We start from the raw sequence: 288,358 nt of genomic DNA on the forward strand, positions 1-288,358 counted from the left end.
ATTGTTTGATATAGTTTTAAAGCTCTTGAATGTCTGTTCTTTTTTCCCCTCCTCAAATCTTTTTTCTCTTTATGTGTCAGTCTGGACAATGTCTATTGCTATATCTTCAAATTCACTAACTCCTCAGCTGTGTCACATCTTCCAATGAGCCTGTCAAAGGCATTCTTTTTTTTTTTTTAAATAATTTTTATTGTGCTTTAAGTGAAAGTTTACAAATCAAGTCAATCTGTCACATATAAGCTTATATACACCTTATTCCATACTGCCACTTACTCTCTCCCTAATGAGTCAGCCTGCTCCCTCCTTCCAGTCTCTCCTTTCGTGACAATTTTGCCAGTTTCTAACCCTCTCTACCCTCCTGCCTCCCCTCCAGACAGGAGATGCCAACACAGTCTCAAGTGTCCACCTGATACAAGTAGCTCACTCTTCGTCAGCATCTCTCTCCAACCCATTGTCCAGTCCAATCCATGTCTGATGAGTTGTCTTCGGGAATGATTCCTGTCCTGGGCCAACAGAAGGTTTGGGGACCATGACTGCTGGGATTTCAAAGGCATTCTTCGTGTCCATTACTGTTTTTTCTTTTTTATCTGTTTCTATTATTTTTACATAATTTTAAAATCTAATGATTCCAATTTTTTTATAGTTTCCATCTTTTCTGATAAAATTGCCTACCTTTTCATGTATGTTGTATACTTTTTCCATGTTATCCTTCAACACATTAATCATATTATTTAAAAAAGTTTCTGTCTGGTAGTTTCACCATATGGTCAAACATAAGTTTTGTTTTTTTTTTTATCGATTGCTTTATCTTTTGCACTTTTTACATTATTTTTTCCTTGCTTTTTGCATCTCGTAATTTTTTATTGAATGCTAGAAATTGTGTGTAAGACAGCAGAGACTGAGATACATTATATTTACTCATAGAAGTGAGCTCACCTCTTTTTCTGCTAGGCCATTGGTGTGGGAGGTTGAGTCAATATAGTCAGTTGAGCTAAATTTGGGCTTTGTGTTGCTGTGATTATCTTCAGTATATCCTTATCTTCAGTTTTCTCTGGTGTAAACCGTGTGCTTCTGTTGGAGGCTAGTTTTCCAGGAGAATCTCTCCATGTTCTTGATCCAATCTTAGCTTTAGGCCTGCCCTGTGTTCCTTCCTGCATTCTCGCCACACTTCTGCTCCTCCGCCCAGCAGTACACTGTTGTTCTTTGCTGCTCATGTTTGATAGCAAGGGTGGTAAGACAGGGGGATTCTCTGTTGTCCTGGTTCAGCCTCAATGTTAGGAAGGCCCTGAAAACCTGAATCTCTCTGTAGGGTCTCATAAACTGAATACACTGTCCTTACTGGTAAGCATTCAGTATTTTCTTATTGCCTTTGAAAAAAAGAGAGCCCAAAACCCTTAACCTGGCCTTCAGACTTTAGCCACACAGACTTCTTTGATGTCCTTCCTGCCAAAGGGCTTTGTATGTGTGGGTCTCTGCCTGGAAGGCCCATTCTGCTCTCTTCATAAAAACATGTGATGATGGAAACTCCAGCAGCCATCTTGTCTTTGAGATTATACACCTTGGATGGCAGAACAGAAAAATAGAAGGAGCCTTGGTTCTCTTATGACCACAGATCTATCACACCAGCCCTGGATTGCCTAACTCCTGACCTCACGTTATGAAAGAAGAGTTAATTCCTAGTTTTTCTAAGCCATTTTCCCCTCATATTCTATTTTAGCCAAATACAATTCCTAACTGATTTGACCAATATCTTTGTTTTAATCTCATGAGTGAAAATGATTAAGAAGAAAAAAAAGACTTTAGCAGCCCTAATTGCTTCTTTATTAATATTTGATTCTAAAGATTATTAGTAATAAATAAATAGATATGAATAAAGATTCTTAGTAGGTAGAGTGAAATCCCTCTGGGGTCCTTTCTTATGATTTCACCATTTTTTCCTGTCTCCCTTTCTTGTCTCCCAGGAGCTGCTAGGCAGTTCTCTTCCCTTAACCCCTGAGCTCTCAGACTCTAGATCACAGCTTTTGATTCTAGGTTTCATCTTCTGAAATATCCATGCAACATATTTGCCTAGCAATTTGGTACCTTCCAGAGTTGTGTCATTTACATGCTTTCAAATACTTGGTAGATAAAGATGCAGACGAGGACTGAGAGAACACAGAGCCCTTATGCAGACCACGGAGAGTATCAGTCCCAGTGCAGGAGGAGGGGGGTATCCAGTCCAGTTAAGAGAAATAGGAGGGAACCATGTAGGCTGGCCAGGCTTTGAGGCGAGACGCAGCAGCCTTTGGGTATGGTCATTCAACTAGTTACCAGTGTATGAATTTTACTAGTATACTACCAATACTTCTATACGTTTCCATAAGAATTTGCTGGTAGTATTTTCTGAAAATACTTAACTGAAGTCTAGATACTTTACAATTTCTTCATTTCCCTCAGCTATCTAACACAACACAATTGAGTGCTCGGCAGCCAAATGACAAATCCTTTAAGTTGCATACATTTGAATCAACATTATTTACCTGGAATGCTAACAGATCAATAAACGTAAGTGTTTTTAAAATATTAATATACAAATCTGGTCATTAAATGTTTAGTTAATTGAAAAAGTTGACCTCTATCATGTATGTTTTATTTTTTAAACACTTGAAATTAAATTACTAGGACAATGGGCTCCTAAATCACACTAATGTGATAATTTTTGCAAGGAAATATTTGTAACATAAAGACTGATTTATTAATCAAATACACAGAGTACTTCACTCATCAATACATAGATTATTTGTTTAGTCAGGCAGTTAAAATGAATATGTAAAGACTATTTGCTTCTTAAACATGCAACTGATATTTCAGAACAACACACAAGGTAGTAGTAGTTTAAATGTATTACTAATTGTCTGAACTGACCAAAATGTGCCTGGCACAGCATCTTGTGTCAGCATCCTATAATGAATATACATTGAAAGATTGACTATACGTTACAGAGGAGTGATTTGAGCATTAGGTTGATCAGAAGTGTAATTCAGATGGGGACTTTGGTGCAGGAGGAGGGAAAGACATTGCATTCAGTCAGTAGAAGTAAGGGAAAACTATGTAGATTAACCAGGATTTGAGGCAAGAGAGACACAACAAGAATTTTAAAAAGGCCCAGAGTCCTGGTCGCGAAGTGGTTACGAGATCAGCTGCTGACCAGATGGTCAGCAGTTCGAATCCAACAGCCACTCCCTAGAAATCATATGGGACAGTTCTACTCTGTCTTGTAGGATCACTGTGAGTCAGAATTAACTAGATGGCAACAGTGTTTTTTAAATGGTGAATTGGCTTGCATGTTTTTAACCATAAGAGTGAGGGGATCCAAGAAGCCAGTAGGATTCTGACCAAGTAGACTCTGAGTTCTCAGTTAAGGAGTGCGCATGCTGTGCTCTGGATTGCCCTGCCAATGGGACCTCACCTTTTGTTATTAGTGTTTTAATAAGAAAATGCATACTCACGAGGAAAACAGTGATCAGAGGTAGGGCTCACATAATTAGGTTAAAATGTCACCTGGAAGGAAATTCTGGGATGAGTGTGGTTAGGTTATATATGTGACCAGGACTGAGACTATGAACAGGAATGTGAAGTGTGGGCCCCCAGACACCCTTTTAGCTCAGTGATGACATCACTCCTGAGGCTCACCCTTCAGCCAGAGATTAGACAAGCCCATAAAACAAAACGAGACTAAAGGGGCACAACAGCCCAGGGCCAAGGATTGGAAGGCAGGCGAGGACAGGAAAGCTGGTGATAGGGAATCCAAAGTTGAGAAGGGAGAGTGTTGGCATGTCATGGTGTTGGTAACCAATGTCACAAAACAATATGTGTACTAGCTGTTTAATGAGAAGCTAGTTTATTCTGTAAACCTTCATCTAAATTACAATTTTTAAAAAAAGAACCTAAATTGCCCTTTATATTTGGGTGAATTCTTGGGAACTTCTTATCTATACATAGATGAGTCACTGGTAGGAAATAAGAAAAAAAAAGAATATGAAGCATGAATACAAAGCTCAACTGAGCCTGGAAGGAGTTTCTGGGAGCTGTAGATCTTTTGTTCCTCTCTCAGGTCCCTGGGTGGTACAAATGGTTTGCACTCAACTACTGACCTAAAGGTTGGTGGTTCAAACCCACCCAGTGGCACTGCAGAAGAAAGACCTGGAAATCTGCTTCTGTAAAGCATACAGCCAAGAAAGGCCTATGGAACAGTTCTACCGTACAACACATTGGGTACAGTTCTACCGTATAACACATAAACCGTATAACAGTTCTACCGTATAACACATAAGCCAGAATCAACTCAACAACAACAGGTTTGCCCTTGGATAGGTCAGGATATGTCATTTATTCTATGGTTGCGTATCTTAGAAGTGAGGGTGGTAAGACTTCATCTCACGTAGCTTGAACATGTTTTCAGGAGGGACCAGTCCCTGGCGAAGGACATTATGCTTGGTAAAGTACAGGGCAGCAAAAAAAAAGAAGATCCAACCAGATGGACTGACACAGTGGCTGCAACGAGGGGCTCAAGCATATCAATGGTTGCGAGGATGGCGCAGGACCAGGCAATGTTTTGTTCTGTAGTACATGGGGTTGCTATGAGTCAGAACCGACTCCACAGCACCTAACAACAACAGCAACAACCAATATCAACATTGTCTCTACTGCTCTACTCACTGGCGTGACAGCCTGAGAGGAACTGGGGAAGGCAGAAGTTCACCCTTTTGGTACTCTCTAAACTGGCCTAGGACGGAGTAAAGGTAGCAGCCTGCTGCAGGTTTCTTTTCTGGACCTAACCATCTCCCCAAAGGGTTTGGCGCCCTCCACAGGGGGGTAGTAGGTAGGGGCAAGTTCAGGGTGAAATAGGATATAACAGGTTCAATAAAATATAGGTTAGAATTTGTTAATTCCTGAAAACAAATGTCATACAGCATTGCAAAGTATTTTAGCAAACACGTACACTTTTTCGTTATATTTTGCTTCTCTAGTTGAGGACTTTTCTTTCTCAAGGAAATTTTAGTCATAGCTCCTTTTTCAGTCTACCCATGGGTATTGTAGAAGGATTCAAGTAATTTAATAGGTCTCTAAAAAAAAAAAGCCCCGGTGGCATAGTGTTTAAGAGCTCAGCGGCTAACCAAGAGGTTGGCGGTTTGAATCCACCAGTACCTCCTTGGAAACCCCATGAGGCAGTTCTCTGTCCTATAGAGTCGCTATGAGTCAGAATTCACTCAACAGCACCGTTTTTGTTTTTTTCCTACAAGAAAAGAATTTTTGGGCTAAATATTCACCTAAATCAAAGACAAATTTAATCTGTTATAACAAAGAGCTGATTTTACCTGAAAAGATTTAGCCTAATATCTATTACATGTTTTAATAATTAGTACATTTAAAGATGATTTCTAGCGGTAAATTATTGCTATAATAAATGATTCTTCCTTGTTGAGGGAGGATTATGCCCTCCCAGCATTCAGGGGAGATCTTCTGGTTCATTTCCCTTTAGATGGAGCTGTTCACCTATAGGTCTGCATTCGGGAAATCTTCTGGTTCATTGCCCTTTAGATGGAGCTGTTCACCTACAAGTCCAGATGAAAAGGTCTAGCGTAATGAAGAAGAGCTTTTCCTAATAATAAATCATGGATTATACTGATTCATGGTTCCCACTCGTTAAAATGCAACAGGGTTGATCACATCAGAGGTGGTGATCTGAAATAAGGCATGTTAATAGGTATCCACTGTTACTTGAAACCAAACAGTGGAAATTATTTACGAAACTGTATTGCTTTATAAGATGAAGCAATTAGAACAAAACAATTTTTCTTTCGTTCAGAAAAATGCCCAAATCTAATCTAATTTGCTGCAGCTGGACACCACCTGCAGATGACTGGTTAAGTACTCTGAACATTACACACTTATCTTTTAAATATTGATAATGCCATTTTTCATTTCCTCGACATGAAATCCCACAGGGAATAATTATGCTAATAAACCTTAATGATTCTTGCAAATAAATGATCAAACCAAATTGCTACTGTTGATTTATATTAATGGATGCCTTTAGGACAAGATTTGCCAGTGCAGTGCTGCCTCTTGAATCTCAATTCATCTTATTTAGCTGAAGAGTATACATAGTTTGTTAAATAGATGAAGTGTTTAAGATATAATGTGTTGTGCAGCTCATAATGTTCAAGCATTACCATCTTGCCTCCTGGCAAATCTGCATTTAATGGTTTCATTGTATATAACTTTCCTTTAGTACTTTTTCTCTCCATTATATGCAGTTAGAAAGTGACTGCTTTCTGGAGGATTCAGAATAAGCCAGCTTCCATATGTTGAATCTCATTGTTTCGTTAAGACAATAAAATCTGTCTCTGAATATTTTAGCCACCATAATCTGGAAATCAGATTGACTATGTGACCATGTGGTCAAGGGCTAAGCAATTGTTTGGGGTGGGGGGTTGTGGGGAAGGACACTGTTAAATGGCCTAGTTGTTGCCCTGCTTAAACCTAGATTAATGGGTTCCTTCCTTCTGTGCTTGCTCATTTTCACTCTTGCTCTTACATCATCAGAAAGTCTATGGGAAATAGGGAAAAAAAAACTAAAGAGTTATTATATACTCATTTCCAGGCCTGGGGAACACTACACAGAAAGAATATTCACTGTAGATAGGAATAAAAATTTATCTGGGTAACTTGTAAAAACTACTTTCATTTAAAATACCATGTAACTGAGAAAAAATTGCCTTGAGCCAGATAATTGCTTCAATTATCCATTTTTGTGCCTTGAAAGTCACATTCTCTGTGTGGGACAGCAAAGACACAGCAGGTGTAGGCACAGAAGTGAGTTGGTATGTATATATTAGATCACGTTCTAAGCTGCTTTTCTTATTATGAGTCAAGGTCAAAAAAGTTTGAAAACCACTGAATTAGACCGTGTTGCCTCTGTTTCCCAATCTGGGAGATGCTCTTAACTTCTGAACTAGAGCAAATTCCAGATACTGTGGAATATTTTCCACAATGTCTACCTAGAGTATCAATCCTCCCCAAATAATTTTTTCAAACAATTGCTGAATAAGATATGTTTAAGGTATTTTCAACAAAATGTACCAATCCTTCCAATGATTACTCTTTCTAGGCAGACCCAAATTTTAGTTTTATTAAAATGTAATTAATGACTATAATAAAATATATTATTCATTAAAAATATATAACAGATTATACAACACTGTTAGTTTGTTTATATACAAAGAAGTATGTAATGTACTAATAGTATATACATTATACAATTCTACATGATATTTGGAGCCCTGATGGCACAGTGGTTAAGAGTTAAGTCTGCTGACCAAAAGGTCAGCAGTTCAAATCCACCAGCCACTCCTTAAAAACCCTAGGGGGGACACTTTTACTCTGTTCTATAGGGTCACTATGAATCGACTCAACAGCAATGGGTTTTTTATATGATATTTATAGAATAATAATAAAAAACACCATAGCTGTTAGCCCCCACCAGCAGAATAGGATCATTACTCTTTCTCAAGTTTTTTTGTTTGTCTTGTTTTTTAGTATTTTTTTGTATGTTTGGTGGAAGTATACACAGCAAAAGAGATTTCTATTCAACAATTTCTACCCATAATGTTTAGTTGGTGTTATATTTTTCAGTTGGTATCAACATTCTCATTATTTCCATTCCATTGTTCCACTCACATTAATTTCATATTACTGCCGCCCAGACTTCTCCTCTACATTTTTGGAGTAACTGCTGTCCATTGGGTCTCATTTAGATCATTTTTAAAAGAAGCCTACTGTGCGGTGTCCTGCATTCTCTCTTGCCACCATTTCTCTGCCACCGCTTCTCGCCATCTTCAGTGTTATAGCGCTCTCTCTCTCTGTCTCTTGGTTCCAGGAGCTTCTCAACTCAGGGATCTCAGACCCAAAGGACATGCTCTCCTCCTGGCTGTTCCTCCTTTGATCCTCTCCTACCTGCCTCTGGGGTGGCTCATTTCAAGCCCAGTGGGATGGCAAAACTGACCAGTCCCAGTAGTGAGCCACAATTATCCTATTTGCATAACGGTCCCACCCAATCACTTGGGTGGGAGTTACAAGACCATGGCAAGAAAGATCACACAAAAGCTAATCTGGTGAGATGATTGGTTATGTCTAATAAGTATCCACATCTGTAGCTCCTTTTTGATTTATGATATAAGGTACTCCTGGCCCAAACCATGGTATTTTCAGTCGCCTCATATGCATACAAAAGCTGGACAATGAATAAGGAAGACTGAAGAAGAATTGATGCATCTGAATTATGGCGTTGGCAAAGAGTATTAAATATACCATGGACTGCTAGAAGAATGAACAAATCTGTCTTGGAAGAAGTACAGCTAGAATGCTCCTTAGAAGGGAGGATGGTGAGACTTCGTCTTACATACTTTGGAGGGACCAGTCCTTGGAGAAGGACATAATGCTTGGTAAAATAGAGGGGCAGTGAAAAAGTGGAAGACCCTCAAGAGGTGTATTGACACAGCAGCTGCAACAATGGGCTCAAACATAGCAACGATTGTAAGAATGGCCATAGGACCAGACAGTGTTTCTTTCCGTTGTATATAGGGTTGCTGTGAGTTGGAACTGACTTGATGGCACCTAACAACAACAGCCTATCCAGCTAGCTATCTATACACACACACACAAAATATATATATATATATATTATATACATACATGGTGGTGGTTATTCTTGCAAAATTATATATAACATAACCCATATTTACCAATTCATCCTTTTTCATATAGACAACTTAGTGGCATCAATTATACTCACCAAGTTGTGCAAACTTCACCTACATTTGGTGCTGCCTTTCCTGTAACCATAACTAAAAGTGACTACTACCTAGAGAATGCTTCCCCTTCTTCACCCCCCCCACCCCCACCCCTGGTAACTACCAATGAACATGGGTCTCTGTATATATACTATTCTTGTCATTCCATAAAAGTGAGATCATACAATATTTGTCCTTTTCTGATTGACTTATTTGCTCAGCAAATAAGGTTCATCCACGTTACAAGATGACTTGAGCACTCATTTTCTTTCTGGCTGTATAGTATTCCATTGTATATATGCACCACACTTTGTTTATCCATACATCCATTGATAGGCACTTAGGTTGTTTCTATCTTTTTGCTATTGTGAATAGTGCTGCAATGATCACAGGTTCTCAAGTTATTTTTTATTTCTCCTTGCCATCAACCAAGGCAGTGGCTACACTGCATCAGCAAGGTCTTCTGAGTGGCAGGCACCAAGACAGGATTGGATGGTTGAGAGATTTATTTGGGGACAGGACTGTGAAGGATAAAGGGGTAGTGGGGAGCAGAGGGAGGCAGGGAGAGCCTTCAGACCAATACAGGTCTGACACCTGTCAAAGGAGAGGTGAACAGAGAAAGGAGGAGCCTCAAACTCCAGTACAATTCTAAGAAAGTCTCTTTCGGGCAAATGGTGGTCCCAAAGCAAAGACATTAGGGAATGCCCCACGCTGGACAGAAATGTCCCTGCTCTAGTACCCTGGTCATGCTCAGGCATTGCTGGAAGCAGCTCAGGATGAGCATCACAAAGTACAGCAACTGCAGGTTTTCAGGTAGCCATTTTCCTGGCAACAGGTAAAGGGAGGTTTGAGCAGAGCACCTCCAGGGCCACCATGTTGATACATGGCACGCCACCATGCTTCCCACGTTTACTGTCACTGTCTCGTCCTCTACCTCATGTGTCATCTTTGTTACATCGTTGCCCCACTGAACCCTTCCCTAAGGATACTTTAAGCCCCAGATATTTCTACTTACATCTTGTATCAGACGCATGGAATCTATGGCCTGCGTGGTACCACCAGGACCTGGAGTCACTCACACTATGGAGCTGGGACTCCTGTTTCTCCACAGGTGCACACAGGCCACTGCTCTGTTCCCAGATTTCCCCTACTGGGTGTGCAGGTTAGCGCGTGTGCCTCCTCCCTGCCGCCCCACCTCACTCCTTTGCAACTTTTCCTGCATAAACATTATGAAAAGGCTTTATATCCTAAAAACCCAGGGTTGGAAACCTCTGCAAAGAACATTCATGAGATGAATTTCCAGGCAGCTTATGAAAGCTCTGCAACAAAAGAACAATTTGTGTCCAAACAATATGTCATAACCAGGCTCGGGAAACTCATAAAAGCTTAAGGAGGCAATACTGAGCCTATTTACAGGGTACAGCAGCTTTGACCTTGAACAAGTCATTTAACCCCCTGATGTCTGTTTCCTCCTCTGTAAAATGAGGAGATTGGGCTAGATGATCCTTGAGGCCTTTTCTAGTGTTAACATTCCAGGAAATAAAAGCCAACTTAGAGATTAATTTGGTTTTTGAGCCTCAAGCAATTAATTACACTGTCGCTGCCCTTTAACAGACCCATCACAGAAGGAAATTAGATTCAACTGACAGATTTTAATCTCCACCAACTCATGTTGATTTTAAGACCAACATTATTTCTTAACATTTGCAAATTAATGCTTGCACAAAAGGCTCAGTAACTTCCTGGTCAAGGAATTTGACCTGATAGATGTTGCAATCACTAAGGCCATTCTTTTCCATTTAAAAAATAGTCGTTATGCTCTCTTCTCCCTCCCCCGCTAGGGCATTCAGAACCTCAGCAGGCACTCACTCTACCAGCATTTTACAAAATGGCAGAAATTTGCTACCAATTTCTGAAGTGCTCTGGGATACCTGTTTCCAGGGACTTGAGCCCTGCCCACATCCTCTCTAAATCCATTATGTTTTTCTTGTTCTTCCCCTTTCTGCTTTCCCTTATCTTGCCTTTACCTTTATGTAAGTCAACTTTGAAAAATGTGTGGGTTAATTTCATAGTAGATTTTTTAGCAAAAAAAAAACAGTTTTAACACTCAGTTAATACATATTTTATTCTACCCTCTTTTTAAGACCTATTCATTTAAACAGTGCTTATATTTTTCTTTAAGTATTATAGTTCATTCTTAGTTTACATTTAAAAAGTTAAATCCCACAACTTTGAGTTTATTGAACTCTGATTTTGATATTTGGTACTTAGTTCTAATGCTGTTTCATGTCCACTTGTACTGATATTCCTGAAGACAGAAAAGCATGGAGACTAACATGGATACCTGTTTACCTACAATCTGACATAAGAAAAACTATGCAAGTTGTTTTTATGCATTTGTGTACCTCTCCCTAGGAGCCCTGGTGGCACACTGGTTAAGTGCTCAGCTGCAAACTGAAAGGTCAGCAGTTCAAACCCAACCACTCTGCGGGAGAAAGATTGGCGGTCTGCTTCCATAAAGACTATAGTCTTGGAAACCCTGTGGGGCAGCTCTACTCTGTCCTACAGCGTCGCTATGAGTCAGAAGTGCCTCGAGGGCAATGGGTTTGATTTTTTTGGATACTTCTCCCTGTCTCTTTTCTTACCCAAAGAGATCACCATTATCCTGTGTTTAGTGTTTCATCATCCCCGTGCATGTCTTTAGGAGCTATATGGTGCTGCAGTGGTTAAGCACTAGGCTGCTAACCCAGAGGTCTGCAGTTCGAAACCACCAACTGCTCCGTGGGAGAAAGGTGTGGAAGCCTGTTTCCAAAAAGATTAAAAAACAACTCCCCTCACCCCCTTCCAAATCACTTTTAATTCTACATTGTGTTTGTGAGATTACTCTATGGTGTTGCATGTAGATCTATTTGTTTTCACTGCTATACATTACTAATGTATCGATTTGTCTATTTAAGATTATTTACTGCATACTGGCAACTTATTCTCAAAAATGTCTGTACCAGTTTACACTCCCACTGGTAGAATGTGAGTCCCTACTGCTTTATATCCTTCTTTGCACATCGTGATAGCAAACTATTAAATTTTTGCAATTCTGAACAATGTGAAATGGTATCATGGTTTCATTTTGTATGTCCTTGACTATTGGTAGGATTGAGAAAGTTTTCATATGTTTATGAGCCATCTGGGTTTGCTCTACAGTGAATTGCATGTTCAAATCTTTTGCCTATTTTACTGTTGGGTTATTTTTTTCTTATTTATTTATATGATATTAATCTTTTTTTCAATTGTATGCATTATTTTCTCCAAGCTATGGCTTCTATTTTTTACTTTCTTTACCATGCCTTTTAATGGACGGAAATCTTAAATTTAATATAGTCAAATTTATAAATTAATTACTTTATGTCTTGTGGGTTTTTTGGTTTCTTTGTTTTGCCTTATTTAAGAAATCCTTTATTAAGGTGAGATCATAAGGCTTTTCATGATCTGCTTATAATTCACCAGGAATTTACAGTAGGTGTATAGGAAAGCAAATGATATCTATACACTGACTTCATGTCTACTAGTCTTCCTGAACTCCGTTTTTAATTCTAGTAATTTGTCTGTAGGTTCACTTGAATTTTGTATGTTCATAATCATATTTTTTCCTTTCTCTCCTCATACCATTTAAAATTTTTTCTCTATTACTGAGTTGGCTATAACTTACAGTAAAATGTTTCATAGAAGGACTGACAGGGGGCACCCTTTACTTATATGTGTGATGATATTTGCCATGACTAAGGATGGTGTTCGCTATAGGTTGTTTAATTATTATTGCAAAAGCAATATATGTGGATTTTAGAAAGATAGAAGACACAGCTAAGCAAATACAAGAAAAGCACACATTTCTATCACTCAGAAATTATGACTATGAAAACCGTGATGAGCTACGTTGTTGTTAGGTGCCATCAAGTTGATTTTGACTCATAGCATACTCATGTGACAGAATAGGTTCTGCTAGGCTGTAATCTTTACAGAAGCAGATTACTGGGTCTTTCTCTCGTGGAGCCCCTGAGAGGGTTTGACTGCCAGCTTTTCGGTTAGCAGCCAAGTGCTTAACCAAACCTATTGCTGTCGAGCTGTTTCCAACTCACAGAGAGCCTATAGGACAGAACTGCCCATAGGGTTTCCAAGGCTGTAAATCTTTACAGATGCAGACTGCCACATCCTTGTCCCGCAGAATGGCTGGTGGGTTCAAACTACCAACCTTTTGATTAGCAGCCAAGCGTTTAACCACTGTGCCACCTGGGCTTCTTTGCAGTTAACCAGGGCTCCTTTAATGAACTATACACATATAATGTGTGTATATATATACACATAAATAATGAATATTATACCCATATATATTTATGTATTTTTAACAGATTATACTGTACATGTTGTAGTATAAAGGTTACACACTGTAGCCTGCTTTTCTTGCTGTGTTTTATTCTCTTCTCCTTATTTGTGAAGAGTTTTCATCCTGAATGGGGACTCTAATTTATCAATTTATTTCTACATTCAGAGAATCATGTCTGCCAGAATAGTTCTAATAATATTGTTACTTGATTGTTTGAGAGGATGGGGTAGAGTGGGCTTTTAATCTGGAGAAAAAGTTTCCTAGATCAGTTGGCTTTGGTATACAGATTCTAAAACATACCTGTTAAAGTAGAAGCATTCTTACCTTTCTCATGGATTTTGTTCCATCTTTTATTTCTTTAATCAGTTTAAACAAAGTTTACTGTATTTGATAATTACATTATCTAAAGCTCCTGGGGGGTTAATTTTGCTCTTAGTTTTTTTTCTGCACAATTTCACACTTGATTATTCCTTTGGCTGCTTTGTAATTTTGGATTGTGAACTCATCTTTGTGGTTGTTGTTAGGTGCGCTCGAGTCAGTTCTGACTCATAGCGACCCTATGTACAACAGATGGAAACACAGCCCATTCCTGCACCATCCTCACAGTTGTTGCTGTGTTTGTGCCCATTGTTGCAGCCTCTGCCTCAGCCCACCCTGCTGTCTTGCAGCCGCTGCCTCAGCCCACCTCGCTGGCAACACTGTGAGGCCTGTTTGCCGAGATGCGCCCCACGGAGGACGTGTTTCTATTCCTGCCAAGGCTGCAGCTGTGTGACTCAAATGTAGATTTTTGACTTGATTTTGTTTGTTTCCTTGTTTTGGTTTAGGTATCTGGGACAATTAGTTAATGGGAGAAAAAAAAACCAAAATATTGAAATATCTTTTATTTATCACGTTTTAAATTACCCCAGAATAGTAAGTAAAGTCTGATTTTGTGCAGATACTTGCTCTGTGCATGACTCTTTTACATTTTTTTTGCCACACATGGATGGTCCGATATTTGGGGAGAATGGTGGTTGGAGATCACTGGCATAAGTGGTTCCCCAACTCTAACATGCCAGAAACACGGGTGGTACTAGAGGAACCCCGCAGGTGAGTGATCCCCATCCCCTCGACAGCCTGATTCACCAGATCAGGAGTGGGGCCCCGCAGTTCTGTGTTTGGAGCCTCCACATTAAAAGCCAAAGTGAATCATTTGAGATTTATTAAGTAAAAGGAAGTAGGCTAGAAGAACCAATAGAGCAATGAGGTATAAACAAATAAAATATCTAACTAAACCTTGATTATTTTTTATTTGGTGCTGATCTCTCCTAATGCTTTTTGGAAAATTTTATTTTATATCTTAGGAATTGTTCCCACCTGAAGATATCAAAACCTCGACCAGCACATAGTTTCAGAGACAGAGGAAAAATTTTGAGTTCCCTTTCTCTCTGAATATTCCTCATATCCTGCCTTTCTTGCATTTACTTTTAAAGAAATAAAATTTGACTCCTTTAACTTTCTTGAAACATTGTTCTGCTCAGCCTGGGGAAGGCTTTTTAGTATACGAAAATCTAATTCCTTGACTGACTTGTGTGTTCCGTGATTGACAAAATAGCTATTTCTTCAGTTTTATTGACAGCCATAGCCACTCCTAATTTAGCATTTGGTATTATATTTACTATGCATAAATTGTCTAATCCAGGTCCCACAGTTACATCTAACTTTAAAATCTGTCTCATTGGTTTCAATTCTACGTAGAAACTATTCTTTATTGCTATTTTATTTAGTTAATTGTATGCACTCAGAGAATCATCAGGTCCACCAGGGCTGACAAGCCCACTTTGCCCCAGATTATGCTCGTGAGCTCATTCCCAGCAAATAATAATGATCCTAATATTTACTGGTAACATTTTGTGCCACAAGCACTTCTCGAGTATTATTTCATTTAACCCTTTCCACAAAGGTAGGAGTAGGCACTATGGCCATTGCTAACCTAGAAAGAAAGAAACAAATGCACAGAACAGTTAATTCATTAAGGACGACTAAGATAATACAAGGAGCCCTGGTGGAGCAGTGGTTAAGAGCTCGGCCACTAACTAAAAGTTCAGCAGCTCGAATCCATTAGCCACTCCCTGGAAACCTTAAGGGGCAGTTTTACTCTTTCCTATAGGGTCACTATGAGTTGGAATTGACGTGATGGCAACAGGTTTGGTTTTGGTTTTAAGATAATACAAGGAGCCCTGGTGGCGAAGTGATTAAGAGTTTGGCTGCTAACCAAAACGTTGGCAGTTTGAATCTACCAGCTACTCCTTGGAAACTTAATAAGGCAGTTCTACTCTGTCCTGTAGGGTCACTGTGAGTCAGAATTGACTCCATGGCAACTTTTTTTTTTTAAAGGTAATACAGCTACTAAGTGATGAAGCCCGGGCTTAAGAGTCTGTGCACCAAACCAGGAGTCCATATTGCCATCTGAACGAAACACAAAGTAGAGCCTCCTCAGCAATAAACTAAAGCTGTAAGGAAGCAGGGAGACTTCTCTCATCATCCCCAAATCTGGGAGTAGTACAGGGAGGGCGAGTTGGGCAAGTTGGGCCTTAGCCCCAACCCCAACATTAGAATTCTAGATAAGTAGAACACATCTGATAAGAGCCTATTACTTGCCTAAGGCCTGCTCAGACACACGCGGAATTTACTAAGTATAACTTCCTTTTTCTTTTATGGTCAAATTTTTGCAGAGAGATGAATAAGCTAAGGCGTAAATTAGTCCTGTTTCAGAGACTAAGCCTGCCAGCGTGCAAAGCCATGGTAGAAAGAGGATCCCTTTATGTGTGTGCTGCCCAGGCCTGAGCAATAAGCCTATTGTCTAGTGGAGGCCTTCTCAGCTTTATTGCCACAGAACACGATAATTTTCAATTACGTTCACTCATGGCTCCAATCCGCAGTTCTTACATAGGCAAAACTATCATGGGAAGGCTGAATAATTACTTCTTTCAACATCATTCAGGCAGAGGGTTTTATTTTGTTTGTTTGTTTATTTATCTATTTTAAAGAAAACTCCCGGGACTTGGATTCGAATGAGTCTGCAAGACTAATGGAATTTGAATCTTAACTTTCTCATCAGCCACACTTTCTCATCATCACCACAGATGGCTAAGAAACAACCTCAGGACCCTAGTGTGTCCTGTGAATACTTCATAAAACATTAAATAAGAATAACACTGACAATGACATAAGAACAGTCTTGTCTGAATATGATTATAGTAGATGTTAGAGATGGAAAAGTGAAGGTATCTCAGAAAGCATAGCACTGACATGGAGACTCTTTTTTTTTTTTTCCTTTTTATCTTTATTGTGTTTCAGGTGAAAGTTTACAGCACAAATCAATTTCTTATTCAAAATTTTACATACAAATTGTTTTGTGACATTATTTGCAACCCCAGCATTGTGTCAGCAGTCTCCCCCTCTCCTTTTCCACCCGAGGTTTCCCGTGTCCATTCGTCCACATGACTCTTTGCATAAGGGCTCTCTCCCCACTGGATTTTAAGTTCACTGATAGCAGGGACCAGTGCCTCCTCCCCATTTTATCCTCAACAGCAAGGATGGTGCCTGGAATATAGTAGCTGCTTAATAAATACCTGTTAAGTTAATGAATCTTTTCCTATAATCGTAGTCCAAACAGTACATTTGTATTCAGTTAATGTGAGGATTTTTCAACTTCAAAAGTATTTTAAAAGTACAGCAGTATGAGATGCATGTCAAAAGTAAACTAAATATTTTCATTTGAATTTTTTCTCATTGCCTTTTTTTTCTTTAAAATTTTTTTTTTCTTAACTTTTATTGAGCTTCAAGTGAACGTTTACAAATCAAGTCAAACTGTCACACATAAGTTTATATACACCTCACTCCGTACTTCCACTTGCTCTCCCCCTAATGAGTCAGCCCCTCCAGTCTCTCGTGACAATTCTGCCAGCTTCCAACCCTCTCTACCCTCCCATCTCCCCTCCAGACAGGAGTTGCCAACACAGTCTCATGTGTCTACCTGATACAAATAGCTCACTCTTCATCTGCATCTCTCTCCTACCCACTGTCCAGTCCCTTCCATGTCTGATGAGTTGTCTTCGGGGATGGTTCCTATCCTGGGCCAACAGAAGGTTTGGGGACCAGGACCGCCGGGATTCCTCCAGTCTCAGTCGGACCATTACGTATGGTCTTTTTGTGAGAATTTGGGGTCTGCATCCCACTGATCTCCTGTTCCCTCAGGGGTTCTCTGTTGTACTCCCTGTCAGGGCAGTCATCAGTTGTGGCCGGGCACCAACTAGATCTTCTGGTCTCAGGATGCTGTAAGTCTCTGGTTCATGTGGCCCTTTCTGTCTCTTGGGCTCTTAGTTATCGTGTGACCTTGGTGTTCTTCATTCTCCTTTGCTCCAGGTGGGTTGAGACCAATTGATGCATCTTAGATGACCGCTTGTTAGCATTTAAGACCCCAGACGCCACATTTCAAAGTGGGATGCAGAATGTTTTCATAATAGAATTATTTTGCCAATTGACTTAGAAGTCCCCTTAAACCATGGTCCCCAAGCCTCTGCCCTTGCTTTGCTGACCTTCGAAGCATTCAGTTTATCATGGAAACTTCTTTGCTTTTGGTCCAGTCCAGATGAGCTGACCTTCCATGTATCGAATATTGTCCTTCCCTTCACCTAAAGTAATTCTTATCTACTAACTAATCAGTAAAAAACCCTCTCCCACCCTCCCTCCCCCCTCATAACCACAAAAGTATGTGTTCTTCTCAGTTTATACTATTCCTCAAGATCTTATAATAGTGGTCTTATACAATATTTGTCCTTTTGCCTCTGACTCATTTCGCTCAGCATAATGCTTTCCAGGTTCCTCCATGTTATGAAATGTTTCACAGATTCGTCACTGTTCTTTATCGATGCATAGTATTCCATTGTGTGAATATACCACAATTTATTTACCCATTCATCCATTGATGGACACCTTGGTTGCTTCCAGCTTTTTGCTATTGTAAACAGAGCTGCAATAAACATGGGTGCGCATATATCTGTTTGTGTGAAGGCTCTTATTTCTCTAGGGTATACTCTGAGGAGTGGGATTTCTGGGTTGTATGGTAGTTCTATTCCTAACTGTTTAAGATAACGCCAGATAGATTTCCAAAGTGGTTGTACCATTTTACATTCCCACCAGCAGTGTATGAGAGTTCCAATCTCTCCGCAGCCTCTCCAACATTTATTATTTTGTGTTTTTTGGGTTAATGCCAGCCTTGTTGGAGTGAGATGGAATCTCATCATAGTTTTAATTTGCATTTCTCTAATGGCTAATGATCGAGAGCATTTTCTCTTGTATCTGTTAGCTGCCTGAATATCTTCTTTAGTGAAGTGCATGTTCATATCCTTTGCCCACTTCTTAATTGGGTTGTTTGTCTTTTTGTGGTTGAGTTTTGACAGAATCATATAGATTTTAGAGATCAGGCGCTGGTCGGAGATGTCATAGCTGAAAATTCTTTCCCAGTCTGTAGGTGGTCTTTTTGCTCTTTTGGTGAAGTCTTTAGATGAACACAGGTGTTTGATTTTTAGGAGCTCCCAGTTATTTGGTTTCTCTTCGTCATTTTTGGTAATGTTTTGCATTCTGTTTATGCCTTGTATTAGGGCTCCTAATGTTGTCCCTATTTTTTCTTCCATGATCTTTATCGTTTTAGTCTTTATGTTTAGGTCTTTGATCCACTTGGAGTTAGTTTTTGTGCTTGGTGTGAGGTATGGGTCCTGTTTCATTTTTTTGCATATGGATATCCAGTTATGCCAGCACCGTTTGTTAAAAAGACTATCTTTTCCCCAATTAACTGACACTGTGCCTTTGTCAAATATCAGCCGCTCATACATGGATGGATTTATATCTGGGTTCTCAATTCTGTTCCATTGGTCTTTGTGCCTGTTGTTGTACCAGTACCAGGCTGTTTTGACTACTGTGGCTGTATAATAGGTTCTGAAATCAGGTAGAGTGAGGCCTCCCACTTTCTTCTTCTTTTTCAGTAATGCTTTGCTTATCCGAGGCTTCTTTCCCTTCCATATGAAGTTGGTGGTTTGTTTCTCCATCACATTAAAAAATGACATTGGAATTTGGATCAGAAGTGCATTGTATGTATAGATGGCTTTTGGTAGAATAGACATTTTTACTATATTAAGTCTTCCTATCCATGAGCAAGGTATGTTTTTCCACTTAAGTAGGTCCTTTTTAATTTCTTGTAGTAGTACTTTGTAGTTTTCTTTGTATAGGTCTTTTACATCCTTGGTAAGATTTATTCCTAAGTATTTTATCTTCTTGGGGGCTACTGTGAATGGTATCGATTTGGTGATTTCCTCTTCGATGTTCCTTTTGTTGATGTAGAGGAATCCAAGTGATTTTTGTATGTTTATCTTATAACCTGAGACTCTGCCAAACTCTTCTATTAGTTTCAGTAGTTTTCTGGAGGATTCCTTAGGGTTTTCTGTGTATAAGATCATGTCATCTGCAAATAAAGATAGTTTTACTTCCTCCTTGCCAATCCGATGCCCTTTATTTCTTTGTCTAGCCTAATTGCTCTGGCTAGGACCTCTAGCACACTGTTGAATAAGAGCGGTGATAAAGGGCATCCTTGTCTGGTTCCCGTTCTCAAGGGAAATGCTTTCAGGCTCTCTCCACTTAGAGTGATGTTGGCTATTGGCTTTGTATAGGTGCCCTTCATTATGTTGAGGAATTTTCCTTCAATTGTTATTTTGGTGAGAGTTTTTATCATGAATGGGTGTTGGACTTTGTCAAATGCCTTTTCTGCATCAATTGATAAGATCATGTGGTTTTTGTCTTTTGTTTTATTTATATGGTGGATTACCTTAATGGTTTTTCTAATATTAAACCAGCCTTGCATACCTGGTATAAATCCCACTTGTTCATGGTGGATTAATTTTTTGATATGTTGTTGAATTCTATTGGCTAGAATTTTGTTGAGGATTTTTGCATCTATGTTCATGAGGGATATAGGTCTGTAATTGTCTTTTTTTGTTATGTCTTTACCTGGTTTTGGTATCAGGGAAATGGTGGCTTCATAGAATGAGTTAGGTAGTATTCCGTCATTTTCTATGCTTTGAAATACCTTTAGTAGTAGTGGTGTTAACTCTTCTCTGAAAGTTTGGTAGAACTCTGCAGTAAAGCCATCCGGGCCAGGGCTTTTTTTTTGTTGGGAGTTTTTTGGTTACCTTTTCAATCTCTTTTTTTGTTATGGGTCTATTTAGTTGTTCTACTTCTGATTGTGTTAGTTTAGGTAGGTAGTGTTTTTCCAGGAATTCATCCATTTCTTCTAGGTTTGCAAATTTGTTAGAGTACAATTTTTCATAATAATCTGATATGATTCTTTTAATTTCAGTTGGGTCTGTTGTGATGTGGCCCATCTTGTTTCTTATTCGGGTTATTTGTTTTCTTTCATGTATTTCTTTAGTCAGTCTAGCCAATGGTTTATCAATTTTGTTAATTTTTTCAAAGAACCAGCTTTTGGCTTTGTTAATTCTTTTGATTGTTTTTCTGTTCTCTAATTCATTTAGTTCAGCTCTAATTTTTATTATTTGTTTTCTTCTGGTGCCTGATGGATTCTTTTCTTGCTCACTTTCTATTTGTTCAGGTTGTAGGGACAGTTCTCTGATTTTGGCCCTTTCTTCTTTTTGAATGTATGCATTTATCGATATAAACTGGCTTCGGAGCACTGCTTTTGCTGTGTCCCAAAGGTTTTGATAGGAAGTATTTTCATTCTTGTTGCATTCTATGAATTTCCTTATTCCCTCCTTAATGTCTCCTATAACCCAGTCTTTTTTCAGGAGGGTATTGTTCAGTTTCCAAGTATTTGATTTCTTTTCCTTAATTTTTCTGTTATTGATTTCCACTTTTATGGCCTTGTGGTCTGAGAGATGCTTTGTAATATTTTGATGTTTTGGATCCTGCAAAGGTTTGTTTTATGACCTAATATGTGGTCTATTCTAGAGAATGTTCCATGTGCACTAGAAAAAAAAAGTATACTTTGCAGCAGTTGGGTGGAGAGTTCTGTATAAGTCAATGAGGTCAAGTTGGTTGATTTTTGTAATTAGGTCTTCCGTGTCTCTATTGAGCTTCTTACTGATGTCCTGTCCTTCTCCGAAAGTGGTGTGTTGAAGTCTCCTACTATAATTGTGGAGGTGTCTATCTCACTTTTCAGTTCTGTTAAAATTTGTTTTATGTATCTTGCAGCCCTGTCATTGGGTGCATAAATATTTAATATGGTTATATCTTCCTGGTCAATTGTCCCTTTTATCATGATGTAGTGTCCTTCTTTTTCCTTTGTGGTGGATTTAACTTTAAAGTCTATTTTGTCAGAAATTAATATTGCTACTCCTCTTCTTTTTTGCTTATCGTTTGCTTGATATATTTTTTTCCATCCTTTGAGTTTTAGTTTGTTTGTGTCTCTAAGTCTAAGGTGTGTCTCTTGTAGGCAGCGTACAGATGGATCGTGTTTCTTTATCCAGTCTGAGACTCTCTGTCTCTTTATTGGTGCATTTAGTCCATTTACATTCAGCCTAATCATAGTTGTTATACTTCTTTGTGGTTACCTTAATATTTACCCCTATTTTTCTAAGTAAAAACCTAACTTGTATTGTCCTGTATTGCCTTGTATCCCTCTCCATATGGCAGTTCTATGCCACCTGTATTTAATCCCTCTTTTTGATTATTGTGATCTTTTACATATTGACTTCACTGATTCCCTGTTTTGAGCATTTTTTTTTTTTAATTAATCTTAATTTGTTTTTGTGATTTCCCTATTTGAGTTGATATCAGGATGTTCTGTTCTGTGACCTTGTGTTGTGCTGGTATCTGATATTATTGTTTTCTGACCAAAGAATTTCCTTTAGTATTTCTTGTAGCTTTGGTTTGGTTTTTGCAAATTCTCTAAGCTTGTGTTTATCTGTAAATATCTTAATTTCTCCTTCATATTTCAGAGAGAGTTTTGCTGGATATATGATCCTTGGCTGGCAGTTTTTCTCCTTCAGAGCTCTGTATGTATCATCCCATTGCCTTCTTGCCTGCATGGTTTCTGCTGAGTAGTCTGAACTTATTCTTATTGATTCTCCCTTGAAGGAGACCTTTCTTTTATCCCTGGCTGCTTTTAAAATTTTCTCTTTATCTTTGGTTTTGGCAAGTTTGATGATAATATGTCTTGGTGTTTTTCTTTTTGGATCAATCTTAAATGGGGTTCGATGAGCATGTTGGATAGATATCCTTTCGTCTTTCATGATGTCAGGGAAGTTTTCTGTCAGCAGATCTTCAACTATTCTCTCTGTGTTTTCTGTCCTCCCTCCCTGTTCTGGGACTCCAATCACACGCAAGTTATCCTTCTTGATAGAGTCCCACGTGATTCTTAGGGTTTCTTCATTTTTTTTAATTCCTTTATCTGATTTTTTTTCAGCTATGTTGGTGTTAATTCCCTGGTCCTCCAGATTTCCCACTCTGCATTCTAATTGCTCGAGTCTGCTCCTCTGACTTCCTATTGCGTTGTCCAATTCTGTAATTTCATTGTTAATCTTTTGGATTTCTGAATGCTGTCTCTCTATGGATTCTTGCAACTTATTAATTTTTCCGCTATGTTCTTGAATAATCTTTTTGAGTTCTTCAACTGTTTTATCAGTGTGTTTCTTGGCTTTTTCTGCAGATTGCCTTATTTCATTTCTGAGGTCATCCCTGATGTCTTGAAGCATTCTGTAAATTAGTTTTTTATATTCTGTATCTGATAATTCCAGGATTGTATCTTCATTTGGGAAAGATTTTGATTCTTTTGTTTGGGGGGTTGTAGAAGCAGTCATGGTCTGCTTCTTTATGTGGTTTGATATCAACTGCTGTCTCGGAGCCATCACTAAGATATTGCTCACTGAGTCTTATCTTGTTTTGTTTTCTTTCAATATACGTGGATGGGGTATTAGATTGTGCTGTCTTGATTGTTGTAGCCCTTGACTTACTTATGACCTATTACCAGCTGGTTTGGGCTGTTACCAGATATATATGCCTAAGTCCATTCACTATTCTTGAGTAGAATCTCATTTTGGGTCATCAAGTGCACCCTATCACCCATCCACCTTGAGAAGGAGTGGTGATAGTTGTGTGCACCAGATTCTAGTAGCAGCTGGGGTTCACACTCCAGGGGGGCAGGATGCTGACAGGCTTCCCCCAAGTGTCAGTGAGGTAGGTGTGTCTCTATTCCTAAAGCGCCTTGGTGGGTGGGCTCTGCTGCTGTACCTTAGGCCCCCAGTGCAAGTACCTCTACAGATTGGAAGGTGTCACCATCCTTAGACCCCTAAGGCAGGAGGCTAGGTGGTCTGGGGGGAGCTTCAGCCCTCAGTTCCCTGTTGTGGGTCAGTGAGGGCTCTGTTGAATACGCAGAGATATCAGACCTGGGAAACTTGTCTTTCCAGTAAATCTGCTAAAAAAAAAAATGCAGTGAGATCCCTATTGGAAATGTCTTTGCATTATAATAGCCACCTTGTTCCCTGTAGGAAAGAAAACCAGAGACTGTGGATCACATATGCTTGGCTGGAGCTGGTTCTGTGTTTTTAGTCCAATTAGGGAAGGGTTTTTGGTCCCTGGGTTTTTTGTGGTTGCTTCTCCCAGGCCGGAAGAATGGGTTAGGAAAAGACCAAAAAAAAGAGGGAAAAGAAAAACCGGGGAGCAGTTCTCCCTCTGGCTCAGGAAATTCCGATGTTAATGAAGCCGCCTGGGAAGGGGATGGGAGGGTTCAGAAAAACATGAGAGAGTAGCACCCCAGAATATAGACAAAGTTACTTATCTGGCTTCGGATGACTATTTTATCTGAGATTCCCAAGGGGCGTGTCGCCTATGTGTGCTGGCTGGGTAGAGATTGCCCCCGAGGTTCAGGCCCACAGAATCCGCGGTCAGTTCCTCCGCTGCCAGTCCAAAGTGCAGAGTCAAGGTTCCCGGGCTGGGACGCTGCACTCCCAGCTCCAAAAACAGTCGCTGCCTCCCGGGACTTCTCCCGCCAGCCGCTTCACCCCACCGCCTGCGCGGACTGGCTGGGCCCCTTCCTGAGGTTAGTTCAGGGGAATAGGGCTGCACCCCGTGTTTGCGCCGTGACCAGATGCCACGTTCAGCTCCCCTGTGCCCAATCCAAAGCCTGGTGCCAAGGTTCCCCGCCTGGGACCCTGCACTCCTGGGTCCAAAACCAGTCACTACCTCCCGGCGACTTCTCCTTCCGCCAGCTGCGTCGCCACGCCACCTCCAATGACCGGCTGGGCCCCCTCCCGGGGTCAGTTCAGGGGGTAGGGCTGCGCCCCGTGTTTGCACCTTCACAGGATGTCGTGCTCAGCTCCCCTGCGCCCAGTCCTAAGCCCGGCGCCAAGGTTACCTGACTGGGACTCTGGCTCCAGGCTCTGAAAACAGTCTCTGCTTCCTCGTAGTTGTTCGTTCTCCGTCTCTGTCACTCAGGTCAACTCTTTAAACCTGTGTTTGTTGGTCAGGGTTTGTAGAATGTCATGTATGCGATCGACTCACTTGTGTTTCCGAGTCTTTGTTGCAAGAGGGATCCGAGGTAGCATCTACCTAGTCAGCCATCTTGGCCCCCCTCCTGACATGGAGACTCTTATTACATAATTCATCCAACTGCCTTGCAATAGGCACCCAGAATATTCTTAGAAGCAAAAAGTGACATCAATATGAGAATATCAGGTGTAGCAGACACTGTGAAGTGTTGCCCAGCTTGGCCTCCAGGTCTGAGGATTTGTTCTCCTAGATGCTAGGAGTGCTGTCATAGAATTCCCTCATCTGTCAGCCTCTCCAGAGATCACCCTTGGCTGCAGAGCCTCACTCACATCCATGATAAGCTTGCTTCCAAAGACTGGTTGATGTGTGGGCGTGAAGTCCAGCCTCCTCTTTGTGAAGGAAGTCAACTCTGAAGGGCCACCGAAGCTTTAGAGCTCCCAAGAGGGTGAGCCTAGGCTTTTGTTGAGATCGCTTTGCAGATCACCTTTTCCCTATGTCCAGTCCGGTCTCCTCCCCTTCCATAAATGTTGATCCCAAGAACACGCCCTAATAAATGTTCTGCATGCTCATCTCTGTCTCTGAGTCTGCTCCTCTGGGAACTCAATTCTCAATACCACGGAAATCAAATTCTAATAGGCTATAAAATCTAAGCGTTACCTCATGGTGAAGAAGTCATTTAATAATGTGACACCATATTGTTTGGGTATTTTAAGATTACCTGCTACAGAACTTTTTTCCTCTGGAAATAGACGGGCCGGTTTGTCTTCTGTGATAAAAAAGGAAGAGGAGGGAGAGGAGCATTGGAGGTAGGCTCCCAAACTGTCAAAGTCCAGGTACTCAAAAGTACTGACATCACCTGGAGAGCTTTAAAAGCTATCAAGCCTGGTCCCACCCCTCAGATATTTTTATTTAATTGGTCTGGGATACAGCTTGAACATCAAGAGATTGAAACTGCCAGTGATTCTAATGCATTGCGAGGTGGAAAACCACTGATTTAAAGATTGGGACTAGGAGGCTGACCCAGAATGAAGACCACGGTGGGGTCATCCAGCAAGGCAGGAAGGCTAGGAACACAGTCCTGAAAATTAAGTGGAGGGAGTGTTAAATTAAGTGAAGGGAGTCAAGGATGCAAGGGTCAACTGTGTTAAAGGCTAACGAGAAGTGAAGTCAAATTAGGAGAGAGGAAACAAGGGCATGAAGGGAACAGGGGCCCAAATGCAAAAGTTCTGGTGAGGTTGCAGGGAGGAAAGCCTGCCCGGCATGAGTTAAAGAGACTGGATAGTGGGGAGGCTGCTGTCTCCTGAGTCACCTCTGCCCCTAGGCCACAACCACCCAACTCCCAGTTTCAGATCCAGTGTCTCTTGCTGCCCTTTGTCCAGAGGCCCTTAAACCATACCACCCCATTTACTTACTCATAAAGCTGGTCAACGATTATTCCACAAACTCATTGAACAAATCCTGAGCACTTAGCACGTGCCAGTCGTTATTAGGCAGTGGAGATACAAAGCCAAAGAGGGTGCGTGCCTTGTTCTTCTGGAACCTTCAATCCACTGAGGAAGAAGGTCACAGATAATCCCAACAAAATCGTAATCATATTAGCTATTTATTGACAATTTACTATGTGATAAGCACTATACTAAACATTTCTTGTGCATTGTCTTATTTAAGCCTTGTAACATTTAGGTGCTATTTTCCCCCGTTTTACAGATAAAGAAATCAAGGCCTAAAGAGAGTAAGCAATCCTCACAGTCATAGACTATGGTTAACTGGCAGAACTAGAAATGGGTGACTGAACTCTAGGCTCTCTGCTCAGAATCACTATGCAGTCGTGCACAAAAACCACGCACAAAGGGAGCCAAGGACTTCCTGTACCTGAAAGGGCTAAGAGGAGGCTTCACAGAGGAGGCAACGTTTCAGCTGGGTTTGGAGTGTGAGGTGGGCTCATCAGCAGTGAAGAGGAACTGTTTTGTCTCAAGGTTAGAGACAGAAGCAGGGTGTCAAGAAGTGTCAGCATGTGAAGAGTGAGTAAAAGATAAGAGAATGAGGAATTCTCTCTGACCACTAAAGAAAGTGTAGGTAAAGAAAAAAAAAAATTTTTTTTTTTAGGAGTATAGAAATCAAGTAATTTGTGCCCAAAAGTAGATAAATTCCATTTTCTTAAGAAAACAACTAATGGTGGGCTTGGAGGGCAATGTGCATGAGGAATTTTTATGTATGAAAACTCTAAGAGCCATTATTCGGATGAGGAATGCTATAATTTATACAAATAGCTTCTTTTATCCTGCTCTCTATTAGTCTGGCAGAAGATTGAAAATATTAAGGCATGGATACAGGGCTACATATGATGTGAAAAACCATATCAATTTATACTGTAGATCAGTTTACACTTAAATTCATTGAGAACTTGGATCCTCCATGTGTAAAACAGCATCACCAAGCCCACCATCCGCTGCCCACCACCTCTTCTGACGTAATGAGACGTTGTCTGCAGAATATGTGAAGCTTTTCTGAGACAAGCAATAGCATTTTAATTGCTCTTCTAAAATGATTTCTGATGATTATGAGTAAATCAAAGAACAGAACACAATTATTTACCAGAAAAAAGCATTGAGCGTCAAGAGTCCTGTGTTTTTTTTCTTCTTTTTACATGTATTTTTCATTGAAAAATATGCATCGATGGCACTTCGTGCTAATTTAACTTGCTTATTTAGTGAAAACCAACATTGATTTCTTTTATTTTTTATTGTACTTTAGATGAAGGTTTACAGAACAAACTAGCTTCTCATTAAACAGTACACATATTGTTTTATGACATTGGTTAACAACCCACAACATGTCAACACTCTCCCTTCTCAACTTTGGGTTCCCTATTACCAGCTTTCCTGTCCCCTCCCGCCTTCTAGTCCTTGCCTCTGGGCTGGTGTGCCCCTTTAGTCTCGTTTTGCTTTATGGGCCTGTCCAGTCTTGGGCTGAAGGGTGAACCTCAGAAGTGACCTCATTACTGAGCTGATAAGGTGTCCAGGGGCCATACTCTCAGGGTTTCTCCAGTAAGAGTCCTGTGCTCCTGTCTTGCGCCTGCTGCTAACTGGCTGTATCACCTTCTCCCAGTTTCCTTATATCTCTGACACTGGAATAGCTATTCTTCTTGTCATCCAGGTTTAAAGTCTCTCACTTGTCTCTGACCCCTCCTTTGCTCTCACTTTATCTATTCAAGTCTCATTTCCTTTTGATTCTACACCCACAATCTCAGTCTATTCCCATTTCCACTAACCTAGTGTAGGCCTCGAAAATGAGAAACAGTGTCTTAACCAGTCTCCCTGTATCCAGTCTCTCCATTGCTAACCTAGTTTATGCCTTGCTGACAAATTACTCTTCCTAAGACACAACTCTGTATGTCATTCATTATCTAAGGAAACATTAATCGAGCACCTACTAAGTGCAAAAAGAAATACGAGGTCTTTCCTCCTGAAATCTATAATGTAGGATCAGTTCCTGCTTCAAATTTCCTAATTGTGAAATCTCAACTAGAATTAACTTCAGCAGTTACTAGCACATGTATAAATGGTAAGTGGATAGCTGGACAAAAGCACATCTTTTAAGGATGGAGCATTCACAGTTCTGAAAGGAGCCCAATACATGTTTAAGAACCTGGAAATAGAAAATTTCTAAGTTTTTCCTTGAGTAATGCTTCCTGCTTACCAGTTAGTACAAACATCTCAGCTGACATGCAAGACTGTAATTTGACCCTCAGGTGTTTCAGCATAGTTTCTAATACTCTCTTTCACATTCCCTTCCTTGAAAGTACCTTCACACCACCACTTTCCCCTCTACCCCCACATGATCAAATCCTATACATCCTTCAAGGTCTGGTACCAGTACCACCTTCCCCATAAAACCACCCTTGAGTCCTCAGCAGAAGCAGTGTCTCCCTCACCTGAGATTCCTCAGACTTTATTTTTCTATTCCTTGTGGATTTCCACCTTTGGTGACTGGTGTATCCATCCTCTTTTTTCATTTTTTTTACCGAAAGGTCATGAGAGCTGGGCCCATTTCTTGGCCTCTCCACCTCCATCCACCCCAGCACCCAGCCCAATGACTTGAAAATTCTCGTTAGATGCTTGTGGAATGAATAAAGGAGCAGTTCTCTGGATCTGTTTTCTATTCTGCAAAAAGAGGACGTGATATTAACATTCCTGTTAATTCAAATACTCTCATTCCCATATTTAAAGCATTAGATGCCTACCATCTGCCTGGTACTGTTTCTCATTCCAAAGAAGTAAAAGACACAATTGTGAATTGTTTGAAGAAAGACAATACACATGAAACTTTTAGAGTATGAAGCTGAATTTAAGAAAATATTAATTGTAATCAACAGGCAATGACAAAGGAGCTCATAGAAGGAGACATGCTGTCAAGAGTCACCATGGAAGGTTAAAAGGAAGAGTAGTTAGTTGAACTGGGCTTTGAATCCCCATTTGATAGAGTTCTTAAGTCCTATGCATTTTTAAGCCTGAAACAAAGGCTGAGTTGGGGACACTAGAGGGAGCCAAGTTTTGCAGTCTGGAGAGAAACCTTCCTAGCTTAATTAACCTTAGGTTCACAGATTCTAAAACATTTGCTTAGTAGATTGAAAAGGATAACCTTTATCACACATTTAAATGCTTCTATACTGCAGTTTCTGAAATGAAAACGCTTTTTTGAGTCTACTTATTTTCAGTTTTTATTGGTGTCAAACCTCTTTTGAGGAAATAAATATTAAGTATGGAATACTTCAGTATTTGTGCATTTGATGTTATTTTTGCAGATGACTGTCTTCTGAATCTTAACCAAGAACTAACATAAGGGACATAACAACTCCTAGTGGGGGATGGAAATGGAGTGGGATCAGGTAGAACCTGTTCCATGCACCTCCCCACCCATTCCGACTGGCCCAAAGCTGGGCTGCTCTGTGATCACCAGTTCCCATAGCTCTGGGCTGGAATACCAGCAGCCCAGGAGTCTAGAGGCTGTGCCTACGCTTTCAAATACCGAGGCTCTGGCACTGATTGCAGCACAGAGCTCACTTCCCTAGCCCTTTCACTCGGTCCAACTCCAAAGAAAGTCCTAAGCAAGTAGTGTTTAAAGGTATCTGGATGTTGTGGGGCAGCAGCATGAGCTCAGCCTGGGCAGCATCACCCCTGCCAATACCTGGGTTTTGGTAGACGGACAGCTCAGGGCAGAGACCAAGGCTAAGGCTCAGGCTTCCATCCAGGTAAGGTGAGAAGACTGAGATGTTGGAAAGTGGGAAAAAGTAAACTGGGTAAAGTCCTGATTTGTTGCCTTACCTTAAATGGGGTCACATTCCACGATGTGAAATTATACATCTACCAGAAGCTCAGGACTGAGCCATGTGTGTTTTCAGCATGCATAAATGTTCATTTGTACTGAAGTTTGGCATACAGACTTAAAAAATAAAAGAAAAAAAGGATGCTTCAACTCCAAAGCAATAGTGAATTAAAGCTTGCCCAGGCCAAAGAGAAAAGAACCCTGAGGCCAAGAGGGAGGACCTGGCGTGGTCTTCCCTCACTGCCTCCTACCGCTGCCTGGTGCCCATGCCATCAGAAAGAAGACTAAGGAGTCCGCGTGAGGGCCCACCAGCTGATGGAGCGCATGCAAGGGGAGAGCAGAGTGTCTGGAAGGCTCCCTTTTCATCCAGATGTCTCTTTAGAACTTCTTTTGATTTGGAAACCCTGGTGGCGTCGTGGTTAAGTGCTACGGCTGCTAACCAAGAGGTCGGCAGTTCAAATCTGCCAGGCGCTCCTTGGAAACTCTATGGGGCAGTTCTACTCTGTCCTATAAGGTCACTATGAGTTGGAATTGACTCGATGGCAGTGGGTTTGGTTTTGGTTTTTTTGATAGGGGTGTCAGCCAGCTTCCGGCCAAGTTGAGGGCAGAAGGCTGGATGCCTGGGTCTAGAAAGAACATAGAAGTTGCGGGGACAGTCTTTTAAGTTACAGTTTAAAAAAGAGGTGCCCCCATGCTGCTGTCGGGTGACAGCACTATGAGTCGATTCCAACTCATAGTGACCTTATAGGACAGAGTAGAACTGTCCCATAGAGTTTCCAAGGAGCGCCTGGCAGATTTGAACTGCTGATCTCTTGGTTAGCAGCCGTAGCACTTAACCACTACACCACCAGGGTTTCCAAATCAAGAGAAGTTCTAAAGAGAAAAAGCATCTTGGTGCTTTTTCTCTCCCCATAAATTGAAAGTGAAGGAGGAAAGGGAGGCAAAAGAAGAAAAGCAGAGGGTGGTGGAGAATTGCTTTGGCTGCTAGGATGCCTTGAGGGCTAGCCAGAAGAGCTACTGCTGGGTAGGGCAGGGCAGAACTGAGTGTAGGCAGGACCCAGGAGAGTGAACACAAGCATCCTGGTTGGGCAGAGGACCCCTCCATGCAGCAGGGGGCTGTGGAGAGCCAACACCAGGGAGAGGTTGGGTGGGGGCCACTGGGGGAAGGACTGAGCAGCATAAAGGGTGAGGTAGCTCCTTGCCTGTGCTGTCTCAGCTTGCTCAGCCACTCCTGGCTTTTCCCAGAAAGAGGCCCAGCCTGGTTCCCTGCCATGGAAAGGGCAAACCTTGGAGGTAAAGCTTAGGTGAAGCTGAGAGAGAAGTAGGCACTAATCCTGCTCCATCTCCAGGGGCACTTTTTTTTTTTAATTGTGCTTTTAAGTGAAAGTTTACAAATCAAGTCAGTCTCTCATACAAAAGTTTATATACATCTTGCTATATTCTCCTAATTGCTCTCCCCCTAATGAGACACCCCGCTCCTTCCCTCCACTCCCTTTTTTCGTGACTACTCTGCCAGTTTCTAACCCTCTCTTCCCTCTTATCTCCCCTCCAGATAGGAGATGCCAACATAGTCTCAAGTGTCTACTTGATCCAAGAAGTTCATTCTTCACCTGCATCTTTTTCTGTCTCCAGGGACACATTTTGAACACTGTGATGATCAGGGCCAGGCTGGGCCACGGGGTGCCTTGGTCTAGCATGCTACAGCTGGGGCCAGACAGGGTCAGAGCCCCATCTCATCCTGCCGGCTGCCAACAGCAAGTTAGCACTGCAAGCTTCCCTGCATTTGTGGAGTGAGGGGCAAGAAGGGACAAGTGAAGCTGAGAGACAGCCCTCTGTGTATGGGACACCAAGAGGAGTAGATTGAGGGGTCCTCCTTCAGCAAACCCTCAGGAGGCGCAGGCATTGACATAGCCATGGGCACAGCTGTCACATACAGCCCCTGTGGTCTGGCTTTGAGGTGGACTTGAAGCTTGGTAGAGGCCAAAATGCATCCACACTTGAACACTCTCCCTGCATTCTCGCATACCAAATCCTTCAAGGTCAGGCTCAAGTGCCACCTTCCCCATAAAACCACCCATGAGTCCCTCAGCTGAAGGAATTATCTCTCTCACCTGAGATTACTCTGGCTTTATTTTTCTCTTCCTTATGGAGGATTTTTCGACCTTTGGAGATTGGTGCATATGTTCTCTTTTTCACTTCCCACTGAGAAGTCCACAAGAGCTGGGTCCACCTCTTGGAAGTCTCTGCTGCTCCACGGCGCCCAGTGCAATGGCTTCAGAGTTCCAGTTAGGCACTTGTGGAATGAACAAAGGAGCAAGTGCCTGGATATACTTCCTATTCTGCAAAAGGAGGAAGCTGTTTAATACCTATGAACTCTTATTTCCTGATTCCCTAATTGAGACTGTGTGGAAAATCTGAGTCTGTAGCTCTCATTTCAAAGAATTAAAAGACGTACTTGTGATCTTGTGGTAGTAACACAACAAACAAGAAACTATGAGACTGAGTTAATAAAATGCAGAATCGTAGGAGGAGCTCAGAAGAGGGAGAGATGCCTGTGGCCCAGGTCACCATGGGGGCTAAAAGGAGGAGTAGCTGGGTGAACTAACTGAGGGTGGGTAGGCTTTGCAGCTTGGGAGCACCACAGATGTTGCAGCACCTGCCTTGATGTGCTGCCGGTGGAGCATGCCACTCCTGCCATTGTCCCTGGATGGCCCCTGGCAGAACGGGACATCATCTCCTTGGGCTGTCCTGTTTCCTTGTCATCTTTAAGTCCCTTCAGGTGGAAGTCGCGGTAGTTATTGCGAACAGCCAACCATCAGGACTCTTCTTGTTCTATGCTACTCAGTCCTTGGGAAAGCTGGGATGGGTGGCTGAGCATCTTTCTTGACCTGATCCTCCTTCTCAGGTAAGCAGGAGTGAGCTTAGCGCTAATGCTTTCCAGAAATGTCAAGCGCAGGCCTTGCCCTCGTGATCTAGAACGTAAGCTTCCAACTCCTAATGGGGCTGCCCTTTCCTTTAACCTGGGCTTTATCCTTGCCACAACACTTGGGGTGTCTTTTTCATAGTCCCATCATCCAGGCCACTGAGAGACTGATTCGGTACAAGGATCTGCTTGGCTTCTGGGCATAGGAACTCAATTGTCCTAGCTCAGGGGTCCAAGATGCCTCTAAAATGCCCCTACCTGAGAGATCAGACTTTCCTCTTTCAGAGTCTGATCTGTGTGTGGTTTAACAGGTAGGAAGGAAAGTCGTGGATACCCAGGGGGTTAGTTTGGGCTCCATCTGTCAGCCTGGGGAAGGGTAGGAATACAGCTTCCCAGAAACCAGTGTAGGGCCCCAGTGTTGCTTTTGCATGCAGATGTAACAGTTGCCCTGGGATAACATGGTCTGCGGGTCCAATAAACACACACGTGCTAAACCCAGAGCACAGGCTGGTGTTGTAATTGTGGCGTGTTTTATGGCTTCCCAAGGACCTCCGCTGCGTTTCCTACCACAGCCGCCATTCTGTCGATGTTTATGTCCCCAGCGCCTACACAGAGCCTGGCACACAGCAGACGTCCTGTAAACGCTGATTGATGCGGCTGAATCCTGAGGGAGATATTGGCTGATGAATGACTCTAGTTAATGCGTCTTTAAAGGTATGATATGACACAGTGATAAAAATAAATATCCTCCATCTCATTTTACAACAGTCAATCTGAAACGCCGTCTTTCTGGGAAGCATTGTCTGCGCTGTGATGCCCACGTCAGTGATCCCCCTTATCAAATTCTGTTGAGCCAGTGTGGAAGGAGCAACTCGGTAATCTATTTCCCTTAAGGAGGCCAGTCACGTGCTCAGCTCGCAGACTGTTTATCAGGATGAAGGATGCTCTCTGGAGAGAGCAGACAGCAGGACAGGCCGAGCTCGGATGACAGTCTGCCCTGTAGAGATTGACTGTAATGAAGCACAGAATAAGCAGGAAGATTAAGCGGGTGCAGAAAGCAGTGACAAGTTTCGAGTTCACCTCTCCGATGGAAATAAAAGATTCCGTACAGCTGAGAGCTGTCTCTGGGTTACAGATGGAGCATCTGTTTGGTCACTAATGACCTCATGCTGTCCAAATCAGCCTCTGTGTTAGGAAAGAAAAGTTTTCTCTTAATTTACAGATCTACTTCTGTGCAGGTTATTTAAATCTATCCACAATCTGATTTCCTTTATAGTGAGCTGAAAGGTTGAATTTATTAAATGGTTTGGGAAAATATTTAAAATGTTACCCTGACAGAGGAACCCCAGAAAACACAGCCCTCAGACTCTCTGTTAACCCAGAACTAAAATCATCCCCAAAGCCAACTCTTCAGACAAAGATTAGACTGGACCGTAAGACATAAAATGATACTCGTGAAGAATGTGCTTCTTAGTTCAAGTAGATAAAAAAAAAAGAAAAAAAATTTTTTTTTTTTTTAAGTAGATACACGAGACTAAATGGGGAGCTCATGTCTGGAGGCGAGATGAGAAGGCAGAAAGGGACAGAAGCTGGTTGAATTGGACACGGGAAATCCAGGGTGGAAAGGAGAAGTGTGCTGTCACATTATAGGGAAAGGAACTAGGGTCACATAACAGTATGTGTATAAATTTTTGTATGAGAAAGTAACTTGAGCTGTAAACTTTCACCTAAAGCACACACACACAAAAAAAGTCACCCTGACAAGAGGGGATTAGTTTTAATGTTGCCCTTGTCATTGTGTTGCACATAGAGTGGCTAACGAGAACAATGTTGCTCTGTATACAGCTTTTTTCTGAGAAGGCATGCTTACCTGGTGGGCTGTGACACAGGGTATAGCCTGTCCTATAGGGACAGCCCACCCTAAGGAAGGGGGCTAAATTTCAGAAATAAAAAAACAAAAACTTGTCTTCCTCATAAAACAATGCCATTTCCATGGAAACTTAAAGGCAATCAGACATTTCATTATATATCATTTCAGTTTCTAATTTCATATATGATTTTTCCCAATAAATAGAAAAAAAACAAACAAACCGTGGGTTGTAAACAGCCAGAGGACGTAATTCAGAAGGCACACCCATCTTTTGGAGATGACAGTTTCATTTAGAGGATCCAAATGGGGATCTGTTCTTATTTCATCATCATTTTTTTTTTTTAATTTTTATTGAGCTTCAAGTGAACGTTTACAAATCAAGTCAGTCTGTCACATATAAGTTTATATACACCTTACTCCATACTCCCACTTGCTCTCCCCCTAATGAGTCAGCCCTTCCAGTCTCTCCTTTCATGACAATTTTGCCAGCTTCCAACCCTCTCTACCCTCCCACCCCCCTCCAGACAGGAGATGCCAACACAGTCTCAAGTGTCCACCTGATACAAACAGCTCACTCTTCATCAGCATCTCTCTCCTACCCACTGTCCAGTCCCTTCCATGTCTGATGAGTTGTCTTCGGGGATGGTTCCTATCCTGGGCCAACAGAAGGTTTGGGGACCAGGACCGCCGGGATTCCTCCGGTCTCAGTCGGACCATTACGTATGGTCTTTTTGTGAGAATTTGGGGTCTGCATCCCACTGATCTCCTGTTCCCTCAGGGGTTCTCTGTTGTACTCCCTGTCAGGGCAGTCATCAGTTGTGGCCGGGCACCAACTAGATCTTCTGGTCTCAGGATGCTGTAAGTCTCTGGTTCATGTGGCCCTTTCTGTCTCTTGGGCTCTTAGTTATCGTGTGACCTTGGTGTTCTTCATTCTCCTTTGCTCCAGGTGGGTTGAGACCAATTGATGCATCTTAGATGACCGCTTGTTAGCATTTAAGACCCCAGACGCCACATTTCAAAGTGGGATGCAGAATGTTTTCATAATAGAATTATTTTGCCAATTGACTTAGAAGTCCCCTTAAACCATGGTCCCCAAGCCCCCGCCCTTCCTCGGCTGACCTTTGAAGCATTCATTTTATCCCGGAAACTTCTTTGCTTTTGGTCCAGTCCAGTTGAGCTGACCTTCCATGCATTGAGTATTGTCCTTCCCTTCACCTAAAGTAGTTCTTATCTACTAACTAATCAGTAAAAAACCCTCTCCCACCCTCCCTCCCTCCCCCCTCGTAACCACAAAAGTATGTGTTCTTCTCAGTTTACACTATTTCTCAAGATCTTATAATAGTGGTCTTATACAATATTTGTCCTTTTGTCTCTGACTAATTTCACTCAGCATAACACCTTCCAGGTTCCTCCATGTTATGAAATGTTTCACAGATTCGTCACTGTTCTTTATCGATGCGTAGTATTCCATTGTGTGAATATACCACAATTTATTTACCCATTCATCCATTGATGGACACCTTGGTTGCTTCCAGCTTTTTGCTATTGTAAACAGAGCTGCAATAAACATGGGTGCGCATATATCTGTTTGTGTGAAGGCTCTTATTTCTCTAGGGTATATTCCGAGGAGTGGGATTTCTGGGTTGTATGGTAGTTCTATTTCTAACTGTTTAAGATAACGCCAGATAGATTTCCAAAGTGGTTGTACCATTTTACATTCCCACCAGCAGTGTATGAGAGTTCCAATCTCTCCGCAGCCTCTCCAACATTTATTATTTTGTGTTTTTTGGATTAATGCCAGCCTTATTGGAGTGAGATGGAATCTCATCATAGTTTTAATTTGCATTTCTCTAATGGCTAATGATCGAGAGCATTTTCTCGTGTATCTGTTAGTTGCCTGAATATCTTCTTTAGTGAAGTGCATGTTCATATCCTTTGCCCACTTCTTGATTGGGTTGTTTGTCTTTTTGTGGTTGAGTTTTGACAGAATCATATAGATTTTAGAGATCAGGCGCTGGTCGGAGATGTCATAGCTGAAAATTCTTTCCCAGTCTGTAGGCGGTCTTTTTACTCTTTTGGTGAAGTCTTTAGATGAGCATAGGTGTTTGATTTTTAGGAGCTCCCAGTCATCTGGTTTCTCTTCATCATTTTTGGTAATGTTGTGTATTCTGTTTATGCCTTGTATTAGGGCTCCTAACGTTGTCCCTATTTTTTCTTCCATGATCTTTATCGTTTTAGTCTTTATGTTTAGGTCTTTGAATCATTTCTTTTTAAAACATAGATCTTACTAAAGGAGTGAACAAAGTATTGATGTGATATAGCATATTCCTTACTCTTTAATCAAACCTTAAGCACTATGAGTGTGTGTACATGTATTATATTTATCAGGAGGGAAGTGATCTTATTGACGGTATTGTGGCATTTATACCAGTAGATGGCACTCTGATTCAAATTGACTCTAACCCTCCAGTTGTCTGGAAGTAGTAACATACAGAATGAACTTGAGGCAACGGGTTTTTAACTGTGAGCTGGTTACTGCACCAACCTACTGGGACACACCCAAGTGAAAGGTGTGGGAACATGAAAGGACTCAAAACCATGTCTGTAAACCATTTTAGGAAAGTTGACATGTGCCTGGGTATAGAACATAATGATAATAGACTGATCAGAATGGCTGAAACCAGATGGGATTGGTTGGGAATGGAAGAGAACATTAAGTAGAGTGCTTGGAATAGAGTGGAACACAAGCAGGAAGAAGCCGATGCTCTAGGAAGGAGGAATGGCCTATAGAAAGTTTTCTTAGAAGCCAAAAAAGTGTGCATGAGGAATTGGAAACAGATTTGGTCTACTCTGAGAAAATTATGAGACAGGCTTAAAGACAATAGCGAAGTTTCACCTAATGAGAAGAAAGAGAAGGAGATGGAGGTAAGAGAAACACCCAACTCTGCAAAAACAAATAAGAACAAACAACAAAAAAGACCAAACCAAAAAGAACAAAAACAAAACATTGCCAGTCAAAGTTATACCTTACATCCAATTTGCAGTTTGATTATTTATCACAGTAAGTAAAATTCATATCAGCCAACCAAATAAGCCAACATCTTTAAGATTTTATGTAACGGTAAATACTTACATTAGTATTTTTACATTATGTAACTCCGGAGATGATTGAAGTTGTGTTAGTCAAATGTAAACATTGATTTTTCTACCTAAATGTAAAATCTGAATCATATGTCTCCAGTATGTCCACAAAGCCATCCCCTAGACTTCAAATTTTTGTTATCTTAATAAATAATTTCCTAAGCTTCTGGCTGTCTTCTTCTGCAAATTTAGTGAATTGTTTATTTATTTACTAAACTTAGAACAACAGAAGGGTCCTAGAGGAAGAGAAAAATGTGTTTGTGTTTGGAATTTAGATTGCATTTGTTTTTAGGGCATTTGAAGCAATGGAGGTGCTTTAATTGGCATTGTCCTTTCTAACGCAAACTCAAAGTTAGAACAGTAAGGAGGTGTTTTAAATATTCAGCAGGAACTGCACCAAATGAACAGTTAGTTAAATCTCTTTAAGGTCTCCAGTACCAAAAATAAAAACCCAGTGCCGTCGAGTTGATTCTGACTCATAGCGACCCTACAGGACAGAGTAGAATAAACCATTAATGGGAACTATGTTGCTTAATCTACAGAAAGTGTTTTCCATTCACCATATGTTACCAGGACTATCATTAAAATAGTAATTTCTTATGAGGATGAGTCTTAAAATGCAATGCTGAGGCCCCAGGTCCTGGAAGCTCTGGCTACGTCAGCACTTTGCGTTTTTAAGCAGTGATATGCCTTGGGTAAGAGAACAAGAATGAGGTTCATTAACTCTCGGTGTCTTAAACAGTGAAATACTGTACTTTTTAATTTTTTTGGAAGGGGAAGGAACAATGAACAAATGAACAAACAAATGAATTAAATATTGTGATTGGTTTGTTCTTCTCCCTTTGAATTTGGGACAGGGCTTTGAGGTTTGCTGAAGGCAGGTTGTCTGGTCCCTCCTGTGGTCACCCTTCTGACCATCAGCACCAGGCTGCATGATGTCTAGGTAGAGTCAAGCTGCAGTCTGATAAGAAGAATAGAGGAAAGGCAGATGCTGTGCAGGTCGGTCGCGTTAGCCCACCACTCTCTTTGGCTCAGCCAGTCAGTCTGAGTTTCTCAACATTGCTGCCACCACACTGCAAGTTTGCTGGCCTTGGTATTTGAAGAAGGTCAGTAGAACATATTCCTTGAGTTATTTTTCTAATTTAATTGAATTCAAGAAACATTTGTTGAATGATAAGAGCAAAACACCGGACTGAGTCATGAAGAGAATGCCATTTGGAGCAAGACACGATCTAGAGGGAAGACGCCCATACAATCCACTCTAAGGGGACTGTGTTACAGCAGATGTACTCTTTTAAAACCTTTTTTTTTTTTTTTTTAACTCATAGCCTACTAAATTCCATAAGAAACAAATACTACAAAATAATAAAAGAAACAAATAAAAAAATAAGTAGCAGGAAAAAATACATTGAAACAGAGAAAAAAAATATACAGCATGTTACCTTCTCAGTGAGGAATACACTGACCACAGTACTGAAAATTGCAGCTCATCCCCCTGCTCCTAGCACCCCCAAAGCTCCTTAACCTGCTCAACCCTTTTGTTATTTCTTGACACTTACCATCTTCTACTGTTCCATGTAACTGGTTTATTTACAGCATTCATTGTTTATTGTCTGTCTCCGGTGCTCCTGTGTTAGTGCCATTGTTACAATGTCTGCATTATACACTGATGTATCCCAGATAATTAGAACAGTGTTTGGCACATAGTAGGTACTCAACAAATGCATGTTATATAAACTATTTAAATAGGATGCAGGCCTTAATTTCTCTGGGTTTTGAGTTTTGCCTGCAGTTCACTGGAGGCCTACGGGTAAAGGAAAGCAAGATCATTTACAGATTTCTCATCACCCACAGGAAAAAAAATGCCAGTCCCATGGGACAATTAAAGCTGTTCGCAGGACTTCATCCTAAAAGGAATTTCTTACGTGGGAAAAGAAAGATCTAAGCATTGTGCTTTGAGAGGATTGACAGGGGAGTAACTGATTCCAATTAAAGGTACTGAGAAAAGTGTTACAGGAGGAACAACAGAGCTACTGAGTCTAGACAATTAAGTAAGGGAGAAAAGGGCATTGCAGGGACTACGTACGAACTTTGTCGCCTGACCTACATAACAGGGTTGTCCTGTGGTCACAGGTATTATCTCTTTTAATCATCATCAGGACCCTGTCAGGCAGGCAAGGACATTTTTACTTCCCCTCCCATGTTTCTGCTCTCCATTTCACAGATCCAAGAAATCGAAGCTCAGAGGCCAGGCCTTGAATAATTGACCCAAGATCACACTGCTGGTAGAAGGCAGACTCCAAACTCGTCCCCTTTCTTCTGATTCTCACACCATTACTTTCTCTAGTAGATTACCTTGGTTTTCATGAGCAAAGGTGTGAACAATGGCAGGGAGGCATGAAGATGCATATTTTGTTCATGTAAGTTTGCGTGGCTGGAGGGAGGTGTAGAGCTGAATTCAACAGGGTGAGAGGAAAAGATTAACCTAGGAGTAAAGAAGTCACGTCAGGGAAGGCCTTGGACACTCAGGACTTGGGTCTTATAGAAGGGGGGCTAGGATTGAGGCCACACACTTGTGTTTAGTCCCGGCTGTTGATTTCTTATTTGCCAAGGCAGTTACAACTTAACATTTTTATTTCCAACCATAACCCATGAAAGGAATCTTATAGTCCCTAAAATATTCATGTTATTGTTATAGCATGTTCATGCTAGGATTTGAGGGCTTGCCTTCAGCTGTACCTTAGCGTAAAAGAAATCATAGTAAAAATAACTGGCATAAAGCCATCCATTTGCTCATTTGCTTTCTTCACTGTAAGGCAACAAAGGAATTAAATGAAGTCTCATTTGGCTTTATACGTTTGCATACGTAAATGTTTGGATACTTCCCCGCTAAGTCAATTGGGTCTGATCAGACAGACTAGTAGTGGGAGAATACCTAAAATTTTCAAATGTATTAATACTTCCTGACTCGGCAGTGTTAGTCATATTTTTATTGGCTATTGTAATACTATATCCATGATAATATTGTTGAATGAATGAAGCAGGTTAACAAAGCTGCTGTATGCTATTTGTAAAAAATATATATATATTTTTTTTCTATTTTTATTTTCTTAGAAAAAACATAAAATATGTATATAACTTTTCTAAAAACATGTAATATGGTAATACGCACGTATGTGTATGTAAGTATGTGTGTATATGTCTATATGTGCATATATATATATACTTATATATATCACCAGTATGTCACCACCCCATGAGTGCAGGTTAAGCCATATTAACATATGATGACCAAAACGTAATGACTCTGAGCCCCTCTTTTGACTAGCCTGTATTTTCCTTCTTGACTATCTAGTTTTTTTTTATAAAATCCACCTCCAAAAATATTTCTGAGAGCCCCAGGGGTACTCACATCCACAAAATAAAAATCAGTCCCGGGACTGACCACCCCATTAATGTATGACCCCACTACTTTTCTGGTGAATTTGAGATTAATTCACAAAAATCAAGAACTATGAAGAAAAATGGTTGCAATTTAACAACTCATTCCTGCCGACAACAGCACAGAGCTTTCTCGTTTTGTCCAGGTAGCAGCAGTTTGGAGGTGACAGCAAAGTGTTCGCTCTCTTTGTATTTTCTCAACATCCAAGATGCCCCAGAACAAAGCAGTCTGGTCCCCAACTGTTCCAATTCATGAAGGGTACACACACACACCCCTACACACTCACTTACCTACATGTAAACACATAGTCTTTTTCCAGGCTACATGCCATCCACAGAGCCTGAACAGGGGCAACTTTCTTTAATTCTTCCACCATGAGGACACATTCAACAAAGCTTCATTCACGTCCTTTCTTCATTCTTCACTTCTACTCTTATCATAACGCTGTAATAAAATGTGTGTCTCTACAAGAATAAGTTACAAGCATAGAGCTCTCAATATGGATGCAGAGGGTGTAAAAAAAAAAAAAAAAAAAAAAACCTCTATTACTCAGCTCATGGCCAATCTACTTTCACTGATAAACCTACCCAATCCCCCAACCCTAGATTAGGAGACTTTGAGTCTGAATAGTCAACTTTTGTTTAGCCAAAAATAAATAAAGAAAGAAGATTTAAATAACAAAACCTCAAATCTATGTAACCATAACAATTATCTGTCTATCATCTTTAAGAGAAAATAGACTTCCTTTTCAAGCACACATAAAACATTTACAAAAATCAACAATGTAACAGAAGACAGGAAACCATAATAAATTCCAAAGAATTAACATGATCTAATATTATCTGACCATGTACAATAAAATAAATCAATAACAAGAAAAGAAATTTTAAAATGTAAAGGGCTGGAAACTAAAATGTATCAAATCCTTTGGGTAAAGAGGAAACTTAAAACTAAATGGCATTAAAAATATTCCAGTCAAAATCTCTAGGGAATACTACTAAATCACTACTTAGAAGGAAACATATAGCTTTAAATAAACATAATTAAAATTAATAAGCTAAGTGCACTGAAGGCATTGGCAAAAAAAAAAAAAAGGCTCCAGGATTGGCAGAACACCAATTGAGATGTCTACAAACTATTGTAGCACTGAAAGTGCTCACTCGTCTATGCCAAGAATTTGGAAGACAGCTACCTGGCCAACCTACTGGAAGAGATCCAGATTTATGCCTATTCCCAAGAAAGGTGATCCAACAGAATGTGGAAATTATCTAACAATATCATTAATGTCACAAGCAGGCTGTAACTGAGGACATTGATTGGGAAGAAATGGGATCCTAAAACCTGGGATAGGGACATATGGACAGATAATCAGGAAGATGGAGACACTGAGCCCCTAAATTCCACTGAATCAGTCCTGCCAACAGAACATTAGCCCCTCCACTCCCATCTAAAGAGATTAACCCAGCTGCTTCTAAAGCGCCTTTGTCTGAGTCATTGTCTAGGACATCACCTGAAGCAGATGCTTTACAAGACAATGCCGAATGTTCTGAAAACATTTCCCCACCAATTTGGGTTCTAGACCTTTGACTAGACTTAAGTCCTAACGAGCCCCAAAAGGTGAAGTACAAAGTGTAACCCAGGAGGAGGTACACTACACTCTGAAAGAGCTGCTTGACTTTTCTAATACGTACAAACAGAAACCTGGAGAATATGTGTAGGAATGGCTGTTAAGGGTGTGGGTTAATGGTGCAAGGAACACAAAGATGGATCAGTCTGAGTTTATTGATATGGGCTCACTAAGCACAAATTCTTCATTCAATGTTTCAGCTCAAGAATTTAGGAAAATATCTAATAGTTTATTTGGCTGGGTTGCTGAAGCATGGGTTAATGCGGTAACCTACACTAAATCAAGTTAAAGTACCAGATCTGCCTTGGTATACTGTAGAAGTAGGTATCCAAAGGCTTAGGGAAATTGGTATGCTGGAGTGGATTTATCAGGTTAGATCCACAGACCCACTCATGGAGTGCCCAGAGGACACACCTTTTACCACAACAGTGAGGAACAAATTTGTCAAAGGAGCCCCAACATCTTTGAAGACTGCTGTGATTCTATTTTATGTAAGTCAGGATTTGGCAGTGGGAACTTTCCTAACTGAATTAAGACACCTAACTACAATGGGGTTGATTGGGAGCCCGTGGTGGTAGGGGCCAAGTGGTGGCACTCAATCAACAAACACACTGTGGGTGTGATTACCATAATGGACAGCAGAATCAAAGCACTAATCACAATACTCTGACTCATGTGGACTTATGGAGTTGGTGTCCCTAGGAGTGAAATAGATAGGAAATCTAAATATTTACTTGATCTGTACAAGCATATGAATTCTAGGTCAAGTAAACAGCAGTCTAACTCAAATCACCAGAATAGAAAGTCACGATCCCTCAACCAATTCTCAGAACTGAGTGAGCTTACAGATCCACAACCCCTTTATTGAAGGGAAGGCCGGGTCCCCTTGAGGAAGGACTCCAACACACTGCAAAAAACTTAGATGGTTAATCTTTCTCCCAGCCTTCCCCAAAGGGATCTACAGCCTTTTACAAGAGTGACTGTTCATTGAGGAAAAGGAAATAATCAGAATTTTCGGTGATTATTGGTTACTGGCTCAGAACTGACACTAATTCCAGGAGACCCAAAATGTCACTGTGGCCCACCAGTCAGAGTGGGGGCATATGGAGGTCAGGTTATTAATGGAGTCTTAGCTCATATCCACCTCACAGTAGGTTTAGTGGGTTCCCGAACCCATCCTGTAGTGACTTCGGCAGTTCCAGAATACATAATTGGAATAGATATACTCAGCAACTGGCAGAACCCCATGTTTGATCTCTGACAAATGGCCTAAGGTCATTATGGAAGGAAAAGCCAAGTGGAAGCCATTAGAACTGCACCTACCTAGGAAAATAGTAAACCAAAAGAAATACTGTGGGGCGGGGCCAAGACGGCGGACTAGGTGGACGCTACTGCGGATCCCTTTTGCAACAAAGACTTGGAAAAACAAGTGAATCAATCACATACATAACAATCTACGAACTCTGAACAACAAACACAGACTTAGAGAAGGAGAACGAACAAAAACGGGCAGACAGCGATTGTTTTCAGAACCAGGAGCCAGCGTACCAGGCAGGTGACCTTCGGAGCCCGATCTGGGGCAGAGCCCAGGGGGGCAGACGGCACAGACAAGGGGCCCAGCCCTACCCCCCGAACTCATCCCGGGAGGGAGCCTGGCCGGTTGGCGCGGGCGGCATAGCGGCACAGCCGGTGGGAGAAGCACCCGGGAGACAGTGACTGGTCTTGGAGCAGGGAGAGCAGCGTCCCAGCCGGGAACCGTCCCGCTGGGATTTTGGTGGGCGAGGGTGGGGCGTGAGCGCGGGGACCAGTTATATTTCCCTGAATTGACCCCGGGGGCGGGCCCAGCCGTTCGTGTGGGCGACGCCCACCCAGTTCTCGCGAGCGGAGCGGCGCGCCGGAGGGAGAAGTCCCCGAGAGGAAGTGACTGGTCTTGGAGCGGGGAGAGCAGAGTCCCAGCCGGGGAGCCGTCCCGCTGGGATTTTGGCAGGCGCGGGTGGAGCGTGAACGCGGGGATCAGCTCTATATTCTGAGGTGCTACACTCTTAGCTCTCTGATCCCTCCCCCACCCTCCTCAGGCGGCTCCATTAACATCCGAATACCCTGAGCCAGAGGGAGAATTCAGATAGGGATCTGACTGCATTTTTTTTTAGCTGATTACCTGGAAAAACTAGTTTCCCAGTGATGGCTCGGAGACAGCAGTCCATATCAAACCACGTAAAGAAACAGACCATGACAGCTTCTCCAACCCCCCAAACAAAAGAATCAAAATCTTTCCCAAATGAAGATACAATCCTGGAATTATCAGATACAGAATAGAAAAAACTAATTTACAGAATGCTTAAAGACATCACAAATGAAATTAGGCTAACCGCAGAAAAAGCCAAGGAACACACTGATTAAAACTGTTGAAGAACTCAAAAAGATTATTCAAGAACATAGTGGAAAAATTAATAAGTTGCAAGAATCCATAGAGAGACAGCATTCAGAAATCCAAAAGATTAACAATAAAATTACAGAATTAGACAATGCAATAGGAAGTCAGAGGAGCAGACTCGAGCAATTAGAATGTAGACTGGGACTTCTGGAGGACCAGGGAATCAACACCAACATAGCTGAAAAAAAATCAGATAAAAGAATTAAAAAAAATGAAGAAACCCTAAGAATCATGTGGGACTCTATCAAGAAGGATAACTTGCGAGTGATTGGAGTCCCAGAACAGGGAGGGGGGTCAGAAAACACAGAGAAAATAGTTGAAGAACTCCTGACACAAAACTTCCCTGACATTATGAAAGACGAAAGGATATCTATCCAAGATGCTCATCGAACCCCATTTAAGATTGATCCAAAAAGAAAAACACCAAGACATATTATCATCAAACTTGCCAAAACCAAAGACAAACAGAAAATTTTAAAAGCAGCCAGGGATAAAAGAAAGGTTTCCTTCAAGGGAGAATCAATAAGAATAAGTTCAGACTACTCAGCAGAAACCATGCAGGCAAGAAGGGAATGGGACGATGTATACAGAGCACTGAACGAGAAAAACTGCCAACCAAGGATCATATATCCAGCAAAACTCTCTCTGAAATATGAAGGAGAAATTAAGATATTTACAGATAAACACAAGTTTAGAGAATTTGCAAAAACTAAACCAAGACTGCAAGAAATGCTAAAGGAGATTGTTTGGCCTGATGACCAATAATATCAGGTACCAGCACAATACAAGGTCACAAAACAGAACGTCCTGATATCAACACAACTCAAATAGGGAAACCACAAAAACAAACAAATTAAGATTAATTCTAATAAATAAATAAATAAATAAACAAAATAATACACATAACAGGGAATCATGGAAATCAATAGATAAACGATGACAATAATCAAAAAGAGGGACTAAATATAGGAGGCATTGAAATGCCAGAAGGAGAGTGATACAAGGCGATATAGAACGATACAAGTTAGGTTTTTACTTAGAAAAATACGGGTAAATAATAAGGTAACCACCAAAAGGAATATCAATTCCATAACTCAAGAAAAAAGCCAAGAAAAACGTAACGACTCAACTAACATAAAGTTAAACCTTATGAAAATGAGGATTTCATAATCTACTAAAAAAAGTCTCAGCACAAAAAAGTATCTGGAAAAATGAAATGGTCAACAACTCACATGAAAAGGCATCAAAATGGCAGCACTAAAAACTTATTTATCTATAATTACGCTGAATGTAAATGGACTAAATGCACCAATAAAGAGACAGAGAGACACGGACTGGATAAAGAAACACGATCCATCTATATGCTGCCTACAAGAGACACACCTTAGACTTAGAGACACAAACAAACTAAAACTCAAAGGATGGAAAAAAATATATCAAGCAAATAATAAGCAAAAAAGAAGAGGAGTAGCAATATTAATTTCTGACAAAATAGACTTTAGACTTAAATCCGCCACAAAGGATAAAGGACACTATATAATGATAAAAGAGACAATTGATCAGGAAGACATAACCATATTAAATATTTATGCACCCAATGACAGGGCTGCAAGATACATAAATCAAATTTTAACAGAATTGAAAAGTGAGATAGACACCTCCACATTTATATTAGAAGACTTCAACACACCACTTTCAGAGAAGGATGGGACATCCAGTAAGAAGCTCAATAGAGACACAGAAGACCTACTTACAACAATCAACCAACTTGACCTCATTGACTTATACAGAACTCTCCACCCAACTGCTGCAAAGTATACTTTTTTTTCTAGTGCACATGGAACATTCTCTAGAATAGACCACATATTAGGTCATAAAACAAATCTTTGCAGAATCCAAAACATCGAAATATTACAAAGCATCTTCTCAGACCACAAGGCAATGAAGCTACAAATCAATAACAGAAAAACTAGGGAAAAGAAATCAAATACTTGGAAACTGAACAATACCCTCCTGAAAAAAGGCTGGGTTATAGAAGACATCAAGGAGGGAATAAGGAAATTCATAGAAAGCAACGAGAATGAAAATACTTCCTATCAAAACCTTTGGGACACAGCAAAAGCAGTGCTCAGAGGCCAATTTATATCGGTAAATGCACACATACAAAAAGAAGAAAGAGCCAAAATCAGAGAACTGTCCCGACAACTTGAACAAATAGAAAGTGAGCAACAAAAGAACCCATCAGGCAGCAGAAGAAAACAAATAATAAAAATTAGAGCTGAACTAAATGAATTAGAGAACAGGAAAACAATTGAAAGAATTAACAAAGCCAAAAGCTGGTTCTTTGAAAAAATTAACAAAATTGATAAACCATTGGCTAGACTGACTAAAGAAAAACAGGAAAGGAAACAAATAACCCAAATAAGAAACAAGAAGGACCACATCACAACAGAGCCAAATGAAATTAAAAGAATCATTTCAGATTACTATGAAAAATTGTACTCTAACAAATTTGAAAACCTAGAAGAAATGGATAAATTCTTGGAACAATACTACCTACCTAAACTAACACATTCAGAAGTAGAACAACTAAATAGACCCATAACAAAAAAAGAGATTGAAACGGTAATCAAAAAACTTCCAACAAAAAAAAGTCCTGGCCCAGACGGCTTCACTGCAGAGTTATACCAAATCTTCAGAGAAGACTTAACACCACTACTACTGAAGGTATTTCAAAGCATAGAGAATGACGGAATACTACCCAACTCATTCTATGAAGCTACTATCTCCCTGATACCAAAACCAGGTAAAGACATTACAAAAAAAGAAAATTTTAGACCTATATCCCTCATGAACATAGATGCAAAAATCCTCAACAGAATTCTAGCCAATAGAATCCAACAACACATCAAAAAAATAATTCACCCTGATCAAGTGGGATTTATACCAGGTATGCAAGGCTGGTTTAATATCAGAAAAACCATTAATGTAATCCATCACATAAATAAAACAAAAGACAAAAACCACATGATCTTATCAATAGATGCAGAAAAGGCATTTGACAAAGTTCAACACCCATTTATGATAAAAACTCTTACCAAAATAGGAATTGAAGGAAAATTCCTCAACAGAATAAAGGGCATCTATGCAAAGCCAACAGCCAATATCACTCTAAATGGAGAGAACCTGAAAGCATTTCCCTTGAGAACAGGAACCAGACAAGGATGCCCTTTATCACCGCTCTTATTCAACATTGTGCTAGAAGTCCTAGCCAGGGCAATTAGGCTAGACAAAGAAATAAAGGGTATCCAGATTGGCAAGGAGGAAGTAAAGCTATCACTATTTGCAGATGACATGATCGTATACATGGAAAACCCTAAGGAATCCTCCAGAAAACTACTGAAACTAATAGAAGAGTTTGGAAGAGTCTCAGGTTATAAAATAAACATACAAAAATCACTTGGATTCCTCTACATCAACAAAAAGAACACCGAAGAGGAAATAACCAAATCAATACCATTCACAGTAGCCCCCAAGAAGATAAAATATTTAGGAATAAATCTTACCAAGGATGTAAAAGACCTATACAAAGAAAACTATAAAACTCTGCTACAAGAAATTCAAAAGGACATACTTAAGTGGAAAAACATACCCTGCTCATGGATAGGAAGACTTAACATAGTAAAAATGTCTATTCTACCAAAAGCCATCTATACATATAACGCACTTCCAATCCAAATACCAATGTCATATTTTAAGGGGATAGAGAAACAAATCACTAATTTCATATGGAAGGGAAAGAAGCCCCGGATAAGCAAAGCATTACTGAAAAAGAAGAAGAAAGTGGGAGGGAGGCCTCACTCTACCTGATTTCAGAACCTATTATACAGCTACAGTAGTCAAAACAGCCTGATACTGGTACAACAACAGGCACATAGACCAATGGAACAGAATTGAGAACCCAGATATAAATCCATCCATGTATGAGCAGCTGATATTTGACAAAGGACCAGTGTCAGTCAATTGGGGAAATGATAGTCTTTTTAACAAATGGTGCTGGCATAACTGGATATCCATTTGCAAAAGAATGAAACAGGACCCATACCTCACACCATGCACAAAAACTAACTCCAAGTGGATCAAAGACCTAAACATAAAGACTAAAACGATGAAGATCATGGAAGAAAAAAATAGGGACAACCCTAGGAGCCCTAATACAGGGCATAAACAGAATACAAAACATTACCAAAAATGATGAAGAGAAACCAGATAACTGGGAGCTCCTAAAAATCAAACACCTATGCTCATCTAAAGACTTCACCAAAACAGTAAAAAGACCGCCTACAGACTGGGAAAGAATATTCAGCTATGACATCTCAGACCAGCACCTGATCTCTAAAATCTACATGATTCTGTCAAAACTCAACCACAAAAAGACAAACAACCCAATCAAGAAGTGGGCAAAGGATATGAACACACATTTCACTAAAGAAGGTATTCAGGCAGCCAACAGACACATGAGAAAATGCTCCCGATCATTAGCCATTAGAGAAATGCAAATTAAAACTACGATGAGATTCCATCTCACTCCAATAAGGCTGGGATTAATCCAAAAAACACAAAATAATAAATGTTGGAGAGCCTGCGGAGAGATTGGAACTCTCATACACTGCTGGTGGGATTGTAAAATGGTACAACCACTTTGGAAATCCATCTGGCGTTATCTCAAACAGTTAGAAATAGAACTACCATAAAAAAAAAAAAAACCATACAACCCAGAAATCCCACTCTTCGGAATATACCCTAGAGATACAAGAGCCTTCACACAAACAGATATATGCACACCCATGTTTATTGCAGCTCTGTTTACAATAGCAAAAAGCTGGAAGCAACCAAGATGTCCGTCAACGGATGAATGGTTAAATAAATTGTGGTATATTCACACAATGGAATACTACGCATCGATAAAGAACAGTGACGAATCTCTGAAACATTTCATAACATGGAAGAATCTGGAAGGCATTATGCTGAGTGAAATGAGTTAGAGGCAAAAGGACAAATATTGTATAAGACCACTATTATAAGATCTTGAGAAATAGAAAAAACGGAGAAGAACACATACTTTTGTGGTTACAAAGCAGGGAGGGAGGGAGGGAGAGGGTTTTTTATTGATCGATCACTAGATAAGAACTGCTTTGGGTGAAGGGAAAGACAACACTCAATACAAGGAAGGTCAGCCTAATTGGACTAGACTAAAAGCAAAGAGGTTTCCGGGATAAAATGAAAGCTTCAAAGGTCAGCGGAGCAGGGGCTGGGGTCTGGGGAACATGGTTTGAGGGGACTTCTAAGTCAATGGGCAAAATAATTCTATTATGAAAACATTCTGCATCCCACTTTGAAATGTGGCGTCTGGGGTCCTAAATGCCAACAAGCGGCCATCTAAGATACATCAATTGGTCTCAACCCACCTGGAGCAAAGGCAAAGGAAGAACACCAAGGTCACACGACAACTAAGAACCCAAGAGACAGAAAGGGCCGCATGAACCAGAGACCTACATCACCCTGAGACCAGAAGAACTAGTTGGTGCCCAGCCACAATCGATGTCTGCCCTGTCAGGGAGCACAACAGACAACTCCTGAGGGAGCAGGAGACCAATGGGATACAGACCCCAAAGTCTCATAAAAAGACCATACTTAATGGTATGACTGCGACCAGAGGAATCCTGGAGGCAATGCTCCCCAGACCCTCTGATGGCACAGGACAGGAACCATCCCCGAAGACAACTCATCAGGCATGAAAAGGACTGGTCAGCGGGGGGGAGAGAGAGGCTGATGAAGAGTGAGCTAATTAAATCAGGTGGACACTGGAGAGTGTGTTGGCAACTCTTGACTGGAGGGGGGATGGGAAGATAGAGAGAGGGAAGACAGCAAAATTGGCACGAAACGAGAGACTGAAAGGGCTGACTCAATAGGGGGAGAGCAAGTGGGAGAAGGGAGTAAGATGTATGTAAACCTACATGTGACAGACTGATTGGAATGGTAAATGTTCACTTGAAGCTTAATAAAAGTTAATAAAAAAAAAAAAAAAAAGAAATACTGCATTCCTGGAGAGATTGCAGAGATTATTGCCAACATTAAGGACTTGAAGGATGCAGGGGTGGTAATTCCCACAACAACCCCTCTCAACTCACCTATTGGCCTGTGCGAAAAAACAGATAGATCTTGGAGAATGACAGTGGATTATCAAAAACTTAACCAGGTGGTGACTCCAATTGCAGCTGCTGTTCCAGGTGTAGTTTCATTGCTTGAACAAATTAATACATCTCCTGGTACCTGGTATGCAGCTATTGATCTGGCTAATGCCTTTTTCTTTACACCTGTTTCGAAAGACCATCAGAAGCAGTCTGCCTTTAGCTGGCAAGGCCAGCAATACGCCTTCACTTGACTACCTCAGAGCTCCATCAAGTCTCCAGCCCTGTGTCATAATTTAGTCTGCAGGGACCTTGATCACCTTTCCTTTCCACAAGACATCACACTGGTCCATTACATTGATGACTTTATGCGGATTGGACCTAGCAAGGAAGAAGCATCCATGACTCTGGACTTATTGGTAAAACGTTTGCATGCTAGAGGGTGGGAAATTAATCCCACAAAAATTCAGGCACCTTCCACCTCAGTGAAATTTCTAGGGCTCCAGTGGTTTGGGGCATGTCAAGATATTCCTTCTAAAGTAAAGGAAAAGTTATTGCATCTGGCTCCTCCCACAACTTAAAAGGAGGCACAACACCTAGTGGGCCTCTTTAGATTTTGGAGGCAGCATATTCCCATTTGGGTGTGCTACTCTGGCCCATTTATCAAGTGACTCGAAAAGCTGATAGTTTTGAGTGGGGCCCAGAACAAGAGCAGGCTCTGCAACAATTTCAGGCTGCCTTTGAAGCTGCTCTGCCACTTGAGCCATATGACCCGGCTGATCCAATGGTACCTGAAGTGTCCGTGGCAGATAGAGATGTTTGGAGTCTTTGGCAGGCCCCTATTGGTGAATCACAGTGCAGATCCTTAGGATTTTGGAGCAAATCCTCTACAGATAACTACTCTCCTTTTGGGAAACAGCTTTTGGCTTGTCACTGGGTCTTTGTAGAGACTGAATGCTGAACCAAGGAACACCAAGTCACCATGCAACCTGAGCTGCCCGTCATGAACTGGCTGTTGTCTGACCCACAGAGCCGTAAAGTTGTACGTGCACAGCAGTACTCCACCATTAAATGGAAGTGGTATATATATATGAGATCAGGCACAAGTAAGTTACATGAGAAAGTGACCCAAATGCCTGTGGTCTCCACTCCTGTCACATTACCTTCCATCTCCCAGTCTGCACCTATGGTCTCAGGGGGAGTTCCTTATGATCAGTTGACAGAAGAAGAGAAAATTCGTGCCTGGTTTACAGATGGTTCTGCGCGGTACGCAGGCACCACTCGAAAGTGGACAGCAGCAACACTACAGCCCCTTTCTGGGACCTCCCTGAAGAGTGGTGAAGGGAAATCCTCGCACTGGGCAGAACTTTGAGCAGTGCATCTGGGTGTTCATTTTGCTTGGAAGGAGAGATGGCAAGATGTGCGATTGTATACTGATTAATGGGCTGCAGCCAATGGTTTGGCTGGGTGGTAAGGGACTTGGAAGCAACACAATTGAAAAATTGGAGACAAGGATTTATGGAGAAGAGGTATGTGGATAGACTTCTGTGAATGGGCCAATGAAATGAAGATATTTGTGTCTCATGTGGATGCTCACCAAAGGGTGACCTCAGTAGATGACGATTTGAGCGATCAAGTGGATAGGATGATGCATCTGTGGAAACCAGTCATCCTCTTTCCCCTGCTACCCATGTCATTGCTCAATGGCTCAGGAACAAAGTGGCCATGGTGACAGGGATGACAGTTATGCATAGGCCCAGCAACATGGACTTCTACTCACCAAGGCTGACTTGGCTACAGCCACTGCTGAGTGCCTAATCTGCAGCAGCAGAGACCAATACTGAGTCCTTGAGGTAATCAGCCAGCAACCTCATGGCCAGTTGATTACATCAGACCACTTCCATTGTGAAAAGGGCGGCATTTGTCCCTACTGGAATAGACATTCTGAATATGGGTTTGCCTTCCCTGCATGCAGTGCTTCTGCCAAAACTGCTATCTGTGGACTTATAGACTGCCTTATCCACCGTCATGGTATCCCACACAGCATTATCTCTGATCAATGGACTCCCTTCACAGCAAATGAAGTGCAGCAGTGGGCCTATGCTCATGGAATTCACTGGTCTTACCATGTTCCCCATCATCCTGAAGCAGCTGGCTTGATAGAATGATCTTCTTAAAGACACAATTATGGCACCAGCTAGGTGGTAATACCTTGCAGGGTTGCGGCATTGTTCTCCAGGAGGCTGTGTATGCTCTAAACCAGCATCCAATATATGGTGCTGTTTCTCCCATAGCCAGGATTCATGCGTCCAGGAATCAAGTGGTGGAAATGGGAGTGGCACCACTCACTATTACCTCTGGTGACCCACTTGCAAGATTTTTGTTTCCTGTCCCCGTGACCTTGTGTTCTGCAGGTCTAGAGGTCTCAGTTCCAAAGCGAGGAATGCTCCCACCTGGAGACACATCATTGATTCTATTGAACTGGAAGCTAAGAATGCCACCTGGGCACTTTGGGCTCCTTATTCCTCTGGATCAACAGGAAAAGAAAGGAGTTACCATACCAGCTGGTGTGACTGATCCTGATTACCAAGAGGAAATCTGATTGATATTGCATAATGTAGGTAAAGAAGAGTATGTCTGGAATGCAGGAGATCCCTTAGGGCATCTCTTAGTACTACCATGCCCTGTGATTAAAGTCAACGGACAGCTACAGCAACCCAATTCCGACAGGACTACTCTTGGCCCAGACCCTTCAGGAATGAAGGTTTGGGTCACCCCACCAGGCAAAGAACCATGACCAGCTGAGGTGCTTGCTGAGGGCAAAGGGAATATGGAATGGGTGGTGGAAGAAGGTAGCTCTAAATACCAGTTACAGCCATGTGATCAGTTGCAGAAATGAAGGCTGTAATTGTTATGAGTATTTCTGCTTTGTATACGTACATCAAATATTTTTGTTTTCTTCACTTATAAAAAGTAAGACATAAACAGGGCTAGTGTATTTTTGGTTGTATGTGTGTTCGTTGTATCATGTTAGGGGCAAGTACGGCTTTATAATTGTCTTTATTCAACGATTATGTACGGTTTAAGGAGATGTGTGCAAGTGCCAGGTTGACAAGGGGTGGACTGTGATGGTTAAGACTGTGTGTCAACTTGGCTGGGCCATAATTCTCAGTGTTTGGGCAGTCGTGTGATGTTGTGGTCATTTCCCTGTTGAGATTTGATATGTGACCACCCCCATGATGGGATCTGCTGTGCGTAGCAAATTGGTTGAAGGGGAATTTCCTTGGGCATGTGGTCTGCAACAAGTGTGGGTGGACATTCTGGCAGGGCTCAGGGACTTTTGCTTGTTCTGCATCCTGTAGCTGCCTTCTGTTCATCTGACCTCCAGTTCTTGGTACTTGAGCTAGCAGTTTACTTGAGGTCTTGCCTGCCAATCTTGGGATTCATTGATCTTCACACCCTGTGAGCAACAGCCTTGCTCTCTGACCTGCCAATCTTGGGTTCATCAGCCCCTGTGGCTACGTGAATCAGGAGAAGCCTCTATCCTGACCTACGGACTTCAGAGATTATAACCTCTACAGCTGCGTGAGCCATTCCCTTGATATAAATCTCTCTCTCTATATATATTTTTATACTTTACTGGTTTTGCTTCTCTAGGGAGCCCAGCCTAAGACATCCATTTTTTAACTGGAAGATTTGTCTTTTTGTTGCAGAAGTGTTGGATCTTCCTATAGATTTTAGCGATTAGACCTTTGTCAGGTTTATCTTAGCCAAATTTTTTTCCCCAATCTGTAGGTTGTCTTTTTACTCTTTTGGTGAAGTCTTTTGATGAGCAAGAGTGTTTAATTTTCAGAAGACCCCAGTTACCTAGCTTATGCTGTTGGTATTTGAATTGGGATTGCATTGTATTTGCATATTGCTTTGAGTAGGATTGACATTTTCACAATGTTGAGTCTACCTATCCATGAGCATGTCTAAGGACTCTATTGGGTTCTGTTTGTCTTTTTCTCTCTACAGCATAACCATAATCCTTTGTGATATCTCTCATTTCTGAGAGGATGAATGTCACTGACCCCCATCCTTCTTTTCCAAAACAGATGATTGTATCTGTGGACTTTATTTTTCCATGTAGATTTTAGTGTTTTTGTCAAATTTCTCAAGAAATACTGCTGAAATTTATATTGCAATGTCTTTGTATTTATGGATTGAGTTAGCGGGAATTGACACCTTAAAATTTTTAAATCATTCCATCCATTAACATGAAAAATCTTTTTACTCAGATTCTCTTTTACACATTTTAGACTTTTTTCCATAGAGTCTTCTGCATGCTTTGCTATTTCATTCACAAAATTTTATAGTTGCTGCTGTTATTGTGAATAGTGTCATTTTAAAATTATATTTTCTCTTTAATTGTTGTTACTGTTATGGAAACACTATTGGATTTTTATAAGTTGATCTCATAGTTGGCAAATCTTGATGAACTGTCTTATTAATTCTAACAGTTTGTTAGGGTTTTCCTTGTAGAGTTTTCCATTACAAGGTAAATAAAAAATACCATTGTTGGTGAGGACGCAGGGAATGTATGTGGGGACCATAGTTGAAGGGGTAAATGAAATATAACGAAATAAATGAGGGGCCACTTATAGACCTATGCTGACAGGGTGCCATGAACTGAGAAGTGTGATTAACTCAGCTCTTGGCACTGAGGCCCAAAAAAGGAAGGGCAAATGCAGGGTGTTTACTTGGCCTGAGACAAATCCACAGGGACTCATAGTAGAAAGGTGTCAGGAATTCCCCAACCCCCCTATCACCTATAAAAGAAAACTCAAGCTCCTCAGCAATACATTCAAAAACGTTTTGACCCTGGCTCTCTTCCAACCTCATTAAACTTTTGTCTACCTGTCCCTTCAAAATGCACCATGCTGTTTCATTCCTCTGAGTCTTTACACCTGCTGCTCCTACCACTTGGGATTCTTTGAACCCACGTGCTCACTCTGCCAACTCCTGTCCGTTCAGCATTGTCTCCCCTGTGAATGCCTTCTTTGACCTTTGTCCTTCACCTGTTCTTCTCCCAGACATAATCAGTCGGGGCGCTCATCTCACAGCATTGCAATTCCTTGTTTACATGTCTCTCTTGGATTGGATCACGAGCTCCTTGAGGACATCAAACCCATTGCCATTGAATTGATTCCAACTCCTAGCGACCATGTAGGACAGAGTAGAACTGACCCCATAGGGTTTCCAAGGAGTGGCTGGTAGATTCAAACTGCCAACCTTTTGGTTAACACCCATAGCTGTTAACCACTGCACCACCAGGGCTCCCTTGAGGACATAGTTCTGTCATATTTTGGTGCCTAGAACAGGCTCTCTATAACTATCGATTGAATGAACAAATGCATGAGCAGTCATGGAAATTTGTAGAGGCTTTTCATTAGTATCTACCTTTATGTCTTGAGAAACTCTTAGAGAAGTGCTGGGAAAACACCAGTGTGTGATGTTGTGGAGACTGGAGCAGTGAGAGAGGGAGGGTTGTGAAGCTGAGGATGTACCTGTTTACTCATGTCTACTTACCTGTCTACTGTGTCACCTGCTGCCTCCCCTTCCTTTCTGTCGAGCTCCATCTTGACTACTCCACACGTTATAGCAGTCACAGTGTCAGAAACTGCATTTTCTTAGCCCCTCTGGCCTGATTTTCACTAGGCAGGCTGCTGCCACAATTGCTGTCACCTGTGTGCCCACCCACCCCACCAGTCTCTATCCTCATCCCTGGGAACTCAGTGTGCGGACATGCCTGTCCTGGGCTGGCTCTTCACCTAGATCAAGCAGGTATAATGAGGAGCTCTAGTCTTCAGAGCAGCTTCCTGCACACAATGATCTTCCCAACTGACCTGCTTCCATGATTGACATTCTCTCCATTAGAATCAGACAAATCCCAGGCCCCCTAAACTCTCAGGGCAGAATTCAAAGACAGTGCCTTGCAGACATCAACACGTTTACACCCATTATCAGATCATCAAATTAGCAACTCCATTACCTGGGCCAGGGATCCAGAAGAAGTATGTCCTAACGAGGGCTAAGGAAATGGCAGATAGGAAGCGGAGGTCTAGGGGAGGTGTCCCTGTACCAGGCACAGGCAGCCAGGAAGCATGGAGAGGGCACAGAGCAGTCAGGGAAATGCCAGTAAGCACAGGAAAAAGGAATGGCCACCAAAGACCCGTTATCCATTTCCCAAACTTGTTTGCTGCTTTCCACAGCTCTTCAGTTTTTGTTATGGACTTCTTACCTGTCTACTTCCTCATTTTCATACACGAGGGCTCTCCCCAAAGATATATTTTTACCTCTGCACGTTGAGTTTTCACCACAAAGCTCACTCTTCTCCCCACCTCCACTATCCCCAATAAACTTCTGATACAAAGTTAAAGTGATAGGGCTACAGGTCAATCATTTTATGTTTAAATAAGCATAAAAAGCCAAACCCATTGCTGTCGAGTCGATTCCGACTCATAGCAACCCTATAGAGTAGAACTGTCCCACAGGTTTCCAAGAAGCAGCTCGTGAATTCGAGCTGCCCACCTTTTGGCTAGCAGCCGAGCTCTTAACCTTCGTGCCACCACAGCCCCTAAATAAGCACAAAAATATTAAAAACATGGGGAATCACAGCGCAGATGTCCGCAGCTACACTTTGATAAGCGTAGCATCTGTGGCCATTTGAACTCTTTCATGGGAATTAAGAAACTAAAATCCATAAAATAATCTTCAGGCTATAACGTGGGGTCTGCCTCTCCACAGAGAGTAAAAATCCGTGGAGTAAGACAGCATCAGCAAGCTCGGTACCAAATCTATTTCCTGGTGTGGGTTTGTTGTGGGAAGTATCACAATCGGTACTGACTTTTAAATGACTCTGAACTTATTTGACCTCATTTAACAATGTATTTCCTGTAAGAATTATCAAGAATGAAGCAAAAAAAACAAAAACAAAAAAAAAAAACCAAAGGAGGGTGAGTTTATCCTGGTTATTTTTTGCCATTGGAAAGGCAATTAGAATTGAATTGTTTGTACAAATCTGGAACCCACTCATTTCTTGACATGAACTATAGAGTCTAAATGTCAGTTTTGTCAATTAAAGTGGTCTGTTCCCTTGGTGTGTTTATGCTTTCCAGCCAAGAACTGTAATTTAAAAATCAAAGAGCAGGCTACAACCAATGACTGCCCTGACGGGGAACACAACAGAGAACCCCTGAGGGAGCAGGAGAGCAGTGGGATGCAGACCTCAAATTCTTGTAAAAAGACCAGACTTAATGGTCTGACTGAGCCTAGAAGGACCCCAGAGGTCCTGGTCTCCAGACCTTCTGTTAGCCCAGGACAGGAACCATTCCCAAAGCCAACTCTTCAAACAGAGATTGGACTGCACCATAGGATAGAAAATGATACTGGTGAAAAGTGAGCATCTTGGATGAAGTAGACACATAAGACTTTGTGGGCAGCTCCTGTCTGGAGGGGAAATGAGAGGGCAGAGGGGGTCAGAAGCTGGCCAAATGGACACAAAAATAGAGAATAGACGGAAGGAGTATGCTGTCTCATTAGGGGGAGAGCAGTAAAGGGGGAGAGCAGTAGCAAGGTGTATATAAATTTTTGCATGAGAGACTGACTTGATTTGTAAATTTTCACTTAAAGCACAATAAAAAAAAATTTTTTTTAATGAAAGAGCAACTATATGTAACTCTTTTCACAAACCCTTCCCAGTAAAAAAAAAAACTAGCCAACATTTCCCTGCTTTCCTCTGCTGGAGGTCACTGCCAGGAGTGAAGAAACACAGTCTGAGGGAGTGGAGACTTGCCTAGGCATTATCCAAGTCCAGGTCAACTCAACTCAGGCTCAAATAACCAGCTAGGACTACCCGCTAAGCTGGCTGAATTTTTCCTAAAAAGTTACCAGCTTTTGCATATCCGAAAAGCTGTTGTAGCCTTCAAAGCTGTCATTTTGAAAAGACTAGACTTATTCCTATGATTTAGTCACATTTTCTTAAGATATTTTAAGTGTCTACTAATAATAGCCATTTATCTAGTCATACCTATTATTAGAGAATAATATTAGATATTAGATATCGTAATAGCTACTAATACTAGCTATCACAGTACCATTTATTGAGCATCTACTATGTATATCAGGCCTTGTTCTAGGAGGCTGGAAACAGTAAGGAACTTGTCCAAGATTTCATAGCCATTGAGGGGCAAACCAGGAGCAAGAAAGTGCTTCTGTAATATCCTGGAGAGCAGGCTCCTCCTTCTGTCCACACCCTCTCCTTATTAGGAGTACTTCATAGCTGGCAGCACCTGCTTCTGACACTTGAAAGGTAAGGAACTTTGTCTTTTGAGAGTATAATGGGTATAAACAGTCCAGAGTCATATGGAGCCACACCTGTTGAGTAAGTGAGTGCAGTCTTGATCTGAGTAAAAGACGAAGTTTAACCACTCAGGAAGGAGGCTGCTGCCTCACTTTGTCTTTCCTTTCACTTGTAACCAGGGTAATATTTAGAAAAAACTATGAAAGTGCTTTTGTCTTTTGCTTTTCTGACACAGGATTTTACTCCTAGTCCCCTAGCGGCATCTGTGTGTTTAGTTGTGGCGGGGGGAGGGGAGGAGTGATTATTCCAAAAGCCAAACAGAGAATGAAAGAGTCAACACTCAACTTCTGATGTTCAAAACTTAATTGTGTAGAAAAATGTTAGCCCTAAGCCACACTGTTTTCTTGAGATTCGTTTATTTCCCCTTTAACACATTAAAAACTAAGCCTGGTTCTTAACTCAGAGGGTGTTCGGTCATATTACAGAGAGAACACTCCTTCTACTGTGACAGCTAGACCAAGATGCTATTATTTTATGGCATGAATAAGAATATTGCAGAAAAGGAAATAACCTGACTCCTGACTCTTCTGACCTGAGGGGATAGTGAGAAGAGAACCAGGGAGAGGGAGAGAAGGTAGGTGAGCTCTTGAGTTCTTATTTTCTCCATCTTTGAGAAGTTTTAAGACAAGTGGTTATAGATATGCCCAGCTAAACTGAGGGGCATACACAAGGCAGGGAGCCACAATACCACAGAAAGACCCTGGATCCAGTTAGCACTCCTGAGCCTGCCTTCGTGCCCATGTGTCATGGTCCTGAGGGGGCGGGGGCAGAAAGATTTCCTATGGAAGTATTGAGGTGCCTCACAGCAGAGCCTGGGATTAGGCCCCTGGGGCCAGGGAGCCAGATGGAACCCAGCCTGATAAAGATGCAGTTGGCGGGGTCTACAGCAAGTGAGAGCTGAGGGGAAGCCTGTAGACCAGAGGCTAGCAAACTAGCCAAGAAGTTCTTACCACCCACAGGGCTGAGGGAAGGGGAAGGAGCAGTTACCAAAACTCAGAGTAGTTCAGGAGAGGAACACCAAGAGCAGTCAACCTGAGGCAACCCACCAGGGGAATAGTCAGGGAAATAAATTTCCTGACTTCACTGTTTTTCTGCCCTTTAGCTTCCTGCTAGTTTATTCCATTAGCTGAATCCAGAGTTCACAGAGGCCCTTTAGAGCAGTCCATAAAATTCACCACAGAGAAGGGTAGAGATGGTATCTACAGGGGAAAAAGGAAAAACTTTAATGTCGGCTTATCAAAGGTGCCTGGATGCATGCCGGGCTTTGGGAAGCACTCAAATATATTTTAAATGAATGAATTTTATTGTTAATCAAACCATCTTTATGAACTTTTGTGCGCTTCTTGTGAAGAAAAATTTCCGCGAAACAGACTACCCATCCCAGCAGGAAACATCTGAAGAGAGACACATCTTCCCCACACTGTCATAAGAAACTCTTAAAGCTATAGTAGTTATCAGTGATTGTATTAGCTTTCTTTTGCTATGTAACAAATGACCAGCCACCAGCATCTTAAAACAACACAAATTCATTATCTTACAGGTTTCTTGGGTTAGGAGTTCAGGCACATCTTACTCAGGTTCTTTGCTCAGGTTCTTACTGGGCTGACATGAAGGCTTTGGCTGGGGCTGGAGTCTTATCTGGAGTTCAGGGTCCTCTTCTAACCTTATTCAGGTTGTTGGCAGAATTTACTTCCTTGCAATTGTGGGACTGAAACTTTTTGCTGGCTGTCAGCCAAGGGTTGCTCTCAACCGTCAGGTCTTTGCTACGTGGCCTTCTCCGGAGGTCCTCTCACACTTCCAGTCTCTCAGACCCACCACTTGATTAACTCAAAGTCCATTTATTAGTAACCTGACTTGTGATACTCCATCCTCTTCACAAGTTCTGCCAGCATGCAAGGGGAGGGATTACACAGCACATGTGTTCAAGGGGGTGGGGATCTCGGAGGCCATTTTAGAATTCTGCCTACCACAGTGATGCAAACTCTAGTGCTCTTCAAAGCTCCCAGGTATTATTTTTTCAAATAAACATTCTGTTTACAATTGTCATCTTGCCTCCGGAATCCTAGTTTTGTTGTTGTTGTTGTTGTTTAAATTCAAGAAATATGGCCAGAATTTTTATATTCAAAGCTGCCTGTTGAGGTGGCTGCAGCATCAGTGACTATGCTTACATTTTAGGGCCTTGTTTCTGATGAGGGATTGTTGTGGATCTGATGTCATTCATAAAAAAAGAAGAGAAAATGATTACATTAAATTATGGAAATATGATTATTCAAACACCAATTGTCTCATATATTCTGACTATGTTTCTTTACGCACTTAGTCACACTTGTGTGGCTTCAAAACTTCACAGGCATGGTAGCCAGACGTCTACAATAATTCGTAGACAAAACTATGAAGACTGAAATCAATTTCAGGCCTTTTATAAATAAAGCAACCAAATCAAGATAGTATCAATAGATTGGATAATGTTTAAACATAATACAAAAAGAAAAGTGTTTTTTATATTTTCCTGAATGATAGCTTTGAGATAGGAGCATTCATAAAAATGGCCACATTAGACCATTTTTAAAGATTTTGTCATTTAGAAATGAAGAAAAATTTCTAGTAGTAAATACTCATAGGAATTCAACTCCAGAACTTTACCCTCTTTGTACTTGAAAAATCAACACAGATTTCACAAAAGGTGAGATTATATTTGATTGCAAACTTTTTAGAGCTCTAAGGAAAAATGTACTAGACATTTTGTCTTCCATAAAAATTTTCACTGCATATTTTCTTTGAGTTTTGTTTGGATTTTATGAGAAAGAATTACGGTTTTCTTTCAGTGTCTTGGCTGTACTACTGAGTCCTAGGGAAGGAAACAGATTGAGTGTGGAATGGTCTCATCAGTGTCCCTGTTGAAGCTACTACCATTTTGGCATGGACCAATTTCATTATTGTGATGATCACATTTTTTAGGTAAGTCCATTAATGTTTGCAGGTCTATCGGGGTATGATGAAATGAAGGGAGGAAATTGCAAAGATTATTTTACGAACTTCCCGCTTTTTCCACTTCCCTAACTTCTCACTACCCCTACACCCCTGAAGAACGAAGCATGGGACCTGCAGCAGAGAGAAGAAAGAGGAGAAAGGCGAAGAAGAGGGAGAGGGGGACTGTGGCAAGAACTGAAAGCGATCTAGAAATGGTTTTTGCCTCCTCAGATGTGTAATAAAAATAAAGTCTTCAAATACAGAACTGGCGAGTTCTCTACCTACTTCTACCTCTTCTCACATCCTAAGTTCAATCACATTCACCTACTAAGTCAGAGAGAGTTACCATCATCACACAAGTTTACTGTTCGGGCTAGCTAACCTGGGTTCCCTGTGAGAAGGGGCTGACTCAATTGCAGTGAACAACAACAGTGTATTTAAGGAGGAATATTGCACAAAGATAGAGCTCACTTAGGAAAGAGACCCAGGGGACTTGCGCCTTACAATACAGATGATGAAATGCATTGTAAAAAGTTTGAGTCATTCATTAAAATGATCCAAGAGCCCATTGATGGAAATTCCATCACAAGACTTGGAGATTTTAACCTGAGTCCCGGAATGTTTGCATTGCAGTAGGACAGGGAGGGCAGTTTCATACTCTGACAGACTCTTTACTTTTATCCACACCATCAGGACCAGCCTAGTTTTCAGTTAGGATTCCATTTGTAATAGAAGCCCTAGTAGGTGCCTCAACCAGTGGCTGTCCAAGGCTGAAGTAACTGCTCAACGAAGCCCTCGAGGACCCGGGTTCTCACTCTCAGAATATTACTTTCATTCTCACAGTCAAGAGAGAGCCACCACGTCCACCACGTTCCATCAGTGGGAACCAGGCCCCAAAATGTGCACATAGCCACGCCACACAGGAAGAAAGAGGAAGCAGAAAAGCAAATGGCTCGTGCCAGTTTTATAAGGGAAACCACAGCCTTCCTGGAGGCTGCAGCAAGTTCATTTTCTTTTCCTTCTCATTAGGCAGTACTGCATCACACAGCTGCCTTTAGTTGCAAGAAAGTGATTAAAAAAAAAAAAAAAAAAAACTGGCACGTGGTTTACCCAGAAAAAAAGGGGTTCTGTTAATGTAGGTTGGAGGCCTGCAAGCTTTCTCCATAAAGGGCCAGACAGTAAATACTTCAGGCTTTATAAGCTGTATGTGTCCATTGCCACCACTCAGTCCCACCATTGTAGCGTGAAAGCTACACAGTGCACGGCAAGGCAGCATTCCAGTGAAGTTTTATTTAGAAAAGCAGGCGGCAGGCTGGGTGTAGCCGGCAAACCATAGGCTGCCCACTCTTAATGCGGGAGAAGGATATTAGGTAGGCATCTTCTAGTGTCTGCCATCCCACTGTCTGTTTCTCCATTCCCACCCCACTCCACCCCCATTCCAGGCCTTCCTTCTGGTTCTTGAACAACACACCAAGAGAATAGGGATCAGCAAACATGGCATTCCACATTTGGAAGGGGCCCAGCCTTGGGGCTTCAGAAGACTTGGTGTCTAGTCCTTCCCTGACACAAGCATCTGCAATTCTATGCAAAGTGGAGCACGGCCACTCTAGTATCTTAGTCATGTCATCTACTCAAGGGCAGAAGGGTCCCACTGCACCAAAGTCTCCAAGTTACAAGCCAAAATGAAGTGGCTGTCACATCATGATGAATGGATGCCCTCTGAAGTTTTGATTTGGATCCTAAGTGACAAAACTGGACCAACCAAGAAAACTTGGTAATTTTCTCTGCTGCAGAGCAGCCACCTGGCGAATATCACATTGCAACCACCAGCCCCTGGCAGAGGTTGGCACAGCAGCTATAATTACGAAGAGCAGGGAGGAGACTCTGCAAATCTCTTCTGAGTGGCAAAAAATTCTGAAAATCAAGATAATTACAACACTAGCTCATCCTGATTTGCGTGGCTATTTATAGATGAGGAGAAGCTGATGCGCCGAGAGTTTTTCTTATTTTCCATTTGCATTAAATCCCGGTGGCTTCTCTCTGAAATGTGTGCATATGCTGAGCCCCGGTGAGATGCCACCACTGGCACTTGTCATGAGAATTAAATCCCTCTCAAGCTTGTTTACAGCTCGGCACTTGTCATGCTGCCCCATGAGCTTCACGGCTGGTGGGTTTTTTCTTCCCAGCTCTGCGGAAGATTTAATTTCTTTTTTGTTTATGTGTGTACTTACGCTTGCAGGTGCAGCAAAGAAAAAATTGCTGTGCCCAGATGTTTTGAAGCTTCAGTAGCATACACACACACACACACAAAAAATACATACAGCTTAGATTAAATACAAAAATCGCATAGGATAAGGCAGGGACCTCGAGTACAATATTCTATCATGTTTTCTTGACAAGAACACCCTTGAATATAATGTTAGGAGCAGGGGAATATTTTAAGGCATCACCGGTTCAATTCATTTATTGGGCATTTTACGGTGAGATTTGTTATTTTTGAGTGGGGCCCATTCCATTTACCTCACTCTCAACTTAGAAAATACCTTCCCAGAACAGAACAATCTGGGAATTGGGTGGAAACAATGCCTATCAAGCTGTCTCAGTTCATTACTGGATTAGTTAGGCCTCAGGGACCTGAGGCCAGATTTTGCCTTCTCCTTGGAATGCAGCAGACATAACCCAAACGCAAACAGCCCTCTTGCTGCTCATTGAGCTCTGTACTAAACACAAAAGCCCTGCCCAAGTCGCAGATGGAAAATGCTCCTGTGGACCCTCAGTTTGGGTTTTCCTTTACCCAAGACAATGGGTTAACTTGCTTTGTACAAGCAACTGTCAAACAAAGGGCTTCAGTTTAGGAGAAAAGAATAATGCTCAAGCTTCCCAAGACTCCGTCTCACAGCCTCCAACAATTTTTCCCCACGGTGATGTGAAGGTAGCTCCTCACCTTGGGCAACCGGCACATTTAAATATTCCCTTCCAGCCAAAGCCTAGATCGCCAAGCTTGTCAAGAAGGCCTGTAGAGTACCCCCACCCCTGCTCTGTGGTGTCATCCCATTGACACACAACAACCTACAAGAGTTCCCAGCTTACGTGTTTAAGATGTTGGTTTAAAAGAAAACTTCCATTTCCCTTTGCTCAGGGAGCTAAAGACCCTCAGTAGAATTAGGAATAGAGTACCCTGGGCCTCTGTTTCTTTGTAGGGAGGAATGAGGTCATGCAAAAAAGACAAAAGGAGACACTCTCACATTTTGAGTTCCACTCCTGGATCCCCAGGTGGCAAAGGCTTTTATAGCCAGTTCTTGGCCCAGCGTTCTGCATCTGCGAGATCAGAGCATATTAGTATCATCTCTTACTTCTGCTCCCAGAGCTGCCACCAGGGACTACACACGCTGAAAGACAAACGGCTCTTCTTTAACTCTCACACTGCAGGTTTTTGCTACTGATTTTGCTTGCTTTAAATGCAATTCTAGTCCTCCAGCTATACCAATAATATTTAAGATTCTCTTTATCCCAATGGAAACACTGGTGATGCAGTGGTTAAGAGCTAATCAAAAGGTCGGCAGTTTGATTCCACCAGGCTCTCCTTGGAAGCTCTATGGGGCAGTTCTTCTTCTTCTCCTTCTTTTTTTTTTAATTCTAATATCTTCTAGAACTCCATCTTAGAACATGGAAAATCTATTAGAAATCTATCTCCTATAATGAGGTCGTGCATGAAAAAGTTGCAATTTCGAGTCAGTCAAGAGCGGTAGGACCCAGGAAGCATCTTTGGTTTCACAGACCATGACAGTCATGCATCTGCTCGTAGGTTATTGATCACTTCTGGCAACAAAACCATCACATAATTTATAGCCTTGTCTATTTATGTTTTCTCTCTGATTTGTTCAAAGCATCCCACTAAACACCAATTACTCTTAAGGCAGGAAGCCTATGGATTCTTCAAGGTATAGTGAGACTTTATGAATAAAATCTGTTGTCATTATTGTTCTGCTAGTGTGAATGTTATTGTTTTGCTGGTGTGAAATTCCAGACAAGGTGCTAATCAAAATTACAGCCACTTTCTTACTGAGGTTTATCTTTAATTTCCAAATATTTTATTTCCAACACCTGCATCCTTTTCCAAATCAGAGCTCTAACCCAGACAAGTCGCAAGGCTTAAAAAAAAAAAATCAATAAAAGGGGGACGTCTCAGGAGCCTTGTAATTTGAAGATGAATTTAAATTTCAGTAAAATAACGAAAATGCCTGCTCATGTTATTTATTCATTTAATCGAGCACTTACCTCTCGAAAATCGGTTGTGGCTTGATCTTGCGTTTTCTTTGTACTTGCTTCAACACCTGTTAACCACAGCACTAAGGTTGCTGGTCCTGGCTTCATCTTGCTCTCCAACTGTTGTTAAGATGGTGTGACTGTGGCTTTGCAGCTGCCGTGTTGGCAGCCATTCCAGGGACTGGGACCGGGCCTGGCCCTTGGGGAGCTTCAGCAGCCATGTGAATTATTGGAGCAGTAGTTGCCACCCTCCCTCTTTAGGCTCCCACAGCCCTTTGCTCATCTTGCCGGTCACACCACACTGTGGTCGGTGGATGTGTATCTAGTGCCCTTGCTGGACGGTGAGTTCCGTGAAGGAAGGACTGAAGCCTACTCATTACTGCTTCTCTCACACTCAACACTGCCTGGCACTGGAAGGAAAGACAGAATGATGAATGAATGAATGAGTGAAACGTTATCATTAAAATTGTTGGAACGTATATAAATCATGGATCGCTCCTATCAGTTATTATTCCCCCCCCATGATACTTCTGATTTAGTGTAACAGGTTGCTTTTTTTTTTTCTTCATGCTAAAAAAAACCCCAAAAAACCCAGTGCCATCGAGTCGATTCTGACTCATAGCGACCCTATAGGACAGAGTAGAACTGCCTCATAGAGCTTCCAAGGAGCTCCTGGTGACTCCAACTGCCGACTGTTTGGTTAACAGCCGTAGCACTTAACCGCTATGTCACCAGGATTTCCTTCCTTCATGCTAGAAACAACTAGTCTTTCTTTTTTTAAGTTCTGCTATAAGTGAAAGTTTACAGCTCGAGTTAATTTCTCATTAAAAAATTTATGCACGTATTGTTATGTAACCCTAGTTGCCATCCCTGTAATGTGACAGCACACTCCTCCTTTCCACCCTGGGTTTCCCGTGTCCATTCAACCAGCTCCTGTCCCTTTCTGCCTTCTCATCTCATCTCTGGACAGGAGCTGCCCATTTAGTCTTGTGTATCTACTTGAACTAAGAAGCACACTCTTCACGGGTATTATGTTTTATAGTCCAGTCTAATCTCTGCGTGAAGACTGGGCTTTGGGAATGGTTTTAGTTCTGGGTTAACAAAGAGTCCGGGGGCCATGTCTTCTGGGATTCCTCTAGTCTCAGACCATTAAGTCTGGTCTTTTTACGTGAATTTGAGTTTTGTACCCCACTTTTCTCCTGCTCTGTCAGGGACTCTCTGTTGTGTTCCCTGTCAGGGTGGTCATTGGTGGTAGGCGGGCACTGTCAAAACTAATCTTTCTTGGTTATCCACAGTTATGCCCTAATACAAAATTAGGGGAAAAAAACCTAGGCATGATATAGATCTGCTAATGGCTGGGAGCTGTCTTTGTACATCTCTAAGTCAAATTTAATAATTGATTCCCTCAACATTTCAGGCCAGTTGGACATTGTGTGCTCTGCTGATGTAGCTGAGTATATCTAATTCCGTTACTGCCATGATTATAATGACACTGCATTTTTAAAATACTGCACGTAATTTTTCATTTGAAATATGACATACTTCTGCTTTTTTGAGTCTTGAAAGATAAGGATCTCTGCCGAATCTTTGGGAAATGAGGCAATATGCTAAAACTTTACCACACTTTCTAGTAAACAGATGATTCTTGCCCCTTGAATTATGTGTACCGACTCACTTATATTTAAATGTAACTCTCCATTTCCAGCCTGTGTAATTTATTTGTCAGAGAGTGCTTATGAGTGTGGTAAAGTGAGAAATAAGGCCCAGGGGTTCAGGCCAGATTTAGGCTGGCTGGTCAACCACAAATTATAAAATTTCTCTCCCTTCACGTCTGTAACACAGGGATAACAATACTGATGACACCGGATTCTTGTGAAAATTAAAAGCAAACATTGCATGAGTAGCATTCTTATCCAAGTTTTGTGAGGCTGCGTTCCATCTTGACGTTAGCACCTCTCCTTTTCCGACTATCTCATCTCCACCAGTGCTTCATTTCCCAGCATGGTGCACTGTGGTGCCAATATACAAATATAACTTCATATAGCAGAGGGAAACCTAGAGGTGTGTGCTTTATTCAGTTACACAGTGGAGGCAAATGGTAAGGACAATTTCACAATGTCTTGGTGTTAAGCACTCTGAGAGTTCTTGCTTTTCCGTAGTAGGAGTGCCTTTTTCAGCCCAGGGGTTTCTCTCCCAGGCCTCAGCCACTGGGATTACTGATCTACCTCACCACCCACATTCCTTTGCTCCTAAACCTCCAGAACTCAGGAGCAGGGTCTTTGCTTCTCTGTGGTATCTCCCTCTGCCATGTTGGAAGTTACCTTTCTTACCAGCTCAACCAGTATCCTCCCTGGGTTCTCCTCACAGGAAAATCCTTCAGCTTTCCTAGTCTAGACTCTACTTCTCTGAGCTGGTGCCTCCCCTAAGAGCACACCCTGAGTGCCATTCCCATCAGCTCTGCCTGAGTGATCAGTTCTGTCCTCATGTTTTAAGGCTCTTCTTGACAGGATATATAAATAAATTTACAACTCAACAACAAAAAGTCAAACAACCTAACCTTTCCACACTGAGTCATTTTCTTGAATTCTTCTCTGGACCTTCAGTTATCCTAAAAATGTAGCCTAAAAAAAGTCCGGTTTTCCCAATTTTGTTGTTGAAGAGAGTATTTTTTCCATATTGAATGGATTTGGTACCCTTGTCAAAAATCAATTGGGCATGGATGTATGGGTTTTTTTCTGGACTCACAATTCTATTCCATCAATCTATATGTCTTGTATGTTTTGCATTTTTACAGTAAATAGATACCTTTTTAAAAGAAGAGAAATATTAACATTTTAAAATATTTTGTCACAATCACTCTCATTCACCACTTTAACCTTCTTATACTCACATGGAAATGCTTATTCCCTACAGAGGGTTTATAGAGATGACCACAGGTAAAAGCACAGCTAACAAATGCCTTTCCTTGTCTTTTTAAAAATTAAAGCAGGGCACAGTGCATATTTATGTTTTATCACATCCACTCCTTTCACCAGTTTCCCTTCAATTAATAGTTTGGGGGAAAGAAGATTTTTCCCAAAAATATTTTATACTCTTCTATAATTTTGTCAGGATGAGAAGTATAAGGAAGCTTGTTGTTGGTCCTACTTTTGCGAGTGAGAGTGGTGAAAGGAAGGGAGGAGCTCAAAGATTCAGAGCCACAGCACAAGTGCTGCATACAAGACCTGAACTTTGCCACTTGTGCCCTGAAAGGAAGCCTTATTCTTTGTAGTAACAGAGCCGATATTGCAGAAAACCAAACCCAGAGTCTTATCATAAGAGTGGCTAAATTTCAACATCAGTTGAATTCCCAACATTGAACGATGTCTGAAGCTAAAGTGAGGACATTCATCAGGAAGAAATGGGATCCTAAAACTTGGGGTGGGGATATATAGCCAGATAATCAGGAAACTGGGGGGACATTTTTTTTTCTTTTTTTGAAAAATGGAGCCCCTAAATTCCATTGAATAACTCCTCCCAACAGAACCAACCTTCTTACTCCCATCTGAAGGTATTACTCCATTTTTGTCTGCTAGGACACCTCCCAGTAAAATCATTATTCCTTCCACTGTGATCTAATGAGATTAATTGTGCCCGAAGAGTCTTTGACTGAGATATCACCTGGGGCAGCACTTGGGGCAATGCCTAGGACACCACCTGAGGCAGATGCCTTACAAGACCTTGCTGAATGTCCCCAGGACCCATACCACCACCCATTTTTGCTCCTAGACCTATAACTAGACTTAAGTTCCAGTAAGCCACAAAAGGTGAAGCACAAAGTGTGACCCAGGAGAAAGTATTCTACACTCCAAAAGAACTACTTCACTTTTCTAATACGTACAAACAGAAACCTGGGGAATATGTGTGGAAATAACCCTTAAGGATGTGGGATAATGGTGCAAGGAACATAAAGTTGGATCAGACTGAGTTTATTGTTATGGGCCCACTAAGATAAGATTCTTTATTCAATGTTTCAGCACCAGAGGTTAGAAAAGGATCTGATAGTTTATTTGGTTGGTTCACTGGAGCATGGATAAGTGGTGGCCTACAGTAAATCAAGTAGAAATGCCAGACCTACCTTGGTATACTGTAGAAGAAGGTATCCAAAGGCTTAGGAAAACTGGCATGTTAGAGTGGGTTTCTCAGGATGGACTCACAGACATACCCTTTGGAGTGCCCAGAGAACAAACTTTTTACCACAATGGTGAGGAACAAATTTGTGAAGGGAGCCCCAGCATCCTTAAAGAATGCTGTGATAGCTATTTTATGTAAGTCAGATTTGACAGTGGAACTGCCCTAACTGAATTAAGACACCTAACTACAACGGGGCTGATAGACCACATGGTGGTAGCAACCAAGTGGCAGCACTTAGTTGAGAAAGACAAGGTGGGCGTGGTTACCATAATAGACAGCAGAGTCAAAGCAGTAATCAGAATAGTCTGACTTGTATGGACTTATGGCATTGGCTATTTAGTAATGGCATCCCAAGGAGTGAAATAGATGACAAGTCTACTAAATATTTACTTGATTTGTACGCACAGAAGAATTCTAAGTCAAGTGAATGGCAGTCTAACTTGAATTGCCAGAATAGTCATGGCCCCTCAATGAATTCTAGAATTGAGTCAGTTTACAGACCCACAAGCCCTTGAATGAAGTGGAGGCTGGATCCCCTTGAGAAAAGACCCCACTACACTGCTAACAATTTATACCGTTATTTTCTCCCAGCCTTCCCCAAAGGGATCTGCAGCCTTTTACGAGAGTGAATGTTCATTGGGGAAAAGGAAATATCAGACTTTTCAGGATTATTGGATACTGGCTCTAAACTGCCACTAATTCTAGAAGACCCGAAAAGTTGTCACTATGGCCCACCAATTAGAGTACGGGTGTATGGAGGCCAGGTTACTAATGGAGTCTTAGCTCAGATCTGTCTCACAGTGGGTCCCTGAACCCATCCTGTAGTGATTTCCACAGTTCCAGAATGCATAATTGGAAACTGGCAGAACCCCCACATTGGACCCCTGACATGTGGATTAAGGGTTATTAGGGCAGTTCTACTCTGTCCTATAGGGTCGCTATGAGTCGGAATTGACTAGACAGCACTGGGTTTTTTTATCGTAGAAAAAGCCAAGTGGAAGCCATTAGAACTGCCCCTACCTAGTAAAATAGTAAACCAAAAGCAGTACCACATACCTAGAGGAATCGCAGAGATTACTACCACCATCAATGACTTGAAGGATGCAGCGTAAGTGATTCTCACCACATCCCCATTCAACTTACCTTTTTGGCATGTGCAAAAAACAGATGGATCTTGGAGAATGACAGTGGATTATTAAGAACTTAAAGAGGTGGTGACTACAATTGCAGCTGCTGTTCCAGATGTGGCTTCATTGCTTGAGCATCTCCTGGTACCTGGTATGCAGCTATTGATCTGGCTAATGCCTTTTTCTCCATACCTGTTTTGAAGGACCGCCAGAAGCAATTTTCCTTCAGCTGGCAAGGCCAGCAATACACTTTCACAGCCCTACCTCACAGATATATTAACTCTTCAGCCCTATGTCATAATTTAGTCCATAGGGACCTTGACCACCTTTCCCTTTCACAAGACATTACACTGGTCCACTACATTGATGACATCAAGCTGATTAGATCTAGTAAGGAAGAAGCGTCAATGACTCTGGATTTATTAGTAAGACATTTGCATGCTAGAGGGTGTGAAAGTAACCTGACAAAAATTCAGGAGCTTTCCACGTCAGTGAAATTTCTGGCGGTCCAGTGGTGTGGGACATGTGGAGATATTGCTTATAAAGTGAAGGATAAGTTGTTGCATCTGGCCCTTCCACAACTAAAAAGGGGGAACAACACCTGATGAGCCTCTTTGGATTTCGGAGGCAATGTATCCCTCATTTGGGTGTTCTACTCTGGCTTATTTATCAAGTGACTTGAAAAGCTGCTAGTTTTGAGTGGGACCCAGAACAAGAGAAGGCTCTGCAACAGGTTCAGGATGGTGTGCAAGCCACTCTGATACTTCGGCCATATGATCTGGCTGATCCAAGGGTGCTTAAAGTGTCAGTGGCAGATAGAGATGCTGTTTGGAGTCTTTGGCAGGCCCGTATTGGTTAATCACAGCTTAGACCCTTAGGATTTTGAAGCAAAGCCCTGCCGTCCTCTGCAGATAACTACTCTCTTTTTGAGAAACAGCTTTTGGCTTGTTACTGGACCTTAGTAAAGACTGAAGCCTAACTATGGACCACTAAATCACCATGTGGCCTGAGGTGCCCATCATGAACTGGATGTTTTCTGACCCACAGGGTCATAAAGTGAGATGTGCACAGCAGCATTACATCATTAAATGGAAGTGGTATATACGAGATCAGGCCCGAGCAGGACCTGAAAGCACAAGGAACTTGCATGAGGAAGTGGCCCAAATGCCCATGGACTCCACTGCTGTCACATCACCTTCCATCTCCTAGTGTGCATCTATGGCTTCCTGGGGTGTTCCTCAGGTGACTGAGGAAGAAAAAACTCACGCCTGTTTACAGATGGTTCTGTGTGTTATGCAGGCACCACCCAAAAGTAGACAGTAGCAGCATTACAGCCCTTCTGGGAACGTCTTTAAGGACAACGGTGAAGGGAAATCCTCCCAATGTGCAGAACTTTGAGCAGTGCACCTGGTTGTTCACTTTGCTTGGAAGGAGAAATGACCAGATGTGTGACTGTACACTGATTCATGGGCTGCGGTCAATGGTTTGGCTGCATTGTCAGGGACTTGGAAGGAACGTGATTGGAAAATTGGTGATAAGGAGGTAAGAGGAAGAGATATGTAGATAGATCTCTCTGAATGGACCAAAAAAGTGAAGATACTTGTGTCTCATGTGAATGTTCACCAAAGGGTGACCTTAGCAGAGGATGATTTTAACAATCAAGTAGATAGGATAACACGTTCTGTGGAAACTATTCATCCTCTTTCTTCAGCTACTCCCATCGTTGCTCAGTGGGCTCATAAATAAAGCGGCCATGGTGACAGAAATTGAGATTACACGTGTGTTCAGCAACATGGACTTCCATTCATCAAGGCTGACTTGGCTACAGCCACTGCTAAGTGTCCAGTCTGTCAGCAGCAGAGGCCAACACGGAGTCCCCGTTAGGGTACCATCCCTCGAGGTGATCAGCCAGCAACCTAGTGGCAAGTTGATTACACTGGACCACTTCCATCATGGAAAGGGCAGCGTTTTGTTCTTGCTGGTACAGACGCTTATTGTGGATACGAATTTGCCTTCCCTGCATGCAATGCTGCTGCCAAAACTACCATCTGTGGACATACAGAGCACCTTATCTACCATCGTGGTATCCCAAACAGCATCACCTCAGATAAAGGGACTCCCTTCACAGCAAAGGAAGTGCAGCAATAGGCTCATGCTCATGGAGTTCACTGGCCTTACCATGTTCCCCATCGCCCTAAAGCAGCTGGCTTGATAGAACGATGGAATGGTCTTCTAAAGACACAACTACGGTGCCAGCTAGGTGGTGATACCTTTTAGGGTTGGGGCAGTGTTCTCCAGGAGGCCGTATATGCTCTAAACCGGCATCCAATATATGGTGCTGTTTCTTCCACAGCCAGGATTCATGGGTCCAGGAATGAAGGAGTGGAAATGGGAGTGACAACATTCACTATTACCCCTAGTGTCCCACTTGCAAAATGTTTGCTGTCTGTCCCCGTGAGCTTATGCTCTGTGGGTCTAGAGGTCTTATTTCCAAAGGGAGAAATGCTCCACCTGGAGAACAACACTGATTCCATTGAACTTGAAGAATGCCACATGGCCATTTTGTGCTCCTTATGCCTCTGGCTCGACAGACAAAGAAGGGACTTACCATATTGGGTGGTGTTTCAGTTATCTAGAGATGCTATATAACAGAAATACACAAGTGGGTGGCTTTAACAAAGAGAAATTTATTCTCTCACAGTTTAGGAGGCTAGAAGTCTGAACTCAGGATGCCAGCTCCAGGGAAAAGCTTTTTGTTTTTGTTGACTCTGGGGAAAGGTCCTTGTCATCAGTCTTCCCCTGGTCTAGGAGATTTTTGGTGCAGGGACCCAAGGTCCAAAAGACATATGCTCCTGGCTCTTCTTGCTTGGTGGTAATGAAGTCCCCTCTCTCTCTGCTGGCTTTTCCCCTTTATATTTCAAAAGAGATTGACTCAAGATATAATCCAATCTTGTAGATTGAGTCCTGCCTCATTAACATAACTACCTCTAATCCTGTGTCATTAACATCATAGAGGTAGGATTTATAACACATAGGAAAATCACATCAGATGACAAAATGGTGGACAATCATACAATACTGGAAATCATGGCCTCTCCAAGTTGACTCACATTTTTGGGGGACACAAGTCAATCCATAACAGCTGGTGTGATTGATTCTGATTACCAAGGGGAAATAAGATTGATATCATATACTGGTGGTAAAGAAGAGTGTGGCTGAAATACATGCTCTTCTTTACCTCCCTTAGGACATAACTTAGTACCACCACACCCTGCGATTAAAGTCAATGGGAAACTACAGCAACCCAATTCCAAGATGACTTCAAATGGCCCAGACCCTTCAGGAATGAAGGTTTGGTGGGTCATCCCACCAGGGAAAGAACCATGAGCAGCTGAGGTGCATGCCAAGGGTAAAGGGAATACAGAATGGGTATTCTAAATACCAGTTATGATCATGTGACCAGTTGTGGAACCGAGGATTGTAATTGATATGAATATTTTTCCTCATTTTATTATACCTGTGTGTGAGAATATGTGTGTGAGTATATATATAAATATTTTTGTTTTCTTCCCTCCCTTAGCCTATTACTTATAAAATACAAGATGTAAGTGGGGCTAGTGTGTTTTTAGTTGTATGCATGTTAGTTGTATCATGTTGGTGCAAGTATGACTTTATAATTGTCTTTATTTAGAGATTATATACGGTTTAAGGAGATGTGTACAGGTGCCAAGTTGACAAGAGGAAGACTCTGATGGTTAATGTTATATGTCAACTTGGCTAGGACATGATTCTCAGTATTATGAAATTATCCTCCATTTTATAGTCTGATGTAGGGGGAATTTCCTTGGGGGTATGGCCTGCATTCAATATATATGTATGTTCTGGCAGAGCTCTCTCTCTTTATTCTGCATCTGATTTGTCATCATCTGACCTCCAGTTCTGGGGATGTGAGCCAGCAGCCTGCCATCTGACCTGCTAATTTTGCTTTGTTAGCCTCTGCAATCAGGTGAGTCAGAAAGAGCCTTGACCCTGACGACTTACCCACAGATTTGGGACTTGCCACCCTCCACAACTGTGTGAGCCATTTCCTTGAAATCAATGTCTTTCTCTATACACGCTTCACTGGTTTTGCTCCTCTAGAGAACGCAGCCTAAGCTGTATAGTTATACTACATTTTATCTATCCATTCACCAGTTGAGGTACATTTGTAGAGATTCCAGTGTTTGGCTATTGTGATTAATATTGCTGTGAACATTTTTATCCAAGTCTTTGTGTGAGCCTATGCCTCCATTTTCTTTGGTAAATACCTAGGAGTGGAATTGCTGGGCTGTATGTTTAACTTTTTAAGAAATTTTCAAACTGTTCCATCTTACATTCTTACTGGCAATGTATTAGGGTTACAGTTTCTCCATACTCTTGCCAACACTTGGTATTATGTGACTTTTTGATTATAACCATTCTAGAGGATGGGTAGTGCCATCTCATTGTATTTCAGTTTGCATTCCCGTATAGACTAATGCTGTTGAGCATCTTTTTCTGTGCTTACTAGCAATTTGTTTACCTTCTTTGGTAAAATGCCTATTAAAATCTTCCATCCATTTTTAAATTGGGTTGTTTGTCTTATCACTGAGTTGTAACTGTTCTTTACATATACACTATTACGTATCTACTATTTAATATATGGTTTGCAAATATTTTTCACAGACTCTAGTTTGTTTTTTCATTTTTTTGATGGCGACTTTGAAGAGCAAAAGTTCTAAATTTAGGTGTAATCCAATTTATTTTATTTTTTTAAATGTATCCTGCTTTTGGTGTCATATTAACAAATCTTTGCCTAGCCCAAGATTTTTGTCTGTGATTTCTTCTAGAAACTTTATAGTTTTAGGCTTTACACTTAGGTCTATGATCCATTTCAAGTTAATTTTTGTGCATATGTGACATAAGGACCTATGTTTTTTGCTTTTAATATGAATATATTATTTTTCCAGCACCAGTTTTTTGAAAATGCTATTTTTCCCCCATTGAATTGTTTTGAGTTGTATGTCAAAAACCAGTTAACCATAAATGTGTGAACTTATTTCTGAACTCTGTTCTATTATATTGATATATGTCTATCCTTACTCCAACATCATGCTGTTAATTTCTGAAAACTTATAGTAAGTTTTGAAATCAGGTAGTCTAAGTCCTCCAGTTTTGTTCTCCTTTTCAACATTATTTTGGATATTCTAGGTCTTTTCCATTTTCATATAAGTGTTAGAATCAATTTGTCAATTTCTTCAAAAATCCTACTGGGATTTTTTAAGGAATTTTGTTGACTCCATTGTTTATTTTGGGGAACATTCTCATCTTAACAATTTTAACTCTTCCAATTCATGAACATGGTATAAATCTCCATTTATTTAGGTCTTTGATTTCTCTCCGGAATGTCTCATGGTTTTCAGTGTACAGGTCTTATAATTCTTTTTATTAACTTTATTCCTAAATATTTTATTCTTTTGTATGTTATTGTGAATAGAATTATTTTCTTAATTTCATTATTGGATTGCTCTATAGATATTATATCCTGAGGGTTTGCTAACTTTGCTTATTAGTTCTAGTAAGGCTTCGTTTTGTTTTTGTTCTGTTTTTACTAGATTCACCTGAGTTCTGGAAGAGTGGAGGTGAAAAAGACTTAGGGCCCTTTCCGGAAGAAAATGCACCCCCAACCCAATGCCAGAGCCCTGGTGGCACAGTGGAAGAGCTCAGCTGCTAACCAAAAGGCCAGCAGTTCAAATCCACCAGCCGATTCTTGGAAACCCTATGGGGCAGTTCAACTCTGTCCTATAGGGTCGCTCACTATGAGTCAGAATCGACTTGACAGCAATGGATTTCATTTTTTTGGTTTTAGCCCAATACCGTCCATCACACCTTATTTTATCTATATGTTGAGGGGTTCAGCTTAAAAATCAGTTTGAATACAAATAATCTTTTACTCTCCTTTCATTGTGGAGAGGATACTAACTGATCTCAGAATTGCTGAGTAAATTTGACATGTAGTTTAAAATAAAGTGAAAAATTACAAATGCAAAATACATTATGACATAGCTATACAAAAGAAGTAAGTGAATCAGTAAAATTGCACCCAGTCTTCTTCCTAATGAAACACTTTATTCTCTCATTATAAATATTAATCCATGGCAGATACAGCTATTCAGCTTTATGCAAATTTCATAGAAGAAAAATATGTAGATTTGTCATATTTCTTATCTCAAATTGGAGCTGCATTTGAAAAGGTTAAAAGGCTGCATAATTACACGATTATTAAACGTCACATGGACTGATAATGTGCAGGTTAGACCAAGTGGCTTTGTATCAAGTGTTAATTATTTGCATCCCGGCTCAGGGGGAGCCCCCAAGGATGGTATGACTGAAGTACCAGCCCTCTCCTAACTTCCCTGCTGGTAGTGTCAGCGAGGCTGGTAAATCTCTGTCCTTTTTGTTTATTCACCCAGAATGTAACAGTATTTTAGCACTACTCTTGTTCCTCATCTGTGATTGTTTCTACTTTTGCATTTATATCTTATTTTAATAATTCTTCACATATGCGGAACTCATTTAAAGTATATAAAAGCCAACTTACTCTTAATTTTCTTTGGCAGAGACAAGTTACCAAGAGCTGAATACTAACAAGCAGAGAGAGAAAGCCACCAGTGCTCTCAGTTATTAGTAGGAGTAAGAGTTTTACCCAGAGACTTTTTTTTTTTATAATAATTTTTATTGAGCTTTAAGTGAACGTTTACAAATCAAGTCAGTCTGTTACATATAAGCTTATATACACCTTACTCCATACTCCCACTTACTCTCCCCCTAATGAGTCAGCCCTTCCAGTCTCTTCTTTCGTGACAATTTGGCCAGTTTCTAATCTTCTCTACCCTCCCATCTCCCCTCCAGACAGGAGATGCCAACACAGTCTCAAGTGTCCACCTGATACAAATAGCTCACTCTTCATCAGCATCTCTCTCTCCAGCCCATCGTCCAGTCCCTTCCATGTCTGATGAGTTGTCTTCGGGTATGGTTCCTGTCCTGGGCCAACAGAAGGTTTGGGGACCATGACTGCCAGGATTCCTCTAGTCTCAGTCAGACCATTAAGTCTGGTCTTTTTATGAGAATTTGGGGTCTGCATCCCACTGATCTCCTGTTCCCTCAGGGGTTCTCTGTTGTGCTCCCTGTCAGGGCAGTCATCAGTTGTGGCTGGGCACCATCTAGTTCTTCTGGTCTCAGGATGATGTAAGTACCCAGAGACTTTTTGACACAGGACATGGGCAGTGAAAAGTCCTATTTTAAAAGTGGCAGAGACTCTGACAGCAAAAATGCTCTGAAACTCCTAAGTAAAATGACAGAAACGAGAACAGAAAATAATGTACATATTTCCTAAATATTTGGGAGAATTATGTCCCTTAACCTTGGTAGAAAAACTAATCAAAGTTAAGTTACACAGAATTAGAAGCTAATGAATTTTTGTCATTTACCTCACTCTACCTACATATTGTAAGCACTGAGTGTCTTCAGTAGGATAAGAACTGAACAAAACTGTGAAGTGTGCTTTAACATCTGTTATATTTTTATATATGATGATCAGGATGGTATCAGGGAATAGTTGAAAAGGAGAAATAGGGCCATTGTTATATAATAAGTTAGATACTAGAAATTTTAACATAGCATGAGATTTTTCACTTAGAAACAACTTTATAATTGAGGATTTGAGTGCCTGACAAAATAGAGAGCCATAACCTTCCATTGTATCTTAAAACAGAGAACTTGCGCTCTGAGGTCCAAAAAAATTTTATGAACACGTTGCTTATTCGAAGGATTACAACATACCATGAATTACAAGTGTAGCATATTAGAAATATAAATATAGATAATATTTTAAATTGACTGCAAAAAATTATTTTACCAGTAATTTTAGAATTTAGAAACAATTTTGGTAGCATTTACTGTCCCAAGGATCATTTAAAATTTATTAAGATCACGCGCACCAATATCTGCATTTTTGTTTTAATCAATTTCCCTGTAGCAAGCAAAGGCATTCAAGATGATTCCCTTGGCCATAAAGTTGTGTGCAATATTTATTTTGATGACAGTGGTGTTTTTCTTACTAATAAGCATTTCTCTTTAAAGTTCCTACCGTCTTTGTGTAGCTTTCATGGGGGAGAGAGCAATGCCACACATTATACATTCAAAGCAGGGCTGCCTCTGCCAAGCAGCATTCTCATTATAGGGCGGTCAGGTGTCTGGGCCTGGGGTTCAAGTCCTGGCTCTGCTCCTTACAAGCACTGTGACTTGAGAAATTTCCTTAGCTTCCTTAAACTTAGCTTCATTATCTGTTCACTGGTGTAATAACACCAATGCCAGCCTCACTGGAGGGTTATGAAGATTAAATGGCTGTAGAAAAACATAAGACCTGGCTCCTGATAGACATGAAATAAACAGTAGCTATGTAGTGACAATATTTCACTCATTTCTATCTCAGGACCATGAAAGGAAACCTTTGGGAAGAGTGAAGAAATAATAAAAACACAATTCCACTGTATTTCTTCCTTGCTCCCGTCCTCTCTGGGTTTCTCCACTGGCATAAATATTGCAAGAGGTGGAGGAGGCTCTGGAAAGTCAAGGAGGTCCAGACCATGCTCCAGGCCTATGTCAGTGTTAATTCTAGGATTCCAGCTAATTCCAGGATTTCAGTGTTCAGTGAAGGGTGAAGCGGGTTAGTGAGTTTACTGCCCAGGCCAGCTCACCAGGGTTGTAAAGCAAACAAAGATGGAGTCAGAAGGTCTAGGTAGGAGTGAATATCAGTTCTATGTATTGCATCTCGTAAGGAGCGAGGAAAGAAACCTATGACAAGATGGGCTGCAGAACCCTAAATTTATACAACTCACACACCTATTAAGGAGTCCTGGTAGCACAGTGGTTAAGTGATATGGCTGCTAACCAACAGTCGGCAGTTCAAATCTACTAGCCTCTCCTTGGAAACCCTATGGGGCAGTTCTACTCTGTCCTGTAGGGTCACAATGAGTTGGAATCGACTGGACAGCAACGGGTTTGACTACGGGTTCACACCTACTAAATTAGTAAAGTTAATTCTTAAAATTATAAACCAGGTGTGGCTGGATCAATGGAGCTGTAAGTTCACTCATACATTGCTGGTGACACTATAAATGAATAGTCTCTCTGGTAGTAAATTGAGTGAAATTTTGGAAAAATCACCAAGTTAATCATATTGGTCAAGACTTCCTTATTTAAGTAAAAAATGCATTCTTCTATAACTTTGAGTTGCTCAAAGTTATACCTTCTTCTATAACCCTGGAGATGCTCACAGATTGAATATTGAGCTGTTGGTTATCCAAGGCCTACATCCTACATCTCAAGATACAAGAGAAAATGAAGCCCATCTTTCTCCAGTGTGAACGCTGATTGGACTGACTTGGGTCACACACACCCCACAAACCAACCACTGTCCAGGGGAATATAGAACAAGGAGAGACCCAGCCAGTGAAGGGGGGCAGCATGAATGATCACACTCCCTGGGCCACTTTCCTCCTTGTGCATTCTCCAAGGAAAGTGATGATGGTGTCAGAAGACAGGGGATAGGAAAATGTCTTGGACAAAATAAAATAGCTACCACAATCCAATATTCTAATCATGTTCTTTGTTGTGATAACGTTATTCCTGAAAATATATCCCAAGAAGTAAGTTGAAAAGTTGACATGGGGTGGTGGGGGGAGAGGGTATGTGTAACTACTATGCTAAGATATCGTAGCTGTGTAAGTTTTAACAGGAAAAAGTAAACAACAATAATGACAAAAAACCTAAACCTTGAAAATGGCCCAAAGACTCAAAAATTGATATAAAAAAAAAACTTTTTTTTTTTATATGTTGATAGAGATGGTTAAAGAAATTTCAGTGCGCTGTAATATTAAGTCATCCTATTCAATGTACTAAAGACTGAGAGTGTACTTTGTTCAAGGGTTAGATAGTAGGAATACAAGTATGGATAAGGTGTGGCCCCTGCCCTTAAGTGGTCACTACGTGGGATTAGTGATAATAGCATGGAGATTTTTTTTAGCACTTACCAGATGATAGGCCTTGTTGTTGTGTGTCTCGAACTGATTCTGACTCACAGCGACCCATAGGTCAGAGTAGAACTGCTCCACAGTGATGCATTATTACGTTTAATCCTCTGAACAGCATCCAGATGGGCACTTCTGTTTTATCTTTTTTATGATTTTAACTTCCCTGAAGTCACACAGCTAATAAATGATGGAACTGCGACTCCATCCCAGGCTGTCTAACTCCAAAGCTCACACTATAATAGAGGTTTAAAACAAAGTTTTTATTGTTTTAATTTGCAATTCCTCATGAGTCAGAATGGACTCCATGGCAACCAACAACAACAAAAAACAACAAATGATATTGAGCACCTTTTCATGCACTTATTTGCGACTGAATATCTTCTTTGGGGAGGTTTCTGCTCATATATTTTACCCATTTTTTAATTGGACTGTTTGTTTTCTGGTAGCTGAGTTTCAAGGGTTCTTCTTACATCTTGAATATAATTCCTTTAGCAGATATATTTTTTGGAAATTTTTTCTCCCAGTTTGTTGTTATCTTTTCATTCTCTTAACCGTGACTTTTGCAGAGCAGAAGTTATTAATTTTAATGATATCTAACATCACTTTTTGATTGATCATGCTTTTGGTGTTATACTAAAAACTCATTACCAAATCCAAGTTCACATGGATTTGCTAACTTCCAGAAGTTTTATAGCTTTGCATTTTACATTTAGATCAATGATCTGTTTTGAGTTAATTTTTGTCAAAGGCATAAAATCTTTGTCTGGATTTATTTTTTTACACGTGGACGTCCAGTTGTCCCAGGGCCATTTGCTGAAAAGATTATCCTTTATCCATTGAATTGCCTTTGCTCTTTTTTTCAAAGATCAGTTGACTATATTTGTCTGGGTCTATCAGATGTTGATTTTTTATAGATGTACTTTATTAAGTTAAGGAAGTTCTTTTATAGTCCTAGTTTGCTGAGAGCTTTTATTAGGAATGGATGTTGCAGTTTGTCAAATGTTTTTTCTCTGTTTAACGAAATGATAACATCATTTTTTTTTTTTTTTTTTAATAGGATGAATCCCATTCTTTGATTTTCAAATGTTAAGCAAATCTTGCATTTCTGGGATAATTCCTACTTGGTTATGGTACATTATTATTTTTATAGGTTGTTGGATTCCATTTGCTAAAATTTTGTTTAGAATTTTGCATCTATATTCCTTAAAGATATTGGCCTATAGTTTTCTTTCCTTGCAATGCCTTTGTCAGATTTTGGCATCAGGGTAATTCTAGCCTCATAGAGTGAGTTGAGAATATTCACTCTGTTTCCATTTTCTGGGAGATTTTCAGTGGGACTGGCATCGTTTCTTCCTCTTCTATCTGGAAAGGTTTTTAAATACAAATTCAATGTATTTAATAAACATAGGGCTACTCAGGCTATCTATTTCTTCTTGAATGATCTTTGGTAGTTTGTATCTTTTAGAAATGTATTCATATAACTTAAATTTAAAATTTTATTGCATATGTTATTCATGATAGTCCCTTATTATTCTTTTGATGTATGTAGACTCTGTTATGATATAATCTCTCATTTCTGATGTTGCTAATTTTTGCCTTGTCTCTTTTTTTTCTTGGTCTCTCTTGCTAGAGGTTTATATATTTTACTGATCTTCTCAAAGAACCAACTTTTGGTAATATTGAATTTTTAAAAAATATTGTTTTTCTGTTTAATTTACTTCCAATCTGATATTTATTATTTCCTTTCTTCTTCTTACGTTAGGTTTCATTTGCTCTTCTTTTTTTCATAGTTTCTTAATGTGAAGCTGCAGTCATTGGTTTAAGACCTTTCTTCTTTTCTGATGGAGGTGTTTACAGCTGTAGATTTCTCTGTAAACATTGCTTTAGTGGAATCCTACAGTTTTTCTGATTTCTCTTCTAATAATGTCTTTGACCTGTTAATGTTATATTATCATGTTTTCAGATTTTCCAGATTTACTGTAGAAATTAATAAGTTTATTCTAAAATTTATATGAAAGTGTACAGGGCCTAGACAAGGCAGAACAACGTTGAAAAGTAAGCACAAAGTTAAAGGACTCTCAATGCCTGATAAACCTGTCAAGGTTTTCTATGAAGCTACAGTAATACGGTAATACAGTACTGTACAGATAATAGAGACAATGTGGTATTGGCAGAGGATAAACATATATTTCAATGGAACAAAATAGAGACACCAGGAATAGACCCATAAGTATTTAATTCATTTTCATCGAAAATGTAAAGATAATTTCATGAAGAAAGGATAATCTTTTCAGCTAATAGTGGTAAAACAACTTGACATTGATAGGCAGAAAAATGAAATTTAATCCTTACCTAACACTGTATATGAAAAATTAACTGAAAATAGATCTTAGACCAAAATATAAGGGCTAAAACTATAAAATGCCTTGAATAAAACATATGAGAAAGTTTTTGAGACTTTAAGCAAAGATTAATTATATATGGGCACTAAAAGCATAACCACACAAGTAAAACTTAATAAATTAAATATAATAAAAATGAAGAACTTCTACTCCTTAAAAGGTACTGTTACAAAAATGAAAGAGAAGCTATAAACTAGGAGAAAATATTAGTATAATACACAGTTCATGATGGACTTAAATACAGAATATATAAAGAACTCTTACAATCCAATAAGAAGACAAATAACCCAATAAAAGTATGAGCAAAATATTTGAACAGATGTTTATCAAGCAAGAGATATAGATGGCAAATAAGCACATGAGAAAATCCTGAACATCATTAGTCACTATGCAAACGCAAGTTAGAACTACAACAAGATACTACAACAGACCTACTTGTTGTGTGCCATCAGTTTGGTCTGACTCAGCTACCCCACAGGACAGAGTTGAGCTGACCCGTAGGGTTTCCTAGGCTATAATCTTTAGGGGAGCAGATTACCAGGTCTTTTCTCCTGAGGAGCCGCTGGTGGGTTTGAACAGTCGATCTTTTGGTAGCAACCAACTGCTGAACCAATGTGCCACCAGGGCTCCTTACAGACTGACTAGAATGGCTAAAATTCAAAACACTGATAATATCAAATGATCCAGGGGGTATGGAGCAACTGGAATTCTCATAAATTTCTTGTGGGAATGCAAATGGTACAGCCGGTTGGGAAAACAGTTTGGCAATAGCTTATAAAGTAAAACATCCACCTACCATACAACCCTTTAATCCCACTCTTAGATATTTACCAATTAAAAATAAAATCTTAGGTCTAGACAAATAATTTATACACGTATGTCCACAGAAAGTTTATTCATAATAGCCCCAAACTGGAAATGACTCAAATGTCCATCAGGTGCTGAAAAGATAACTGTGGCACATCCATGTAATTGAGTACCATTCAGTAACAAGAAGGCATGAATTACTGACCCAGGCAATAATATGCAAAACCATGAGAAATGAAAGAAGCCAGATACAAAAGGTCATAATATGTTATTAAAGGCAAAGATGTAGGATCATAAAACAGATTAACGGTTGCCAGGGGATGGAGATGAGGGAAAGGGATTTACTTGAAGGGCCAGGAGTGAATTTTTGGGATGATGGCACTGGAAATTTTGATTATGGTGATGATTATATAACTATGTGTTTGTCAAAATTCATCAAACCATACACTTTTAAAAAGTAAATTTCATTGCATATAAATTATACTTTAATAAATCTGATAAAAATTATTTATGTTGCCAAATTACCCTCTATCAGGCACAATTAATTTAGAGTCTCCGAGTTAGGAAAGCACCTGTACCTCTCTACACCCTACCTATAAGGGCGAAATATCAAACAAACTTTTAAGTCTCTTTCAAGTCTATAGGTAAAAAATAGCATCCCATTTCTTTTTTCACATGTGTCTTTTTTTTTGTTAGTTATCTAGTGCTGCTATAACAGAAATACCACAAGTGGATGTCTTCAACAAAGAGAAATTTATTCTTTCACAGCCTAGTAGGCTAGAAGTCTAAATTCAGGGTGACAGCTCCAGGGGAAGGCTTTCTCTCTCTGTGGGGTCTGGGGGACGGTCCTTGTCATCAATCTTCCCCTGGTCTAGGAGCTTCTCAGGTGCAGGGGCCTGAGTCCAAAGGATGTGCTCTGCTCCTGGTGCTGCTTTCTTGGTGGTATGAGGTTTCCATGTCTCTCTGCTTACTTCTCTCTTTTATATCTCAAAAGAGATTGATTTAATACACAGTCTAATCTTGTAGATTGAATCCTGCCTCATCAACGTAACTGGTGCTAGTTCCACCTCACTAATATCATAGAGGTAGGATTTACAATACACAAGAAAACCCCATCAGATGACAAAATTGTGGACAATCATACAATAACAGAATCATGGACCAGCCAAGTGGACACACATTTATGGGAGGACACAATTCAATCCATAACAATATGCATCTTTAAAACATACGTGCTATATGATCATTTATTTTTACCCATAGTATTCTTCGATATGCAACTTCCCTTCATCTAATTTCCCATAGTCTATTGGTGGTGTTCACTTTTTCCTACTGATTTGTAAGAGCTCTCTGTAGATGAAAAAAAAATGCACTTTGTAATTTATATTAAAATGTTTTTTACCAATATGCTGTTTTTAACTTTATTATACATTTTTCATGGAAACATTTCTAATTTTGATGTAGTTAAATTTATTCTTTTCTTAATTTGTTTTTATATGATAATTCTTGTAAATTAAAATAATTTTTCTTTATATAATCCTGGCTTTTCACTATGCTAAAAAAGGCCACTCCCACTCTGAGATTATATGAAAAAATTGATCTGTGTTTTCTTCTAGTACTGTATACCAAAAGCAAAAACTCATTGCCGTCGAGTAGACTCCCACTCATAGCAACCCTATGGGACAGACTGGAAATGACCCATAGGGTTTCCAAGGAGTGCTTGGTGGATTTGAACTGCCGACCTTTTGGTTAGCAGCTGAATTCTTAACCACTGCACCACTAGTGCTGTATGGAGTCATTTTTATTATCAAATTTTGCATTGGGGGGAATTTATTTTAGTATAAATTGTCTGAACAGTTCTTATTTGAAGAATCTGACTTTTCCCCATTGATGCCAACTTTGTCATATACTAAGTTCCCATATCCACAGGGTTTTATTTTTGGACTGTATTCTGTTCTATTAATCTTCTAGTCCTACAAGATATTATTTTTTAAATGTTGATAATATTCACAATATTGCCCTAAGAAATGAGGATGCTTCTATCTTCTACCCAAATCTTATGAGAATGAGAATTGCTGAGTTTAGCATTTTAATAAACCAAACCAACGTATCATTCTTTCAAATACACTAATACCTATTACTGTTATATTTATATTAGATAAAAACAACAACTCTAAGAGCAAAAATCTAATAGCATATTATACTAGGAAACTTTTAATATTTTAGCATCAGTTAATGACTTTATAGTATTATAGTTATCCGATTTAAGAGCTCTTACATAACAAAATCTTCTTGTAGTTTTATGGTCTCCTCCAAGGAATGATTGGTAATTACGTTTAGTGCAGTAAACAGTGATTTTCTGATTGTGCTCAGCTCTAGTTCATTAGGACTGGGCTAGTACGAGCTTGCACATTTTGAATCCGACTGCAGATTGTTGTTTTTAACTTCATTATACATTTTTCATGGAAATATTTCTAATTTCGATGTAGTTTTATATAATTCTTTATATGATAATTCCAGATTGGCATGTGAAAACCCAAAAGGCGCCCTTTGTCCATCCTCATTTCTTCAAATGCTGAAGAATTAATAATGCTTCTGTTCTATAGCAAATAAATACGTTAAAACTGAAAGACTGGAGGACGTCTTTTTTTTTTTTTTTTTTCCATAACGGGGTCAGTAAACATGAATCATGATTTGTCTAAAGATCCAGCTGCTGATGAGAGTCATTTGAGTTTTCTGTGGTCTCCTTAATGGGGTGTAAATGGGATCAGTCACAGCAACAACCTCAAGGCTTCATCCTCTATGTATCGCGTTTTAGATGCGTTCTTTGTATAGAACATATAGCAAGAATGTATTTTAAAATCCAATTTGACAAACTTTGTCTTTCAAAAGACTGATACAGTGCATTTACGTTTCTCATGTCCACTCATAGCTGGACTCATTTCTACCTTCTTACATTGTGTTTTCTATTCACTGTGCTTTTTATTTGCTTTACTCCTTGCTTATTATTTTGATTAATCAAGTTCTCTTTACTCACTTTTTCCCCCTTTACTGATTTAGAAGTTGATGATTGTACTTGACTAAAAATCTAAAAATTAGTCAATATCAATGAAAATCAGTCAATACAACATGTGGGCTCTGATTAGCACAAGCCCCTATCACTTACCCCTTCCACATTATTTTGGTTTGTTTCTTAGCTTCATCTTATTTTTGTAAACTCCATAAAAGTGATTCTTCATTTTCTTTAATATAACTGATTATTAGCTTGATTTATCCACATTTTTTGCTCATATTATTCTTACATCCCACATTTTCCTCTGGTTTCAATTCCTTCTTCCTAAAGTATATCCCTTTATAAATCCTTCTTCAGGGATCTGAGAACAATAAACTTACTCTTTGCTTGTTTAGAAAGGTTTTATTTCTCTCTTACTCTTGAAGACAATTCATCTGGGTATAAAGAATTATCTTCCCTCCACATTTTAAAGTTATTATTCTATTGTCTTATGGCTGTCAACATAACAGTTCTCATCTGTCAGACAGTCTCATTTTTCTTCTACTATAAACACAGTCTTTTCTCTTTGATTGCATCTCAAATTTTCTTTTTGGTATTCTTTAGTTTGATGACAATGTGTCTATCTCTGCAGTTCATTTTATTTATCTAGCAGGGTGCTTGGTACTTCCTGAATCTGAAGATTCATGTCTTTTCTGCAATTCTTTAAAAAATTTACAGCATTTTCTCTTCAAATATTTCTGTTACTCAATTCTTTCCCTGGAGCCCTGGTGGTGCAGTGGTTAAGCCCTCAGCTGCTAACCTAAATGTTGGTGGTTTGAACTCATCAGCTGTTCCATGGGAGAAAGATATGGCAGTCTGCTTCTGTAAAGATTACAGCCTTGGAAACCCTAGGGAGCAGTTCTACTCTGTCCTATAGGGTCACTACGAGTCAGATTGACTCCATAGCAGTGGGTTTGGTTTTAGTTTTTATTTTCCCTTCTAGAGCTCCTTTGAGATGTTTGACCTTCTTGTAACCTCTCTTTCATGGTTTCCGTATCTTTAATCTGCATTCTGTGTAATAAGAAATCTCTCTTCCAGGTCGCTAATTCTCTTTGGTACTATTTAACCCATTTACTGAGCTTTTCATTCCAACGATTATAAACACTATATTCATTTCTAAATATTTACTTAGGTTTGAGAGCTTTAATAGCATTCTCAAAGTTAGCAAAGTCATACCAAAAAAAAAAAAGAAATTCAAACCCTTTGCCGTCAAATCAATTCTGACTCATAGTGACCCTATGGACAGAGTAGAACTGCCCCACAGGGTTTCCAAAGCTGTAATCTTTACAAAAGCAGACTGACACATCTTTCTCCCCTGAGCAGCTGGTAGGTTCAAACCGCTGACCGTTTGGTTAGCAGTATAAGAAAATAGAGTTCAGGGTTCAGGAATCTAAGTCTATTCTGAGGTTGTTTCCTATCCTGCCAGGAGTGGTCAGTTCTGAGCTTATGAAACTTGACCTTAACTGGAAATAATTCCAAAATCGGCCTTCAGTTGAGGTTAACAGTCCATCAATGGCCCTTCTCACTTCTGCATGCACTTTTTCCCAGTTGCTGTGGCAAAGGTGCTTTGCTAAACTGAGAATGGTTCCACACTTTGCTTCTAGGAAACAAAACCATTCACACCCAAAGGCTCGGACTTGGTGCCTAAATTAATACTGTGAGAGGATAAATAGACTCATATTCTCTATTTGAAACTTGGGGCTGTAGAAAAAGCACCAGGAATTTAATGCTGATTGTGTTGTTAAGTCTATTCTGGCTGCCAAGTAACAAAACAAAATCGTGACAGTCATTGCATTTGCATCAATCCAGACTTTGTACTTACTTATTCATGAACGCTATGCTGGTTTTTTTCCCAACTCATAAAAGGTTTATAAGAGTACAAAAGGGAACACACTGAAAAGTTTTTAAATATTTACTAATTGAATGGCAACATTTCAAATTATGGTGGAAAATTAAAGTCATCTTTCTTGTTCAAAGCAACAAACCTGCATTAGAATTTGGAAGTAGTTCCTTGCTTAAAAGAAACAAAAATCCCTGCTTATGTGTTTAAAATCTGCTTCCCTCATACGGGGACATGGAAAAAGCGAATGTTTCTAGATCTACATAAAGCAAACCTTCGGCGGAATACCACTTCTTTCAAATTTCTCTGGCCCCAGCTGACCTATGTAGCCATTCTCTAATCTTCTATTCCTCCGTATCGTCAGAAGCACTTGATCATTTAAAACTGTTAGCTTCTTGAAGGCAGTTCTAGGCTTTAAATTTTATTCTTTCCAGTATCCAGAGCACTAGTTCTCAACATTGGCTACAAGAACCAGCTCCCAAAAACCCACTGCTCTCGAGTTGATTCCGACTCATAGCGACCCTATAGGACAGAGTAGAGCTGCCCCATAGAGTCAGAACCAGCTCAGCTTCATAAAAAACAAAGACCATGAATTGTTGCAGGTAGGAACTACCTGGACCAGTCCCTGAAGAAGGACTTGATGCTTCATAAAATAGAGGGTCAGTGAAAAAGAGGAAGACCCTCAATGAGATGGATTGACACAGTGGCTGAAACAATGGGCTCAAGCATAACAACGATTGTGAGGATGGCTCAGGACTGGGCAGCGCTTTGTTCTGTTGTTTACAGGGTCGCTATGAGTAAGAACTGACTCAGCAGCACCTAACAGGAACTATGCATTACAATTTTAAACCTTAGTAGGTGATCTCTATATGTACCTAAAGTTGAGAACTACTGCCCTAGAACATCATAGCAAAAACAGGCATTCAATAGAGCTGATCCTTGACCAACTTGAGAAAGGCACTAAGGATACACTTAAAGGGTTAGCTTGTTGATGAAGGTTCTGCCTTTCAGAAGCATGCTTACTGAACGAAGCTATCACTTACAGATTGGGATGATTGTAAAACCCAATTCAGGAGGTTACCTGGGGCTATGGGCAAAGAACAATCTTTTCCTAGACAGAGGATGGCAAGACTTTTATTCTTGTAAGTTAAGCAACCCACCAAAATTTTATTGCCAGAATAAGGGCTAGGCTTTTAAAGCTGCTTTCAGCTTTAAGGATTTAATAAAAAAATAACGACTGCTGAATCCCTGGGTAGACGCAGAGATTAAATTTCTGTTACCCAACAGGTTCTCCCTGGTACTTGATTTTACCCCAAATGACAAAAATGTCTTAAGGATGAAGGACGAGGCAGTGTGTCTTCTCCTGGGAGCACCAGTGTCACTGCACATCCACCAAGTGTGGAGACGATGAGGTTTGCTATCAGCTAGCCTGCCTTTGTCTCCCAAGGCTTTTCACCTGCAAGTGTGATAAAGCACACTAGACTCTGATGGAAAACCAGGTGTTTGAAACGAATTGTTCACAGTCACCTTTTTCCATGAACCTTCTCTTAGAGTTTCATTATATATATTTGTTTCATTCAACACATGCTTGATATTTGAAAGTGTTTAGGCATTGGCTAGCCTTTAGCTGTTGAAGTGTAATTACTAAGTGAAACTGTTGCTGATTGGCTGACTTTCAGAAGCACGACAGGTTCTTGTTGATTGGCTGACTTCCAGAGACCAGTTCGAACAGATGTGAAGTCACTGTTGATGTATCAGGACTGTGTTTTAACTGTTTCTGGTTGTTGTTGTTAAGACTGATAAATGGTCAACCCTTTTCTAGATGGATAAGAGCTTTTTTATCCTCGGCACTTTATTACTTCATTTGATGGACCATATCAACATTTTCAAAGTGTATATCCCACCTGGTGGCGCAGTGATTAAGAGCTACGGCTGTTAACCAAAAAAGTCGGCAATTGAAACCCACCAGCTGCTCCTTGGAAACCCTGTGGGGCAGTTCTACTCTGTTGCTCTGAGTCGGAATTGACTCGCTAGCAATTTTTTTTTTTTTTATAGCACACCTAGGTTCTGAGGCATGCAAACAGTTCTGTGCAAATAAGGGTTTCCTGGCAAATAAGCTTCATTACTCTGGATTAGGCAAAGATAAATAAGTTTCTTGTTGAAGAAGTTCTCAGACTGCTTAGTATGCACAACAAGAAACAAGTGGGAGATAGAATATATAAAAAAGCTTTCTATAAAGTTATTTCACTTTTTATTTTGAGAAATTTCCCAGGAGCTGAGTTCCTCACAATAGCCACAAGGATGGACTCCAACATGACTGCCACTGTGAGGATGTTGAAGGAGTGGACAATGTTTAGTTCTGTTGCACAAAAGGTCTCCATGAGTGAGTTGGACTAGACAGCAGCTATTTTTTATTTATTTATTTTTTTATCATCATCATCATCCTGAGTTCCATAAACACATTTGGTAAATACTACTCTGGATGACCATCTAGGTTATGGGCTGGCAAACTAAGACTCATGGGCCAAATTTACCCTTCTTCCTGTTTTTGTACAGCCCATGTACAAATGATTTTAAATGGTTGGAAAGAAAATCAAAATGATAATATTTTGTGATACCTGAAAATTACATGGAATTTAAATTTCATTGACAATGAATAAAGTTTTATTGGTATACAAACATGCTCATTTGCTTACATATGGTCTAAGACTGCTTTTGCACTACAATGTCAGAGTTGAGTAGTTTCAACAGAAATCATATGAGTGGCACTTCCATTGCTTCACCCTGCGGTTTGTGCACTGTAACTCACAGCAATGCAGTTATAATCGGAAAGCATGTGGAGCTTTGTGTGTACTGCCATTTCACACATTTTGTTTTTTATTATCAGTGCATATCCATCAGGTCAAAACAAGAAAGGAATTGAAAAGTGGGGTTCAAATGTCATGTTTTTAAGGCACAGGGGAGTGTGGGATATTTTGTTGTCAAGTTAGATAGTAAATCATTGTACTTATTATGCAATGACACTATAGTTGTGTTATTAGAATATAATACACATACAAGATTAAACTCTCATCACAATATTTCCAACTCTCAGGAAATTAACGGTCAGAAAAAGAAAACGGAAAATTTAAAATAGAATATCTCATCACAGCAGAACTTCTTTACAAAAATAAAAAATGAAAGCAGCTGTAAAGAAAGTTTCCAAATGCTTATTTTTCAGTCAATAAGGAAAGCCATTTGCCACTAGTGAGTTAATAAAATTGTGTTTGATTGCACTAGACAAGGAAATGTATCCAGAAGAAATAAATTTTATTAAAACTATTAGCCTTTTGGTGAGAACAGCTGAGGACACTGGAAGCAACACCAATAATCAATTTAAAGGCAAATGATTTTGAGTGGTTTTCTTTGGCTTTGATGAGTCCACAGATATTTATACTCTTAGTTGCTGTTTATTCAAAGAGTCGATGCCAAATTTGAAGTGAATAAAGAATTAGACTGTATAAATAGTCTGCATAAAGTAACCACAGGTGAGAATATTTTCAAAGAAATTGAGAAAACACTAATTCAATACAAACTGAAGTGGAATCTGCTAAGATTTGTTATAACTGATGGTGGTAAAAGTGTGTGGAGCAGAAAAAAGCTTAGGTGGATAAATCTTGAAAAAAGTTGTAAAAACGTACATTGCTTAAAGCTTATGGTTTTTCATTGCATTATTCATCCACAGGTATTTTGAGGAAAATGTTTGAATTTATCACGTGTTATTGAACCAGTAACATCAACAGTGAACTTCATTTGTTTTTGTGAACTTAACCATCACCAAGAATTTGATGTTAGAAGTTAGATATTCTGAGTTGACCTATCACATAGTAATTCTGTGCTTAGCAGTGGTAATGCTTTTTGTGATTTTTTTTTTTAAACCAAGGCCAAGACTGCAATTTTTTCTGAGTAAGAAGAACCATCATCAATCACTATTCTCAAACACTGAATGGCTTTGGAAATTATCTTCTGCTGCAAACTTGATAATGTTGCTTAATAAATTCAACCTAAAATTACAAGGCAAAACAGTACTGATATGTAAAATATACTACAATAGTCATTTCTTCTATGACAATTAACTTGTTTGAATCACAAACACTCTCCAGCTATTCTATATATTTCCTGTGCTGTCAAAAGTTTAAAAAACCAAGATCTCCATTCCCACAGAAATTTACCGTGGATCCATTTTCCAAGCTCAAACTACATTTCCAGCAGTTTTTTGAACCTTGATGCAAATGCAAGGTAATCTCCATACTTGAAAATTCATTTAACTGTGCAGTTGAGGAGCTTCCACCTTACCTTCAATCAGAAGTTAATAATCTACAATGTGATGACATGCTAAAAGGCAAATATCTTCAGACAAATTTAAAAGAATTTGATAAATGCTTCCTAAGTGATGAACATGCTCAGTTAATAAACTCATACACATAGACTGACATCAGTATTTGGCAGTACTTCCTATGTGAAAAGACACATTCAAAGATGAAACATAAAATCTCATTATAAATCAGCATTAACAGATGAACATTTGCCATCAGTTTCAATGAAACACTTATTTTGAATCACAACTGTATGAAATATCCGTCATAAAAAAGAATTCCATTTTTCTTTTTAGTAGGCTAGTATTATAAAAAAGTATAATCAATTTTTATTATATTTTTAATTCAATCAATAAACAATTTATGGGAATTTGTTTTCTCTTGTTATATAAGAACCTATACAGTATCCTTGATTTTGCCTCTTGGCCCACAAATCCCAAAATATTTACTTTCAAGCCCTTTACAGGAAAGGTCTGCTGACTCCTGAAATAGATCAATGAAGTAGACTAGAAAGCCCAGAACATAGCCATACATAGATGGGGCCCTGATTTATAGTACTGAAGATCAGAGAGGAAAGAAAGCCCTACCTACATAAAAAGATGTGCACTTTGACCCTACTTCACATCATACATGAAAATCAACTTAAGGTGGATTATAAACCTAAGTGTGTGAAAGATCAAATTGTAAAATGTGGAGATGACATGGGCGAACAGCTTCATGAGTTGGGGGTACAGAGAGATTCCTTAAACAGGACACAGAAAGCACAAACCATGAAGGAAGATTAACAAATCTGACTATATTATAACTAAGATCTTCTGTCCATCAAAATACAGGATAAAGAGAATGATGAGGCCAGCCAATGTGATTTAGAATTTAAACGATCAATTCCATGATAACTAGGAGTTCAAGTGAGTGATCCTCATTAAGTATCAAGTTCCATTTGAAAAGGATAGAAATCACAACACTTAAAACTTGCAGAAAAGGGAGCTAACGATCTTACCTTTCCTACTCACAGGAATTTATAGTAAACCTACTTAATACCGGTTCTCAAATACAAAAGTTAATTTATCAAACAAGCAATAAATGACTTGTGGATATTTATTAATACTATTAAGCAGTGTTTTGAATTGAACACAGAGGTGGTATTAAGCAGTGTTTTGAATTGAACACAGAGGTGGTATTAGAGCCCACATATTCAAACATTAACAAGTTATTTGTTTTTCATTCATATTATACTAGCCACATAAGGCACTAGTTCAGTAAGATACAGAATCAAACCTGACTACATTGAAAAGAAAACGCATTACAAAGCATTTATCCATGTGGTTGTCATTTAGAGCCTTGGATTCACTGAAATAATCATTAGAAAAGTAAACTTCAACAAAACCAGATCAATAGTTCATGTTAGTAGATGCATGAGCTTTATTGCAGCTGGTGGGCAAAAAGGCAATCTAAGGAAACCCCTGAAGGGAGATAGAGTTCACAGGGAGTTTTTCCATCCTTTGTTTCAACGGGTAAGGAACTGTTTAGCAGTTTAAATGTGGCCTGTCTAGGTCAATAAAAAAAAAAAATAGAAACTACAAACCCAAATTTCTTGAGTATTTCAAACTCAGTAATAGAATCCAACAGACAAAGGTTACTGTGGCTCTATCAAATGCCGTGTGGCCTTCATATGTAACGCCTATAAATAATCATTTCAATGGTAGACTATCAGCAAAATTTCCTCTATGTAACCAAATCTCTCATGATAAAAAAAACCTTGAAAAAGTTCTCTATACAAGGGAGTTTGGCATCTATCCCATCTTTTCCAAAATTCCATCGCATGGAGAACTCCATTGTATAGAGAACCTAGTCTACCTTTTAGGAGCCCTGGTGGCCAAAAGGTTGGATGTTCTAACCCACCAGCCACTCTGCGGGATAAAGATGTTGCATTCTGCTCCCCTAAAGATTACAGGCGTGGAGACCCCATAAGGCAGTTCTACTCTGTCCTATTAAGTTTGCTATGAGTCAGAGTTGACTCAAAGGCAACGGGCTTAGTTTGGTTTACCAATTTCTTAACTGATTTTTCTTGAACTTTGGAAAAATACATAAACTTCCCAAGAAATGCCAGGAGAGAATTCTCATACTGAAACACCACAGGGTCTCTCAATCTCTCCTTAACCAAGTTAAAAGATTTAACAATTAGTATGATGGCCATAGGGAGCCCTGGTGGCATGGTGGTTAAAGTGCTCAGCTGCCCACCACAAGGTCAGCCATCCAAATCCACCAGTGCTCCATGAGAGAAAGATGTGGCAGTCTGTGCCATGTGTAAAGATTACAACCTTGAAAACTCTATGGAGCCATTCTACTCTATCCTATAGGGTTGCTGTGAGTTGGAATCGACTCAACGGCAACAGGTCTTGGTTTTTGGGATGGTCATATTCTTCATTAGGCTCGGTTGCTGAAAGGCCTTCTTTTACTGTTGCACTATACTGCCAGGTGCTCCTTGCAAACTCTATGGGACAGGTGTACTCTGTCCTATAGTGTTCCTATGAGTCAGAATTGACTCCATGGCACTGGGTTTGGTTTTTTCTATACTTATTATAGTTTCATTACAGTGAAATGGATACAAACAAAAAGTCAAATGAAGAGTCATGTAGGGCAAGGTCTGGAAGGGTTCCCAAAGCAGAGCTTCCATGTCCAAAGCCTCCCATGTTCATCGAAGCCTTTCACCAACCAGGAAGCCCAGGGAGCTTACATGTTCAGAGCCTTTACTGAGGCCTCATTATGTAGGCATAACTGATTGACTGAACCATCCTCCCCCTTCCCTGAGACCAAATTCATTGAGAAACATTAAATTCTTCATCCCACAGTGATTGTGTTTGGAAATAGGGTCTTTGAAAAGGTTATCAGGTAACATGAAGACACACCAGTGTAGGGTGAGTCCTAATCCTATATGACCGGTGTCCTTATAAAACAAAAGATACATAGAAACATGGAGGCAGATGCAATTGCAAGCTGAGGAATGCCAAGGATTTCTGCAAGCCACCAAAAGCTAGGAGAAAGAGGTGTGGAATGTGTTCTCAGAGCCCTCAAAGAATCAACACAGCTGACACTCATCTCATACTTCCAGGCTCCAGAACTGTGAGACAATACATTTCTGTTGTTATAATTCACCCACTTTATGGTATTTTGTTATGGAGGTCCTAGGAAAGCCAATATACCCTTCAATCCAATAAGTTGCACTCTTAAGAATTCTGGCACAGATAACAAAATATGTGCATCAAGGTTTATGAACTAAGAGGTTGACTACAGTGTTTATAATAGTGAAAATAAGAAAGCATTATAAAAAATTGTGATACACCTATATAAAAGATCCACCACCCATCTATCAGTTTGCCACACTGTGGTAGCTTGCATGTTGCTGTGATGCTGGAAGCTATGCCACTGATATTTCAAATACCAACAGGGTCACCCATGTGGACAGGTTTCAGCAGAGCTTTCAAACTAAGACAGACTAGGAAAAAAAGACTGGCAATCTGCTTCTGAAAATTGGCCAATGAAAACCTTATGAATCACTATAGAATACAGACTGTATAGTGCTGAAACATGAGCCCCTTATATTGGAAGCCACTCGAAATAACACAGTGGCTGCAATAACAGACTCAAACATACCAATGATCATGATGATGGCGCAGAATTGGGCAGTGTTTCATTGTGTTATACATAAGGTCACCATTAGCTGGAGTTGACTGGGTGGGAAATAACAAAAACAATATAAGAGATAATATAGAGAAGGGGTTGGCAAACAATTTCTTAAAGGGCCAGATATGTTAGGCTTGTGGGCCATATGGTCTCTAAATACAGTGATACTCGTGTGACAGCCAGGAACTCAATGGGACCGCCTTGATTTTCCAGGTCTTAACAAGCTTTGCACCTTTGACGGGGTGCAGTCTTATCACTTTCCTATCACACGTTTTAGTGGCAAATACTTAAGTCTTCCGTCTCTGACAGGTTTCTGCCTTACACAGGTTTTCCCGTCAATTCTGCTGTCATAGTGTAAAAGCAACCACAGAAAATATGCATGGCTGTGTTCTAATAAGATTTTGTTTCTAAAAACAAGCTATGGACCATAGTTTGCTAACTTCTGAAATACAGCAATTAAAATCACGTTTTTAACGCAGCGAGCAGACCTAACATGTTTTAAAAGGCCAAACAATGATATGAATTTCAGGAGCTGAGGCTTACAGAATGCAAAACCACAGAATACCAATTACAGAAAAAGGACCGGGGGAAAAAACCCAAAATGATCATCTCCTCTAATGGTGGGATTATGAATCATTGTTTTTATAGTCCCCAAACTCTCCACAAAGTGCATGTTTTACTTTAATATTTAGGGGGAAGTCATTTTACAAAGAGGTTGGAGTACCGGTAATGCAGTCAATTTTTCTTTTTTGTTTTTGTAAAAGTCTAATGACCCAAGATGTACCCGGGGCATTTCCAGGAAACCAAAATTCCAGGTAACTTCTATGATCAATGCTTAGCCATCATTCAGGCCATCAACATCTGAAGCTGTAACTTCATTCACAGCTTGGCCCAACAGTCTTCATGATGATGACACTGTTATCAGTTGAGTTACAGTCAGTATTCTTTTAGGCAATGAAGCCGATTTTACAATATTTTAAACAAGCAGTGAAAAGTTAGCTTTAGTTTAAGTGTAAAAGTAGTTTCACCCAGGATAGCTCATCCTTTGATGATGTTACAGTTGCTGATACAGACATATTTAGTTCCTCACAAAGATCTAAGTGAAATCTCTCTCAATTTGAACCTTTTCAACTGAAAATTCAACATGGCCATGACTTTTTAAAATCTACCCAACTATTCATTTTGTCTACACGGATCTCCAAATGTGCTGCAGTTAAAAAACAATAACCATTTCTCTCTCTTATGCCTGGACATGGGTAAATTAGTATTTCATTTCTTAGTGAATAAACAAGTCTTAATGTTATAATAATCTAGTAAAAATGAAATGCATGTAACCCTCTTTTAGTGCCCACATGCAAAAGTCCTATTTCTCTTGAAGTTGTACAAGTAAGTGGTTCTGGAGTCACAATTTTAATAGAGCAGAAATGGCCATAACATCTATAGTGCAGTTAAACAATGACATGACAGAAGCCTACAAAAATGTAAACAATGTTAAAACTTCTATGATTATTATACAAAATGTATCTTTAAATTATATGATGCCTTTCCTATTAATAAAACAATTCACTAGCCCTGCTACTTAAGATAAAGTCTGCAATTTCAATTAAAAAAAAAGAGATCACTAGGCCCCTTTTTAAAAAATTTTTATTGCAGTTTAAGTGAAAGTTTACAAATCAACTCAGTCTCTCATACAAAAATTTATGCTATATACTCCTGATTGCTCTCCCCCTAATGAGACATTACACTCCTCCCCTCCACTCTCTCTTGTCTAGGCCATTCAGCCAGCTTCTGACACCCTCCACCTTCCCATCTCCCCTCCAGACAGGAGATGCCAATGTAGTCTCATGAGTCTACTTGATCCAAGAAGCTCACTCTTCACCAGTATCATTTTCTATCCCCTTGTCCAGTCCAATCCCTTTTTGAGGAGTTGGCTTTGGGAATGGCTCCTGTCCTGGGCTAAAGAACGTCTGGGGACCATGACCACCAGGGTCCTTCTAGTCTCATTCAGACCATTAAGTCTGATCTTTTTGTGAGAATTTGGGGTCTGCATCCCAGCTCTCCTGCTCCCTCAGGGGTTCTCTGTTGTGTTCCTGTCAGGGCAGTCATCGGTTGTAGCTGGGCACCATCTAGTTCTTCTGGTCTCAGGCTGATGTAGTCTCTGGTTTATGTGGCCCTTTCTGTCTCTTGGGCTCATAATTACCTTGTGTCTTTGGTGTTCTTCATTCTCCTTTGCTCCAGGTGGGTTGAGACCAATTGATGAAACTTAGATGGCCACTTGCTAACGTTTAAGACCCCAGACGCCTATCTCCGAAGTGGGATGCAGAAGGTTATCTGAAGAGATTATGCCAATTGACTTAGATGTCCCCTGAAACCATGGTCCCCAAATCTCCTAGGCCCCTTTTCTTGAGGTTAAAAAGGCCTTGATTCTACATGCATATAATCACTGTAGTTTTATTGTAATAAATAAAACTATAATTACTACCATCATCGGGAGGGTTATTTGCAAAAAAATTTATTGTAAAAGAGGGCATTCAATATAAAGGCTGGGAACTATATGTGTGGTAGAAAAACAGTAATTTTAGAATCAGGTAAAACTGGGTTCAAATCTTGGCTTTCTAATTTTAGGCAAATTAATAATTACCCAGATATATGACTTTCTCATCTTTTTACTTACGGCCAGAACAAGGTAATTCATATTGTCAGTTACTTTTAACAAGTGTTAGAAATACTATCTAATTTACTCTGTAAAGCATGGCATAGATCAAAGGGGAAGAAACAGCACAAATGTGTATGATATTAAGATTTTCAACATAAGTTAAAAGTGTATCCTACAGAATAAATGTTAATATTTCTTCATGTCATTAAACTTCACTTATAATTAGTCATAATTCTATTTTTAGGTAGAAGGGAACTATAATGTGCTGAGGCTTCCTGGCGGCTTTAGGCCAGCAGTCGCTGGACTGTCTCACTGGCTTTCATATCCGTATGGAAGGGGTCTAAGCACTCTAAAGCAGGGGTAGGCAAACTAAGGCTCATGGGGCAAAGCCGACAACAACCTGTTTTTGTAAATCAGGTTTTATTGGAACAGAAACATTTGTGCTTGTTTACATATTATCTATGACTGCTTTCACGGCTCCCTGGTGCGCTCTTGGCACCCTGGTGTGCAGTAGTTAAGAGCACGGCTGCTAACCAAAAGGTTGGCAGTTCAAATCTACCGGGTGCTCCTTGGAAATCCTATGGGGCAGTTCTACCCTGTCCTATAGGCTCGCTATGAGTCGGAATTGACTCCATGGCAACAGGTTTTGCTTCTCTAAAGCACTAACCCACTGCTGTTGAGTCGATTCCGACTCATAGCGACCCTATAGGACAGAGTAGAACTGCCCCATAGAGTTTCCAAGGAGCGTCTGGCGGATTTCAACTGCCAACCTCTTGGTTAGCAGCCGTAGCACTTAACCACTATGCCACAAAAGCACTGCTACTCAAAAAAAAATTAAAAAAAAAAAAAATTTTATTGGGCTTTAAGTGAAAGTTTACAAAACAAGTCAGTCTCTCACAGAAGAATTTATATACACCTTGCTATATATACTTTTTTTACATACTCCTAGTTGCTCTCCCTCTAATGAGACAGCACACTCCTTCCCTCCACACTCTATTTTCCATGTCCATTTGGCCAGCTTCTGACCCCTTCTGCCCTCTCCTCTCCCATCCAGACAGGCGCTGCCCACGTGGTCTCATGTGTCTACTTGATCCAAGAAGCTCACTCTTCACCAATATCATTTTCTATTCCATAGTCCAGTCCAATCCCTGTCTGAAGAGTTGGCTTTGGGAATGGTTCCCGTCTTGGGCTAACAGAAGGTCTGGGGACCATGACTTCCGAGGTCCTTCTAGACTCAGTCAGACCATTAAGTCTGGTCTTTTTTTTGAGACCAAATTAATTGTTCCTTATAGGCGGTAAGGAGATTGTACGAGAATGTAAACCAAGTATATTACCAAGCACAATATTTTAAATTAAGTACCATTTCATTTTTTTTCATTGCTAGATTTTCTCAGTGAGGGGCTTACGATCTGGTACAGGTTCCTTTTGTCATAGTGGATAGGTAACAGTTTACTGATCAGCTAGTTTGAGTATCACTTCTCTAAAAGGCTATATGGGGGCAGGCGAAGGGGCTACCCGCAGCTCCAAAGGCATTATAGTGTCATTTAGAGCATTACTTGGCACAGTGTTCTGAAGGTTTTGCAGCAGAAGGTGATATATCTGATGACAACCAAATGAGACTCAGAGAGTGGTCTTTATACAAACAGTGGTCTTTTCTACTTCCTGTTCTTCTAAGGTTTAGAATTACCCCCCAAAAATCTTCCCTACTACAGACTTGTATTTCAACAAGGTAACAGCTAATGGGTCTCTCTCCATATCTGTTCTTGGGAGCAAGAAACATGAAAATATTTGTCCCCCTTCCCAAAATATATATACATTTGAAGACATTCAAGAAAAGAATTCAGTAACGTACGTTGCCTATTTAGCCTCTTTAAGTTGCTGATCAGGATCAGATAGAAAACTATAAATTACATTTTGCTTGAAGTGAAGAATTTATAAAGTAAATCCATTTGCTATAAATATCAGCAGAATCGTCCACTATACTTTAAGACCTAGTTTAAAACAACAAAGCACGTGTCGGTTAAAGAACACAGAATAAAATCTTACCACTAACTTTAACACTGCTTAGAACAAGTACACAATTTCTAAAGGCGCCAAAGGTAATCTGACTCAAGCAGTGATCTGAAAAACAAAATTATTCAGGGACAAATTTTTATTGCAAATATTTACTCAAAAACTACTATTTACAGCAGAATTTTAATAGCTGTTTAAAACATTTAACGTTCAGTGAAACAGTTAAGAATTCAAAGCATATTTAAGAAAAATGCAGCATTTTAAATAAAAGTTCATTAGTACTTCAAAGCAAACTACTGTTATTCACATTATTCATTTTTCTATATCTCTTATTTTCTAGATGATAAAAAACAACTGACTGTAGCAGCCATCTTATGGATAAATTAGCTAAATTCCCAAAATGAATTTTTACATCAATGCTTTAGGTCCCATTTGAAGTGTCTATTTTACAATTAAAGTCATTTAAACATGCCAAGACATGTTTTCAGTGTCCTACTTTACAGTTTTTACATTACAACATACTTTGGTTTGGTTTCCAGACCACTTTTATGGGTTTATGTATAATGAAGATCATTAAAACAATGTTAAAAGCCTAACAGCTATAGGAGTTTCAACAATGGGTTTATACAACTAGTACATCAAGGGATTTCTGCACAGCTTACATTGACAAAAAAAGCACAAATATAAATTTATATTCTAATAATTTCACTTTCACTGAAAGTTTAATTAAGGTAAGCTTACAGCCTGGCAGGCTAACACTTGTGTGGAGGTACAGAGATTCAAATATTCTGTTTACATGCTTCAGACAGTCTGGAATGTTGTATTAAATCCAAAATTAAGTTCATGTTCACCCAAATTCTCATTAGATGAAAGCAGCACTCTAAGAATGCTCCATATACCAGCATTACAGTCAACGTAAGGCCTTTGTTGACAATGCCAATCCAACTCTGTGTTAGGTAAACCATTCCCACAAGGTAGAAGGTTTCCAGATCTCTTTCTTTAATCAAAAAAGATATACAGGTGATAAGGATTTTTACCTTAGGACTTACAGAAGTTTCAAAAGCTTTATGAATATAATTAATATTCTTATAATTCGATTCATATGGGTGACCAAGTCCTGTCTTCTTGAAGACTGTTAAAAAGAGACTTAAATTGCAGATTTAACCTTCACTAAAATCTTGATCATTAAAAAAAAAAAAAAAAACTTCTTAGAAAGCCACACTAGTTGCACTATTACTGGTGAACTGATATATTTACTAACCTAGGTTGAATGTACGGGTAAGTGTGTGAACGGCCTCCCTGGATTTTCCTAGCTCTGAACTCTACAGCAGCACCACCAAGCGCACCTGCGAGCATGCTCCAAAGGGTCCTACCACAGGTGCACTAGAACTCTGATGGCATGCTAACTTCACCTCCCCTCCTTTTCACCTGCCAGATCTGCTGTTGTTTCTGTCATGGTAGGGCTACCTTCTCTAAGAACGTCACCTGCTTGGTCAGACACTGCTTCATCAGTCTTGGCTGAAGGATCCCCACCGCCTTTCTGAAAGATTTCTGTGGCTTCATACTCAAGTACCTCTGATGGAGTCAAAGGTTCCAAGTGAATCCTGCCTGGCTCACTAACATCAGAAATAGCAGATTCGGGTTCATCTCTTTTTCTCAAAAACTGATCAATGCTAACATCACCCGATGTTAACCGCAAATCCTTAATATTCTTAGAAGAAAGTCTAGCTTCACCGGAGCCGTGACCTTTAACCTGATCACGCGTAACTGTATTTTCTGAACTTTGGCACATCTTTGACTCTGCTTCCTGACAAACGAGTTCTATTTGTTTTTCCTTTTCCACTTTATCTTCACCAGTATTGGAATCATAACCGAAGGTTTTCTTCGAGCCCGTTTCCTGGTCTATAAGACAGGCATCATTTTCCCTATGTGAAACTGTTATACTTTCTTCACTTTTTGTTACTGAAGAGCCTTCAAATGAACTTGAATCACATCTATTTTTTTCTTCCTCTGGTGAAGCTTTATCATGTTTACTGAAAAAATAAAGCCATTTGTTATCTATTCTCAATACATGTATTTGAACAAATCAAAAGAAAGACTTGCTCCAAAAAGTAAAAAATGTTAAGCACACTTACCTACCAAAAAAAAGAAAAAAATCCAGATCCACAGTCCTTGCCATGACATCACCATAATTTAAGAGGGGGCATTTTCTTAGGCAACAGACAGAGAAACTGAAAGAATCGTATATTAAAAGTAGACCCAGAGAGTCTACTGATGGGTTTTAAGTCTTGGTTACCATTGTTTTCATCTATTCATATATCTTGTCTGTTTTTAAAATTTTAGTGTTCCCATTAATTTTTAAGAGTACTTTATACAGGAATATATTTGGAAATAATCTATTTTTATTTTCTGATTTATACATTGCTTTTATGCTTAGAAATGTCCTTTGTTATACAAATCAAATAAGCATTCACCTTTTCCTAATTATTAACAGCCTAATTTCTAAAAATGATAAAAACATATATGCCTGAAAAAATATATGTAAATATACCTACATATTTATGTGTGGGGCTGTGTGTACGTGTGCTAATAGAAACTATTTCATGAATCACAAAACATTAGAAATAATTTCTAAGGGTATCTCCAGCCCCTTTTCTATATTTAGGATGCTTACATTACCAAAAACAAATTTAACCACTACATATACCTTATTTCTTATATTTAATATATTTGGAATATAGACTTTTCTTCAATGGATTACCCAAATATCTTAGCAACATTATCAAATGACCATATATAATTTATTTTTATAAGGTCGTTTCTCTGCTATTAATTTTGTTCTACTCATCATCTGTTTTTTAGACTATTCTTGAGTCAATACCACACAATCTTAACAATTATACATTAAAAGTGTTCTTTATTATCTAGCAGAGCAAATCACCCACATACTCCTGTTCTTCTCCACGAACTTAGTAGTTTAAAAATGTAAAAGATATTTGTACAGGATGCTTATTAGTTTAAAATAGTGACTACAGAGAATAAAACAATGATTAAATGAGTTATGGTATTAATAAATGGAAAAATATGAACCTTATTTTAATTTTGACAGTTAGCAAACCAAATCTCATTAGGATTTTGAGCAGTCATTAAATCCATAATTTGGAAAATGGTCTGTCATTCAAGTTATTAATATACTATTTTATATCTTAGTAAATTTTTCTTTTCTTCATTTAGATCCTATAAATTTATCCATTGTGTTTTGTAATTGTGTATTATTTTATCCATTGTATTTTGTAATTGTGTATTATTTGTATACAGGAAAGGTTCACATTTTTACACCATGCTGCCTGAATTAATACTCTTATTAATTCTAATCATTTAACTCATTTTTCTTGAATCTTACAGGTCCATTATAGATTTATGTGCAAAAAATTGTAAATTTTTTCCTCTTCATTTCAAATTTGTTAATTCTGATTTTTAAGACTTGCTGGACTAACTACAATTTACAGAAAATGTTCAATAATATAGAGGGGACCAGACTGCTTTTTTAATTCCTTGGTTGCATTTGCATTAACTTCTCCCCCAGAAGAACAAAGGAGCAGGTAGGGAAAGGGCTAGACGACTTCACTAGTACAGTCTGAGAACACACCACGAAGCCTTATCTTGCTTTTTAAGGGCAACAGATGAATTAATCTCAACAGACTGACAAGCAATCTACTGTACAATATAAAACATAAAGATGGAAAAGGGAGAAATTACTTAAAAGACAAAACAAAATTATCTGGAGTAACGTTCTTGTTGAAAGGCTGCGATTCTCTTTTGCTAAAGGGGATTATGAAGTGTCTTGTGTTCCTTAGTGTTCTGTTTGAGGATTACATTTTTAAAAATCAATCCCTTAATTATGAAACTTTTATGTTGAGTTCCCACATCAGAACTAGCTCTACGGCTTTTTGAAGAAATGTAAAAAAAAAAGATGTTAAGATTACCTATTTGCAATAATTGTTTCACTGACACATCTTGTAACTGTTTTCATTTAATGGAGGCAACTAAAATCGGTTAACGTTTTATTTATTAGTAAGTAAATTTTTGAAAAAAATATACTCCACATGTCTAAAATATTAAAAAAAAATAATTAAGGATCTAGAGTACATTTTTGTTAAAATAAAAATTCAAGTTTGTATTTTAATTAAAAATCATTATTAAAAGCAATAACACATACAAAAATTTAGGTACACCTTTGCCAATTGCCTGTGAAATAACACTGCACAAGTTATTTTATAACCTGAATTTCAAGAGATTCAGCTGTTCCTTATATTTACCTTTCAGATGTTGATGTTTCTGTTTCTCCTTCAGCTATATGAGGTCTTGACATTTTCTGAAACGATTAAAAATACTTTTCATTTACATTCATGGCTAAGCCTAAAGAAAACAGTTTTTATTGTACTAAACCTTCTGGATAAAAGGGACTTGAGTGTGCAACCTAATATACCAAAGAAATGGAAAAACAATTTTGTAATCTAAAGCATGTTCCAGAATAATCCTCATTATTCAGGATTTTAAGAATTCTTTTTGAAAAACCTATACAGATTCCAGGATACCAAACTAGTTTCAATGGCGACTAAGACACAGTTATCCAGTTACATTTATACCTACATTCCTTAGTTTCTCTTTCAAATATGGCTCATAATATTTGAATAGAGAACTAGTAAATTACTAAAACTAGTTTAACACAACTTGAATTTGAATAACAATATCTAGTGCTACAGCTGTTAACCAAAGGGTCGGCAGTTCAAATCCTCCAGGCGCTCCTTGGAAACTCTGTGGGGCAGTTCTACTCTGTCCTATAGGGTCGCTATGAGTCAGAATCGACTCGATGGCACTGGGTCTGGTCTGGTCTGGTTATCTGTCCACAGTGTTTTATATAAACATATCAAGTATAGATACTTAGATAAAACACCTCTGAAACTATGATCTAATATAAGGAATCATAGTAATCCTTCCACTGTCAAACCCAAGAATATTAGGCTATAGACAAATATTTTGCTTTTGCAAATGTTTTATAGGGGGAATGCCAACCTACCAGTTCATAACAGTTACCAATTACTGAACACACATGACGGGTGAGGAAGCATGTGAAGAATCTGACATTAACTATCTCATTTAATTCTATTAGATACTATAAAAAATTATGATTTTATACTGAGGAATGAGATGAGGCACTCCAGTACGAGGTGGACTGAAGATTCAAATCCAGGCCTAGTTCTTAGCCACTGTAGTAGGTTGCCTCAAGCATGTGTCACTGATAATGGCATATTAATGCACATATTTATCTCCTCACACTGCTAAAATGCAGACAAAGAAGTAAGAAATTTTCACTCATGAAGACCAAGATACCAAAGCATACTAAAAGCCAAAGAGATTTCAACAAAATCTGGAAGACACAGAGTGGCTAGACAGTGGTAATAGATTCAGCAATGTGAAGGAAGTAAAAAAAAATGTCTGCAGTGGGGGAGTGCGAGAAGACAGTCAATTTGCTGAGAGAACCTAAGAGACCTGTGCTTGGAAGAACCCAGTACAATAATCAACACATAAAAGGTAAAAATGAAGCGAAGGGACTGCTGGGAAATCTAAATGAACTTCCTCCCCCAATTCGGACCACCAGTTACCCTGTCCCTTCTCCTACCACAGTGGCTAGAGGTTAACCCTTTGAAGTAGAAAAGGTCTAGACCCAGGAACATCAGGAACAGCAAGGTGCAGGGGTGAAGTACTGAGAGAAAACAGAAAGACTTAGTAAAAGTTCATATCCTCTCTGCTGGGCTCCCAAATGGCAGCCACTAGAGGTGCCAACCCCACTGTACCACCCCCAGTGCAGTCTGGAAGATTCCTCTTTGGAGGAGATTATCAGCCCCAGAGAAAAGACTCCTCATAACTTCGAGGGGATCCCTCCACAGTCACTCACCTCAGCACATTATTCTCCTACATTAAGCCTAAACAATTCTCATGCAGATCATGCAGGCTGTACAGTGCACAAACCCAGGGAGCAACTTTCACCGTGCGGTCCACGTCAGTGAGACACCGGGGGCCCCTGAGGCACTTTCAGGAGACACGCAAGGTCAAAACTGTTGGTGCAGGTGCACCTTGGCATGAAAAAAGGCAAACAATACTGGTATTCATGGTATTCTTCACCACTACATGCAAGCAGTAAAATTTATTAAATCTCAGTCCTTGAGGTCATGTCTTTTAATGCTCCATGTGGTGAAATATATAGTGTGCATAAATCACTGCTGTGGTATACCGAAAACCCTTGGGCGGGTGATGGAGTTGCGAGCTGACTTAACCACTTTTTTTTTCACGGAACATCATTTTTATTTTAAAGAATGTCAAACTATGGATATTCAGGCTTAGGTACTTCACAGACATATTCTTAGAAACTTACAAAAGTGCACCTGTCACTTTAATGGAAACAACTGACAGTATTCCATGCCAGTAATAAAATTCAAGCAAAATTAAGCTCTGGGAAAATGTGTTCCACCACTCTGAGTTTGCAAGCTTTCCAATACTTAAAGCCTTTTCTGATGAGATTAGTGCCGATATTAATGAACGTTAACTGTCTGGTTTTGTATAATGAAATGTGTCCCGATTTGGAAGACCTATGTAACTCGGTGAACCAATGTTTTCCAAATGACCAACGCATGATGTTATAAAACCAAGCCTGGATAAAAGACTGATTTCAAGTGTAAGACAGACCAGTAGATTTGAATGTAATAGAGTATGAAATGCTCAGTTATATGGAGTCATATTCTGCGTTAAAACAAGCCTTTGAGAAAACAAACATTCATCCAGTTTGTGTAGTATCAAAGAAGAATATTCAGAGTTACCTGAAAAGGCTATTTAAGCACTGGGTGAGGCTGGATATTCTTCATATATTTCAACCAAAACAACATAACAGACATAATGCAGAACCAGATATGAAAATCCAGTTTTCTTCTATTAAACTAAGACATTAAAGAGACATGCAAAAGTTAAAACAATGCCACTCTCTCACTGAATTTATTTTGTTTTGGAAAAGAGGTATTTTTCAGAAAAAAGTCATTTATGACAACATATAACAGGCATATTGTTATTTTTCAGTAAGTTCGTAATATTTTTTATATTTCACAATTTTCTCTCACATGGTAAATACTGATAATTTCTGAGGACAAAGGAGTATATGTAAACAGTGCCCTCTGTAGTTGTGCAGTGTACACCCGGTATAGCTGTGCAACGCAGCCCTGTTCTATCCAAACACACAGGGCTTTCAATTCATTTTTTAGCGCCTCATTGTTTTACCTATTGTCAGCCAAGGACCACCACACAATGGAAGACTCCTCTTCTATGAAAGACCAAAATAAACAAAAAAGGAAGAAACGGGCTTAGAGAAAATCAGAGACAGTGCCGGGAACAAAGGAACACCCCCTACCCATCCCACTGTCTCTAGAGAGCACAAGAAGTTACTGTATTCATCCTATAAGAACAAAGAGAACTGGAAAAACTGAAAAGCAAAACAAAAACTGAAGAGATCTTCAAAATTACAAGTATGGCAACTAAAATAAATAATTACATTCAGCAGTCTTTTTAAAAAGGAAGCAAAGAAACAAAAGGATAGAAGGCAAGAAAGAAAATACCACAGAATTCGAGCAGTGAGGTCCAATGTCAGAGAAATAGGAGTTTACAAAAAAAAAAAAAAAAAAAAAGAGACCAGAGAAAAGTGAAAATTTATCAAAGAAACAATGCAAGAAAACCTCCCCAAACAGAAAACTCCAGATTGAAAAAGTCTGCTGAATGCCTACCATAATGAATGAGGCACATCACCATGAAAATTTCAAAACATGTTTGAAATAATTATAAAATTCCCCCCAAATAATAAAATAACTTAAATACAAACAAAGGGGGACAAGAATGCCATCAAATTTATCAAAAGCAATGCTGGATATAAGATGATGATGGAGCAATATTTTCAAACCCATGTAGGAAAACTGTTTTCTATGTACATCAGCCAAACTATCACTCAAGTAAATACAGTTTTAGGCAGGCAAGGACTGAAAAAAGATGAACCCTTTCTGAGGAAGCTATTAGAGGACATGTTTCATAAAAATGAGGATAAACCAAGAGAAGAGAAACTCACGGTCCAGGAAACAAGGACATGCAACACAAGCAAGTGGCAAAGGAAAGTCCTGACACGACAAACCAATGTGAACCCATCTTAGAGGATCTAAACACAATGCTGATTTCATATTACAAATGACTGACACTGTACGCTGTTCTAAACTAATTCACATGAAATTTCTGTATAACTTAAATTGTCTGAATATTTAAGAGCCAAGTCAGCAACTGCTTTTTGTAAATTAGGTTTATTTATAAAAAGAACTTTTCTCTGGTTTTAAATTCAAAATCTGAAGATATCTCATTTGATTTTTCATATCTCCTTTCCAAATACGAAGTCAGGGCATTTATAATCTCAATTTCTAGTCAATGAACACTTTCCCATACCTTACTGATACTTTCACCCAGTGATTCATACACATTCAATTTCTTTGCTTTTTCACTTACGTTCAGATTTTCTTGGTCAAGTTTTACATTCAAACGTACTTCCAAAACTTCTCTTATTTGGTGTAAGCAGAGAGACAGGTCTTTTATTAAGGATGCAGCTTTAGGTATAGTCATGTTTTCTGACTGCAGAGCTTTATGAACCTTTGCCTCTTGGTAAAGGTAATCTGCATAAAAATTTGTAATCTACCAATATACATTTGATTTCAGAATAATTTATTTTGTCATTTGATAGTGTATCTTTTAATACTGGATGGATATCTTTAATTCGTGTGCAAAGTATTTGACTGCATTCGATCTTACGCCCACTGGCTATTTGTACAGTGTTTTTAATGTGGTCCTTAGAACAGATGAAAACGTGACATCTGCTCACTGAATTTTCACATACATATATATCCTTTGTACAACAGAAAAAATATTACCATATTTGAAGTCACAGAAGCAGGATTTTTCCATACTGAACTACGTTTATGATCTGAGGAAGGTACAAATTTGACACTATCACTTTTGGAAATAAGGACTTACACATCTTTGCATTCATCTGCTGTATCTGCTCCAAGATCAGATCCCTGGCCAAGCATGTTTAAATGTAAAGATCATCTCTTTCCTACTTATTAATAATTTTGTAAGTTAGAGCAGATCAGTTTTCTCTTTTTTTAATAACAGCTTTATTGAGATATAATTCTCTGGTCTTTTCTCACATGTCAATCAAGTCAATAAAACTTTCTTCTCTTGTATTCTCTTCTCATTATTCTTAATGTAAATATATCTAATAATTTGACACATTTGCTCATGATGGACTACATTTAGTGTTCAATCAAAATGTAAGACCAGGTACTTTTATTCTCAATAGTATTTCAGATTTAACATGATTTGCTAATAGGATTATAATTTGCTTTGCATTTTATTACACAAATGTGACAGATTCATTTTTATGATTACTATATGATTATAACATGCTCCAAGTCCAACTTATTTAGAAACATTCCAGAACGTGGACTTCCAATAATCTCTTGTGATCCTGTAAGTGGTAAATTATTTGGCACAAAGCATATCAACATCTAAAATCACTTGCGCAAATTCCACCATTTTTGGTTCTTTTACTTTATCACCTTCTGCAAAGCATCAACTATAAAACTATCCATTTGAATTCACTTTTACAAACACTTCCATTTTTAAAAAGCAGTATGATGAAACATGGAATTTTTATGGACACAAATTCTGTTAAAAATCTTTCAATCTTTAAAACCATTTTTTTTTTAGTTGCTAATATTTGATTCTGTTATATTACTGCTAGAAAGTATGCATGGAAAACAAATTAATGGATTCTTTGGAATAAATAAGCCAGTCATAATGAATCAATTCACCTCCAGAATTCTATCTACAAGAATTGTCTGTTAAAAATCTTTGGCCAGATTGCGACCAATCTCACAAAACAATTTGTGTGTAAGTTTTTGAATGAGAAACTAATTTGCACTGTAAATTTTCACCTAAAGCACAATAAAATTAAAAAAAAAAAAAGAATTCTTTGACCATCATGTGAGACAGATTCTCTAAAACTTACAGGTGGTCCTTGGATGGGTCCATGCTCTATTAAAATCATTTTATTTTATAAGAAACAGGTGACCACAATGAAAAATTATTGAAATTTATTTCAAATGGTATTTTCTTATTTTTTTGCTCACATTTTGTTTACTAGTTTCTGAAATGTCTAACATTTCCTTTTATTTTTTTCTCATTATTCAAAGAAAATTATTTAACTCTGAATTTCATGGTAAATATGTTCTAATAGTGTCAACTTTAGAGACTTGATTGTTTTCAATGGCTGGAGTTCTGTGTTTTTGCAGCCAAATTTGTAACTGTCTGCATAGTAGAACTACTTCATACAGTCTTCAACTCTGTGACCTTTCAGAAGCAGATAGCCAGGCTTGTCTTCCCAAGAGGCTCGGGGTGGGTTTGAACTTCTAACCCTCCCACTAATTGTCCCTTTGTGCTAGCCAGGGATTCCACCCTAAGCATAAGGAAATACTAAAGAATTTGAAGCTGGTAGTATACTGAAGTAGCAACAACAAAGCCATAATGCAGGCCAGCTCCTGACAACAAAAACAATAAGCCAAACCCACTGCCATCGAGTCGAGTCTAACTCATAGTGACCCTACAGGACAGGGTAGAACTGCCCCATGGGATTTCCAATGAGTGGCTGGTGGATTTGAACTGCTGACCTTTTGGTTAGCAGCTGAGCTCTTACTGCTGTGCCACAGTAATGGCCCACCATATGAAAAGGTGTGCTCGTATCCAGATAAAAATATTATTTACCACAAAGTCCATTTTTCAACCACAGATTATGGTGACACACTGAAAACCAAGAAAAAACGACGTACTGTCAAGAAACAAAGCGATCAACAGTGTGAGGCTCAGTTACACCCCAGATGTTACAGCTTATCAGACAGAAAATTTAAAATTACTACGATTAATATGTTAAATGCTCTGGTAGAAAAAGGGGCAACATGCATGAATAGAATGGGAATTTCAGCAGAGGGTCAGAAACTATAAGAAAGAATCAATGGAAACGCTAGAAATAAAAGACACAACAGAGATGAAAAGTGCCTTTAATGGGCTCACGAGTAGACTTGATAACCTGAATCAGTAAAATTGAAGAGTGGTCAGCGGAAATTATCCAAACAGAAAGAAAAAGAAAAAAGTAGTGGGGAAAAAAACAGAACTGAGCATCCAAGAATAAAGATTGACATCATCAAATGGTCTAACATACACAAAATTGGAAACACAGAACCAGAGATAGAGAACAGGTCAGAAAACACAAATTGGGATAAATGCCATAAATAAATAAATACGCAAAGAGATGAACATATAAATAAACGAATGAACAAATTAGACTTAGACACATCATGTTCCAACTGCTGACAACTAAAACTAAAGAAAAAAATCTTGAAGGCAGCCGAAGAAAAACAATTACATATATAGAAAAACATTACATATACAAAGATAGGAATTACAGTAGAACATCTTGTTAGAGAACATGTAAGCCAGAGACAATAAAATGACTTCTTTAAACTGCTGGGGGGTGGGGGGGGAGCGGGGGGAAGGCTGCTAAATCAAAATTCTATACCCACCAAAATGTATCTTTCAAAAATGAAACTTTAAGATTTTTGAAATAAGCAAAATCTTAAAGAATACCAGTTGATCTGCAACATGATACACGTCAAAGGAAGTTCTTCAGGCAAAAGGAATGTGATACCAGACAGAAATGCAGATCTACATTAAAAAAATGAAAAGCACTGGAAGTGGTAAAACTGAAGGTAAATACAAAATTTATTTCTGAATTTTTAATTGCTCTAGTAGATAACTGACCATCAAAGCACAACAATAACAAATGTTTTATAACATATGTAAAAGTAAAATATATGTCAACAATAGAAAAAAAAAAAGAACATACAAATTACCAATATCAGGAAAGAGAGAGGGGATATCACTACAGACCCCACAGATGTTAAAAGGAAACAGAAATCATACAAACAACTCACTATACATAAATCTGACAACTTAGATGAACTGTACCAATTCCTTGAAAACCACAAACTACCAACACTCAAGAAAAACCAAATAACCAAAAAAATCCTGTATCTATTAAAGAAATTTATTTGCACTTAAAAAGAAAATTTTCTGCGGTATAAAGAAAGTCACTTGGGAGAAGGCTGCTACTTCTACCTAGTTTCACTGTATAAGACAGAAATACTGTCCAAAAATTAAAGTAGTGCTGAACCTGCATCACTTCACTATAATCAGAGAGAAGTAATATTAAGTAATATCAAAAGAAATTGACATCAAGAAAGTACCCGAGAAAACTACTTCTACACACATCTATTAGACCGTCCAGTAGACAACATTTATATGATAATTCTGAGCGTTAACATTCAGAGTACTTGTTTAAGACAGCTGGAAATCTATTTAATTTATTCAGAGTATTTCTATTTTAAAAATTAGTTAAAATCGTTGACAGTTTTTTTGCTCCAGAAAATTACATCATCTGGAAAGACAAATCTTCCAGTGTGCTAAATCTGACTGAGGTTTATTGATTTCAGGATGTTTAAATCATAAATTTATCTCTATTACTAATAAGTTGAACTAAATAACAGGCAAGTGAAATATATGATGCCTTTGTCAACACAAAAACACCTTATAATTTTATTTAGGGTTAGATATTTCTATATCTAATGAAAATAAAAAACAAAAATCTCAATTTTTTTCTTCCTGTAACATGCCAATAGTTGTTACTAAGGTATGCAGAATGGAATGTAAATGTCTGGAAAATTACATCTACCAATACTTTAAAATGTGTAAACCTTTAGGGTATGAAGTAAAACAAAAGTTTACCTCTGACACAGGTTCTTGTTCCACACTGGGAGCCTCATTTTTTAATCTTGAAAACAAAATAAATATTGACAAATGAAATCTTTTTTTTTGTATGCTTAAAATAATTAAAATATAAATCTAAACTAGTGCACATTTTATACTATGATAGCATGACCTCTGTAAATACTTTAAGGTAAAAATAAAATGTATGGGAATAGAGTCAATAAACAAACTAAATACATGAATACAGATTTAAAACTTAACACCTATCTCCTTCTTCTCTAAGCAAGAGCATGTAAGATATGTTTTCTTTGCTAAGTACAATTTAAAATAAAAGACAGCACATTAGTAAAAGTTTCAGAAAAAAAAAATTATTAACTCTTTAAAAAATAAAACCAGGCTATAGGCTTTTTTTTTTTTTTTTTATAGGCTTATTTATATAATGTGCATCAGTATTTACTATTATAGGACTTAGAAAGTGAGAGGTATTTTATCTATTTTGAAGTTCAATACGATAATGCCATTTCAACAAATATTATAATTTACTTACTCTGGAGGCAGTAAAATCACAGGAATGGTTTAGAATTTTGAAGGATATATTCTCTTACAAACCTTCATAAGCACAGCTCCAATATTAACTACAGAATTTTATTACTTTGCCTAATTCTAAAAATACTATTATAGCTAACTTATAGCATTCACAAGATGGGTTTTTTTTTTTTTTTGTATTAACAGTCATACTGTAGATATTACAAAGATAAATGTCATCTGGAAAATATTTTAAAATAATTGATTTTAATATAAAACCTAGCTTTCACAAAGTATTTTTGTTTTAGAAACTACTGTTGACTAAATCTTATTTTTGATATATCAAACTCAATTTTAATTTGCGTAAGCAGGTTACCTGATCTGAAACGCCACTGACCAAGAATTACGTGACTTGTAACTTTATGAAGGCTTAATAGCTATCTACGAAATAACATATTTAACACAAGCAATAATACACTGACTTAAATCTGACGGCGGAGAAATGGAGACACCTAATGGGACAGAAATGTCAAAAGTCCTAAAAGCTACTCTCCCAGTTAGTCAGTTAAGAATGGAGGGGCAAACACCCCCTTCTATACTCTCCCAGTTAGTCTTTGAAGAATGGAGTAGCAAACACTCCCTTCTTTACTCTCCCAGTTAGTCAGTTAAGAATGGAGTAGCAAACACCCCCTTCTTTACTCTCCCAGTTAGTCAGTGAAGAATGGAGTTGGCAAACCCCCCTCCTTTACTCGCCCAGTTAGTCTTTGAAGAATGGAGTGACAAACACTCCTTTCTTTACTCTGTTCTTTGAGGGCATATTTAAAAGATTAGGTTTTTAAATGCTAGTATTTACTGCATATTAAAAATTTAACTGTACAAAATTACTTATCTATACTTCAGTTATCATAAGATCACAAATTTCAAAAAATAGATCACGTCCTTTTTTAGTAGAACCACAATATCAGTAGTGTATTACAATAATTTACTGAACAGCTGAAATGAATAAAACTTGTACAAAACTTTGAAGAAGTTAAACAAATGTCAAGCATTTGGGGGATAATTTTTGTAATATTGTCAGGAATTGAATCAGGAACAATATTTATAAAGATAAGAAAATATCAAGTGCATAGTGCAACTTCACTGCTTCAATGATTTACATGGGAAAATAGTAACAGTATTAATAATACAGAAAAAGTAATATGAAAATGCATCAAAATTAGACTGAAGAAACAAAAGGTAAATATCGGATTAATGGAGCTAGAAATAAATCTGTATATTTCATTACAATTGATTTTTATTTCTAAGCTTTTGAAAATTTTACACGTAGTTGAAAAAACCTGAGTAAAATAAATTGGTCACAAAACAATTTTTAAGATATTTTATAAAAGGCTTTCTTCCCTTTTCAGCTTACGTTACAGATGTTATCAAAGTAAGACCTCACTTTATTACAACAGAAATACTACCAAGTTAATCATTTTCACATATGGCTATTCTAATAAATTAATTTTATGCAGTATTAAAATGAAAGCCATTAAGCATGTGTTAACTAGTATTGCTGGCTTTCCAACTGGGGAAACTGAGTATTTTCTTAACATTTCAGTTGTCTTAGTATCTCCGCAATGAGGTTTGTGCCAGAGGTTTTGATTAGACTCCATTCTGTGGGCTAAGACACTGGTCGGTGAGAACGCTGGTCACTGAAATAACCAGCATTAAGAGCAATGATCCCAATCTTGTTTTGTGGCTTTAACTACACGGTATTTACTTTAAGGGATGGAACTGTAACAACTAATGAAGATATTTACAAAAACAAGCTTTAAAAAATTTAGAAAAGCACATTATATAAAATTTCATCACTAAAATGTACACTAAATTTTTATAACTATGAAAGCATACCTTATGATTAATAAATTTTTATACAACAAACATCATTAATGCTTTTGGAACAGAAAAATAACTCTTACCTGTAATTTTTATTCATGAAAGATGCCTGCTGAAATAGTCATCATTTGAGATACTGGATTGTTTGGCAGAAGACAGTGAAATTTGCTAAGCTCAAAGTTCTGAGCCAATGTTTGTCTTTAGGTAATGACACGTTTTACTGGTGAGTGCTGCAGTAGCTTTTTTATAGAAAAATGCAGTGTAGCACTTAAAGCAAATACCATCTAAGATTTCAATGCAAAGAGAACAGGATTGGTGATCTATTTCAAAAACAAATATTTAGAGATTATGACTGCAAATTAGTAATTTTCCTATTCAATGGAAACTGCTGAAATAGATTCTTCTGATGTATTTCTAAGGATAATCCTTTCCTTCTAAAGTCTAAAATGAAATAAGTGGATCTACTTGCATATTTCTGAAGATCACATGACCAAATCCAAGGCTAGACATAAAAGGAATAATCTGGCTTAATTACATTAGTCTGTTCTTTTGAAGTTTCATTCATATTATAAACATACCATGGGGGAGGAGGGTAGGCATAAGGAAAAAAATGTCCAGGTTCATTTCAGCTAGGCCACATTCTTTCTTTCCAATATCATTTAAAGCCAAAAATCATAAAAAAAAAAAAATTTAATGTTGATTTTTAAAATGTAATCTTCAATTTAAGAAGATTGGTAAGCATACATTAAAAAAAAAAAAAAGCTCAAAAGAGGCTGTACAGCAAGCCAGAAGTAAATTCAACCAGTTCTCAAGACCTTTCCACTTAGACATTTGGGACTACATTTAAGACAGTCATCATCAGATTAAGAAATATCAGTAAAACACCTACGGCACTGTTTGAGTTTGTTCTGAGAAGTGTTAACAGGTATTATGTGCCTAAGAGGGAGCCTGAGCATTTACCCACTGCACATGTCAGGTACTGTGCTAAGTGTTCCAGTCCAAAGTTAAAAAAGACACCGTTCCTCCCTTCAAGTTCACTGTCAGGGAAACGTACTGAAACAAACGTTTACAAAATTGTGAAAACTGTTAGAGAAGAGACATGTGTAAGATGCAATGGTAGTACAGAGGACTGAGCTACTATGAAGGGCCATGAGGAAAGCACAGTGAAGATGTTACAGTGAACTTGGGTTTGAAGGAAGAACAGAGTTAGCAAAACAGGGAAAGGGGATTCCAGGCAGAGCAAAGGCAAAGAAGAATGAGAGGCGACGGCACTTCAGGGAACTGAATGCAGAGCACAAAGGTGCAGTAGTGGAAGATGAAGCTGCAGAGACACGAGGGCCACTTCAGGGATGGCCCTGACTGCTAGTGGAAGACAAAGCTACAGAGACGGCAGGGCCACTTCAGGGAAGGCCCTGACTGCTAGTGGAAGACGAAGCTGCAGAGACAGCAGGGCCATTTCAGGGAACGTCTTGACTGTCACTCTTGACTGTCACGCTAAAGTGTTTACACTAAGAACTTTATCCTAAAGGTAACAGGAAAGTATCAGATTTGTGTATTAGAAACAGAAAGGCTAGTTCGGAAAGAGGACAGGCTTCAGTCAGGGAGTACACTTGTGAAATAGGTCAATGACTGCCTCAACTAAAGCAGCAGCAGTGTTAATGGAGACAAGGACAGTTCAGAGAGATAAACCTGCTGGTTTCATATAATACAGGTAGCCCCCAATTTACAACACATTTGAGTTATAACAAACTTCACTTATGACCTACCATTGTTTTTGGTACACCTTATCGTTACTACTAGGTACTACATACATTGTTGCAGCGTTTAATTTGATATTTCTGATGTAGAAAAGGTCACAGATCCCAAAGAAGGGAAACCGACAGGACTTAGTGGGTTTTGGAAAGTAAAGAAATGCTGACGAAATAACGAAAAAGAGAAAGGACAGAAGTTAACAAATTTTACAGTGAAAGAATTGGCTGGCTTTTTGCTAAACTATGCTTGAAAATATGGACCCAAACACTGATCGCTTTGTTGAAGTCCACAGGTGGCATCAGGAAGCAGTGAAATGTTACCACGAAATATATGAAGAAAAAAAGAAATGGCCCATACAGACAACTCTAATTTTATGACTAGAAACGCCACCCCCATATCTGTAAGTGACAAGATGCAAATATCACCCAACTCTCCTTCACCACTGGAGTAAATTTTTATGATTTGTGTATTTCTTTATGTAACTATGTATTAAAATATATCTGTAAGCTTATATGTAATGTTTCCAACCTCCAAAGACAAATAAAGATCAGATTTATAGATACTAATAATAAAAGGCGATAATGATGAAAAATAAAAGAAAAAAAAAAGAGGTATTCAACTTATGTCAGAACCGACTTATGACAGAGCCATCAGAACAGAACCCCATGGTAAGCTAGGGACTACCTGTGTAAGCATCAACTAAATAACAGTAAATGAGGGAGAGCAATGATGACCCCCCAAATACCTGCCGCGAGTGACAGAAGAATGGTAATGCCATTAATCAAGACTGGAAGTCCTGGGGAGAGGGGAAAGCACATTTGGTGGGAAAAATAAATTGAACTTTGGGCATACTGAATTTGAGTTGTTGCATAACATCGTATGTAAATATTTACCACTTAGAACAGTTAACTCATAAGTCTCATCCTTAGGCACAATTCTAGCTATCACTTAAAGTTGCTGCTGTGGAGTCAATCAATTCCAACTCACAGCAACCCTACAGGACAGAGTAAAACTGCCCCACAGGGTTCCCAAGACTGTAAATCTTTACGGAGCAGACTGCCACATCTTTCTCCCTCAGAGTGGCTGGTAGGTTCAAACTGCCAGCCTTTCAGTAAGCAGCTGAGCTCTTAATCACTGTGCCACCAGGGCTCCCCAACTATCACTTTTATGAAGATAACTCTAAAGTCATCATCCTTAGCATGACCCCTCCATTTTTCTATTTTTCAATCAGTGAACAATTCTGAAATATCACCTATCAGAGCTAGACTTGAGTCCTAGAGGCTACAGTATCTAAAAACCCCCATATTGCAGATGAGAACAAAAACCAAAAACCAAACCCTCTGCCTTCGAGTCGATTCTGACTTATAGTGACCCTACTGGACAGAGTAGAACTGCCCCAAAGAGTTTCCAAGGAGCGTCTGGTGGATTCGAACCACTGATCTTTTGGTCAGCAGCTGTAGCACTTAACCACTACGCCACCAGGGTTTCCGCAGATGAGAAAAGCTGAGGCTAAACATGCTAAAGTAACAAAGCCATTAAGCAATACAACCAAGGTAAAAAGTGTGGTTTCTACGTCTAATGTCCATGTCTTGCCTCACAGTCAATTCCTTTACTGTGAGTCAGGCTGTTAAGATCTTATGCCAGGATGGTGAAAAAGCTTAGCTGATCTCTCTGCCAGTTTTCTACCCGAAAAGATACTGAATATCATGGCCAAAATAGTCTTACTAAAGGACCAATTCATGCCATTCTATGCTCAAATGTTCTATTGCCTGTACATAACAAAGGCTGGATTATGGTCCCAATTCTACAACTCTGTTAGTTGTCACCTATCTTCACTTTGCAAACAGAGGCCTTCAAATCATCGTTTAGTCCACGTAGTTTCTAGGGCAATCATGAACAGGGCTGGTGTTAATTTTGTTGACAGTATTAACCTCTGGCAATTTAATTTGTAATTTACAAGCAACTACTCTCAGGGCCAGGAGTCAGGGGAAATAGTAGTGCCCTCAGAATGGCTGGTAAAGACCGGTGTATTTTGCCTAAATGAAGGGCTAATGCTAAAATTTCATTGACTTTCTGTTTCACGGGGTCCCCCATTCTTCCCTGGTTATCAGATACCAAAGGTAGAAGTCCAAACTGCCAGAAACCACCATACCTTGATGCGTAGTTCCTACCTACTGACTTGCAATTACATACCAAGGGCAAATGTATTGCATCTACTCTGAAATGAAAAAACTATTTTACAGTTGCTTTTTTTTAAGTATGTGGTTTGGGAAATCAATGTTTGTGGTAAGATGAGAGAATCTAGGGGTGCAATGTCCCAAATTCTCCAGTCCCTGTAATATTTCAAAATTTAGAAAAGGAAACAAAGCCAAGGAGGTCAGTATACCTCACATATCAGATCCCTGCTTTCCCTCTCCACCTGCAAAACCACATATATAAAACGGATACGTAAACCTCTATTACTTGCACTATGATCAGAGCCAGTAATGCCTTCAAACAGATTCAGATTTTAAAGGGGGGAGAAAAAAAAAGGAATGATCCCTTCCATATTCTTCAATGGTCACAGATTTAATGGAAATAAACATTTTTTCTTAACAGAAGTAATATTTACAAACACAACACTTCCAGGAAAAGGCTGCCATTCTCCTCCTAAGCCAGCTTACTTATTGTATTTGGGAAAGGTAATTAATGGCTCAGTGGTTTAGCGGAGAGTGGAGTGGCAAAATAAAGTGACATTTCTCTTTGGAAGCAAATCCAGATTCTCTTCTGGTATAGCATGTAACAAAAATCACGTAATACAAAAGACATGTGGTATTAGTTGCTTAACTGATTGTGACATCATCTGACTGGCCCTGTAAGATGTGAATTCAGGGTCTACATTTCTGGTCCCCTTATGCTGTAACTACCCTGGTGTCATGAACCATGTCTCAGTGGTGTTTCCACTTCCAGCACCTTCACAGTCCTCCACACAGACAGTAAGGATCAATGTTCAGTGCTAATGAATACATGGAAGAGTTATCTAGATGATGGTATGAAAGGGCCATGTAGTTACTATTGGTGCCAAGTGTAAAACCGAGTATCTCTTCAGCCTTTCTGAAATAGGAGGGAGAAACTCATACTTTCCAGGGAAGTCAGTCTTCCATTTTCACTTCTTCCTGAGTGCCCTTTAAAATCAAGGAAATTTAATAAAGTACAATACACATATTTTTATCCATAAAATACATTTTATATCTCTTTTAAGTCTCCAAAAACAATCCTGTGAAGATTATTTTCAACCCCATTTCACAGAAGAAGAAACTGAGGCAACGTTGACCACAAAGCTAGCGAGTAAGCAAGCTGGGTTCTGAACACTGATACTTTGACCCCAGTCAAGACCTTTTCCACTGTACTTGCTGAGAACAAACCTGGAAGCCACTGACAGAACTACACCCACTTTTAAAATCACTTCAAATTGCGGCACTTGGTACCTTTGATTCATTCAGCAAAATAGACAACTGGTTAAGCAGCATAGTTTCCAAGGCTGGTTTACCTACTGATTTACCAAAGACTCTTACACTCTGAAGATGCGCTAGAGGGAAATATCTCACCCTACATCCAACTTTTTATCAAGAAAAGGAAACCTGGAAAACTTAAAACTTTACTTCTATTCTTTGTAATGCTGAATCTATCGAGGCAGATACACTGGAGAAGATACAGATGGGGAAGACAGAGATGGAAAACAGGTAGAAAAGCGCAACTCCGTGACTGTACTTCAGCATCTCTAACATCTGAGAAAAGCAGGTGTATTTTTTAACCATTTCAAAGGTACAAAAGGAAAAGCCACTTTACTATTGCTAACTAGAACAATTACACATTTTCATAAAATTAATAATACTAGGTAAGTAGCCATGATTTCTAGGAAACGAATGCCTGGTAATAAAAAGTTTCCTTTAAAGAAGAGATTCTGCAAGCTCCAAAGGACTGTTTTCCTCCTAAACAGAAAAGATCCTGTACAAATTTTCAACAAAACAGAGTTGTTTCATAGTCTTTAGACAGAGAAGGCCAGAGCCCTCATTTCTGACACTGGAGAATTATACAAGATGTAATTAAAGCCCCATAGTAGGATGTCATCCAGCCAGTAGTTTCAAGGAAAGTACAAGACCTGAAAACTATAAGCCCAAATTACAACTATCCAGAGTGTGGACGGACTGCCCTTAAATTCTCAGTGACGAGAAGATTTCACCAACATACTGTTTCCAGCTCAATCCTCAGTAGCAGCAGCAGTAACAATAGTAGTTATCAGCAGCTGGAGCAGCAGTAACAACAGTCTGCGTTCACTGAGTACGTACTTCCTGTTTATATACATTATACCTCTAATCCTTATATCAACCCTGCAAGGAAATTGTAACATAATCCTCACCAGTGGAGAAGCTGTGGCTTAGCAAGGTAAAGTAATTCACTCAAGTATACACGGCTCGTTAGATACAAAGCCAGGATTTCTACCTAGGACTGGCTGACTTCAAAGCTTCACTCTTTTCACACCACCATACTTCACAGTGGTATCAATGAACAGATATTTTTTGTTGTGGAGGATTACAACAGGAGGGTCCTGTGGTGTAATGGATCACTTTTGTATGGACTTTCTTGCCACGGTCTTCTAACTCCCACCCAGGTGACTAGGTGGGACTGTGCAGACAGGGTTATTGTGGCCCATCAAAGGGATGGGTCAATTTTTGCCATCCCGCTGAGCTTGAGGTGAGCCATTGCAGAGGCAGGAAAGACAGGATCCCACTACCACCAAGAAAGAAGAGCCAGAACGTCTTTTTGACTGGGGATCCCTACATTGAGAAGCTCCTAAAACCAGGAGACCAAGAGACAAGAGCTGTAAACATTGAAGAGGGTAAGGAGCAGTGGCAGAGAAACTGTGGCAGGAAAGACAGGCAGTGGGCTTCCTGGCCCACAGAGTGAGAAAGCTGGGGCTTATTGGTGGAGTGGAGCGTCTCTGGGTACTTACTGGCAGAAGTAACAGAGCTTTGTACTACTTGCCTTAGCAGGGCAGGGGCCAAGGCTCAGAGAGAGCTGTGCCTGAGAGCACGGCTGGGAAGATGCTGTCCTAAGAACTGTATCCTGAGTGTTTCTAAGGCTGAGTTGTAACTGTTACTTCCCTAATAAACCCCCAAACTGTGAGTACTGTCTGTGAGTTCTGTGTGGCCACTGCAATGAGTTATCGAACCCAGCAGAGAAGGAGAGTGCCATGGAAGAGACAACTGATGTCAGAATTGTTAAAGATGGCAGAAAGAAGAGGCATGTCTCATAGGGATCAGCCTTGGGCTGTTGATCTTGATCCTCCTTCTGCCTTGTGAAGTTAGAAGAGGTCAGACACTGCCCCCATGCCATTTTTATAGGTTCTATATGTCAATAAATGATATGAAAAAGCAGGAGCAGAGTAGCCTCTCCAAGTTCGTAGATAAGAGTATGATTTTCCAAGTAGTCAGAGAGCAAAGTGACAAGAGTGACAAGGCTGCAGAAGGACCTCATAATCAGAGAAGTGAGTTTACAGTATGAGATAAACCACAATGTGGCCAAGTAGAAGGCAATATAATTTAGGAAAAAATACTCTAACACTACAAAAGACAGTTATGACTAAAATAACCCTAAGAGCATCCATAGACATTCCCTAGAAATACAAGCCTAGTGAGCTATAGACACCAAAAATCTAATGGTGTGACTACTATATAATTCAACTGTGACATTCAAGGAAGATATATGGGGTTAGGAAAAGAAAGTTAATAGAAATCATTTGTGAAACTGGTGTTAGAAGGTTGGAATGAAACAGAGGATAAAGATAAGGGCAATAGTATCTGAATAAAATGAAGACAGAAACACAATCATGAAGGGTAGTAACAGAATATAAGAGTAACAATGATGACTGACAGCTGTAGAGTGCTTCCTACGTGCCAATCACTTTCCAAGTATCACTTTCCAAGTACATACATTAACTCTGCTTAACTCCCTCAGCACCTTATTATCGGCATTTTACAAATGAGGAACTGGAGCCCAGAGATCATGCACATCTCATTAAGAAGCAGCATGGGAACTCCAACCAAGGCAACCGGCTGCTGAGCCCCTGCTCTGACCACACCCTGTAAGAGCCCAGGAGGGTTTAACACGCAGTGGGGTGTAAGATCTCCTAACCTTAGGATTAGAGAAGACCTCTTGAAACTGAAGGAAGTGCAACTGACAAAAGAACTCCTGAACAGATAATGATAAACAGCAATAGCTTCAAGAAAGTAGTTAAGTAGGTTGATAAGCTAAGCATAAAAAGTTACAGAGAGAAAACAGAATTAATTAAGACAGACTCTTAACTTCTTAAGTTTGAAATTACGTAAAATACCCATGCCCTGGGATACATCCCCTGCTGCTCCAATCCGAGGCTGAGCCTGCTGATAACTGGTCTGTCCCTATTATGTATTGCCCAGATTTTTTCAAATATCAGAAAGATTTACTTTTTCCTGATATAATTTCTAAAAATATGAAAATATGTATTACGAGCATCCAGTTATAAACTCCACCTTACAAATGATTCACGAACGTGAGTGAAATATCTAGGAGTCCATTTTAGTCAGTACCTTTAAACAACTACTTTTTATTTCCCAATTCAGGAAATCTGAAGAATGATTAATCTAGATCAGCCTTCTCCACACTATTCTATGAAGATTAATGTCAAGAAGTTAATAAATATTGAAGGAAAAAAAAATCCCAAGTTCAAATAAATCTTCTCTTTAGAGGCTCACAGGTCACACGGAGCATGAAGAATCCTGTATTAAAAAATCCATTTTAACTTTAACCTGCATTTCCTAAATTTCTTTGACCATGGAACTTTCTTTTTCTTTTTGCAGACCATTTATAAATCACAGACATTAGGTACATAGTGCAGAGTGCGAGAAACACTGACCCAGATGTGCTCTTTAATAAAAATGCAAGAGAACTGCTTTCACAAGAACAGAGTTGAACGTGCCCAGAAGTAGGGTGAACATTTAACTTTCTCAAAGCCCAAAGAGACACTGTCTCTGCCGTTGGAGACGGGACATGTGCATCCTGAATTCACTTTCTCCTGAGAAGAGATTACAATGTTTAGCTATAACCCAAACTAAGTAACACAATCCCAGAACTCTAGCATCAGTCATTACCTACAGCTGGCCTGGCAGGAAACACGGGCCCGAGGACACCAGCCCTTTCCTGGCTGTCATCTCACACCACGGACCACTCCTTCTCAGTCTTCTTTGCCGATCCTTCCCAGCTCCCTAACTTAGTATTGCTGGAATGCCCCAGAGTCTGGGGGTCTTGCCCTTTTTCTCTCTCTTCAGTATCCCTTGATGATTTCATATAGGCTCATGATGCTTTTTGCAATTGAACTTTTTTATGTTAAGATAATTGTAGATTCACATGCAGTTGTAAAAAAAAAATATATAGAAAGAGCCCATGAACCCTTTACGCACTGTCTCAGTATGATAACACCTGACAAAATTATAATACATCACAACCAGGATACTGACAATGATACAAGGCACTAATCTTTTCAGATTTCCCCAGTTTTACTTGTATTCATTCTCATGACTTTGCCTAGAACTCCCCTTTAAACTCACAGACGAAAATGTCTAAGACACTCCACACCTGGATATCTAATTGGTATCTCTCTAAAGCATGCCCCAAATCAAAGTTCTCATTTTCCCTTCCCCAATCTGCTCCTACCACCTTTTCCATCTCAGTTAATACCAATGCCATCTTTCCAGTTGCTCAGGCTAGTAACTGTGGAGTCACCTTCCACATTTTCTTCCCCTCACACCTCACATCCAAATCATCAACAAATTCAAAATATATACAAATTAACCCACGTAGCACCTACACTGTCAGCATCATAACCTAAGCTCCTATCATCTCCCACCTGGATTATTACGACACTCCCCTAACTGGTCTCCCTGATTCTGCCCCTGGTCTTCTATAGCTTATTCTCAAGACAGGAGCCAGAGTGATCCTGTTAAGACACTCTTCTGTATTTCAGGTTTTTTGTTTACTTTGGCTTTTATTGTTTTATTTTAAAACATTTCTCTACTCAAAATCTTCCAATTGCCTACTATCTCAGAGTAAAAGCCCAGTTCCTTACAGTGGCCTATAAGGCCCCACAACACATTACTTTGCAGGCCTCGTCTCTTAATACTCTTGACTGTTGCTCGCCCCACTGCAGCCACACCTGTCTCCTTGTTGTTTCTTGAATTGGACAGGATCCCACTGCAGGGCTTTTGCACTTGCTATTCCTTCTCCCTGGAATGTTCTTCTGATACATATCCAAGCAACTCACTTCCAGTCTTTACTCAAATGTCATCTCTCAATAAAGCCTGCCCAGGCAACCAAATTAAAAACGGCAACCTCCCAACTCCCACCTCAGACTCCCTGTCGTCCTTCTCTACTTATGCTCTGTAATATTGATCACCATCCATCATACCAATATTTCTTTTTTCTTGTTGGTGTTCCACTACTAAAATGCACGCTCCCTGAGTGCAGAGATTTCAGTCTGCAGGCCAAGTAATCAGGCTTCCATGTAACAATTAAAACAATGCTCCTATTTATATGAAAACACCTATAGTTTTATATAAGGCTATTCATTAGCAAATAATTCTTAAGGCACTTAAACAAAACAATTTATTAAAAGAAAGTACTAGTATCAAAAAAAAGGGCACCATAATGTTTTAGGAGACTTATATTCAATGTAACCAAAATAAACAAAGAACACCAAATATGAAAAACTATGTATGTATACACAAACAACCACCCAATGCCGTCGAGTCAATTCCGACTCATAGCGACCCAAAGGACAGGGTACAACTGCCCCATAGAGTTTCCAAGGAGTGCCTGGTGAATTCGAACTGCTGATCTTTTGATCAGCAGCCATAGCTCTTAACCACTATGGCACCAGGGTTTCCATGTATGTATATGTATGTGTGTGTGTGTACATATATGTGTGCGTATTTATGTGTGTGTATACGTGTGTGTGTATGTATACATAGAAATATATATACACAATTACATTATTGATTCCCATTTTTTTAAATATGTTCCCTTTACTTAAAGGAACTGCATTAATAGCTACATAGATATATGTTATGTGAACAAATACGTAAGTCTAAAAGTTGTTTTAAGGTCTGCAAGAAGCGGTTCCAATTATTTACACCCTGCAATTCATAATCATTAAGATGATACTAAAAACGATAGTCCTGAGAACAGAGAGAGTATGTAAGAACGTCTAATGGTATGAACAATGCCAATTTAGGAAGCTACACATAGGCAGCTATGAATCTGTAGAAAAGTCTAAGGAATCTCTTGGAGTCCTTAATAAAACAAAGCAAACGTTAAATAGTATTTTTTAAGAAAAAAAGTATAAAAGTTGACATAACAAAATAGACATCAATAAATGTGGGGGACAAAAAACCAAGCTACCAAAATTATTTTTTTAAATAAAAAAATTTGAAAATTAGTATTGTTGAAAAAATGAGAGTTAATGCCAGATAATATATTTTACATGACAGTAAAAATAGCTGTAATTTTGGAAGATAATTTTAGAGACCTGTTGCTCTGAGGACATGAAAGTCACCATGGTTTCCTAACCACCAGAGCTCTTTGATTCCTTGGACTGCGTTCACACTAGAGGAATATTGACGGGCAGCAGCCAAAATACTTAAACATCAACTTGGACGCTAAGAAGTGATTTGATGGCCTTTTCTTGGCCAGAGTGGATACAAAAGCCTAAGATCAAGAGCCAAGGGCCCTAGTGGGAAGTTGTGTCAATTTAACAGCCCTTGAGCTATCTCTGGCCACATCAGCATCAGCCTTTATGGGAGGCGAGCCACGTAGGAAGGGTGTCTCCCAAGATCTGATGTCTTGTGGTCACAGCCTACAACAGGTCTCACAGTCCAATTATTCACATTCTTTGGAAAGAGAGAACAGGCATCGGTTGTGTCCATCGAAGGGGGACACTGTCCAGGTATACCCTGGACATTTTTTGGAACCTCTTGGCTGCTTCTGCATCTGAAAAATAAGAAAAATAGCACAATAACAGACAACGAATGAGGAAAAAGACAATCATCTGATCTGAAAACTTAAGACATATAAGAAAGCAGACGAAACAGGCAAAAACACGAACAACCACATCATTTGGATGCATGACTCTGAAGGCAGTACAGCAGAGGAAACACACAAATTATTTTAGGCAAAGTAAGACAAGACTACAGCAACAACAATTATTTCTGGAGAGAGCCAACTGGAGACAAAAACATATGTGAAGATACGTCAACCTGACAGGAAGATAAGGTGGAATAAGAATCTAGTCCCATTTGAAAGCTGAGAAGAGCTGAACAATGAGAACTAGTGTTGTGGACTTGGCTGCTTAACTGCCTTTGTGTGAGAAAACATCTCAGAACTTTGAACCTAGGAAATTCCAACTTGTCTTGCACCAGGTCACGAGCTCCATAGAGCAGAAACCTATTTCAACAAGCAGCTTAAAATAAAAAAAACAAAAACTTTAATACTTTTCATTTGTATTAATGATACATTAAAAAATGCAACAGTGCTAAAATTCATCAAAGTAAAATGCACTGAATAAAAATTAAACTTACTCAGAAAGGTGTTCAGAAGTTGGGATACAAACAGAAACTGAAATTAGAAGAAAAGTTTTACATTTAAAACAGCATATGACATATGTTAAGTGAGAACAGTGACTTAGTAAAAAGCCCATATTGTGGCCACCAAGAATCAAAGATCCAAAGGAACATAATTTCATGTACGTACCATTCTTCATTATAACTTGGCAAGTATGAGTTTCACGTTGACTCAAGTGTGTGGCCATATTGTCTAAGCCAGAAACATCAGTTACAAAATCACAATTAAGGCACACTATAGTGATACCCCTATGGAAAAAAGCACACAGTATATAAAGAAAAGGTTTTTATCTTTTTTTATAATCCATACACAAGTTCAATGATTATTTCCCCATGTAATAACTCACTTCCGATTTTTGTTATATAACACTGATATAACTGAAATAATTTTCTAGAAAATGGCATAGCCATTTCCAAATTATGCAACCATTTTTTTCCCAGAAGTATTTGTGCTTCATAAACTTACCTCTCACAGCGGTTGCTAAAAGGTAAGGAGTCAAGAGACCTACAACAGTCCTGGCTCCACTAACAACCTGTGTAACTAGGGCAAGTCACAATCTACCTAGGCCTCTGCCCATCTGTGTATTCACATCTAGGTGTAGCACTAGCCCATCAACCTAACCTTCATGAAACTAGAATCATGTGCTTCTTTCTCCAAATCAACTCCTCTTGACTGGCCTTTCCCTTGACATTAAACCTCAAACTACATAGTTATCTCTGACTCCCTTTTTCCTTAAAAAATTTAATACACCAAACATTTCACAATACTGACAATTTACTATTTACTCTGTGCCAGACTAAGAGTTTAGACATACCAACTCATCTAAATCTTACCACAACCCCTAAAGAGGGAGGTGCTATAATGATCACCTTTTCAGAGAGGACAGAGTTAGCTTAGTAATTGACCAAGAGCACAGAGATGGTGAGGGTAAGGACTAGGTTTGAAATTTAGCACTTGTTTCCAGAGCCTGTGTTCTTCAGTGGGACGTAATGTCATCTCACCGTTTTAACTCAGGTCCTTTAAATGATTCATAATTACCATACTAGTTCTAACTGAACTAGTAATTCATGCATCTACCACTCACCTTGCACACCCTTCAAATCCACCTTGCTTCAGTATCACTTGATTCTACACAAAACATCATTGGTTCTCCAATGCCCTACAAATTAAGTCCAAACTCCTTAGCCTTATTTTCAAGGCTTTCAAAATTTGGCTCAAAGCTTAAAACAGTTGCTCCAGACTTCAATCTTATTGCTATGTTATATGAACTTCTTGTTCCATCCAAACTTGACTCTTAGCCATTCCTCTGTATGCCTTCTCTTTTTTCCTTTCTGCACCTTTATTCGAGCTGTTTCTTCCAACCAGAATGCCCCATGCCTCTTCTGTTAGTAGAAAGAAGAGGTCATCCTTTAAAGTCAAGTATACCTAGCCCCTATCCAGATCATTCCAAGTGATCTCTCCCTCCCTTTTAAATTAATTCTCATTGCATTTATTCCTATCTTCCTTGTATTTCTGTGGTTATTTATGTTCATACCTTATTTCTACCCAATAATCTACATGCTCCTTGAAGATTGGTCCAAGATGACTACTTCGTTACTGTCATTTTTATAGGACCTGCTGCATTGTGCTATAAACATAACAGATGTATAATAGCTAAAGAATGAGTATTTCCTCTAAAAAATTATAATTACAAAATTTACTATTCTGTAGAATTATAAATATGCTAAGTTCCATTCACAGAAATTGCTTCATTTTCTATTTAAATTTGAGACCCACCTATGTAGAGGGAAAAAGTATCTCATATCTGCAAAAACATATACTTAAGAACCAAACACACGGCTGAGCTTGACAACAGGGAGGTAAAAGTCAAGGTATCATCTTTAAAATGTGATAAAACCTTTTTCATTCTTGTATTTTCAGTAAAAGCATATAAGCAAGATGGAGAGTGCCGGGTGAAGCACCATAGAAAGGACGCAGTTAAATGGGGTGGTCAGGGAAGCCTCACTCCTCGGAAGAGAGGCCTGCTGAGGGAGTCAGCCATGTAGATAAATGGCAAATAGCAAACTAGGTGGTGGGAATAAGAAACATAAAAGGTCCTCAGCCAAGACACTGCTCCTTCTTCTACTGTTCCCCCTAACCCAAAACATCAAAATAAGTATGGGCTAAACTTACTCCCATGTCTTAGTTTAGCACAACAAAGACATTGGTATTTCATTTATTAATTTTTTTTACAATGATTCTGAATTTTTTTTTTTTGTACTTTAGATGAAGGTTTACAGAGTAAACTGGCTTCTCATTAAACAATTAATACATTTATCGTTTTGTGACACTGGTTGCCAAAACCACGGCATGTCAACACTCTCCCCTTCTTGACCTTAGATTCCCCATTACCAGCTTTCCTGACCCTTCCTGCCTTCTTATCCTTGTCCCTGGGCTGGTGTGCCTATCAAGTCTTGTTTTGTTTTATGGGTCTGTCTAATCTTTGGCTGAAGGGTGAACCTCAGGAGAGACTTCAGAACTGAGTTAAAAGGGTGTCTGGGGGCCATATTCTTGGGGTTTCTCTAATCTCAGTCAGACCTGAACATCTGGTCTTTTTTTCTCCTTCTAAAAAAAAAAATTATTTTATTTTATTTTTTTTTTTTGAGTTAGAATTTTGTTCTACATTTTTTTCCAGCTTTGTCAGGGACCCTCTATTGTGATTCCTGTCAGACCAGTCAGTGGTGGTAACTGGGTACCATCTAGTTATGCTGGACTCAGTCTGGTGGAGGCTGTGGTAGTTGTGATCCATTAGTCCTTTGGACTAATCTTTCCCTTATGTCTTTGGTTTTCTTCATTCTCCCTTGCTCCAAACAGGGTGACACCAGTGGAGTATCTGAGCAGGCTACTCACAAGCTTTTAAGACCCCAGACACTACTCACCAAAATAGAATGTAGAACATTTTCTTTTAAACTATGTTATGCCAACTGAGCTAGATATTCCCAGAGCCCATGGTTCCCATAGCCCTCAGCCCAGTAAGTTGATCCCTCAGGGAGTTTGGATGTGTCTATGGAATCTCCATGACCTTGTCTTCATCCAGTTGTGCTAGCTTCCCCAGAAAAGACACTGATATTTTAAGTAGCAATGCCAACATGAACAAAATTAAAAAGGGATTGGACACAAAAGAAATCAGAAGAATATGAAAATATGATATTCAATGGATTCCAAGTTAAATGTGTGGTATACCCAAAGTTAATTATCACTGTCAACAGTTCTTTCTCCACAGTAAACAAGTTCTGCACTTTATTTCAAATAGGAGAAACTAAGAATTATGAAAGCTATATACTGATTTCAAGAATTCCAGTGGTTTAAGAGATTCCTTCAAAATTGAAAAAGTATTACTTTACTAGGTATCTTTAAATATCTTTCTAATATTCATATACTTATGCAGAATCTTATTTTTGTTCTCATTTTACAATGCAAATGCATGAAGATTTCATCTTGGTGGCTAAAATCACTGAAACAAAGTTCAGCATGAAAAGATAGGCTACTTACACCTTTGGTATAAGGACACAATGAAAAAAAACTCTTGCTATATCTAGTAGAAATCATTTAAATTTCTAAATCAGGCAACCCAAAATCAAGTTAAGAAATTATAACAATCCACAGAGAGATACCACTTTATATCTGCTAGAATAGCTATAATAAAAAAGAGGTAATAACAAGTGCTCACAAAGACATGGAGCAATTGGAACTCTCATACACTGCTGGTAGGAACTGAAAATACTGCAGCTACTTTGGAAAACAGTCTGGCAGTTCCTCAAAAGGTTAAGCAAAGAGTTACCACATAATCCCACGATGCCAATCCTAAGGTATATACCCAAGTGAAATGAACACATATATCCACACAAAAACTTGTACATAATGTTTACAGCAGCGTTACACATAAGGCTCAGAGTGAAAGCAACCTAAATGACCATCAACTGATGAATGGATGAGGAAAATACAGCATATCCATGCAAGAGTATTACTCGGCAATTAAAAAAAAGGTACTGATACATGCTGTCACATGGATGAACCTTGAAAACGTTACGTTAAGTTAAAGCAGCCATAAAAGACATATATACTGTACGATTCCAACAATATAAAATGTCCAGAATAGACAAGTCTATAGAGACAGAAAGTAGATTAGTTGCTTAGAGATGACAGTTCAGAGGGAAATGGGTTTAACTACTGATGGGTACGGGGTTTGTAATAAAATGTTCTAAGCTTGACTGCATGACTCCATGAATGTAGTAAAAGCGACTGAATTATACACTTAAAATGGGCAATTGTACTGTACGTAAATTATGGCAAAATAAAGCTATTATGTAATTTTTTTTAAAAGTTATTTAACAATTTTTCAGTAGGAAGAGTGAAAGAAGATAAACTAGTTACCTGAGATCTTCTGAATGCTTCTTAAAAATACAAAACCTTTTACTTGGACGGTTACTATGAAAGCTGTAGAGACAAAAGAGGTTTTATTAATTTTATTATACAGTAAGTCATATTAATTTTATGACCATACTTCAAGTCTATGAATAGGTTTCTTAGCTTTGAATAAAAGATTATGATCTAAATAATAAAATTATATTTGTTATTCTGTTTAATTCAAGATTTTATCTTACTTTGCATTTTATCTGCTTATTTTCTAAGGGCACATATTTCCCTAGGCATAGTCTTAGATGATCAATACCTTACCATATTATACATACATATAAAAACTCAAGAGTTAAAAATGTAAAGAGAATCAAATTTTTCCAACTATTAAGAGTTGAAAACAATGTAAATTTTTTGCTGATAACATGTTTTTGCCATAATATAAAGTTGTCAGGAATAATAATTATTATTTATCACTTTCCAATCTCAATATGCTTGTGTGTGGGGAGGGAGATAGAATCTAAATAATCTTGGAAGTAAACACTACTTGAGCTGTTTACCATCTGTAAAATCAAACATTTAGAGAGTTCTTTGCAATTACTAGATGTTTTAAAAAGCATATTAGAGCAGAACTCAGGAGTTACACAATGCTTCTTCCCTCAACTGCAGAATAGAAAACCACTAACTAAATTTTGCACCAAATGGTAACAGCTTATGACCAAACTTGTCATCAAGTCAATTCTGACTCATGGCAACCCTATAAGTTACAGAGCAGAACTGCTCCATAAGGTTTCCTTAGCTGTAATCTTTCCTCCACAGTGCTGCTATGCGTGTTCGAACTGCCAACCTTTAGGTTAGTAATCTAGCGCAAAACCATTTGCACCACCTAAGAACCTAACAGCTTTATACACCCTGTTAGAATTGGTAAGGAAAGCTTTCTTCTACTAGAAAGCTAGGATTGGCCCAGCACAGTATTACTAAAAGGACAGTCAGAGATAACAGCATCTGTATCACCTTGGAGCTTATTTAGAAATGCAAAGTGTCAGGCCCCACCACAAACCAGGAATCTGTTTTAACAAAACTTTTTTGGGGGGGGGTGGTGAGGAGCGATTCTTATGCAAGCTTGTTTGAAAAGGAATAGCTTGCACAGACAGACTCAAAGTAGCCAACACACCAGGTCAGTGGTTCTTCTCGGATACAAGGTAATGATCACCCAAGTGGTACACCCAGGAAATACCCTCAGAAGACTTCTAATAGTCATTTCTTCAATCTGGGGGTAACTACTACTAAGAATTTACATATTTAAGACACTATGCCAAAAATAATTAAATGTTTTTTTAGAAGAGAAAGTCAGGGAGTTGGAAAGCCCTGCAATTACATGCTAACTTTTGTGTACAGATATGTGTTTCCCCAGGGGAATGAGTCTAAGACTTTATCTGGATCCCCAAAGAGCATGAACCAAAATAAGTTTTTGTTTTGTTTTGAGATTTAAAAGTAACTTTTGAAGACTCTTCCTTCTTTCAAACAAGTGGAATGTTTTTGGCTTATTATCTATTTGGTCAGAGGAGAGAAAAAATTGCATTTTAGTTTTGTTTTTTTTTTTAAATACCTTCCATGTCTCCTGTCTACTACTTTTACCCCATTAGAATGTCAGTGATTTAAAAATTTTAGTTGCCTGAATCCAGTTTTAATTTTGAGTTCCCATCTATTAAAAAAAAAGACTGATGCCGCCTCTTTAACTATATTTAGTACAAAATTCCATATTTGTAGTTTGTGTACTGTAGGAGATCTGCAACTCACAAATAAAAAGGAAAAAAATGAATCTGCATAAAGTTAATGGCATAAAGAAATAAATCTATGTTAAAGAGAAAAAAGGTTAAGATTTTTATTACAATATAGTAAAAATATAATGTTCAGATCTAGGGTTAGAAAGTCTACCGCCTGGTTAAATGACTGCATACAATTATGAAAGCTCACCAAACTATAAAAATGAGTGAATTTTGCTGAGTGTCTACTATACCTCAAAAAAGCTGGGGGGGGGGGGACCATTCAGCCATATTTTCTTAATAATCTTGATGCAATAATTGTAACAACTTTATTTTCTAAATCATACAAGAGGAGCCATTTTTTTTAGCACCCAACAATACTAACGGTGTGATACTATGGAAGACACTAGACTAGAGGCTGACGTTATCAGGTGAGGTGCCTGCCCAAGAGTTCACCGTGTGCGTGTGCATGTGTGTGTGCGTGTGTGTGCAGAGACACAGAAGCTGGCACAGAACGAATGCTCAGTAAGTACTTGTTAAATAAACACATTCATATTCAGACATAATCACCGCAAGATAAGCATCGATTGTGACATACACAAAGTTTTGTTGTTGCATATAGGAAGGCTGCAGGGAACTGGCGTGAGAAGCCAGCTCACACTCAGGAGTTGATTTCAGTGAAGAAGGTTCCCACAGCCTTCATCCAGGCTGAGCAAAGAGCAAGTGCAAAGATACAGAGGGATGTTCAAGAGAGCAAAAATAACTGAAGAAGCTGAAGCGTAGTTAGGAATTAGATACTGAAAGGTCTTATATTATTCAGAAAATTTAAACATCCTATCAAGGTCAGAAAGTCAAAAGATTTTAGACCAAAAATGACTTAACCAGGTATGCCTAACCTAGCAGCAGAAGGAATGGAGGAAAAAAAGGGGGGGTGGGGGAGGGGGCACAGACAAGAAGAGCAGTTATGATGCTACTGCAATAATCTAGCTGTTCTAATGACTACCAATCAGTGCCAATAAATCTATATGAAATATAAGGAACTCAAGTAGTACTCTGTCTTACCCAGTGTATATGAACAAAGTTTTGTATCAGCTTTATTTTTCCTTGGAAAAAAAATTTAAATCATCCTTCAAGGCCTATCATTTATGGAAAGTTTTCTTTTAACTTTGTTTAAAAAATTCAGCCTTACCTCTCCTGGGCATCCAGTCATTTGTTTATCACATTAAGTTAGATAAGTATACCCCACCTACTAGATTTTGAAAATTAAAGGCAAGGACTTTCTCCTCAAGCTAATAATGGCAACTTAGAAATAATATTAGCTACTGTTACTGGCAAGACATTTTATTAAGCACTTAAAGTACATTTTCTCTAATAACCATAGTAACTTTCTTTTCCAGAAAAGGGAACTTGGAGTGACTTGCGGGAAGTCACACAGCTAAGGATTATGAAGCTTGTCTGATTTCTCACCACCAGCCTACCTCTCTATATAGGTCTCAGCAAACAGTACCTTCCTAATAATGTACGCAATAAATATTTGTTGACTGAACCTGGCTGAAATCAACTCTTCTAGAATAAAACCCCAAAAACCAAACCCAGTGCCGTCGAGTCGATTCCAACTCATAGCGACCCTATAAGACAGAGTAGAACTGCCCCATAGAGTTTCCAAGGAGCACCTGGAGGATTTGAACTGCTGACCCTTTGGTTAGCAGCCGTAGCACTTACCCACTACGCCACCAGGGTTTCCGGCTAGAATAAGATATACTAAATAGTCACATCAGTTAACTTAATTTTATTATCTTTTGTCTAGAGAAAAAGCCTTCTTACACATCGTATTGAGGGATAATAGCAGTATTATACAATTCTTTTGCATTTTTTCAAGTGATTTCTATTGCTACCTAAAAGCAATAAGCAACCAAAGTATGAAACTTTAAACAATTTCACATAAATACTACTGTAAAAAAAATCACTTAAATCACTGCATGTATAATGATCTGCCATCCTTCAAAAGCCTTACAAGGCTCCAACTGCTTCAAGATCTTGACTATCTCTTTGTAGTTTATATTTAGGGTCTTTTATAACCATAAAGAAGTCCTCAGGAGATGCAAATGGTTAACATGCTTAGCTGCTAACCCAATGGATGGGGGTTTAGATTCACCCAGAAGCACCTCAGAGGAAAGGTCTAATAATCTATTTCCAAAAATACAGCCACTGAAAATCCTATGGAGCACAGTTCTGCTCTGACACACATGTGGTTGCCATGAGTTGGAAATGACTCAAAAGCAACTAATTTTTTGTAATTACAATACATAATTACTTTGCTGGAAACCCTGGTGGTGTAGTGGTTAAGTCCTATGGCTGCTAACCAAAAGGTCAGCAGTTCAAATTCACCAGATGCTCCTTGGAAACTCCATGGGGCGGTTCTACTCTGTCCTACAGGGTCGCTAAGAGTCAGAATTGACACGACAGCAATGGGTTTCATTTAGGTGCCATGGTGAATACAAAGAGCCGCTTTTTCACAAGGAGACAATACAGACACAAATAAATTTAAGGCAGGACAGATGAAAGGTACACAACCCAAAGAAAGGAATAATTCCTGTGAATGGCTTTTGTGATCAGACACTTCACACGAGACAACAAACTGAGAAGGAAGAACAGGTGTATTCTAGGGAATAACAAAGAAGAAAATGCCACTGTAGATAATGAGTATGGTGGGATCTGTACTTTGGGGAAGATTAATCTGGGGTAGGAATCTTTATAGAATGGACCAGAGCAGGTATAAGGACAGAGGAAAAAAGGCCAGTTGAGAGGCTACAGAGCTGGCTAGAGAATCAGGAGCACATCCTCTAGAGAAAATGAAGTTTTTGTACACAGCTCAGAGGCCCGGGTGACACAGCGGTTAAAATGAAGTTTTTGTACACAGCTCAGAAGCCTGGGTGGCACAGTGGCTAAAAGCTTGGCTGGTAACCAAAAGGTCAGCAGTTCAAATGCACCAGCTGCTCCCTGGAAACCCTATGGGGCAGTCCTACCCTCTCCTATAGGATCACTATGAGTCAAAATTGACTCAACGGCAACAGATTCGGTTTGGTCTTGGTAGAGCTCAAGCTTGTGATAAGAGTCCACACGGGGTAGGAGTGAGGTGCACCGTTCAGTGGGAGGTACCTGAGGCAGTGAGAAAAGAGTACCACTGAAGCAGAGCAAAAGGAAGAGAACTACAGAACCCTTGGGAGAGCAGAAGAGGGAGCTTTCAGTTCCACGTGAGGCTAACCACGAGTAAGAGCTCAGTGTATTGATAACAGCGAAAGAAAGGGTTGGGCTTAATGGGAATTGAAGAAAGATTATGAAGGGAGTCTGGGGCTAACTGGGAATGTTTTAGGATAGAATGAGTTTCAAAGTTCTACTGGACAGGTGGAGAACGTACGGAAAATGGAGAGAGAGAAGGGCAGAACGACCTGTGGTTTAAGAAACTCAAAAATATTTTACAATTTGATTCCCTGTAAGTTAGGGGCAGAATTAAAGCTCCCTTTTTTTGGGCAGCCATATGTTTGGCACCGAGTAACAGACCAGTATTGCTCCCAGCAGTATACCGAGGGTAAGGTTGCCTGGGGCTGGCTTTAGCACACTGGGATATGGTTGTAGAACCACTACAGTACTTTGGAGGCAGAGTGGTGGGATGCAGAAGGCAGGGCCTCAGGAAGCCATGATGCAGTGGCAGGTCAATGGAATTTCATGAGCTTCAGCAACTTGGGACAGTAAATTGTATCCAGCTGGTGCTCCACAATCACACAAATGACGCCCTGAAAGAGACGAAGCCTAAAGGATATTGGAGTAGGAGCTGCATGAAAAGAAGATCCTGGTTTGGCTTATTTGTGTTCTTTTCAGATTCTAATGAGTCAAAGGTATAGAACAGCTAAAAATAGAGTTAGACCTCAGGAAGACTAAGGAAATTAGAAGATTTAAAGCTAAAAGGCAGAAGTGAGAGTAATTAAGTTACCAAGGAAGGGAATGTAAAGAGGCAAGAAGAATTGAAGAAAAAACAATGAAGACAGAGGTGCAGCCAAAAAGGAAGAAGTAAAAGGAGTAACAGTTTAACAGAAGCTGAGAAGAAGTTTCCAAAATGAGTCACTAACAATTTCAAATACTATAAAGAAGTTAAGGAGAAATGAGAATAAAAAAGGTGAGTAAATCTGGTGATTAGCACATAACTGATAACCTTTAAAGGGGTGGTTTTAGATGAAAGATGGGGATGATATTCAAATTAAGGATAAAGAAATAAATGACAAATAAGCTAGTAACAAATACTTTTTACAAATGTTGAAGGTGAAGAGAAGACAGGAAATAAGGAAAGCAGGCAGCAGGAGCAATCTCCTTCACTCTAGACAATAGCTAAAATGTTTGTGAGCAGAAGGAAGCTGGGACAGAAAAAGAGATGAAATGATGACAGTAAGTTAAGTGAATAATCTGGTGGAAAGCTGGAGGAGATAAGGGTTAGGGTTAACTTTGAAGAAGTGGGACTTGCTTGTTTTCTGAGATTTAATGTCTGTGTGAAGGTAAATGGAAAAAAAAAAATTGAGGTAGAAAAGAGTTAATGCTGGGAAAACATAAAAGATGACTTCCAACTGAGTAGCCAGTAGGCAAAGTTAACAACTGAGAGAGACTAGAGTAAAATCTTTAATGAACAAGGTTTAAATAGATGATGTAGGTAAAAATAAAAAGTATTTAAGAATAAAGGAAACCCTGGCGGCGTAGTGGTTAAGTGCTATGGCTGCTAACCAAGAGGTCGGCAGTTCCAACCTACCAGGCGCTCCTTGGAAACTCTATGGGACAGTTCTACTCTGTCCTATAGGGTCGCTACGACTCGGAATTGACTCGACGGCAGTGGGTTTATTTAAGAATAAAAGATAGAACCCAATCAAAATTAATGATTATGAATTCAGAGGTGACTGAACTAAGCACAATTTGGTAAGTCTGTAACTGAGCATATATTAAGTTCAAAAAAGGGGAAGATGATCAAGTCTCACCTTGGCCTTTATGCCAGACGAGCATGACCAAAGATGTAAAGACTTCTAGTACAAAAACCAAGTAGCATTCAAAACAGCTGACCCTGAGGGTGAGGTTCACTATGAAGTTAGATGGGTGGTGGTAAAATGGAAAAAGGAGTCAAAGTCCTGAAAGTCACGGGGTAACAGGAATTCAAAATGAAACAGTAGTATATATGAGGAGATAAAAATGGGGCTGTGGTAAGAAAGGGGGTATAATGACTTAGAGGTGGACATGTAACTGCTGGAACTAAGTAAGTCGAGCTACCATGAAGGTAGGCTAACCATCAAGAAGAAACAAAATGAAATCAAACGGTGAGCCAGATGCAGAAACCAGCAAGATGGGAGAATCCTTGAAAGTGGTAGCTGATTATGACCAGAAGGTAACAGTTCATGTCATGATCTGCAAGAAAATCACCTTTATTAGTTCTACCTTCATTCTAATTGTTTAAAAAAGGAACAACCTCACTTTGAACAATCAACTTGTCAGTTTTATCTGAACAACTTTTGGCTATTTAAAAAAAATAAAAAAGTCCATCGTGAAAGAATAAACTATGTCCCTACTAATGAAATCCAAATGAAGGTAATATGGGCTCTGAAGCCGTGCCCTAGCACAGAATAGACGGTAGATGTTCAATTAATATAAGGTGGAGTAATTGAAGAAGGAATTTCAACGGTGAAATCATGACTACAAGTTTCTCATTTTACTGAGTGAATACAAGGATTGGTGGTTAGACAAATGAACTGATGGACGGATGGATAGACAGACAAACAGATGGACTAGAGATAAAGAGAAATGGCCACAATAAACTTCCTAACATCACTGAAAATCCTGGAACCTCTCAAAGTGATTGTTTTGAAGAGAATAACATTCATGAGATTACATGTATTTGGTGAATATGCTCAAAACATTTAAAATTTGGTTGAAAATAATAAGTTTGGAAGACCTATGGGGAAAAAAAATTCCTGTAGAAAAACTACTTCCCTAACAAGCCTGTCCTAATTTTACTAGTCTAACTGTTCTTGCAATTTCAGTTCCAGTAATCTCATGAGTTACTACGCTGGGAAGTAGTACCGGGAAATATCCTGGAAGTTTTCTATTGCTATGTCCTTTCAGTTTCCTGAAGAGAAGAACTAGGTTCTAACAGGGTGACTCTGAGCCCTAACTTTAACTGGCAGTTTTGCATGTTCAACTCATCTTACCTCATCATGTGATTTACATAGGCTTTGCTACAGCTAGTGTTGTATCTGCAAACACTGCAGTGGACATACGTAGGGAAGTGGTTTGCAAAATCTTTTATTTCGGAACAACATTCAATGCAGTTGTAAACTCCCCGACGATACCTTATGGAGACATAAAGAAAATGATAAAAATGTATTTTAACACAAAAATGATAAGGAAGGATCTTCTTACTGTTCTATTAATTAAAGCCAAGGTGTTTAACTCAGGATCTTTAAACAGAGACTTATAATTTGAAAATTGGGTATGAAACAACAAGCTAGAGTAAATATAAAAAATCTATCAGTTAATGTTAAGAAGGGATGGGATTAACCAAATCAAACACAAGATATAAGCACAAACTACATATACCAGTGCAACAGATGAAGATTACAGAATAACACAGTAATTCAAGTGCTGCTCAGCAGGGGTGAAAAGTACAGCTGAGAGAGACTATGATTTTTTAATTTTTATTGCTTGGCCTTTGTGCCCGAGAAGTGACACTGTGTAAGTTTACAACAGAGTTCTATGATGGGGTAAATTTATATTAAATAAAGTTTTTAAACTTAAGATCAAATTAGTATTTTTTTATTAACTGCTTGGCCTTTGTGCCAAGTAAGTGACATTGTGTAAATGTATAACAGAGTTCTGTGACAGGGTAAATTTATATTAAATACAGTTTTTAAGTTTAAGATTAAATTAGTCCTAAAACAATTGTATATCAGGATTAAAAGATATTACCTTAAGTTCCTCAATGCTGTATTGACTTTACTTTTTTTATTGCTACCAGTCAGTGTGTTTTGCTTCTTTTGCACATTTGAGATTTTTGGTTTGCATTTAGATTTACTTCCATTAGGCTTACTTGCATTAGGTTTACTTGCATTGGGTTTAGCTGCATTAGGTTTATTTGTATTAGATTTTATAGGACTTTTAGCAGTTATATTTTTAGTCCTTGGAGGTGAAAGCTGAAGGGTAGAAGTGCTTGCACTAATGGAAGGTGTAGGTAAAGATCCTGATTGAAGAGGTCCAACTGAAGCTCGAATAGTAACCTACAAAAGTGAAGACAATATTTGCTTTAGAAAATTAATCATTACTTTAATATTAAAAATATCACTGTAATACAAAAAGTTAAATATCGAGTATTCTGAAAATACCAGATACAAACTAAAATTAGTTAAGTCTTCCATTTATTTTACATCTTCACACCAATTAAATTAGGCTTGACATTTATTCATTGCTGTTTAATACTACAGTTGTATACTGGTATCAGTTCTCTGTTAACACAAGAAATTAATGGACAATTAGGGGTTAACACAAATTATATGCATATCAAAAGAGCACAATTCTATAGCTATTTTTATGCTCACAAATACAGAGGTTAAAATTTAAATCTCAAAACCTGGAAAATAACTCTAGAAAGTCTGCATTATCCTTTAGTAACTATAAAACAAACAGATCTACAGTAAACGTGATGTCTTCCCAGGGTTCCTCAGCAGAATTTATGCTTACAAAGGTTATGGGAGAGGTTACATCAATTCATCATACAGCACGGAGTGTTTAATAATATTCAGAATTTCCTTAAAGGGAATTAATATAAAATTTGTTATTTAGTATTCAGAAAGAGAAAATGTTTGATTATATCTGCTGGTTAACAACGGAAAACACAACTGCCCACCAACATTCTCAATAATCATTTGACTGTATCTCAGGAGCAGCCTCTGAGGAACTCCTTCCTATGAAATACATGTGCTTTAGAATTTTTTTAGAATCATACAAAAGCACTGGACTAGGAATGAAAAGACCGGAGGATGAATCTCATACTACCTCTTCCCAGCCATGTGACCTATGTATGAGTAAGTAACTTATCCTCTCTAAGTCTCCTCCTTATGATATGGAGACAATATAGGTTTTATCTACCTCATTGGACTGAGGTATGCATTAAATAATAGACTGTATGAAAAAGCACACTGAAAGCCTAATTGTAAAGTGCCATAAAACATTTAGTATCATCATTAATAGTATTATCATCGTCAAGAAGGGAAGACAGGAGAAGGCTGCACTGCTTACATTAGCGTTCTGTATGACTAGTCCCAGCATGGAACGAATGCATTGCAGGGAAGGATACTGGACAGCTTCTCTCGCTCTAGGTCTTCAGAGCATGCTTTATACTGTTTAGTTAAGTCAAATAACAGACATACCCACATTCAAAGGTAAGTACCCAAAGCCAAATATAAATGTTTTGGGGATTATTTCACTTTGGATAATCCATGCCTCTGTTTCCCTCCAATGGAGCAAAGATTCAAGAGCTGACTGTATATGAAGAAGTCAGAGAAAACAGATGTACATAAGGCAAACAGGGAAAAGAAAATTACAATCATCAGTATGCACTCAGACATGTGTTTGCTCACTTAAAACACAATGCTATCCAGCCGGTGAACTTGCTTCTCTGAGAGCACACTCAGTAATATCAGCTTCAACAAACATCTGAGAACCTATGGCATTCTAGGCATACCTACGGCATACCAATAATGGGGATTCGAAGATAAATAAAACGTGGTTCTTGATCTCAAATCCCTTACAGTCTAGCAGATAAAACAGACATATACACTGCCAACTGGAATAGCTCAAAAACAGCCTGTATGATACCTACTAGCTCAGACAACAGCTCATCTAGGTGCACTTTTTACAAAGGAGTACCACTCCAACATACGACACACACTGAGCACACAACAATGGGCACAAGTTATTTCTTTCAAAGCTTAAGAATAGTAGAACCTAAAATGGTAGGTTAAGAATGGTAAAAGCCTAACAAGTCATAATAACAATCACAAGTCAACTTTTAAAATATTATATTCAATAAATAAACCAGGCAGGAGTTAATTTCTATTGCCATACAAAAAATTAAAATACAACAAATTTAACACTCACTTTTGTTCCAGGAGGCAACCCTTCTAGCTGTTTAGGTTTCATGAATGTTCGATGGTGCTGAGTCTTATGGTCCATTTTCTCCTTGCATGTCAGAAACTGCAGTCTGCATTTTGTGCAACGATGTATTCCTTTTTTCTGTTTAGAAAACGAAAGAAGGGGAAATTTTTCTACAACTACAAATCTTGTGACTTGAAACTGCTCTCAATTCGAAAGATACCTAAATAATTCTAAAACCAGTATTTTGACCTTTCCCATCATAAATAATAGCAAAGTATTATTTCATTCATTTCTAAAAACACTGCCTGCATTAATATTTGGGTTTCGAAATGATGTATTACATCTAGGAATTGAACATTGTCAGTAGGTTCTAATGAAAGTTCTATCAATTGTGAGATAGAACAGATGCACCTACCGTTCCCTCAGCTGGACTCAAGTCGTGGACATCTCTCTCATGCGTATATGCATCTCCGTGTGCGAAGAGTGATGACAATATATTACAATTTTTTCCTCTTGTTACTTGCCTTCAAGTTGGCCCCCAATTTGTGGTGACCCCAGGTACAATGGAATGAAATGTTGCCTGCTTCTGCACCATCCCCATGACTGGTTGTGTACTGGACTGTTGGGATTCATATGGTTTTTATTGGGTGGTTTTTAGAAGTAGATCACCAGGCCTGTCTTCCTAGGCCATCTTAGTGTGGAAGCCCCTCTAAAATCTGTTCAGCATCACAGCAACCTGCAAGCCTCCACTGACAGATGGGGGTGGCTGTGCATGAGGTACGTTGGCTGGGAATCAAACCTGGGTCTCCCACACGGAAGGAGAGAACTCTACCACTGAACCACCAACATCTCACTAGTACATTTTTAACATGACATTTAACCAAAGAAACAACGATCTGTTTGAAGAGGTCAGAAATGACTGTGTTAAACTTTCTGACAAGCACATTATATTGTTTGGGACGTTGGAGAGCTTTTCAAGGCTAATTCTGATTACACCTACTCCATACACTTATCGACTACTGCCTTTCGCATTACGACATTCTCATTATCCGCCTTTTGCATTTATGACAATAGTAACAAATCTACAAACAGATTCTTTTGCTTATTAACGAGGCAGTAGGCATGGTAGCAATGGCTGGGGAGCATCACCTCTCTTGAGGAGGGTCTCCAAACGGCCTCTGGGAAGCTAGGCTGTGCTGCTCCATGCCCTGAGCCTCCGTGACTCGCCAGGCCCAGAAGGCAGAGTAGGCTCCTAGATCATGAACGCAGGGGTGGGAGTGGAGCCCTGGAAGTAGGAAGGTGAAGCAGTTAAGCCATGGACGCTCCAGTCACACAGCCCGGTTTTATCCAGCTTTGTCTCCTCCAAGCCTCCTGCTTTGCAGAGGAATAATCCATAACTGGACTCATCACAGTGATGAGCACATCAGTAAATCTTAGCTGTTATTACTTCTATGATCATATTTTCTTTAAAAAAAAAAAAAAAAATCTGACCAATGGATGGTGTGAAAAGATTAAAAAAAAAAAACTGATTTTTTTCCTGATGCCAACTTTCCCATGATGACCTGGTCTTTGGAACTTAACCATGTCAGTAAGTGAGGTGTGGGTGTGTATCTCATTTCCGCCATGAGATCTAACTCCAGTGTGAAATCTAACTCTGTGGCAGAGCAGCAAAAACTTGGCTCTGAAGTCAAATTTTAACTTCACAATTTATTAGATAATGTGACACTGGCTATGTTACTTCTCTAAAGCTTTGTTTCCTCATCTATAAAGGTGACATAAAAATATACCTGCTTTGTAGGGTGATTGTGAGGATTAAACACAATAATGATAATAATACATGTGAAGCAACAATGGCTGCCATAAGGTAAGTGATTAGTATACAGTGACTGCCTATCATTCTTATGAAAGAAGAACATCTAATGAACATAATTAGAACAGATGAAGTCGCTTTCATCATTCCTTAAAAGTCATACAAACTGGGGGTTAGTTCTAAAATCAACTAAAGACATAATAATATAATCTTTATTAAGGAAAAGTTACAACTGAAATCTTCAAAGATAATAAAAATGATCAGTACTACCCAAAGCAATCTACAAATATAATGCAATCCCAATCCAAATTCTAACAACATTCTTTAATGAGATGGAAAAACTAATCAACTTCATATGGAAAGTAAAGACCCCCAGATAAGCAAAGCATTACTGAAGAAGATGAACAAAGTAGTAGGCTTCACACTCCCAATCTCAGAACCTATTAACTATACAGCCACGGTAGTAAAAAAGCCAGCTAGTGGTACGACAGACACATAGACGAAGGGAACAGAACTGAGAACCCAGCAGTAAATCCATCCACCTATGGACAGCTGAAACAAGATTCGCACCTCACACCATACACAAAAGCTAACTCAAAGTGGATCAGACACCTAAATATAAAACCTAAGACTATAAAGATCATGAAAGATAAGTCAGGGACAACACTAGGGGCCCTAATATACGGCATATATAGAATACCAAACATAACTAAAAATGCACAAATGTCAGAAAATAAACTAGATAGCTGGGAGCTCCTAAAAATTAAACATTTATGCTCAACAAGAGGCTTTGCCAAGAGTAAAAAGAACCTACAGACTAGGAAACAATTTTTGGCTACAATATATCCAACAAGGGTTTAATCTCTAAAATTCATAGAAAACTTCAACACCTCAACAACAGAAAGACAAACAATCCAATTAAAAAACGGGCAAAGGACATGAACAGACAATTCACCAAAGAAGACATTCAGGTGGCTAACAAATATAGGCACCTCTCAATCATTAGCTGTTAGAGAGATGCAAACCACAGCTATGATGAAATATTATCTCGTCCTGGCAATAATGGCACTGATTTAAAAAAAAAAAAAGAGACAATAACAAATGCTGAAGAGGTTGTGGGGAGATTAAAACTCTTATGCACAGCTGATGGGAATGTAAAATGATACAACCACTATGGTAAATGGTATAACGTTTTCCTTAAAAAACATAGAAATAAAATTACCATATGATCCAGCAATCCCACTCCTAGGTAGGTATACATCCTAGAGAAATAAGACCTGCTAACACAAACAGACATATGCATACCCATGTTCACTGCAGCATCATTCGCAATAGCAAAGATGGAAACAAGCTAAATACCCATCAATGGATGAATGGATAAACAAACTGTGATACATACACACAATGGAATACTACGCAATGACAAAGAGTAATGATGAATTCATGAAACATCTCACAACATGAATGGATCTGGAAGTCAAACCCCTGAGTGAAATGAGTCAATCACAAAAGGACAAATATTTAATGAGACCACTATCGTAAAAAGTCAAGAATAGGTTTATACACAGAAAGAAACATTCTTTGATGGTCAGCAGGGCTGGGAAAGAGGGAGAATCACTAACTAGATAGCAGAGACAAGCATTAATTCTGGTGAAGAGAAAGTCTGTACACAATATGGGGGAAGCGAGCACAGCGTGACCAAGGCAAAGGAAAACAATGAGAGGCATTCAAGAATAACAGACAACTACAGTAAACACTGTGACATGTACAGTCCTGCAGCAACAGGAATAACAAAGAATTCTGAGTAGACACACAGGCTAATACACCAAACCACCAAATCCATTGCTGTCAAGTTGATTCTGACTCACAGCGAACCTACAGGACAGAGCAGAACTGCCCCATAGTTTCCAAAGAGCAGCTGGTGGATTTGAACGGCTGACCTCTTGATTAGCTGCCTGAGCTGTTAACCACTGCGCCACCAGGGCTCCACAGGCTCATACGTATGTGAAATGGGTGAGGGAGGTCATATGAGAGCACACTCATCTACATATATAGGCATGCTTGAGAAAACTTCTAGACACATACTTGTAAATGCTGCATGTACACTCATAATAGAGCACAAAGGGGCACAGTTATAGAAACTACTTAGACATCCTACTTAGACACCGGGACTGAAATACTAGATTTGAAGGCTAAAGACCACAGTCTCAGGAGACACCTAAGTCACCTGGTAAAACACTTCATAAAGACAATGTTCTACATCCTAGCCTGGTGAGTAGCACCTGGGGTCTTAAAAGCTTATGAGCAGCCACCTAAAAAGCCAACTATTGATTGGTTTCTTCCTGCCTGGAGCAAAGGAGAACGAAGAAAACTGAAGTCTCAAGGAAGCAATTAGTCCAAAGGACTAATGGTCCACATGAACCTCAGCCTCCGCTAACCTGAAACCAGAAGAACTAGATGGTGCCCAGCTACCACTTCTTACCGCAAGAAAAGGTACTGCAATAGAAGGTCCTGGTTAGAATGGGTAAAAATATAGAACAAAATTCAAACTAAAAAAAAAAAAGAAAAGACCAGATTTATTGGTTTGAAAGCGGCTGTAGGAACCCCCAAGACTACTGCCCTAAGACAACTTTAAACTCAAGACACTGCTGGAGGCCACCTTTCAGCCAAACAATAGACGGGCCTATAAAATAAACAGTAACACTCATAAAGAACGTGCGCCTTAGAAAAATTAACTATATGAGACCAAAAAGGCAACATTTGCCAAAAACCAAAGATGAGAGGGCAGAGAGGGACAGGGAAACCGGACTAACAGAAACAAACCCAGGGAGGAAATGGGGAGAGTGCTGACACACTGTGGGGATTGCAACCAACATCATGGAACAATTTCTGCAAGAGTCACTGCTTGGAAACTAATTTGCCATGTAACTTTCAACTAAAGCACAATAAAATGTTAAAAAGAAAAAGTATAAAATGAGCTACAGATGTGACAATTCTTATTGTCTAATGTCACACTGCCAATGTCACTGCAATTACCAGTTTATAATTTCTGTTCAGCTACAGTTTCCTAAGCCAACTTAAAACACCAGTTGCTGTGGAGTCGACTGCAGCTCGTGGCAACTGCATGTGTGTCAGAGTACAACTGTGCTCCGCAAGGTTTTCAGTGACTGCTTTTTAGAAGTGGACTGCCAGCCCTTTCTTCTGAGGCACTTCTGGGTGGGCTTGAACCTCCAACCTCTCGGTTAGTAGCCAAGCGCATTACTGTTTGCACCATCCAGTCTTCTGTAAATAATTAAGCCAACTGTAAATACCCTGAAGGATGCCTGATGATCCTTCTTATTACTAGATCATTCCCCCGTTCCTGCTGGCTGATACTTCCTACGTACTCTAAACAAACAAGAAATAAAACTGGGTCTCCACAGCAAGTGAAACACACAGCTCAGGGTATGAAGGCTGACTATAGACCACGCAGCCCACACAGTGGACCCACACATGTCTCTCATACTTGTCTTTCTCCCCACATCCACGCCTTACCCTGAGCTTAGCAAAGCACAGGAGAAAGAGCATGTTTGTAAAAGTCCCATAATACAACAGTCAGCTCCTGCTTTATATACTTCTTTTTCCCTTTCAAAATTACGGGTTAAAGATGAAATACAGAATATCAAGAAGAGTGTTTTCCACACTCTGTTCCTCAAGAAATGTTAATAGGTATTGTGCAAATAAAGGGTTCCATGATCAAATCAGTTTGGCCAACAACACATACTATAACCCTTCCTTGGAGGTTTATAGTGTTCATTAGCCTATTAAATGCTCTGAGGAATCCTGTTCTAAAAACAATTAAAACTGTTATAATTCTGTAAATCCAGAGCCTTTACCAAATTTATCAGAAACACACATAGGCAAATGCCCACCGAAACCTGGTGGAATATTTGTGGGGAAACCTTGGAACAGAAAGATCTTGTGAAGCTTCTCAAGGATGGGCGGCATTCCCATCCCAACAGAGGTGACCCCAAAATTATTCAGAAATTTGACTTTTTATGAGTTTTTCTAATAAGCCAGCACAGTTGATTTCATGATTGCCTAATGACTGGAACTGAAAGAAATGCGTGCACAAGAGCTGAATAAACTGGTGTGCTGATTTAACCATTAATAAGAGAATGTATGGAGCTGATTCATGAAGTGGCAAAACTTGATGATGAGAGTCAAACCAAAAAAAACCAAACCTGTTGCCCTCAAGTCAGCTCCGAGTCATTGCAACCCCACAGGACAGAGTAGAATTGCCCCCAGAGGGTTTTCAAGGCTATAATCTTTAGGGAAGCAGACTGCCACATCTTTCTCTCACAGAGCAGCTAGTGGGTTCGAACTGCCAACCTTTTGGTTAGCAGCCAAGTGCTTAACCACTGTGCCACCAGGGTCTCTTGACTGCAAGATCAGATTTAGTAAATCCACTGACTTGGTTTTGGCAAAGGCACTGTTTCACCAAAGTTTTCAGCTCAAACAAAGGATGGCTTAATTGTTTCTGGAGAAGAACCAGTGAGCCTAGTAAGAGGGTTCCAGGGAAGGGGACAAGTGCTAACACTGCAGTCCTAGAAATTATGCGGCATAACTGGCAGAAGTCATCCAGGAAACAAGTTATAATCTAAGTACTGCTCTCTGGCAGACTTCACATGTCTGGCAATAGGTATAATTACTCTTTCCTTTGCCACTGGCAGCTATAAAAGACCACTCTGGTCAATGGTGAAAGCAACATGTCTTCTCATAGTAATAATGGAGCTAGAAAGTGGAAACAGAGTTTGAAGAAAGAGGAAAACAAGATTACCTTCCACAATGTAAACTCATCTTGTCCTCTGCTCTTCCTAACTACCTTCAAATTTATTCCCATACCTACCCTGGGGCCTGGAATCTTCTGGATATTCCACTTATCTTCCCCTTTTTTTCTTCTCAACCCTAGGGTTCCTATTTCTAGCTATCTTCCAGAATGTTCATTATCTACAAGCTTTACCATCAACAGAAATCAAGTAAGGAAAAGAACTGGAAGTTTCACAAGTAATTTAGCATAAACTGAAAATGAATAATGTTATTCACAGCAGCTTTACTTTCCTTGCAGAACAAATCAAACCAATGTTCCAAGTCATAATCAGTCTTTTTGCTAAGAAACATAAACAAATAAAAACTGGTGAGTCTCACCTGGTGCTTCATGTAATGATGCATATAGGGTGTTGCAATTTTAATAACTTTGAGGCAAAAAGGACAAAGCAAGTTTTTAGTGTTTTCATGGGACGTTCTAAAATGAGCTTCGACATCAGAAAACGATGAAGATCTGTAATTGCAAACCTAGAATATGAAGAAGGTTTCGTTTAGCTTGAAAATATTATGTAACTGATATGCAATTACGAAACAGCAATGATGGGTCATTTGTTTAGAAGGGCATTATGTATTATTAATTCAGCTCTGATGTCTACACAACCAAGAAACCCATTACTATAAGCACCAAATACAATCCTTGAGACAGAAAAGTTACCTTTCAAAGTTTAGGGATGCTTCCCAGAACGTAACTAAACTTCCTTCTTTTATTCAGATCTATCAGCTCTTGTACTGACTTAAATTTTCAAGCTCTAACAATTCTTTTTCTATCAAGTTTTTTCTGTTTTATAAAACACAGTGTTCTCTTTTAAATTTTAAATGGCCTTCAGGCTACAGTAGTGGCAATTTGTCCTTATCTTGCTTTCTTATTCCTTCAAATTATGAAAATACACTAATCCCAAAGCATTTGGTTGGGTGCTCTATAACTACCAACATCTCCTGTTTCCCTGGTATACCTGCATTCTTCCCTATCTGGTATGATAAATCCATGTACTTGTCTTTCTCCAGCAGGGCTTTTCCTTGTCCAGTAGAAGGATCAGCAAACAGCCTGTGGACCAAACCCAGCCTGCTGCCATCCCAAGCTGCCATGCATGAGTTACACCAAACCCAGCCTGCTGTCATCCCGAGATGCCATGCATGAGTTACACCAAACCCAGCCTGCTGCCATCCCGAGCTGCCATGCATGAGTTACACCAAACCCAGTCTGCTGCCATCCCGAGATGCCATGTATGAGTTAAACCAAGAGAGTTTCTACTAGCAAATCGTTCACAAGAGGGACTTCTTTATAAGTAACCGATTTTAAGCAGTTAAAAAAATTAAAAGAAGAATATTTCACGAGACATGAAATTTATACGAAATTCAGATTTCAGGGTCCACAAATAAAGTTTAATTGGAACACAGCCACATCCATTCGTTTACAGATTGTCTATGGCTGCCACTGGATTACACCAGTAGAGCTGAGCAGCCCCAACAGGGACTGACTGATGCTCATACCCTTGAATATTTACTACCTAATCATTTACAGAAAAAAATGTGCCGACCCTCATCTAACAGGTTTAAATCTCATAACCACAAAAACGAACAAATACTTTAGTACACGATAAAATGTGTGGGTACCTGGCAAATATACGGCATCTCACCAGGTTTATGATTGTCCTTCATATGTTGTAAAAGAACATGTTCTGTTTCAAATGATAATTCACAGATTTTACAAATGGCTGAAAGTGGGGAAAAAAGACATTACACTATTTTAAGATGTACACATAAAAAATTCCTTGACACATCCACATCAACAACAGTAAGAGCAGTAATGGTGGTGGTGCTGCTTACCACTTCCAAGGTTGTTAATTCTGTGCCCTGCACAGCTCTAAGCACTTACAATTATTCATTAATTCTCCTAACACTACGAGAAAGGTTCTACTCTTATCCTGGTTGTTCAAATATGAAATAAGCTGCCTGGGATCACACAGCTGTGGTAAAATGGAGATCTGGCATTTGAACCCAAGCTGTCTAGCTCCAAAATCTGTAATTTTAACTACCTGTGTTGTTACTCTTCTTATAGAAGTTAAAACGAAGGTCACTGGTTCCACATTGGAAAACCATGGAATCTGAGGTTTCTAATTGAGTTCCCCACATAAAATGCACAGGTTATGCCAAGAGAGCTTCCACAAATGGAATATTGACAAGAGGGACTTCAATTTCAGTTAACTAATTTTATTTAAAAATTTACAAAAGTTAAAACTTAACTTTTCCAATTAGCCCTCTAATTCCAAAGTCTATTTCTTATTTTTCTATCAGAATTCTTAAGGTTTTCTCTCAGTTCAGATTATCAAAATCAATAATACTTAACAATTAAATCAATCTGTAACTTACTAGAAAACTCATGGGGCGTGTGTGTGCTTTCAATGTGGCACTGGAGCTGGAACGGTGTGGGAAACTGTCGGTAGCAGTGCTGGCAGGTGGTGTGGTTTTCCCAGCTCTCACTGCTCTGCTTCTCAAGCTCCAAATGGTGCTTCATGTGGTTCATAAACCTATAGGTGATTGTCAACAGGTGCAAAAATTCAGATTTAAAAACACAGTTGTCTCACATGGAAGTATCTTAACGTAAATCTTAAAAATTCAGTTGTATTACTCAAAATAAATCCTCCAAAGCCTTACAACCCTCTAGAAAACTGTGCACTTTAAGTAATCACTTCATTAAGTTGCTAAGTAAATAAATATCTCATCTTTGTTTTAAAATTCAATAATGTAATTAATGTGAAATATCACTAGCTCTTTATCATTATTTCAGAGTATTAAATTTTTGGGGGGGGTAAAGAAAAAACAGCAGTCTTCTTTTCCATACATGAAATACTATTTACATTTTAAAATAAACCACTGAAAGGAAGAAAACTGTACCACCACCAGCAGCTACAGAGTCAGAGAGAAATCTTTTAAGGCCTCGAACATATACAATAGGTTCCAGCTGCTTAAAAGACAAATTACTGGTATTTTTACTTGTGTCTTGGTTTCTGAATGCATGTAATAGCAATTTTAATGCCTACGATTACAAGAACCTTTTGTTTTATTTAATGATACTGGTTTACTGTTAGAACAGACTGCTCATTTTAACTTGCAAACTGTGCCCTTTGTAGGCAACGTCCATTTTTCAGTTTTACATTCTGCTATTTCAGCTTCCCTAAAAAGGCTTCTTATGAGCAGGAACTATGACCTTCAATGGCAGAGAGTGCAATATAAATGGGAATACCTATTTAAAAGAGCTTACTGAAGCTTTTTTGCTCAATTTGAAAGTAAAGTTATTCAATCAAAACAACAATTTTTCGACTAGGTCAACTATTAACAATAATTCATTGAGTCCCTAAAGGAAACAATCTTGAAACTAAGTGATAATGTCTTCAGTATGGATATCAATCACTAAAAAGCTTAAAACATTTGTCTTTTTCAGATACCTACGCTACTATTCTTTAGAGCTGATTATGGCACACCTTAAAATATCTTTTTCCCTCCTGTAGTTTTAACACAAAAACCTAAAGAGAATCCTACCAGTAGCCAGTTGCCATCGAGCTGATTCGAACTCAAGGTGACCCCACGTGTGTCAGGATAGAACTGTGCTCCATAGGGTTTTCAATAGCTAATTTTTCAGAAATAGACTGCCAGGCCTTTCTTCTGAGGTCCCTCTGGGTGGACTCAAACCTCCAACCTTTCAATTAGCAGCCAAGCACGTTAACCATTTGCACCACCCAGAGAGTCCATAGAAAATCCTAGTCTTGGCTAAATATTTACATACAGAGAAAAGATCATGAGCCATTAAACTTAAGAGCTCACAACTTTTAACCTAAAATATACCTGTATAAAACAATCTCATCCAACTAGCTATCTCTCAGTTATTATATGAGTCCCTTAGGAGGTTATACTTCTCAAACAAGTAGATGGAAATTGGGGAGGAAAAAAACAAAGCAAATCTCTTGGAAGGATGCTCACAAAACAAAAGAATGCTGTTTTTGGTGACAATCAGTGTAGGAAAAAAACCTCACCATACCACAATTTGTTGACAAGACAGAGTGGAAATCTTGAGCTATCAGTTTCTTACCGTCCTCTAAAACCATCAGTTTGCCATCCTAGTTTTCACTGTGAAGGTAATATATTATTTAACAAATATAATGGCTTTGGTTATCTAGTGTTTACCATTAAGGTTACATTGACTAAATAATCAATCTTTCCAAAAGTGCTCAATTTCTAGATGTTATCAAACACAGTTTGCTTAAAATTTCCAGATATTCTGATACTCTAGAAATATGTAACCAGTCTTCTGAAATAATAATAAAAAAGGAAATTATTTTCATGTTTAATATCAAATGAGCTAATCTTAAAGGAAAAGTTAAAAAGACTGCGGAAATAACTTCTAATATCATCTGTAAAACATTTATGTATAAATCAGTGAACCACTTTTCTGCGCCATTAATGTTTACTAACACAACCTTCTGATGTGATTTTATATTTTACTATTAAAATGGTAAGAATATGGAAAAGGTGTCAGAGTTCTATTATAACAGCGTTTCAGCGTTATATGCCAAAGCACAATTTCCTTTCTTTTAAGCTACTGGGACCATTAGCTATCGACAGCTGTTAAGGCTTGATAAAAACCCTGTGCCATCGAGTTGATTCTGACTCACAGAGGTAAAGAAATGTGACAACTCACATAAAATATGTAGAAGCACTCTGAAAACTATAAAGCACCACCCTAGACATAATATTCATAATTGTTAAAGGTTTATATTATGGTGTATTTCAGTGTTCTTCTATGTACTTCCTTTTGGCCCCAAGAACTCACAGTAAAATAAAAAAAAGGTTAAGCCCCAAAGTAACCTATAGATGCTTAAGAATGTTAATTACAAATGATAGTTATCAAGGGTAAACATAAAAAGACCTATGTATGTGTGTGTGTATATATGTACATATATATCTGTATATCCCAGCTAACTACAGTACAGCGATGCCTGCAACTATGAAATTCATCAAGAAAATCAGATAGCTTGAAGGAAGGATGCTGTTGTTAGCTGCTGTCAAGTCAATTCACTCATGTGTTATAGAGCAGAACTGCTCCATAGGGTTTTCTTGGCTGTAATTTTAACAGAAGCAGATTGCCAGGCCTATCTTCCACGGCACTACTGGATGAAGAAAATCAGACAGTTCTATGGAAGGATAAATAGGTAGGCAGTAAGACAAGTACAGTAAAAATGTTAATGACAGAATCAAGATGGTAAGTATGAAAAGTTATTTATGTAAAATATTCTCAACTTTGCTGAATATTTGAAAATTTTTACAATAAAATTGTAGAAAAATAACCTTATCCAATACAAATGTCAGGCCATATAACCACTGAAAAATATCAATCGATATGTCATATTTCTTTGTCCTTGTTACCAGCTCACCTAGGCGGATTGTTACAAAATATGCCACATTACTTCAAGATTACAAAGTACCAGTTCCTAAAATTTAAAGCATACATGTACATGGCCTGAAAAAATTCCATGGAATTAAAGCTCCACCTTTTAAATGTGTTAAATTTTAAAAATCAAAGCAGGCATGTTTCCTAGAACTGGTACTTCTCTAAAAAAGATTACCAGAAAAGATCACTTTCTGTACAAGGTAAATGATCTAAAAACTATAAATATGAATTGAAAGAATTAAAAGGTAGGTAAGATTAGTATGGAGAAGGTCAAACTGGATAAAACGTAAAGAAATTTTTTTTTGGTGAAGAAATTTCAAAAGAAACTAGAAAAAAAAAAAAAACCTCATGAAAATTCCTAGATCACTGATAATACACAGAAAAGAAGTTAATTTTCCCTTAAGTTAAAATAAGCTTTGTTCTTTCCGAAGCTCCCTGAAAGAAAGTAGACTCATGAGTCAAAATTCTAAAATACAAGAAAGGATAAAAGCTTTTCAACAAGAGAATCAGCCTTTGTTCTTAGCAGAAAATGTTAAAATCGCTTACGTAGGACAGCACAAGATAAAAGATACAGCATTTATATCTACCGCATTCTAACTTTCAAATAGAAATAAAAACAAGTATTTACATACCTAATATTATTTTTAAGAACTTTCAAGCAACTGAAGCATTTAAAGGTTGTGTGAGTCTTCTGTTCTTCCTGGACATCTCCTTCATGTTTTCCATAATAAAAGTCATTAACTAACATGATCAATTTTCCTTTCTCTGAATCAATAGTCTTATTTTTATTTGTTGTACTTGAAAAATCTGTTTTAGCCAGTCCCAAAAAGTTATTTATCATGTCTGGACAACAATACTGAAAGAGAAAAAAGTAGAAGTCTTATTTATCTCTTGAAAAGTTAGATGATTCAGTGTTTACAACTAAGGCCAGACCATGTTAACTATGCTCGGTAATGTATCTGGAAAAATATTCACCAAAAAGTTGTGGTGAATACATATACTCTAAAAAATTCAAACAATATACGCCTATCATTGTAATAAAACAACAACAGCAACAAAAACTAATTCAAAAAGAAAGAAAAAACCTTAAGACCAGGACTGGCTATAGATCTAGCAACTTTTTCCTCACAATTTACCCTTTCAGACATAAATATTTAATAAAAATGTATTCCTTAGCCAAAACCATTCATTCAGGTCCATGTCAAGATACAGAAAGGAAATGTAGTTTTATATGCCATTATGTATATGTTTAATTATCAAATTTCATAAAGCCTAGTTGAAAGTGGACTTTGTGCAGAGCTGACCTGACATTCTCCAGACTCAAGGTGCTAGAAAATACATGGGCCACAAAGAAAGATGCATCCTATTGAAAATGTCAACAGTTAAATCTTGAAATCTAGAATGCCTAAATATTTGAAGGGGAAGTTTACCTCTTGACGAAAATCAAGATGCCATGTAAACTGGTTTTAATGTAGAATACTTTCTTATATGAGCCTTTTTTCCCAACAAGATATAACTAATTCACTTACTATACATAATTTTCAGTTGTTGGATATCTCAGGACAATCTGATGAAGATACACGCATCAGAAACACCAGAAGTGCTTGTTAAAATGCCAATTCCTGGGCTCCACTTCAGGCCAATGTCTAGAGGTAAGGCCCAGGACCATATTTTTAAGAAGCCACCTAGGTAATTCTTTTACAACTTAAACCAATTAATTTAAACTCTTCCTAAATGTGTCGTTAAATAAATTAGTAGCAATGTAAGTTTGACCATCTAAACACAACTCTATTCCATTTGCAAGAAAACAGTATCTACTTCTCTCTGCCACATACAAAATGCTAGCTCACTAGTGAAACTTTCTGTATTACATGGGTCTGCTTTGATCCTAGCACACCTATACTATTTCCTCCAAGGCTGTTTTACACTTTGCTTTTGACAATTCTGAAATCTACAAGGGAAAAAAAGCACAAAAGGAAATTCTAAAATAGATCCAAAAGAAAGAAAAAATAAATATTGAATAAAAATGGGGCTCCCGAAAGTCCCGTAACTTGTGTTTAGGAGTTAAGACTGCACCTATGAGCTAAATTAAGATAAATACACTAGTTCTCTAATATGATCCTCTGTAGCCTACACACAGTTAAAACTGAAACCACAACAAAAAAGACAGATGAGAAGGATTTGGTTATTTACGCTCTAGATTCTTCCTGAGATACAGCATTTAAGAGCACAAACTTAGCAAAGTTAGGCCATTTCTAAAGACTTTTCCTAGGCTAAGTTCCTTCTAAAAAATGCAATTTTTGACTTTAAGGAAAAATGGAGAAAGAAGAATGGCTCCAGGAAATCCCCCAGCACTATCAGAAAAATGCCTGAAAACACATCTGACTACCAGTGATGTGGATCAGCAGCGTCATTCTGACAGACAGAACAACCCATTTTATCTGCAGCTTTCCCACAGGAAAGATTTCAAACAATGGGGAAAAAATTATAACATGCAAAAATTATGTAATATAGAATAGGCCCTCTAAGTAGGCATGTGGATAATTTTACGCATCCAAATGTTAAATCTGGCTTTCAGACGTCAGAAGTCACTCTGAGTCCTATTTGGGACTTGGTTCTTTTTTGATGGCCATGAGTACAGTGGAGTGTGCTGCAAGGTTTATATTCTCCAGGAATGTCTAAGTTGGTACATCTATGAAGGTTAAAGCCTCCTCTAAAATACCCACAAATTATCCATTCGTGCAACCCAGGGGTCTTTATGATACACAAAATAGATGATCAATTTCTTGCTGTTCTTCCATGTTCTTTCTTATCACAGGAAAGTTAAAAAAAAAAAAAAGATCATATTTTAAAAATAAGAACATTCACACCTCATTCACAGTACCTTTAAAACAATATGCCGGATCCTGATAACAGAGCTAAATAATAAACCACTGACGACCAGGAATAAAGAGCAAGGCATAGTGAGCTAGGGTGGGGGTGTTTATTAACAAACAGAGAGAGAGCAAAATATCCTACGGAGAATTTGGGCAAGAAAGCAACTTAAAGGATGAAAACTAAGCTTAAATTTAAGGTTTTATAAAAGGACAAAATAAGCTACGGAGGTCATGGCTGAACTATGGTACAAGATCAACTGGTCATCTTTCATTCAGCCCAAGTAGTTCCCTTTTGGTTGTAGCCATTGACTACAACCCTTGGTTTCCCCTTCATTTCCCTGCCTTAGCATTCTTAGGAGATATGAAGTCCCTTTAATGGCATACACTGTAGTTCGACAAATATCCAACACTATACATGATTCTCATCTTCTCTCCTCCAAGTAGATAGTCCATGTTCTTATACTTTATTTGTAGCCTAAAAAACCAGGTAGGGATTTCAGAGCAAAGGGTGTGGGATGCTATTTTTAAATAGTAAAATAGGACTTACCATATAAACATACTACATAAATCAACACTTTTTTCTTCTTATCCTGAAATTCATTCAAAAGCCACAACAACCCAAATTCCACAAACTCAATTTTCATTGAAACTAAGAGCCAGATAAAACCCACAGACTCTACAGTATATGAAAGCACTATCAAAAATAGCCAAGATCAGGCAGAAGGCATGCAGTTGGAAGCCAACCAAGAAGTCAGAATGACCCAATAAACGACCCAATGGTTGCAGACCTTAGAAAACGCCGGCAAAAATATGCATCCTCGAGGTGACGGACGCTTCCTGAAATGCAAAACTATACCCTTTTTTTGCAAACAAGAAGCAGAGTTAGGGACAGAGAAGCAGAGAATGCAATGCTACATAAGGAATCAGACAAACAAGTCACACCTGCAGGGAGCATTCTGCCTAGTGGCAGCAAAGGCTTGTGTAAAACAGCTAGTAGGTCGATAAGACTACCTTGACAACCCATGCTTCCTGAAAGGCGCCTTGTACAAAAGAGCTGGCCAAAGAAAATCTTACTCACTCAATATTATAGGAATATACATCTAAACAAAAATACTTTAAAGATAAAGAGAAGAAAATAACAACGTAAAATTCAGACAGAAACACTCACCTAAAATATGTTGCCATGGAGCAGATGCAAATGAAAACAGCAGCCAAAATTTCTGCAACAAGTTTTAAAAACTTAATGAAGCAAGGCAAGAAGAACTAGCAAGACAGTAATAAGACGTGAAAGAACAGCAAAATGGAGGGGAAAAGTAGAGGGAAAAAAAAAAATCTGAGCAATAAAGACAAATTAGCAAAGAATACAGAGGTGAACTCAAAGCCTTGAAAACCCTACGGAGCAGTTCTACTCTGCACGCATGGAGTCGCTAGTTGGAATCAACTCAACGGCATTTAACAACAGAAACTGTAAAATAAAACATACAGAAGGTAGTAATAAGAAAAGCAAATAGTACTAAAAATCAAAAGAGAGTTAAAAACGATCAGCAAAAATAAAAAGTGTGTCAGGTAAAAAAAAAAAAAAAAAACAAGTTTGTCAGGTAAAGATCTAAAAACAGATGTAAGAACTTCCTGCCCACTCCCACCCACCCCCATGTCTCCCCAAGAGCAAAACAATTGTGTAGAATATTTTAAAATACAATTCAAGAAAACTGTACTAAAATGAAGACACAAATATACAAGTTGAAAGAACTCAGTGTATGCCAGAGAAGACTGACCCAAAATTTCTAGAACCAAGTCAAGTCCTTGTAAAATTATCAAAAATAAAGAATTGTGTGGACAGCCAAGCAGAAAGGCCAAATCAACTTATAAATGGCAAAAAGTGAGGCTGGCCTCAGATTTCTCAATAGCAACATCCAATACTAGGAAATGGTAGTGACACCAACAAGATTTTGAAAGTAGTATCCAACTTATTTTTATATATGGCCAAATTGTTCCTCAGGAATAGACAACTGTCAAACAGTTCTGAACATGTAAGAACTCACAGAATGATATTCCCAGGCCCTTCTTGAGGAAATTATTAAAGGATAAGCCAAGTGAGAGATAACCAAAGAAACCATGACAAAAAGCCTGGTGGTGAACATTGAATACACTTCCTGTGGGACAGGATTAAAACAAATGTGGAGGTGTGGCTAAAAAAATCCAACATAAATATTATATGCCTTGACAATGGGAATACGATACAACCAACAAATAAAAACTACGAGCGGGGAAAAGAAAATGAATATGAGGTTGAGAAAGTTCACAGATTGTCTCACACATACTAGCAGTGCATCAAGGAGTATCTTTCAGAGCTACCAAATTAAGAAATACAGATATGAGTAAGTTTAACAGTACAAAGGTGAACACCCAGAAAGATACTATCCTGAGAGTAGAGGCAAGAACGGGTTAGAAATAGGAAATGTAAAGCTATTTAATCAGCATTAAAATAAAGAATAGTACAGAATGGCCAAAGGAACAGAATACTACTAGAATTATATAATGTTATAATTTTAAGGATAAAGACAACAAAAATGCAACTTTCCAAGAACTCTAAAGTACATACACACAAAGCAATCACACAGTGAAAGACTTTAAAAAAAAAGGGGGGGGGTGGGTAACAAAAACTGTGACAGAACCAAGACCAAATAAATTTATCATATCAGTGAATATAAATGGGTTTAACTCAACCAATTTTATAAAAACAGATTTTCATATCAGATTATAAAGGAAACGACAACTTTGGTGAAAGCAAGTGGCATACCTAAATCAGAGTGATTCTGAAAAATATAAAACAAAAGGATAAACAAAGAATACCACATGCAGATAGAAACAATAAGAAAGCAAGGGCTGTGAGCCTGATGCCAAAGCAGAATTCAGGCTAGAATGCACTAACGGGAGTTGGTGTGGCTCTTCCACTCCCTCACCAACATCTGATTTTGCCAGCGTTTTGGATCTGAGGCATTCCAGTAGGCTTGTAGTATCATCTCACTGTTTTGATTTGCAATTCCCTAATGACACATGGGGTCTCCATGAGTTAGAATCAACTCTACAGCCACGGTTTTGATTCTAATGACTTAAGGTGTTGAATATTTTTTCATATGCCTACTTGTCATCATTAAACTTTATCTGGTGAAGTTTCTACTCAGATCTTTACACATTTTGCAACTGAGTTGTTTTGTTGTTATTGACATTTAAGAATTCTTTGCATATTTTGGACACAAGTCCTTTATCAGATGTCTTCTGAAAATCTTTCCTCCCTCTGTGGCTTGTTTTCTTCTCTGAACAGTATCTTTTGGAAAGCAGAAGTTTTTAATTTTAATGAAATCCAACATACCATTTTTTTTTTCTTTTATAGATTGTGCTTTTGGTGCTGTATCTAAAAAGTCATCACCAAACCCAAGGTCACTCAGATTTTTCTACCGTGTTATCTTCTAAAATATATATGGTTTCACATCCTACATTTAGATTTATGATCCATTTCGAGTTAATTTTTGTGAAGTATGTAAGCTCTATGTCTAGATTCAAGGAGCCCTGATGGCACAGTGGTTAAGCACTTAGCTGCTAACTGAAAGGTTGGTGGTTTGAATTCACCAGCCACTATGTGGGAGAAAAGACCTGGCAAGCTACTCCCATAGAGATTTCAGCCTAGGAAACCCTGCTGGCAAGTTTTACTCTGTCCTATAGGGTTGCTATGAGTCAGAATCGACTCAATGGCACTAACAAGTCTACATTCATTTTTTTTTTTTGCATGTGGATATCCACTTCTAGCATCATTTGCTGAAAAGACTATTCTTTCTCCCTTAAATTGCCTTTGCTCCTTTGTCGAAATCAGCTGACTATTTTTCAGTGGGTCTCTTCCTAGGTTCTCTATTCTGTTCCACTGATCTATTTCGTTTTTCACCAATGGCACACTGTCTTGATCACTGTAGCTTTATAGGAAGCCTTGAAATGCGGTAGTGTCTGTCTGCCAACTCTGTTCTTCTTAACTATTATTGACTATACCAGGTCTTCTGCCTTTCCATGTAAATCAGCTTGTCGATCATGAAATAACTTGCTGAGATTTTAACAAGGATTGTGTTGAATCTATAGATCAAGTCGTAAAGAATAAATGTCTTAATATCCATGAACATGGAATCTCTCCATTTATTTAGATCCTCTTTGATTTCTTTCATCAGAGTTTTGTAGTTATCCCCGAATACGTAATCTTGTACATATTTTGTTACATTTATACCTAAGTATTTCATTATTTTTGGTGCTGATATACATGGTGTTATGTGTTTTTAACTTCAGATCTCAACTGTTCATTGATGGCATATAGAAAAGCAATTGCATACACTCTCCAACAAGGAAAAAAATGGCAGGAACTTGGGCTTTATTCAGTTATGCCAATGAATTGGCTATAAATCAATAATAAAAAAAAATCAATCGCTAATAGCTTTGTAAGGATTAAATAATATATTTAAATCTTAGAGGTGCATCTGGCATGTGGTCTCAGATCAAGAAATTGTTAACATTGTAGCACATCTGACTTATGCTTTAAATATTTCATTGAAACAAAACATTATTTTCGTGACACAGTCATCTTCTATTTATCCATATTAACAGCAAAACATCACACACTAGGGCTAGGCCAAGATGGCAAAGCAGTCAGATACCTCCTGTGGTCCCTCTTGTAACAAAGACCCGAAAAAACAAGTGAAATCAATTATATATGACAATCTTGGAGCCCCGAACATCAAAGACAAAGTTGAGAAATCAAATTGCGTGGCGGGGGAGGGAGAGATGGTTCAGACGCAGCAAGGAGTTGCCAGAACTGACCTGGCTGGCTCTGGCACCCTGCAGGCTGGATTGGCTGAAGCATGCAGGGTGAGGCAAACAGTGGCACTCGGGTTGCGTTTTCCACATCGAGAGAGACGAGCAACAGAGAATCTGCTCAAGCCTCCAGAATCAGGAAGAAGTAGCATTCAATTGGCCAAAGACAAGTACAAACGTCTGAACTACTGAGCTGATCAAAAAAACCCTTCCCCCATTTGGGAAGTACCTCTCTCCCATTTACCTGCCTTCCTCCTTGCTCTGCTCCAGGTCCTGGTCTGGCTTCAGTGACTGCTGCACCCCCTCGGCCAGAAGTAGGACCTGTCGTGCGCCCTGAGCCATTCTCCTGGCTTTGGCGAGGGAAAAAATAATCTGCCAGCTCCTCTAAGTTGCAAACTCAGGGCAGGCATAGCCCCTTGGCTAATGCACAGGCATAAGGGGTCCACGGATGTTCAACGACTTTCATACCTGCATAGACCTGTGTGGGCCCATTTCAACAGCGTAGGCCCTCCTTAGCACAGTACAACAGGGTATATACCTGCAGTCTAACTTCAACTGTTTCAGCTATATGGTAGAGGGCAGGTTCATGACATTTGAAACCGTTCTGACCATTAAACTGGGTCCTAATCCACATCAAGGTCCTGAGAAATGGTGGCTCCACCCACTTCACCTAGCCACCTGCAAAAGGGATCCAAGAATAAGGGTACCTCCCAGTTCTCACAGCCAACAGCACTGGGTGCCCATAATGTGGCTGAAAAACCCACCCACCTACATGCTCTAGGGAACAGGGACATGCCTTCTGCCCAGACACTGAGAGGCAGCTGTCAACCCCTTGCCTTGGTCAGCACATGACCCCCTACTGCAGCCAGGTGCCTGTGCCTACTCCGATCACCCTTGTCTGTCTAAGATGGTAGGTGAGAGCCTGTAGCACACACTCAGTAACCCGATGACCTGGACACCTGGGCTAAATCCACACAAGAAAAGTAAACGGACTCCTGGGCTCACATACCTAGTAACAGGTCTAACCACCAGATTACAGGATGTGAAAGCTTCAAAGACGCCAACAATCAAACTAGATCACATGACCAGCCTATTTGGGCATATCAGTACAAAACAAGGGGCTAGGACACAGTAATCAAAAATGAAGTAAAAACAATAACTTATTGATGGCTCAGAGACAACAGTCAATATCAAATCACATAAAGAGGCAGACCGTGATGGCGTCAATAAGACACCAAAACAAAGAACCAAGAAACATTCCGGAGGGAGACAACTTCGTGAAATTACCAGAGACAGAATTCAAAAGATTAATATACAGAGCTCTTCAATAGATCAGGCAAAATGCAGAAACTGCCAAGGAATGCACAGACAAAGCAAAAAAGAAACTTAAGGAGGTTAGACAACAGCATAATGACAGATTTAACAGGCTGCAAGGATCCACAGAGAAACAGCAAACAAATATCCAAAAGATTAACAATAAAATTTCAGAATTAGACAACTCAACAGAAAGTGACAGGACCAGAATTAAGGCAATGGAAATCAGAATTAGTGAGACTGAAGATAAAGAATTTGACACCAACTCATCTGAGGAAAAATCAGATAAAAGAATTTAAAAAAATGAAGAAACCCTAAGAATTATATGGGACTCTATCAAGAGGAATAACCTATGAGTGACTGGAGTATCAGAACACAGGGGAATAAGAGAAAATACAGTGAGAACTGTTGCAAAATTTGTTGGCAGGAAACTTCCCTGGTATCATGAAAGATGAGAAGATATCTATCCAAGATGCTTATTGAACCCCATGCAAGGTAGATCACAAAAGACAGTCACCAAGACATATAATCAAACTTCCCAAAACCAAAGATAAAGAGAAAATTAAAAGAGTGGCTAAAGATAAATGAAAAGTCATCTACAACAAGGGAGAGTCAATAAGACTAAGCTCTAGCTACTCAGCAGAAACTATGCAGGCAAGAAGACAATGGGATGACATACACAAAGCCTTGAAGGAAAATCGCCAGCAAAAATTGTCTCTCAAATACAATGGTGAAATTAGGCATTTCCAGATAAACAGAAGTTTAGGGAATTAGTAAAAACCAAACCGAAATTACAATAAACACTAAAGGGAGTACTCCACTTGGAAGGTCAATAACATCAGATAACAACCCAAGATTAGAACACAGGACAGAACAACCAGATACCCACCCAGACACGGAAGTCACAAAAATAAATCAAAGCTAAAACGTTGAAAATAGGGAAACAGAGACATCAATATATAAAAGACGACAACATTAAAACACAAAAGAGGGACTAAATAATTTAGTCATAGATCTTTCATATGGAGAGGAAATCAAGGCAATACAAAGAAATGAAAGACTGGTTTATGCTTAGAAAAATAGAGGTAAATATTAAGGTAACCACAAAGGAAACTAACAATCATACAGATCAAAATAAAAAAGAAGAAAAACATAAATACAAAATCAACTATGAAAAGATGAAAAGAAAATACATAAAAACAACTCACCACAGAAAATTAAGTGGTACAAAGAAACTGTCAACAACACACACACACACACACAAAATAAATCAAATATATCAAAATGACAGCACTAAACGCATACCTATCAATAATTACACTGAATATAAATAGACTAAACGTACCAATAAAAAGACAGAGAGTGGCAGAATGGATTAAAAAAACATGATCCGTCTATATGCTACCTGTAAGAGACACACCTTAGACTGAAAGACACAAACTAAAACTTAAAGGATGGAAAAAAACGTATCAAGCAAACGACAATCAAAAAAAGAGCAGGAGTGGCGATATTAATCTCTGAAAAAACAGACTTTAAAACAAAATCACAAAGCATAAGCAAAGACCCTATAAAATGATTAAAGGGTCAATATACCAGGAGGACATAACCAAAACATATTTACACACTCAGAGACAGGGCTCCAAAATACATAAAACAAACTCTAACAGCATTGAAAAGTGAGACAGACAGCTCCACAAAAATAGTAGGAGACTTCAACACACCACTTTTGGTGAAGGACAGAACATCCAGAAAGAAGCTCAATAAAGACACAGAAGATCTAAATGCCACAATCAACCAACTGATCTCACAGACATATAGAGAACACTCCACCCAATAGGAGCCAAGTATACTTTCTTTTCCAACACACATGGAACATTCTCCAGAAGAGACCACATATTAGGCCACACAACAAGCCTTAACAGAATCCAAAACACTGAAATATTACAAAGCATCTTTTTTGACCATAAAGCCATAAAAGCAGAAATCAATAACAGAAAAACCAAGAAAAAAATAATCAAATACTTGCAAACTGAACAACACCTCACTCAAAAACTACCAGGTTACAGAAGAAATTAAGGATGGAATGAAGAAATTCACAGGATCAAATGAGAATGAAAACACATCCTACCAGAATCTTTTGGACACAGCAAAAGCAGTGTTCAGAAGTCAGTTTACAGCAATAAATGTACACATCCAAAAAGAAGGGCCAAAATCAATACATTAACCCCACAACTCGAACAAAGAGAGAGCAGCAAAAGAAACCCTCAGGCACCAGAAGAAAGCAAGTAATAAAAATTAGAGCAGAATTTAATTAAATAAAAAAAAAAATAATAGAAAAACAATTGAAAGAGTCAACAAGACCAAAAGCTGGCTCTTTGAAAAGTTCAACAAAATTGATAAACCACTGGTCAAACTGACAAAGAAAAACAGGAGTGGAAGCAAATAACCTGAATAGGAAATGAGACGGGCGATATCACAACAGACCCAACTGAAATTAAAAGAATCATCATTAATGGAATACTATGAAAGACTGTACTCCAACAAATTTGAAAACCTAGAGGAAATGGACAAATACCTAGAAACACATTACCTACCTAAACTAACACAGAGGTTGAATAAGTAAATAAATCTATAACAAAAGAAGAGACTGAAAAGGTAATTAAAAAACTCCCAACAAAAAAAAAGCCCTGACTGTGATGGCTTCACTGGAGCATACCACCAAACATTCAGAGAACAGTTAACACCACTACTACTAAAGGTATTTCAGAGTATCTAAAAGGATGGAATACCCTAAACTCACTCTATGAAGCCAGCATACCCTGATACCAAAACAAAGTAAAGATACCACAAAAAAAGAAAATTACAGACCTATATCCCTCATGAGCATAGATGCAGAAATCCTCAACAAAATTCTAGCCAACAGAATTCAATAACATATCAAAAAGAAAAGAAAAAAAACTCACCATGACCAAGTGGGATTCATACCAGGTATGAGGGGATGGTTCGGCATTAGAAAAACAATCCATGTAATCTATCACATAAGTAGAAGACAAGAACCAAATGATCTTAACAACTGATGCAGAAAAGGCATTGGACAAAGTTCAACACCGATTTATGAGAAAAACTCTCAGCAAAATAGGAACAGAAGGGAAATTCCTCAACATGATAAAGAGCATTTATACAAAGCCAAACTGCCAACATCATCCTAAATGGAGAGAGTCTTTGAAAGCACTCCCCTTGAGAACGGGAACCAGACAAGGATGCCCTTTATCACCACTCTTATTCAACATTGTTCTGGAAGTCCTAGACAGAGTAATTAGGCTAGAAAAAGAAATAAAGGGCATCCAAATCAGTAAGGAAGAAGTAAAAGTATCCCTATTCGCAGATGAAAGCATTTTATACACAGAAAATCCCAAAGAATCCACAAGAAAACTGCTGGAATAGAAGATTTCAGTAAAGTTTCAGGATACAAGATAAATTTACAAAAATCAGTTGGATTCCTCTACATCAACAAAGAGAACTTTGAAAAGGAAATCACCAAATCAATATACCATGTGCAATAGCCCCCAAGAAGCTAAAATACTTAGGAATAAACCTAACCAGGGACGTAAAAGACCTATACACAGAAGATACAAGACTTGACTGCAAGAAGCCAAAAAAGACCTACATAAGTGGAAAAACATACCTCACTCATGGATAGGAAGACTCAACATTGTGAAAATGTCAATTCTACCCAAAGTGATCTACAGATACAATGCAATTCCAATCCAAATTCCAATGACATTTTTTTAACAAGATGGAGAAACAAATCACCAACTTCATACACAAAGTGCAAGAAAAAAACCCAAACCAAACCCACTGCCGTCAAGTCAATTCCAACCGACAGCAGCCCTATAGGACAGAGTAGGACTGCCCTGCAGGGTTCCAAGGAGCACCTGGGGGATTTGGCTGCAGGCCTTTTGGTTAGCAGCCGTAGCTCTTAATCACTATGTCACCAGGGTTTTCATGGGAAGAACAGCAAAAGTGGGAGGCCTCACATTACCTGATTTTAGAACCTATTATACCACCACAGTGGAAACCCTGGTGGCGTAGTGGTTAAGTGCTTCAGCTGCTAACCAAAGGGTTAGCAGTTCAAATCTGCCAGGCGCTCCTTGGAAACAATGTGGGGCAGTTCTTCTCTGTCCTATAGGGTTGCTATGAGTCGGAATCGACTCGACGGCACTGGGTTTGGTTTTTTTTTGGTTTACACCACCACAGCAGTCAAACCAGCCTGGTACTGGTACAACAACAGACACACAGACCAATGGAACAGAGTTGAGAATACAAGTAGCTGATACCTGACAAAGGCCCAAAGTCCATTAAATGGAAAAAAAGACATTCTCTTTAACAAATGGTGCTGACATAACTGGATATCCACCTGCAAAAAACTGAAAGACCATGCACAAAAACTAACTCAAAATGGATCAAAGACCTAAATATAAGATCTAAAAAGATAAAGATCATGGAAGAAAAAATAGTGACAACACTAGGAGCCCTAATACATGGCATAAACACAATACAAAATATAATTAACATTGCACAAATACCAGAAGAAAAACTAGGTAACTGGGAGTTCCTAAAAATCAAACACTTATGTTCATCAAAAGACTTCACCAAAAGAGTACAAAGACAACCTACGGACTGGGAAAAAAATTTTGGCCATGACATATCTCATCAGGGTCTAATCTCTAAAATCTACAAGACACTGCACAACTTCAACCACAAAAAGACAACCCAATTAAAAAATGGGCACAGGATATGAACAGGCACTTCACCAAAGAAGACATTCAGGTAGCTAACAGATACATGAGGAAATGCTCACGATCATTAGCCATCAGAGAAATGCAAATCAAAACTAAAATGAGATACCATATCACCCCAACAAGGTTAGCATTAATCCAAAAAACAACATAATAAATGCTGGAGACGTTGTGGAGAGACTGGAACACTGCTGGTGGGAATGTAAAATGGTACAACCACTTTGGAAATCGATTTGGCGCTTCCTTAAAAAGCTAGAAATACAAGTACTATACAATCCAGCGATCACACTCCTTGGAATACATCTTAGAGTAATAAGAGCTATCACACAGATATATGCACATCCATGTTCACTGCAGCACTGTTTACAATAGTAAAAAGATGGAAACGTAGGTGCCCGTCACCAGATGAATGGATAAACAAATTACGGTATATTCACACAATGGAATACTACACAATGATAAAGAACAATGATGAATCCACAAAGCATCTCATAACATAGATGAATCTGGCAGGCATTATGCTGAGTGAAATTAGTCAGTAACAAAAAGACAAATATTGTATGAGAGCACTATTGTAAGAACTCAAGAAAACGTTTAAACACAGAAGAAAACATTCTTTGATGGTTTTAAGGGTGGGTAGGGAGGAAGAGCGGAATTCACTATTCACTAGATAGTAGACAAGAATTATCTTAGATAAAGGGAAAGGATAACACACAATACAGGGGAAGTCAGCACAACTGGACTAAATCAAAAGAAGCTTCCTGAACACAACCAAACACTTCGAGGGACAGAGTAGCAGTGGAAGCGGTCTGGAGACAGGGTTTCGGGGGACCCCTAGGTCAATTGGCATAACAAAGTTTATTAAGAAAATGTTCTGCATCCCACTTTGGTGAGTGGTGTCTAGGGTCTTAAAAGCTACTGAGCAGCCACCTAAGATGCATGAATTGGTCCTAACCCACCTGGAGCAAAGGAGAATGTACACCAAAGACACAAGGAAAATATCAGCTCAAGAGACAAAAAGGGCCACATAAACCAGAGACTCCATCAGCCTGAGACCAGAGTAAGTAGATGGTGCCTGGCTACCATTAATGACCACCCTGACAGGGAACACAACAGAAGAGTCCCTGATGGAGCAGGAGAAAAGTGGGGTGCAGATCTCAAATTCCAGTAAAAAGACCAGACTTAATGGTCTGACTGAGACTGAAAGAATCCCAGAAGACACGGCCCCTGGACGCTCTGTTAATCCAGAACTTAAACCATTCCTGAAGCCAACCCCTCTGACAAAGATTAGACTGGAGTGTAAGACATAAAATGATACTTGTAAGGAGTGTGCTTCTTAATTCAAGTAGATAAATGAGACTGAATAGGCAGCTCTTGTCTGGAGGTGAGATGAGAAGGCAGAAAGGGCTACAAGCTGGCTGAATGGACATGGGAAATCAGGGGTGGAAAGGAGGAATGTGCTGTCACATTATAGGAAGAGCAAGTACGGTCACACAACAATGTGTGTATACATTTTTGTATGAGAAACTAACATAAACTTGTAAACTTTCACCTAAAGCACAACAAAAGAAGACTAAAAAAAAAAATCATACACAAATAATCTAAAAAGCACATTTTTTTCAAAATGGAAACCTTTAACTTAATATTATTAAAAATTTAACTGATATATAAATATAAAACTATATATAAGCTAGAAGATAAAAATTCTCCAGTTTTAAACTTCCCCTTCCTAGATTTGGTGATTACTCTTTCAGATTTCTTTATGATATAAACACAGAGAATAAATTATTCAAATCCTTACATAATTTGATTCAATTTAGTTCAAAAATATGTCATTACCTATTACAGAGATAAACCTCTTTTTTAAATGCTGTACAACGCCCCATTACATGAATACTGTATGAAGTTTTGGTTGTTTCCAATATGAACAATCATAAACAATGCTTCAATAAATAAAAGCTACATTTTAGAGAATCGTTGCCACTTTCTCTGGATACAGAAGAAATATAAATATGCTATAAATATGCCACAACATGTGCACAAAATAGAGAAGAAAGAAGAACACTCAGGTTTACGTGTACCAGAAAGAAAATCAGGGAGGATATAAAACAAAATAATAAATTATTTTCTTTGGGAGTCATACTGGAACCAGGCAAGTAAGACAGGCCTTTTTTTTTTTTTTTTTAAATTGTTAATTAATTAAAGATAACTAAATAACTCAGTCCTTTCTTTTTCTCCATCTGTAATGCAAAACAAAAATATCAAGTATCTCATCAAAACATCAGATAGACAAGAAAACTGAAAGCATTTGTACAGAATAACTCTCATACAAAGACCAAAACAAAAAATCCAGTTATCAGGGGCCACATTCTGCAAGCTGAAAGTAGTGACAGATGAAATATAGTTTTGTACATGAAAAAAGACACTGTATTTGGAATTTTAAAAAAGCTTATTTTTTTCTAAAACACTGAATTTCAATAAAAATTTGTCAATCTCTTAAAGAGCAAGCAAGAACTTTTCCTAATCTACTTCTTTTTCCTTATACCCTTCTCCTCTCTCCATTTCCTCATGTAATCTAAATTGCCTTTTTTTGCCTCCTTTCTACCTTCCTGCATTTACACTGGGCATGCAAAGAGAATTCAGATTATCTTTACACAGACACAGGGGGATCCTGCAGTATCTACTAAAACCTTTTAAGTAGAGGGTTAAGTGGAATTTTTAAGTTGAATAAAAGATTAAACGTGTAATAAAATGCTTGTTTCATGAGACGTTTGACGAACGGCATGATCTGGCAGAGTACTCTGATTAATACATTATTTTCCTTATTAAAATACAATAAGCATACACTATTAAGTATATGAACTTAATTTTTTTAATTTGATGATTTCAGAAGGAATTTCAAAAGCTCGTATAAAGATAATCATTGCGAGCACTATTTTTGCCTGAGATATCTGAATACACTGCTAAGCGATTTCTTATCTAAATGTTTGGGGGACAAGCCCGAACTTACTACAAATCAACTTGTAATATTTTTAGAGATTTGCAAACTTTTTTAAAATTAAGTTTTGAAAAAGTTTTACCTTCATGTGATTTTTCAAAGGATCCAGAAGATTGAAATGAATATTACATTTTGGACAAGCTCTTGGAAAAGGTGTTCCATTTTTAGATTGATTTGATGAGGTATTTGTACCTAAAATAAATTCAGGGAATTTATGATTCAAAATTGTTTTTCAACCTTACATAAGAACGAATAACTTTTTTTTTTTAACTTATCACAATTTCTAAAATTTATGTACAAATACTAAATTTCTTTTTTATGTGCCAGATTTCACATTTACCTTTTGAAGGCACAGCCTGGGGAGATGCCATCGAAGCAGGTGTAAGTGAAGAGAATGCCATTGAAGAACTTGCTCCAGAGATACCTTCGCTGGGCTTCGGCTTTTTGGGATTAACACTGTTCATTTCAGAGGCAGAAGGACGTTTTGATACAAATGAACTTTCATTCATACCTACGATGACATAAATAGTAGGAAAAGATATTTTAAAATATTCTAGCATGATGTATTGCTTTCAACTTCTACTAAAAGTTACCTTATACTTAAAATTAAGTAATACTTTGGAGCTAAATTAAAGGTGGGTATAAATGAACTGGGGCCCTGGTGGCAAAGTGGTTAAGGGCTTAGCTGCTAACTGAAAGGTTGGCAGTTTGCACCTACCAGCCGCTCCTTGGAAACTCTGTGGGGCAGTTCTACTCTGGCCTACAGGGTCTCCATGAGTCAGAATCAACTCAACGGCAATGGGTTTGGTTTGGTTTCGGTTATAATGAATTATTACACCATACGAACTGACAATAAAGAATGATAAAAATTGATTTTATCCAGCCTCGGGGGTTTAAGTATCCGGATGGTGCAAGTGGTTAATGCACTTGGCTGCTGACAGGCCAGAGGTTCGAGTCTACCAAGAAGCACCTTGGAAGAAAGGCCTGGGGAGCTACTTCCAAAATATGAGCCACTGAAAACCTTATGGAGCACAGTTCTATTCTGGCACACATGCATGGCCATGAGTAACAGTCAACTCAAACACAACTGTTTCACCCCCCGTGAGGTGGTGTAAAGAAACTGCACATTTATTATGGGCACATATAGTAAAATAATTCATGCTATAATTTTTATATGTGGAAAGTTCTAAACACGGCTTCAAACGAAGAAATGTATATATAGCTATCATGAAAAAAGCCAGAGTAAAAAATTTCAAACAAAAATAAAGCAAAGAGAATACTGTGAATTAAATTCTTACAAATAAATTATCTTTAGATGCTTAAATGCATTTGAGTTAGTTAAAAAAAAAAAAACACACACACACTTTGTATTTGTTCCAAGAGAGACCCCTAAGATGCTTTTTATTAACAAAATGTCTAATGGAAAGTTAGTTTTTTTCCCACCTAACAAACTGAGAGGTGGTCTACTCATGGCTGTAGGTTAAATTATTTATTTGTTCCTAAGGGCAAGTTGGGGAAATAAGTAATCTTGAATGATAATACCCCAGTCATTGAAACAAAAGGGCTCTCAATGGAAGGAATTAGTACAATTGTTTCAAACTATGCTCCCCACAACCTAATGGGTTATCTTAGGGAATATACTGTGCACCACGAAGTAACTCTCCTTTTACATATTAGATTTTTGTATAAAATTTTGTCTGTATAGGGATTTCATTGCTAAAAATAATTTTCAATTTGAAAACCATTGCCATAAGACTAAAAGATTATATAATTCAGAGCATTAGCGAGAAAAATAGACATTACCAGGCCAGCAAAATTATTTCTGAAAATAACTGCCCAAAATACTGTAATGCTTCCAACTGTACGCTAATAGAAGTGGTAGACTAAATACAGCAGAATCATTCCAGGCTTTTAAGTTAGACAACACAAGTTCAAATCAGGCTCTGTCACTCACTAGCTATGTACTCTTGGCTAACTTAACTTCTCTGAGCCTCACAGTTTCCTTTTTATAAAGTAAGAACTACAATACCTTATTTTACAGAGCTGTTTTAAAGACTGAATAAAATAATGTATTTAAAGTACCCAACACAGCATTTGGCATGCAGGAAGCACTCAATAATAAATGACAGATATTACCATTATTAACAAAATATTTTATATCTTAGCTTACTTTGAACCAAAAAAAACCTGTTGCAGTTGAGTAGATTCTGACTAATTGAGACCCTACAGGACAGAGCAGAACTGCTCCATAGGGTTTCCAAGGAGTGACTGGCGGATTCAAACTGCTGACCTTTTGCTGACCAATTGTGCGGTTCCCCACCCTCAACAGTTCTATCTGCACCAGTAAAAATCCTATTCTCATTCAAGATCAAGCTCAAATCCAATCTTCAAAAGCTTCCCATGACTACCCTAGACAGCAGTCAATCATGCTTCTGAGCACACAGCATGTTATCATTCCTAATTATCATTTACAACAAGTGTCTGCTGTCAAACCCTTCAAAGCCTGTAACACGTTTTCACATTTCACTATCTTACTGGGGCCTCAAAGAAGTTTTAAGTACAAATAGTCCCTGACTTTCATTATCATTGTCTTTTATTATCAGTATCTTTATAAATTCAACCTTTATTTGCCTTTGGGAGTTGGAAGCATTATATATAAACTTACACATATACATACATAAAAAATGTAAATCATAAACAAAACTGAAGGTCATAAAGGCAGTTCATTGTAACTCAAATACGTTGTAAGTTGGGGACTACCTGTGGAGCAAGAATTAAAACTGCATCTCCAAATGACTGTTCCTAAGTCTGCAGTATGAATACATTATGTAACAAAATCAGAATCTTCATTCTAATAACATGAGAAAATTGAAGTGTACAGAGGTTAGGTGACTTCATAAAGGCTATAAAATTCTTAAGACTAGAACTCAAACCTACACCATCCAAATCAACTATAACCCTATGTACTGCTCAGGCTAACCCCACTCTGCAGTACAAAATTTAGAGGGAGACGGGGAGTCATTCTCTTTACCCTGAGTAAGTTTAAAAATTCCCACTTTTTCCATGAATAAAGTTTATGTGCTTTAAAAAACCATACTTTAAACAACTACTATCTGTCCCCATTTCTTTTGGTTCTTGCCTATAACTGTGTAAGTGACACCCACAGAAGTGTGTATCCAATCAAATATTACCAAAGTGGAAAAATATTTTAAGTACTAATGTTACTACAATTTGGGGAAGAGCTGGTAAATTCACTATACTTGTTAGTAAACCAAACCAAACTAAACCCGTTGCCATCAAGTTGATTCAACTCATAGCAAACCTTCAGGACAGAGTAGAACTGCCCTGTAGGGTTTCCAAAGAGCAGCTGGTGGATTCAAACGACAACCTCTTGGTTAGCAGCGAAGGTCTTAACTACTGTGCCACCAGGGCTTCATTTGTTAACAATCTATATTTCCCAAAAATCATGTGTACCTCTAGTTAGCCAACTATTTGAACTATATCAAATACAGTATATAAAGAATAATTGTCTTTAATTATAAGGAATTTTCAATTAAGATAAAATTCTTTCATAGCACACTCATTTATTTTAGGTTAATAAGGAACTTTATTATAGTATACAAAGAACCTTAAGTCCTACAGGGAAACTTTCATTATTCCTTCAACGGGCGTTTATGGAGAGTTTACTGTGAACACATTATTACTTCTTTAGTACTGTCATTTTATAACAACACTCTATAAACAGAATCAACTATCACGTCTAAATCATAGAATGGAATACAAAGACGCCAGCCTATTAAGAAATCAACTATAGCCATACACCTTTTCACACGAGTGGCCATAGAAACTAATTTTTTTTAAACCCAGTATGTAGTGAATTACAGGACTTCTCTCACTCACAGAAATCATATTAAAATTCTTCAGTCCGTGGATGGTTCCAAGTATGTTCAGCACCAACAAAAAAGCCTGTTAGCCGACTTAACAGAATAAAATAAAATACCCTATTAAATAGCACCTTAGATAAAATCACCCAAGGAAGGCATTCAAGAACTATTAAAACCATTCCACCTTATATGAAAACCTTAGTATGAGGGTATGAGCTTCAAAACAGAAAGTCAATTCCACCTGTAAACTTACAAAATTTCTTTTTATAAAAAATTACTAAAACCAACCTGCTATTGAAAGTGCTGGTGCCCCTTGGTAACGTGATAATCCTGTGTCCTGGGTCAAGTCAAACAGTAACTGTGGAGAATTATTAGAAACAACTTGTGATGAGCTCATTTTACAACCCTGTTAAAATACTGCAAAGAAAATATTATATTTACTCAACATAATTATAATTATTTTGTTTCATAAACTTTTGAAAACGTAAATTTAACTGTGTGCCAATATTATAAGGATAACCTTTGATAACTCAATTATTAATAAGTTATAAAGTACAAATGGAATGACCACTATCTGTCAAAATTATCGTCCACTGAAATTGAAAGCAAGCTGGTGCTTAAACAAAAAAACCAACTCACTGCCACCCAGTCGATGCCGACTCATAGCGACCCTACAGAACAAGGCAGAATGGCCCCATACGGTTTCCAAGGCCATAAATCTTTAAGGAAGCAGACTGTTACATCCTTTTCCCATGGGGCAGCTGCTGGGTTCGAACCATCAACCTTGTGGTTAGCAGCCAGGTTTATTCCTGACTAGCCAATTAAAATGAGGGGCAAATTCCAGTCCAACATTTTCAAGGTAAAAGAAACACAGAGACCCATTTTACACCACAAAGATAATGATACACTTCAGAGGACTACTAAAAACGCACCATTCTCATTAAACAGCAAATAATAAAAATTTTCAGCATGATACTTAAGTAAAACAAGGAGAAAAAAACAGGAAAACACACTGACACAAATACAAAAATTAAAAGCTTCTATGCCTCTAAAATCCCCACAAACAAAATGTCAGGACAAGCAAACTGGGACTCAGCATTAACATACACCAGGGCTAGGGATGAACATACCACACGGAGTTTTGGAATCATCTTTAGTAGAGAAACCTAAAGCCAGGGGTCAGGAAGGGAAGAATGGGTCCCCTATTCTTGCCATCATCCCACAGAAAGCTGCGCTGAGCCAGGCAATGTCAAACTTCACTGGGAAATGTGAAAGCAACCTGGTCAGTAAACCAAAAACACCAGTTGATTCCAACTCATAGCAACCCTATAGGACAAAGTAGGAATGCCCCATATGGTTTCCAAGGAGCAGCTGGAGGATTCAAAGTGCTGGCCTTTTGGTTAGCAGCTGAATGCTTTACAGGTAACAAATAAGACAAATGGTGTCTAGAAGATGGAGTTTAGGTGGAAGCTGGATATAGGGGTGATGTGGACCAGCTGTCCCACTCCTGGAGACCTTGGGGCCCAAGGAGAGTTTTAGCCCTTCTGCCAGAAGAACGAATGGTCCCAGCTGGCAGGAAGATCTCAAGATGAGAGAAGTGAAAAGTACGCAATGAATCATAATGTGGTCAAGTATAAGGCAGTGTAATTTAAGAAAATATATATAAAATATATTAAGTATATATGCACATATATATGTGTAAGCATACATATGTATTTACTGTAAGTAATTATGAAGAAGAAATTTAAGCCAGATTCAGAAGAGGAATATCATTGCTGATATCAGATGGATCTTGGCTGAAAGCAGAGAATACCAGAAAGTTGTTTACCTGCATTTTATTGACTATGCAAAGGCATTAGACTGTGTGGACTACAAAAATTACGGATAACACTGCAAGGAAAGGGAATTCCAGAACACTTAATTGTGCTCATGAGGAACCTGTACATAGACCAAGAGGCAGTCGTCCCAACAGAACAAGGGGATACTGTACTATGGTTTAAAATCAGGAAAGGTGTGCATCCGGGTTATATCCTTCCACCATACTCATTCAATCTATATGCTGGGCAAATAATCCCAGAAGCTACATTACATGACAAAGAATGTGGCATCAGGATTGAAGAAGACTCGTTAACAATCTGTGTTATGTGGACGACACAGACCTTCTTCCTGAAAGCAAAAAGGACTTGGAGCACTTACTGATGAAGATCAGACTATAGCCTTCAGTATGGATTACACCCCAACACAAAGAAAGGAAAAATCCTCAGAACTGGACCATTAAGCAGCATCATGATCAACAGAGAAAATACTGAAGTTATCAAAGATTTCATTCTACCTGGGAACACAATCAACACCTCTGGAAGCAGCAGTCAAGAAATCCAAAGACGCATTGCATTGGGCAAATCTACTGCAAAAGACCTCTTTCAATTGTTAAAAAGCAAAGATGTAACTTTAAGGATTAAGCCGTGCCTGACCCAAACCTTGGTGTTTTAGATCATCTCATATGCACGAGAAAGCTGGGCCATGAATAAGGAAGAACAAAGAATTGACACCTTTCAATTCTGTTGTTGGTGAAGAATACTGAATATACCATGGAGTGCCAGAAAAACAAACAAATCTGCTTTGGAAGAAGTACAGCCAGAATGTTCCTTAGAAGCGAGGATGGTTAGACTCGTCTCAGGTACTTTGGACATGTCATCAGGAGGGATCAGTCCCTGGAGGACATCAGGCTTGGTAAAGTAGAGGGTCAGCCAAAAAGAGGAAGACCCTCGAGATGGACTGATACAGTGGCTGCAACAGTGAGCTCAAGCGTAACAACAATTATGAGGATGGCGCAGGACCAGGCAATGTTTTGTTCTGTTGAACATGGGGTCGCTATGAGTTGGAACCAACTCGAGGGCAGCTAACACAAACAACTCTTAAAAATATCAAGCTCATGAAACACAAAGAAAGAAAGAGCAAATGTGGCAAATATGAGGAGATTAAGGGGAAATAACTAACTTCAGGATGGAAACATGAGCAGGTTCCCAGGAAAGAAAAAGGCCATTAATAGAAAAACCAGTGAAATTCAAATAAGGTCTGCAGTTTAATGTGAATTACCTGGTTGTGGTTAAGTAAGATATTAACATTAGGGGAAACTGGGTGAGGAGTGTATAGGAACTCTGCTTACTATTTTTGGTATTTTTTTGTAAGTAAAAAATGAGTTTCAAATAAGAAAGTTAAAAAGTAATGACGTTGACTATTGGGAAGGTAGACGTTATATTTTGGTACAATTTTCTGCAAGAAAATCTTGGCAGTAATTATCAAAGGCTTTACAAAGTGTACACCCTTTGATGCATTTAGTCCACTTTCAAGAATTTTATGGTAAGGGAACAAAAATTACCTAATGAAGAATTATTTATAATAGCAACAATATAAAAGGCTATGTGTGCAACAATGGAGGAACGGTATCACACAACCTTAACATCATGTTTTTGAGAAATATCCAATGACGTGTCCTATTAAAAATGTTGCTGAAAGAGAGAGAGAAATACCTATCTGTGTAAACAATATGGTTCCAACTGATACACCCTATATGCCATACTAATCATTTGCAGGGGCAAATAAAAAAAATCAAATTATACTATGTATTCTTCCCTGTATCTTTTCTAAACTTCACCCCATATAAAGATTACTTTTATAATGGAAACACAATGGTTTTGTTTGTTTTATGCTTACAAATCAAGAGATAGCTATGTTTTAAGGATTTTGTGTTGCTACTAAGTTCTCTATTGACATAGTTTTGTCAAGAAGCTACAGAAACAGGTAGTGATGTGATCCAAACTATTCCAAGATTTGGAGGCACAGCAGACAGACACCTGTATTTGAACCTTAATGTATATTATACAAATTCAATAATGACAAATGACTTAATTGTAACCAAGCACAATCTTGATTCAAGATAATTATTTCCTCCACATAGATGCATTTTTTAAAAAAGGAAAATATTCACCTGCATTATCCAAAATAGTTCTTTAACATAAGTATAATAAAGTTAAGGAGCCCTGGTAGCACAATGGTTGAGTACTCAGCTGTTAACCAAAAGGTCGGCAGTTCGAATCCATCAGCTGCTCCAGAAGAGAAAACCGTGGCAGTCTGCTCCTATAAAGATTACAGCCTTGGAAACCCCATGGGGCAGTTCTAATCTGTCCTATCAGGTCACTATGAGTCAGAACGGACTCAATGGCAATGGGTTTGGGTTTTTATAATAAAGTTAATACTGTTAAACCCTTTCCTAGTTAACAACTCTGGTTAAGTAAGTATCATAATTTCAGAGGGCAGACATGTTATTCAACAAATAACTGCTTAAAATAATTCTCCAATATGGAATTTTTAATGTCTTAAAAAACAGTACAGAAAGATACCAAATACAATGGCAAGGAAGAACAGACACTAGACTGGGGTTCAGAAGACCTGTACATTTATTTAACTGTGTAACCTCAGGCAAATCACTTTCAAGCTTCAAGTTATTCACTTTTCAGACTGATATGACAGTCCCCAATTACTGTGCATTTTAAATGTACTTGCCTCTTCCGAGTACACGTGTCGTATCAAGCAGGTGTCACAAAAGCACTAATACAGACCTAAAATTATTCCTCATTTTATAAAAAGGTATACTAAGATTAAGGGTGACAGAGTAAGGTTCCCGATACAGTTCCAGCTGGTTTCTGATGACGAAGCTGGAATCAGAACCTGAGTCTATCTGATCACAAAGCCTATGCCCTATCACGCTGAATCTATAAATGATAGTCATCATCTATCCCTCCCTGCCTACCTGAAGGGGATGTTGTGGTAGAGACATTCCATAAAAAAGTAAAACGTACATACACACACAACATAAAATGAAAAACTATAATCACGATTTATTAAAAACAGTGGCTTCTAAAATTTTAAATGGGACTCTCAATTCATTCAAGAATATGTCTGTCATTCTCAAATGGTCGCACATTAGAATCACTTAAGGAGTTTTTTAGGCATATCATGGCCAGGGTCCATCCAGACCAACTGATAACACCTCTCTCTTTTTTAAAAGGAGACGTTTCCCTCTCCATCCCCCCTCCCCATCCCAAAGAATTTATAATAAGCATGAGCAATCACTGAATAAACTGTATTCCAGCTAATCTCAAAGAATTCTTGCGTTTTGGGTAGGCTCTCACCTGACTTCCCAAATACCTATTCAGTTTTTGGAATTTCAGAAACAGCCTGTGGAAACTTAAGAGGACCCAAGATTGAAAGCCAGTGGTCTCTCTCTTCAGAAATAAAGAAAATAAGGCCCAGAGAGGGTGTGATAATGCTCAAGTTAGGGACAAGGACAGAATTAGTGCTCAAGTCTCTTACTTTCAATCCAGGTTTTTTAAACTACTAGTCTAGGGCTCACATTACTACTAATTGTTTCAGAATTCTGAAAACAGAGAAGAGGATTCAGGGGGAACAAAGTGTTTGAACAAAGCTATTCTTACTTTTTATGGTATAGAACATCTTCAAAATTGAAGCGTGAGCTGAACTCATTCAGCAATGGACTTCAAGGGCTGAAGCCTTTCTTTTCATTTAAATTAAATTTACTAAGTCTCCTAGGAAAGGCAATACCTCAAAATATCCATTTTTAGTGTTAACAGGCATGTACATTACTTCATAGTAATATATGAAATATGTTAAGAAAAAATAGATTAAACTAAAAATAGTTAAATTTAGTTCTGGTTTTGAACTTCAAAATTTTCAATAAAATGAATAGACACTTAGTTATTTTCTTTACTGTCTAAAGAACAAATGTTTTTTTTAAAAAATATACTATTTCTCCAAGGCAGCAGTACTCTCTGGTTTCAGGATCCCTTTACACATTTGGGAAACCCTGGTGGTGTAGTAGTTAAGACCTATGGCTGCTAACCAAAAGGCTGGCAGTTTGAACCACCAGGAGCTCCTTGGAAACTCTATGGCGCAGTTCTACTCTGTCCTGTAGGGTCGCTATGAGTTGGAATTGACTCCACAGCAATGGGTTTGGGTTTTTCTTTTTTTGGGTTACACATTTTAAAAATTATTGAGGACCCAAAAGACTTTTTGTTTATGTGGGTTATATCTACCGATATTTACCATATTAAAAATTAAAACAGCAAAATTTTTAAAACATTTGTTTATTAATTCATCTTAAAATAACAATAGCATACCCATTACAGGTTAACATAAATAACATTTTTGAGAAATGACTATTTTCCAAACAACAACAACAAAAATTAATAGAAAGAGCACTCTCTTACATTTTGGCAAATCTCTTTAATGTCTAGCTTAATCAAAAATAGCTACGGTCTCATATCTGTCCCTACTTTCGAATCTGTTGAGATACATTGTTTTGGTTAAAGGATATAAAGAAAACCCAGCTTCCCAAAGATACGCAGTTGAAAAGGAGAGTATTTTAATAGCTTTTTAGGATAACTAAACTTGTTGGTGTTGTTCCCTTAAAATTATTGGTCTATCTTACACTTTAAATGGATCTTTTACCTGTGCATGATATTGTAATATCATGCATTGGTTATCTGGTTTCACTAAATTGTACAGCTCTTCCAAATGTGAACAGAGTGTACTATAAAGCATCAAAAAATCATACTCGTATTAATATCACCATCCACTTCATGGGAAAAGTCTAAGTGTCGGGAAGTTGTAAAGATCATGGTGATAGATACAACTTTTCCAAACTCCTAATTTTTGCTTGAAAGTTCAAATTTTATCATTGGCAAGAGATACTATTATTTGAAGTACCAGGTGCACTTAGTTCAATTTTGAGAAAATGTCTGCTGAATACCCAAGATTAGTAACTGGGTATAGTGGAGGGATTCTTGAGTGACCTCCGTGATTCCCATCTCCTGGTATTTATACCCTTACGGGATCTCCCTTTGAGTGTGGGCAGGACCTGCGACTTGCTTCTAGCCAATATAATCCAGCAAAGGTAATAACGGAATATAAATGACTGTGTGTGCATGACCACATTATATAAAGTTGTGGTGTCCACCTTCCTGAGGACCTTCTCTCCCTTGCTGGCTTTGAGAAGCCAACAGTCATGTCCGGTAGGCCCATGTGGCATGGGGTCAGCCAAGAGCCAGCAAGATACTAAGGCTCAGTGCAACAACTCACGAGGAACTAAATGTTGCCAACAACCCCATGAACTTAGAAGGAGATACTTCTGCAGTCCAGTCTCAGGTGAAACCACTGCCTTGATGCCCACATCTTGAATGCAGCCTCGTGAGAATCTGACTCACAGGATCTGTGAGATAATAACGCGTGTTGCTTTAAGCCACTAACCTTGTAGTAGTATTGACACACAGAAATAAAAACTAATACACTGTGGTTTGCCTGTTAGTTGTTTCTTCGTATGCCATTTTAAAAAGCAGGGAGTTCAGCTTGCAACTCCAACAATTACACTAGTATTTCTCCGCAAGACAACCAGCATACTCAGACACAGATGTACTTCAAACACACTACTCATTTCATCACACGGAATATCAAAAGGGACACGTATTTCAGGGTAGAGAGTTAACAAAATTAGTAACACTTTAATACCTCATCAAGGAAATTCTTGAGCGAAACTGGCATTTTTACTTTAAGTGCTTGGTTGTCACTCATACAAAAACTACCAGTATAGTTAGGTGCACATGCCCTGACTCACATTTAGGCACCAGAAGTTCACCTACCGTTGCTTTTGCATCGTAAGTGCAACGCCGACACAGTGGAAAAGGCAAACAGCATCTTAGTATTATTATGACAACAGTTTTGACATCCCAAACCACTGAAAGAATCTCACCGAACCACAGGGAACGGTGAACTACACTTTGAGAACGACTGTTCTAAGGCAATGCCTCCGTTTTTTTAAAGTATACATTTATATATACAACATACTGGTATGTATGCGTGTACAAGCAGGCCCCAGGTTACAAACGAGATTTGTTCCTAAGCCTGTCTTTAAGTTGAATGTGTAGGTAAGTTGGAACAGGTACGTACAGTTCTTATTTAGCATCAGTCAGATGTTTGTTTTAGTATACAGTAGGTATTTTACCTTTCTATGCACATAAAACACTCAAGAAACACTTCCAAATACACTAGAACGCCTCAAACATAATACAGTAACGATGAAAGTTAACTACATACGTTACTATACTGAAGACAGACAGAATCTGTGTATGTGTGTAGGTACACAGTACTGTAAAAAAAATTAAAAAAACAGCTCTTAAAACAGTTTAGAGAAAAAAGAGAAAAGATCATGATCAAAGGTTAACACTTACTCTTGTTCTATCCATGTAAATTAATATTATGTAAATTTGCCCTCACTTTGAAACGACTGAACCAACCTCTACTTGCAACAAATTCTTCATCACAATCACCTTCGCTTGCTGCATGTGCAGCTTTTAAATCATTGAAAAGGCTTCGAGCCTTTTCTTGCACTAAAGTAAGGCTAACAGGCATATCACGTTGATTCTGACTGTCTAACCACCTTATCAACAGCCTTTCCATTTCAATGATTAAACCACTGCGATGCTTAGTAATAATTGTAGCTTTCATTGGGGCTGAGCCTTTCACATGCTCCATTATTCTCACTTTCTCCTTTAAAATTGTTCCGACCGTTGACCGACTGTAGCCTAACGCTTTTCCAATGACCGACGGCGTTTCACCTCTTTCCGATCGTTTTATTATTTCCACTTTATTTTCAATCGTGATCGTTCTCCTTTTCTTTGATGCATCACCAGCACTTGCATCGGATTTACGCTTTGGAGGCATGGTTACAAGGGTAAATAAGAGGAAAATTTAAGCCACATACAAAGTTACACACTCAACACAGTGTTATTGGCAACGTGAACGACTTAAAAAGGCAGACAGCATTCTCCTTCCAGGAGCCAACAACCCCTGAGGCCGCACGATGTTTTCACGAGCATCCAAAGTAGTGCAAGTGTTCTTATCGTGAACCACTGTATTTAACTAAAATTTTTAACACAAGAGGCTTTATGGCAAGTCCATTCTTAAGTATGAGTTGTCCGTAAGTCGCGAATTCCTACCTCGGGGACTTACTGTATACAGGCAGTCCCCGGGCTATAAACGTCCCACTTATGTACAACCCCTAGTTACGAACCAACGCCCGTAAAGCCTATTATATTAAAAATTCGAGGGACATACAATGGTTCATAATAAGAAACAGACGTTACTTTGTGATGTGCATCAAAACATTATTATCATTACGTTAAATATGTTTAAGTGTGTCTGAAGTGTTTCCTTAATATTATTACGCATAGAGAAGGACACTATCTACTGTATACCGAGACAAACATCTGACTGACTGACATTAGATACTAACCGTACCTAACTGTTTTGACTTAAAGACAGACTCAGGAACAGAACCTGTTTATAAGCTGGGGACTGTCTGTATACATAAAAAACTGTGGATTAGCCAGTATTGAAATGCCAGAGTCATCATTTGCCAGCTGCGAGACCCTGAGTCAAGCATTTAACCTCTGTGAGCCTCAGTTTCCCCAACTATAAAATGGGGATAAAACAGAGCCTACCTTATAGAGACGATGTAAAAAATGAAGAGATTAATTTTATGTACAGCATTTACTACAAAGCCTTGCACATATTAATAGCTCAATAAACATTAACTATTACCATTATCTATTACTTCTGTTAAAAGTTTTTAAAACTAACCAAACTATGAAGGTATTTTTCCAAAAAAAAAAAAAAGCAACAATGGCCTTTGAACAATTTTCTCAATTAAGAACGCCTGGCCCAGTTTACAATCTTAGCTTGCCATTATGCAATTTTCATTACTGACTGTATTTTTATTCATGTTTTGATAGCGTAATTTTCAATACTATACCTATTTAACGTAAGCATGCTACCTGATTGATTAACAGGTTGGATAATTAGTTCCTGCAGTTATTACTTTGAGTACTGGTTAAGCTATTCATAAAAATGGTAATCTCTGATGCTGATTATGCTTCTACTAGAATGGTGACTAGCTGTAATAGTCCGAAATTTTAGCTCCTTGTTATTTCTACTGATAAATAACGTCCAGTGTATCCCTGAGCTGACTGTGTAATTTTAGAAACACTTACAGGTTTAGACAATGGCTGAACAATAACAGAACTATCTGAAGATCTAGATTCAGGATGAAAATTTACTGGTGATGCAGCCACTGGATTTGATGTTGGGTTCGTGTAGTGTTGACTTGTAGGCTTGAATGCAGCAGTAATACCTGTATTTTAAAATTACACAACATATTGAATATATTTCTGCAGAATCAAATTACGTAAAAATACTTTACTTAGAAATTAAAATAGTACAAAAATACTGTACCTCGACTGAGTGCGCCATTCTTTATTCCCCTTGAATATGAGCTGGGGTTAACTCTGTTCAAAATATCTATAAAAAAATGATATTTATTTTAAAATTCATTGTTTGAATGAAATACATATTAAAAATTATTAAGATAATAGAAATTATGAACCGAAAATGATCACAGGTTCCTGAAGGAGTATGTAAAGTATCACTGATTTAAGATTACAGCTAATTCTAAACACACAAACACTTAAAAAAACAAAATAAGCATTAGTAGCCTTAACTGTCTTATAGACTAAATGCTTTTCTAACTTTTCTAACTCAAAATCCAAAAGCCAAAAGTAAAAAATGGATAACTTTTACTACATAAAAGTCAAAACATTCTGCATGGCAAAGAAATACTTCACACAGGAAAAACGTTCCAAAAACATATTCGTGTACAACAAAAAAGTGAGGAATATTTCTCTTCTTGAATAGTGACATGGCTGTACATATACTCAGCTACCTAGGACTCAAAACCAAACTGTCTCCAACCTCCATATCCCATTCACATCCCTAAAAGCCTGAAAGTTTCACTGTGGAGAATCTGACTGGATTATCTGCACGATTACTCTTGAGTTCAGAAAGAGAAACTATCAAAGACATCACAGATTAAATTAAGCCAAGAGTTTACCAGAGTGTCTTATACCTTAAGGAATTTTAAATCTACAACTACCCCAAAAGTCAATCTGAGATTGATATGACTTTCTGGGTCATTTTAAGGCTCTTTATTCTTGCACGCATGTAAACTCTGTAATATTCAGGTTATACAGGAATTAAACTAAAATTTGGAAGAGTGGGGATCTGTCTAAAATTGATGGTCAGGAAAAGGTTATGAAGCACAAAGAAAACACTTCATAAAATTTTCGTTTTTTCCATTCTAGTAGAGAAGAATCAAATTGAAAAACCAAACCAGTTGCCATCGAATCAATTCTGATTCATGGCGACCCCATATGAGTCAGAGTAGAACTACAATCAATAAAGTTTTCCATGGCCATGATCTTTGGAACAAGGCATCAATAGGGTTTTCAACTGCTATGGCCTTTGGAATAAAGGATATCATTGTTCATGTCAGATGGATCTTGGCTAAAAGTAGAGAACACCAGAAAGATGTTTACCTGTGTTTTATTCAAAGGCATTCAACTGTGTGGATCATAACAAATTATGGGTAACACTGGGAAGAATGGGAATTCCAGAACACTTAATTGTGCTCATGAGGAACCTGTACAAAGACCAAGATGCAGTTGTTCCAACAGAACAAGGGGATAACAGCATGGTTTAAAATGAGGAAAGGTGTGTGTGTGCATCAAGGCTGTATTCTTTCACCATACTTATTGAATCTGTATGCTGAGCAAATAATCCGAGAAGCTGGACTATATGAAAAATAACGTGACATCAAGATTGGAGGATGACTCATTAAAAACCTGCATTGTGCAGATGACACAAGCTTGCTTGCTGAAGGCAAGGAGGACTTGAAGCACTTCCTGATGAAGATCAAAGACCACAGCCTTCAGAATGGATTACGCCTCAACACAAAGAAAACAAAAATCCTCACAAATGGACCAATAAGCAACATCATGATAAAGAGAGAAAAGACTGAAGTTGTAAAGGATTTCATTTTACTTGGATCCACAATCAACACCAGTCAAAAAAAACAAATGACATATTGTACTGGGCAAATCTGCTGCAAAAGACCTCTTTTAAGTGTTAAAAAGCAAAGATGTCATTTTAAGAACTAGGGTGCGCCTGACCCAAGTCATGGTATTTTCAATTGCCTCACATGCATGTGAAAGCTAGACAGTGAATAAGAAGACCAAAGAAAAATTGATGCCTTTTAATTATGGTGTTAGTGAAAAATACTGAATATAGATCATGAACCACCAGAATGAACAAATCTGTCTTGGAAGAAGCAAGGATGGCAAGACTTCGCCTCACATACTCTGGACATGTTATCAGGAGGGAACAGTCCCTGGAGAAGGACATCATGCTTGGTCAAGTAAAGGGTAAGTGAAGAAGAGGAAGACCGTCAACGAGATGGACTGACATGGTGGCTCCAACAACGGGCTCAAGCATAACAATTGTGAGGATAGCGCAGGATCAAGTAGTGTTTCGTACTGTTGTACATGGGATCACTATGACTCGGAACCAACTGGACAGCAACTAACAACAACAGAAGTCCGAAATCAGGGCACCTGCCATAGGGGAACACTTTCTCTGTTGGATCTGGGGGAACATCCTTGTCTCTTCAGCTTGTTTCCTGATTCCTTGGAAATCTCCCTGTGGCTTGGCATCTCTCTTTCCCCCATCTCTGCCTTCTTGCTTGCTTGTTTCATCTCTTTTATATCTCAAAAAAGACTGACTCAAGACACACCCTATGTTAATCCTGCCTCATTAACATAGCAAAGAACACATTGCCAAATGTAATTATAATCACAGACACACAGGTTAGGAATTACAACAGGTATTTTTGGAAGACACAATCCAATCCATAACACCCAGTAAAGTAATTCTATAAAGGGTCACACAAAAGTATGATTCTTTTCTAATAATGGCTATAGCTAATGCTCTATCGCCAAGCACTACAGAGGTTTTCTAGGAGAAATATACGCTTAAATAACTTGACACTGTTTTCTCTCTGAAACTGAAGATTAACTATTTACTCAAACCACCAAAAAGATGTTCTATTCCTACAGCACACTCTGGCAGCTGTAATCTACCAAACACAAGTTTTTGATATTCCCTCTTCCCCCCATGGAAGTTCTATATAAACATTTAACTCATTTCTTATGCTTAAATATTTTATGGCTTACACATAGAAAGGCAATAAAATCACTTAAATTCTGTATTTTAACAACTGAGAAAAAACTTCTATGAAGGTCAATCCTCTTTTTGATAGAATCATTTTAAAACTAACATACACTGTTCTGGTTGAATACTGTTAAGGGTCACTACAACCAGTATAAATTCAGTTTGAATCTTACTTGTCATGCTTTCAGTAATAGAATTTGAGTAACAATTTTGTAATATGGTAATATTCCAGTATAATCACAGTGACAAAAAAAAAAAAAGGAAACAATAATTAAGAGAATATAATATCCACTAACATCAACAAGCATGCTTGCTTACATGCCTAAAGCCCACTGCTGTTGAGTTGATTCCAACTCAAAGAGACTCTACAGGACAGAGGAGAACTGCCCCCCCCAGGGCTTCCAAGGCTGTAAATCTTTACGAAGCAGGCTGACGTATCTTTTTCCTGCAGAGTAACTGGTGGGTTTGAACCACTGTCCTTTTGGTTAGCAGCCAGACACTTTAACTATTGTATCACCAGAGCTACCCCTAACAAACCTAGTTTCAATTTATAATAGAAGTGGCACTCTACTTAGCACCTCAATGAGAGATTACCAATCTGCCACAGGAAATGGTAGTGAGAATTCAATTGGTTAAATTATTCTCCTCTGATAAAACTAAATCAAAGTACCATTTCAAGTTTAAAGGCAAGAGAAGTAAGAACTAGATTTTCAGAAAAATTTAAAACTAGCCTCTTAAATAGTGGTTGTTACGGCTGCTAACCGAAAAGTCAGTAGTTCAAATCTGCCAGGAGCTCCTTGGAAACTCTATGGCGCAGTTCTACTCTGTCCCATAGGGTCATTTATCAGTTGGAATTGACTTGATGGCAATGGGTTTGATTTGGTTTTACGGTAAGTAAGAAAACGCTAGTATGTTGGTTACATTCTTTGGTTAATTCTCTTAACTTAAAAAAAAAACAAAACATGTAAATGAAATAGGAAAGGATGTGTTTTCTTGTTTTCACCCGAAATTCTGTACATTATTTCTCTGTACTTTTACACATTTTGAGGCAGACATTTTAACAAGTATCTTCACTTTAACATTACAACAATGTCAAGTCCAATTACTCTAATAATCCACAATAGTACAGAGGTTCTGCTAGAAAGCCGTTAAGAGCTTTTCAATTCTTGAGTCCTATTAGCTTACGGACGGCTACATCCTCCAAGTACAGTGGCTGTAGACCATGCCCTCCTCTTTCAAAAATATAAACAGAAGTTGCTAGAAGATGGGTGTGGCCAGAAGCAGCAGCCCCTGTTGGTACAAAGGCCAGAGATCGGGTAACGGTTCACAACCTGTGCATTCTGTAGCCACATCAGATGACACTGAGAGAGAGAGCTACCTGGATAGGAGAACCCTTGGAAGAGGCTAAAACGAACTTATTTAATATACTCTGGTATTTTAAGGAACGCATTCCATGCCCTTTCTTTTCTCTGCTGTGGGCTTGAGGAAAAAAAGAAAAATGAGCAAATAAAGACATTACTCTGCTCCACAAAAAATGATTTCCCAATCTCGGAAGGCTTCTAATGTCACCAGGTAATCTTAGCCCACTTCTCTTTTCTAGTATTTTAACCTCTCATTTCTTCAAGTCCCTGACCACACCCGCACTCTAATGCTGCAGTTCCTACTGATCTCCTACCCAATCTCTCAACCCCAGCTCCTTACAAAGAAATAAGGACATATGACACAGACTGTAGGTTTTCCCACTAGAAACAATATCTTATAAAAACTTGGTCTTAATCAAAGCTAAGGCTTACTGGAAATTGCTGGTTTTGAACTTGATATCTCTCCAACAAAGATTGGCTCGTCATCATCATCATCCTCGACTTCTTTGACTTTCTTCTGCCACGGCTCCAGTTCTTCTTCTTCACATTCCATAAATAGTTCCGCCATTTTTGAATTATCTAATTTTCAAAAAGAAAAAACAATCTGCAATATGTGGTACGGAATTGAAGATGTACTTTAACAGTCCAAGCTGCAATTTCTAAATTGGCACTTATAGTTCATACACGGGATCAACAGTGAGAACTCAGAGCCACTCTCTAAGATCTAAACTAGTCAAATTTAGACAGACAGTCAGATAATGGGTGATATTATTTACGGTAGACATAAAATTGGGAACAGTCATATCAGCCAAAGTGAGTTTCAATCATATGGCTGGAAAATGATTATATTTACAAAAAGGATTGTACCTAATCATTATCTTGAAGAGAAAAAAAAAAAATGCTTTAGCAAAAGAGAGATAAACTAAGAATAAAGAGCAAAAGGTGAAAAATATAATAGAATCTATGATATAACTACAATGTCTACCTAACAGAAACGCTGGTAGCGTACTGGTTAAGTGCTATGGCTGCTAACCAAAGGGTCAGCAGTTCGAATTCACCAGGCGCTCCTTGGAAACTCTATGGGGCAGTTCTACTCTGTCCTATAGGGTTGCTATGAGTCAGAATCGACTCAATGGCACTGGGTTTGGTTTTTTGGTTTTGGGTCTACCTAACAGAAGTGTTACATAAATTCAAGAAAATGAGATATAAAGTTTCTAACTTCAAGAGATATCCAACAAAATATTAGGTCCCTGCCCCTCTTGGTTCCATTATAACTTCCTCAACAAACCATCAGCCCTTACTTCTCTTAGAACTCTGAACTGCACTGACAGTTCATGCCATGAAACTCATGATTTAACATATATGATTTCAAGCTTCTCACTATGTCTTAATTTTATATGTCCAACTCCGAATTAAGCTTCTTGAGAGTGAAGAACAAATTAAGCTCCCTGAGAGTGTATTTCTCCTACGTATAGTAGTCTATTGGCTATGAGAGGGCACATATGATCATCTATGAGCTAGGAAACTAGGCAAAGTAACGTAATGCCTAATCTTTTTAAATTAGGGAGTCCCACCTATACTAATGATGAAAGTATTGTTTATAACCAGTTAGTATACAAAGATCTTCCTCCTTCTTTTTTAACAGGGCACTTTCACTGTCCATATAATCAGGAAAACATTATTTTTTCTGAAAGGCAAATAATAGCATACAACACATGATTTCATTTAGAAATAACTTTTTTTGTCTATGCATAGAAAAAATTATGTGATTATGTATATCAAACTGATAACAGTAGTTACCTCTGGGAATAGGGAACACCTCATTTTTACTTGACTAGTTTTTTTATAGTATATTATTGTATTCTACTATAAGCATTTGTCGCTTTAATAATTTTAGGTGTTTCTGTTTTTAATGAAATGTGCACACCTCTTATCCTTTCTCCTGAAGTAAAGTTTATCAATACAAAAGCCACACACACTAATACCAGTCCTGACAGCAACACTTACTTTTTGGTTGAAAAGGGTTGTCGCCCATCAAGTTGCAGAGCTGATTTTCTGAAAATTGTCACCTAAGTGCTGACACATGACACTAGTCAATTTTATGAGACACTTTAAGTAACACCAAATATTGAAGCGTGAAGCTCGAGATTCACAAATTCTTGGATTTAATTTTGATCTACATTAAACTCACCATGTAACTCCAGACAAGTAGCAAGTTATGTCTCAGTTTTCTTCCTATAAAATAAAGATACTTAGAGTGAATTTTTTTAAACTAAATTAAATTTAAACTTCTATTATGTAAAAGCATAATTTTTAAATTGGATATGTTTGATAAATACATATAACTCACTTTCCATAACTGGTTCATTTCTGAATGAACCCACATTTACAAATTATAATGGTGACTGTGTTAAGCATTTACTAATTAAAGAAACCACACTTGTCCATCAGTTTGTCATACTGTGGTGGCTTGCGTGTTGCTGTGGTGCTAGAAGCTATGCCGGCCATCTTTCAAATACCAGCAGGGTGACCCACGCAGGGTGACCCATGGTAGACATGTTTCAGTGGAGCTTCAAGGCTAAGACAGACTAGGAAGAAGGGCCTAGTGGTCTACTTCTGAAAAATATGGCCAGTGAAAACCTTATGAATACCAGTGGAAATTGTCTGCTATAGTGTCAGAAGATGAACCCTTCAGGTTGGAGGGCACTCAAATATGACTGGGGAGAGCTGCCTCCTCAAAGTAGAGACAACCTCAATGACGTGGATGGAGTCAAACTTTCAGGACCTTCATTTGCTAATGTGGCATGACTCAAAATGAGAAGAAACAGCTGCAAACATCCACTAATAATTGGAACGTAGAATGTACAAAGTATGAATCTAGAAAAACTGGACGTCATCAAAAATGAAACGGGATATATAAACATGAATATCCTAGCCATTGAGCTGAAATGGACTGATATTGGTCTTTTTTAATTGGACAATCATATGGTCTACTACGCCAGGAATGACAAATTGAAGAGTAATGGCATTGCACTCACCATCAAAAAGAACATTTCAAGATCTATCCTAAAGCACGACAGTGTCAGTAATAGGCAAATATCCATATGCCTACAAAGAAGACCAGTTAATACGACTGTTTTCAAATTTACGCATCAACCACTAATGGCAAAGATGAAGAAACTTAAAGATTTCAGCCAACTTCTACAGCCTGAAATTGATCAAACATGCAATCAAGGTGCTTTGATAATTATTGGTGACTGGAATGCAAAAGGTGGAAACAAGGAGGATCTGTAGTTGGAAAATATGGCCTTGGGTAACAGATGCTGGAGATCGCCTGATAAAATTTTGCAACACCAACAACTTACTCATTGCAAATACCTTTTTTCAGCAACATAAACAGCCACTATACACTTGGACCTCGCAGGATGGAACACACAGGAATCAAATCGACTACGTCTGTGTAAAGAGACGATGGAGATACTCAGTATCATTAGCCAGAACTAGGCCAGGGGCCAACCTCAGAACAGAACATCAATTGCTTATATTCAAGTTCAAGCTACAGGTGAAGAAAATCAAAAGAAGCCCGTGAAAGCCGAAGTATGACCTTGAGTATATCCCACCTGAATTTAGAGATAATCTTAAGAATAGTTCAGTGGTTGGCACATAGTAACCACTCTATCACACTAGAATTTATGTACTGTCAGTTGAGCATTTAGAAATCATTTTGTTATATAAGATCTTCATTACAGTAGTATTTCTCATGATGAAATTTTAGCTTTCTAAATACACCTTCTGGAACGACCTGTCATATCTATTCTGCCATATTTACACGTTTTAAAAAGGGCATTTATAAACTAGTTAAAAACAAAAAACTTTAAGCCCTCATAAAAAACACACTACACATACCTATAATTTATCAACAGTTAAGTTATATGCTACTAAGCTCATAGAATAAAACAAGTACCCAATTCAAAAGTACCAAGTATAAAAATTAACATTTTAATAAAGTGTCTTATAGCACTTCCATTAAGAAAAAGCACATTTTCTTTCTGCGTGAATTCTAGTATTTCAAATTTCTATAAAACCTTTTTTTTTTTTTTTTAATGAGTACAGGTAAGTAGAACAGAAAAGTGAATGTGAAGAATACGGTGAATGGTTAAACTCATAAAAGTATTCAACGAAATAATCCAAGAAACCACATTACAAAGTTTATCTGTTTTTGTTTTTTTCTCATCATAAATATGTTTAAACTGGGGGTTGCATTCCTAACCAAGAAGCTGGCAACACCAAAACCAGATATGAACAACTTAACATAAAAAACTCAAAACAAGAAATTAATCATTCTGAATAGTGAAAATATATACTTGATATAAGTATGGAATATGAAAATAAAGCTCAACTAGCTTGTAAGGGTGCCCTTACATTAATGCACTGGCTATAAGAAACATTAAACATTTAACAATTTTGCTTCTATTCTTAGGAAACTTTTCAGTGGATACTGAACAGGGGGACACTGTAATACTGTTCAGAAAATTTTGATCTGTCACTTTTTTCCTCTCACAAATTTCCCTAAAGCAGGAATTTGGGCATTCAAATTATTCCATGGACCTTAAAGCTTTGGTTTGTTCTACTTCATCGTACCCACAATTCTTCAGTCTTTACCACTAAATGTCATACTAAAATGAAAGCCCGTAATTTCAGAATTCTAATTCCAAATGACGAGAACCTGAAGGATTCAAAGTGGATTCTTAACTATGAGTAACAACCTAATATTTTCAACTTTGGTTTTGTGATTCCCTCAAAAATTTCTGACTATCTCAAGGAGTTATTATGAAATCTATTCAATCTTAAAAGTAATTTTTGAAGAAAAGAAGCGATGTTTAAAACTCCATACTGATACCACCTTAGTATCTGTCACCTCTATTCCATTAGAAAATTAACTGTTAACAGCATTAGAAAAGCAAAGAACAATGATGCCTACTTTGGCACTGTGAGACAAATCACACAAATAGCAACCTAAAATCATAAGCAACAAACCAATATATAACTGAAAGACAGACCCATAGCTAAAATTTGATTTCATAAAATTCAAGTATTTAAACATGAAATTTTATAAAGAAATCACAATTTTTATTTATAATCATTAAATTAAATTAAAATTTTAAATCAATATATTCTTCTTTTATACCTCTTAATTACTTTCTTAAATGTTTAGTGTTAGAAATCTCGAATTTGTCTTTTCGGGAATCATTCCAGTTGTTCCTATTAAAAACCACAGTCTTACTCTTGAAAAGAACCACACAAACAGCACTGTCAGAAACATTCCAACCACACAAACAGCACTGTCAGAAACATCTGACCACCAGAGGCTAATATATTCAGACAAAACAGAATCTTAAGAAACCTTAGAAGATATCTCATCAAATTTCACCCAATTTCTCAAAGACTGTAATTTTAAGTAGACTACTGCCTCTAATAATGGTCACTCCAAGAAAAGGACCTACAGAAGGAAGACTATGAACTAGAGGAGGAACCGGACTGCAGGAGGATTGCCTCCTTGGCCATGAGACCAGAAGAACTGGATGGTGCCTGGCTACCATTACTGAACATTCTGATCAAGGAGTCAATAGCTAGATCCTGATCAAAAGGAATAAAATTGTGAAACGGAATTTTAAATATTTATGGAATCCAGACTTTTTGGATCCATGGAGATTGGAGGAAGCCCCAAATCTAATGCCCCAAGATAATCTTTAAACCTTAACCCAAAACTACTCTCTGAAGTCATCTTCAAACCACAGTTTAGCTCAATTAGTAAAGAATTTTTTACTTGAGCACTGAGCTCTTTTAAAGAATTATCTATATGAGATCAAACTGACAACAGTAAATCCACAGCATAGATGAGAAGTTTAGGGGGAAGTGCGTCTAAGTTAATGCTAGCGAAATAATCTGGGAATAGAAAGAATGGTCACACAATGTGAAGGATGTAACCAATGTCACTGAATTGTATATGCAAAAATTATTGAATGGGTATATGTTCTGTGATATTTTCACCAAAAATACTTATTTTAAAAAAATATGGATACACAGTTTTTATTTTTTAGATAAAATAGAAAATGTCCTTTAAAAATATCTACATACTTATAGTATAGATACAGAAATCTTAACAGTGAACAGGCTAACAGAAATGAAAAACGGTTGAGACTCAGCCTTGAAAAAAGTTGCTTACAAAGAAGATTAGAACTAGGGTAGGGAAAATCCTGGTCCTGGGAGAGGCTTCCCTGCCTATTTCCAAACATAAGGCTCAAACAGCAATTAAGCCAGCTTCCCGTGACTGCCCTCTAACTTATACAAAAAACTTCTCTGAAGGCAGCATTCTCTGAAAACATACAGGCAAAATCCAGATGGATTCCTTAAAGCCAAAGCAAATCTCCAAGTCAGTAAGCTCAATCAGGATTTTCCAAAGACAATAAAATACTTTATAATATAAACAAGACTTTAAAAAATAATATGCTTAATCATTTTATATCTAATTAAACCAGTATCTGCAAGGCATACCCCTCAATACCGCATAAAACCAAAAAAAAAAAAAAAAAACCAAACCCATTGCCACTGAGTTGATTCTGACTCATAGCAACCCTATAGGACAGAGTAGAACTGCCCCATTGAGTTTCCAGGGAGCACCTGGTAGATTCAAACTGCTGACCTTTAAGTTTAGCAGCCGTAGTGCTTACCCACTACGTTACCATGGAACACTGCATAGGATATGAAAAAGTCCCTATCTCAAGAAGCTATCAATCTAACAGAGGAATTATGATAAGAAAAAAAAAAAATTTTTTTTTTTTAAATAAATACACAAAACAGTACACAGTAACTATAATAATAAAAATTATAAGTGCCACTGCAGAGGCTCTTGATAAGATGTCCATGGGTGCGAGGGAGTAAATCACAGAAATGAGAAATGTGCAAAACTTTGTGTATATTTGCATGCTTTCGGCGGGGGGGGGCGGGGGAGGAGATAGTGCATCAAGTTCTCATAAAGGTCTACGAACCAAAAAGTTTAAGAACAACCTCTAGTTAAGAGATTTGGAGAAAAACAATCTAAAGGAAACTTACGAAATGCCCCATCGTGGAAGAAACACATGCATTAGTCCATAAAATGTACAAAAAAGCGTGTGTAGTAAAAAGTAAGAACCCTTGTTCCTCCCTGCAGTGCAATGGGTTTCTCGTATATATGGCTTTTTTCCATCTTGGGTTTATACTCTGCCAAAAACGATTGGTTGGGCTGCAGTCTGCACTGTGATTAGTGTACTTTACATACCTTGCAGGGATTTGCTATGCAAATAGTGGCTTGACAATTCACCCAACAGGACTGAGTGACTTGCAGGGGCTGGTCAATTTACTACGCAAATAGTGGTGGATAAAACCACCCAAAAGGATCAAATGACTTACGGCTATTGGTCAATTTGTGGTCCTGCTAGGAGGGCCATGCCTTGAAATTGACAGGGAGCTTGTGTACATAAGCAGCCAACTCCACAGAGTTTAGAAGCAAGGAGAGAGAGAGAGGAGGAGGAGGGAACCTCCTAAAAAAGCTACAATACAGGTCAAGAGCTATAACACTGAAATTTGTGCGAGACAGAAATGGCGGCAAGCATAGCAGATCCCAGCGCAGAGAAACAGAGGCAGCAGTACAACTGGGACGGGCAGACAGCTGCGGTGAGCTTGCCAGCCCATGGACAGACAGCTTAGTGCCTTCATGCACGAGGCTTACTAGCAGTGCAGAGTGCCTCTAGGCACTTGGTGGTGGAGTCAAAAGAGCTATAACACTTGCCCAAGCAGGGCAGAGGCCTAGAGGGGCCTGGCAGCAGAGGCCTGGAGGGGCCTGGCAGCAGAATTCTAGAGGAGCCTAGAGGCAGAAGCTCAGGAGATCCCGTGCAGGGGTCTTCCTGCCAGCAACACAAGGCCCACCAAGGCCCAGAGGCAGAGCAGAAGCCTGGGAGCTATGCAGGAACCCCCAGCAGCATGGTGATAGCTGAAGGCAGAGAGGCGGGCAGGGCCAAGGATAGAGGCATGTGGCCAAGAAGAGAGGTGTGTATGGCCAAGGAGGGTACATGTGCAGCTGTGAAGAGCCAAGAGAGCTGTCACAGTTACTGCATCCTCTCTCCTGAGTTGTATCCTGTTATTTTGACGTTGATCGTGATCCTGAGTTGTAGCCTGTTACTTTCAAGTTGATTCTGATCTGGAGTTGTAGCCTGTTACTTTCTAATAGCCACTTAACTATAAACACAGTTCATGAGTTCTGTGAGACACTGCAGCAAATTACCAAATCCAATGGGGGAAGGAAGAGTGCTAGGGTGGGGGAGTGGTTAGTGTCAGAGACGATGGAGTAGTACAGCAGAAGTTGGAAACCTGGGATACCTTTAACCTGAGCCTCACAGGAAGCAGCTTTGTGCTGATTCTAACTAATGAAATTATTCGTTTACCTCCCCTGTCACACTCCTAACCCCACTCACCAGAGTTTGATATGTGAGGCAATGAATTATAAGTGATCAGAGATACAAATGGGATTATAATTAAGGCATAAGAAGAACATTCCAAGGAAAAGTATGACTTAACGGACAATACTTTAAGCAATGATTTGGATAAAGACCATACTGTGTGCAGATTAAACTTATAGATGAGTAGAAAGTATAATCCATAGTAGACAAAAGAATGAGGCTTTGAGTCTAGAAATAAACCCATGCATCTATGACCAACTGATTTTCAACAAGGGTGCCAAGTCAATTCAATGGAGAAAGAAGAGTCTATTTCATAAACAGTGCTGGGAATTTGGATTTCCACATGCAAAATAATGAAGCAGGAACCATGCTTCACACCACATACAAAAACTAACTCAAAATGGATCAAGGACATAAATGTCGGAACTAAAACCAGAAAACCCTTAGAAGAAAAGAGGGGTATTGCTTCAGGGCCTAGTTTTTAACAGTGGATTCTTACCACTAACAATGGATTCTTCACCAAAAACACAAACAGCAAAGACAAAATAAATAAATGGGACCTCATAAAAATTAAAGACTTCTGTTCAACAAAATGAAGAAACAACCTACAGACCGGGAGAAATTTTGGGGGGGCCACATATTAGGTACGGTTTTGATATCCAAAATAAAGAAAGAATTCCTACACCTTAATAACAAAAAGACAAACAGCCCAATTGAAAAATGAGCAAAAGATCTGAACAGTCATTTTACCAAAGAGGATATACAAATGGCCAACAAGCACATGAAGAGATGCTCAGTGCCAGTAGTCGTTTGTTGTTATGTGCCATCGAGTCAATTCAGATTCATAGCGACCCTACAGGATAGAGAAGAACTGCCCCATAGGGTTTCCAAGGCTGTAGTCTTCATGGAAGCAGGCTGCCACATCTTTCTCCAGCAGAACTGCTGGTGGGTTCAAACCACCAACCCTTCCATTAGTAGCCATGTGCTTAACCTGGTGCTACCAGGGCTCCTTCATCAGTCATTACTAAAAAAAACAAACCCAGTCGCTGTCAATTCTGACCCATACCAACAGGGAGGTCCAAATCACAACTACAATGATGTGATTCAAAAAGGTCACTTTCAGGGTCCCCTATACAACCCATTCAATCCTAATTATCACAGGCATATCTACCTAATGTTGTTGTTAGCTACCAACAACTAATCCCCAACTCACGGCAACCCCATGCACAATCAAACAAAACATTGCCTAGTCCTGCAACTTCCCTATGATAGATTGCTAACCACACCACAGTGGGTTTTTGCTGGCTGATTTTTTGGAAGTAGATCGCCAGGTCTTCCTTCCTAGTCCACCTTAGTCTTCAGGCTCCACTGAAACACATTCAGCATCAAAGCAACATACAAGCCCCTACTGATAGACAGGTGATGGCTGCACATGAGAAGCACTGGTGAAAAACTGAACCCAGGTCCTCCACATGGAAGGCAAGAATTCTACCACTGACCCACCAACGTCCCTCTATATCAACAAGGTATGTAAATTTTTACCTAGACAGAAAGATAAGGGAGATTTTTTAAACTATTTTTGTTTAAAAAATTGTCTTAAATGAAAATGTTGAATTATAAATTTTCATTTCGGAATTATGAATAAAATATTTTGGTAATCAATCTACCATATTGCTCCAAATATTTTCAAGTACAATGTAATAAAGAAGCAGTTGGGCTGAAGCTCAACAGTGAGGATGAAATTCTCAGGTTTACTCAACACGTAAATTCCTGAAGAAAAGTTCCCCTTGCTGGGACAATTGCATTTCCAACTGAAAAGGAAAGAAGCTGAACTCACATCTCACAGCATATAAGAAAACTCAAAATGTACCAAGAATGTAATGTAAGAACTAAAACCATTAAACTCCTAGAGAAAAATATGAAATTACTGCTTCGGGACATAGCTTTTAACAATGGATTCTTAGATATTACATCAAAAGCACTAGCAACAAAAGACAAAATAGATAAACACGACTTCATCAAAATAAAAAAACTTGTTCAACAAATAATTTTAACAATAAACTGAGGAAACAACCTACAGACTGGGTAAAAAAATGTAGGAACCATATATTGGATAAGAGTTTAATATCCAGAATATATAAAAAAAACTCCTAAAATTAACAACAAAAACATAATTCAATCAAAAAAAAAAAAAAAGGCAAAGGATATGAATAGACATTTCACCAAAAAAGAAATATAAATGGCCAAGAGCATGTGAATAGATGCTCAACATCATTAGCCACTGTTGTAATTAGGCGCTGTCAAGTTGGTCATGACTCATCATGACCCTACGTACCACAGAACGAAACACTGCCCGATCCTGCCCCACGCTCACGATCGTTATGCTTGAGCCCACTGTTGCAGCCACTGTGTCAATCCATCTTCTTGAGGGTCTTCCTCTTTTCTGCTGACCCTGTACTTTACCAAACAAACATCATGTCCTTCTCCAGGGACCGATCCCTTCTGACATGTCCAAAGTATGTAAGACGTAGTCTCACCATCCTTGCTTCTAAGGAGCATTCTGGTTTTAATTCTTCCAAGACAGATCTGTTCGTTCTTTTGGCAGTCCATCGTATATTCAATATTCTTCACCAACACAATTCAAAAGTGTCAATTCTCTGGTCTTCTTATTCATTGTCCTGCTTTCACATGCCTATGATGCAACTGAAAATACCACGGCGTGGGTCAGGCCCACCTTAGTCCTCAAGGTGACATCTCTGCTTTTCAACACTTTAAAGAGGTCCTTTGCAGCAGATTTGCCCAAAGCAATGCATCTTTTCATTTCTGGACTGTTACTGCCATGGATGTTGATTGTGGATTCAAGTAAAATGAAATCTTTGGCAACTTCAATCTTTTCTCCGTTTATATTGATGTTTCTTACCGGTCCAGTTGTAGATTTTGGTTTTCTTTATGTTGAGGTGTAATCCATACTGAAGGCTGTGGTCTTTCATCTTCATCAGTAAGTGCTTCAAGTCCTCTTCACTTTGAGTGAGCAAGATTGTGCCACCTGCATATCGCAGGTGGTTAGTGAGTCTCCCTCCAATCCTGATGCCCTATTCTTCTTCATATAGTCCAGCTTCTTGGATTATTTTGCTCAGCATACAGATTGAATAGGTACAGTGAAAGGATACAACCCTGACGCACACCTTTCCTGATTTTAAACCACACAATATGCCCTTATTCTGTCTGAACAACTGCCTCTTGATCTGTGTACAGGTTCCTCATGAGCACAATTAAGCAGTCTGAGAAGAATTAACATTCTTCGTAATGTTATCCATAATTTGTTATGATCCACACAGTCGAATGCCTTAGCATAGTCGATAAAACACAGGTAAACATCCTTCTGGCATTCTCTGCTTTCAGCCAGGATCCATCTGACGCTGGCAAGGATAATCCTGTTTTCACGTCCTCTTCTGAATCCGACCTGAGCTTCTGGCAGTTCCTTCCCTGTTGATATACTGCTGCAGCGGCTTTTGAAAGATCTTCAGCAAAATCTTGCTTGCGTGTGATAATAACGAAATTGTTTGATAAGTTCCGCAGTAGGTTGGATCACCTTTCTTGGGAAGAGGCATAAATATGGATCTCCTTCAGTCGGTTGGCCAGGTAGCTTGACTTCCAAATTTCTTGGCATAGACAAGTAAGCACTTCCAGCACTGCATCTGTTTGCTGAAACATCTCAACTGATATTCCGACAATTCCTGGAGCCTTGTTTTTTCACCAATGCCTTCAGTGCAGCTTGGACTTCTTCCTTTAGTACATATGCTAACTTCTGAAATGGCTGAATGTCAACCAATTCTTTTCGGCATAGTGACTCTGTGTATTCCTCCATCTTCTCTTGATGCTTCCTTCATTAATACTGTCCCCGTAGAATCCTTCACTACTGCAACTCAAGGCTTTAATTTTTTCTTCAGTTCTTTCAGCTTGAGAAATGCAAAGCACGTTCGTCCCTTTTGGTTTTCTATCTCCAGCTCTTTGAACGGCATTATAATATCTTACTTTGTCTTCTCAGGCGGCCCTTTGAAATCTTCTGTTCAGTTCTTTTACTTCATCACTTATTCCTTTTGGTTTAGCTGCTTGATGTTCAAGGTCAAGTTTCAAGTCTCTTCTGACATCCATTTTGGTCTTTTTTTTTTTTCTTTCCTGTCTTTTTAATGACCTCTTGCTTTCTTCATGTATGATGTCCCTGATGTCATTCCACAACTTGTCTGGTCTTCAGTCATTAGTGTTCAACACATCGAATCTATTCTTGAAATGGTCTCTAAATTCAGGCGGCATATACTCAAGGTCGTACTTTGGCTCCCGTAGACTCGTTCTGATTTTCTTCAGTTTCAACTTGAATTTGCATAGGAGTAATTAATGGTCTGTTCTACAGTCGACCCCGGCCTTGTTCTGACTGAAGATATTGGGGTTTTCTATCGTCTCTTTCCACAGATGTAGTTGATTTGATTCCTGTGCATTCCATCTGGCCAGATCCATGTGTATAGTCACTGTTTACGTTGGCGAAAAAAGGTATTTCCAACGAAGAAGTCGTTCGTCTTGCAAAATTCTATCATTCAACCTCCGGCATTGTTTTTATCACCAAGGCCATATTTTCCAACTACCAATCCTCCTCCTTTGTTTCCAACTTTCTCATTCCAATCATCAGTAATTATCAATGCATCCTGATTGCATGTTCGATCAATTTCAGACTGCAAAGGTTGGTAAAAACTTTCAATTTCTTCATCTTTTGCTTTAGCGGTTGGTACATAAATCTGAGTAATAGTCGTATTAACTGGTCTTCCTTGTAGATGTATAGATATTATCCTATCATTGACAGTGTTGTACTTCAGGAGAGGTCTTGAATTGTTCTTTTTGATGATGAATGCAACGCCATTCCTCTCCAAGTTGTCATTCCTGGCACAGCAGATCATACAAACTGATTCAAAATGGCCAATACCAGTCCATTTCAGCTCACTGATGCCTAGGATTATCGATGTTTATGTGTTCCATCTCATTTTTGGTGATTTACAATTTTCCTAGATTCATACTTTGTACATTCCACATTCTAATTATTAATGGATGTCTGCAGCTGTTTCTTCTCATTTTGAGTTGTGCCCCATCAGCAAATGAAGATCCCAAAAGTATGACTCCATCTGTCATTAAGGTCAGCTACCTCTACTTTGGGGAAGCAGTTCTTCCCCAGTCGTCTTTTGAGTGCCTTCCAGCCTGGGCGGGGGCAGGGGGGCTCATCTTCTGGCACTATATCAGACAATGTTCCACTCCTATTCATAAGGTTTCCACTGGCTAATTCTTTTCAGAAGTAGACTGCAGGGTCCTTCTTCCTAGTCTGTCTTAGTCCGGAAACTCAGCTGAAACCTGTCCACCATGGGTGGCCCTACTGGTATCTGAATACCAGTAGCATAGCTTCCAGCATCACAGCAACACACAAGCTCCCACAGTATGACAAACTGACAGACACGTAGGGGTCCATTAGCCACTGGGGAGATGCAAATCAAAACCACAACAAGATACGACTTCACCCCCACTTTGACAGCCATGATCAAAAAAGCAGAAAACAATAAATATTGACAAGAATGTGGAGAAATTGAAAACCTTATCCAATGAAAAACAATATATCCCCCGTGAAAACAGTTCGGCAGTTCCTCAAAAAGTTAAACAGAGAACTACATATGACCCAGCAATTCCACTCCTAAGTATACACCCAAGACATTTCAAAGCAGCAACATAAACAGACATGAGTACACCAATGTTCTTTGCAGCACTATTGACAATTACCAGAAGGTGGAAACAACTTAAATGTCCATCAACAGATGCCTGGATAAGTAAAATGTGGACTATGCCTACAATGGAGTTTTACTTGGCCATAAAGAGAAATGAAGTTCTGATACATGCTACAACTTGGATGAACCTTGGAAACATTATGCTGAGTGAAGTTAATCACAAAAGGACAAATATTCCATGACTTCATTACATGAAATATCTAGAAGAAAATGTATAGAAACCAAAGTTTATTAGTGGTTACCAGAGTCAGGAGGGAATCACTGTTTAGGAAGCATTGATTTTCTGTTGTGGTGATGGAAAATGTGGCAAGAGATCTTGGTGATGGTTATGCAATATGATTAACGTAATTGATGTCACTAAATTAAAATAAAAAAAAAACTAAATTATACACGTGAAAAACATTAAATGGCAAACACTGAAATATTGTACTATATGTATTTTTACCACAATTAAAAAAAAGGAAACCTTTCTCTTCACAACAGTGTTTGGGGACTCTCTTTTTGTACGACCTTCCCGTTTCATCCGGAGCCTGGTGGTGCACTGGTTGAAGAGTTCAGCTGCTAACCAAAAGGCCGGCAGTTCGAATCCACCAGTCGCTCCTTGGAAGCCCTATGGGGCAGTTCTACTCTGTCTTACAGGGTCGCTAGGAGTTGGAATCAACTTGATGATAACAGGTTTGGGTTTTGGTTTCCCCTTTCATCCAACTAAAAGACCCTACTCCCTGTTGATACTAATCCAGGCTGTAACCATTTGCTCTAATTATTACCACTCCACCCCAGGAATTTTGTCAGTCAAAACTGTGCTGAGCACAGTAGGGCAGTGTCTTAGTTATCGAGTGCTGCTGTAATAGAAATACCACAAGTGGATGGCTTTAACAGAAAGAAATTTATTTTTTCACAGTCTAGGAGGCTAAAAGTCCAAATTTAGGGTGTCAGCTCCAGCGAAAGGTTCTCTTTCTCTGTTGACTCTGGGGAAAGGTCCTTGTCATCAACCTTCCCGTGGTCAAGGAACTTCCTCCATGCAGAGACCCCAGGTCCAAAGGATGCGCTATTCTCCTGGCTCTTGTTTCTTGGCGGTGAGGTCCCTGTATCTCTCTGCTCACTTCTTTTGTATCTCAAAAGAGATTGACTTAAAACCCAACCGAATCTTGTAGATGAGTCCTGCCTCGTTAACATAACTGCCTTTAATCCTGCCTCGTTAATATCATAGAGGTAGGATTTATAACACATAGGATAATCACATCAAATCACAAAATGGTGGAAGATCACACAATACTGGGAATCTTGGCCTAGCCAAGTTGCCGAATATTTTGGGAAGACACAATTCAATCCATGACAGGCAGCTACAACATTATCTACTTTACAGTATTCTGCTGAATGTAACCATCTGAAAATCCCAATAGCCAAGTCAAATTACCTTTTCTTTGTTTTCATTTTCCTTGCTCATCTTGTAGCTATTTTACCCATTTTTTTTTTAATATCCTTCTCCATAATTTTCTGTACTGCAATAGTCTGGCTCTCTATCCACCTGCTCCTTTTTAACTCTCTACAGATTTTACAGGTACTCTTCCTCCTTAAATAACGTAAAAACAAAATTTTCCATAAAGTTAGTGTCTCAGCCCTTACCTAATCGTTTCTAAAAGACGAGTATAATAAATTCCACAGCCTTAGCTGTCAGTTCGCAGTAGTAGTTTATAAAACCATCAAATATAACCTCCAACACTGACTTCTCAACTAAATTACAATCCCTCATCTCGTAACTGCTGAAAACTGCTCTCTGGATATCTTAGCTTCAATTCAACATTTCAAAACCTGAATGTACCTTCCCCCCAAATTAGTTCTATACTATTATTCATAAAAGCCAAAAAGTGGAAACAACCCCAATGTCCATCAGGTGATGGATAAATGTAGTACATCCATATAATGAATTATTTGGCAATTAAAAAAACAAAACTGATAACACGCTACAACATGAATGAACCTTGAAAACATTATCCTAAGTGAAAGAAATCAATCACATATTGCATAATACATATACTGTATCACACAATATGTATCACGTTACATTTACATGAAATGTCCGGAATAGGCAAAGCCATTGTTATGGGTTAAATTGTGCCCCGCCAAAACTATGTGTCAACTTGGTTAGGCCATGATTTCCAATATTGTGTGGCTGTCCTCCATTTTGTGCTTGTAATTTTATGTTGAGTAGATTAGGTGTCATTGTAACACCACCCTTACTCAGGTCACCTCCCTGATCCAAGGTAAAGGGAGTTTCCCTGGCATGTGGCCTGCACCACCTTCCATCTCTCAAGAGATAAAAGGAAAGTGAAGCAAGCAGAGAGTTGAGAACCTCATACCACCAAGAAAGCAGCACCAGGAGCAGATCAAGTCCTTTGGACACAGGGTCCTTGCGCCTGAGAAGCTCCTCGACCAGGGGAAGATTGAGGACAAGGACCTTCCTCCAGAGCCAACAGAGAGAGAAAGCCTTCCCCTGGAGCTGATGCCCTGAATTTGGACTTGTAACCTATTAAACTGAGAAAAAAATTTTGTCTTTGTTAAAGCCAGCCACTTTGGTATTTCTGCTATAGGAGCACTAGATGATTAAGACAGCCACTGAGACAGAAAGAAGATTACTGGTTGCCAGGAGCTGGGGAAAGGGGGCAATGTGGACAGACCGCTTAATGGGTACAGGGCTTACTTTGGGGGTAAAGAAAAAGTTCTGGAACTAGATACTGGTGATGGCTGCACAACATTGTGAACATACTAAACACCACCAAGTTGAGCAGTTTTAAAAGATCATCCTTCAGATCCTGGAGTTCTCTTCAATGTTTTCCTCTTTTACTCTTCATGTCTAGTCAACTCCCCAGTCCTATAGTCTTCTTTCAAAATACCTCCCACCACCACCCTGCCCTTTCCATTCACTCTGTACTTGTTCAGGGCCTTGGAACGTCACACCTATAGTAGTTAAGTTTACTTTGTAAGATTCCCCTCATACTCCATCTCTTCACATCCAGATCTCTCTGATTCCATCCATTCAATTTAGAGTCCTCAAATTAACAATTTCCTAAAATAATGCTTTCACTATTTTATCGTTTATCATTTCCAAACTATTCAACGATTCTCCACCAACCCAGGCAGAGTGAGGTTGTTATCCTAACACTAGAAGCTTCCAGAATGCAGTGAAATGCAGAATAAGCCAAATGGTCTAGGAGTTGGCACTTCCACTGGTGGTTGGTGCTCCCAGGTTGCAGGACTAGCACTGTGCTGCCTAGCCTAAGTAAAAGAGAACAGGAGATCCTAAGAGAGAAAGGCTGAGGCACAGGAAGGTCAAGGTAGCCTATCTTACAAAATGAACAGCCACTATCTGCTACCCAGTAAATACTACAATGAATGAAATTAGCTTTTTCTGAGACTGAATTTCCCCATCTACAATGGATAAATGATGATAATACCACCTACTTCAAAGGATTAATTATTCTGAGGATGAAATAATATATAACCTTGTGAATACACTTTAAAATTTCTAAAACACTACAAAAAAAGATTAGAAAGCCATCTCTTGTGCTGTAACTTCAGAAATGAACACGGATACTAACAATGGAGCATCAAAAAAGTAGTACAATTTTATCTTTTCCTATTCAGTAAAGTTGTGAGAATCTAATACTTATCCCCCCTCCACAAAGGAACTTAATAAAGCTATTTTCATACATCGTTTTGTTCAATGAGGGCCTTTCTAGCAACAGTCAGCAATTCTATATAGTTGAAAGTCAGACAATCTTAATGCTGCAACATAGAAAAAGTACAGTGAGTGAGCTAGAAAACATAGCAGGCTATTAAATAGGAATTGGGATATGCTTGAAACCCCCAGACCTCTCCTAAGGCCCCGCAAACTTTGCTTCTCAGACTTGACAAAGAAAACAATTACCCATAAAATAAGAAACCCACAGGTGTGCAGCCTCGAAGGAAAGAGCAAATTAGTTGCTAGACTAACAATCTTTGCTTTGCTTACTAACCCTGGACAAAATGCAAATCAACTGAAAGGCATTCAGGCAGTTGCAATGCTGAAGAAAGGCTGTCCCCCCCAGCCCCCCAAAAAAGTGTGTGGTTGATTAATCTCTAAGGATGGAATATTCACCCAGGGGTCCACAAACCTCGTACCTCCAAAAGGGTCAAGGCACAGAATTCAAAGAATTCTTGTTTTTGGATAGAAAAATGGTTACATTTTTATTTCCAGGAAATTCAATATTTCATTCCATTTTAAATGTAGGCAATAGGTCACAAAAGTATTTGCAGCACTTGTGACTTTGTTGCCAATAGAAATTACATATTTTTATATCACATTATAGTTGCTGGTGATCCAACAAAGTCATTGACATTCCTCACTACTTTCAAATCATGAGTTATTAGATCCACGAAATCTTGTTTAATACATTAATAAAGAAGTATGTACATTTCTACATCATAACGTTTGTTTTTTCTTGTATTTGGATAATTGTATTGCACTATAACTGGCCTGCTCTGTAATCCTAGGTATTTTTTTAATGCATTTAAAAAATATCATTATGAGACAGCCAGCGAGGTCCACAGCATAAAAAGTCTGCTGGGTTGCTAACCAAAATGTTGGCACTTCAAATCTACCAGTCACTCCTTGGAAACGCCACAGGGCAGTTCTACTCTGCCCTATAGAGTCACTATAAGTCTGAACCAACTTGACGGCAATGGGTTTGGTGTTTGGTTTAAGGCAATGCCTAGGCACCTACAACTACTCTCTAACAGATAGTGGACTGCGAGAGAGATGCGCTCCAAGAGGACTTCTCCCCAAAGCTCACCTCAGACTGGCCAAAAAGAATGTACAAGAGATAGTCTCTTAAACAACAGGAGAACCAGGAATTCTAGACTGACTGACAAAACAACCCAAACCACTGCTAGGGAAGAGAGTCCTTTCTATCTCCGTACAGGAGAATACAATAAATGCTAGAATTCTGTATGTTTTTTCCCTTCTCCCCTTTTCCAAATAGAATCTTTTAATTGGGTTTACCCTGATTTCCCTCCACTATTTTATAATGGATGTTAGCAGCTGATACCATATACGAAGAGCTTCATTCCAATGCAATCAAACAGAATGACCATTATCCAGAGAATCTGGACTTGGAGTTAGATTCAAGGGCTGGACCTGCTTTTAGGTTTTCTCTTCTAGGAAATTCTTAAGTGGATTTTTTAATTGAATATGGTAGACTTATGTTAGTATGCATATTGTCATGGATTGAACTGTGTCTCCCCAAAAATATGTATCAACTTGGTTAGGCCATGATTCCCAATATTGTGTGGTTGTCCTCCATTTTGTGCTTGTAATTTTATGTTGAGAGGATTAGGTGTCATTGTAACACCACCCTTACTCAGGTCACCTCCCTGATCCAAGGTAAAGGGAGTTTCCCTGGGGTGTGGCCTGCACCACCTTTTATCTCTCAAGAGATAAAGGAAAGGGAAGCAAGCAGAGAGTTGAGAACCTCATACCACCAAGAAAAGCAGCACCAGGAGCAGAGCGCATCCTTTAGACATGGGGACCCTGCACCTGAGAAGCTCTTCAACCAGGGGAAGATTGAGGACAAGGACTTTCCTCCAGAGCCAACAGAGAGAGAAAGCCTTCCCCTGGAGCTGATGCCCTGAATTTGGACTGGTAACCTATTAAGCTGTGAGCAAATAAATTTCTCTCTGTTAAAGCCATCCACTTGTGGTACTTCTGTTGTGGCAGCAGTAGATGGCCAAGATATATATCAATATACGTCAATCTCATCAGAACAGAGGTAGCAGTGATAAATGTATCTTTCTTTTGGTTGCCCAGCATCCTCTCTTCAGGTAACAGCACTCCAGTTTTCTGTTAGGGAACACTCCTTTCCTCACTCTCAGACCGTATGGCTTAAATGGGACTGGCCCAATTCCCTGGCTCGAAAGGTAGACAAATGAGCCAGGCTCACCCAACAGTACATTCCCTCTTCCTGGCCATAGTAATTGTATCAGGATGGGCAGTAACCCAGAAAGGTCAAATAAAAGTCAATTCTGAGACCTTTGCTGATATAATTAGAAAAAAGGTTCTCTCTTTCCACTGAGCTGGCAAGATATAAGCCCGGGAATGACGGAGTCACTATGTGGAGAAAAACTGCCTAAAAAAAGAAATAAACAAAGAGAAGAGCAAAACCACAAATTCTGGGTTAGAGAGGGTAGAAGGGTAGAGGGACTTTCAAGTCCTGGTGACATCTGAAGCTAGTCATCCTTGAAGCAAATTATCCACCAAGGCTTTTTAGCTAAGACAGCAAATAAATGTTCTTTCTTATCTAATCTATTTTAAACTAGGTTTATGGCACTTCCATCTAAGAATATCAATGGATTACCAGTATATTTCCTAAACCAGGTTCAACAGACCTTTTGGGGAGCCTGGGTATATTCTGGAGGATATGAGAGATCTCTGAAACAATATAATCTTGTATTCTTGTTTTAGTATCTATCCAAGTAATCTAACGTACACATACTCTGGCTCATTGGATGTACGTTACATAACTTAAAATGTTAAAAAAAAAAAAAAAAAGTCCAGTGGATCTAGATGGCAAACAGTGATGACTATTGTTCCTGGTATATTAAGGGTTAATAGAATTCTTAAAAGAAAATTGCAGAAGCGAATCAAATTTCTAAATATACATTTTTTATACAAAACACTGAGTAAATCAAGTTTTCTTGACTCATTACTTACAACAACTTGACTGAAAATTTTGAGTCCCTCTCTGAAGAACAGAAAAAACATTCAAGGTATACATCATATTTCTCACCTCTGAAAAGTTACTTTTGAAATAACAAAATAGGGTGTCAATATAAACGTCTAACTTGTTATCTGTCACTTAAAACTACAGATTACTTCTTATTTATACAAGTTGCTAGTCCATTTAAGTACATCCTCTGCCCAATTCATACAACAAAAGAAAAAATAAAAATCTTGGTATGGTTCTAAATGTTCTCTTGAATAAAGAAAACAAGCAGGAGAGAGGAGGCTAGAAAATTGCTCCTTTCCCATTACCCATCTCTCCCCTACTTAAAATAAAAAAAAAAAAGCCAATGCTAAGTAGTAAAATATTGGGCTGAAGAAGGATGGAACTGGATAGCCTAACTGGAGAGAATGAGTCGAAGTGGGGGCATTGAGATGTGCAGTCCTCCAGCACCAAATTACCTCATAACTTCTCTATTTATCATAGCTCACTACTACTACAAGTGCTCCAGGCAAACTTTCAAAGAAGCAGTCTTTCAGTCTGATGTCTCCTACTTTCTCCCTCCTCTCACCTGGCCACCCAAAGCTCTGATGCCAACTGGCAGCAGCAATACCAAGTTCCCTAAACTAGATAGGTTAGTCCTATCCTCCAAAACTGCCCCACATCCTCCTTCCTAAACCCCAAACACCCATTTCTAGAGGACCGCTCCCAACAATGTGTTTATCAGATTCTTATTGTTGTTAGTTACCATCAATTCTGATGACTCACGGCAAGCCCATGTGTGCAGAGTGGAAGATTATTGCAGGTAAATTCATACCAAGTACTAATGCCAAAATTACTGTTGTTACCTGTCACCGATTCCAACTCATAGCACCCTATATTGCAGAGTAGAACCGCCCCACTGGTTTTCCTAGGCAGAAATCTTTATAGGAGCAGATGGCCACGTCTTTTCTCCTGTGGAGCATCTGGTGGGTTCGAACCTCTGGCCTTTAGGTTAGAGAAGTACTTATCCATTGTACCACGTGGGGGTCCTAACACCAAAGTATCACCCCATAAACTACATAGTAATTGCAAAGGGAAACCCTTCCAATGGAAAGATAAGCCTGTTACCACCTCATTCAGGAGATGAAGCTTAAGATAGCTAATCAACCCAATTATGACTCCTAACAACCAGTCTGCAAGGCTGAAATCTTTATGAAAGCAGAATGCTACATCTTCCTCCCGAAAGGTCACTAATAGGACAACCCCATTTTATATGCCTCCCAATGCTGTATGCATCTGAGATACACAGTATGATCTATGAAGTATTCTTGCCAAAATATTAAACTGACTCTTCACAAGCCTTTAGACCTAACTCAAATTTATAGAAAATATATGGGATACAGGGAATGATTTAAATGCCATGAGGAAACCGTAAAATACAGTATGTGGTTTACTCCAAATGACCGGCCTGGTCTCTTCAAAAGGTCAATGCCAAAAAAAAAAAAAAAAAAAGATGGAACTGCTATAAATTAAAAAAACAAAAAACTAACATAAATGTAATGCATGGTTGGATCCTGGTTCCAAAAAATGATCAGAAAGAACATTTTTTGGGATAACTTTGGAAATGTGAATATACTATATAAATACATTAAATATTATGGAATGTTAACTTTCTTAGGTATAACAGTGTGATTATGTGAAAAAATATCTTTAATTTTATAAGATGCATACTGACGTACCTATAGTATTTGGGTGTGAATTGTCATGCTATCTGCAACTTACTTTAAATATGTTCAGCAAAAAGTGTTTGAATTACACAAAAAGACCAGACTTAACGGTCTGACCGAGGCTAGAAGGACCCCGGTGGTCATGGCCCCCAGGCCTGTTGGCCCAGGACAGGAGCCATTCCCGAAGCCAAGTCTTCAGACATAAATTGGACTGGACAATGGGTTGGAGAGGAATGCTGGTGAGGAGTGAGCTTCTTGGATCAGGTGGGCACTTGAGACTATGTTGGCATCTCCTGCCTGGAGGGGAGATGAGAGGGTGGAGGGGGTTAGAAGCTGGCGAAATGAACACGAAGAGAGTAGAGGGAGAGAGCAGGCTGTCTCATTAGGGGGAGAGTAATGGGGAGTATGTAGCAAGGTGTATATAAGCTTTTGTGTGAGAGACTGACTTGATTTGTAAACTTTCACTTACAGCACAATAAAAATTAAAAAAAAAAGTTTGAGTTAAATAGATAAAGCAAACGTAGCTGTTGAAACTAGGTGATATGTGTGTGTTGAAATGAGCTATTCAATTCAATATCCTTGAAAAAAATAACATGATATAATAAAAAGTTGTAAAGAAATGAACTCTTAAAAACAAAAACAAAAAAAAAAGAGGAATTGAACAGTTATTCCTTAAATGTTTTAGGTGAGCCTCTTTGTCCATTCTCCTCACCCACCTCTCACAAAAAACGGGACACACATAATGGACTGTGAGCAATGAATGAGAAGTCAGAAGACCAAGGTTCCAAAATTGGGTCTATCACTTCCTAGCCACAGGATCCCTGTAAGGTCTCCCTGAGCCTCTGTTTTCTCACCTTCGATACAGTTCTGTCAACACGACCACCTCAAAAAGAGCTGAGAGGTACAAATCAGGCGATAACGCACAATTTTAAAAGAATGATTACTAATGTCACAGCATCAACAAGAACACAGGGCCCTAATTCAATTTTATAAGCAAACCAGTGCCTTCACAGACTCAGAAAATCTCTGCTTAGAGATAATTTGAGTTGCCACAGTAATCCCCAAAACAGCCTACTTGAATTGTTGTTTAATAGCATGAAAGGCGTCAAATTCTTAAAACGCAGTCCAAACCTGAAAAAAACCAAATTTTTAGGTTCACGGAATTTTTTTAAAAATTAACAAATCTTTGCAAACAAAGAGAATCTCTTGAAGGTCTCCCGTGCTTGCAGGCGCTTCTTCACTTTTACCCCTTTCTAGCCGATTTCTCCTTAAAAGCATTAAAACTTGAGGTCAGTAGGGAGAGACCCCTTGCACCTCCAGAGCAATCAGAATGAGAGCGTTCCTCTCGTCTCATTGTGCGAAGCGTGCAAAGCTCCTGAGAACACCGTGTCCGGCCGCAGCTCCTCGGACAACGGCGGGATCGAAGGCAGAGCGGGGAATCCCTTCGACAAGAACAAGGGTATGCGAGCCGGGTGACGGTTGGGGACGGAGGGGCCCTGGGCCGCGAAGCCTCAAAGCTCGGAACCCCTGAGCTCCTCTCCCACGACTGAGAGACTCGAGGGCGGGCTGTTAGGAGCCGAGGGTGGGTCTCCGCCGAACATCAACACAAAACGCACACACATCAAAGGGAGCCGCCTCAGAGAGAAGTGCGACGCCCGGCTGCGACGACGGGTGTAAGGCCCGGAGGCCGGCAGGCGGGGGAGGTGAGGCGGGGTAGCGCGGCCCGATCCAGCCCCCGGGTCGCTGGCCGTCGCGCGGGGCCCCCTCCCCCGCCGGGGCTGGCGCAAGATGGCGGCCCGGCCCGGCCCGGCCCGGCGCGCAGCTGCCTCCCTGCCTTGCGCTCTGGGCGCTGCCGGCGACCCGCGCCGGCCTCAGGACCCCGGCCCGCCGCCCCCGAAGTGAGGCGGCGCCAGGCGCGCGGACTGCAGCGGCCTGCTGCAGCGCGGGGCGGCGGGCGGGCGGGCGGGGGGCGCTTACCGTGAGCAGAGCGACTCGGCCTGACTGGGCCCTGAGGAGGAGGAGAAAAAGGAGGAGCACGAGAACACTACACCGCTGCGGCGGCGGCGGCGGCGGCTCGCATCGCGGCGCAGCCACTGGACGGGGGAGGGGTGCCCGCGAAGCCGCCGCGCTGCCTCATGGGTAGAGTCCGGGCCAGCCTCTGTGGTCCGGGCTCCCTGTCTTCTCGCCGACCTGGCGGGCGGGCGGGCGGGCGGCATGTGCGCGGCCTCGCAGGGCCTCGAGGACGGCGCGGGCGGGCACGGGCCTGTTGGCCGCCGGCCTTGGGGAGTCCGCTTCCATCCGGGCTGCGCACCGAGTCTGACCGAGGAAACGTGAGTTCCGGGTTCTCTTCGTGTGTGACGGCTAGTTCTCCACAGGCTGGGAAAATAAAAAAGGGCAAGGAAGAGAGGCGCCATTCAAAGGAAATACTGTGCCTGAGGGGCGAAGACATGAACCAGATGTGTAAAATGAAGAAAGATTATTTTAATAATTAACTTTACGAAATACGTTTTAAACCTATGGCTTTGCTTGCATCTCCCTGTAATTCCTAATTCTGCTGTATGCATGCCTGCAATACTGTAATGACAAAAAACAGTAAGTGCATTTACGGGAAAAACACTTGCCAAGAAAGGCACTTCTTGAGTAAACATTTGTAGTCTGTCTGTAAAGAAAGTTTCTTCTCCAGCTGTGCTCTCAAGAAGCAAGGGAAATCTTGTTTTTTTTAAAAAAAAAAAAAACCCTTGCCGTAAGGTCGATCCCGACTCACACCGACCCTGTAGGGCAGAGTAGAGCTACCCCATAGGGTCCCAAGGAGCAGCTGGTGTATTCGAACTGCCCGCCTTTTGGTTGCAAGCCAAGCGCCTAACCACTGCACCACCAGGGCTCCAAAATCTTGTTTAGCTAGTTCCTTTTAAGGTAACATTCAGGCAGTCACCAAATCCTGGTAAATCTTTCCTACTTGAACTACTTTGTTCTTTCTCAACCAGATTTCATCCCAGCTTTTCTCAGGGGTTATCATTGCAGGAGCCCCTGGGTGGTACAAGGTTAACATTGGAGAGTTAAGGAAAAGGTTGGAATTTGAATCCACCCAGAGGCGCCCCAAGGAAAGCCCTGCGATCTACTTCCGGAAATTCAGCCATCGAAAACCATATGGAATACAGGTCAACTATGACACACGTGGGGTTGCCATGAGTTGGAATCTACTAGATAACAATTGGTTATTTTTGCAGTCCTCTCCATGTTGGTTAACACTCCCAGATTAATCTTCCCAAAATGCCACTTGGATCTCTCCTAAGAGCTGGAGTGGCTACAGGTAACCATGACCTACCCTTATTCTGACTGGGCTTGGGATATGGTTCAACTTGCTTAACCTTTTTTGCTGGCCCTGAATATACAGAAGACAGAATGAATAAACACAATAGTAAACATGAAAAGTTAAAAATTTGTGGGGTTTTTCAAGTATAACTCCTAAAAGTTAGCAAAGCATATCATAGTATGAAAGTGAACTTAAAATTTCACTCTGTATTCTAGAATATGGTCCTCAATTTGCAGAGACAGAAATTTAATGTTGTCAACCCCAGGAGCTTTTAAGTTAAATCCAGGGGGATAATTCATACCAGCCAAACTTCACTAGGGACAGATATATAAACCAAAATTATTACCTTATTCCTTTGTCATGAAAAATATAACTGCCATGAAGACCAGAAAGACTGGTTAACATATTTTTGCTCAAAAGGAACATTTGCATAAGAGGCCGAATAATAACCAACAGGATGTATAACAAGAATGGAATCAGCTTATGGGAAGTTACATGGATGATTTTGACTACTCCATCCTTAAATCGCCTCTCTTGGTTTCTAGAATACCATTCTCTTCATTCTCTTGGCCACTCCTTCCCATTGCTTTTCAGGGGCTTTTCTTCTTCTGGCTTGTTATATTTTCAGCCTCTTTTACATGCTTTGTGGAACCCTGGTGGCGCAGCAGTTAAGATCTTGGCTGCGAACCAAAAGGTTGGCCATTCAAATCCAGCGTCTACTCCTCAGAAGCCCTTATATAGGGCAGTTCTGCTCTCTCCTGTAGGGTTGCTATGAGTCACAGTGGACTCACTGACAATGGGTTTGGTTTGGTTTTTTGGTTTACATGTTTCAAGGGCAGATTAGCCAGTAAGCACAGTATGCACCGGCTTGCATTGAGAAGGTGCACTTGGGTTTAATTGTATTTACTTGCTAATCTGTGGTGAGCAATTTCACATGTGTTTCACCATGTTTTTGATTTGGTAGGGCACGGGTGAAATTGTGCACTGCAGATTGGGAAAACACAATCGGCCCGCGCATAGCTTGCTTATTGAGTAATCCGGCTGTGTGTACTCTTTCTAGGTATCCTTATGGCACTCATTCTCTTTGAGTGAGCTCTTGCTTCATACTCTTCCCTGTCTGACTGAAGTGGAAATGGGTGATTTCCGAGCTTCCATTCAACAACCCCCTTGTGAGAGACCATTTTAATTCTTCTGGGATCCAGACTGAGTTGGGGTGACCCATCCAGGCCATTTGCCCTTAGGTGTCCTTTTGAACCTTGAGCCTTCAAGCCAAAAGAACCCAAACCCATTGCCATCGAGTCAGTTCCAACTCATGGTAACTTTATAGGGCAGAGTAGAACTGCCCCATAGGGTTTCCAAGGAGCAGCTGGTGGATTCAAACGGCCAACGTTTTGGTTAGCAACCGAGCTCTTAACCACTAAACCAACAGGCTCCTTGAGCCTTTAAGGAACTAGTTTTCTTAGAGTCACTTTCGGGTCAAATAATAGCCTAGTGAGCAGTTTAGCAGAGACTTTCACCTTAGGTATTGGGGTCTTGGAGAATTGTGTATGTGCAGTCAGGTTCTAGAAGCAGGAACTCCAGGGTCTGACTAGAAGCTGTGTTTTAGGATATATGGCATATCCTTAATGACTGTTTCTACAACTGACTGATCCTGAAAGCCTGTATGTGCTCTGACTCTCTCCTGAGAAGCCAACATGAAAGGAATTTACAGTGATCTTCAGGAGGCTGCCCTGCCCAGACCCCACCTTATACAATCTGTTTTTTCACTATCCTGTCTTCAGAACATCCTCCTGATACTTTCATTTTGAAGCTGCCTGATTCAAATCACATCTACTCACAATAAATACATTCTTTTACACTAATTTCTGGTGTTGCTCTGTGCTTCTAGGCTTTTAACACTTGTGTTCATCCATGAAATTAGGGTGAAATTGGTATCCTCCTCCTTCTTCCCCCAGCTCCAATAATGGCCCAATTGGCTAAAACTATCAGGATTATCCTCACTCTCTTGTCCCAGTTTCTGTTTCAGGGACAAATGATAGTGAAGCCTAAGATTTTTTGTTCGATTATTGAGGGAAGAGAGGTTCTTTTTTTCTATGGATGGTGTGGCATTACAGTGTTAACACTGGAAGAACTACAACCATTTTTTTCCTTTAAGGAGGGCCAACTTAGAATAGGGCTAACACGTGGAGGAGGGCTGGGCTGAGCGAATCTTAGAGAAAGGAAGCCAGTCCCTTCCTCCAATTCAGACCCAACTTGAGCCCCGTCTACCTCTCTAGACTCATGTTATATGAGCCAATAAATTCTCTGTTGTTTATGCCAATTTGAGTGGGTTTTCTCTTACCCACAACTGAAGGCACCCTAACAGTAGCAGAGACAACAATGCATATTCGTCACCTTATTTTCCTCTAGGGAATCCAGGAAGCCCACATTTCCCAGCTCCCTGACCTCTGGAGGAAACCCAGGTGGTGTCATGGTTAAGAGCTCAGCGGCTAACCAAAAGGTTGGCAGTTCGAATTCACTAGGCGCTCCCTGGAAACCCTATGGGGCAGTTCTACTCTGTCCTGTAGGGTCACTATGAGTCGGAATCGACTTGATGGCAGCTGGTTTGGTTTGGGGTTTAGTTTTACCTCTAGATTGCCCTGTGACTGTTTCTGGCCAGGGGAATATAGACAGAGCAGTGATTGTCTGCTCTAACCTGACCCTCAGCCCTCTGGTGGTTTATGGTTACTTTTTTGTTTTTCACTCAGCAGCCAGCCAGATACAGAGAACTCTGAGGACCTAGGGGATAGCAGCAACAGTAGTGGAAGAACCTGGGTCCCTTAATGATCACGTGCTGAACATCCACCATGCTAATGCTCGCTGGACTGATTAGACAAAAATAAACCTTTCTTGGGTTATGATGCTGAGATTTGAGGGTTGTTTGTTACAGTAGCTACAATCACTAACCCTGAATAATGAAACTGGTGTTCTACCATAACAAAAAACTTAATATATGTGATACTAGCTTAGCATAGCAGTCAGATGGACATTGAGGAAACAGGTACAGCAGGATGGACAACTGAAGATTCCTGTTAGGCACTGGCAACACACTTGGTAAATTGTTGATTGCAATACCTCAGAAGGCAGATCAGTAGCTATATAACTTGTAGCACTAAGTGGGGAGCTCAGAAAACAGCATTAATAGTGGATGTTGATGATTTTGGGTGTTCAGTAAAGAATTAACAGAAAGAGATAAGCACAAAAGAATTAACCAGTTTACAAACAAATGGAAGAGAATAGAGTCCAGCATTTGAGGGTCTTGCAGGGTTGGAAAACACTACTTATAGATTCAAAACAGAAAGAGATGTGATTTTAAGAAGCTTTGAGAAGGGAAGCCCCAGGAGGATTTGAACAAAGTGACAGCCCTTTGGAAAAGCTTGGATTACACATGGGCTTCACCACCTGTTGTCCCAGACAGCCTCAAATTAGCAGCCATTGAATTGGGAGAGAGATCTAGTCAAGAAAGCAGAGGAATAAAGTAGCTTTTATAACTAAGTCTCCAGAGGGGATGCTGTCAGTGCTTCAAGTATGTATCCTGCGACATGGATTGACATTTCCAGGTGCTCCACCTGCCCAGGTTTCAGTGTATTTCCACTTCTAACAGCCTGCATTTGCAGCTCTTTTTTAGACGAGGGCAGTTCATAGGGTCACTATAAGTAGGAAAAGACTTGAAGGCAGTGGGTTTTATGGCCCTCAGGCTATTGGAGCCTCTTTGCCTGCATTCACAGAGACTCAAAAACCCCAGAGACTAGAAAACCACAAAACCCGTTGCTGTGGAGTCGATTTCACCTTATAGTGACCTTATAGGACAGAGTAGAACTCCTCCATAGGGTTCTAAGGAGTAGCTGGTGGATTCGGACAGCCAGTCTTTTGGTCAGCACCCAACCTCTTAACCACTGCACCACCTGGGCTCCATAGAGACAGGAGGTATCTGGGAATTTACAGCCTCTCTGGAACAGTTCTGAATCAATGCCTGATAAATGCTAGAGTGTGAAAGACCCAGCTCTCCTCTCTTGGGTGGGTGAGAACTTTTTTTTTTTTGTACTTTAAATGTAGGTTTATAGAACAAACTTGCTTCTCATTAAACAGTGCATGTACTGTTTTGTGACATTGGTTACCAACGCCACGACATGTCAACACTTGCCCTTCTAGACCGTGGGTTCCCAATGACCAGCTTTCCTGTCCCCTCCTGCCTTCTAGTGTTCATCCATGGGGTGGTATACACCTTTAGTCTCATTTTGTTTTATGGTCTTTTCTAATCTTTGGCTGAAAGGTGAACCTCAGAAGTGACTTCATTACTGAGCTAAAGGGTGTCTGGGGCCATACTCTCCAGGTTTCTCCAGAACTTTTGAGAATTCTCTGTCAGGATCTGATTGAAGATACCTTCTGTGGGGATTTGCCTGAAGTAGTCCTAGTTGTGTGCCACTTAAACAGTTACCGCAGCTCCAAACTCACCCTTCTTTGTGTTACTGTTGTTAGGTGCCCTGGAGTGGATTCCGACTCAGGGATCTGCAATGTTTCTGATTGGCCAACTGCTCCCTGTGAGGAAGCAGCCAGCAGGGGGCGCTGGAGGGAGACCGCGAGGCTGGAGGAAAAAGAAGGGCCGCCTCCTCCTCCCTGTTTGCTTCCATTGGTTTTAACTTCCTGTTATTGTGACGCTAGTGAACTTCATGACTCCAACAGTGACAATTCATTCCTGGAGCAGCAACTGATTTCCGGTTTGCTGTTTTTCCAACACTTGCAGAAGTAGTCTCATTGCAGACCCACTGAGACATCAACTCCAACCACTATTGCCCCCTCCTTAGAGGGTCGTTATGAGTCGGAATCGACTCGACGGCAGTGGGTTTTTCAGTGGCCTGAGGTCCAGATCTGTCGGACTTCTCCTCCCTCCTTACAGACCCTAGCACCAGCTAAGCAGTTTCTCACCACCCACCCACCACCGAGGTCTGAATTTCAGCTTCAGGGGGCCACTTATCCAAGCTTTGACATTTTAGGGATTCACCCTCCTTCGCTTTGTTGCCCCAGGCCTAGGGGCAGTAGCTGCTTTCTGAAATTGTTACCTCTGTCAAATGAGTAAGAACATGTACTCCCTTAAAAGTAAAAGCAGAGATTTATTGCAGGTTCAAGACAGTTGCAACCCGGGACAGGTCTGATCTCACAAAGTGAAACAACACTCCAAAATGGTGGCATTAGAGAGGCATTTTTATGAGGTAAAATAAAATATTCTAATTGGAAATTGCCAGATAAGGTAAGCAGGAGGAGGGACAACTGAAAGGGGGGGCGGGGCACTATACGGTGATTGTTTGGAAACATGAATATGGGGTATATGGACCGGTTAGTTTAAATACATGACTAAGGGGGGCTTTAGAGGAGCCCTGGTGGTCCAGTGGTTAAAGCGGTGAGCTGCTAAGGGCAGTTGGAACTCAGCAGCCAAGAGCAGGAGGAAGATGTGGCAGTCTGCTTCCATAAAGATTTACAGCCTTGGAAACCCTATGGGGGCAGTTCTGCTCTGTTCTATAGGGTCACTGTGAGTGGGAATCAACTTAATGGCAGTGGGTTTGGTCTGGTTTTGGTTTAAGGGGGCGTTTACAGCGTGATCACAAGGTAATTGTCTTAAAGCATTTCCTGAGGGCTGCTGAGGAGATTTCTGATAAGGGTCTTGTGTCCTGACCTTCCCTTTGGAACATTCTTTCCACATCTTTAACCATAGAGAAAAACGTTTCGTTTGTTATGTACTTAAGTCTGTCTAAAGGTTTGATGGTTGCAGGAGAAATCCTTTGTCATGTGCGTAAGTCTAAGGTTTTGAGGGCTACAGGGGAAATAAGCAATAGCTAAGATTTTTTTTTTAAGATGAAATTGGGGCTCAGGCTTGGGCTGATCATACTGATAGGAGTCAGGTACCTCAATTTCGGAACTCTTACACATTTCCATAATGTTTAGTGTTTTCTTTTTTTCCTTTAACAAACCTTTGTGTTAAATTTTCTCTGTTAAAATAACTGGTGTGGTTTCTGTCTCCTGACTAGATCCTGAATGATACACTTGGTCTCCTCCCCTTCTTTGTCCTGTTTTTCCCACTACCATGCTAGGTTCTTAATACATTTCTTGATAAATGACTTGTTCACATTCTTTTCAAGATTGGCTTTTCGGGAACCCAATCAAAAACACTCTCATGTTGAACTGACTAGAAATAAATTTGGCACCCTGGTGGTGCAGTGGTTAAGAGCTCGGCTGGTAATTAAAAGGTCAGCAGTTCGAATCCACCAGCTGCTCCTTTGAAACCCTTATGGGGCAGCTCTACTCTGTCCTGTAGGGTTGCTATGAGTTAGAATCAACTCAATGGCAGTGGGTAAAAATAAATAGATCATTTCTGAGGGAATTGTATTGCCAAAGAAACCATGCACCCAATCTAAAATCACCTTTAATTTTTCAAACTGTAAAACTCTTTGCGTATCCCCAAAGTCTCTTCAAGTATGAAAGCTGTAAAGCCTCCAAGAAGAGCAAACTCCTATTCAGGTGTGGCTAAGGAAGATTATACACAAGGAAAACTTCCCAGAGGGCAGAGCCAGAGGACATGGAGAACAAAAGAAAAAAAAGAATTAGGGCATAATCACCTAATAAGGAAATTTCTCCACCCCTGATATAGAAGGCCTTCAAAATGTAACTGGATTTCAGAATTGCTACGGACCAGTGACTACTGTATCTCTCCTTAATTTTCTTTCCTCATGGAAGTGTTTTTTCCAGTTATCCTCTTCCACTTCTGCCATTTTATATGGGTTGCCAGTATGGTGGGGAGGAGTAGACTTACTGTCTTTTTAGTTAATAGTTGGCCAAATTAAGAGAAGTCACATCTAAACCTGATGGAGAGGTCTGTGTACCTCCTGGGATTTTAAGCCTAGATGCAATGACTAGATAGGACTTTGGGTTATATCCCTTGAGTTAGTGTGAGGTAGGGAAAATGAAATGGCTATTTGGGACCAGCAGTATGGTATTTTAGTTATATAGTGCTGCTATAAGAGAAATACTACAAAAGGATGGTGTTAACAAATTTATATTCTCACAGTTCAGGAGGCTAGAAGTGCTGGCTCTCAGGGAAAGCCTCCTCTCTCGACTCTGGAAGAAGGTCCTTGTCTCCTCTGAGCTTCTGCTCCTGGGCAGTCATCATGTGACTTGGCATCTCTCTTTCCCCATCTCTCTGTCTCTGCTCTTTTTTTAAATCTCTTTTTGTATCTCAAAAGAGATTGACTCAAGGTACACCCTGTGCTAATCCTCCCTCATTAACATGAAAAAACAACCCATTCCCAAACGGAATTATAACCACAGGCATAGAAGTTAGGATTTACAACACATGTTTGGGGGGGACATAATTCAATCTATAAGAGATGGATTGAGGTAGAGATAATGTTACGTGTACACCAAACCATTTGATTTCCTCCTTGGAACACTTCTTAGCCCTCATAAATTCAGGTGGCAGCATGTGACTGTTTCTGTCTGGTGGAGTGTAGACAGAGATGATCTACACCAGTGCTAGAGAGTGAGGTTCAGGGAGCAGTGTCATTCCATTTCTTGTTTTTGGTTTAAAATTAGATAAGTATAGAAGATATGGTGTTTATATATAGTATTTATATAGGTATAGTGTTTAGAAACTCTTAGGGCAATTCTCATGACATGTTTATTGTCTTTTACAAAAGTAATAGTCTGCAACAGTTTGGAAATTATTTTTAAAGTGGTCCTTTGCTACAGATTGTTTGAGAAGCTTTATTTTAACATCACTTCCAGGCTGGCCCCTAAAGCCTTTTGAATAATCTTCCAAGCTCTCTTTTTTTTTTTTTCTCTGATTAACCCGCTGCAGAGAATCCACAGGAGTATTTTGAAGTCCTAGGAGACAGTGGAGCTACTAGGCAGAAGTAGCCTGGGGTTCCTGAATGATTGCCAAAGCACAACCATCTCCCCCACAAACACATGTACTGGATTAATACTCTCAGCCACTGGGTTTTGGGGTTATTTGTTTTAGTAGCTAGTGTTAGTTACCCAAATACTTTATTATTGCATTTTCCTATGACATCAATTTTTCTCTCTATGCTCATGATTCATGAAGTTATATCTTCATAGCATTTCCCTCTCTAAAGCACTAACAGAAGATGGCTGTTATATCCTATTGCATTCTAGACAATCCCCTTTGGATATTCCACAGGACCTAAAAAATCAATGTTCCTAAAACTGAACCCATTGTGCTCCTTTCTCTCTATTCCTTCTCTATCCCATTTTGCTGAACCATATCACCATCCCTCCTGAAACCTGAGAGTAACCCTCAGCCCTTTCTTTTCTGATATCAACCATATCCACTCAAGTCTGTACCAATTTCTGAGGATTCTACCTTCTTTATGTCTTCCCACCCTTTCCCTACTCTCAATGTCCAGTTTCCCTACCCTTTCTCAGTTGAATTACTACAAAAAACTTCTATTATATACTCCTGCTGTCACAACAACATCTTTCTAAAACTCAAATTAAGCATGTAATTTTCATGCTTCAAAATATATCAGTTGTTTACGTAACCCTTGCGTGAAAATCCATACTCCTGTATGTGGTGTGGTAGATACTATGGACTGACTGCCTCAATCTCCATTCTTCTGTCATCGTATTTGGAGATGATTGAAAGCTAAAAACTACATTCTCCAGACAGCCTGGCCACTGGAGTTCTAGGTGTAGCAGGTTATGCCAGTTAGATGCACTTGTACCACATCTGGAAGATGAAAATGAGGTGGAAGTCATCTGGCAAGCAAGATTATGCAGATGTGAGTGCTGAGTCTTAATTGCAGTAGCTGAACATAGAGTTCTAGTATCTATTCATTGGTTTCATGGATGTGAAAGGTAATTGAGGCATCAATCAGTGGTGGGAGCAACACCAGCTTCCCGAACTCTGGAGCTCAGCTATAAACTTAGAGCAACCCTTTGACTTTATTCCTCCAGCCCTTCCATGAATGTTGTATTTCCCTTTCTATTTGAAATACTTAAAGACGAGTTCTGGAATGACATCAAGGGCATCATACATGAAGAAAGCAAGAGGTCATTGAAAAGACAGGAAAGAAAGAAAAGACCAAGATAGATGTCAGAGGAGACTCTGAAACTTGCTCATGAACGTCGAGCAGCTAAAGCAAAAGGAGAAATGATGAAGTAAAAGAACTGAACAGAAGATTTCAAAGGGCGTCTAGAGAAGACAAAGTAAAATATTATAATGACATGTGCAAAGAGCTGGAGATGGAAAGCCAAAAGGGAAGAACATGCTCGGCGTTTCTCAAGCTGAAAGAACTGAAGAAAAAAAAATCAAGCCATGAGTTGCAATAGTGAAGGTTTCTATGGGGAAAATATTAAAAGACGCAGGAAGCATCAGAAGAAGATGGAAGGAGTACATAGTCTTTATACCAAAAAGAATTAGTTGATGTTCAACCATTTCAAGAGGTAGCGTGTGATCAGGAACCGATGGTACAGAAGGAAGAAGTCCAAGCTGCTCTGAAGGCACTGGCGAAAAACAAGGCTCCAGGAATTGACGGAATATCAATCGAGATGTTTCAACAAAACGAATGCGGCACTGGAGGTGCTCACTTGTCTATGCCGAGAAATATGGAAGACAGCTTCCTGGCCAACGGACTGGAAGAGATCCATATTTATGCCTATTCCCAAGAAAGGTCATCCAACTGAATGCGGAAATTATAGAACAATATCATTAATATCACACACAAGCAAAATTTTGCTGAAGGTCATTCAAAAACGGCTGCAGCAGTATATCGACAGGGAACTGCCAGAAATTCAGGCCGGTTTCAGAAGAGGACATGGAACCAGGGATATCATTGCTGATGTCAGATGGATCCTGGCTGAAAGCAGAGAATACCAGAAGGATGTTTACCTGTTTTATTGACTGTGCAAAGGTATTTGACTGTGTGGATCATAACAAATTATGGATAACATTGTGAAGAATGAGAATTCCAGAACATTTAATTGTGCTCATAAGGAACCTTTACATAGATCAAGAGGCAGTTGTTCAGACAGAACAAGGGGATGCTGATTGGTTTAAAGTCAGGAAAGGTGTGCGTCAGGGTTGTATTCTTTCACCACACCTATTCAATCTGTATGCTGAGCAAATAATCTGAGAAGCTGGACTATATGAAGCAGAACGGGGCATAGTATTAGAGGAAGACTCATTAACAACCTGCATTATGCAGATGACACAACCTTGGTTGCTGAAAGTGAAGAGGACTTGAAGCACTTACTAATGAAGATCAGAGACCACAGCCTTCAGTATGGATTGCACCTCAACATAAAAAAAAACAAAAATCCTCACAACTGGGCCAATGAGCAACATCATGATAAAGAAAAAAAAGTTTGACGTTGTCAAGGATTTCATTTTACTTGGATGCACAATCAACAGCCATTGAAGCAGCAGTCAAGAAATCAGAAGACCCATTGCATTGGGTAAATCTGCTGCAAAGGACTTCTTCAAAGTGTTGAAGAGCAAAGATGTTACCTTGAAGACTAAGGTGCACCTGACCCAAGCCATGGTATTTTCAGTTGCATCATATGCATGTGAAAGCTGGACAGTGAATAAGGAAGACCGAAGAAAGAATCGATGCCTTTGAATTGTGGTGTAGGTGAAGAATATTGAATATACCATGGACTGCCAAAAGAACGAACAAATCTGTCTTAGAAGTACAACCAGGGTGCCCCTTAGAAGCAAGGATGGCAAGACTGCGTCTTACATATTTTGGACATGTTGTCAGGAGGGATCAGTCCCTGGAGAAGGACATCATGCTTGGCAGAGTTTAGGGTCAGTGGAAAAGAGGAAGACCCTTAACGAGATGAATGGACACAGTGTCTGTAACAATGAGCTCAAGCATAATGATTGTAAGGATGGCTCATGACTGGTCAGTGTTTTGTTCTGTTGTGCATAGGGTCACTATGAGTCGGAACCAACTCGACGGCACCTAACAACAACAACAACTTTGGAAGCAGATAACTTGTATTCTAGGTTTCACAGATGAAGAGGAATTTTGTAGAAGATGAGATTGTGGACTCGGAGTTGATTTAAGACTTTTGGAATGATACGATAGGGTGAATGTGTTTTACATGTGGCAAGGACATGAATTTGCGGGGGGGCAAAGGATGGAATGTTACGGATTGAGTTGTGTCCTCCAAAAACATGTATCAACTTGGCTAGGCCATGATTGTGTGGTAGTCCACCATTTTGTGATCTGACGTGGTTTTCCTGTGTGTTGTAAATCCTAACCTCTATGATGTTAATGGGAAACCCTGGTGGCGTAGTGGTTAGGAGCTAAAGATTCTAACCAAAGGGTTGACTATTCAAATCCATCAGGGCGCCCCTTGGATACTCTATGGGGCAGTTCTACCCTGTCCTATAAGGTCGCTGTGAGTTGGAATTGACTCAATGGCAACGGGTTTTTTTTTTAATGATGTTAATGAGGTAGGATTAGAAGCAGTTACATTAATGAGGCAGGACTCAATCTACAGGATTAGGTTGTATCTTGAGTCGATTTCTTGAGACACAAAAGAGAGGATCAAGGAAGGGAACCTTGTACTACCAAGAAAGTGCTGGGAACGGAGCTCATCTTCTGGATCCAGGGTCCCTGCACTGGGAAGCTTCTGGACCCGGGGAAGATTATGATAAGGAACTCTCCCAGAGTCAAGAGAGAGAGAAAGCATGCCCTTGGAGTTGGTGACCTGAATTTGGACTTCTAGCCTCCTAGACTATGAGAGAATGTGTTTGTTTGTTAAAGCCATCCACTTGTGGTATTTCTGTTACGGAAGCGTTAGATAATGAAGACACTGATTTATGTACAAACTCTTCTACTTTTATAGGTTGTTGGTTACTTTCATAATGTATGGATTATACTGGTTTCTCTTAAATATTAAACTAATTTCTGTATTTTCAAATTTGGGTTTATTTGGTGGTGTCTCACTGTCACTCTCATGTACAAATTCCTAGCCCATTGCTGAGACATAATAAAAGTTTTTTAAATGAATTGGACATTTATAGTATGAGTTTCTTGAGTATGTAAAAAATTTATCTTTTATTGTGCGCTAGGTAGAAGTTTACAGAGCAAATTAGTTCCCCATTCATTAGGTTGTACGTAAAGTGTTTCATGAGGTTGATTTCATTCCCCACAATATGTCAGGACTCTCACCATTTCCTTCCTAGTTTCCCCCCATCCTGATTTTCTACTGCTTCCTGCCTTTCATCTTTGCTTTTGGGCAAATGTTGCCCTTTTGAGCTCGTAAAATTGATTGTTCTAAGGAGCACAGTCCTCTCAGGTGTTATTTATTTTATGGGCCTATCTATGCTTGGCTGAAAGGTGGTCTCCAGGAATGGGTTCAGTTCTAGTTCAGAAGAGTGTCTTAGGGCCATAGGCTTGGGGGTTGAATATGTGAAATTTTGATGTAATCATTTTGACTAGGGAGCATTTTGATACAGGCTAAAATAGAAATTTTTATTCTTTTTTTTCTTATTTTGACTAAATGAGCAAAATGATCACTCTCTACCTATTCTTGAGTCTCATACAATTACTGATCTCCTCAGCTGAGTTACTGACCTCATTTGGGGTGAAGATCAGGAGGGTGATGAGGCTCAGAGATTAAGTGAGTAAAGCGAATAAGGTTGTCTTAGTTATCTAGTACTGCTAGAACAGAAATACCACAAGTGGGTGGCTTTAACAAACGGAAGTTTCTTCTCTCACAGTCTAGAAGGCTAGAAGTCCAAATTCAGGGCACCAACTGGAGGTGAAGGCTTTCTGTTTCTGTTGACAAGCGCAAGGCCCTTGTCATCAATCTTCCCATGGTCTAGGAGCTTCTCAAAGCAGGGACCAGGGGTCCAAAGGATACACTCCACTTCTGACTCTTCTTACTTGCTAGTAATGAGGTTCCTCTCATCTCTACTTGATTCTGTCTTTTGTATCTCAAAAGAGTATGACTCCAGATGCAACCTAATCCTACAGATTCAGTTCTACCTCATTGGCATAACTGGCTCTAAACCTGTCTCATTTACTATATAGAGGTGAGGATTTACAACACACAGGAAAGTCACATCGGATGACAAAATGGTGGACAACCACACAATACTGGGAATCGTGGCCTAGCCAAGTTGGCACATATTTTTGGGAGACGTAACTCAATGCATACATTCCATCCTTTGACCCCCCCCAAATTCATGTCCTTGCCATTCACCCCATCATATCATCCCAAAGTCTTAAATCAACTCCAAGTGCAAATTCCATGTTCTGAAAAATTTCTCTTCATCTGTGAAATCTAGAATACAAGTTATCTGCTTCCAAAGTACCATGATGGAATAGGCACAAGGCCAACATTTCCATCACAGATGGGAGGAATTGGAGGGAAAGAAAAGATAACAGGCATTAAACAAGTTTAAAGCTCTGCAGAACAATTTACCTTAGCTCTCAAGCCTTGAAAATAATCCTCTGTTCTCTGAGACCATCTAGGCAAAGGCCCTGCTTTCCAGGCTCTGGGTGTTGGTCACACTCTCTGGACTCTGGGTGGAGGCCCGTCAGCCTAGTCTTCAGCTCCACTTTCCAGGCCTACTGGGAAGGCGACTCTGTTCTTGGCTGTGGATGGCCCCATTCTCTTAGTCCATGTGAATGATGACCCCACCCCCTCAGTCCGACCAGGCCCATTCTTCTGCCCCTTGAGCATAGCAGCCCTGCCCCCTCAGCTTTTGGCAGCGGATCCAGCCCAGTCCCCTTGGCACTCCTGAACAGCAGCCAAGGTTAGAAGTCTGAATTCAGGGCATGAGCTTCAGGGGATGGTTTTCTCTCTCTGTTGGCTCTGGGGGAAGGTCCTTGTCATCAGTCTTCCCCTAGGTCTAGGAGCTTCTCCATGTAGGGATCCCAGGTCCAAAGGATGCGGTCTGCTCCTGGCTCTTCTTTCTTGGTGTTTGAGGTCCCCCTCTTCTCTGCTCTTCTCTTTTATATCTCGGATATAAATCTAATCCTATATAGATTGTCTCCTGCCTTATTAACATAACAGGCTCTAATCCTACTTCATTAAGATCATCCCTGTTGCCTTCCAGTCGATTCTGACTCATAGTGACCCTACAGGCAGAGTAGAACTGCCCCATCGGGTTTCCAAGGAGCAACTGGTAGACTTGAACTGCCAACCTTTTGATTAGCAGCCAAGCTCGTAACTATTGCACCACCAGGGCTCCTCGTTAACATCATTGAGGTTAGAATTTGTAACACATGGGACAATTACATCAGATCACAAAATGGTGGACAACCACACAATGCTAGGAATTATGGCCTAGCCAAGTTGATACACGCTTTGGGGGGACTTCATTCAATCCATGACAAAGGTGTGAACAAGAGTAAGTTTTTATTTTCTCATGACCATGACCATTTTGATGAGTCTATAGCAAGTGTGTCAAAGTGTCCATGTCAGAAACACAGTAGTTAAGCATATGTCTCCCTGACTAAAGCGAAGCCCTACAGCAGGGATAGGGCACTGGATCATAAATAGACAGATACATTGTTCTGATTATTATAAGTGATAATATTTGTAAGTGATAAGCAGGCGGACCTATGCAATATAATCCATAAATACATTGACCAGCATTTAGTCATTCACATAAAAATAGAACAAATATAATCCAGTGTATTTAATGATATGCATAGTCAGTTATGCATCATGATTAAACAAATGACAGAGTTCACAAAACTGACAGTTTTTTAGAAAGTATTTATATACTGATTTGTTTTAAAAAGGAAAGCATATAAAGATACAACATGGCAAAATCAAACAAGTTAAAAATAAGAAAATCAGCCAACAGGAAAACAAGGTTAGAAAAGTTTTATATTATCCATAAGGCCAAAAGCAAACCAGTTTCTTAGGAAAGCAAGGCTATGCTTGACACTAAAATCAGAAAATAATTTCTCCACTGGATCATCATAGGCAAGATTCCATGTATGTATGCCTTAATCCAGGGATAGATTTCGGTGTATCCAAAGGAATGGGTGAATTGCTGTCCTTTAGGCTGATGGCACTGGGTACTGGGTTAGGCTGTCCTCCTTAGTGGGAAGTGAACAGCTCTGAATTTGAGATGAACCTCCCTGAGAAATACCTAGAATATAGCTATTCATTGTTACTAATTAGGTACAGACCCTTATGTTTTAATAATCAGCAGAGCTGGGGGGCAGCATTGACATTTTCTGGTGAATATTGAAACATACAAAAAGCCGCCTGGATAGAAAGTCACTCCACCTGGAACTGGGAGTTGTGGCAAAAAAAATACTCGGAATAACCATAAGATTGTCTTCAGAAAGTAGTTTTTGTCCACCCCAAACTACAGAAAGGTGGCTGATATTCTAGACTTTCACACCGTAAAACACAGCAGCAATAATTTTAGTGTGGAAAATGTTAAATACCACCACCACCCTTTGCCATTAAAAAACTTTTTATACTGAAATGTTCATGGAGCATCTGGGAGCAAGTGCTATTAATTTCTTACTATGAAATGGCCCCACCTGAAACTTGTCTTCTTTTTGCATATGATATTGGTCCAAGATGGCTAGATTTGCAATTTATCAAGTAAGAAAGGATATTTTAAATGACGTGTCTGGTGAACAGTATATAAGAGAAGCTTCCAATTTTTAGAGCGTGAAGGGAGCAGCGTTTAAAAACTGCAGTCGTCCTTGTTGCAAATACTTGAGAACTATAGTGAGATGGCCAAGTGACTTGAAATGTGGCTCTTCATCTGTTCTGGAACACTCTTAGTCAGTCTTTTGCCAAGTGTTGCCTCTGCTCCGCTCTCCGTCCTCTCCTTTTGGAACTCTGATTAAATGAATATGTTAGATTCCCATGTCTCCTCCACGTTTCTTAACTTTCCTTCTGTATTTCCCATCGTATTTTCTATCTCTGCTACATCGTGCATAATTTCTTGTAACCTATCTTCTAATTAATTGATTTCATATTTGTTTGCTGAATTTTTTCTTATTTTTTTGTTGTTGAGAATATACACAGCAAAACATATACCAGTTCAACCATTGCTACATGTACAGTTCAGTGACAACGATCACATTCTTTGAGTTGTGCAACCATTCTCACCCTCCTTTTCTGAGTTGTTTCTCCCCTGTTAATATAAACTCACTGCCCATTAAGGTTTTTGGGTTGATGTTGTCACTTTGATCCCATATAGATCTTAAAAGAGCATAAGGCCCAAGGCAGACTTTTTTTACTCGTTAAGCTAAACTACTGTTTGGTTTTAAGAAGACTTCAGGCGATATTTTTGGTTAAACATTATCTCAGAGCAATAGTTTCAGGGGTTCATCTAGCCTCCATGGCTACAGAAAGCCTGAAGTTCATGAGAATTTCAAATTCTATTTGGTATTTTCCTCCTTTTGATCAGGATTCTTCCATAGGATCTTTGATCAAAATGTTCAGTAATGGTAGCCAGGCACCATCCAGTTCTTCTGGTCTCGTGGCAAAAGAGGCAGTTGTTCTTGGGGCCAGTTAGCTACTCATCATATCCCCCGCCCCTCCCAACTCTCCTTCTTCCTCTGTTGATCCCAGAAAAATAGAGACCAATTGTGCCTTGGATGGCTGCTTGCAAGCTTTTTAAGACCCCAGGCACTGCACAGTGAACTAGGAGGTAGAACAGAAGTACTAAACATGTTGTTAGGCCTTTTAACTGGGATGTCCCATGAAACCATGACACTAAACCTGCATACCAAGGAACCAAATCCCATGTGGTTTTGGGTTTTACATAAGCAGCCCCAGCAGCTACTCTTCTTTTTCTTTTTTGTCATTGTTGTAAATATATCACACAGCTTTTGCCAATTCAACTTTTTACAGGTGTACAACTTAGTGACAGCAATTACAATAATCACCTGTGCAGCCCTACCCTTAATCAATGCAATTTTTCCATCACCATTAACCCGCCTTTCCTTCTTCCTCCCACCCCTGGTAACCACTATAAACTCTGGTCTCTATACATTTGCCTTTTCTTGCATTTTTATATAAGCGAGGCCATACAATATTTGTCCTTTGACTTATTTCACTCAGCATAATGTCTTCTTCCAGTCCCATGCATACTGTATCATGTGTCAAGATTTCGTTTCTCCTATTGGCTGAGGTAGTATTTCATTGTATGTATATACCACATTTTGCTTATCCATTCATGTGTCGATGGGCTTTTAGCTTGGTTACACCTTTTGGCTCTTGTGAATAATGGTGCAATGAACAATGGTGTACGTATCTTTGTTTGAGTCTCTGCTTCCAAGTTTTTTGGGCATATACCTAGGAGTGGAAATACTAGGTCATATGGTAGTTCTGTTTTTAGTTTTTTGAGGAACTGCCACACTGTTTTCCACAACTGTATCATTTTGCATTCTCACCAGCAATGGATAACCCAGTACCCAGTGCCGTGGAGTCGAGTCCAACTCATAGCGACCCTATGGGATGGATGGAATGGGCAAGTGTTCCAGTATCCCCACATCCTCACCAATAGCTGTCATTTTCTGGTTTTTGTTTTGTTTTATCTTAGTCATCTGAGTGGGAATGAAATAGTATCTCATTGTGGTTTTGATTTACATCTCTCTGATGGCTAATGACATTGAGCATTTTTCATGTGTTTGGTGGTCATTTGAATGTCCTCTTTGGTGAAATGTCTATTCAACTCCTTTGTCCACTTTATGATTGGGTTGTCTTTCTGTTGTCAAAGTTTTATATGTATTTTGCTTGTTAGATTCTTATTGGATATATGGCTCCTGAAGATGTTCTCCCAGTTGGTAGCTTGCTTTTTTCACTGTTTTGGTAAAGTCTTTTTCTTTTTTTTTTAATTGTGCTTTAGGTGAAAGTTTCAGCTCAAGTTAACTTCCCATACAAAAATTTGTACACGTATTGCTTTGTGACACTAGTTGCACCACCCACAATGTGACAGCATACTCCCTGTTTCCACCCAGGTTTCCTGTGTCCATTCAACCAGTTCCTGTCCCTTCCTGCCTTCTCATCCTGCCTCTGGATAGGAGCCGCCCACTTGGTCTCACATATCTGATTGAACTAAGGAGCACAGTCCTCATGTGTATTATTTTTTTGTTTTATAGTCCTATCTAATCTATGTCTGAAGAGTGGGCTTCAGGAATGGTTTTAGTCCAGGGCCATAGTTTCTGGGGTTCCTCTAGTCTCTGGCAAACCATTAAGTCTGGTCTTTTTATGTGAATTTAAGTTCTGCTTCACACTTTTCTCCTGCTCTGTCCAGGACTCTATGTTGTGTTCCCTGTCAGGGTGATCATTTGTGGTAGCCGGGCATTATTTAGTTCTTCTGGTCTCAGGCTGGTGGAGTCTCTGGTTTATATGGTCCTGTATATGTATACACGTATATGTATGTATATGTATGTGTATATATATATGTATGTATATATATAAATTTTCCATGTGTTTTTGGTTTTCTTCATTTTCCTTTGCTCCAAGTGGGATGGGACCAATTGATGCATCTTAGATGGCCACTCACAAGCTTTTAAGACCCCAGAGGCCACTCACCAAAGTGGCATGCAGAGCAATTTCTTAATAAATTTTGTTATGCCAATTGACCTAAATGTCCCCCAAAACTATGCTCCCTAAGCCCAAGCCCCAGCCCCAGCTACTCTGTCACTCAAAGTGTTTGGATGTATCCAGGAAACTTCTTAGCTTTTGGCTTGGTCCAGTTGTGCTGAATTCTCCTGTATTGTGTGTTGTCCTTCCTTTCACCGAAGTTGATCCTTGTCTGCTATCTAGTTAGTGAATTCCCCTTCTCCTTCCTCCCCACCCTTGTAACCGGCAAAGAATGCATTTTTTCTGTGTTTAAACCTTTTCTTCAGTTGACAGTGGTCTCATCCAATATTTGTCCTTTTGTGACTGACTCATTTCACTTAGCATAATGCCCTCCAGATTCATCCCTGTCGTGTGATGTCTTGAGGATTCATCATTGTTCTTTATCGTTGCACAGTATTTCATTGTGTGTATGTACCATAATTTTCCATTCATCTGTTGATGGGCACCTAGGCTGTTTCCTTCTTTTTGCTATTATGAACAATGCTGCAATGAACATGGATGTACATTTGTCTATTCGTGTGATAGCTCTTATTTCTTGTAATGGATTGAATTGTGTCCCCCCATAATATGTGTCAACATGGTTAGGCCAAATTGTGTCGTTGTCATCCATTTTGTGATTGTTATTTTATGTTAAAGAGGATTAGGGTGGAATTGTAACACCTTTACTAAGGTCACATCCCTGATCCAATGTAAAGGGAGTTTCCCTGGGGTATGCCCTGCACCACCTTTTATCTTACAAGAGATAAAAGGAAAGGGAAGCAAGCAGATAGTGGGGCGACCTCATACCACCAAGAAAAAAGCACCAGGAGCAGAGCATGTCCTTTAGACTCGGGGCACCTGCACAGAGAAGCTCCTAGCCCAGGGGAAGATTGACGAGAAAGACCTCCCTCCAGAGACGACAGAGAGAGAAAGACTTCCCCTAGAGCTGATGCCCCGAATTTGGACTTCTAGCCTACTAGACTGCCCTGAATGTGGACTTCTAGCCTACTAGACTGTGAGAAAATAAATTGCCCTTTGTTAAAGCCATCCACTTGTGGTATTTCTGTTACAGCAGCACTAGATGACTGAAACATTTCTCTAGGATATATTCCTGGGAGTGGGATTGCTTCATCTTATGGTACTTCTATTTCTAGCTTTTTAAGGAAGCACCAAATCATTTTTTTTTCTAAAGTGGTTGTACCATTTTACATTGTCACAGCAGTGCATAAGTGTTCCAATCTCTCAACAACTTCTCCAACGTATATTATTTTGTGTATTTTGGATTACTGCCAGCCTTGTTGGAATAAGATGATACCTCATTGTAGTTGATTTGCATTTCTTTCATGGCTAATGATCATGAGCATTTCCTCACATGTCTGTTAGCAGCCTGAATGTCTTCTTTGGTGAAGTGTTCATTCATATCCCTTGCTAATTTTTTAATCGGGTTTTTTTGTTGTTGTTGAGGTGTTGCAGTGTCTTGTAGATTTTAAAGATTAGACCTTTATCAGATATGTTGTAGCCAAAATTTTTTTCCCAATCTGTAGGTTGTCTATTTACTCTTTTGGTGAAATCTTTTGATGAGAATAAGTGTATGATTTTTAGGAGCTCCCAGTTATCTAGTTATTCTTCTGGTATTTGTACATTGTTAGTTATCATTTATATATTATTTATGCCATGTATTAGGGCTTTTAGTATTGTCCCCATTTTTTGTTTCCATTATCTTTATCATTTTTTAGATTTTGTTTAAGTCTTTGATCCATTTTCAGTTCACGTTTGTGTGTGGTGTGAGGTATGGGTTCTATTTCATTTTTTTGCAGATGGATATCCAGTTATGCCAGCACTGTTTGTTAAAAGAAACTGTCTTTTCCCCATTTAACAGACTTGGGGCCTTTGTTAAATATCAGCTGCTCATAGGTGGATGGATTTATTTCTGGATTCTCAAATCTGTTCTGTCAGTCTATGTATCTGTTGTTGTGCCACTACGCTGTTTTGACTACCGTGGAGGTATAATAGGTTCTAAAATCAGGTACAATAAGGCCTTGCACTTTGTTTTTCTTCAGTAATGTTTTACTTCTCCGGGGCCTCTTCCCTTTCCATATGAAGCTGGTGATTTGTTTCTCCATTTTGTTAAAAAATGCTGTTGGAATTTGGATTGGGATTGCATTGTATCTGTAGATCACTTAGGGTAGAATTGACATTTTCATAATGTTGAGTCTTCCTATCCATGACCATGGTATGTTTTTCCACTTATTTTAGTCTCTTTTGGTTTCTCGTAGTAGTGTCTTGTGGCTTTCTTTGTATAGGTCTTTTATAATTCTTGTTAGATTTATGCCTAAGTACTTTATCTTCTTCGGGGCTATTATAAATGGTATCGATTTGGTGATTTCCTTTTCAAAGTTCTCTTTGTTGGTGTAGAGGAATCCAACTGATTTTTGTATAGTTATCTTGTAATTCTTTACTGAAATCTTCTATAAGTTCTAGTAGTTTTCTTGTGGATTCCTTGGGGTTTTCTGTGTATAAAATTGTATTATCTGCGAATAGGGATACTTTTACTTCTTCCTTACCAATTTGGATCCGCTTTATTTCTTTTTCTCGCCTTATTGCTCTGACTAGCACCTCCAGCACATTGCTGAATAAGAGTGGTGATAAAGGGCATCCTTGTCTGGTTCCCCTTCTCAAGGGAAATGTTTTCAGTCTCCATTTAGAATGACGTTGGTTGTTGGCTTTATGTAAATGCCCTTTATTATGTTGAGGAATTTCCCTTCTGTTCCTATTTTGCTGAGAATTTTTTCAGGAATGGATGTTGAACTTTGTCAAATGCCTTTTCTGCATTGACTGATAAGATCACATGGTTCTTATCTTTTGTTTTATTTATGTGATGGATTACATTGGTTGATTTTCTGATGTTGAACCATCCCTGCATACGTGGTATGAATCCCACTTGGTCATGATGAATTTTTTTTTGATATGCTGTTGAATTCTATTGGCTAGAATCTTGTTGAGAAAATTTTCATGTCTATGTTTATGAGAGATATTGGTCTGTAATTTTCTTTTTTTATGGTGCCTTTACCTGGCTTTGGTATCAGGGTTATGTGGGCTTCATAGAATGAGTTTGGGAGTATTCCTTCCTTTTCTATGCTCTGAAATACCTTTAGTAGTACTAGTGTTAACTCTTCTCTGAAAGTTTGGTAGAATTCTCCAGCGAAGCCGTCTGGGCCAGGGCTTTTTTGTTGTTGTTGTTGGGAGTGTTTGTATTACCTCTTCAATCTCTTCATTTGCTATGGGTTTATTTAGTTTTTCTACCTTGGTTTGTGTTAGTTTAGGTAGGTAGTGTGTTTGTAGAAATTTGTCCATTCCCTCTAGGTTTTCAAATTGTTGGAGTACAGTTTTTCAAAGTATTCTGTTATGATCCTTTTTATTTCATTTGGGTCTGTTGTGATATTGCCCATCTTCTTATTCATGTTATTTGCTTCCTCTTCTGTTTTTCTTTTGTCAGTTTGGCCAGTGGTTTGTCAATTTTGTTGATCTTTTCAAAGAACCAACTTTTGGTCTTGTTGACTCTTTCAATTTTTTTTCTATTCTCTGTTTCATTTATTTCTACTCTAATCTTTATTTTATTTCCTTTCTTCTGGTGGCTGAGGGCTTCTTTTGCTGCTCTCTTTCTATTTGTTCGAGTTGTAGGGTTAACATTTTGATTTTGGCCCTTTCTTCTTTTTGGATGTATGCATTTATTGGTATAAATTGACATCTGAGCAATACTTTTGCTGTGTCCCAAGGCTTCCGGTAAGATGTATTTTCATTCTCATTTGAGCCTTAGAATTTCTGTATTCTGTCCTTGATTCTTCTATAATCCAGTAGTTTTTGAGCAAGGTGTTGTTCAGCTTCCATGTATTTGATTTTTTTTCTTGCTATTTCTGTTATTGATTTCTACTTTTGATGGCATTATGGTCAGAAAAAACACTTTGTAATATTTCAATGTTTTGGATTCTGTTAAGGCTTGCTTTGTGGCCTAAAATGTCATCTATTCTGGAGAATATTCCGTGTGCATTTGAAAAGAATGTATACTTGGCTGCTGTTGAGTGGAGTGTTCTGTACATGTCTATGAGGTCAAGTTAATTTATTGTGGCATTTAGATCTTTTGTATCTTTATTGAATTTCTTTCTAGATGTTCTGACCTTCACTGAAAGTAGTGTGTGAAGTCTCCTACCATTATTGTGGAGCTGTCTATCTCTCTTTTCAATGCTGCTAGAGTTTGTTTTATGTATATTGGGCCCTGTCATTGAGTGCGTATATATATATTATAGTTATATCCTCCTGGTGTTTTGACCCTTTAATCATTATTGTGTCCTTTCTTTTCCTTTGTAGTGGATTTTGCTTTAAAGTCTATCTTGTCAGAGATTAATATTGTCACTTCTGCTCTTTCTTGGTAATTGTTTGCTTGATATATTTTTTCCATCCTTTGAGTTTTAGTTTGTTTGTGTCTTTGAGCCTAAGGTGTGTCTCATGTGGGCAGCATATAGATGGATAGTGTTTTTTTAATCCGTTCTGCCACTCTTTGTATCTTTATTGATGCATTTAGCTCATTTACATTCAGTGTAATTATTTACGAGTTTTGTGCTGTCATTTTGATGTACTTTTTTTGTGTGGTGTTGACATTTTCTTTGTTCCACTTAATCTTCTATGAGGAGTCATTTTCCTTTATGTATTTCCTTTTCATCTTTTTCATTATTGTTGATTTTGTATTTGCTGAGTCTTTATGTTTTTCTTCTTTTTTTATTTTGATAGTTAGGTATGTTTGCTTCCTGTGTGGTTACTTTAAAATTTACCTTTATTTTTCTAAGTTTAAACTGATCTATTATTTTTTGTTATCATCTTAACTTCCTCTCCAGATACAAATTCTATAACTATACTGTTTATTCCCTCTTTTTTGGTTTTACATTGTCATCATTTACATACTGATATGTCTGATTCCCTATTTTCAGTCTTTTAGCTTTGAATTCTTTTTGTGACTTCCCTATCTGAGTTGATAATTGATTATTCTGTCCTGGGTTGTTGTCTGATATATTATTGGTTTTCTAGCTGGAGGACTCCCTTTAATATTTCTTGTAATTTTGATTTAGTTTTTACAAATTCCCTTCTGTTCTTCTGAAAATGACCTAATTTTCCCATCATATTTCGGAGACAGTTTTGCTGGATATGTAATTCTTGGCTGGGAATTTTTTTCCTTCAAGGCTTTATATATGTCATCCCATTGCCTTCCTGCCTACATAAACCATGCTGAGTAGTCACAGCTTAATCTTATTGGTTCTTTGTAGGTGATTTTTCATTTATCCCTAGGTATTCTCAAGATTCTATCTTTGTCTCTGGTTTTGGCCAGTTTGATTATAATATGTGTTGGTGAGTTTCTTTTGGGATCTACCTTTTGTGGGGTTTGATGAGCTTCTTGGGTAGATATCTTCTCATCTTTCACGATATCAGGCAAGTTTTCTGCCAGCAAATCTTCAATAATTCACTCCCCCCACTACCCCTGTTACTGTTAATTTTTTGGATTTCTAGTTGCTCTCTATGGTTTCTAGCAGCCTGTTAAATTTGTCGTTTTGTTCTTGTATTGTTTTCCTGAATTCCTTTATTCTTTGTCTGTCTGTTGCTTGCCTGATCTCCTTTCTGATGTCTTGGAGAGCTCTGTATATTAGTCTTTTGAATTCTGCCTCAGGTAATTCCCTGAGCTTATCTTCCTCCAAAAGGTTTCATGGTTCTTTATTTTGGTTGCTTGCTGGAGCCATCTTGACCTGCTTCTTTATGTAATTTGATATTGACTGTTGTCTCCGAGCCATCAGTAAGTTATCATATTTATTTATTGTTTGTTTATCTTGTCCTAGCTTTTTGTTTTTTGTTTTGATATGCCCAAGTAGGCTGAATATGTGAGCTACTTTGTTTATTGGTGCCTTTGAAGCTCTAACATTCTGTTTCCACGTGGTTAGGGGAGCTACTAGGTGTGTGATCCCAGGATTCTGTTCACTTTTCTTGTGCTGGTGTGGCACAGGTATCCAGGTCATCGGTCACTGAGTTTGTGGTACAGACACTCACCTAGAGTCCTAGACAGGACTATGTAAGGATGTGTGGGGATGTTTGGAGCAGGCACAGTATCTGGCTGCAGTGGGCGCTATGTGCAGAGGAAGGCAGGGGGCTGACTCTGGGAGCCTGAGTGGAGGGCATGTTCCTGTCCCCTAGAGTACATAATAGGTGGAGTTTTGCAGCTAGTCTTTGGGTACCCTGTGCTGTTGGCTGGAGGGCCTAGGAGGCACCACTTACGCTCAGACCCCTGTTGCGGGTAGCTAGATGGAGTGGGAGGTACCACCAGCCCTCAGGCCTCTCATGTGGTTGGGTGAGGTCCCTGCTTAATGAGCAGGGTGGTAACAAATGTTATGAATCTGCAACTCCCCCTTGGCTGCTGCAGTTGAAAATGGGCTTCAGGTGTATGCCCTGTTGTTTTATGCTAATGAGGGTTTGCAGTGTTGAATTGGCCCACACAGGTCTAGGCAAGGATGAAGGATGCTGCTAGTCTGTGGACCCCTTATGCTAGTGGCTGAGCAAAAGGTCAGGGACTCCTGCCCTACCCTAAATTCCTGACTTAGGGGATGTGGCAGTTGTTGAATACTGCCAGATTGGTGTCAGAGCAGAGTGGGTTGGGGGGTGGGTGAGGGGAAGGAAGCACTTCTCTGCTGTCAGATTCCCAGAGAAGGAGGGGTTATTTTGCCACTGCACAGTCAGTTAGACATTTGCACCTTCACGGGTCCGGTGTTGCTTCCAACGAGCTCCAGAGGCATGTGCAGACTCATTGCCTCCTGGCCTTTCCCAACATGGTGAGACAGGTCCTGAATGCTACTGCTCACCTCAGCCTACATTTGCTGGCTGACCCAGCCAGCAAGGTGCCAGCAACCTCGCAACTGGCACTTCTTTGCTGCTTTTGAATTGTCTCTTCTTCCCCCTGACGCTCAGTCCTAGTCTTCAGCTTTGTCTTTGATGATGAAGGCTCCTAGATTGTCATATATAATTGATTCACTTGTTTTTGGGGGCCTTTGTTGTAAGAGGGACGATTGGAAGCGTCTGACTAGTCCTCCATCTGGGCCTCACTCCTGGTAAAGCCTTTTGATGAACACAACTTTTTAATTTTTATAATGTCCCATTTATTTTGCCTTTTGCTGTTAGTACTTTTGTTATTATATTAGATGATCCATTGTTAAAAGCTAGACCCCCATCAGCATTGCCCCTGTATTTTCTTCTAAGAATTTTATGATCTTAGTTTGTAATTAAGCTCCTTATCCCATTTCCAATTTGTTTTTGTGTATGGTGTGAGGCATGGGATCCTGTTTTCATTTTTCTGCTTATGAAAATCCAGCTTTTCCAACACTATGTATTGAAGAGACTCTTCTTTCCCCATCAAATGTACTTAGCACCCCTATCAAAAAATCAGTCAACCATAGATGTGTGGATTTATTTCTGGACTCTCAATTCTATTCCATTTGTCTTTGTGTGTATTGTTATACCAGTACCAGGCGGTTTTGATTGCTACAGCTGTATAGTATGTATTAAAATCAGGAAGTGTGAGTCCTCCTACTTCATTCGTCTCTTTCAACGTTGCTTTAGGTATTCAAGGCCTCTTGCCATTCCACAGAAAGTTGAGGATTGGTTTTCTGTTAAGGAGGCTGTTGAAATTTTGATTGGGATTACATTGAATCTGTAAATCACTTTAGATAGTATTGATATCTTAACAATATTAAGTTTTCCAATCCATGAACCCGGAACATCTTTTCATTTATTTAAGTCTTCTTTAATCGCTTTTAGCACTGTTTTATAATTTTCATCGTATAAACCCTTCATGTCCCTGGTTAGATTTATTCCTAGGTATTTGTTATTTTATCCTCTTAGATGCTATTGTAAATGAAATTGTTTGCCTAATTTCATTTCAGATTTCTCATTGCCAGTATATAGAAACCTAACTGGTTTTTGTTTGTAGACCTTGTACTCTGCAACTTTGCTAATTTCTCTATTAGCTCTCTTGCAGACTAGTTGGGATTTTCTATATATAAGATCAGGTTACCCGTGAATAGAGATAATTTTACTTCTTTTCCAATCTGGATACCTTTTATTTATTTTTCTTGTCTTACTGCTCTGGCTAGGACTTCTAATACAATACTGAATAGAACTGGTGAGAGCGGACACCCTTTTCTTGTTCCCAGTTTCAGAGGGAAAGTTCTCAGTTTTTCTCCATTAAGTATAATGTTGGCTGTTGGTTTTTCATATATGCCCTGAATCATATTGAGAAATTTCTCTTAGGGTTTTCATCCAGAAAGAGTGTTGATTTTTTTTCCACTGAATTTTTCATTTCAGTTATTGTGTTTTTTTATACAATTAGTTCTTTTTCAAATTGGATCAGTCAGTTTTTAGAGTACTTTAATATCTTAATCTATCTTTTATTTCTTTAAATATGGTAAACCCAGTTTTAAAAATAAGCCTTGTCTGGTAATCCCAATATCTGCCCCTGCCCCTTGGTTTTATCTCGTGGAATTATTTCCGTGTGTGTGTGTGTGTGTGTTTAATACTGTATATTACTTGTTGTCCCTATAAATTATGTGGAAGGATTATTTGAGGTCCAGGATGAAGGTACCTTTTTTAGAGAGAATTTGCTCCTACCAGCTCAGAACCATATTTTTCAAGTTCATAGATTCAGGTTCCCTGAATCATACACATCCAGTTCTGCAGATTTGGGGGAGGATCAACTTCTCAGGGATAAGTTTTTATCTTTTCTTTTTTATTTATAGTATGCTCTCCTCCTGTTAAGGCAACATGATCTTTGGCCCCCTGGGTGCATCAGGGGGCAGGTACACTTCAGATTTTCTTTTACCCAGATGATGACATCCAGCCCAGTGGGCAGGGGCTATATGTTAGGCTTCCCACCTAAAGCAGACCATGCTTGTTGACTTCTGATCCCTCCATGCCTGATCTTGCTAAACCTATAGCCCAAGTCTGCCCACATCAAGTTCCCTCAGAGCAAAAGTAGCTTCAGTGCATTAGTGTTCTGCTTATCTCTCAAGATTCCAATGTTTTCTTAGATTTGGGCTTATAGTTGATTATTACCTTGACAGCTTGTTGTGGATTGCATTGTGTCCCAAAAAAATATATTGTGTAAGTCGTAAGGCCTATACCTATGGTTGTGTTCCCATTTGGGGTGTGTGTTTTCTTGTTTATGTTAATGAGGCAGTATTAGTGTAAGTTGTGTCTTAAATCAATCTCTTTTGAGATTTAAAAGAGTAGAGATCTAGCCTGCAAGCAAGCAGGCAGAGATGGGGGAAGGTAGATGCCATGCCACATGAAGACCACCAAGGAGCTAAGGAAAAGAAGCTGAAGAGACAAGGACCTTTCCCCAGAGCTCAGAGAGAGAGAAAGCCTTCCCCTAGAGCCAATGCTCTGATTTCAGACTTCTAGCCTCCTTCCAAGCCCACTGCTGCTGAGTCGATTCTGACTCATAGTGACCCTGTAAGACAGAGTAGAACTGCTGCATAGGGTTTCCGAGGAGCAGCTAGTGAATTTGAACTGCTGACCTTTTGGTTAGCAGCCTTAGCTTGCTGTAGCTTTTAACCACTGCACGACCAGGACTCCTCTAGCCTCCTAAGCTGTGAGGAAATAAATTTCTGTTTGTTAAAGCCACCCACTTGTGGTTATTTCTGTTTTAGTAGCACTAGATAACTAAGACACAGCTCTGCAATGATTTTAAGAAAAAAAGAATTAATATTTTCCCCAACATTTTTAGTTGTTTTCAGCAGGAAGAATGAGAATAGAATATGTAACTTCAAAATGAGGAGAAGGGATAAAAGGGAATGAAGAAAAAAAGTTGATTAATTCAATAGAAGGCAATAGAAGGAAAAAAAACTAAAGCATGGTAGATAGAAAGCATAAAATAAGATAGAGAAATAAATCCAAGTTGCAAAATGATATATTCAATATGATGCCATTTATGTAAAAAACTCTAAACATGAAATAATATCACATGTAAAGCATAAAAACATTCGAGGTAATAATACATACCAACTTCAGAAGAGATGCTAGTTCAGCAGAAAGGGATGGCTAAAAGGAAGGAAATAGGAGGACTTTACTGTATTTATAGTATTTATATCTTTAAAAGGAGTGAGCTGAAGCAAATGTGGTAGAATGTTAATACCTGTAAATATTGGTGGTGGTTACCTATGTGTATATTTTTATTTGTACTTTTCCATGTTTAAAATGTTTTATAATTAAAAATATTTACTTAAATCAGCATCTTAATAGTTTAAAGGAAAAAGGCATATGATCATCTTAACCAAAACCAAACCCATTGCTGTCAAGTTGATTCCAACGCATAGTGACCCTATAGGACACAGTAGAATTGCCAGTAGGGTTTCCAAGGAGCAGCTGGTGGATTCGAACTGCTGACCTTTTGGTTAGCAGCCAAATGCTTAACCACTGCACCACCAGGGCTCCGTGATCATCTTAGTGGATACCAAAATGATTTGATAAGATTTAACATCCACCCTCAAATGGGAAAGAAAAAAAAAATCTCTTAGTAAAATAGCAGTAGAATGACATTTTTGTAACTTTCATTCCCTCACTCAGGAGAAATGCAGAGATAGAAGAGTTAGTCTTCAAATGTTGACTTTTAAAAATAGACTTTTGAAACTCATGGCAAATGTAATAATTCAAGTGAAGGAATGGAATGGCTAGGTAATATGTAGAGCCAGGACTAGGGTGAGAACAGTGAAGTGCCTAGATATAAATTCAAAGGAGATATTCACTCCTCATGCTGATTTAGGAGGTAATATTGGAGCCATTATTCCTTGTCCTAGAATGTGACCCAGCTGAAGCTGGACTCACAAGGACACATCAACTGGGCCCTGAGGTATGAAGACAATAGGACAATCTTGGAAAACATCTTTTGGGGAACCTTTCACATAAATGAATCCTAAACAGCACAAAAGTCTTACATACTTTCCACTCTTACCTTTTTCTGTTAGCATTTAATGAATAGTAAGATTCGTTGGACCAGTGAAGACCATCTTGACTATCTTTACTGAAACCTGTACCAGTGATTATTCAGAAAGACAATTCAAAAAGTAGAATCACCGTGACTTAACAGTTTTTAGCCAGTCCGTGAAAAGGTGAAATTTTCAATGGTTTTGCCCATTTGTGATGTTAATATAATTTACAGATGATTCTGTAACATTCCTTGGCTCTGGCAGCATGCTTGTCTGTTTCCTGCTTTTGCCTTTTTGAGCATATGCTGAAGAAAACTTTTCTTTTTGCCTTACTGTAACTTTGTGGTGTTTTTACCCTAGAACAATACTACCCTCGTTCTTGACCCAGCCCTGTATGGTAGGTCTATACTTAACCTTTTAAGAAATTGCCACCTCCTCATCAACACTTAGTATGGTCAGTCTTTTTCATTGTAAACATTCTGATAGGTGGTGGTGGTGGTGGTGGTGGTGTTAGGTGCCAAGGAGTCGGTTCTAATTCTTAGTGACCCTGTGTACAACAGAACAAAACACTGCCTGGTCCTTATTCTGCTGCTATCCATAAGGTTTCTCTTAATCTCTAGTCTGTCTTACTCTGTAAACTCTGCTGAAACCTGTTCACTATGGGTGACCCTGCTGGTGTTTGAAATACTGGAGGTATAGTTTCCAGCATCACAGCAACATGCAAGCCACCACAGTACAAGCTGATGGATGAGCAGTGGAATTAGGGATGTGTGTGGTTGAAATTTGCATTTTCCTAATGGCTAATGAATCTGAGCATCTTTTCATGTAGTTATCTGCCATCCATGTATCTTCCATCTTGTAATATGTGTTCAAAATTTTTGTCCATTTTTTATTGGATTTTATTTTAATTGTTGAGTTTTGAGAATTCTTTATGTATTCTAAATACAAGTTCTTTATCTGGTATGTGACTTGTAAATATTTTCTTGATGTCTGTGGTTATCTTTTCTTTCTCACAACAGTATCTTTGGAAGAACCAAAAAACCAAACCTGTGCTGTCAAGTTGATTCCTACTCAGAAGTTCTTAATTTTATTGAAGTTTGGTTTATAAATTTCTTCTTTTATGCATCATGAATTTGATGTTACATCCTTGCCTAACTCAAGGTCACGAAGATTTTCTCCTCTGTTTTCTTCCAAAAGTATTGTAGTTTTAGGTTTTACATTTAGGTTTCTGACCCATCTTAGGTTAATTTTTACGTATGTTTATATATAGCGTAAGGTATGGATTGGGGTTCATATTTTGTTGATTCATTGTATAAAGATATCTAATTTTTCTAGCAGTATTTATTGGGATTGTCCTTTCTCCACTATATTGCCGTTACAGCTTTGTTAAAAATCATTTTATCATATATGTGTGGTTTTATTTGTGAACTCTCTATTCCGTTTGATTGATCTACTTGTCTGTCTCTACACTTGATTATGGTAGCTTCATATTAAGTCTTGAAATCAGTTAATATTAGCCTTTGAAAATTTGTTCTTCTTTTCAAAGTTCTTTCGGGTATTCTAAGTTCTGTGCATTTTCATATGAATTGTAGATCAGACTGTCGATTTCTACCAAAAAAAAGTATACTAGAATTTTAACTGGGATTTCATTGACTGTAGATTAATTTAGGGGAATTAACATCTTAACAATATGTAACCTTCAGATCCATAAACATGGCATATATCTCTATTTTATCAGTAGTGTTCTACATAGTTCAGCATACAAATCTTACGTGTGTTTTCTCAGATTTTTTCCCCTAAGTATTTCATATTTTTCATAAAAGACAACACTATGGATCTATCCAAAGGAATGAAGCACACTAGAAATATTAACTATGTGAGTAAAGAGTCTATTTCTTATTATTGAAATCTCCTTAAAATGTAATTGACCAGCTAAAACTAAAATAATAGCATGGTATTGTGTGGTTTATAACATACGGAGAAATAAAATGTATGACAGCATCAGCACAAAGGCCGGGAGGAGAAAAATGGACGTACCCTATTGTTAGGCTCTCACACCTACATGAAGTGGTATAATATTACTTTAGTAGAATCTGTGACAAAGTAATTCCTTAAATTTAAATTGATCATTGCTAGTGTATAGAAATACAACTGATTTCTTAAATTTACCTTGTAACCTGCATTTTCTCCGTGGATGTAAGTCTCAGGCTGACTGTCATCTGGGGAAGGTACAGATGGTCCCTAGTAGCTCTAGACTAGGGCTTTGAAAACCTTTCCTATAAAGTGTCAGATAGTAAATGTTTTCAGCGTTCCGGATCATATGAAGTGCTCGGTTCTGCCAATTTGGCACAAAATCAGCTGTAGATAATTCATAAACAAGCATGTGGGCAGGGCCAAAACCCTGAGAGTAAGTGTATCCTTAGATTTTGAGGCTTAGGAGCCTCATCTGCCCTATGCTACCCCCAGCCCTGAGCAAGGCTGTTTTCCCGTAAACTTTACTCAGCAGACAAATGTTAGGCTGGATTTGGCCATAGGGCTGCTGTTTATTGATCCCTGCTCCTATGCTATCATTTACTAGCTTAGCAAATTCAAAGAAACAGTAGCTCCAGCTCAAGTCCAGGGGTGGATTCTCAGGAACCTGGTTGAGATATGTGCCCACCTGGGAAGACATCACTGTGGTCATGGAGATCTAGTGATCTGACTGACCTGACCTGGGGCTTGGGGGACAGGGATAGGACAACAAGGAAGGTACAAGTCACCTGAGAAAATGTGCTGAGTGGAGGGGTAGTGCTTCCTAAAGGAAAAATCTGGATTCTACTTACAAACAAACATTGTGATAAGTTACATAATCAACATGCATAGATCATCAACAGACACGCTTTAAACACATAAAATGGGCCATACATGGAGCGAGGTACTAATGACTATACAACCTAATACACAAAACATTTGCTAACCTCAAGAATTTATAACCTGGTTAGTAAGAAATATATGTGGGGTTGAGTAATTGTATTTTTATTTATTGAGAAGTTCCTTTTTCTTTTTTCTCTTATGGTGAAATCAAGCACACTGACATTGCTAATCATTAAAAAAAAAAAAATTTTTTTTAATGATTAAAAAAAATTTTTTTTAATGATTAGCATGTATTTATTTGTTTGTTTGCTTATAAGCTTTTAAAACATACACAAAAGTAGAGAGACTAATGCAATAAGCCCTCATGGATTCAGTCCTAACTAGTGTCACATAGTGACAGCCCTCTTTCACCTATAATAACCCCCTTCAGATAAAGCGGAATAGCTAATTTGTACTTTACTGAGTATATACTGTGTGCCAGGTACTATTCTAAGTGACTGTTATATATCTCATTCAAAACTCAAAAAACCCTATGCGATAGGACTTGCTATTATCTCCGTTTAACAAAGAAGAAATGAAACACTAAGAGTTTGGTTAACTTGCCCAAGGTCATACAGCTAGGGAGTAAAACAACTAGAATTTGAATTTAAACAAACAGGCCCAGAGTCTGCACTCTTAACCACTATGCTACCCTGGCTTTCCTCATGTAACGGAAGTCAGGGGAACACAGACAGGGGCCGTTTCACAGGTGGAGAGGTTTGAGCCAGTCCAGGGAGAAGGACTAAGTTGGATAAATAGAAGTGAAAAGAAACTTTCAGTGTGGAGCATGGTGAAATGTTGCTTGTAGCAGTTGGGTGTGCATGTTGATTTGTGAATGTGGGAAGAATCCGACTAAAGTTAAATTTTAATTTACGGGGGAAGGAGGTAAAGTTGGATATATAAATTTAAAACGAAATCAATGTGAACTGTTAATCATAGTCTAAGATCTTGGGGAAATTATTGAAAAATTTGGAAGGTGGGATAGACATGAAATTGGCTATTTCAAAATGTTAACCTGTACTATATGAAAAATTTATTGAAGTGGTACAAGCCTGGAGGCAAGAGAACTAAATCACTCCAGTCTAGGTCCCTTTATATATAAATTATCTCATTTCTTCACACAACGGCTTTATACGGTAGGTATTATTATCCCCATTTTATAGCCAAGGAAAAGCTAAGGCTTACTAAGGTTCATATTACCAGTATATGGTAAAAGTATAATGATTTGTAATCAGTTCTCTTAACTTCAAACCTGAGAGGAAGCATGGATAGTGGAAATAACATGATAACATGGCCTTAGGAATCATGAGAGATCTTTGTTTAAATCCTGGCTCTGTCTTACTAGCTATGTAGTTTGGCAAGATTATTTTAGTTTATCTGAGCCTCAGTTTTCTCACCCATGAAAAGACAATGAAAATACCCATCTCATAAGATAACTTTAGCATTAAGTTCCATGTACATAAAGTGCTAAACCCAGTACATTGCAGCCAAGAAGTGCTCAGTAAATGTTAATTTACTCTTTCCTCCTTAATTTGTGACTCTTATCCGATATTTATTTTGTGACCTTTATTATTTGTTGGTTTTCTGATGATATTTAAAGTTTCTCATTTGGAAATTTAGGTTTTCTTGCATTAACAAATGATAAATTTTCACATATTAATCTCTTTCTGGATAGAAGAAAATCACATTTTACTAATTAAAGGCACAAAACTCTAAAGAAAGATTATGAACATGGTTTGGAAACTCATGTACATATTTATTTAACACCATATCTTCAAGAATGCTTTTGGAAACTTATTTAGAAAGCTAAAAAGTCCTTGAATACCAAGTGGTTTAACAGAATTTTTTAATGAGTTAAGTGTTAATGAATCAAAAACACATGAATTCTATTTTCTGTAAATAACACATGGTTTAAAAAAACTGAAAATGTACTTGAAAAAATGTTTCCTGTGTACTATTGGATTTAAACTCTTGAAAAATGGTGCACCCCCCAAATGAGGACAGCTCCATTTGGATTCCCCAGGACTGTCAGCTGAGGTTTTTCTCTGTCCAGAAAGAAAATACTGACCACAACATATCTTATATGTTTGACTTTGTTGAGAAAAATTATTTTTTCACATTGTTTATTTTATTATTTACATAGAGAAATAATATCTCAAATTATTTTTCTTCTTATTTACTTTTATAGATATTTTTTCAAAGAATTTTTATATGTATCATGTAGTTTTCAACTAAGATTTGTTGTCTCAATTTAAAATATAAGTCAATTTATTAAAAAAACTTTAATACTGTTATGGTACTTGCAGCAAGCTTTTTTCTTGCATGTATTCTGTGAACTTATACAAGATGATAGAATACTCTTTTAGTAATCTGTTAAATATGTCTATTAACATGCATATTTCCCCAAAGTATTCACTGTGTATTTAGCGTTCAGGTCATGTAGAAAATAAGTCCTTTCATCTCTGTGACTATTAAGCATGAAAACATCAATAAGATGATATTTATGGCTATAAATCACATGAATAAGAGAAAAAAATGCTTTGGGATGTCCAAGGCTACTTCAGATGAGACTTCTTGGGTATTTCTGTTTTCACAAGGGGTAGAATTACTCATTTTCTTTCTGTACAAAAGAGAAAGCAGTTGTTTTCATCAACATAAATTGTTCATATGGGAGCAGCTTTAGGACCTCAGACATAAGAATAGTAGGGTGAGAGTTGGGTAGAGAGGTGTTGGCAAAATGTGTCACTACAATATCCCAAGGCAAATAATTAATTTTGTCGTAAAAGTGAGAAAACTAATCAGCTAAACTTTCACCAAGGTATTAAAAGTTTTAACTAATATTGCCAAGTAATATAAAATATATATATATATAAGTGTCACCAAATACTTAATTTGGTTATGCTTTTCAGTTTTTTTTTTCTCTCTCTCCCCACCTCTTTCTTTCTCTGTTCCTCTGTTCTAAGAAGGAGATAGCTACCATATTTGGAATATAGAGGAGGCAATCATAAATTTAATATTACTGTTATTCTCCTGGAAAACATCCAATTCCTTCTTTTGTTAATTCAGAAGTTTCCATTCATTTGAAGTAGTGGACATTGCCTTTTATCATTTGCAGTCCTTCTCCCCTAAGATGGTGAAACTGACTAAATGTTGTCAGTTGTAGAACAGAAAACGTGCATATAAAATTGCTTTGGAATAAAACATATGTTCGTGGAGTGAAACAGACCCTGTGATATGACCAAATACATAGTGATCGAAAGGATCAGAAATACTGGCATAAGCATAGACATATACATCATTGGAATAGAATTAAGAGACCAGAAATAAACCCTCACATTTATGGCCCATTGATTTCTAAACCTTGGTAGCCCAGTGGCAGTTCAGATCCACCAGCTGTTCCTTGAAAACCCTATAGGGCGGTTCTACCTTGTCCTATAGGATCACTAGGAGTCAGAATCAACTCAATGGCAATGGGTTTGATTCCTAACAAGGGTGCTAAGACAATTCAATGGGGGGAGAACACTCTTTTTAACAAATGGTACTGGGACAACTTTATATCCACATTCAAAAGAAGTCGGACCCCTACCTCATATTATATACAAAAACCTCAAAATAGATAAAAGACCTAAATGTAAGAACTAAAACTTAGAAGAAAACAGGTGTAAATATGACATCAAAAACACATGCAACAACAACAACAAAAAAAAACAGATAAATTGGGCTTCATTAATATTTTAAAACTTCTTTGCCTTAAAGGACAATATTAAAAAAAGAATGAAAAAACAGCCAACAGAATGGGAGAAAATATTGCAAATCATATTTCTGTTGGGGATTTGTATCTGCAATGTATAGAGAACTTTTATAACTAAACAGTAAATAGACAACCCAATTTTTAAAATGGGCAAAGGCAGGCTACCAAATGGGAAAATATCTTTGGAAACTATATATCCAATTAAAATCTAATAACCAAATATATGTAAAAGTTTGACAACTTAACAATAAAAAAGATAACCCAATCATAAAACGGGCAAAGGATTTGAATAGACATTTCACCAAAGAGGACGTTCAAATGGCCATCAGACATAGGAAAAGATGCTCAATGTCCTTAGCCATCATGGAGATGCAAATCAAAACCCCAATGAGATACCATTTCACTCCTACTAGAACAGTTAAGATTGAAAAAACAAACAACAACAACAAATAACAGTGTTGCTGAGGATGTGCAGAAATTGAAACCCTTATTCATTGCTGGTGGGAATACAAAATGGTACAGTTGTAGAAAGCAGTATGGGGGTTCTTCAAAAAACCGAAAATAGAACTACCAGATGATCTAGCAGTTCTACTCCTAGGTATATTCCCAAAAGACTTGAAAGCGGAGACTCAAACAGGCAATTGTACACCAGTGTTCATTGCAGCACTATTCACAATAGCCAAAAGGTGTATACAACTTAAATGTCCCTCAATGGATGAATGGGTACACAAAATGTGGTACATACATACAATCGAATCCTTCTCAGCCAGTAAGAGAAATGAAGTCTTGATACATGTTACAATGCGAATGGAGCTTGAAGAAATTATGCTGAGTGAAATAAGTCAATAACAAAAGCACAAATATTGTATGACCCCACTTACATAAAAAGACAAGAACATGCAAATGTATAGCGACCAAGGTTTCTTAATCATTTCCAGGGGTGGGGCGGAGGGGAAAAGGTGGGGTTATTGCTTGTGGAGTATTGAGTTTTGGTTTACGGACATGGAAAAATTGGATTGATTAAGGGTAGGTTTGCACAGCCAATTAATTGCTGTCAGTAAGTTGTACACCTGTAAGAAGTTGAACTGAAAAAAGTTGTGTGGTAGGTATATTTACAACAACAACAACAAAAAAGAGTACCTGCTGAGGCTGCTTATGTACAGCCAAGCACCTCGTGGGATTTGATTCCTTGGTTTGGAGGTTTAGGATATTAGTTTCATGGGACATCTGAGTTAATTAGCCTAATAATGTATTTAGTGGTTCTGTTCTGCCTTCTAGTTCATTGCCTAGTGCCTGAGGTCTTAAAAGCTTGCAGGCAGCCATCCGGTACAACAATTGGTCTTTTATTCACCTAGAGCAACAGAAAGAAGGCGAGTCAGGAATAGAAGGAGGAAATGGAATGTGTGACTAATTGCCTCCATGAACAATTGCTTCTTTTGCCATGAGCCCAGAAGAACTGGGAGAGATAATAAACAAGTGTGAACAAATTAATAAATAATATAATCTCACATAATGATGAGTGCCATTTAGAAAAATGAAGAAGGTTAGGGGAAGAGATAGGGGTTGGCAGAAGAAAAGATCTTTTTGAGGGGATGACATTTGAACATGGACCTGAATAATGTGAAAACCTGGAGAGCATCAGGTAGAGGAGGCAGAACTATAGATACCTGAGTCGAGAGGAAGCTTAGTATTAGAGCCACGGTTCTCCAACTTGAGCGTGCATTGGAATAACCTGGAGGCCTTGTTACAGCGGATTACTGACTCCATGCCTAGAGAAAGAAACCATTGCTGTCGAATCCATTCCAATTCATGACAACCCTATAGAACAGAGTAGAACTGTCCCATAGGGTTTCCAAGGAGTGGCTTATGGATTCGAACTACTGACATTTTAGTTAACAGCTGAGCTCTTAACCTCTGCACCACTAGAGGTCTGCATATTTGGGATGGGGCTCAAAATTTACCTTTCTAGCAAGTTCCTACAGATGCTGATACTGATGGTATGGGGACCACACTTTGAGAACCACTGTAAGAGGAACAGCAAAGAGACCAGTGTGGCTGGGCAATTTAGGGCCTTGGGTAATGGTCGACTGCCAGTAGTGTTCAGAAGCCAGCTTGTACTCATTAACAGGAGCTGAAACTGCATGTCTCCCCATCCTTGCAGTCAGTGAAGTTACACTGGTAGTTTGAAATCAGCCGAGAAGGAACTGTATACTCATCAGAAATTAGCAAATGCTACCCATCAAGGCTTTCCCTTCTCCTCCCTCCTGCCAAGAGCTAGTTGTTAATGCATACCAGCAGAGTGCTGGTGGTGGAACTGAGGTCAGGGAGGCAGGCAGGTTTCAGAACTGGAGTCCTGCATTCCATGCTAAGGGATCTGGATTTAGGTATAAAGATAACGGGAAATATGTGGAGGGTTGTGAGCAAAGAAGAGACATGATTTGACTTGTGTTTTTAAAAGGAACATCCTGGCTGCTGACTGGAATGTAGACTGTAGGGGGTAGGGTTGCTTTGCCTGCCCCATCCAAAGCCAACCTCCTCTGCTTCTCAAGTGCAATTAGTTGCTGGGTTAAAGGCAACATTTCTCAGCCTTCCTTGAAGCTGTGCGTGAGCATGTGCCCAAGTATGTGCCAGTGAGTAAAATGAGGTGTGAAATTCCAAAGTCACTGGAAAGAGGAGACAGTCCTTGCCCTGGAAGTCTACTCTTCCATTCCGGAAAGCCACAACCCAGAAGTAGTAGTGACCCAGTTTTGACCATGCTGCTGATGATAATATCCAAGGTGATGGAGAAGCAATGACTGAGAAGCAACCCTGGTGTCTGAATCACTGTAAAGGGCAAGCAACCCATCAAACTGTGAGAGAGAAAGAAATGTTATTCAAGCCCCAAGCCAATGTACTGTTGGGTGTCTTTGTTACAGCTGCCCTAATAGCAGGGGTGGGGGGTGGGGAGTTAGTGGCGGGGGAGATAGTTAGGAGACTTTCAGAATAGCCCTGTGAAGAGATGATGATGGCTTGAATTAGGGTATATTCTGGCTCTGCCTGTTCACTCCCATTTTTTTCCCTTCCCTAACCCTAACCTTTCCCTTTTACTGCTCAGCCGGCTGGTCCCTACAGACTGCATTTTCTAGGCTCCTTGTCAGCTGATTATCTTGCTGGGTTTAAGCACTGACTGAAAATTGGAAGGAAGAAACAGGGAGCAGCCAGGTCATTTTCTCCCTCTCTCTGCCTCAGGCAGCATTTCCGGCAGGGATGGTGTCACCAGGGATCCAGCTTCCTCTGGCTGAGCATAGCTCTTCCTCCTTCTGTACCCCATGCCCAACATGGTAGCAGCTTCCCACTATTGTCATTTACCGGTTGCCTTACCATCCCTTTTGGCTTCTTATTTTTTACGTCACTTGTATATCCAATTCCCTGTGTTAAGTACCCTTAGGTTAGGTTTTTATTGTTGTTAACTTCCTGATGAATCCCCAAAGACAGTGAACAGAGATGCTGCGTGCAGCCTTTGTCTGATGAGGTGAAGCATTTAACTCTGTGATTCACCTGGGTGGAGGAAAGCTGACAAGGGTGTTAGCGGATTAACTCCGCCTCTACTCCTGCGCCAGGAAAAACGAGCATCCTGATTAGATGGCAGGGCCTCAAAGCCTGTAGATGTGACTGTGGCCCAGCTGTGGGGTAAGAACCACCAAGCTTCAGTAAGGTAAGTCAGAACATGGCAATCTTAGTGGGCAGCATAACTTAGGTACAGCTTGACGTATGAATTAAAATGAAAACTGTGCTTTGAACTAAGCATTTTCTTTAGTGACACAGAATGTTGTATTAGGTTGAATTGTCTGAGATAGACACCTCCTAGTGGATATGCTCGTCAGCCTGTACAGGTACATTTCAGGTACGTTTTAATGTACCTCTGGTTTGATTCATCATACTGACATCTTGTTCTGGTTATGGCAGTAGACAGCTACCCTTGGTTTTAAATGGTTTCTGTTTTCCTGGCTATACCTGGGCTAATAGAGGATGGTGGTGGATAGTGAGAAGTGTTGGAATCAAGATACATTTTGGAGGTAGAATGACAGGGCTATTGAGAGATTGGATATGGGATCTGACAGAAGAGCTTAAATTTCAAAACAGAACATATTTCTGCAACTTTCCCTCAAACCCACTTCTCCCTTAGTCTTCTCAATCCCAGAAAATGGCACTACCATTTATCCAGTAGCTCAGGACAAAAAGCTAAGGCCCATCGTTGAGTCACTAGATTCTTCATCTAATCCATCACCAAGTTTTATTGCAGCTTTCGTGACGTGTGGTGCCTTGTCTGGAATTCTGAGAATCTATGTGCACTTCATCATACGTGATCAAAAATCTTAGAATGGGAATACAGCCAAATTCAGACATTACTACTAATTTCAAAAATTCCAGTGAACTTCACAAAGGCTGTGCTTCAGGAAAGAAACCAGACTCCACATCCAGACCAGACAGCCTGGCCCCTGGACCATTGCCAAGGCAGCTGCAGCGAGTGCAGGGAAGCACAGCAGCCCAGGTTTTGCCACGGTCTGCTGGGAAACCAGAGCAGTGTTAGGTAGGCTGAAAAGTGGGAGCTGAAGAGTGCTGAGAAGATCTTGAGAAAGTGGAAAGTAATCACCAGTTACAAAGGCTGAGGCTCAGAGAACTTAGGTTTTTCTTTGCTTGAGACTCCTGCAGATAAAGACAATCTCTGGGAAAGAGAAAGACTTATTAGTGCTGTGACCTAGGACAACATTAACATCTCTGAGCTTCAGCTTGCTAATCTATCCAAGACAAGGAAAACATTACTAACTTGCAAGATTGTTGTTGTCGTTGTTAGGTGCTATCGAGTCAGTTCCGACTCACAGCAACCCTATGTACAACACAATGGCCCTGTGCCATCCTCACAATCATTATGCTTGAGCCCACTGTTGCAGCCACTGTGTCAAGCCATCTCGTTGAGGGTCTTCCTCTCTTTCGCTGACCCTCCACTCTACCAAGCATGATGTCCTTCTCCAGGGACTTATCCCTCCTGATAACGTGTCCAAAGTATGTGAGATGTAACCTCTCCATCCTAGCTTCTAAGGATGTCCTTCTCCAGGGACTTATCCCTCCTGATAACGTGTCCAAAGTATGTGAGATGTAACCTCTCCATCCTAGCTTCTAAGGATTATAAGTGAGTATTAAATCAGGTAATAGGCTTAGCTTAGAGCATGGCACATAGCATTTGTTCATATTAATTTTTCTTCTTTTTCCTTCCTCTTCTCTTATGCAGGTAACATTGTGGAGGAAATTACAAATGTCAGTTAATAACAGATAACTCTGTTAATACTCCTAGTAACTGAGCTTCCACACATGGCGGTCCCCAGATCACGTGCAGGATGTGGTTTGATGAGTAATGAAGATTAAATATTTTCATTGCAGAAATTTGTTGCCAACTTGTAGCAATTTGTGGGAAAAAAATTGGTTGTAACAGTAGGGTGCAAGAGTTTTGGGAAGAAAGGAAAAGCACTGTTATTATCTGTGCTAAGCGCAAGGCTAGCAGGTACAAACATACGGACTTTGGCCTCACGGAACACTCCTCCCTCGCAAGCACCACTGTTTGACTCTCCTGACTTCCTGGATCGTACTGACAAGTCACCAACCTATTGTGTGCCGCAGATAACTTGGATTTGCTTGCTTCAGAATGAAATAAAATAAATTTTCTTAATGCATTTTGTGAATTTGCTTTTTAAAGTGTTCTTCATATAAGAACCTTAATTCTCCAATCTAAGGAACCATTCTAGACAAAGGCTAATTTGTAAAAGTAATGCAAAATGATTAGAACAGGGTGGTTTTTGTTTGTTCTATGAGTTTTTTTTTTCAAATAATAATAATAAGCATGCATTAATTTTCTTCAAGAAATTAAGTTCCAAAATATCAAACATGGTGCTTGTATGATTACTAGATTATCTCTGCTTAAGAGTTGGCCTGCTCTTTTTATTTATAGCTAAGTTAAAAAAAAAAAAAAAAAAGCTATTTTCCCCTGCAGGTGGGAAACACTAAACCAAGCATAAAATAGCAAACCCTTTTTGCCAAATAAAACACCTTTAGAACTTGTGACAATTCCTATTGTATCATTAATTTTCCATTGTTCATGGTAATAAGGAAACAGGACAGCAAAGACCCTATTTCAAACGCCACCAGATTTTTTTTTTTTTCCTACAAAGACCCTTACCTAAAATATTTGACTGATATTGGAAATCTTCTCAATTTCTTTTTTGTTTGATGGCTTTAATGAGATATCATCCATATACCATACAATTCATTCATTGATGGTATACATGATGGTTAAGATTGTATGTCAACTTGACTGGGCCATGATTCTCAGTGTTTTGGCAGTCGTATAATGTTGAGGCTCAGAGAACTTAGGTTTTTCTTTGAGATAGCTTCCCTGTTGAGATTTGATATGTGATCAACCCTATGATGGGATCTGCTGTGAGTAGCCAATCAGTTGAAAGGGAGTTTCCTTGGGCGTATGGCCTGCATCTGAATATAAGTGGATGTTCTGGCTTTTGCTTCATTTGGACCCTGCAACTGGTTCCTGTTCATCTGACCTCCAGTTCTTGGAACTTGAGCTAGCAGCTGACCTGCAGTCTTGCCTGCCAATCTTGGGATTCGTCGATCTTCACAGCCATGAGCAAGAGCCCTGGTCTCTGACCTGCTGATCTTGGGTTCCCCAGCACCTGTGGCTACGTGAATCAGGAGAAGGCTCTATCTTGACCCCTGGACTTGAGACATTCCAGCCTCTACAACCGCATGAGCCATTTCCTTGATAAATCTCTCTCTCTATATATATTTATACGCTTTACTGATGCTGGTCTGGAGAACTCAGCCTAAGACAGCATGTGAATGATATCTTTCATTCAGTGATTTTTAGAATATTCACAGAGCTGTGCAACCATCAGCACAATCAATTTGAAAACATTTCATCACCCCAAAAGAAACCCATTATCCATAAGCATCACTCCAGCCCTGCTCCCTTACCCCCATCCAGCCCTAAGCAACCACCAAAATACCTTCTGTGTTTATAGTTTACCTGTGCTGAATATTTCATATAAATGGAATCATACAATGTATGGTCTCTGGTGACTGGCTTCTTTCACTTTGCATGATTTCAAGGTTCATCTGTGTTGTAGCGTGTCAGTACTTCATTCCTTTTTATTGCTGAATCATATTCCATTGTATGGCTATACTGCATTTTATTTATCCATTCATTGACTTATGAACATTTAAGCTCTTTCCACTTTTTGGCTGCTATCATTTCTCTTTTTCATGATCTTAGTACTAAAATGTGAAGTTACTAAAAGGCAAACAAGAAGAAAAAAAAAGTATTCTGGACAAACTTTCAATTAGGCAAATGGCCACTGAATAAATGAGTTATCAGAACACAATATTCAGTATGGTTATGATCCATATGTACTAATAATTTCCATAGCTGTAACTAATGGAGAAATACCTTTTAAAATACCTTCTTATTGGAAGAGTTTGAGCTTTAGTGCTTCTGTTTATGGGACAAGAAATTGAAATGAGTGTCTTGGCAGCATCACCCCAGCTGTATAAACCAAGGGCTTAAGAGTACTTTTGAGAAGGAGTAATAACGTGTTCTCTTCAGCTTTGGAAAATAATCGTAAATTTATATATAATGTGGGGTGATTATATTATGAAGGTGTCAGTCAAAACAGCATTTTTGTTAGTAGTTTCCAATCACAAAACATATTTTTTACATTAGAATACTTGCTGGGCTTAGATCAGACTGAATGTCCATATTTCTCTGTCAACCTATTTTTTAAAATCCATTTCTAAAAATGAAATGATGAATAATTCTGATTTTGAGCAACAACTATCCACACCAGCCTGCTACCAAGAAGCTTAGATTTAATCCTAACATCATTCTTCGTATAACGTAAGTGTTGTTGATATTGCAAAATCACAAGGTGAACCCTTTCTAATTACCCTTAAACTAGTCAGTATGACCAGTATTGCTTCACGGGGTATAAACAGAACAGTAGCTAAGCTTCCACAGAGCAGAGGTATGCTCTAGAAAGAATGATAAAGCCAACTGGACTTAGTGTGGAATGCAGGGCTTTGAAATTCCATAAAATATAGAAGAAAGGCAGGAACTTTAAAAAATTTTTTTACCTTCTCACCAGGAAGTGCTCACCTACTAAACTCTAGGTGTGGCTTGCCTACAGGTACGTTTATATAATTTTATCTGTTAGTACAATACTGTGAGTAGCAACTTGACTTGCATTCTGTTCACACAAATCCAGCTGGATCGAATTGCTAAGTGGGCAGCATTTATCTTGGGTGTTACTTAATTTTCACTTCCTCTGTTTCCTTTCTTGGTGTTTCTTCCCTAAGAAATGGTATTTTTTTTTAAAAAGCGTGAGTTTACACAAAGATTTTAATAATAACTTGCTTATTTTCAAAGAAATATAAAACCCTTTGCCATCAAGTTGATTACAACTCATAGTGACCCTATAGGACAAAGTAGAACTGCCCCATGGGGTTTCCAAGGAGCACCTGGTAGACTCCAACTGCTGACCTTTTGGCTCTTAACCACTGCCGCATGAGGGCTCTAAAGAAATAAAGGCATTTTGAAAGAGGCCATGGTAATACAAAGAAATAAATTGTTGCAGGTGAAATTTCACATATCAAGCATAGATCCAAGGTATATTTCAGGGCCTTCCTCAATCCACACTATTTTTTCCACAGTAGAGTAGGCTCTGCTTAAGACCCATTGCTGTAAAACCTTGACTTGAAGAACTACATAATATGTTTAGCTAAAGGAAGGGGAGTTGTTAGATCGCAATCCCAGAATCAGCCAGGAACAGCTGTTTACTTTCAGTCTGAAACTTGTAGAAAAGACTGAGTGATAGAAAAGACATTGATGGCTCTGATGATAGAATCAGAGGCCATGAAGATGTTGGTGCAACATTCACACCTAGGAATAGCCCAGTTCAGACCTCCGTGAGTGGTGTTGCTCCCCACTCTGCCCTCTGGTCCTGATGCTCTTAATTGCAATTGTCTGGTGGGTCTCCTTGGTTCAAGTACCCACAACATTACCTAAAAGCGTTCTTTAACTTGGAGGTTTATAAAAAAAAATAAAGTATTTATTTGAGAAGTACTTAGCCGAAACTATGGAAGAAGAATTAGATACAGATTTCCAGTTTGAAAATGGTAGAGTGAAATTGGCATTTCCTCCTTCTCTAGGAAATCACCCAAAAGCTATAAGAAGAATGAGAAACAGAAATGCAGGCTAGGATACATATGAAACCCAAGCCACAAATAGGTAGGAGGGCTGCCAAAAGCAGTGAAGATCAGACAAGATGTGGGAGGAAGCAGAAGGGGTTGCTTGTGAATGCAAAGCCCTGAGAGAGCTGTCACTACCCAAGATGGAGAGTGTGCCCAAGAAGCAGAACTAAAATCTTCGTGTGCCCTAACAAGAACCAGGTGTGTGGACTGGTGACAGAAGTGTCCATTTGCTAGTTTGGTTCTGAGAGGCAGAGGTGGCAGGGCTGAGCAAGGACTCATGCAACAAACCATATTTTAACAAATAGTCTGTTGGTGAGACAAAGGATTGGAAAAAGAGCTGTATAGTGTGAGTCTTCTTGCTACTGATTTGTGTCATTTGGGGAGAAAAACCCGTTGTCATCAAGTCGATCGACTCATAGAGACCCTATAGGACAGAGTAGAACTGCCCCATTGAGTTTCCAAAGAGTGCCTGGTAGGTTCGAACTGCCAGCCTTTTGGTTAGCAGCCATAGCACTTAACCACTATTGCTACCAGGGTTTCCAGTTGGGGAGAGGTAACTGTTAAATTGAGGAAGACCCTCAATGAGGTGGATTGACACAGTGGCTACAACAATGGGCTCAAACGTAGCAACGATTGTGAGGATGGTGCAGTGTTTTGTTCTGTTGTACATAGGGTTGCTATGAGTTGGAATCAATTCAATGGCACCGAATAATACCGAATAACTGTTAAATTGACTCTTACGCTTAGCCAGTGGTGTTAGGGAGAATGCTCCTATCACTGGACACAGTTCTAGCATCTCCAGCATATGAACCATTTGCACATGGGTCAAGGAAAAAATCCTTTCATCCAAAATGTACATTCAACAGTAAACGATCCAAAAGCAAAGCAAACCAAACCTGTTGCTTTCCAGTCAGTTGTAACTCATAGTGACACTATACAGAGTAAAACTGCCCCATAAGGTTTCCAAGGAGTGGCTGGTGGATTTGAACTGCCATCCTTTTGGTTAGCAGCTGAGCTTTTAACCAGATGCCACCAGGGCTCCAATAATCCGGGACGTATATAAAAATAGAAGAAAATAAGAGAAAAGGAATAGGAAAACAAATACAAATGAACACTGATCAGAGAAGTGTTTCCATGGAGCAGATAAAAATTTTGACCAAACCTTTTGCCATGATTTAAAAAATTAATGAAGCAATCTATAAAACAAGAGAACAAAGCAGGAATATAAGATTCAGGAACTCGATGGAGAGACAGCAAAAGGAATGAAGCGTGTTGGCAGATTTCTAGAGGGGACTTAAAAAGAACAGAAATGGAGCCAAAATTGGAAGTAGCGCAGGGGAGATTAGATGCTAATGATGAAACTGCAGAAAGGAGCATAGAGTGTAGACATGAGAAAAGCAAGCCAAGTGGATAAAAATAAATAGAATTTATAATGATTAGAGGTAAAGTGGTATTTCAGGGAGACAAAGGAGATCCAACACACAAGTGTACCTGAAGTCCCTAAATAAAAGTCAGAACAAACATTTGAAATATGGTTGAAGAAAATGTTCATTCTGAAAGGGCATGTTAGGTCCCAGAATAATCGACACTGAATGGTCAACGCTGAGCCATATCCAAATGCAATCACTGAAATTTGAAGTTAAAGGAAGACTGCTTTGGACAATCAGGCATAAAGAATGAGTCAGCTATGAAGGGTAGAAACACAGCAGTCTGGTTTCAGACTTCACACCAATATTCATTTGTGGAAGACAGTGGAGAAATGCCTATAAAATCCCCAGTGAAAGAAAATATGACTCAAGAATTTTATATCATCCAATTATCATTCAAATGTAAAGACAACTGACAATTTTTGACATTCAAGAACACTGCAATTCATATCACAAAGTGCCAACTTCTTTTTTTTAATCTATAAAGGATCTTTTAAAACAGCTATAAACAGGCAATAACCCCAGACGATAAATGGTCAAAATACATAGACAGTTTATATAAAAGGAAATATAAATGACTCTAACACATGGAAAGATGTTCAGTCTCATTCATAATGAGAAATGCAAATTAAAATTAAACTGAAATATTGTGATAAACCCATTGAATTGGAAAAGATTGCAAAGCTTGGTAACATTCTGCTTTAGTAAAAGTGTGTGAAAGAGTCGTTTTCAAACATTACTGATAGGAGCATTAACTGGTACAACCTTTATGCAGGGTAATTTGGCAATGTTTGTCAAAATTACAAACATGCTCTTTGAATCAGTAATTCTACATCTAGAAATTTATCCTAGAGATACACTTACATATATGCAAAATGACATATATACAGTATAAGCCACTGCAGCATTGCTTGCAATAGCAAAAGACCGGGAACAAATACATTATGATACATCCACTCAGTGGAATATTATGTTGCGGAAGAAGAAAGGGTAAATATTACTGCTACAGAATGATTTATTTCCAAGATATAGTTTTAAGTGAAAAAAAAAAGTCAGAGTTTATAGAATATACTACCACTTGTGTAAAAGGAAGGGAGAATTTTGTGTACACATTTGCTCATGTATGCTTTGAAGGGTGTGTAAAATACTGGTAATATTGGTTGCCTCTTGTAAGGGGAAGTAGGTAACTGGATAGGCGTTGAAGAGAGCTTATTCCTGTACAGTCTTGCCCTTTTGGAATTTTGAAACATGTGAATGTACTACCTATTCATAAAATCAACAAATAAGCAAGCAACGTGTGATTCTGTTGTGTACATCCAATCTCTTCGCTGGTGAATTTTGAATCTCCTTAGTGGCTAAGAGAAATGTCCTTGTCTTGGTAGCCTTTTTTTTTTTTTTAAATCAACCCAGTTCCAGGTTATCTACCACCTCCTGAGTTTTATCCTGTCTGTATTCCCATGACAGCCTGACTCAGAATGGTGCTTCCTTGCAGGAAGGTTTTTAAGACTAATTTCAAATAGCTCTTATGCTTACTCACGTGCAAACACTCAGGAGTTCATGCTTTAAACAGACGTCTTCGTAAAGCTCTAACTGTATCAGTTTTTACTTGTATTGACCTTAGAGAAGTTCTCTTTGTTTTAGTGTCTGCCACATTAAGAATATTTCCCTTCTCTGGGATAAGCCATATTTTAATTCTTTTGTTGCAATGAGACAGAAATTTAGGAAACTGAAACCCTGAAACTAGCTGAAGGGGATTAATACATCCTTTTATTTTCTATCAGCTCCAACGCCCAAACACTAATTATATTTAGCCGTACTCTTTTCACCTGTTTGCTCCAAGGTGGAAGACGTCCATTGTGCAAGCAGTCCTGGGTCCCGAGTCCATGTGGCTTGTTCATGACTGGACATGGGCAGTAGAGGAGGTATCAGAAACCTACAGGTAAGTCTTGCAGGGTACTTCTAGATTATTGCTCCAGTACATTGCAGGGATATCCTGACCTCCTCCTTGGTTTTTTTAAATAATTTTTTCTGAGGTATAGATCGAAGCCTTCCAGTGAAATTTACTTTCAATGTCTTGTTACCCTATTAAGGCTTCACTGTTGGCAAAGTCCCATTAGACTTGTCCATGCTAAAGCCTATTTGATATTAAAACAAAAGGAAAAGTCTCTAAGTAGATTAGGAAGACATACATCAAGCAACCTAGCTTTCTAAACAAAGGAAGTTTAAGCATGGAATTTGCATGTTTTATTCATTCTCCCTCCACGCAAACATGCACATATTGCTCAGTGAGCTGTGGCCTACCACACTTAAGAACAATGGTTATAATTTTAGTATTCCCTCTTTCCATGACTGTTATCAGAGGAATTTCATGTTCCATTTGGGGATTTTCACAATAATTCCCTCCCAACACCCTCCAATATCCTTTCTCTAAAATACCACTTGGAATTTTGTGAGTGGAGTGATTTCTTTGCCTCTGTGTGGCAAGTTTCTACTCTGCACATTCCATGTCTGCCGCCTTTTGGCACTTTTCCCTCTAATCGCGGTGACTGTGTGAGAGGTTTCAAAACCCTTACCTTCTGGCTCAAAGAGTAACTTCCAGGTCAGATTTAATTTGATAAAAGCTCAACACTGTTAAGAAGCAATGGGATCTCTGTTGTACCTGTGTAACTTGGTAGAGTCTGTGGGTGGTACAAATGGTTAAACGCTGGACTAACGGAAAGGTTAGCAGTTCAAGCCTACCCAGAGGCATCTCAGAAGTAAAGCCTGGCAATCTGCTTCCAAAAGTCACATCCTTGAAAACCCCGTAGAGTGCAGTTCTGTTCTGCACACTTGAGGTGGTCATAAGTCGGAATCCAATCGATGGCAGCTAACAACAACAACATTCTACTTGGCTGTAGCCACCTAGGAGCCCTGGTTGCACAGTGGTTAAAAGCTCCATTGCTAGCCAAAAAGTCAGTAGTTTGAATCCACCAGCTGCTCCTTGGAAACACTATGGGGCAGTTCTGCTCTGTCTCATAGGGTCACTATGAGTCAGAATCGACTCACCTGCAAGGGTTAATGGTAGCCACCTAGGGTTTTGTGACTGAGTCTGCGATGTTTACAAGGTGGTCCTCTCTTATTTGAGTCGTGTCATCACGGATCTTGATGTAGTGCCTTTACACCTCTGTGCCATGTCTGTGTTTTGTTTTGAAGCAAAATTGTAACTTTATTATTGTCCTTCACTGTCTTTAAAAATTCACTCAGTGGGGTGAGGTGGAGTGGGTGTGTTCTGATCTCTGGATGGATACCTGGAAAGGTGCCATTGCTTCTCTGTGCACTCTGTGGTACTGGAGGGACCTGTACCTCCACAAACGCTGACTCAGTTTAGAAACGAGAACATCTGCTTTCAGGAGTCATCACAATTCTGAACCTCATTTAATGCCCATACCTGCTTTTGACACAGGGGCGGAGATACACGTGTTTTAGTTTCCTATTGCTGCTGTCACAAATTGTCACAACTTGGTGGCTTAAACGACACACATTTACTATCTTACAGTTCTGTAGATTGGAAGTCCAACATCTGCCTCAGGAGGCTAAAATCAAGGTATCGGCAGCAAACTCACAGGAGAATCTGTTTCTGTGTCTTCTCACCTTTAGAGGTTGCCTGTGTTCCTTGGCTCATGGCCACCTTCATTCATCTTCAAAGCAGCAATGTCACCTCTCTCTGACCATTCTTCCATCATCACATCTCTCTCTGACCACAGATGGAAAAGGTTCTTCAATTGTAAGGATTCATAGGATTAATTAGGCCCACTGTAATAATCCAAGATAAATTCCCCATCTTAAGGTCTATAACTTTTGTCACATCTGCAAAGTCCCTATACCGTTCCTCCAAGCCAGCATCACCTCTTGCCTGTACCTCACCTACATTACAGCAATAGCCTTCTCTCTGGCCTCTTGTTCCACTCTTGCCCGCTATAGATAATTATCCTCATAGAACCTGTTAGACCATCAGGACAACTTCAAGTAGGTATCTACCTGGTGTACAAACAGATCTTCATCTAGAGCCCAGGGAGGGGTTTCAGCTAGAAATATAAATTTGGGAGACATCACCATACAGGTGACGTTTAAAACCATGGGGCTGGAAGAGATAACAAAGGAGGTGAGTGCAGATGGAAAAGAAGCTGAGAGCTGAGTCCTGGGACCTTTCAACATTTAGAGATTTCAGTAAGGAAGGAACCAGCAAAGACCCCTCGTTCCATCAGTGTGACTTCCTGGAAGTTAATAAAGTAATTTGGGAAGAATAAAGTAATCCACTGTGTCGAATGCTGCCAAGAAGTTAAACGATAAGACTGACTATGAGGACTGCCAATGGATTTGTCAATATAGAAGTGGTCAGTGTTCTCAACGAGATCACTGGTCATTTCAGAGGAGGAGCAGGTATAGAAGCCTGACTGGAGTCTGTGGTGACTATAGAAATATGTCACTCATGTCTCCTGCTGCAGGGAGCATAGTTGAGTAATAGCCTCAGCTGCCACCTTTCTGTATCCACCACTGGGTTTGTGCCAACACGAAGCTTACCCTAGTTACTCTCAGCCAGTGACTGATCCTGGTGTGGGCCCATTCCTCTCTCTCTGTCTCTCATTTGCCTGCCCTGGAATCTAAGTGTCAGCCCATATTTTAGTTCATACACTCCATTTTCCTCATGAAGGGCCTAGATTAGCCATCAAGAATATATAGCGGAGGGAGAAAGAGAAGAAATCTTAAGACCCACTATAAAAAGGCAGAACCACATGACGATTCCAGAAGGAAATACTGGGAGGAAGCTGAACTTTGTGACCTAGAACTCTACAGTATAGATAGTGCCCCATCGGTGCTTCATCTTTTGGTACCCTGGGTACGTATGAAGGACCATCCTGTGGGAGGAACCAAAGTAAATGGAATATATATACAAATAACTATCCTTTAGTTCAGATTGATTAAAAATGCTAAAAACCAAACCCATCATTGTCGAGTTGATTCTGACTCACAGCGAACCCTAAAGGACATCATAGAACATGCTGCATAGGGTTTCCGAGGCTGTAATCTTTATGGAAGCAGGCTGCCACACATTTCTCCCGTGGAATAGCTGGTGGGTTTGAACCGCCAACCTTTTGGTTAGCACCTGAGTGCCACTAAGGGTCCCTCAGATTGATTACTGACCATTTAAATCTTTCACCTGTCCCTGACCTGATCTCTGCTCTCCAAATGTTGTTGAAGTCCCCCCTACTCTCTGAACACGAGGGAGCTTTTTAATCGTGTAGGCAGTCCCTACCTTTTGACACTGTTTTGCTGCTGCATTCATCCTAGGCTTCATTCAGTTTACACCCCCTGTCTTATACAAATAATTTTCTATTCAACTCCCCTGTGCTCTGGACTAAGCTCCTAGATAGGTAGATGGATGAGTGGATGGATGGATAATTACTCTCCCCTTATCCTTCATTCTCCATGTGTCGATGCTTTACCTCAAATGCTCCTTCTTTCATGAAACCATTCTTGATTCCATCCTTCAGATTCCCATTCTCATTTATTTGAATCCTCAAGGACTTTATCTTCTAAGAAGTTTATCTTATCCCATCTTGTACTTTTGTTTTACCATTTGTATTTTGTGCTTGCTGTGGTCTGCCTTATAGAAAGGGACTTTGTCTCATTCACCTAGCACAGAGCTTATGCACATCTGAGTTCTTAGTTACCTAGTGCTAAAGTGCTACTGTAACAGAAATACTACAAGTGGATGGCTTTGAAGAACAGAAATTTATTTTCTCATAGATTAGGAGGCTAGAAGTCTGAATTCAGGGCACTGGCTATAGGGGAAGAATATAGGGTTGGTTCTGGGGAAAATCTTTGTCTCAGCTTCTTTAGACCCAAACCAAAAACCAAACCAAACCTGTTGCCCTCGAGTCAATTCCAAGTCATAGTGACTCTATAGGACAGAGTAGAACTGCCCTATAGGGTTTCTAAGGAATGGCTGGTGGATTCAAACTGCTGGCCTTTTGGTTAGCAAGCTGTAGCTCTTAACCACTGTGCCACTAAAACCAAAAACCATGGTGTTCCTCAACTCCTTGGTGATCTTCAGATGGTATCTATCTTCCCCTGTTTATGTTTGCATGTCTCTGGGTCTTTGCTGCACCTTGTAACTCAGAAATGATTAGGTTTAGGACATACCCTACACCGATACGGCCTCATTAACATAACAAATGAAGCCTTATTTCCAGACAGAATTATATCCACAGGTATGGGGGTTAGGATTCCAGTACATTTTTGTGGGGATACAGTTCAGTCCATAACAATCAGTGATCAATAAATACTTTTGAATGTATTCAGTTTAGAGTATTTCATTCTCATTATATCCCTGCAAGGTAGGAAGAACTGGTACTATTTTCCTAATTTTATTGATTAAGAAATTAGGTTTAGAGAAGTTAATGACTTGCCACTAGTCACTCAGCTGGCCAGTGGGAGAGCACGGAGGTAGGAAAGCAGAATCAGCTTTTACCAACACCGTTTCCTGACTCAACATGCTTTAAACAGATCTGCTTTTAAATAGTCTTTAAAAGGATCATGTCATGTCATAAAAATGAAGAACTTCTGCACATAGGAAGAGGGCAAGGTCTTTGAAGAGATTTCTCCACTTTGATTTATCTTTTAGGGGAGCTTATGTTATATTTTCCTTTTAACCAATATATATCCATCACCACACACCATCTTACCCAGATGTCGTGTGTGTCTAATATCTGTTCCTACATGTTAGTCTCACATGGCCCATCTTGTCAAGGCCCCTGCTGCCTTACAACCACAGTATTGCTACATTCTCTTAATTCTCTCACCACCATACCGGTTCCTCTACCCTCCAGTCAATCCTCCATGACAATGCCGATGAATCTCTCTAGAATACCATTGTATATACACTTGCCAGCACCCTCCCCGTGTTTTTTAATGACTGTCCTCTGATTTCAAAATAAAGTCAACCTCTTCAGCCTGAAATTCAGTCTTCTTACAGTCTTATCACCAACCTCATTTCCAACCTATTTCTCATACTACCTGTTGCCATCAAGTTAATTCCGACTCAGCCACCCTATAGAACACCCCATAGCATTTCCAAAAAGTGACTGGTGGATTTGAACTGCTGACATTTTGGTTAGCAGCTGAGCTGTTAACCACTGTGCCGCCAGGGTACCATTCTCATACTACCTATCCCTCAAGGAGCGTTCTGTTATTCAAACTCAGGTTCCCCAAACATGACACGTGTTCCTCCTGAACTAGTGGTATCACTTCTTCTCCCTAAAATGTCTTCTCCTGTCTTCACGTTAATCTAAGTGCTGTACTTTCTTCAACACACAGCTCATATACTACCTCCTCTCTGAAGTTTTACCACATACCTCAGCCTTTGGTAATCATTCCCTCCTCTGAACTCCTTTAGCACTTAACCATATGCTACTTGACTACCTATCTTTTAAGGTACATACACTCATGGCCCTCAAACAAATCTCTAACTCCGCCCTAAGATGAAACTATATCTGACAAATCTTTACATCCTAAGTTCTGTTGATAATTATGATTTTACCTTTCTCTTTTATACATTGCCACTGCCGTCAATTTTTTATACATTACCAGTCCATAAACATTTTCTGTGCCCCTACTACGTAACAGGCAAGTAGGAAAAACATTATAGCGCTTAAGCAAGAATCCCTTTCCCACGTGACTTTTCCATCATTCTATCAGTCTATGGAAAAGGCAAAGGCCTTCAACTGTGTGGATCGTAACAAACTATGGATAACACTGCGAAGAATGGGAATTCCAGAACACTTAATTGTGCTCATCAGGAACCTTTACATAGATCAAGAGGCAGTTGTTCGGACAGAACAAGGGGATACTGATTGGCTGAAGGTCAGGAAAGGTGTGCGTCAGGGTTGTGTTCTTTACCATACCTATTTTATCTGTATGCTGAACAAATAATCCGAGAAACTGAACTATATGAAGAAGAATGGGCATCAGGATTGGAGGAAAACTCAACAACCTACGTTATGCAGATGACACAACCTTGCTTACTGAAAGTGAAGAGGACTTGAAGCACTTACTAATGAAGATCAAAGACCACAGCCTTCAGTATGGATTGCACCTCAACACAAAGAAAACAAAAATCCTCACAACTGAACCAATGAGCAACATCATGATAAACGGAGAAAAGATTGAAGTTGTCAAGGATTTCATTTTACTTGGATCCACAATCAACAGCCATGGAAGCAGCAGTCAAGAAATCAAAAGACCCATTGCACTGGGCAAATCTGCTGCAAAGGACCTTGTCAAAATGTCGAAGAGCAAAGATGTCACCTTGAACACTAAGGTGCGCCTGACCCAAACCATGGTATCTTCAATCACATCATATGCATGTGAAAGCTGGACAATGAATAAGGAAGACTGAAGAAAAATTGACGCCTTTGAATTGTGGTGTTGGTGAAGAATATTGACTATACCATGGAGTGCCAAAAGAACGAATATGCCTTGGAAGAAGTGCAGCCAGAATGCTCCTTAGAGGCAAGGATGGCGAGACTGTGTCTTACATACTTCGGACATGTTTTCAGGAGGGATCTGTCCCTGGAGAAGGACATCATGCTTGGCAGAGTACAGGGTCAGTGGAAAAGAGGAAGGCCCTCAATGAGGTGGATTGACACAGTGGCTGTAACAATGAGCTCAAGCATAACAACAATTGTAAGGATGGCACAGGACCGGGCAGTGTTTTCATTCTGTTGTGCATAGGGTCGCTATGAGTAGGAACCGACTCGATGACACCTAACGACAACAACAACATGGAAACCCTGATGGCATAGTGATTAAGAGCTATTGCCGCTAACCAAAAAAGGTCAGCAGTTTGAATACATCAGACACTCCTTGGAAACCCTATGAGGCAGTTCTACCCTGTCCTATAAGGTCGCTATGAGTTGGAATCGACCTGGGAAGATTGATGACAAGGACCTTCCTCCAGAGCCAACAGAGAGAGAAAGCCTTCCCCTGGAGCTGACGCCCTGAATTTGGACTTGTAGCCTACTAGACTGTGAGAGAATAAATTTCTCTTTGTTAAAGCCATCTGTTTCCATTTGTGGTTTTTCTGTTATAGCAGCCTTAGATGACTAAGACAGGAACTTCAAAAATTTACCAATTGGGGGTGGAGCCAAGACGGCGGAATAGACAGACGCTTCTGTCGAGCCCTCTTTACAACAAAGACCCAAAAACACAAGTGAAATGAGTATATTTGTGACAAGCTGGGAGCCCTGAGCATCAAAGGCAAGCTTAGACAACAAACTGAGGGGCAGGGGGAGGAAGAGGCCGTTCAGAAGTGGAGAGGAGTTACCAGACCTGAATCGCGGGAAGCCCTCACGCACCGTTCCAGAAGCAGCGGCGATGGTACTAGCGTTCAGCGCAGTTTTCTCAGGGAGAAGCAGCCAGCCACACAGCCCACTCACACCTCCAGAATCTGAGGAGAACGGCGCTCTCGGAAAAAGCTAAGTACTTGGGTATATTTTACAGTGCCCCCCTACCCCCAAGCCGGCTTCTGTGGCTGAATCCCTGGGCCTGAGATAGACACTGGTGAGCACCTAGAGCCATCCTCCCGGCCTTGGGGAAGGAAAAAATTTGCAACTGGGGGGAAAAGATAATTTGCTAGCTCCATTAACTGGGGGAGCTCAGGACAGAAGCGGCTCCTGCCCAGGCATAAACCATCCGTGGACCTTGAGCAACTTTCCCTTCTGCAGGGACCTGTGTGGGCCTATTTTGGGAGAATAGGCCCTTGTTGGCAAATTCCACCCATTTCAGCTGTGTGGTGGAGAGGTGGGTGTTTGACGTTTGACATTGCTTTGCCTATTAAACAAGGTCGTCACCTACCTACTATAGGAACCTAAGGACTGGTAACTCCACTCAGGTCACCCAGCCACCCGTGACAGGGGTCCAAAGATAACTGGTACCTCCCAGTCCTTACAGCCAAAAACTTTGGGTGCCCACGGTCCTTCTGCAGAACCCACCCACCAGCACGCTCTAGGGAACAGAGATGCTTTTTCCTCAAAGACACTTGGGGGTCGGTTCTCAGCCTCCTGCCTTGTTCAGAGTGTGACCCCCTGCTGCAGTCAGATACAAGTATATATGCCAATCACCCCTGCCCCTCTAAGACTGTAGGACAGAGTCTGTACCACACACTTGATGATCGGCTACCTGGAAACCTGAGCTGAATTCATACAAGAAAACTGAATGGACTTCTAGACAGATATACCTGATAACAGCTCTAGCCAGCTGGAGACAGGACACCAGAACTCCAAATGTGAAAATAATCAAGCTAGTTCACTCAAGCAACCCATAGGGGTATACCAAAACAAAACAAAGCAAGCAGCTACAACACAGCAAGCAAGCATAAACTAATACAATAACTTATAGATGGCTCAGAGACAATAGTCAATATCAAGTCATATAAAGAAACAGGCCATGATCACCTCAACAGGCTCTCAAAACAAAGAATCCAGGGATCTTTTAGATGAAAGTGCATTCCTGGAATTACCAGATGCAGAATACAAAAGTCTAATATACAGAACCCTTTAAAACATCAGGAAGGAAATGAGGCAATATGCAGAACAAGCTAAGGAACACACAGATAAAGCAATTGAAGAAATGAGAAAGATTATTCAGGAACATAATGAAAAGTTTAATAAGCTGGAAAAACCCATAGACAGACAGCAATCAGAAATTCAGAAGATTAACAATAAAATTACAGAATTAGATAACTCAATAGAAAGTCAGAGGAGCAGAATTGAGCAAGTAGAAGCTAGAATTTCTGAACTTGAAGATAAATCACTTGGCACTAATATATTTGAAGAAAAATCAGATAAAAGAATTAAAAAAAATGAAGAAACCTTAAGAATCATGTGGGACTCTATCAAGAGAAATAACCTACGAGTGATAGGAGTACCAGAACAGGGAGGGATAACAAAAAATACAGAGAAAATTGTTGAAGATTTGTTGGCAGAAAACTTCCCTGATATTGAGAAAGATGAGAAGATATCTATCCAAGATGCTCATCGAACTCCATATAAGGTAGATCTTAAAACAAAGTCACCAAGACATAATCAAGCTTACCAAAACCACAGATAAAGAGACAATTATAAGAGCAGCGAGGGATAAAAGAAAAGTCACCTACAAAGGAGAGCCAATAAGAATAAGCTCAGACTACTCGGCAGAAACCATGCAGGCAAGAAGGCAATGAGAAGAAATATTTAAAAAATTGAAGGAAAAAAATTGCCTGCCAAGGATCATATATCCATCAAAACTGTCTCTTAAATATGAAGGTGAAATTAAGACATTTCCAGATAAACACAAGTTGAGGGAATTCGTAAAAACCCAAACAAAACTACAAGAAATACTAAAGGCAGTTTTTTGGTTAGAAAATCAATAATATCAGGTATCAACCCAAGACTAGAACACTGAGCAGAGCAACCAGAACTCAACCCAGACAGGGAAATGCTAAAAAACAGAGCAAGATTTAAAAAAAAAAAAAAGCCCAACACAGGGTAACAGCGATGTTATTATATAAAAGAAGACAACATTAAAATAATAAAGAGGGACTAAGAAATGTAATCATACACCTTCCATATGGAGAGGAAGACACGGCGATACAAAGAAATAAAAGTTAGTTTTAAATTGAGAAAAAAGGGGTAAATAATAAGGTAACCACAAAGGAGACAAACTATCCTACTCATCAAAATAAAATACAAGGGAAAAGTACAGACTCAGCAGAAACAAAATCAACGACAACAATTATGAGGAAAGGACAATATATAAAGAAAATCTACTCAGCACATAAAATCAAGTGGGAAAAAGAAACTGTCAACAACACACAAAAAAAGACATCAAAATGATAGCACTAAATTCATACCTATCCATAATTACCCTGAATGTAAATGGACTAAATGCACCAATAAAGAGACAGAGAGTGGCAGAATGGATTAAAAAACAAGATCCGTCTATATGCTGCCTACAAGAGACACACCTTAGATTTAGAGACACAAACAAACTAAAACTAAAAGGATGGAAAAAAATACATCAAGCAAACAACAATCAAAAAAGAGCAGGACTGGCAATATTAATTTCTGACAAAATAGACTTTAAACTTAAATCCATCGGAAAGAATAAAGAAGGACACTATATAATGATTAAAGGGACAATACACCAAGATGATATAACCGTATTAAATATTTATGCACTCAATGACAGGGCTGCAAGATACATAAAACAAACTCTATCAGCATTGAAAAGTGAGATAGACAGCTCCACAATAATAGTAGGAGACTTCAACACACCACTTTCGGTGAAGGACAGGACATCCACAAAGAAGCTCAATAAAGACACAGAAGATCTAAATGCCACAATCAACCAGCGTGACCTCGTAGATATATACAGAACACTCCACCCAACAGCAACCAAGTATGCTTTCTTTTCTAGTGCACATGGAACATTCTCTAGAATACACCACATATTAGGTCATAAAGCAAGCCTTAGCAGAATCCAAAACATTGAAATATTACAAAGCATCTTCTCTGACCATAAGGCCATAAAAGTGGAAATCAACAACAGGAAAAGCAGGGAAAAGAAATCAAACACTTGGAAACTGAACAATACCCTTCTCAAAAACGACTGGATTATAGAAGACATTAAGGATGGAACAAAGAAATTCATAGAATCCAATGAGAATGAAAACACTTCCTATCAGAACCTTCGGGACAAAGCAAAAGCGATGCTCAGAGGCCAATTTATATCAATAAATACACACATCCAAAAAGAAGAAACAACCAAGATCAAAGAATTATCCCTACAACTTGAACAAATAGAAAGAGAGCAACAAAAGAAACCCACAGGCACCAGAAGAAAACGAATCACAAAAATTAGAGCTGAACTAAATGAAATAAAAAATAATAGAAAACAGAAAAACAATTGAAAGAATTAACAAGACCAAAAGCTGTTTTTTAAAAAAAAATCAACAAAATTGATAAACTACTGGCCAAACTGACAAAAGAAAAACAGGAGAGGAAGCAAATAACCCGAATAAGAAATGAGATGGGCGATATTACAACAGACCCAACTGAAATTAAAAGAATCATATCAGATTATTACGAAGAATTGTACTCAAACAAATTTGAAAACCTAGAAGAAATGGATGAATTCCTAGAAACACACTACCTACCTAATCTAACACAAACAGAGGTAGAACAACTAAATAGACCCATAACAAAAGAAGAGATTGAAAAGGTAATCAAAAAACTCCCAACAACAACAACAAAAAAAAACCCTGGTCCGGATGGCTTCACTGCAGAGTTCTACCAAACTTTCAGAGAAGTGTTAACACCACTACTACTAAAGGTATTTCAGAGCATAGAAAAGGATGGAATACTACCAAACTCATTCTATGAAGCCACCATATCCCTGATACCACAACCAGGTAAAGACACCACAAGAAAAGAAAATTATAGACCTATATCCCTCATGAATATAGATGCAAAAATCCTCAACAAAATTCTAGCCAATAGAATTCAACAGCATATCAAAAAAATAGTTCACCATGACCAAGTGGGATTCATACCAGGTATACAGGGATGGTTCAGCATTAGAAAAACAATTAATGTAATCCAAATGTAATCCACCACATAAATAAAACAAAAGCCAAGAATCACATGATTTTATCAATTGATGCAGCAAAGGCATTTGACAAAGTTCAACACTCATTCATGATAAAAACTCTCAGCAAAATAGAAATAGAAGGAAAATTTCTCAACATAATAAAGGGCATCAATTTTTTTTTTTTATACACAGCCAACAACCAACATCACCCTAAATGGAGAGAGCCTGAAAACATTCCCATTGAGATCGGGAACCAGACAAGGATGCCCTTTATCACCACTCTTATTCAACATTGTGCTGGAAGTCCTAGCCAGAGCAATTAGGCTAGATAAAGAATTAAAGGGCATCCAGATCAGCAAGGAAGAAGTAAAAGTATCTCTATTTGCAGATGACATGATCTTATACACAGAAAACCCTAAGGAATCCTCCAGAAAACTACTGAAACTAATAGAAGAGTTCAGCAGAGTATCAGGATATAAGATAAACATACAATGGATTCCTCTACACCAACAAAAAGAACATCGAAGAGGAAATCACGAGATCAGTGCCATTTAAGTAGCCTCCAAGAAGGTAAAAAAAAATTTTTTTTTTTTTTTAAGAAGATAAAATACTTAGGAATAAATCTTACCGGAGATATAAAAGACTTATACAAAGAAAACTACAGTACACTTTGCGAGAAACCAAAAGAGACTTACATAAGTGGAAGAACATACCTTGCTCGTGGATAGGAAGACTTAACATTATAAAAATGTATATTCTACCAAAAGTGATCTATACATTTAATGCAATTCCCATCCGAATCCCAAGGACATTCATTAATGAGATGGAGAAACAAATCACCTATTTCATATGGAAGGGAAAGAGGCCCCGGATAAATAAGGCATTACTGAAAAAGAACAAAGTGGGAGGCCTTACTTTACCTGATTTTAGAACCTATTATACCGCCACAGCAATCAGAACAGCCTGGTACTGGTACAACAAAAGATACATGGACCAATGGAACAGAATTGAGAATCCAGACATAAATCCATCCACGTATGATCAGTTGATATTTGACAAAGGCCCCAAAACAGTTAAATGGGGAGAAGACAGCCTTTGTAACAAATGGTGCTGGCATAACTGGGTATCCATCTGCAAACAAATGAAACAAGACCCATACCTCACTCCATGCACAAAAACTAACTCAAAATGGATCAAAGACCTAAATATAAAATCTAAAACGATAAAGATCATGGAAGAAAAAATAGGGACAGTGTTAGGAGCCCTAACACATGGCATAAATAGTATACAAAACATTATAAAGAATGTAGAAGAAAAACTAGATAACTGGGAGCTCCTAAAAATCAAACACTTTTGCTCATCCAAAGACATCACCAAAAGGGTAGAAAGACTACCTGCAGACTGGGAAAATGTTTTTAGCTATGACATTTCTGACCAGTGCGTGATCTCTAAAATCTACATAATACTGCAAAAACTCAACTGCAAAAAGACAAATAACCCAATTAAAAAATGGGGAAAAGATATGAGTAGACACTTCACTAAGGAAGACATTCAGGTAGCTAACAGATATATGAGGAAATGTTCATGATCTTTAGCCATTAGAGAAATGCAGATCGAAACTACAATGAGATTTCATCTCACTCCAACAAGGCTGGCATTAATCCAAAAAACACAAAATAATAAATGTTGGAGAGGCTATGGAGAGATTGGAAGACTTCTACACTGCTGGTTGGAATGTAGAATGGTACAAGCACTTTAGAGATTGATTTGGCGCTTCCTTAAAAAGCTAGAAATAGAACTACCATACGATGCAGCAATCCCACTCCTTGGAATATATCCTAGAGAAATAAGAGCCTTTACACGAACAGATATATGCACACCCATGTTTATTGCAGCACTGTTCACAATAACAAAAACATGGAAGCAACCAAGGTACCCATCAACAGATGAATGGATAAATAAATTATGGTATATTCACACAATGGAATACTACTCATTGATAAAGAACAGTGAGGAATCTGTGAAACATTTCATAACATGGAGGAATCTGGAAGGCATTATACTGAGTGAAATTAGTCAGTTGCAAAAGGACAAATATTCTATAAGACCACTATTATAAGAACTTGAGAAATAGTTTACAATGAGAAAAAAACATTCTTTTGTGGTTACGAGAGCAGGGAGGGAGGGAGGGTGGGAGAGGGGCATTCACTAATTAGATAGTAGATAAGAACTACTTTAGGTGAAGGGAAAGACAGTACACAATACAGGGGAGGTCAACACAATTGGATTAAACCAAAAGCAAAGAAGTTTCCTGAAGAAACTGAATGCTTTGAAGGCCAGCATAGCAGGGGCAGGGGTCTGGGGACCATGGTTTCAGGGGACATCTAAGTCAATTGGCATAATAAAATCTATTAAAACATTCTGCATCCCACTTTGAAGAGCGGCGTCTGGGGTCTTAAACGCTAGCAAGCAGCCATCTAAGATGCCTCATTTGGTCTCAACCCACCTGGATCAAAGGAGAATGAAGAACACCAAGGACACAAGGTGATTACGAGCCCAAGAGACAGAAAGGGCCACATGAACTAGCGACTACATCATCCTGAGACCAGAAGAACTGGATGGTTCCCAGCTACAACTGATGACTGCCCTGACAGGGAACACAACAGAGAACCCCTGAGGGAGCAGGAGAGCAGTGGGATGCAGACCCCAAATTCTCATAAAAAGACCAGACTTAATGGTCTGACTCAGACTGAAAGGACCCCGGTGGTCATGGCCCCCAGACCTTCTGTTGGCCCAAGACAGGAACCATTCCTGAAGCCAACTCTTCAGACATGGATTGGACTGGACAATGGGTTGGAGAGGGATGCTGGTGAGGCGTGAGCTTCTTGGATCAGGTGGACACTTGAGACTATGTTGGCATCTCCTGCCTGGAGGGGAGATTAGAGGATGGAGGGGGTTAGACGCTGGCGAAATGGACACGAAAAGAGAGAGTGGAGGATGAGGGCAGGCTGTCTCATTAGGGGAAGAGTAATTGGGAGTGTGTAGCAAGGTGTATATGGGTTTTTGTGTGAGAGACTGACTTGATTTGTAAACTTTCACTTAAAGCAGAATAAAAATTATTAAAAAAAAATTTACCAATCTATGAACTCTACCCCAAGAAATTCTGATTAAATTGATTTGAAGTGGAATCTAGGTAATGTTATTATTTTTTAATTTCCTCTTACAATTATAAACTACACCAGGGTTAGAACCTCTGATCTATAGGTCAATACACCCTTCCTCAACTCTAGCCCCATGTACCACGGAAGCTTAGAAATAGTTGTTGACTGCACTGTGCCAAAGGTGCTGGCATTCTCTGGCATTCTGCTACCAGGCTTTCCCAAATATTTCAATGAGGCCATTGACTGTGTACCTAGCTCCTTCCTACTCAAGTTTCTGGGTTACCCAGCGCTCCCTCTCTCTCTCTCTCTCTATCTTTCTACCTCATCCTTGGCGTTAACGGCAGTGAGGAACTCAAGCTCTTTTTTCCAATCGACTCTCTGGATCTTTTCTCTTATTTCTTAGGGTTTGGTCTCTGCACCTGTTAAGCCTTGCTTTTTTCAAAAATAAGTTCTGAAATGATCTAGATTTGCATTTTTGTGGTCACTCTTTCAAATGCATTTCTGTCCGCAGAGGTGGATGGAGCTTTTTCTGTGGTAGTCATTCTACAACACTTGTTGCCCACAGGATGTGATGAAGCCATTATGAACTTAAAGGAATGTGTATGGGGCTGAGCGTTTTGGAAGGCAGCACACCTCTAATAGTAGGAAAAGCGTTGAACAGCTCTTAAATTTTCTGTTTCAGGATGTTGCAACTGAAACTCATGATTTTTTAGCCACTGAAACATTTGGAACACATGGTTGTACTCACTACTCTTCTAACATATAACAATGAGAACGAGGAGAAAAACAGAGAGGTGAAGTGGACTTATTTGAAATTTAAAAGTGCAGTGCTGAAGATGTGAGCCTACTTACCCTCTGATCTTGATCATATTTCTTAATAATTGCATCCTGTTTCTTTTTTACTAAATCACCATTCAGTTAGAAGAGATCAATACCTAGCTTATAGAGTTGCTTTGTTACATGATACAGTAAAACCTGCAAAAGCTGGAACACGGGTAAGGCAGAAACCTGCCAGAAAAGGAAAGCCCAAATATTTCCCACTAAAACGAGTGATAGAAAAGTAGTAAGACTAAAAAAAAAAAAAAAATTTAAGACTACACCCTGTCAAAGGCAGAAAACTTGCTAGTCCTGGAAAAAGAAGGCAGTCCCATCAAGTTCCAGCTCTCACAGGTTTCAATGTATGGTATAGAACACAATGCCTAGCACACAACAGATGCTCAGTGAGCATTTCCCTCCTCTTATGCCTAATTCTAATGACATGTGCAAAGAGCTGGAGATGGAAAACCAAAAGAGAAGAATATGCTTGGCATTCCTCAAGCTGAAAGAACTGAAGAAAAAATTCAAGCCTCAAGTTGCAATAGTGAAGGATTCTTCGGGAAAATACTAAACAATGCAGGAAGTATCAAAAGAAGATGGAAGGAATACACAGGGTCCTTATACCAAGAAGGTCGATGTTCAACCATTTCAAGAGGTGGCATATGATCAGGAACCGATGGTACTGAAGGAAGAAGTCCAAGCTGCTCTGAAGGCATTGGCAAAAAACAAGGCTCCAGGAACTGATGGACTATCAGTTGAGATGTTTCAACAAACAGATGCAGCGCTGGAGGTGCTCACTTGTCTATGCCAAGAAATGTGGAAGACAGCTTCCTAGCCAACTGACTGGAAGAGATCCATATTTATGCCTATTCCCAAGAAAGGTGATCCAACCAAATGCGGAAATTATAAAACAATATCATTAATATCACATGCAAGCAAAATTTTGCTGAAGGTCATTCAAAAACGGCTGCAGCAGTATATCGACAGGGACCTGCCAGAAATTCAGGCTGGTTTCAGAAGAGGATGTGGAACCAGGGATATCATTGCTGATGTCAGATGGATCCTGGCTGAAAGCAGAGAATACCAAAAGGATGTTTACCTGTGTTTTATTGACTATGCAAAGGCATTCGACTGTGTGGATCGTAACAAATTATGGATAACATTGCGAAGAATGGGAATTCCAGAACACTTAATTGTGCTCATGAGGAACCTTCACATAGATCCAGAGGCAGTTGCCCGGACAGAACAAGCAGACACTGATTGGTTTAAAGTCAGGAAAGGTGTGTGTCAGGGTTGTATTCTTTCACCATACCTATTCGATCTGTATGCTGAGCAAATAATCCAAGAAGCTGGACTATGTGAAGAAGAACGGGGCATCAGCATTGGAGGAAGACTCGTGAACAACCTGCTTTATGCAGATGACACAACCTTGCTTGCTAAAAGTGAAGAGGACTTGAAGCACTTACTAATGAAGATCAAAGACCACAGCCTTCAGTATGGATTGCACCTCAACATAAAGAAAACAAAAATCCTCACAACTAGACCAGTAAGCAACATTTTGATAAATGGAGAAAAGATTGAAGTTGTCAAGGATTTCATTTTACTTGGATCCACAATCAACAACATTGGAAGCAGCAGTCAAGAAATCAAAAGACGCGTTTCATTGGGTAAATCTGCTGCAAAGGACCTCTTTAAAGTGTTGAAGAGCAAAGATGTCACCTTGAAGACTAAGGTGCACCTGACCGAAGCCATGGTATTTTCAATCGCATCATATGCATGTGAAAGCTGGACAATGAATAAGGAAGACTGGAGAAAAATTGACGCCTTTGAATTGCGGTGTTGGTGAAGAATATTGAATATACCATGGTCTGCCAAAAGAACGAACAAATCTTTCTTAGAAGAAGTACAACTAGAACGCTCCTTAGAAGCAAGGATGGCGAGACTACGTCTTACATACTTTGGACATGTTGTCAGGAGGGATTAGTCTCTGGAGAAGGACATCATGGCTGGCAGAGTACAGGGTCAGCGGAAAAGAGGAAGACCCTCAACGAGGTGGATGGATACAGTGGCTGTAACAATGAGCTCAAGCATAACAACGATTGTAAGAATGGCTCATGACTGGGCAGTGTTTCATTCTGTTGTGCATAGGGTCACTATGAGTCAGAACCGACTTGATGGCACCTAACAACAACAGCAACATGCGTAATTTGGACTTTTTTAGGTGAAAATTCACAGAGCAAATTAGTTTCTCATTAAACAGTGAATACACATATTGTTTTATGACGTTCATTTTCAAACAAACCTGTGATGTGTCAACACCCTCCCCTTCCCAACCTTGGTTTCCACATTTCCCGTTCGTTCAGCTTTCCTGTCCGCTCCTGCCTTCTTGTCCTTGCCCCTGGGCTGGTGTGCCCATTTAGCCTTGTATACATAGGTGAGCTATGTGTATTATTGTTTGTTTTATGGGCCTGTCTAATCTTCTGCTGATGGGTGAACCTCAGGAGTGACTTCAGTGTTGAATTAAAAGGATGTCTGGGGCTCATACTCTCAGGGGTTTCTCCAGTCTCTGTCAGACCAATAAGTCGGGTCTTTTTTTGTCAGTTTGAATTTTGTTCTATATTTTTCTCCATCTCTGTCTGGGAGCTTTTACTGTGATCCCTGTCAGAGCGGACAGTGGTGGTAGCCAGGTACCATCTCGTTGTGCTCGACTTAGTCTGATGGAGGCTGTAGAAGTTGTGGTCCATTAGTCCTTTGGACTAATGTTTCCCTGTGTCTTTGGTTTTCTTCATTCTCCCTTGCTCCAGGTAGGACTAGTACGTGTATTTTAAGACAGCCACTCACTAGCTTTTAAGACCCCAGATGCTACTCATCAAAGAAAGATGTAGAACATTTTCTTTATAAACTATGCTATGCCAGTTGAGCTATATGTCTCTCAAGACCATGGTCCCCAGCCTTTAGCCCAGTAACTCAGTCCTTTGGGGAGTTTGGATGTATCTTTGAAGTGTCTATGGGTTTGCCTTGGTCAAGTTGTGCTGGCTTCCCCAGTATTGTGTACTGTCTTATTCTTCATCAGAGTTACCACTTATCTATTGTCTAGTTAGTGTTTTTCCTTCCCCACCCCTTCCCTCCCTTGTAACCATCAAAAATTGTTTCTTTCTGTGTATAAACCTTTCCATGAGTTTTTATAATAGTGGCCTCATACAGTATTTGTCCTTTTGTGATTGACTTATTTCACTCAGCATAATGACCTCCAGATTCATCCATGTTGTGACATGTTTCCAGGTTCATCAGTGTTCTTGATTATTGTGTAATATTCCACTGTGTGTATGTACCATAGTTTGTTTATCCTTCATCTGTTGATTGGCACTTAGGTTGTTTCCATCTGTTTGCTATTGTGAATAATGCTGCCATGAACATAGGTGTACATATGTCTGTAGGTGTGAAGGCTTTTATTTCTCTAGGATATATTCCTAGGAGTGGGATTGCTAGATCATATGCTATTTTTATTTCTAGCCTT

At 39.2% G+C, this 288,358-nt stretch overlaps 1 protein-coding gene across 12 annotated transcripts; it reads right to left on the reverse strand.

The window, feature by feature from the left end:
* Nucleotides 1–102,312: 102,312 nt before the first annotated feature.
* ZNF280D (zinc finger protein 280D) lies at nt 102,313–219,000 on the reverse strand. Of its 12 annotated transcripts, none has more exons than XM_049905194.1 (23): nt 218,870–218,999; nt 197,490–197,567; nt 196,303–196,346; nt 196,119–196,180; nt 194,544–194,690; nt 189,922–189,987; nt 189,681–189,820; nt 179,845–179,914; nt 176,013–176,183; nt 175,755–175,864; nt 159,467–159,690; nt 155,759–155,916; nt 155,003–155,103; nt 153,710–153,856; nt 146,716–146,850; nt 144,529–144,836; nt 143,772–143,912; nt 135,785–135,847; nt 131,501–131,619; nt 131,329–131,365; nt 116,543–116,588; nt 107,884–107,939; nt 102,318–105,597 (listed from the first exon to the last, which is right to left on the reverse strand). In XM_049905194.1, the coding sequence occupies exons 4-23, from the start codon at nt 196,144–196,146 to the stop codon at nt 104,973–104,975; spliced, it is 2,892 nt and encodes a 963-aa protein (XP_049761151.1). In that variant the 5' UTR covers nt 196,147–196,180; nt 196,303–196,346; nt 197,490–197,567; nt 218,870–218,999; the 3' UTR covers nt 102,318–104,972. The 12 variants fall into 12 exon arrangements, with proteins under 12 accessions (XP_049761158.1, XP_049761155.1, XP_049761156.1 ...); XM_049905190.1 differs by having other exon boundaries at nt 196,119–196,187; XM_049905195.1 differs by having other exon boundaries at nt 197,477–197,567.
* Between the last annotated feature and the right edge of the window lie 69,358 nt (nt 219,001–288,358).

Source organism: Elephas maximus, chromosome 13, assembly GCF_024166365.1.
Source record: "Elephas maximus indicus isolate mEleMax1 chromosome 13, mEleMax1 primary haplotype, whole genome shotgun sequence".
Taxonomy (NCBI): domain Eukaryota; kingdom Metazoa; phylum Chordata; class Mammalia; order Proboscidea; family Elephantidae; genus Elephas; species Elephas maximus.

Coding starts and splice junctions, on each gene's coding strand:
- ZNF280D (XM_049905196.1), bottom strand. CDS start 196,146: ATGGGCGACAACCCTTTTCAACCAAAAA. Junction 175,865..176,012: donor CCAGGCTGTGCCTTCAAAAG/GTAAATGTGAAA, acceptor AATTTATTTTAG/GTACAAATACCTCATCAAAT. Junction 135,848..143,771: donor TATGTAAATCACATGATGAG/GTAAGATGAGTT, acceptor TTGTCTCTACAG/CTTTCATAGTAACCGTCCAA.